Source organism: Jatropha curcas, chromosome 9 (genome assembly GCF_041381405.1).
Source record: "Jatropha curcas cultivar XTBG-Jc1 chromosome 9, XTBG_Jcur_1.0, whole genome shotgun sequence".
NCBI classification, from domain to species: Eukaryota; Viridiplantae; Streptophyta; class Magnoliopsida; order Malpighiales; family Euphorbiaceae; genus Jatropha; species Jatropha curcas.
Genome location: NC_143159.1, coordinates 4349093 through 4571555, shown reverse-complemented (window position 1 = coordinate 4571555; position 222463 = coordinate 4349093). Strand labels below are relative to the sequence as shown.

Below are 222463 nucleotides of genomic sequence, written 5' to 3'. Positions count from 1 at the left end.
TGCGTTTCCAAATAAGAGAAAGTAACTTTTCTCATTTATTTTCTTCTTCCATTTTCTCTCCCTCCATATTTTCCGCTCTTCCAAACAAAGTATTTAGGTTTCAACATTATCTTCACGTAAAAGAGACGTTGTTGTCAAACAACGAGAGAAAGAGGGTCCATTAAATGAGAGAGGAGCTAAAAATGGGTATTTGGGTTGAATGAGCGAAAGTCACATTTTCATATAACCCCAAATTGACTAGTTATAACTATAACTGTAGTGGTCCATGGATCCTTTTTTGGTTTTTTTATTTACTTTTGAAAACATAATTTAAATTTGAGGTACAATTATAATAAAACTTAGTAATTTAAATGTCTGAACGGTTAAATTCAATTCGATTTGATTATAATTATAATAAAATGTAAAATTAAAGATATTTTAAATATTTTATTTTATTTTTTGAAAATATTATTAATTTTATTTATTGAGAAAGTATACACCCATCATTCTAGTTCTAGCATATTGGTACGGTGACTAGTACCAGACTATCGCCTACATGATAAAAGTAAATGCATGCTTCCATTTCTACCACATATTGACATTAACTAATAATTTCAATATGAATAAAATTAAATTTATATTTTTTAAAGAGAATTAAATTTATATATTAGTTGGTAGTTTGTTTGGCAATAAAAAATTGTTATAATCAAAACACACATGCTAAGTTTTAGAAACCAAATCATAAATCAATACATGGTTGAAGTGATTTTTCACAATAAATTTGAAACAATTTATTCATTTAAAGAAAAGAAATTGAGGATAAATATCATGCATTTGAAATAAAATAAATGTTTAGATTTCACTTTGCTGGCAAATTAGGATTTAATTAATGCTACGGGTGAAAGGAATTAAAAAAAAGAAAAGTAAGGAAATTAAATATTATCTCTATTCCATAATACTCTCCCTGTCCCAAAATATAAGTCGTTTAAGATTTTTACACAGCGATTAAGGAAGCAATCAACTCTTCTAGATTATAACAAAACCAAGAATAATCTGACCAAATTATCTTTTATCTCAAAATCAATAGTTATTTGTGAAAGTATTTATTGTATCTAATGTAAATAAGGGTAATATTGGAAAAACATCATTTTATTACTCCTTAAAATATTCAAAATGACTTATATTTTGGGATAAAGGGAGTACTTGTTACATTTAGAATTTCACGTTTCTTAAGAAAGCAATTAAATTTGTTTAAGTTATAATAAATTATTGAGTAAATTGACTGTATTAGCCTTAATTTAATACTTAATCCGTTTCAAAAAGATAGTCCATTTTTTCTTTTTCATTTATCCCAAAATATATTCCACTTTTCTTTTTTGTATTATAATTAATTCTTAAATTGTCTAGTATACTCTTATTAAATTTTACCTTATTTTCAATAAATCTCATTAATTCTTAGTTATTATTTCAATATAATAATTGCTCATGTGTTATTTAAGATGAGGCATAATAGGAAAGTTATATGAATGAAATTGTCATTTAACTATATTTCTTAATCTGTGTGAAAATAGAAAGTGAACTATTTTTTTGAGATGAAGGGAGTACTAATTTTAAGAAAACTATTAAATTGAAATAATAATTATTGCTAATATATATAGAAAAGGTAAATATGGGAAAAAAATCATTATTCCTTGAAACCACAAATGCGACAATTATTTTATAACAAATTATTTTCTCAAATGTGACAAATATTATATAACGAGATAGTAATTTATTTTTCCTAAGGAAAAGATAGTTCATCGTCTACTTCCACAGTTGATTTCTCTATCTATTAATATAGGCTTCTGAACTCTGTTTGAGAGTGCTTAGATTTTGTTTTTTTTTTTATTTTTAAGATAATATTAGGATTTCATTAAAAAAACTTCAAATCAATATAAATATTACAGGGAGGACATGATCCATCTCTTGAAGATCAGACTTAGAATAAAAATTATAAAATAATTATTGTTAGCTGATCTAATAAGAAATTTTAATAAAAAATAGAATGTAAACTTGAGAAAACGAATAGATTTTCAAAAGTGGTTGATTAGATGAACTCTCCAAATCTTCTATACATGAATAATTATCCATGAATTAGTTGCTTATGACGAACGCAAATGATTTGAACCACTAAATCCAATAGAAGAACATGCCGTACTACTAGGCTCCAAAACACGAAGATCATCGTATAGTTAAAAAATTCTCCACAAATTGAAACCTATCCAAATAAACCAAACAAATGCAAACAACAAAACAAAACTCCACATAAAATGGAGAGATCATAAATTCTATACAAGATGGAGATAAAACACAAACAATAACAGAAACAAAAATAATATGAATCTATATCAGAATAGACATAGATTTATATTTTATTTAATAAAAAAACATAAAAATTTGCGACAAAACTAAATATATAAGGATGGATTGTCATAAGAGACAAGAATTAGTTCCTCCCGGTATCTACATACTTGATTTTGTGTCCGAGCGAAGAGAATGGAATTTTAACGGCGAAAGGGAGAGAGAGAGAGAGGGGCGGCCAGAGTTATAGACTATGTTAGACTTTAATGTTTATTTTTTATATATTTTATAAATAATATTATTCATGAGTCTCTAAATTACTATAATGCCAGGTCAATTGGTCAAGTTTTGTAGAGAGAATAATGTTGCGGCTGATTATATGGATAACAAAGCTTTGTATAATTGTATTTCTTTGTAGGTACACGTCATAAATGGAATGACGTGCTACGTATTAATTTCTTTTAATTCTTTGATTGTGAGTGTTAACCGGTAAACACCTAACCAAGCCATTTGACATTTTGTCATGGATGATGGTAACAATACAACATTCCTGTCAATCTCATACGTACGTACATATAGTACTACTACTAACACAATATATTTCTTCAAATTATTTATAAGTAAATTAAAAAATTTTTACTTTTAATTCTTATTTTAGAAAATATAAATAAAGGGAAAACTAAGAATTACCTCAGGGAATTAATGCCACAGGCGCAGAATATATTAACTTAGTCAGATGATCAACCGTAAAATTAATTTGATGAAAAGCATGATGGAGAGGACAATCTCAAGCTTGATACAATAGGATTTTAATATCTAAAACAAGAGCCGCTAAAAGATGAGCAAGTCCCAAATCCGAAGAGAGTAACCCAACAGCTTACAAACAATCCGTTTCCACCACATTCCAGAAACCACGATCCCAAGCCATAATTAAATCGGTTCTAATAGAAGTTAGTTCACCTATCAATATCGTTTGAGTGGTTAATATTAATGGAAAAGCCACCCAATCATCTTCCCATAAAATTCCCCACTAGTGAAACCAAGATTAGAAATGTCACTATCATCACAATTCAACTTAATCCAACCTGCCTGATAAGCAATCCAAGAAACACCAATCTGAGAGCGGACATTAGCAGAAGGATGAGAAGAGGACATCAAAATATCCAAAGCTACTTTAAACACGCAATTAGTGATGCAAGAAAAAGCAAGAGATTCACATTATGTAAAATTAGCATACTGACTATATTTAAATATTCAGCTCAATAAAATGGAAGACAAAATTAGCTTTTATTTGGATAGAATTATTTTTCACCTAAACCTACTTATTTTAAATATTTTTATGTTGGAGATAAAATAGCAGAGAAAAATGAGAATTTCACTTATTTTTGTTAAATTACAAAATCCCCAAAATCACATTATGTAATTGTAATCTTCAATAGTAAGATTTTCTTTCTTCTAAAACGTTTGCCTTCCAGATAAAGAAAAATCTTCATTATTTTCCTTTCTCTATTATTTTACTCCCTTCATGTTCCAAATGAAGTGTTAGACTAATATATATGCTGTTAGTCTTTCACTATCTTCAGCGGTGGATTTAGAAATGTAGGAATGGACATTTCTTCAATGGTAAGCTTTACTTTGATCCCAATCATTTTTGCCAAATCAAGTTTCAAATCGAGTATAGAGACAATGGCTTGGGAGCAATGGCTTTCTAGAGACAATTCTTTGAGTAAATGGATAGTGTCTGTTGATTGGTCTGTTCCTGAGTTGGGATGGACCAAATTGAACACTGATGGTGCTTCGAAAGGGAATCCAGGAAGAAATGATGGTCGTGGTGTGGTTCATGATCATGTTGATAGGTGGTAACGGGATATTCTTATTCGTTTGGGTATATGCAGTTTTATGGAGGCTGTTGGGTTGTAACGGTTGTTGATCACATAGGAGTTGAGCTATCGTTAGCTAATAGTTGAAATGGACTCCTTGGTATCTATCCAGCTTCTTTCTTGTACAGTTGTTGATAATTTGAAGTTTTATAATCTCATTTCTCAAAGTCAAGAGCTTTCACGCCGAGATTGGAGGATTAAAATCTAACATTGTTATAGAGTGGCCAACCAAATTGCATATTTTCTTGCAATCTGGCTGTAGATATTGCCTTTAGGTCAAAATTTTCTGGTTCAACCTCCTTCTTTGCCCTCTCATTCGTATCAAAAAAAAAAAAAAGAAAGCCCAACAGTCATCCTGGTTTCGTCTGGGTTTAGATTTCTGTTTCCATTTCAGGGTAGCTTGGGGGGTTACGATGGTGGGCTTAAATATGTTTCCGTAATCTATTCAGGTTAGTTGGAAATATAATAGCAATGGAAAGTGGAAACGACAGTTGAACGTAACAAAACCGGACCTGACTGCACTACAGTGCGCACATAATAACGACTCTAATTCCCAAGCTCTTCGGTGTCGTTGGAGGGAAAATTTTCCTTTCGCTATCTATGAACGAAGGGGAATAGAATAGTACTCCACGAGAAGAAATTATGATCATGTCCAACGACGAAACGTGCAAATTAGAATATTACCCTGTTATCCGTGCTGTCGTTTTATTTGATGGAGAGCTACGAGAAAAACAAACCCACTAAGGGCCCAATAATTTAATGTTTTTAGGTTTTCATTTTCAATGTTATATATGATGTTATATTTAATATTTGAATTTGTAAAAATATATATTAATATGAAAAAAATACACATATAATGCATGTGATAAAAGGAACTAACAGAAATAAACATTACTATCAAATAATTTTTTTTTTCAAAAAAATAGTGTTAAAACATTGGAAATCGATGATTGGGCCAAAGTTTTAAAATCTTAACTCTGGGCACGAACATGGTAGACAGAATTCGTTTGGAGATTGGGCTTTTTTGTTTTATCCAAAATTATTTTATGGTTAGGACCCAAAAAGCTCCAAATCGTACGGTTATTGTACCGTTGCGATCTGCTGTAAGTGTACGGGACTGATGGAAGGACTTACTAAATGAGAAAAAGGTGGACACCCACCATATAATAACTCTACTGAAAAAGGCAAATCGTAAAATAAATAGTCAGATGACAATGGGTAAAATTGGGATCACAGTGCAATGCCCATATTCAAATCCTATTCCATATCTTACTCAGTATCTTATTGGGTATGGTATGTTATAACCATTTCCATATTCAATGGGTTCGGGTATACAAACCCATTTATACACATGTTCAAAATTTTATTCAAATGATTTATATATAATACATAAAAAAATATAAAATAAGTTTATATTCCCATACTCAATATTTTTTATTCGTTGGCTCAAGCATCTCATTCAACAGCAGATTTGATGGACTGGTCGGTTTCCCATCCTACTTGTATCGTTGATGTTCTGCGGCTTGATAGCCTTTAAGTCTATAACATATATTTTCCTTCAAAAAAAAAAAAAATATATATATATATATATATATATATATATATATATAAAATAATAGTAGTATACTTTGCAACTGTAATTATAATAAAAGTCAATTAACATAACAACTAAAAAAAAAAAAATCATATAATAAAATCGTAAAAATATTATTATATGAACACTCGATATTAATATTATGAGTATATACTATATGCAACATAAATAAAATAGCAATTTGATTTATATGTATTTGTTAGACCAATTTCTAAAAAAATAAATTGTTCAAATTGCAGAAAACAATAATGTTCATAATAAATAAAGTTTATTTAGATATATGATAAATAATGTTCATAATATATAAAAATATATTTATATATATAATCAATTGGTAAACTCATTGCATTTTATGCATTTTCAAATGTTACATTAAATGATAAAAATAAAGGTCTATTTGGCAATAATTTTTCATTCGTCAGTTAACATTTGGATCATTTATAGTTTATAATACTCATTTTATCATAAGTTATAAATATAAATAGTTTCAAATGATTGTTTCATGCCAAAATATAAATCAATTTGAATATTTTAAAGACTAATAATTTTTTTTAAATTTTATCTCTATTTATATTAGATATAATAATTATTTTAAAAATTAATTTTATTAAATTATTTTAATTTTTATTATAATTTAAGAGAATTAATTTGTTTTTTTTTTTTTTTAACAGAATACTTAATTTTATCGAATAGGGTTAAATAGTAATTTAATTATAAAGGACCCCACTTGGGTCACGTCTCTCACATAAACAGGTACAACCGAACTCTACTCCTCGGTTACATCACAAAGAGAAGCGCCGTGCGCGTGGTCGACGAATCAATTCATGCATTGAATTGAGAGAGAAAGGAAAAAAAGAAAGAATAAGAAAGGAGAGGGAAGGAAATCGAGAATCCTTCGCTCAGTTTCCTTCTCTTGCCCTTCTGAATTGCATCAGAATCGTATATACTATATAAATAAATATTCTTTATTCAATACAGAGATGGAAAATTCGCCCGTCGGGTTTTATCAGTTTGTAAATCCTTTAAATCTTCTTCACATTTTGCCCATTATCTATTTTTTTTATTACTCCAAAACCCATCTATCGTGAATTTCTTTTCGTTGTTGTATATAACTCTTTTTCTCTGCAAATAAGACTCCTACTTGTTAACTGCTTTAGTCTCTCTCTCTCTCTCTCTCCTGTTATGAGCAAACCAAAAAAGAAAAGGCCATTAGACATGGCCTCAGGAGGATTCTCAGGTCAGTTTTCAAATTTGTTTTTCTATTATTATTATTATTATTATCATTATTATTATTATTATTTCGTGGTTAGCTTTTATTTTGGGTGTATGCTTTTACAATTAATGGAGGTAGCTATATCTCACTTTTTAGTGTTCTTTTTGACAATGTATGTCTCGTTATGCTTTTTCCCATCTGGGTTTTTGCGTCTTTTTTGGTGTCTCCTCTGGTTTTCACTATTTTCTTTGTTAGGCGTGTTTGTTGTTGGTTTTTCCTAACAATGTATATTGGGTAGTAGGTGAAATCTTCTGGACTTTCTCTTGAACTGCCGCATAATGCAATATAATGTATACGGAAAGTGTCAATTTTTTGGCCTCTTCACTCTTCCTCTCTCATTGTTTGAGTGGTAGCAATGGGTACATTGCTGCTTTTGTTCAATATCCTTTGTGCAAGAGAAAAACTTTTTTGCTCATATCAACACCCAGAAATTTGTTTTGTTCTGTTGTATGGACCTTTTCTATTCATTTATGGTGGTTACTCAATTTTTTAAGGTATTTTTCTTACATGGGTAATCCAGATTTGGCTAATTATATAGCTTATAAGAAATGAAATTTTTAGACCATTCCTTGCTTCTCACCAATGCGCGGGGAAAGCGTTTTGCATGACTGGTTTATGCCAACTGATCTGTGCGACAATTTTACGAATAGTGAAGCAGGGTTAATGAATATCACAGTATATTTTTTTTAAGCCAGCTAGCTGACAATGTTATTATAGACCATCTAAGTTTTGGACTATGATGATGACAGTGATAATAATACAGTTATGGCAATAAGATATGTTTAAGCATTAAACAAGTATTTTTATTTGCATTAGTTGGGAATTATCTTGCGCTTCAATGGTCACTGTAACTTGCTTAAACGCACAAATATGGTCAATTGGCAAGAGTTCTGTATTCTGCATGCAAATGGTTTTTGTTGCTGACTGCTGAGAGTCATTTTATGTGATTTTAATTGGATGTCATGGTTTGAAAATACTGTTGAGTGCTGAGAACTGGCACCCATCCCCATTTGTTGCTGGACAGGACAATATTGATTGTTGTTTTTGTCTGCATGTGTTTTAGGGAGATCTGAAATTCAACTTTATAACTTAATAATTTGGTTGTTCTTCAGGCTTTGTCCTTGACCCTGCACACTGCAGTCAACTAAGCATGGGAGAGAAAAGAGAACTTATTCGAGAGATTGCCCAATGGTCAGAGGATGCCCCAGAGATTCTTAGTTCATTCACTCGCAGAGAGCTTCTCGAAATCATCTGTGCCGAGATGGGTAAAGAGAGAAAATACTCAGGATATACTAAACTTCGAATGATAGAGCACCTACTGAAGTTGGTTTCACAAAAGTCCAAGAGCGGCAAGACTAATGATATTATTGTGTCGTCTCCTGCTAAACTTCAGACTGGATTTAAAAGGGAAAGGCAGAAAGTATCCCATCTTCAACAATCAACTGACCTTAATCTCGTTTCTCAGGAGCGTAACAGAGAAGTTAAAATCCGTTTCTGTCAGAATGTTGCATGCAGGGCTGCATTATCTCCAAATGACGTTTTTTGCAAAAGATGTTCTTGTTGTATCTGTCACTATTTTGATGATAACAAGGATCCTAGTCTATGGTTAACCTGTGGTTCTGATTCTGTTGATGAGAAGTCATGTGGACTTACATGCCATTTGATATGTGCTTTGAAGGATGAAAGAACTGGAATTATGAAGATTGGTTCATGTACAAAGTTGGACGGCAATTTCTATTGTATTTCTTGTGGAAAAAAGAATGGACTAATGAGGTAAGTCTGCTTCTTATATTACCCTCTTCTATCGTAGATATCATCAATTTATGCTTTTTTGGCTGCATAAACAATAACAGACATAAGTTAGGCAGAGAAATTGAGTTGCCAACCATTGCTAGTTGAAAATGTGAAATCATGTATTTTGTGCTTGCCGCTTGCTGCATTTAAGGATCGTGACAGGTCAGGTTTTTCCAGGGACCCGACTGATCCGACCCATTTATTATGGGTTTGAATATTGATGAACAGGTTTGGGATGAGATGGGTATTGGTAATACTTTTACTGCCATGATGTGTTTGGGTTGCTTGGATTTTTTTTTTTTTTTGGTTTTTTTTTTTTTTTTTTTTTTTTTTTTTTTTTTTGGGGGGGGGGGGGGGGCGCAGAAGGGGTTTGATACCTGCTACTGCTACCTGCTTAATAAAATTCTTAGCTTATTACTCTGAGGAAGAAACTGGCTAATCAAATGTCTGCTGTTTACAGAACCTGGAGGAAACAATTGTTGATTGCCCAAGAGGCCAGAAGAGTTGATGTGTTGTGTCTACGAGTCCTTTTGGGTCATAAGATACTTACAGGGACTGAAAGATACAAGGAAATGCAGAAGAACCTGGAATCTGCCTTGCAACTGCTGAAGAATGAGTTGGGACCTCTTGATCTGGTGTATGCAAAGATGGCACGGGGAATTGTTAATAGGCTCTCCTGTGGTGCTGAGGTTCAGAATCTGTGTGCTTCTGCAGTTGAAGTTTTTGATTCAATGGTTTCTGACTGCAGTGTGGATCATATGGAAAATACAAAGCCAGTTTGTAAGTTCCTTTTACATATAGAATGCAAGCATGAAATTACAACATAGAATTATTTTACAATTGTGAAATGGAAATCTGATTTTCTGTAATGTTTGCTTGTTACACTTCATTCCTTCAGCTTGTCAGATTCGCTTTGAAGAATCCTTCTCAAGTTCAGTGGTCATTGTGCTTGAATACATGGACAAACTGTCTGATGACTTCTTAGGTTGCATGCTGTGGCATCGGGAGTCTACAGCGAAGGATTATCCACACAAACCCAATTTTATTATACTGAAGCCGGAGAAGAGTATTAGGATAACTGATTTAACTCCCTCTACCGAGTATTTCTGCAAGGCTTCTTTCTTTGGCAGCACAGGAATTCTGAGTGTTTTGGAAGCTAAATGGATCACTCCTACATCAAAAGAACAAACTGTTAGTATTTCTGTTGAATATGGAGAGGAAGAAAATACTAAAATTACTGAAATTCAATCTCAGGTGAAATCAACCGACTCCAAAAACATCAACTTGGTAGAGGACCGCTCAACAAGATCACAAACAATGAAGCACATCAAGAAGAACAAAAATGAAGGGTTATGCTGTCTGCCTCCATCCATAGAAGTCGTATCACCTGTGAGTCCTGCACCACTCTCTCCTTCCACACCTTGTAAATCGATCAGAATGCAAGAAATTTCAGGTTTGAGTTGTAAAAAACAAAGAGAGGAGAGTGCCTATGAATATTCAGTAAGAGTAATCAAATGGTTAGAGCATCAAGGTCACATAGGCGAAGATTTTAGAGTAAAATTTCTCACTTGGTTCAGCCTGAAAGCTACAATGCAAGAGAGAAGGGTTGTCAATGCTTTTGTGGATGCTTTGATTGATGACCCAGCAAGCTTGGCTGGACAGCTCATCCATTCTTTCGCAGACGAGATTTGCTGTGAGAGAAAAAAAATTCATCAGAATGGGTTCTGCACAAGTTTGTGGCATTAAATTAAAGCAGGAGTTTCATTAAGGTGGAAAATTTTAGGATGTAGTTAACTGTCTAGGGTTTTTCTGATTGGAACAGGAAAATTATGATTAGTCCTTAACTAATTAAAGATGTGCAGCTCCCTAGTTTTGAAGTCTTGAATGATAAACTAATATGCATGCTCTGCAACCCTAATTCCCAAAATTACAACTGCAAGAAATTCATAGAATTCTAGTTAACATTCAGAGTTGATGAATGAATAAATGGATACAAACGCCACCGTTCTGTAATTGACCAATTATCAATTTTGATAGGAAGAATTGTACAGGTTCTGCATTTTGAGGACTCTGATTGGTGTTGTCATTTGAGCAACTGACTCCCTTTAATGTTTTTTGGTCAATGGAGGCCATCAATTGACTTGGGATCTAGGATGGCATGGGTCCTCAGGAAGCCCCCAAAATTTTTTAAAATTTTGTAAAATATAATTATAAATAAATATAAAAATTTTAACAAATGTTGTTTTACTCAAATTATTTGTTTATTTTTATAATTTTAAGAAAAATATGCAGCATAATAGTATTTTAAATTCTGAGAAATATTTACGGAATCCTTTTTTAAAGAAATGTGTTGAAAAACTATACTTTTGAGTCAACTAGTCGATCAAACAGTTTGTTTCCTTTGTCTCAAATGCTTTTTAAAGTAGGATTTTCTTTTTCCTACGTGAATCACTGTTGAGTCTCTCACAGTAAAGGAAGAGAAGATGAAGATATGAACTACTTGGAAAATGATATTCTTATCATTCCTAAGCATGCTGCGCGTCAATTCTTATCATTCCTCAACATGCTGCGTGTCAATTCTGTAATTAGTGGCATTTGTGAAGGTGTACAAAACATATAGAATTCGATCCTGCCGATAAAACGAAAATGGAGGTCGATGAAAGGGTTCATTTTGTGCTCCATAAAATTCTCTAACAGCAGAATCCTTCTACCAGAAAATATGAATCTAATTGCACCGTGAATTATACGATCTTCCCTCTGTCGATCATACTGAGATTGCAACAATAAAATTTATCAATGATGAAAGGTATCTAGGAAATATCAAGCATAATTTATGAATTAAATCGACCAGCTATGCTAGATGAGTTTAGTATATTAGAATCCATGTACCGAGCTGCATTTAAATCTGAAAACCATCGCATGCAATCGCAGATTTCCTTTTCTTAAAGTGGTGTATGTAACATTTGGTTGCCTTATGGCATATACTCTGGTCAGTGCCTGTTTTAGCTTACCAAGATAGCTTCTTCCTCCTTCCTTCTCCTTATGGCAATGCAACAATCTTGTGTGTTGGAATCAATTTCAGTCGCAGAGGGGTAGAAAAGTTCTCCGTTGCATCAGAGCAGCAATTATGTACTTGGGGCATCATTGACTGATTCATTGAATGCTGCAGCAAGGTATTCTGCAAGGTTTTGAGAACTGGACTTGTTAGAAGACTCTGAAACTCTTGGCTTTTTCATGCTAGCTGACTTTGGAAGCCAGGAATCTGAAGAGCCATCCAATCCCTTCCATAGAACAGGTTCCAAACGTTGCCATGGGTCTTCAACCATAGACTTGTCATAAAAGGACTCTGCCCTCAATGCTGCATCTGATCCAATACCATGAGAATAAAAACCTCGCCCTCTGCCACCATTCCTTCCAGAAACTTGGCTTCTACTGCTTCCATGCCACTGGCCCTGACCTCTTCCTGAATGAGTAGAACTACCTCCACGTCCAGAGCCAAAGTACGGATTGTTGCCAATCCGGGGAGAAAGGGGCCTGCCTTGTCCATAATTAAAACTATGGTTTCCTTCTGGTTGAAAGTTTGGGTTTCTACTGCGGACATGGTATTGACTGGTCATACCTCTATGGGGAGCATTGTTGTGATAGTAAGCTACACCACTAGACCCACCCTGTGCATAAGGCATTCCTTGATGCATGGGGAAAGGACCAGCTCTTGGACTTGTACAGGGGGGGATACTGTTATAAGCAACTTGTGTTTGATCCATTATCTGGTAGGGTGAATAATTGTGTTGCATTTGATTAGAAGGAAAGGGCGTCATATCAGGATTTCTTGGTCCTGCTAAATAAAATGGAATGGAATAAGACATGATAAGGGAAGGGCTAAAATTAATATCATATGACTACACATACTACACATATATTTTTGTTCTTTTGGTAACGTGAAATCCATGATGCACTTACAGGACCATGCCAAATTAGATACAAGTTCCCTATGCACAAGAACTAAAACTCAGGCAAATGAAGACTTGGTACCAAGACCTCATGGTTGGTAAGCCTAATAGTGAAGAAAAAGGCAACCTTGTTGTGATTATAAAAGTTGTTTGTTGCTGGAAGTAAGAGACCTCCATGGTGCAATGTGTTTCTAACATCCTGATAGCATGGTAAGTGGAATAAAACGCATCTTAACGAAATGGAAATCAGACTATGGAACCTCATTTGTATTTATTGACAACAAAATTCAAACTTCAATAAATTTTAAATAATTTTAGATGTTAGAACAAATTTGTCCCACAAATTTCAACCTTCACATCCTTGAAAAACTTTTCAATTAGCACATACCAAGTTCTCGGCCAACAAACAATGACACCAAATAAAACAAATTGAAGAAGCAGAAACAAAAACTCATGATTTAGTTAGTATGCAAAAATGACAATTAAATGGCTGTTCAAGTAGCACCATACCTGGATGAGGTGATGAAAACTGCGACATGGAAGAAGCACTATCACTTGGAGGTGTAAGATATCCTTGTGGTGCTTGGTTACCAACTCCACTTCTCTTCTTGTTAGAATAAAATGCAGCCATAGGGTCGGTATAAAAATCGAATCTTGGAGTTGCATGAGATGGTTCCTGTGTAAGCTCTGGACTCTCAAGCAGCGGATTAGCAAGGAAACCAATATAACCCGATGAAGTTTGAACATGACTAGAAGCTTCAGCCTGAGCAGCTACCGTACGCATTGCTTTCAATCTTTCTCTTCTTCTTTCTGAATCCTCCTCCATTTAGATTTACTCACTCAAGTTGTAAAATCAATAGCTCTTAAGCTCTATCGATCAAAATCATTCCAAAAGAAGTTTAATCCATCTTGCCTTGATATTGCTTTAAATACACTTCATCAAAGAGAAAAACGAAAGTTCTCAACTTTATCAAAGAAAAGAAAGAAGTTAATAATTAACTTTTGAAAAACACAATTAAACAAAGAAAAATAGGTGTAAATAAAAGAAAGATACCCATAGAGAATTATGAGCTTAATTGCAAGAATTTAACTATTTAAAGCTAAAGAATTAATATTCCCATAGCCAATGGAAGAGGGAGATGCTTAAGATTTTCCATAAACAGCTAAACCAACATCAACTCTCCTTTGGTTCTCCATCTTTCTTCCTATAGGCTAAATTCTCATATCTCAGAACTCCATTGCACCTAATACACTCTTTCCAATCTCCTCTCCCTACTGATAATAATAGTAAGAACAAAACGAGCAAATAAAACAAAAAACATACAAATTACGAGAAACCCTTTTTAACCCATATTAGCCTCCAATTCAAAAATACACCAACGCCAAACAACGAAATTTGGAAACAGAAAGCTAATGTTACCGAAATGGGCACAATCCAGATTAGAAAATAAACATGCAAGCTAAGGAACCAATATTAAAAAGTAATCTCGAGCTAATACTAAGAACAACGTGTAATTCAAAGAACTGGGGAAAAAAAAAACCCTAAAAAAAAAAAAAAGAATAAAAGACAATAACTAGCAGAATAGCAAATAAACTGCTTATAATTGAAGGGTCTCTTCCAACTTGGCCAAAAAAAAAAAAAAAACATTCACTCACTCACACAGAGAATGCTAACTGAACAGAAATTAAGAAAAAAACAAGTTGAACCTGAGCAAGAGGAAGCGCAAGGCGGAAAATGGTGGTGAGGAGCAATGGCGCGATGAGTACAGTTAGAACACGCAAAATAGGAAAACAGGGGACGGTGAGCTGGGCCGATCGGGATTGAGCAATGGATTTTATGGGCCGGATTAGCCTAATACTATGGCCTGATTGGTGGATTGGCCTCGCGATAGCCTTTTACCAATTATCCAAAAAAACGTTACACAGTGAAATTCAATTGAATTTTATTTTTTAGATTATCTCAGACAAATTCATTTATAAATAAATTATACTTTCTACTTCCATTATTCATTTCTTCCGAGTGTTGGTTTTATTCAACGGAGGCCAAAAGGCAAGTTCAAATTCTGATTAAGAAAACAATTTAATTTCATTAGGGAGAAAATCTGAAAAGAGAAATCTTATTCTTTGGTGTTTTGGGTTGGCTTGTTGAACAAGAAGAAAATGCACGGCCGTCCTCGCAAAGCCCTGAAACCCGAAGATGAAACTGCTTCGACTGCCAAAGCAGAGAAGCTACGTGCCTTACAATCTCAGTTTCTCTCCAATCACCATCAGAAAATGTATTGTAATTTTCTCGTCATTTTTTCCTTTTCTCGCGATCCAAGCATCTTTTAATTTATTTATTTATCATTTTTTTTAAATGTTGGCAGTTATAATAAGGAAGCTGTGGAGCTAAGCGCGAAGCTTCTCGAGATCAATCCAGAATTTTACACTGCTTGGAACTATAGAAAACTTGCCCTTGAACACAATCTGGCCCAGTCTGTGTCTGATCCTAATTTAGTCAAGTCAATTCTCGATGAGGAACTTCGAGTAGTGCGTTTGAAAATTTCGAAATCCTAATTTGATTAGCAGCTAATAATATGACTAAATTGAGTGTTTCTATGTTTTAGTTTAGGAACTAGAAGCAAAAAACTTTCTTTTCTCTTTTTCTCGTTGATTCAGTGAATTTGGTGAACATTTTAGGTAGAGAGTGCACTAAGGCAAAATTTCAAGTCATATGGGGCTTGGCATCATCGTAAGTGGGTGCTAAGTAAAGGCCATTCTTCTATAGAGAAGGAATTGAGGCTTTTGGAGAAGCTCCAAAATGCGGATCCTAGGAATTTTCATGCTTGGAGTTACCGGAGGTGAAGACCTAGCTGCTTTTGGAATTAATTCTTGATTTAAATAGATGTTTAGATTGTGAATCTTAGAGTTATTTTATTGAATTATTACTTTTGTCCAGATTTGTTGCGGCGTTGATGAACAGATCGGAGGAAGATGAATTAGAGTGTACCCAGAATCTAATTGATAAGAATATCAGTAACTATTCTGCATGGCACAATCGAAGGTGTGTTAGTTATTTCGTTAAAAGCTTTTTTTTTTTTTTTTTTTTTTTTTTTTTTTTTTTGGTAATTGCTTAAGTTATTGAAATTAGAGTTGATCACCGACATGTTATGCAATCAAAATACCTTAAGATTTCTTATGCTAGTGTAGTCTGAGTATATGAAATAGATGCTGACTAGTGATTCTGGTTATAACTTGGTTAATTTTGAAGGATTGTGACTATGGTTGATGATGCTTCTTGATTTTGAAGGATATTTGGTTTGTAGATTTAATATTGTTCTTCTCTGATGTAGCACGCCCTATTCATTTTCTTTACGATGGATGGGGCTAGCTAGAAAATTTTAATGATTCCTGTAACTCCCTAAGAGCAAAGATTATAGGTCACTTAGTGGCATTTCCCCTCTCAAAATTATCATTAAGAGTAATGTGTAGTCATTAGTGAGAAATCTACAATGTTAAAATGTGATGTCCATTGCTAGGAACATGTGTTAATGATATGATGTCTCCTGATTTGTGGGGCACATCTCTTAATAACGTTATGTTGATGTGAAAATTTTGCAGTTTTCTCCTATCTAATTTGGTGAAAAAAAATGTGCAAGGGTTTACCAAAAAAGACGAGGTTTTAACCAGGGAGTATGAATTGGTACGTGAAGCTCTTTTTACTGATGAAGATGATCAAAGTGGTTGGTTTTATCATCTTTGGCTTCTCGAGCAAACTGTTGAAGCTCAGCAGCCTTTGCTTGTTTCTTCATGGCCTGCTCATGGTTCTCAGCTCATTCTATCAGGGGATAGGTGTATGGACAGTCACGCTTCATCTCCATTCAATATGTTCCAATTTGATTCCAGAACATTTCCACTCATTCTGTACTTTAATCAGGCTGTTGAAGGTGTGACCTCATCTACAGTGACAGTTGCATCTAAATCTAACTCAATTGAAGAGCTCATTTGGAAACCTCTTTCAGCAAATAACACTTCAGCTGCCCAAGTTTGGGTTACAAAATTAGGTTTTCCCAATGTGGATATCCACTCTTTAGAAGCTTATCCTGTAGAGGTTACCCTTGGACACTGTGAAGGAATTGTTTCTTCTCGTGGTTTTCACTATAGCCATTCTTCTCATTTTGCATTTACAGTACATGCACTACCTGTTAAGACAGAACTTGCAGAAGGGGTAGCTGTAGAGAGAATATCATGGATGGATGAAAACTTTCATCTTTTTGAGCCTCATTTGTTGGAATCAATTCTAGTTGCTTCACTCAATCACCTAAGCATAAAAAATGAACATCAGCCAGAAGCTACAACATGGCAATCGAAAATCATAGCAGAAGAGATAGAGAACTTCCGAGAGTTGTCAGATTGGTAAGCCTGCTTCATCTGATGAGCAACAATAAATTTGGGAAGCCCTTGTTCTTGACTCTGTTTCTGTTTTGCAGTAAAATTGGAAAGCTCACACTTGCAAGACTGTTGACTGCTCATGATTCGTTAATGTCTTCTAACAAATTGGTCCATTGTGAAGAAGTTCTGAAACTATATAGTGAATTGATGAAGTTGGATCCATCACATTCTCGATACTACAAGGACAAACACAGTTTGGTTTTGTTGCAACGGGTATTTTCTTTTTCTTTCAAGGATTGTTTGTCTTTAAATACATAAGATTAAGAATACATAAACTTTTAATATCACTGTCTTGCTTAGAAATGTCTAGGACAACGCATTTTAAATTGCATTCTTAATACTGGCAACAAGAATTTGGTTTCGCATTTTATGAGCTTCTCACCTCATGTTGTTTAGTTTTAAATCAAAGAAATCTGGTTATGATTAAGGCATGCGGATTTTAATTAATGGGAACTTGTTTGGATCGCAGTACTAAATTTTACATAACTTGAGCAGTTTCACTATGATTGTGCAGGTGATCTCTAGCAGGGAATCTATACTGAGTCACTGCTTTCGCTACAAGGACTTGACTTCACCAAGCCACGCATATCCTATGTGTTTACGACTCAATAAATTATCATTATCACGAATAGGGTCTGTTGAGAAATTATTGTGGGTCCAAATGCTAGACCTTAGTCAGAATGATCTTCAATCAATTGAAGGTAAATTGCTTTCACAAGTTACCGAAGTCTTTAACACATTCCTTCCTCCTTTCTGAACTGCCTGTATCTTTATGAACCTAAATCCTTCTTTACAGTTCTTTGTATCGTTCAATGAAAAAAAAAAAAACTCATAATTTGTTTGTATATGGCAGGATTGGAGGCTATGCAGCTACTTTCTTACTTGTGTTTGAGTAAAAATAAACTCTCCAGTTTCACTGCTTTGGAACCTTTGAGACAGTTGAATTCATTAAAAGTGCTGGATATCTCATACAACGAGATAGGTGCACACTCTATCGACACGAGAAGGTATCTGTGTTCCTCTCCTTTGTCTCATTCGGTTGGAAGCGAATGGAAGCAGGATAAAATTGTGATTGATGGGCTCAGCATGACAAATTATTGGGAAGCATTTTTTGTATTGAAAGGCTTGAACTTGACACAATTAGACATGGTGGGGAATGCAATTGCTGATGCAAATTTTACCATATTTCTGGTGAAGGTTCTGCCTACACTTAAGTGGCTGGATGGTATACAGTTGAATTGATTTTTTTTTTTTTTTTTTGGCTCCCCTTTCTGATTTTATTAAAAATGTTGAATAGACTGCAGTTCTAGCTATCTTGTTTATTGTCACTGTTGGTATCTAGCACTCTTAGACCAAGCCTTTGGCCTTAGTTCAAAGGCTTTCGAACTAGCTTTTAGTGTTGACCAAGTTAAAACTCTATCTATATTCATTATAGAGTTCTGTAACATAACTTTTATAATAGCATGAAGCTTTGTATGAAATATTAACACTATATGTTTAGCTTTTATAAATTTTTTTTACAATTTAATTAAACAATTAATGTTTTTTTCTTTTTTTAGTCTTTTTGGCATTTTAAATTAAAATGTTAATTAAATAGCTATTTTTACGGAAAAACTTTTAATTTAAACCGTTGTAATAACAGATTAAAGCTAACACTAATAGCTGCATCAGCTCAAAGTATATTCAATAAATTAAACTTTATATTTTACGTAGGTACTGGAGTAGTATTAAAATTTTCCTTCCTATTTAATAAAAATGAAAATTTTAAAACTTCCCTTTTGAAAACTTTGGAACTTCATAAAAAAATTCTCCTTTTTAAAATAAGAAAGTTTGCTTTTAACTCCAATGACTACGTATGTATCAAAGCTCAAATTGAATTTGATATGTTGTAGAGGGCAAGCTCTGGTACTTTATACTTGGGGCAATCGGCAACTACAGACGCAATTTTTAAGGTTGATTTTTTTCCTTTTCTTTTGTTTAGCATTTGTTTTAATAAATTTTGTAATTGTTACTTTATTTTTATTCAGTTATAAATAGCATACTATGTGAAAATTGTGGCTTATTAGAAATTAATTAGTAATATGTATTGCTGTTCATGTAATAGGTTCCTATGCAAAATGGTGAACAACCATCAACATGAAGAGGTAACTGTATTATATATATTGGTTTTTCTATATTCTTCAAAAAAAAAAAATCTTTTAAATTAAATGAATAATTTTCAGGTTGAAATTGGTGTTGACGCATGCAGTATTTTATATGGAGTGGGAGGTTATTTTTAATATTAGTTTCAATGAGTATGTATAATCGGAGCAAAATCTATTTTAAAAGGGAAAAGTTTACAACTTCCTTACCATTCAGAAAGTTTGTAAAATCCAAATCCGACCACTAATTCACATTATACAAAATTACACACATGTTATATTTGTTTAATTGTATTTAATATTTGGGGCCACTAGGAAATCGTAGACGGACTTCCACTTTGCAATTTTTATGATTCATTTTTCTTCTTCTTCTTCTTCTTTCCTTTTGCATTTGTTTTAACTTAATTTTTTCAAATAAGTTTTGTAATTGTTACTCTTATTATTTTAATGTGAATAGTAAATAGCAAGATTCCATTGCATTTTGAGTAAACCCACATATCAATTTATCCAAAATAGTTTAGTCTAACGGTTAAAGCGCGCACAGTAGATCCCTCACCCCGGTCATCCTAGGATCAAAGTCCTGGAGTTGGCCCCATAAAAACAAAGTTCACATATGAATTTTACTGAAAAAATCTTTTGATTGATAGCCATTGTTTCCAAGACGCAAGTAAGTTTTGTCATATTTGAAAAAACTGGCATAACCTCACCATGGAAATTGTTGTCAGACAGGATTAACTGAAACAGCAAGGGATTATTCTTCCTAAGCTTTTGCAAGAATTTACAATTTCAAGAAATTGTAAGATGCATCTAGTACTTGCAAGACCGACATATTACCAAGGGAGGAAGGAACGATGCCGCGGAGAGCATTTCGAGACGCATTTAGGTGAGACAGTACTGGAAACAAGTAACCAACGTTGTTAGGAATTTGGCCAACAATTTTGTTGTCTGAGATATCAAGCAGCACGAGGCTTGAATTTTGGTTTTGTCAATCAGACGGAGAAGCAGCTGGAAATTCATCATTCAATGAATTTCCTCTCAATAAAAGGATAGTGGAATTAGAGTCATTATACAGTAACCAAGACGAGATTTTACCCTGAAGAGTTATAGGTCAATGAAACTGCCTTTAACTGATGCTGACTCGAAACGAAGCTAGGAATTATATGACCATTTGCCTTGTTTAGTTTACAGTTGACCAACCTCAAGGATGTGAGCAAGCTTTTTTCAAAGCAGGATAGGTTGCAACCAGGATGAACGGCTGATTTCATGAAAGGGAACATATATGCAATTTTGCATGCAAGCTTGATCGCCTGAGCAACTAATATACCCACTGGCTTCTTCAAAGGGAATTAGAGTCATTAAAGATAACTCTATTGCAAAGGAGCAGTAAACAGAAGCTGGACAGGTGAAGTTTCACTTGCACGATAATCATATGAATTCAACACATCAGAGTAGATAGAAATCTCATCACACCAATGACAATTCAAACATTTTGCTTGCATTTTGGATTGTTTGCAAGATTAGACACTTTATTTCCTTAATATCAGATGGAGAAGGGAATGACCAGTACTATTAAATGGATACTTAACCGACGGACCAACAGGCTAATTGCATCGCACCAAATTTTGCTTGCTGAGTCTCAATGAAGTATGCAGCAGAGAGCCTCTGCCCGCAGATTTGAGTTGCAATGGCGCTTCTGAAGGATGGCCAACCTCTGCAACAAATTATGGTAATTAGCAGAACAAAAGTGAAGCAAAACCTAGGTTCTAGGATTTGGCAACTGTATAGCAGATGAATCAGGCCAGCCTCAACAAACACAAGCTTGTTTTGACTTTGAATTTTAGTAAGAATAGCAAAGGAAAGAAAGAATAGTGACAATATACTGACAGAAGCAATCATGTCACAATATAAACATAACTCACAAAGGAAAAGTTGAGAGGCACAAAAGATTCCGTTATCCGGATTTCATTCCAGGAAAACTGGGTGAACCCTAGAAATCCTGACCAAACTAGTACCAGTTAAGAGGAGAAAATAATGGGACTTCAAACTTTCAAGAAGAACATGTGTATAAATGATGTCATGGACTTGTTCAGAGTTATCTGTGAAGGCAACCAGTTCCAATTTAGACAAGGCGCACTCTTTGGCCCAAATTTGATATCAATTTTGAGTTCCTATTTCATCTGATTGTTTCCAATGAAATTTTTACCCTCACAATCGATCTATTCGATAAGCAATAGTTTCAAACATGAACTTGTTTTCAAAATCAAATGGCCAAAAGTTAATTCAACGAACCCTTTGCTTCTTCAGCATTTATACACAAGGGAGTAAGAGGATCCGAAATTTTCACCGAATAAACTACAACAGTCTCAATAGTTGACTATTAAAGTCAAAACAGTTTACAAATCATATACTGAACACATTAGAACACGGCGGCGGCGGCTTTTACTCGGAACTCGTCAACCGTTCAAGGGCAGCTTTAGCTGAAGCCATTTCAGGCTGCAACTTCAAAGCTTCCTCATAGGCACTTTTAGCTTCCTCTTCCATCTTCTTCGCCTCATAGCACTCACCTAATAAACGGAACGCATTCGCGTTCTCCTTATTCAATTTCACAGCCTGAGTCAAATCCTGAATCGCTGCATCAACCCGCTCGCTCCGATTCGTCCCGACCACCAACTCAGCTCTCTTGAACAGCGCATCTCCTTTCTCACTCTCGGTCAACGACTTCACGGCGAGCGGCGATAGAGCCACATCGAGCGAGTCAAGCGCGGAGGACTTAAATCCCTGTAGATCCAGAGATAAAGCTTTCAGTATATGAACAGCGGCGTCTTTGGGATCGAGCGAGATGGCTTTGTCTGCTTCATCTTCAGCCTTTTTGGCTAAGGAGATAGTAGTAGAGTGAGAGTTATCAGGAGATCTAGCTAGCGACAGGGTCCGAGCGCCGAGGACAAAGTGGCGCTTAGCTTCAACGCCGGGACGACTGCGATACTCGCGGAATTTGGCTAGAGCTTTTTGAGGGATTTCGTGAACATAGAGGTAGCCGAATATTCCTATCAGGATCAAGAGTGCTTGTAAAAGGATATCGGCAACCATTTTCTCCATTCTCTCTTGCAACAACTCCTTGATCTGTAACAGAAGGAAAGTGTGATTTGATCGGGCACTGGAAGAATCCGATCGAGGTTGGATGTATTATATAGAAAGGACACCTCCATTGACGATTTACGCTTTTGGTGGGGACCGGGTCTTGGTATAGCCGCCGTATTTGACGTCCGTTAAATGGAGTCCAATTATCCAGTACTAAATTACCAAAAGCCTGAATAATAGCATAAAAAGATACTATTCGGGGATTTAGAAATAGAAAATATCGAAATAAAATCACATGCCGAAGTGAAATTATTTTCCTGATTAAAGATAATAATAAATATGGTTACACTGATCGAGTTACATTCCTTTCATACCTATAATGAATATTTTATTGTTTGAAATAACAGGTCCTGTCCCTTAATAAATTGATTAGCAGAAATGGTGTCATTGGAAACTTCGACTCGAATAGAACATACATTATACTTCCTCTTTGCTAATGCGATAAATTAGCATAAAGTTTCGTTCACCCACTTCCATTTGCGTTCAAGTTCAAATATATACAGGGGAGTTTGGTTATTATTACATCATGATGCAATTATAAGAACATTTACGAGGATACTTCCTCATCACAGTTCAGAACTGCAGCGTTTGTTACAAACAAAATATTACATTTGGAAGTAGATCCAGAATACAACTATATTTTCCGGATATGCAAGAAGAAATAGCTCATATGAGAAAGACTTCTCATATATACAAATACAGAAGGAACCTCTGCGCATTAAACAGCAGGTTTCCACATCGGCGACTTCCACTGCCTTCCAAATAGGTTAGATAAGCAACAAATCTACAGTTGCTGGGAATGGAACCGGTTCTGTTAGTAGTACAAAAGTACTAAGATGTTTCAGTTACTAATTGCTAGTCTCAACTATGTCTCCGAAAACAGCTCTCTATTACTCGAAGCATTCCATCCATATTATTACGTGGCTTGGTGGAAGCACTATTATTGTCCACCCATTTGTATCAACTGAATTGGAGACTTCTGCAGCTTCTTCAATGTCTCTACTATCTTACCAAAAGTCGGGCGCTGAGCTGGATCACTGTCATGAAAAATAAGCATTAGGAATGCACTGGAAAATAGAACAGAGCAGATTATTTTTCGATCAATAAAGGTAAGTGTCTTTCTAATGCTTCAGAAACCAAGGTGCAACAGCCGATACTTTGGCCATCCAACACAAAGATAGCAGTGCAACAGTTATAGAGCCAAAATATGAAAAAGCTTGCAGAAAACTAAAGCAAGCTCTCTTTTCTAATTGTACGAACAATGTTATACTTATATTTGATCTATATTAAACCTTCAAACCAAGTGTTCCAGGTGAGCTCATTTCAATGGCGGATCAATGTTATTGAAAAGGGTTGATTAATTTCCTTCAGATACACATATTTTTCTCAATGGCGGAAGTCACATTATAATTTGTTATATATTTGATCCCGGAAATTGGTTTTTCTAAAACTGCCAAGGGTGCATTTGAACAAAAGTTTGACTCAGAGCACAATGTTATCAATATTTGATCAGTAACAAGTTCCACATGTAACTAGTGTAAGTATCAAAACTGCAGGTACCCATCCCATGGAGGAATGAAGCAGGCACATGAGGAGAGATGCACTGTTTATAGTGTCCTATTATCTAACGTGCCAAAGAAATATTAAAATAAAACCCCTCTTTAACACAGCAGATATATTTGTGGAAGTAGCAATAGACATTGGACTATGAGATTCAAGAGTACTTACTCAGCCCAGCAAGATTCCATAAGAGAAGTCAGCGCTGGGGAGGTATTTGGTGGTATGGTAAGCCTTCTGTTCTGGAAAGCTACAGCTCCAACCACCTGAAACATCACATCGTATTCATATAAATTCAATATAATAAAATAACACCGTATTAACAACAATAGAAATGTACACTGCGTTCTATGCATGAATTTACAGGACCAGTAACAATTTTAAAAAGGAATGTTTTTAATGATACTTTAACACTTATGTTTGGATAATAGCAGGGGAAGGAAACAAAATAGGAACAAAAAATAAGGAAGGAAAAGTTTGAAATTCAATTCCATTTTCTTCCTTCGTTTTGAATAAGATCCATTCTTTCCTTATGTACTCTCCAAATTGGAGAGAAAAGGAACGGAAGGAAAATAATAACTATTTTTCTTCTGTCTTTATTTTATATCATCTTTTCTAAACAAGGTAAAATACCAATCCTTATTTTCCTTACTCCCTTATTTTCCCTCTATCCAAACAAAATGTTAAGAAGGGAAGTCAAAATAAGGGGAAAAAAAAAAAGAGCAAACAGGAAAAAGGTTACATAGACATGTCAAATTCTCACTGGTTATACCTGTGCAGGACTAAGTCCATTCCAAGGCTGTTGCATGGTAACAAGCTCCCATAAGATGACTCCAAAACTATAGACATCAGATTTCTCATTTGAGGGCTCTCCACGGAGAAACTCTGGAGCCATCCACTCAGGCTGAAAATAAAAGCAAGAGAGTTACACGCTGATTGATGCACTTCTGCAAGATATAGTGAATATCTGACTTTCTACGGATTTGATTAAAAGAGCTCACATTTATTGACTGGAAAACATATGACGCAGGACAACAGCAAAAAACAGGTTAGCAAGAAGAGTACATTGACGATTGATGAGATTGTTATAACAATCGACAACACAACAAACTGACAATTGATGAAAAGTTCTTTTAAAATAGTTTTGTTATTTTCTGGTACCAAAAGAGTTGGCTGATATGGAGCCTTTTTGCTCCACAATTGAGAACTGCAAAAACTAATTTATAGCCGTCTTGTAATTAATCAGTACATTAATCTATAATTTTCAGCCAAGAGAAATAGATTGAGAGAGAGAGAGACTTACTGTTCCTGCTACTGATTTTGATGATATGAATGTGTTTGCTTTAAACCTAGACAGCCCAAAATCACACACCTGAGAGTAGAAATGTGAATTATTAACGCAAAAATAAGCTGCCCGCACGAAAAACACATGGAAGAGTTTTGATCTTTTACCTTCACTGTCCAATTTTTATCCACCAACAAATTTGGAGATTTAAGGTCCCAATGAACAACCGGAGGGTTCAGACAATGAAGGTAATTGATGCCCTTCGCCTGCATTCAGTAAGCATCAGCATTCATTGCTAAACAGATGTTACAAGCAAATAAAAAATAAAACAACCGTAATCACTATCACATACCACATCCAACGCCATACGTAACCGCCTCCTTTGATCCAGCATTTCCCCAGCAGTTGGCCTGTGTATGAGGCGGTATAGACTACCCCTGTTCCACAATGCAGGTTAGACTTCCAAACTGCCTGTGCTGATGAACATTAAAGTAGTTATCAAGCAAGTAATAGGATGATATACCTGGGTAGATATTCTGTCACTATTGATAGATGAGGACGCTTTGTGACGGCACCCATGAAAAGAACCACATTTGGATGGCGGACACGTTTCATTATTGCAACCTAAAGAAAAATGCTTAGAACTTCAATTTACTAGTCCAAGAAAAAACTGGTTGGAAGAAGACATCTAACATTTGTAATCTTTCTGCAAAATGAAGGAGTAAACAAGTACTTACCTCTCTTAAAAACTCCCTCAACTGATCATCATGGAAATCTTGAACAGATAAAACCTTGACAGCAACATCCTGCATTGTCACAACAAGATCATCATTAACCATAGGCAAAACACAGTCAATGATAATAATACTAATAGAAAAAGAAATAAGTTTGCAGCATCCCCAGAAAAAAAACTGATATATGCGTGTGTGCGTCAGAGAGAGAGGGAGAGGGAGAGGAAGACGACTGAATTGCAGAACATCAGTTACAAAAATAAAACTTGAAGCCATTCTCTGAAGAAATTAAATCAATATACATATATTTCAGGTTTGCGTACTAACCGATCCATGCCATTCAGCACGATGTACTGTCCCAAATGAGCCTGAAAATATAAAGAGATGTACATGTTGACATAATTGCCTTCAAAGAGGAGTAATTTCTAATCCATTAAAAAATAAAATAGCTAATATAGGTGCAGGAAAGCATGTACCAGCTCCAACTCGCTCCTTGATATGCAATTCATCCCATGAGATCTCAAGCCAGTCCATCGCAAGTGAAGGTTCAAGATTCAAATATTGTGGGATGGTCGCAGTGTGTAATCTGCCTTGATTGGCAAGCTTGCTCTCCACCTCTTTCACATCCGACTGACATGATAAGTTCATGCTATTTTGCTTGAGAGCATTGTTGACAATTGGACTTCCAGACACCACAATCTCTTTTTTGTAAGTTGGTTGTATAACAACTCGGTCTGCTTCAAGTTCAAAGGTAGAACATTCATGAATTGATGGCACTGCAGCTCCATCAAGAGCTTCAGCATTCCCAGTTGTGTCTAAAGATGTCAGCGACGAACCATTTCCAAGAGAGGCTTGATCAACTGGAATGTATGTGGAGAACTTGAGATTCCCAGTTTGTTGGCTGCCTTCTTCCCTGCCTGCAAGAGTTCAAGTTTTGATCTCCATTAACATGATCAGCTACAGATAAGTGTGATTCATGTATATAATGATATGTAAGTAACATGTGGTAAGTTTAACAAGAGTGAGAACCTAATGCTACATAGATATAATGTCAATCCATGGACATGCTAATTGCAAACAAAGGTAATACAAACATCATATTTAGCATAAGGATCAGTAAGTTAGTCCTGTAATTATAATATTGATGGCATTAAATACTTGTATCTAGCGTTCACCACGATTCATTTAGCCATGCTCAATTCTTTCAGCTCTTTCATGCATTAAACAATATAAAAACTATTTTTTTTACATGTCAAACCTAGCATACCTGATCGTTGAGGAATTCTAGGAATAGCTGAAGGTTTTGAACTTAGAAGCTGACAAGTAGCATTATCCACGTAGGAATTTTGGAACTCTTTTAGATGAGAAATCTGAAATGGCGAAGGGATAGAAGATACGAATCCTCCATTGATGGTGGAATCTGGACCATGGATATTTCCTGGCTGCCCAACAAGATCAACTACATATTCCCTGTTAAGAAATAAAGACATACACATATAAACAAGGAAAAGATAAGAAGGAAGAGACGCAACCATAAAGGTAGACAAGTTTTAACACTTGTGATTTTGTTGTATTGAATTGTGGTATAAGTTTCAAATTCATTTAACCAATAAGTTCCATTTAACTCAAAAGTTCAATGAGGGTGCCATAAAGCATATTAGTGAGTATCAAGAGGTAAGAGGAATGCACAGAAATTATCATTAGCCATAAAATGTATTAAAAACAAAAATATTTTGCAGATGCCATTGAACATATCAAGAGGGAAACAAGAGAAATTATAAGAAAGTTATCCCAGCAACCAAACACCAGCAAAATATCTAGATATCCAAGCACTGGATTATCCTGCAGCTAGGCCTAACACCTCAAATATTCTTCACCAAAAACTAAAGTATAGAGGACCAACTGCAGTTCTTTTTAAAAAAAAAAAAAAAAAAAAAAAATTCAAACTTCGTTTTAGGTGGCTCAATAAAGTTATCAAACCTGGACAACTGTCTGTCATCCTCAATTTTGACAAGGCAAGAAGATCTATGGTCCGCTACACAATACTTGCACCCTCGAGCTATCCGACACGGCAAACCTATGTAGTCTGCCAACTTCTGCAAATTCCAAAAAAATATTTACCATTAGTTATCAAAATTCCACAATTTTTTTTTTTTTTTGGTTGGTATGAAAACATACTTCCCAGAGCACGTATCAAAACCACAATGCATGTGCCATGTAGTTTATAATGCATTACAAATAGAAGTTACTCATATTAGCTCAAAATGCTATTGGTGAATCCACTTTCAATTTAAGTAGGATTTTAACGAAGTAGCAGCATAAGCAAATTTGTTCATAGTGCTTCCAATCCAATCTATGCATATGAGGGGGCACAATACTTCTAGAAGTAATAATAACTTCCCAAATGTTAAAAGCTTATATTCTATTCCCATCATGAGGAACAAAATATACATTGATCAACGAACATATATCAATAATGCCGTTGTCCTATATAAATTGACATTTTGCCATTCATCAGAACAAGCTATAAACACCTACTCAATGAACAAGGGGAAAGAAGTCATAACTACCTTACTCTAATTGCAGGTGGCACTTTATGTTTCTAAATCAGTTGCATTATCAGGAATAAAATTGTATCAATACCCCAGTTCAGGCATTCATGTATGCTTTATGGTACCCGTCTTATTATGACAGGAGTCCTGGCAAAGTAATCTACACTAAAAGCCATAATCCCAAGTCCCTATAAAATAGTAAATCTGGAAACTATACTTAAGCTTCTGAAAAGTTAGAAAAAGTAATGATTTGAGAGGGAGGGAGGAAATAAAAAGTGGCAGTAATTTACTATCCTTTAGATTTTATAAACAAGCATGCGTTCACAAATTGTAACTAAAACAGCTCAAACAATTAAATTTAAACACTAGATACCCCAATAAACAAATCAACTAACAGTAGGCACTTTAAGACTGCTACCTTAAATCCAGGGGCATCAACCCACACAGAAACTGCAAGAGCATCGTTTTCCCACAAGAAAGGTGCAGGGGAAAGGGATCTCCTATACAATCGACACTAATCAAAACCCTTGAACTATCAACCTAGTTGTCACCAAACCAAAGAGTTCATCTCCAACATTCAGTTGAAATCCCCTGATATGATAATACAATATACCATCCACCATATTCCCCTATCCGTAAGTAAAATTACTCTCCACAGTTACATACGTCGATTAGATAACTACTAAGCGCTAAAGTTCTCTTAAAAAATGCACTTCACCACGGCATTTATTCTAATTTGATGGTCAACTTCGACCATGTACATCGTACTCGGGAAAAATACAGAAATATGTTTAACAAACATAATTTCAAAAAACAGAACCAAGAAAACTGAACCGTCACCTTAAACAGAATTGCGCGATGCCTACAGAGTCCTGTGGATAGGCTGCCAATGGGGAGCACAATACACTTGTGGAAATCCCTCAATCTCCCGCTAACTACTTTCCAGCGTTTATGAAGATCACCTTGCTCCACAGGGAAAGTCCCTCTGAAATTTTAAGTACATAAAATTAAAGAGATGTACAAGCATCAATTGATAAGCGAAGGAGAAATGATGGAACTTACCCCATGCAAATAGCAACGAGTTTTCCCAGTTTCTCCACAAACACCAATGTATTTTCAGAGGCACAGTACAGTTCATGAGCTTTATCCTCTAGCTCCTTAAGGCGTGAGTCGCCACGGCCATCAACGAGAACCACTTCCATTGATGTCTGACTAGGTTCAATTTCTTTAAGGGACATTAAAGACGGCAACCGCCTTCCTTCATCTTCATCATTGCACATCACCCACAAATATGGATTCATCCCGAGAATGTTATAGAATCCATCTGATATCCTGTCACTGTATGACAAGCATCCACTGACCTGAAAAGCACACGAGCATTATCGCTTAACGTTCACTATCGACTTAACGCTCACAAATAATTGTAGAATGGTGAAACTTATAAATCTTTAGAGGGAAAGGCCATAGCCAGACCAAATTTGTAATTCCCTTTGGTATTAACCATGATAACTCTACTCTTCAAAACGAAAGCTATTCAAATATGAAGAACAGTAACGTTGTTTGATTGACCAATTGATACGACAATGAAAATGAAAAAGGGAGAGGCAGTGACTGCGTACCCATAGACGATAAGATACTGTTTCTACGTCAAAGGAGAACTCAGGTCCGCCCTCCTGCAAAAGCACAAGCTCACTAGCAAGACCAGATTGAAAACTAAGCCTTTTAGCCAAAGCCAACTGCAAATAGTAAACTTCTTTAGTCCTTTGCGCCACCTTGTCATCGCTCTTCCCATCCTCCTCCACCACCAGTGCCTGTTCCTGCACCACCTCCCGCCTCGTAGTAGTCGTTGCAGTGTCCTTAACATCGCTCAAAAAGTTCCCATCCAATGTAGTTCCAGAAAACAAGCTTCCCGCATAACTACTTCCGCTCGATAATCTAGGCAACGACACCTGGCAATCAAAGTTCCGGTCGACATCCCTTTCTTTGATAATCTCCGGTTCCGGCACAGGCTCAGGCTCAGGCTCCTGCTCCTGCCCCCGCTCCGGCTCTACAATTTCCGGCGCAAGCAAGAGATAACGATCCTCGTCATCAGACGATAATCTTTGCAACTTCACATGAGCAGCAGCTCCATTCGCCTTTTTCTCGGCCAACCAATCGTAAAAAGCGGCAAGTTGCTTTTTCTTTTTTTGAAACTTATCATCCTCGCCAAATTGCTTATTCTTCTTTCCATGGTACTTCTCGTCATCGCTGCTCGTGAAGAGATCGGATACTGGAGTTAGTGCAGCAGCAGTAGTCGTTGTCGTTGGGGTTCGAGTCGTCGTAGGGGTTGGTGATATGATCTTTCCAACTGTAGTCGTAAAGTCATTTCGTTGGTCATTTTCGGTGTTAAAAGTGTCTTTGATTACCTTCTTCTTCTCGTAATCGGAGAGTAGATTAGAAGTTGCATTGAATCCAGACCGATCCGGAAATTGCCTAGGGAAGAAGTAAGTCGTTCTGTGAGGCATTTCTCTCGGACGTCACAGCAGCAACCGAAACAACCACCAAATAAAACGAAAGAGCACACCCGCACGAGCGCACGTATGCTCGCTTTTGACTCTTAATTTGTCTCTCTCAGGCCAAACAGAAAGAGAGAGAAATTCAGGTCATCTTCAAATTCAAAACAATGAATATAACCACTAGTTTGACCGGCCAATCCCTGAAAATCAAGCAGATAATATGATATTCAACTAGCAGAACCAAAAAACATAACGCATTTTCGTTAATATTGATTAAGACCTGATCAACAATCCATTTCTCTTCGTCTACTTCGAAAGTAAGCTTCAAAAGGAGCTACCAAGCTTGCTTAAGATGATGATGATGATGATGATAATAATAATAATAGTAGTAGTAGATCAAGAAAAGGTTGTTTGTGGAACTTCTTGTGGCGGTTTAATGGCCGTAGAAAGGAAAATAGAGGCGGAAACGGTTTTTCAAAATGGAAAACTAGGGCGGTGGAGAGAGAGGAGCAAAGGGAAGAAGAGAGGTTTGCTCAGAGTACGTAATTTAAGCGGAAAAAATAAAATATGAGAGTGCGAGAGGAGAGAGGAATTCGGTGGGAAATTGAAAATAGAAATATACGACTAAGTAATAGAGAGGGATGCTAAAAAACGCAGTGTGCGTGGGTGCACACCTTTTGTAGCGAGAGCACACGTAAAACTTAGCACGAAAGCCGTTTCGACACGTAAGATTTTACGGCGGTGTGCCCTTGTCTAATATCAAGCGCGCGTTAGCAAGGTTTGTGAAAACTCGCGGGTTTTGTGTTTACAGGGATTAGACTTAGATTTTTGTAAAACATTTTGTAGGCAAAAAGTAAATTCATCAATTGGTTATCGGGAATTGAAGAAGGTGTAAAAGGACGATAAAAGCCCTCTATTTTTTGTGAACTGACGAAATGGGACGTCAATTTTTATTTTAAAATTTATTTTTTTCGCTTTTTATACAACAGCATGTGATGGTTGTTGGGTTCTGATACTAATACGGGTGGTTTGTTGTACATGGCTGTAAAGGATGTAAGATGTTTGGGTCGTGTTCGTGTATTTGGGATTAAACTTTTCTTTTTCTCTCATCACTTGGAATGCGTGATGGCCATTCACTTTCTTGTGTCTTGATTAGTGTTAATTAATCAATTTAGGAGGAAATTATATTTATGCAATACTAGTTATTATTCTTGCGGTGGATTTAAATTTGACACTTTTTTATTTCTTTTTTTATTTAGATAGTAATTTTAGAAAATTGTATTATTTTTTTATTTGTAATTTTACTATTGTTAGATATCCCCAGTAAATTTTATTTTAATAAAAAGAGTATTAATTAAATGATAATTTAGTTAACTACTTTTTTTTTTTCAAATTGAGCTACATGAAATTTATGTGGAAGATTTCAATACTCTTTCTAAATGTAATGGCATAAAAATATAAATAAGCTCCATAATTTTGAAAAATAATATTAAATATTCTTTATTTAATTTATTTAATCGTACCGACAGATAGCAGTTGATTGATCCAATATTTAAAATTAGATATATCGATAATAGTAAAATTAAGACATTTCGGCAAATATCTAAATGCATTGAATCACTGCTGCTGAAAACTACGAATTGGTTAAAGCTAATCCAACAATTTTTCTTTTTGCAAGTTTTAGTTTAACTTTTGTTGCGTTTTGATGCCGGAAACTAAAGGTGTTTTTCTAAATGAGGCAATTTATTATTCTTTGACCAGGAGTAATCAGCGCAAACTTGTCCAAAGGGAGGACCATAGTCTTTAGCCTATCTATAGAGAAAAGCATTATTAATAATAATAATTTTCATGGAAGAATCATAAAATAGTTTGTCGTAACATGCGTGTTAACCTTAAATATAAAATTATTTAAATGTATAAATTCGCTACTATATTTTATAATAAAAAAACTATGACATCTTAAATTTTGCATAAGATTTATTATATTTTTAAAATTGTAAATTTTAATAATATTGTGCGTTTATTTAAATTAGCAATACTAATTTTTTGATGTTTTTATTTTTAAATGCAAAATATTAATTTGATATGCAAGTAATACGACTTTTAAAATAATAATTTTTACAATTTTCAATTATTTAATAAGTGTTTAATATATCTAATTTTATAAGTCGTTGAATTATTCAATAGGTAAAATTTTATAAATTTAAGTATTTAATTGATCAAAGTAAAAATTGAAAGTGGTATAAATTTTTTTTTATATAAAATATACGGATGAATTCATGCATTTGGCTAATATAAAATGTATTATTCTAAAATCGTTCTGAAACCAAAACTTTTAAACCATTTTGGTTTGAGTATTTCTCAGACCATTTCGATTTGAGTATTTTTCAGACCAATATACTTAGGAATGTAAATTTTGGGTAATGGAAACAGAAAATAAATTGGATTCACATGCAAGTAGACATTTTTTTGAGAATTTATAATGTTGGTCCATAAAAAATGGAGTTCACCCCATGCATGATCCACGCCATCATTTGGAATCTAGTGATTTAATTGTTAGAATTATGTGATTTAGATTGGGTTGCAAATTGTTTATATGAAAATATATATTATTTAACAAATTTGAGTTGATATATAATTTATTATTAATGTATATTTCTTTTCAGAAAATTTTTATGTAATTACTTTTTCTATCCCAAAATATAAATCGTTTAAGCTGTTGTAAAAATAATTAATTCTTCTGTATTATAACAAACTCAAAGCTAATGTAATCAAGTTATCATTTATCTCGAAACCAATAGTTACTTGTGAAAATATTTATTGTAACTAATCTCAACAACGGTAACATTGAAAAAACATCATTTATTACTCATTAAAATATTCAAAACCACTTATATTTTAGGACAAAAATAATCATGCAAAAATGGCTTGTATTTTGGAATTTTAGAATAGGGGGAGTATTACTCCAATTTTATATTAAATGATCTATTTACTGAAAATAAAATAAAAATAATTTTTAAATATTTTTAACTAAACATTCTTTGATTTTTTTTAAATGTTTTAAAATAGACTATCTCTTATTTGCAATAAATGAATTTTTATAAAATTTTGTAAAATTTGATTATAAATATAGATTTTTTTTTATTAGGTACGAAAAGAAAAATGAAAATTTAAATCCTACAAATCGAATTATGTGGAATTAAATTTAACTAAATCAAATTTGTGAAATTTGCAAATAAAATCCATAAATTTAAATGATTCAAACCTTCATAATAAATCTACAGATCTTCTTCGTCTTCTAAAATTATTATTTCAATAATATTTTAGAAAAAATAAATGAATTTTAAATTTTATATTTATTCCAAGCACCAAAATTTCATTTACATATATGAATTCTACCTATATTTTATTTATAAATAATTTTTATATTTGAATTTATTTATACAAAGCATAATGTAAATATTTTAGATATTTTATTTTTAAATGAAATAGTTTTCATTAATTATAATATTAAAAATCATCATTTATTTTATTTTTAGAAAATTCAAACTTTTATTATTTGGTATAAAGTTTGGATTATAATTAGATAAAAAATTAATCTTCAATTAAATTATATATTGCCTCAAAGTTAAGGAGACAAATTAAATATCATTCCTAATAATAATAATAAAAAAAAGAGATACCATTATATCTTTTTGATAGGTAGAGTGACAGAACAAAACTACTATAAATGTATTAAAAGAGAGTATAAAATATCCAAGAAATTCAATTGAAATTTATTTTATTTCCTAATTTAATTTATATCAATAGATTGAAAATTCAATGGACAATCTATCAGCCAAAAAAGCAATGTACCCATGCATGTATTCATATTAATTTTTTTAAGCTAATAAGGCAATATGATTTCTCCATTTTACTATAATCAAATCAACCCCTTTTTTTCAAATAAAAAAAAAAGAAAATATTTCTAAATTAGACAACAAATTTACTTTTTAATCCATTTTTCTTTCTTGTCATTAACTAATTGGCTATTATAAGTTGTGTTGCTCCAATGAGAGTGCAGCTAAGTGACCCAACAAATAAGAATTTTTTAATTTTAGATTGGTTGATTTTTTAAAGTTTAATGATTTCGACTAGCACGTGACGTGACTGGCTTGTCAGAGACAAACCAAGATGGTTGTGATTTTGGGATAATTTTTCTATTTAAAGAAAGTTGGTGCCTTTTTTAAAAATTTTCTATTTAAAATAGGCAGATTGGCTATTCCACTTTTTTCTATTTCATGCGCCAAGGATGGAGAATAAAGTATGGCATGGAAGATACTTGTTAATTGTAAGTGGACCAAATGCATAAATTGGACCCTCACCTTTATAAAAATATATATACATATAAAAAATCTATTCACTTTGACTTATTAAACAAAATTAATTTATAAAATTATATTTATTAAATACTTTAATTTTTAATATTATTCTGTTAAATATGTATTAGATGATTGAAATATATGTAAAGAATAAAGATTAATATTGCAAAAATTATATTGACTATTAAGGGTGACGAAGTAAATCAGCCAAACTAAACTTTTTAAAATGAAATGAATTGAATCAAAATGGTATTTAAAACCATTTGATTGGTTCAATCGGTTTATTTCATGTATTTTCCATGTTGGTTTGACTTTAGGTTTTTTTTTTTTTTTTTTCCTTTTTTTCGTCTTCAAAAAAACCAAGATTGAGCCAAAAATTTTGGGTATCCATTTAACCCAAGAACCAAACTTCATGTGTAACAAAAGTTTATAACAAGATTGTAATATTTTATGGGAAAATGTATTATATTATCAAGATTTGTAACAAAAGTTAGTTAGTTCAAGTTGAAAAATTAGCTAAAGTTGAAAATTTAAGTGGCATATCTAAATATTTGACCATTGTTAAGTTTTATTCTTAAATATTTTTTCCAATTATTTAGTTAAAAAAAATATTTTAAAATATATAATTAATACTCCATCCATTGAACAAATATAATGAAAAAAATTTTCAATTTTTTTAATAATTAATAACTTAGGTTTAAATTTTTCAGTACTTTCCTTTTTCTATTCATATTCACTTTACAAATTTCTAATAATATAAGAAAATTAATTTTAAAATTTTCACTAATGACAATACTATTAATTTTATTAATCACAATAAAAAACCTGAAAATTTTTTATTCCTTGAATAATATTAGTGATTTTATTAATTATTTTAAAAACTGAAGGACATTTAATATTATTAAAATTAAAAAAAATTATTATTTAAAATAATATTAATGGATACCGTTAATTATTTATTTAATTATTATAAATTTGAATAATATTAATGTTTATTAAAATAGAAAAAAACTGAAATTTGAAATAATATTAATAATTATTAAAAAATTAAAGAACATTTAATATTATTAATGGTAATTAATTTAATAAAGCATATGAAACATATCAAAAGAAAATGGAAAGTTTTTCTTTATGGGATAAAGGGAGTGCATTTTTATGTCGTGTAAGGCAACATGGGTGGCAAACTAAAAAGAACAAGAGGAGAATTTGCCCATATAATAATAAAATAACAATAATAATAAGCAAGGAGAAGAATCATTAATATAATTAAATGTGTTTTGTTGATTATTGAATTTAACAACATATTACTATTTGACTATGTCGAATTATTTCATGCATTAAATTTTATATCGAATTATGTTTAATTATAATTACTGCTATAATTATAGTTAATATTTATATTTTATTTTTATTAAGTTAAAAAAATAATTTTATAATTTTTACTTATTTTTATTTTTAAAAAATAAAAATAAAATAAACGGATATTTAACTAGGTAATTACATGAGTTCGGACGAGTTCAGGTACTAAATGTAAATTTATAAAAGGCTTTAGGATGGGTTCCGATATTTAATTTATAATTGAGTTCGGAATCTGGTAATTCATTTTAAGCGGGTACTCAACCCACTTTCATCCCTATTTAGTTCCACTCCATTAGATTTTAATTTTTAATTAATCAATGAAATCTAATTAATTATAATTTTTAAATCTAAGGTTGAATTTTATAATTTATAATTCATAATTTAAAATTAATTTCAAGGCCTAATGAAAAAAAAAATAATTAAAAAAAACGTAATTTCTTTTAATTTTATCAATTGATATCTTAAACTAATTATTTTATATCAATTTTAACTTCCTCCAATTATTTTATATCAATTTTAACTATTGCTGAGTTATTGACTCATTTGCCAAGTCATTTAAAAAATTGAAAGGATTAGTAACCAAAACAATTATAAGCTTTAATGCAGATAAAGAAGGAAAAGGAAATTAATAGCAGGAAAATATTAATGCAAATAGAGGGGAAAAAAAGGAAACAATTTTACTATTTGATTTGAAAATGGTAAACTTGTCAATTTTGATAATTACCAAAATATGTTCGTCTGGCAATAATAATTTTGCTTTGTTAATAACATACCTTTAAATAAAGTTGAATATATAAATTTACCCTTAAACTTTGCAATTTTAATTTTGTGATATTTTGAACTTTAACCATGTGACATTCTGAACTATGTGAATAACTTATCATGCATTTGAATGTGTAAATTTTGGTAATATTGCAGACCTTTAAATATTAGTATCAATAATTTTTAAGATTTTTGACTTTTATCCGTAGAATATGACCTTGATATATAATTAGCATGATTTTTAAAACAATAATTTTCAAAAATTTAAAATTTTTAATAAGTGTTTAATTGATCTAATTTTTCAAGTCGAAGTATTTAATAAAATAATTTTAAAAATTGAAGTGTTTAATAGATTTAATTTTATAAGTTGAAGTATTTGATAGGTCAAATTAAAAGTTGAAGGTATCATAAGATTGAAGTAATAAAGTTCAACAGTGAATTTATATATTCAGCCTTTAAAATAATGGAAAATCAATAATCTTTTATATGGCATCCCAAACCTAACAATAAGGCACTTGGTTGCATGAATCACATGGGAAGCGACTTAGAAATGTAATATCTTAATAGCTAGTCGACTTGTGCACATCACACACGTTCATTAATGATTATCTAACACTCAACTTTTATATAAATCTACTCATTATATTAAATTTTTATTATTTTTAGTATAAAAAATGTCATATTATTAAAAATGTGAAATTCAAGATGTTAAAATGTCTTTTTAAAGTTTAAGAGGAAAAAAAATTTATTGTGAAAGTTCAGGGGGTCAAAAAAAAAAAAAAATATATATATATATATAACTTAACCTTTTTTGTGAAGCAAGTCTATGTTATATAATAATATGGAATAGACAATTTTTTAGAAACATGACTTACATTATCTTTGGAAAGGGATGGTTTTGTGAGAGGAAAGAAAATACTTTCAAATTCTCAATTCCTTTGTTTTGAACAAGTGAAAAAATTTGGGAGAAAAGAAAATTTTTAACATTTTTCTTTTGGACCCACCATTTCTCAATCTCTGAAAATTGGAGAGAAAGTGATAAGAAAGGAAGTAAAATTTTACTATTCCTAAATAGGTATAAAAATTTTAAATTTATAAAAGTAGTATCTGTCTTGCCAATTAAATATAAGATGAAAAATAAAAAGAAAATATAAATAGTAACAATCATCTCTTATTTCCTCCGGCATTTTTCTCTCTCTAATTTTACTGCCACTCTTTTCCAAACATCGCATTAACATACTAAAATAAGAATATGAAGATATAATTGATGATACTAATAAAATATAACTTAGTATAGAGAGATGAATCCATCTAGAAGTTTTGCGCCACCACCACTAGTTAAAAAAATAAAATACTTGTAAAAAATTATACTTTATCCCTTAAAGTATAAAAGGTATATTTTACTTTGTAACAAAGTTAAAAAATTTCATCTCATCCTTTAATTTTTCGTTAATTAAAAATATTTACAATGTAGTTACGATTCATCAAATATTTTATCTAGTACGTATTGGCTCCTGGTTTCGCCGAGGGCCATAAGAATACTTTATGAGCTCAACAGCAATTTTTTTTTTAAATAAAATAATTTTGCCACGTGCATGAGCTAATCAATATTAACTCTTTTTATTTAAATAATATGTAAAATATAGTATTATTACGTGATTTATATTTTTCTTCTTTTGATTTAGTCGAAAACTGCTAATTTAGAGAACTACGAAAAAACAAAATCTTTTTGAGCAAAAAAAAAAAAAAAAAAAAACCAAATAAGCAAGAGTTAGGAGTTATCATATTTGAAGTCTAATTTAAAAAATAAAATGAAACGATGCTATTCGGTTCAGTTTGGTTACAGTTTTTTTTTTTTCCTTTCAATTTCATCAATTCAAATAATTGATTTTTTTAAAGAGAATATGCAAATTTTGGTTCAAACAAAAAGAAAGGAGTTCAAATTTAATTTTCTAATTAAATTAGTTGATTTAAGAAACTAAGATTATAATTTTTATTTATTCCACTTTAGTTCAATTTTTTATCAATAAATTTAAAATATTTTAATTCAACTTAATTTAATTATAATTTCAATATTTAGTTAATTCAGTTAAAAATGATTCAATTCGATCCAACCGAATCCTAATCCAAACAAACTATCATGTTTTCTTAATTTAGAAAGTGCACTTATCATCTTCTTTTGCCCTTTTTTATTTCTCTCTTTTTGTTTTTAGTTATCTTCCAATCGAACCATATAGCTTATGGTCAATAATCACAATTTAAATAATAATTATAATCAGCCTGAAAAGGCGCTGATAATCCATATTTAGTTGTCCAACTAGACATGTCTATAAACTTTTGAGGGACCCTATTTGGAAATACAAGATTGGCTTCGGCTTTGCTTAATTAATTTGGACGGCTTAATCACTATTAACTTGTTGACTCCTGTGCGTAATTATTAGACATTGCCATTGCTTTTCCGATAGGTCATTTTTCTTAGTACGTTCAAAAATAACTATTAAAAATTTTGACTTATATTCTAAATTCATTGCACCCAAAACATATACGAGTGCAAGAGCGGATTCAAAAAAATCTAATTAGTATGAATAACACATGAAAGTAATAATTAGGTAGAAGAAAAAAAATAAATATTTAATAGAATAAATATAAATTAACATAATTATATACACTACAGTATGAAAAAATTATAAACTAATTGTTAAAAAAAAAAAAAATCAGTGGGACAAGTGACCCTATTGCTTCCATTGTAAATCCGCCCCTCTAGCATGATTTATTTTCTCATTAGCGTGTGAGTGAAAATTTTTTTAAATTCGAGTCATTTTGACAATAAAAACTTTCATATTAATTATATCGTGCAATTTATAATATTATTTTGATTCATTAAAAATTTTTAACTATCTCTCTCTCTCGTGAGATTTTGAAAAAAGTGATGAATTTAAAAATGATTATTTTTAGTAAGTTAGCTATAATTTAAATGGTAGGAATTGTCGGTGAGATCTACTCATACCAAAAATAGTAGGGAAATACACGACATATGACCTCAGATTAACCATTTATTTATTAGTAGTAATAATTAATAAATATGAGAAGCAAACAAACAAGTGAAAGTCACGAGAGTTGCCTCTCTTTCCAATTAGATGGCCGACCTCGTTTTATCATCTTTTTACACAGTATGAAAAGTTGGTAAGGTGTATTTTTTTTTTTTTAAATTTAGAAAAGAGAATTCGAACTTGAATCTATTATTAGACTGTATATATACTTATTACTAAATTATGTCTTGATATGCGGTAAAGGTAATTAATATACGGTTACATCAATAAAAATATATAATCGAATTTTATTTATAAAATTTAAAAATCAAGTCTTAAAGTTATAGTCGGTAGAATCAATCAGGTTGAGTATATCTTTTTACTACTAGAAGAAATGAAAGATTTCAAATTCAAATTTTTTTTTATCATAATAGTTTTTACTAATTTGGCGAGTTGAAGAGAGAACTACTCTTATTGTACAAATCATTTTATTATTTTGACGCATTGAAATTCTTAATGAATTAAAAAAAAAAATATAGTTAGTAAAAGGATTTTACCTTACTACTCCCTTATGAGGAAACCACGTGAAGCAAATTAAAAAATTGAAAGAAAGTTAAAAATACTCAATCCATTATTTTTAACACAATTACTTTATTTATAGACATAGGCAAGTCATGCAGGAACGCACATGTGTAAAGAAAAGCGAATCTTAGAAGAAAATTCGATAATCCAAAAAAAAAATAGTAATCAACGATCCTCAGGGATTTAGATTTGGACCTTTGTCTGTGGTTGATATATATATATATAATTTTATTTAGTAAATTATAATCGTAATGGAATATAATTTAATAGAAATGAAATATATTTGTAATATACATTACGTTACTTTATATTTCATTACGATTCGCAAATAAAATTTAAAAAGTAGCGAGAATCGAACTATAAATTTAGAAGGCTTCCATCTCATTTTACCTTAAAAATACAGTCCACTAGGAAAATTGACTAATTAAATTTAACAAATTTATCGATTTATCCTATTATCTAAAATTTGTATTAGCAACTTATTTTTTAAAATGTTAATTTATGTTAAATATACTTAAATAATAAGTTTTGAAAAATAATTTATATTTTCCAAAAAAATATTACATTCTAACCAAATGAGTCATTAATAACCCATGCGGTTTTTACACAAGATTGAAGTTACAATAACCTACAAAAAAAATGAAAAGCTAAAAAATAAAAATTCACTTGAAAAATTTCCAATGCAACTTCAAAAAGGTATTAGCCTTTGAAAAATTGAAACTCCAATTGCCAACCACAATTACCAAATCAAATAGATAATTTATAATAAAATAATAAATTTCATGGCCAAAAACACAAAAGAAGGAAAGGAAGACAAACTTATTGGTTTACATTGACAATGAAATCTTAAATCTTTCCATAATCAAATCACATGAACTGAAATGCCTTTATGGTCCGCTAATCTGCCAATCCACGTCATCATCCACAACAAAACTAATTAACCTTCCAGAAAAACCATCAGACCTAATTTATATTATACTAACAAAGGACAAACAATCATTGGACTATGCATTTCAAATGCTACTACCTAATTCACCTATTAATGTTTTGTTATTGTAATTATTGTAGTCCATCATGAACAATCCACTATATAAAATATCTAATGTTTGTTAAATCTGAGATTTTAGTAGCTTGCTGGAGCTTTTTTTGGTGGATTGAAACAGAAAGTTAAGGTGAACAACATTAATTTCAAAATAAAAACATGTCATTTGTAGAAAAATGCTTTTAAAATGTTAATTTTTGTGGATTTTTTTTTTTAAATGATCATGATATTTTTTAAATGCTTTTGTCCAATTGATTTTGTCTCTATATGGTATTTTCTTTGATGTGACCGTTGAGACTTAGGAGTGAAAACGTGTGAGTTCAACTCATTTCATCTGGGAGAATCTTTACCGATAAGAATAGTTTTTATCAATTTAGAGTCTGTTCGATAAAATTGGCTATTTTGTAGTTGTTAACTGTTTTAGTAGTTTTTTTCATAAAAAGTTAAAAATTAAATATTACATGAATTAACTTTTTTCATAGAATGCTAACTTAATCTTTAACAATTAATTTAAACAAAATAAAGTTTAATATTTCAATCAGTCAAAACAAGCTGCGTAAACAATTGTTGCCGTATACTGTGAGCTAACGAGAGCGACAATGTATTACATTAACTGAGTCTGTTAATGAATAAAAAAAGTAGACAAGGGGCTTTAAAAGATTAAGATATTCCCACATTAGATAAAGGTTGAAGGGTCCTTCGCGTCGTACCAAAAATGGAATGAATGAAATGCCCAAGCACGACACAGTAATAGACCTTTTTGTCATGAAATCAAATCCTAATGAAGGCCCATTGGAAGCAATGCTGATTTTCTTTGAAATAATCGGCATCTGACTCTTAAAAATTTATTTAACAGAATTAAAAAAAAAAAAAGTAACCTTTTCAGCCAATTTAATCTTAAATTTATTCAGAATGGTTAAAGAGTTGGCATTCACAATTAGGATTTATGCCTTTACAAATGTAATAAATAAACACAAAATTGCGCATAGAAAATAAAAACTAATAAATAAATCCGCCGTTCTATATATTAAATTTTACATTTTGGATTAATTTAACCCTTAACCATATTTATAATGATTAAAGAGTTTAGAATTTATGTTTTGGATCATTTTAGCCCTTGTTTCTTTACTGTACTTATAGACATTTATCAAAACTATTGAACTAATTAAATATAGAATAAAGAAAAATGATACATGAAGTATATTATTCCCACTTTAGCTTTATTAATGATTTTGAATTTAAAAATATATATTAATTTAAACATTCTAAATTTGACCTTTATTGTTGGGTCAATACTCACAGAATTCATTTATTTTTCCATGTTGAATATATTAAAGGTTCAATGCATGTTTTATAAATTTATTTTGTTATAAAAAATGATATTTTTATAAATTTTAAATTTTTATTCAAAATTGTTGCCAAAATTTGATATGGGTGGTTTAGTGTACAACAATAAATAATAAAAAGTCAATCCCGTTAAATGGAATTAATTAATTAATTTGTAAAAAAAATAAAATTAGAAGTTATACTGACAAAAAAAAAAAAGGCAAATGTGACATTTTCAATCATTTTAAATAAATTTATGGATTAAATTAACCTAAAAAAGTAAAATCTGACATTTTTTATGCAATTCAGAGACCAAATTGATTGTTATTCCATTTCTTTTTCTATTAGTCTTTTTTATAACGTACGTTGCACATTGACTATACTCATTATACGCTCATTCTTTATACTTGTTTAATTTTTATTTATATAATATTTGGACTTATGTTAATGTACTAATTCATACAGTTTTTATTATACATTAGTTACTTTTATTTTATTTTTTAAGGAAAAAAACCAAATTGATTTTTATAAATCATCTTATAGCTTCTATTATACATTTTATAATTAATTTACATATTTTGTTAATAACTTTCATTATAATATTTTGTAGTAAATAAATATACATTAACAATAGAATAAGAAAACAATCTAATAAATCAAATTAAATATTTCTAAATAATAATAAATTTTTATTTTTATTTTTTTAGCCAATCAAAATCATGAAAATCATTTAAAAAAATTATTAATAAAATTATACTCTTTAATAGAAATAGGATTTGAATTATATAAGATATCAATATAACTAATTAAATTCGAAATATTTTAAAATAATAATTTTTTATTTTGTTTTTTGGCTAATCAAATTAGAGTGGAATTTGCAATTAAAGAAATTTAACCATACCCTTTTTAAATCAAATCTGAATCATCTAGATATATTAATTTAAAATAAACAAAAAAAAATGTAAAAATTTTTAAATGCCTCATTTACATATATTATTTAAAATAATAATACTGAAGTTAAATTATAAATTCTAATAATAATAAATTATTAAATTATTATTAATAATTTATATAATAATATAATGAAATAAAATATAATTAGACAAAATAAGATAATAATAATAAAAATTTAAAATTTTGATATGTTTAATTATCTATATTTATTTATCTATTAAAAAGTCAAAAAAAAAAAAAAAACACAAATCAAATTATAGAAATATTATATATATTTTAGGTTAAAATTTTTTAATTGGCTAAAACTAAAATTATTTTAGAATATTTTAAATTTCACAAAGACAATATCGGTAATCATATTATTCCCCCTCATTCCCATTTTTATATATATTATAGATAAATAGATAGATTTTAAATGAAATATATATATTTAACTTGGATAAAGGTTTAGATTTATTTTCTTTCTCTCATGAAATATCATAAATAAGCAATTTGTTTATTTTTAAAATTTTTTAATCAAAAAATTTTTATTAGCTTGTGCATTTATGGACCGTAAAAATAAATTTAGGAGGTCTTTGGTTAACCATTTCACGTAAATGATAATTGATTTAAATCCAAATAAACTAAACTAGACATATATATTCAGAATTTCAATCGACAACTAAGTTGTTAATAAATTCGTGTTTTTATTATATTAAACTATATTGATGGTAAAAAATAATTATCAATAAAATAATTTTCTTAAATTTTCTTAAATTAATATTTTTATGCTATTAGTTTATTAATAGTTTTAAATATAATTAATAACTATAAAAAATAAATTTAGGGGATGTTTAGTTAATCATTTCACGTAAATGATAATGATTTTTAAATCCAAATCAACTAAACTAGACATATTTATTAAGAATTTTAATCAACAACTAAGTTTTTAACAGATTCGTATTTATATTATATTAAACTATATTGACGGTGAAAAATAATTATTAATAAAATAATTTTCTTAAATTAATATTTTTATGCAATCAGTTTATTAATTGTTATTAAACATAATTAATAACTATTAAATGTTGTTATAAAAAAGTTAATTAATATTTTTATTTATGTAATACGTTAAAATTGATAATGCTCATATTTATTTATTTGTTTATTTTTATTATATTCTACTACCTATTAAAAATAATAATGCTCATAATAATATGTATTTGTGAAAAAAAAAAAAAAATCCTTCTTAGCTGTGATTCCGAGATTATGTCATTAATCAATATCAAACCTTAATCATTGGTCCATGGGCCTATAAAAGGAGGCCCAGTAGGTTCCTTTCTGCCCGTTAAACTTCTTGAAACTCGAAGCTTCAAGTTCAAGGGAAAGCTAACTTTGGGTAAGAGGGAGGAAAGACAACCGCGAAGAAAGAAAGGCCGTAAATTAGAAAAGAGCATTCAACGGTGTCGTTTGCATAAATTCGGGTTGTAACTGACTGGTAAATGCGTAAACAAGCAAAAACAATTTAATTATGGGGAGCTTGTCAGGTTAAAAACCGCATTGACCGAGGGCAATTTCGAAATTAAGTGAACTGCAGGGGTCTAACTTTTAACATATATTTTCTTTTTCCTTGTCTTTCTCTTCTTCGTTTATGATTTTATCTTTCCTTCTGTATTCGCGCATTAATTTTTTATTCGATTTCTCACTGACGCCATTGTTAAACCAAAAAGGTCTGAATAAAATACGAAGCTCAGATCTCGCTGTCCAAACCCTAAAAGCCAAACATCGCATTTTTCCAGCTCTACGATTTGATCAGGTAAAATACTTCGTTCTTAATCATCTAGTAATCTCCAATTATTTAGCTTTGGTTTGTGTTCCAGGTTTTTTCAATTATAATCTCTCAAGTGATTTCTTTATTTGAATTGCTCCATGTTGAATATATCGATCAGCTTTAATTATATAATAAAGATAATCTTCTCTTTTGAATCAACATTTTTTTTCATTTTGGTTTCCATTTGATCGTTTGGCAACTCTGAATTTGTGCTTGTATTAGTCTTAAGTGGATTTTAACTAGCATTACTTATTCTTACTTCGTATGAGTAATTACTTTCTTAAGGTTTGACTATCGTTGATTTATGGGAAGTTAAAGAGCCGTTGGTTTGAGCTTAGGAAGTCTTTGCATGCATTCAATATCTGTATTTTCTCTTACTGCTATTTCATTATCTGTAGCCCTTTATTGTTTGATTGGCAATATAGTGTTTTTAAATATTAATCATGGGTACGAACCCTTTTGGTTACTTTATACTGTTTATGAGACATTAGGGCCAAATGCTGACCTCAAAGTTTGATGCTAATGCAACAGAAAATTTAGATAGTCAGAAGTGATGGCCTGGAGTGACCATTTATGTCTCGTTTGTCATGGATAATGAATTTTTGATTCTCCTGCCAATTACTAGTGGGAAATATGAACATCGTTAAGGGTGTGGCTGACCTCATTCGAAGGACAGCCAGTATGAGTGGAGAATCTACTTCGGGGTCATCAGCTGGGAGGTTCCCTCCTCCTTCTCCAAAAATCTGCTTCAGGTATTTTTGTTGTTGGTAATCTGTCACTTGACAAGCTTAATGATTTAAAATTCATGATATTTTATGGTAGTTAAGGATTCTTGTGAGCTCCGGAATCATAAAGTGGGTGGAGTAGAGCAGTTAAATTTTTAGATGCCTGTATGTGTATTATTTCTGGACTATTGTTTAATTTCAATTTGCTTATTATGCGGCAAAAGGAGCTAAAATTAGCATTACAATAAAATAGCTCTGCAATAAGAATTTCTGTTGTTTTCTCCAAAAGCATTTAGATGTGGGATTGTTTACCTTCTTCCAAAAGGAAGTATTGGGAATCAGAATGTGGAGCAGAGACTGCTACTTTTCCTGTTACTAAAAAGTGATTATAAAATCAGCCTTAGCCATTTACATGGTTTACTTCTTTTCTTTCCAATTTTATTCATTTAAGACTCATTATTGAAATACTGATATAGTATTGAAGTAATTATATCGTTTACTTAATTGAATGCTTTATCTCTGTTGCCCATAATGCACCCTATTACTAGTTTTCTTTCTTTGGGTGGCATATACTGTCTCTTTGAACTTAATTCTCTTAGCATGTAAAAGATGGAGAGGTCGTGGTTCTTTCCTCTTAACCAGTGTAGTTCTTTTTTGTCTTTTCCAAATTCAGATTGGAATAGGAAATGGATAGAATATTTTTGTGTTGATTTTCTTGTACTTGTGCTTTAATTGATATTCCTTTCCCTTGACAAATGAGATTTGGAAGGTTAAGGTTCGACCTAAAGTAAGGCTTTCATTTGGCTTGCAATGTTCTGAAGAATTAAGGCTTTCATTTGGCCTGCAATACTCTGATGAATTAAGGTTACCTGCAGAATAAAGTTTTCCTGCTGGCATATCCATTATGTGATATGATGGGAGTGAGACTCGTTCTGATTGACTTCTTGATTGCATACTTGGAATAGTTTATTTGGCAGTTTTGAGAAAAATTGCTATGTTCCAGACTTTACACTGAGCTCCAGAGCTTTTGGCGAGAGGAAAGGTGCTTGGTATTGTGCGGCCGTATTCTGTTGGAGAGAAATGCTCTCATAATTTAAAATCAGAGTTTGTCCTTGTAGTCACTGCAGAACCGTTTTTCTGGCCTCTTTACAGTTTCTGACTTAGGAAATCTTGAAGGAGTATCTTAATTCAACACAGTTGGAGGGCATTGCTTCATTAGTCATTTTGGTTTTGTTTTTCTACATTTCAATTCTGAGAAGAGGATGTCTTCTGCTTTTATTTATGTTCTTGAATTTCTTCATTAAATATACTGCTCTTTTGTTTCCCCTTGAAAAGTTGAAGAAGTTAGGGTGTAATTATGCCTTTGCATACTTTTAAGTTTGGTGGGTTGTGGACCTAAGTTTTGCTACTTGTTAGCGGTGTCAATGGATATATTTTCCCCTCTTGGTTTTATTCATAGTTGTAATTCACTATGAAAAAATATTTTTCTTCATCTATTTTCATCAATAGGGACACATATATATACATATACAGGATACTATAAACCTATTAGGAATCGAACTCCTATTTACAACTAGTCCTTAAAAATAGTGTTATCATCTTCCTTACAGTGACCTTGTTCACTCCAGTTGATCTTTTTGCTTGTTTGCCCTCTTTTTTCAGTGAAGTCGGTGATGACGCAGTGTTGCATGCACTGTGGACGAAATATGAAGATGCTACTGATAAGGTCCAGCTACAAATTCACACTTTTATATTTTAAATTTTGCTCTTTTGTAGCTTTCATAAATCTGTGTTATTGGTTATTTCTCATTTTAACTTTCAGGTACTTTGGTTTCCTTTTTCTTTAAGCAATTAATTTATTATTATATTTACTATAGCTGATTCTTAAGAAATTAATAATTTTCATAATGGCAAGAAGATTGCTATGTAATCTTGACAACAGTCTGATTTTGCTTAAAGGAAGTTTTAAGGTAGAATAAACAATGTTGTTGCTTGTGTTGATATTTGCCATTGAATATATAGATGGGAATCACATCGATCTAGTTACTGCACTGCGGTGGAAAGTATACTTAACTTTAGTGCGCGCGCGCGTGTGTGTGTGGGGGGGGGGGGGATTGGTAAATTATTAACAAAGGAACTGGTTGAAGAAATTCTTCAACTGTCTTGATGAGCTACGAAGATTTGAGCATGTGATACTCTATTTTCTTAATAAGATTGACCTACATAGAGCCTTAGACAAAGCTAACAATAATTTTTTATTGAAGAATCTTAGTTGTGCATTTTTTTATTTATATTCCTGACGTTTTGATCTCTCTTTGTTTTCACATCTTCAATTTTTAGGTTGAAAAAAAAAAGCTGTTTCACGCTTTCCTTAAGCAATTCCTTATGGTGTCCAAGCACTGGGAACCTGTTAACGCTGGGCAGTTGGCAGAGTCTGCTTCTTTGACTGTCCCTTCTGTGGAATATCAATTGCAAGTTGATGATATAGTTGTTGGCTGCTCTGCTGGACACCCTGCTGAAGTAATTCTGATATTGACAGAAGAGATCACCAAATTAACTTCTCTCGTTGTGGATTGTAAGTTTATTACTCTATTCTGTTGTACAGTAGGTTGGTTCAGGGAGTAATATATTGTTAGAAAAGGAGTTGGTAAACTGTCTGCTGTGTTTCTTATGTGTTCTAATCGGTTCTTAATGCGAAAATTCTGCATTTTAAGTTGCTGGATGGATGTTAAGTTACGTGCTTGGCAGTGTAATTTTAACAAATGGCATACTCTTTATGAAAAGGCAATGCTGAACATTTGTTAATGGTCGACAATCAATTTAATGGTTATTTATCTTTTATTTGTCAATCCAGTAAATACTACTATGGCGCCCTCCAAAAAAGAGTTACCAGATACTTCCACAAGCTTGAATCTCCTGTCTGAAGAGTTGAATGCACTGGATGCTTTAAAGATAATAACCCGTTCATTGCATAATTGTAGAGTTTTTGGCTACTATGGTGGGATCCAAAAGCTAACTGCATTAATGAAAGGTATACTTAAGGTTATCACCAACTTGAATTTTCCTTTGGAAATTTTGTTGCCTTTTACTTGGTTTGACATCTAATTGATGAAAGATTCTCTCTGCAGTAGTTTTTCTAGGGCTACTACTACTGACGTACTTTCTGTACCTCGATGCCTTCCAACTAAATTTCCTGTTACATTACTTTTAAAGCATACTCTTCTTTTTTTGTATTTTTTCTAGTAGATTTATTTAACTGCACCTAGATGCTTCCCTGATTTCCTGTTATATTACTTTTAAAGCATACTCTTTGTTTTTTAGTTTTTCTAGTATTCTGTATTAACAAAAAAAAGTGTCTGTATATTGTGCCCATGTTTTTCTTTAGGGGCTGTTGTCCAACTCAAAGCATTCGCTGGTGCCTTATCTGGTGAAGAAAGTTTGTCCAATGTTATTGTAGAGAAGATGGAACTTTTGCAACAGATACTTGTATACGTGGTGTCAATTATATGTAGCTTTATTGATCTTAATACAAACGAATATGAAAAGGCTCAGTATAGTGGTTCTGTAGAATTCTCTGTCTCCACATGGGCTGCATCCTCAATGGACTCATCTAGTGGTTTGAAGATTCCGACTGAAACAAGGTTATATTGGCATCAAAAGGCAGTTGTGTTGGTGATGGAAGCTGGTGGCCTCAATTGGTTAGTAGGTAAGGTAGGCACTTCCAATTTTATTTATGATTGTTGACATTACATATTTCAGCAGGTGGGAACATAGGACTCGACATGTTTGAATTGCTTACAGATTTCTATGTTATACTGAAGGTGCATTATAAGAACTGTATAATTTGTCACAGTTCTGATAAATAAATTGTTGTCTCAATGCTTCAGTTCAGAAGATTTACCTTATCTCTTCAATAACAATCTTTGTGCTCTGGCTAATGTAATTAGCTAAGTTGGTTTATTTCTTTTTCACGTTAGCGGGGCTTGGTTTTAGTTATTATTGGATTATAGTTTTAAATGTTGCTGCTGCTTATTTATAAAAATTCAGCTCTTCTATTTATGACACATTTTATGTCATTCAGCATTTGTGACAACAGGTTTAGGATCTGGCATTTAAACAGCAAATTGTTCACAGTTTATGTCTGGAGAGTAATGTTATGGTTGCATATGATTAGTCTGTATTATATATTATTTTAGTACATTTGCTAATCATTTGTTTTTACTGATGCATTCCTATGAGATAGAGAATTGAATTGAGAGTATCTTCTTGCTACTGTAGCTCGATTATCAGCCTGTTGTGATTCAAGTGCAATAGAGAATTGAAGTTAGATCTCTGACGGCAATTTCAAATGTCATATTTCTGAAAACAAGTTGTAATAATACTTCTGATGAAACATTTATTATTTTGGCATTTGATTTTTCATTCAATTATTTGTGTTCCAGAGCTATTGCGTGTCATCAGAAGATTTACTTTGAAAAAACAGTTGATGGATGTATCACTTCAGTACTTGACTATGAGGACCCTTCATTTAGCATTATCGGAGAATCCACGGGGTCAGAGTCATTTTAAAAGTATTGGAGGACTTGAAGTTCTGTTAGATGGACTAGGGGTTCCATCAATTAATGTGCTTTTGTTGAAGAATGCCTCTTATATTGATGAGAAGAGGTAATTTAATTAATTGTCCAAGTTATACTTTTTACTAACCTGAGATCATTGCATGTACTGTTGGAGCATTGATAAACAGTTAGCAGAATATTTATAAAGTAGGATAATTTGCACATGGTGGCTTTCTGATGTTTTGGCAATGTTGATCCAAGGGGAAAAAATGAGGTCCTGTGGTTAGTGTAGTTATATGGTAAAACAGAAACTGATATAGTTGTTGTGTTGTTCTATTACTGGGATGTTTGAGCATACATCTGCTTTCCATGTTATTGACTGCAAAGGCCATTTTTCCATGTCCTAATCTAATTGACGACAAAAATAGTGTGGAAAATTATTGATGCAGTTTACTCTGATTCTCAATTTTTGAATTTGGTTACCATGTTTTCACCATTTTCTTTTGATAAATCTGGATCTCTTTATCCTTTCACGCACGCATTTTAAAGCATCATACATATATGTTGGTGTATATAATTTTATAGGAGGTCCTGTCATATCATTGCATGTGCCCTAGTTGGCAAGTGCGATGCATTGCTGGTGGAGGGTGCTAAACTGGAAGAGGTAGACCTAGGACCACATAAAGGGAAGTTGTCGTAAAAGATTTACGGTCCTTTGACATTAGTGTGGATTTAGCAATGGATAGAGCAGAATGGTGAGAAAGGATTCATATAATCTTCCCTAGGGGTGTGCAAATGGCCTGTTCGGTTCCGACCCGAACTGAACTGCAAAAACCGAAGACCGAAAATGGATTTTCTTTGAAACCGAACCAAACCAAAACAAACTGGTTGATTCGGCTCGGTAGGCATTGGTTTGGTTAAATGGTTCGGTTTTACTCAGAAAATAAATATTTTGGAATAACCGATCCAAAAACCAAAAACCAAAAATATGAAATTTTTTAACTGAAACCGAATCCAAGGACCGAATAACCGAACCAAAAACCAAAAATATTTTGGTTTGGTTCGGTTTTTGGTTTTTTCCCAAGTTTGCTCACCCCTAATCTTCCCCAACTAGTTTGGGATTAAGCCCTAGTTATTGTTGTATCATTGCATATAATGTGCAACTTAGTTATGGACCTGGTAAAGTTGATCATTTTTAAACTACAATACCCCGCAAACATGTATCTGAAGGGCATATCCCTCCTTTTTTGAGGAAGTGTAATGGCCTTGAAGAGTAACTCCCATAAGCTCCATACTTGGATATGGGGAGCAAGTGTAAGATGATGGTGGCTGTTCAGGTATTGGATTTGTTTATTGTCAAGATCTTTTCTTAGTAATCCCGTGCATCCTACTGACTCAAACTACCAATGCTATTGCATTATCCCTGTGGGTAGTGCAGTGCCAAGGTATGGCCTAGACAACACAGTCTAGGGTGACAATACACGAGTTATGCGATATATCACTTCTGATAAACTTGGTACTTCACAGAGATAAAATTTCTTTCAGAGTTTCTCCTCATTGAAAAACATCTACAATCTGTTACCCTAGAGACCACTGAACTGCATCTAATATCTGGGTAATGTCAGTCTAGGATGACAATACACGAGTTATGCGATATATCACTTCTGATAAACTTGGTACTTCACAGAGATAAAATTTCTTTCAGAGTTTCTCCTCTTTGAAAAACATCTACGATCTGTTACCCTAGAGACCTCTGAACTGCATCTAATATCTGGGTAATGTTAGGCTTGCTAAAGTTTAGTCTTGTTGGATGGAATGAGAGGTTGGATGCTTAAACTTTTTTCTGATCTGGTTTTTCAATGTTCTGGCATTGCAAGTCATAGTGGTTTTTGGTTGATGTCTTGAGCCTTTTACTTGTTAATCTCTCACTTTCTCATTGAATGTAGTCTACTGTATGGAACATCTGGCATCATGTTGTTGACCTGATGAATGTTATCTATGCTGTTGCCTGTGTCTTGATACCATTTCACTTGGCAAAAATTGATATTGACAGTTATGGCAGCTTGGTTTTCTTGTTTGTGCAATAAGATGCAATGACATGCTACTTAATGTTGATTATTTGTTTTATTTTCTTTTCCAATCCATTTGATTTATGATTGTAATGGAAAATTTGATCCTTTTCATTAGTTTCTTATCATGGATGCTTTGACATAGTGATTCACATTTTATTGCAGAGATGAGAATCTTTTGCTGAAAGTTTTCCAGCTTCACGTTCTTTCCTTGACAGTTATGAGAGAGGCTGTGTATCCTTAAAATCACCCCCTCTGGAGTCAAATTTCTTATTTTCTCTTTCAAGTACAAGATTTTGAAAGGTCTACTCTACGTCTTTCATGATAAAGGAAGTTTAAATGTTGTTTGAAAATACGTATATGGACTTTACTCTAGCTATTTGTTGGTCCATCAATTGACAAATGTAAGGGCCTAGTAGGTATCTAATCTATGATACAGACTTGACGTAGTACTTCGTAAAGCAAGTGAAAAAGGGTAACTTCAATTTTCTGGTATAAGTTGTGTTTTAAAAAAGGTTTATTTTCCTTAACAAGTATTCAGCTTCGGTAATTTGAACAACTTGCAATTTCTTTGCGAAAATGGAAGAATTCACAAATTTGCAAATAGCTTTTGTTCTCTTGCTTTCATGCTTCAAGAGTACATGCAGAAGTCTGAGGATTTCTCAATGCAGGATGATTTTGGAATGCCTGTTATTGACTTGATTTTGAATCGGGTACAGACGGAGCTTTGTTTTCCCCTTCCAGCTGATGCTTCTTATTCCCAACTTTGGAATGAATATGTTGTCAAGTTGAGCAGGGTACTTTGTTCTTTCATAGCTTCTCCAGAAAATATTAAATCTCATCATGCCCCTGCCACCAGTGGTCGAATCGCCATGGCAATTTCTTCAGCTTATAGTGAACTTTCAATTAAGTGGGCCATGAGGGTTCTTTTTACCATCTTCCCATGCATTAAGGCTTGTTCAAATCAAAATATATTGCCGAGCTATTTAAGGTGATTGATTTAAATTTATGCTGTATTTTTCTTCTTTTTGGCTGTTGAAGGATGTAGGATATCAATAGCCAGAATGTTGCTAGCAACCTTTTCCCCCCTTTTCATATTTTCTTTATTTTGTTTTCTTATCTTTTTCATGTTGTTTCTTCATTCTATATTCTGCAGGGTCTTCATCAGTGCTCTGCAGCATTCTGTTCTTGACGCCTTCAGAAAGGTTCTTGCTTCATCGCCCGTGTCGCTTGATGTATGTAGGGAAGAAAGGATGTGGGACCTAATCTTCTCTGAGAACTTTTTCTATTTTGGATCAGCTTCAGAAGAAATTTCTGGAGAGCCTTACTCATGTAAGGAAGAAGTTGTAGAGAAGCTTGAAACTTCTCCCTCTAGCAGTACTAACAGTCAAAAAAGGGCTACTGGAATTGAAATCCTTCAGATAGAAATAATTTCATTTGTGGAACTTGCAGCAACTTGTAATGGAAGTGTACATAATTTGGTAGGTTCTTTCATTTCCTTCAGGACTTTGGGCAAACATTTTGTTTGGTAGTGTTTTGAGTTTTATGTTTATGTAATATACAAGTGGGATTGGGACATGGACTTTGATGTTGAAATTACTACTTGCTAGTTGGAGTTTGTATATGAGCACATGGTTTTAAGGAGATGGGGAAACTTCTAAATCACTTCATGTTTCTTGGTAAGAGTTACAGTCTTCTGAAGCTTTGGATTCTTGTGGTGGTGTTGAAAGGAGGAAGATTAATCATTATATGGCCAGTGCTCCTATTTCTCTGGTTATGATGTCATTCAAAGCTAAAATGAACTGTTTGTATGTGTGTGTAAAAATTGTTATATATGGGCGTTGGAGCTTCTGAGGACAATCTATATTTGGTTGTTAGCATTGCAGCATTTTATTTCTGTCCTTTTTTGAATTCACTATTAATTTATGTTCCAGTGTTAAAATGTTTGGGCCATCTTCTGCTTCTCTTGTATGCATGTAAAGATATGCGCATCTTGTTGGTGTTTCTTAGTATAACCATCTTATTTACAAATAACAATGCAGATGTTTGTCAAGATGTTGATGGATTTTTGTGGGGTGGGGGGTGGGGGTTTGCAACTTTTTGAAGCATTTATCCTAGCCTTTCTGAAGGCCACAGCTGATGGAACAATCCTGCGCTCTTTTCTCACTTTTTCTATTTGTTGCAGCCTGAGTTGTCTGGTTTGTTGGATGCCCTTGAGCAATGTGCTTGTCAGCCTGAGATTGCCAATGTTCTTGCCAAGAGTCTACTTCGTATATTGCAACTTTCACCTGAGAAAACTGTTGCTTCATTTAAGTCACTTGGCGCAGTTCGTCGTGTGCTCAAAGTTGCTTCAATTCAAGCGAAAGAGTTGAGAAGATCTGGAATTATAAGCCCTTCTCTTGAGAAAGTGCTTCCAGCATGCAGTGACCGCATGCCTGATGCACCTGAGAAGGCTGACACCTGTCTTGAATGCATGGGAACATGCATGGCTCTGTTCACAGAATTTTTCTCAATAGCAGATGATGCAAAAAGTTTAGTTTTACATGATTCAACTTGTATTGATTCTTTATTTGATTTATTTTGGGAAGAAGGCTTGAGAAATGTCGTTCTCAGCCACATTCTTGACCTTATGAAGGTATTTTATTGAATTTGTGTTCTCTTGAGTTACAAATTATTTGTTGCTTAAGTGTTAGGGCAACTGAATTCTTACCTTTTCCCCCTCTTCAGATTGTGCCATCATCTGTGGAAGATTATAAGGCAAAATTGCAATTATGCTCAAAGTATTTAGAAACATTTACTCAAATAAAGGAAAGAGAGAAAAGTTTTGCACAACTGTCTATCGATCTATTGGTTGGAATGAGAGAGATGCTCATGACTAATTCTGAGGTAATTTGTCACTCTTACATGTACCCTCTTTCAGCTTCTTCTTTCTTTCTTTTTGGGTTTGTGGGAGGGTTTGTGTTTTGGAACCTGGGAAGGTGTTTATGGGGCTTATCATTGGATTTGCTTTTATGTTGTTCTGATGTCTCACCATTTTTTCCCTCTCTCTCCTTCAGTACTATCAGGCCTTGTTTCGTGATGGTGAATGCTTTTTGCATGTTGTCTCTTTACTGAATGGTAACCTTGACGAGGCAAACGGGAAGAAGTTAGTTTTAAATGTCCTTCAGACTCTTACTTGTCTAATTGCAAGTAACGATAGCTCAAAGGTATTTTTTTTTTTTTTTTTTTGTTCCTTGTGTGTGATTGAGAGCTTATATCTATATTTTTATCTTAGCTTAAATTTGGATCTGAAATTTGAAATTCAGTGATTTGAATGAGTGTTAAGTCAAATTGCATAACAAAATTTGGACTTGTGAAATTGCACCACCTATAGAGATATTTTATGTCAAATGATTGTTTGTCCATATTTGCGAATCTAATTGCATAATGAATCTGACTGATTAAAACAAAAAAAAATGCTGTCTCATAAATTGTTTTTACTGGAACACAATTCAAATCCCTTAATATATATTACTCACCATCCACATGTAACCTTATGATACTTCTCGTCAGTGTTGCAGTCATTTAATTCAGCTGTTGCCACATCTGAACTTTGTTTTCATCTTCTGCATGAATTCTCGTTCTTCATTCTGCCGATGTTGATATCTTAGGCGGGGTTTTGATTCCGTCAACACTATAAAAGGCTCATGTAGTTAATGCTGAAGAATCTGCTCAAAAGTGCCAGGGTATATGGATACATCGAAAAATTAAGATTAATATTATTATTTATATGTTTTATTTATACATTTTATCATATTATTATTTATTTAAGTATCATTCAATCCTTAAATTGAAATGTCTATAGCATACATGTGTGTGTTTATCTAGTTCTGCAACCAAAGACATGTATTTGCAAATGTGCTTGGAGCAAACTGTGTCATGGTTAAGTGCTTGGCAGCCCATCAATGTTTTGCATAGCTGCCACCTGGAACACTTGATGATAACAATTATTTATCATTTTAGGATTTCAACAATTTTTTGTAATTTGATTGACAGGCTTAAGCTTCTTTAATCATTTGTGACTGAAAATTAAGTCCATACAAAGTCCAAAATAAAGGGGACAGGAGACCAATTTATTATGCTGTAGTTGGTACAATGAATTGAGTTACAGTAAGGGAGTTTGTCAACTTATGATCCGTGTTCCTTCATAGCAAAATATTTGAGACCATGGTTTAAATTTATGTATTTTGTTTTCATGTTTTAAATTTAGGTATTTTGTCTTCATACTTCTTGATCTTTTTTTGAAGGCTTCATTCAGAGCTCTAGTTGGAAAGGGCTATCAGACGATGCACAGTTTGCTGTTGGACTTTTGTCAATGGAGTCCAAGTGAAGCAGTATTAACTGCACTTCTTGACATGCTTGTTGACGGGAAGTTTGATATAAAAGCAAATCCTCTCATAAAGGTAACTTCCTTTCCTGAAAGCTTGCATGCTTCATTGTCAGAGTGTTATTATTTGATGACTCTCCTCTTATTTGTCTGTTGAAAAATTCCATATTAACAGTGGATTATGTGCATAACCTTTGACTAAATAAGTGGTGTTTCTCATTTATGGTTTCCTTCTTGTTTTGGTCCAGAATGAGGACGTTATCATACTCTATCTTAGTATTTTGCAGAAGGTTGGTAATTCATTTCCCTCCTATCAATTTCTGTGTTTGATCCCAGTATCCTTTTTCTTTTTAATTTTTTATTGCCATTCCTTTCCTCCTTGCCTGCTCTTTAATCATGAGAATATCATTCTATATCATTACTTGCTATTTTGTGATTGGGCAGAGCAGTGACTCCTTGCGGAACTATGGGCTCAATGTTTTTCTGCAATTGCTCAGGGATTCCATTTCCAATCGAGCTTCATGTGTCAGCGCAGGAATGCTTAATTTTCTTCTTGATTGGTTTGCTGAAGAAGATAATGATAATGTCATTTTGAAAATTGCACAACTAATTCAAGTTATCGGTGGGCATAGCATATCTGGAAAGGATATACGTAAGATCTTTGCTCTCCTCCGAAGTGAGAAAGTGGGAAGGCGGCAACAGTACTGCTCTCTATTGTTGACCACCGTGTTGTCAATGCTGAATGAGAAGGGACCTACTGCTTTTTTTGACCTGAACGGGAATGATTCTGTAAGTCAATACATATATTAGAAACCACTTAAACAGCAATATTTTCCTGCTTAAAGACTGTTATTTCTTACATTAGTTTTATATTTTATTCCTCTTCAAGCTTTATAATAACCCCAATTTTGTTCTATCTTACATTTCACAGGAGATTATCAATCTTTTATTGTTTTTTCCACTATACTTGGATAAATGCCATTCCACCTTTTTTTTTTTTTTTCCTGTTTTGAAAGCTTATACCCATCAGAGAAGAAACAACATAGTTCAGTTATCATAAAAAGCTCCTATGGTCTTATGCATCTTTTAGTATTTTTCTGGAAAAATGACTTGTCAAACTATACCTATAACCATGAGCAGCCTTGAATGTACTGCCTTTTTAAGCACATAAATATTCACTTGTTCACAAATATGTTTCTTGTCATTGCTTAATCCTACTTGTGTTGAGTCATTGTTTACTAGTCTTTCCTATAGATATAGGTGCTGCTAATGCTTTTGTTTGTCTGATACTGCTCTTTTGATTTAGTAATGGAAAAATAACGGTTGAGAAATCTATCTCATATCTTTTTAAATTAATATTATGTTAAGTTTACATTAGTAGCAATCCTTCTCTCTTAGTGGTTTCTGCAATTTTCGCTGTTATGGGCCATGGCCAGTTGGCCATAGGTGGATCTTATGGTTGGGTAATTGTCTGGCAGTTGTCTTCTCAATTTTAGCATTTATTGGCGTGTTCTTTGTAACTGTTTTTCTTTATCCTCCCTTGAAATATTAACTGCTTTGTTCTCAATATTGAATAATCTATTGAATTTAACTTAAACGATCAATTCTTATGCTGTCCGAAGACATCGCTCATGCTTTTTGAACAAAGCTGAAATTATTCTTTTCTATGTTGTCTGCGTGGTATGAAGTTAAATAATTACATTATTTGCTTTTTATCGAATTCTGTCAAGGGTTGACTACTCAACTCAGTTCAACTAAGCCTTAATCCCGAGCTAGTTGGGATTGGCTATATGAATTATTTTCTGGATTCCATTTAGAGCTATACTTTCTTCAAGATCTAGGAAATCTAGATCCTTTTCCCTACTTCCATCCATGTGATGTTAGGCCTACTTGCTTTCTTAACTCATTACATCTGTGTGTTCATCCTTCCATACCATGGATTTAATATTTGAAATTATCAATTGAAACAACACCTTTCGTGAAAGATGACACAATTATTTTGGCATTAATATATGATTCCTATACAATTTTTCTTCGGGATGCTAACATGCTGTTTTATGCTGTAGGGGATCTTGATTAAAACACCTGTGCAATGGCCTCTCAATAAGGGTTTTTCTTTTTCATGTTGGCTTAGGGTGGAAAGCTTCCCAAGAAATGGAGCAATGGGCCTTTTCAGTTTCCTTACTGGAAATGGAAAAGGGTGCTTGGCAGTTCTTGAAAAGGATAGGCTTGTTTATGAGGTAAGCTTTTCCTGGGGAAATGAGGATATGTCTGATGGTAGTATTCAAATCAGAACTTTTTGAATGTCTCTGCTAGTTTCATTAGTTTCCTTTGCCAATGTCATGCTATATTTTTCTTGTCTTTGGCAGTCAGTACATCTGAAGCGGCAGCGTGTTCAACTCCATATTAACTTAGTCAGAAAAAAGTGGCATTTTCTTTGTATAACTCATAGCATTGGGAGGGCATTTTCTGGGGGCAGCCTGGTGAGATGTTATGTAGATGGCGATCTTGTATCATCGGAAAGATGCAGGTTGTATTCTAGATCCAGTATTTTGTTATAGTGGTACTTTAATGTGCACAAATAGAAGTTTTTAAATGATTATTATAGCATCTCCAAAATGGATATATGTGATTGTCTTACTTCGGAATTTTCATGAAACAGATATGCAAAAGTTACTGAATTATTGACGAACTGTAGAATTGGCATGAAAAATAATTTGCCTCAGAATGAAGAAGATGGTTCTCTGGACTTGGCACATGATATTTTCTCTTTCCATGGTCAGATTGGGCCTATCTATTTATTTTGTGATGCTATTTCATCAGAGCAAGTTCAGGGCATCTACTCATTAGGGCCAAGCTACATGTATTCCTTCCTTGACAATCAATGTGCACCTTTTTATGATAGTCCATTGCCGAGTGGAATTCTTGATGTTAAAGACGGTCTGGCATCAAAAATTATCTGTGGACTTAATGCACAGGTTTCTCTTTCGTATTAAAAACATCATCATTTCTAAGCTTGCTTTGTTGTTTAGCCAACTCAAAAAGATTGGTGTCCTTTTTCAGGCTAGTGATGGAAGGAAGTTGTTTAATGTTTCATTAGTGTCGGATCATGCATTGGATAAGAAGTCATTTGAGGCAATTGTAATGGTTGGTACACAGTTATGTTCACGACGCTTGCTGCAACAGATAATTTACTGCGTTGGGGGTGTGTCCGTCTTTTTCCCTCTCATTGCGCAATCTGATAGATATGAAAATGAAGAAAGTGTATCCTTTGAGCATACATTACTTACACCCATCGCAAAAGAACGTTTGACAGCTGAAGTCATAGAGCTTATAGCTTCTGTATTAGATGAGAATTTAGCAAATCAACAACAAATGCGTCTACTTTCTGGATTTTCAATACTGGGATTTTTATTGCAATCAGTTCCGCCAGAGCAACTTAATTTGGAAACACTTTCAGCCTTGAAGCATCTATTTAATGTTGCAGCAAATGGTGGTAGGTGTCCCAGCCCTAAGTGCCTCTTTAGTTCATTTAGACTCGAATTATCTATGTTATGTGTTTGAGTATATTTTTCAATCCTTTAGTTCTATATGGCCTTTTGGGTGTTTGAAATATTATTTGCTCGAGTATTCATTGCTTTTGCCTTTCTTTCAGGTTTATCCGAGCTTCTTGTGAAAGATGCTATATCTAGCATTTTTCTTAATCCTTTCATCTGGGTCTACACAGCATATAAGGTGCAGCGTGAACTGTATATGTTTCTTATACAGCAATTTGATAATGATCCAAGGTTGCTCTCAACTTTGTGTCGACTTCCACGAGTTCTTGATATAATTCGCCAATTTTATTGGGATAATGTAAAGTCTCGATTTGCCATTGGAAGCAAGCCTCTTCTTCATCCCATCACAAAGCAAGTTATTGGAGAGAGACCAAATAAAGAAGAAATACACAAAATTCGTCTTCTTTTATTAAGTCTTGGTGAAATGAGCCTCAGGTATAGTTTTGATGATAATTAACATGTGAATTATACTTTTGTGAATAATTAAGAACAAATATTTTAACAACAAACAAACAAGGTCTTTTCCTATTTATCTTTTTCACTCATGCAAAATATAATCCTTTTATCATTGGGAAACAGGACATTTTATAGAATTCTAATTGCAGTCTCCTCTATTGTAGTACATTGTATTGGTAATAATTAAAATATTCTTATGTGTGTCAATAAATTTCATTTATTTTTCATATGGCATTGATTATATTGCATGTTCTCTCTTTTAATAAATTCTAATGAGAATTCATATAGAAGGAGAAAGCAACAAAGAGTTTCCTAATAAATATTATACAGCCATCAGTCCCAATAACCGACTGGTTGTGCTGCTTTTTTGTGCGTTTTTGTACAATGTACATATCTTGCTTGGTTTCAAGACTTCACAATAAAGGTTGTGACAGACTATTAGCACTTGTGATTCCTCTGTTATTGGGTTCTTTATTATAGTTATTTCCTTCTACTTGCATGATGTTATATGTGGTTTCTTGATATTTTGTAGTTTTTCTATTTTTGTTTGTTTGGATTTTCTTTTTTGGGTTGACTTGGGATTTTTTTTATTGAATAATCAAATACTATGCATTTAAGAATATCATGTTTTGAGTTCGATTTAGTAATGCAAAATATTAAGGGTAACTTTCTTTGTCTGCCATATAATTTTATGATATAAAGGGAGGTAGCCCTTCCCATCCATCAAACCCCTGATCCTTAATTGGACAGGATTTTATTCTGGCTCTCTGGTTTCAACACAAAGAGACTGTATCTATTAAGCTAATTGGTAGCTGATCCTTTTCCTTACATGTTCTAACATTAATTTCTGGCATATGCAGGCAACGCATTGTGGCTGCAGATATGAAAGCTCTGATAGCATTTTTTGAGACAAGCCAGGATATGACATGCGTTGAGGATGTTCTGCATATGATCATCCGTGCTCTTTCTCAAAAACCGCTGCTTATTGCTTTCCTTGAACAAGTCAATTTGATTGGTGGTTGCCACATTTTTGTCAATCTTCTTCAGAGGTATGCCTCACTTTGAAGCATAGCACAAACATTACTATGTTTTAATGAATGAAGAATCTAAATTTCATCTACTTATAGGAAATTTGAGTATTAAATAGAAATGAATATGATGATGGTTGCCAACTAATTATGACTTATATGCTTGGATTGAAAGTGGGATTAAAAAGTTTGCAGCAGCTTCGTGGTTTGCAAAGTTGTGGTTAATTGAACTGGCACTCCTTTTTATCTGTTGATATGCTAAACTGAAGATTAGGCATATCATCTTAGGGATCCTTGTCAACATGGTGGAGTCATCTGTTAACCCTACCTGTAATTTATGGCTACTTTAGTACTTAATTGAAAATCTGCAGTTTAATTTCCTCCAACAAATATATAAATTTTTATGACGAACATTTTGGCATTGCTGTTAAGGTTCATGCCTTCCACTCTGTAATATTTGGCACTTGACCAAATGATGCAGGACAACAAATAAAAAAAATTGTCCTTTTATGCTTCCTTGCAAAGAAAATGGAGGGAGATTTTTGTATATTCCTTTATAAAAGATAGGGGCATCTGCAGTGTTGGAGGTGGAAGGCATTACACATCCTAGTGTGATGTTGGAGGTTTGGGATGTTATGCTATACTGATGTTGGATGTTCATTACAATTTGGGGCCATGGAACAGACAGGTTGTTCCATCCATATACAAAATGAGAAGCCTTTCAAGTTGTAACCTGTAGGGAGGACAACTGAGAAATTGATCCTGCAATGGTCTTACTTTCCAAGGGAGAGTGCACATCTTCACATTCATCCTGAACTTATATACGAAAGAAAGGGGCATAGGGTTTACGTCAACATACGGATATGCATTTGATTCAAAATTACTGTTTGGATGGTCTTTGGTAGAAATGTTTTAAATAACACTGTGGTGTAATTGCCTGTCGTGCCACAAACTTTGAGGCCATTATGTTGTGAAAATGTGGCAATCCATTATTTGATCTATGTAAATGTAGTACTTTTTAAAGTGAGAGGATTACCACATGATACAGCCAACCAACACATTGTGACAAGTGAACCAACAGAATAACAGCTATCTTTTTGTTATATTATCCTTTGCCTTTTCTATCAAGGACCCACTTCTTTTATGGTCAAGCTTGTTTGGAATCAATTATCCACAACATCATATCTACTGCTATGATTACTTTTGCAGACCTCCAGTGTTCTGACAAAATAGTAGAGTGGCAGATACTATCCTGTCCTCGGATTCGGAATCTGATTCATACTTTGACTAAATGTATATACTTCAATTTCTAATTGTTAATAGCTCCAATTAGAAAGATTTCAAGTTTCTTTTAGAACTCCTTTAGAAATATAAGGTGCATGGATTTCTCTTCACTGCTCACATTTCTTTGGCAAACCCTAGAGGTTGAGATAGGTTGTGTAGATTCATACTATACAAATTCCTGCTTGTCTTTAACAGGGAACATGAGCCCATCAGATTGCTCAGCTTGCAGTTCTTAGGAAGGCTCTTGGTTGGTTTACCATCTGAGAAGAAAGGGCCAAAATTTTTTAGTCTTTCTGTTGGAAGACCAAGATCTATTTCAGAAAGCCAGAAGAAGAACAGCTCAAGGATGCAGCCGATCTTTTCAGCTATTTCTGACCGGTTGTTCAGATTTCCACTGACAGATTGTTTGTGTGCCAGCTTGTTTGATGTTCTTCTTGGTGGTGCCAGTCCCAAGCAGGTGATTAACAATTTTTGAATAACAGAGCTATTATTATGTTAATTTGCTAATATTAGTGGCTGGAGGATCTGCTATGATTTGGTTTATTTTATCCAGTATATTTTTTCGTCTCTAATGATGTTTTTCAAAATCAATCTATGCAGGTGTTACAGAAACATAACCAAGTTGAAAAGTCAAGAAGCAAAGGAAATAGCTCTCATTTTTTCCTTCCTCAGATCTTGGTTATCATTTTCAGATTCTTGTCTAGCTGTGAGGATGTGTCTGCAAGAATAAAAATACTCAGAGATTTGCTTGATCTACTTGATTCGAATTTTTCAAATATTGAAGCTTTAATGGTATGATACTCTAGATAGTTGACATGCCCTTCTTGCTGAACTAAAATCTAACTAGTTGAATACTGGAAGCAGGAATATGGATGGAATGCTTGGTTAACTGCTGTTGTAAATCTTGACGTGATGAAAGAATATGGAATAGAGTCTGAAAACCACAGTGAAAATGAATTGCTTGAGCAGAATTTGGTGAGGAGCTTATTTTGCATTGCTCTTTGCCATTATATGCATTCTGTAAAAGGTGGCTGGCAACAATTGGAAGAAACATTGAATTTCCTGCTTCTGCACTCTGAGCATGTATGTTGCTTTCCTGACCAAAACTATAAATATCATGCATGGATTTTGCCTATTATGTCCTGTAATCATTATTACAAGGATGATTTATCTGTTTTGTTCTTCACAGGGTGGCATCTCATATCTCTACTTGCTTCGTGATATATACGGGGAGCTAATTCAAAGACTGGTCGATTTTTCTTATGAAGAAAATATTTTTGCCACACAACCTTGTCGGGATAATACATTATATCTTCTACGTCTTGTTGATGAGATGCTCGTATCTGAGATTGACCATAAAGTTCTGGTATGCTTTTTAACTGTGAAGTACAGCAAAAAGGTTGAACTATAAGTGAATGGGGGTTATTGACTTGTCCATTTTATCTAGATCCAGTGCCCCATCCATGCTTGCCTCCCTCACTTTGCCTTTGTCTCTTTCCAGCAATCAACATATAATACATTAACATTTTTCTGTACCTAATTTCTCTTATACTACAAAATCTGCATAATAACAGTTGAAGTTTCTAGGCATTGCTTGCTTTTGCAGGATCCAGTTCCTTTATAGTTCTTAAATTGGAAATTTTTGGACTTGCTTTTTCTTACAACTATATTGCGTAAATTGTGGAGTTCATCCTGGATGTTATATATTAGTGAATTGAATTTAATAAAATGTGCTATCATGTTGAGTTTTAATCCTTGATGTGCGTTTCTTGTTGAGAACTTTTTACATGGATTGGATATGATTGCAGATATGTAGTTTCACTGCTTGTCTATATCTGTTTAGTTTATTTTTTGGGGAAGGTTTACAAGTAGAGAACTATATTCAAAGGCAGCAGGCGAGCGCATCCCACATGCAAAACTGTGAATTTTCATTTACAGAGATGAAGAATTTATAAACCTACATCAGCATTTCCATATAGAAAATTAAAGGGCCAACTATCTAAAAGAATGCTGAGAGACTCTTCTTTCCATATCTATAAATTGACGCTTTGCTGTTGTATCATGTTTTTGGCTATGGAGGACAATGTAAAACCCTCTTCTTGTTTTTCTTGCAGTTCCCGTCAAATGCCTCCGAAATATTTCCTGATTCTTTAGAATTAGATGCTCAAAAGGATTATGATTCTTCACTGCATCAGATCTTGCAAGGAAATTGTGATAGCCAAATATCCAGGTACTGTGAGCATGTTTTGGCACAAGTCTTGGCTCTATTTTTGTTGCAATATGTGTTTGAATTAACACATTATATGCTGCATCTGCCATGGTTCTTTTGTTTATGCATGCATGTGTTGTGTACACATATACCACTCGTCTGGTTAAATTGATTTTCCACAATACTTTGTGGAATTCGTTAAGGATTCCATGTTCTTATGTTTGGAAAGTGGGAAAAGTATATAATTTTATGAATTCATCTACGTGAACTTGAACATAAATAAATCAGATTCTATCATAATAAATTGAATTTCCAAAAGAATTTCACAAATTAACTGTACAAATTTCATGGCCAGAAATGCCTTTACCATCTTGTTTTTCCTCTTTCTTTCTCTTCTCTCTCTTTTCTCTCACTCCATCCTACTACTCTTACCGACATCTCTTTTTCTCTTCTTTCTCTCTTCCCGTTCTTCATCTCTCTATCAACTAACTTTTTTTTTCCGTTTTATTTAGGAAATTGAAACATTGACTATAATGTGAGGTACATTTGGTTTCTTTTATCCCTTGTTTGGAACAAATGAATTCTTCAAAATTTTATTGAATTCATTTCGAACAACATATTTCTATGTTTGGAATAAAAAAAATGTAGATATCAATTCTATGAATTCAATTCCATAGAATTAAACATAACTAAACCAAATTCTACAAAAATAGGTTGAATTTTTAAATGAATTCCACGAAATTAAATAACCCAATTTATGACAGAACTACCTTCCTACAAAGTAAATTTTTCAATTTTATACTTATTTAACTTATAAATTTTATCAAAACTTGATTAAAACCATTTAAAATTTAGTTTTTTTTTTAGGAAAACATAAATACACTCATTGTTTGTTATTGAAAAAAAGAAGAAAAATTCTTTGAAAAGTAATATTTCTCTATAACAGCATTTTTTTAGTAAATAATCATTCACATAGGTGAAAGCCGTTAATCCACATCAACAATCAAAGCTATTTGATAAGAGGATGTCACTAAAAGAAAAAAGAAAAAAGAAATGCTTAGAGAATTTTAAAAAAAAAACCTTTTACGTGGCATAATGAAAAAAAAAAAAAAGTCAGGTTAAAAACAATACTTTCATTTTTTTTCGTTATGCCATGTGAAAGAATATTGAACAAATGACATGAATTTTAAAATATTGATTAAATTTATTAATTTTGCCTTAATAAATTATCATATATTAAAATTTTACTCTTAATCACATAAAATTTAATTTAATTAAAACTATTATTAAGAATTTTGTAATTACAATATATATTATGAAGATCCTATATATATATATATATATATATAATATTCATAATTAATTAATTAATTAGGGTGGAATGTGAGTGTAATTATTTATATGAATTTTATTATTTATATATTTGAAAGAAAGAATATATTATATTGCATATAATAAAATATAATTGGTGTTTGTTATTTGTCTTTTTAAATTATTATGTCAAGGGTATTTAAGGAAATAAAGACAAATGAATTTTCATTTAAAAATTTATTTCAAACGTAATTTTGTAGAAATTCAATTGAATTCTTTATATTAAATTTATTGTATACCAAACATGAGAAATTCATTTACAAATGAATTCTACATCCACAATTCATTTATTCCAAACATAGCATTAGTTATGTTTCTTTCCAATAAGGTTTGGTTTAAGGTATTTTAGGAAATAAAGACAGAATTCATTTCTAGATTTCTTTCAGAGATAAAAATATGGAATTTAACTGAATTTTTATGTTTAACAAACATGAGAATGGAATTCTACTTTGAATTCATTTACAAATGAATTCTACATTTCTAATTCATTCAAATGGGCTAGTGGTGGAACAAAGTACCTCTTGATATCTATTACTTGTTTTTACAGTCTTGAATTTTGCTTCACATTTTTCATGGTGATTTGATTTTTAGAAATCAATGGGCTTGCAAGCCTCCAACGAATGAAGAAGGTGTAATTGATGATAAATGGTGGTATTTGTATGATAATTTGTGGGTTATCATTAGTGCGATGAATGGTAAGGGGCCAAGCAAGATGTTAACCAAATCATCACAATCAGTGGGACCCTCAATTGGTCAAAGAGCACGCGGCCTAGTTGAATCTTTAAATATTCCAGCTGCAGAAATGGCTGCAGTTGTTGTTTCAGGTGGCATTGGCAATGCATTAGGTGGAAAACCAAATAAAACTGTTGACAAAGCCATGCTTTTAAGAGGGGAGAGGTGCCCAAGGATTGTTTTCCGTCTTGGAATTGTATATCTTTGCAAATCTTCTCTAGAAAGAGCATCACGATGTGTTCAGCAGGTGATTTTACTTTTGCCTTCTCTTCTGGTTGCCGACGATGAGCAAAGTAAGAGCAGATTGCAGTTTCTCCTCTGGTACTAATCTTTCACCTTAATTACATCATATATCTGTGTATTTCTGATGCCATACATCTGGTATTTGGATTAATCTTGTATACAGGTTTGCTCTTTGTTAATTGTTCATCATGTGACTTCGAGTCGTCATATTGCACAGGGTTTTACTTGCTTTAAGGTCCCAATATGGGATGTTAGATGATGGTGCTCGTTTCCATATTATCTCACATTTGATTCGAGAAACAGTCAACTGTGGGAAAGCAATGCTTGCTACTGCCATTGTGGGTAGAGATGATGCTCATGACTGGGGGATTAACTCAAAAGATGCAGGCTCCATACAGAATCTGATTCAAAAGGACCGGGTCCTTGCAGCGGTGTGTTTCAACTATTTTGTCCCTTCATTGCTTCAGTTTCTGTTAAATGCTGATTAGTCTAGAGACTAGTATCTCCCGTGCATATGTGTTCTCTTGTAAAAAGTGCAAAGTCCTTATTTGTTGAACATAGGGTTATCCTTTTTTAAGCTAAAATGGAAAATAAGGGTAGATTCCATTATATTTTGCCTGACTTATGCAGCCTGATGTATGAATAGAATAACTGGAGGCAGAAGTCCCTTGAGAATTTTTAATCATGCAAGTTTAAATTAGAAGCTGTATAAATTTAAGTTATATTAAGTTTTAATAATAAGGGAGAATCTAATGCAGGGGAAGAATATAGGGCAATTCATTCTCAACAATTAGGCTAGAATAGGATGGTTTTGGTTGGAACAAAATAACATATTGGTTTCAAAGAAACCCTTAGAATTAAAATTCTGAATTCATAGACAAAAAACATTACCCAAACTAATTGCTGCTGTCCTATTTATATTAGTTAGGACAAATCCTAATTCTATACTGAAAATATTCTTAATTAGTTTAGATTCCTAGACTGATTAGTATTCCCATTTAGCTAAATCCTAAGGAAAACTGAAAATTATTCCTAATTAATTAACATTCTTTAATTTAATTAAGAATTCTAAATAAAGAAGGAAACTAAAAGAAAACTTCTGTACTAATCTTGGATGCTCCTGCATCAGAATCCAAAATAATAAAAGCAACTACTGCCTAGAGGTCCTTGCAAACCATCCTGTATGTCTTTTTCAGTGGTTATTCTCTTCCAAGTCAGGTCATGTTGGCTAATAAGCTTATTGTAGATAGAAGTTCTATAAGGCTTTTCACATTCCAGCACATGAATGGTGCATGTTTTGTTAAGAGTAGAGTTTAACATTTGATGATATCTCATTTGTCATTGCATTTGAATGTACCATTTCGATGAGGTGGATCTCTTATGTTCATAATCTGAAAAGGCAAAAATTTAATTTAACTAAGCCTTAGTTGAGGTTGGCTATGTGGATCATTTTCCTTAATATTACCTGGTTTGCAGCTGCGTTTCTGGAAAGCATTAGTACTTCTTAAACCTTTTTAATCACTCCGCCCTAATTACTTATAGTTACATCCTGCAACTTGAAAATATTCTATTCAGTTTAAATCTACATTTATGGCAAGGTTCTGTGATTCTAAATCTTTTTACCACTTTCCCTAAGGTCAATGCATCGGTATTTATTAGGTAGGATTGTACGATCTCAGTTGCTCCTTTCCCAACTTATTTTTAGTGGGTGACTCCTTTCTATGAAAGCTCCCATTCCTTACCCAGTCCTTTCTTGTGTTTCCATACATCTATTTTGGCATTCTCATCTACCTTGCTTATTTTGTTTATTTCTTGTTTCATTATCAACATTCTTTGCCATTCCTCATAGCTGAACAAATTTTGACGTCTTGTAGAGTGTAGAGTTTCTTTTTCAAGTTAGCAGGAATCTTATGACTGCATGAAACACCATCTCAATTCTCATCTAAACCTCCAGCTTTGACCTTATGAGTGACAACCTTACCGTCCCGGCCATTGTGTGACAAAAAGAAAGTAAAAAAAAAAAAAAAAAATGCAAATACAATAGATGAAAAATGTCTCGATATTGAACAGTAGGAATAGGCCAACTTGGGTAATTATATGACTGCTGTGCCATTGAACCATTACCATACCCCACATCCTCGGCTTTGTTAGCTATCTGTTCCTAAAGTAAAAAGTCTGTTTGAGAAAGGACACTCAAGAAAGTAATGTCAATATCTCAATATACATTCCATTTGCCATACACCTTGCCAGCCATTTATTTGTTGCAAAAAAGCAAGCCTCTTGTTAATTTGTTGTCATAGGTTGGATCTGAAGTCTGGAGCCATAAAATATCCATTAATTGACATGTAAAGCTTTTTTATTGTGCTACATGCAGTGTTTTTTAATTCGATTTTCTAATCTTTTTCTTCAGGTTGCTGATGAGTTTAAATATTTGAACACATTACTAACTGACCGCTCCAGGCAGTTGCTTGAGCTCCGTGCTAGACTAGATGAGAATGCCTCTTTAGAAATGACTAATAAGAAAGCATTTGAAGACGAGATACATATTTGTTTGAACACAGTCCTCTCTTCAGATGAAAGCAGAAGAACTCTATTCCAATTTGCTCATGAGGAGGATCAGCAAAATGTTGCGGTATTTGTTTTCTGCATCATCTTTTATTTTCCCTTTCGTTTTTGCTCAGGGCGCGCTGCTCTTGTTTCTCCTAGAAGTATTCTTAATTGTCTGCCATTTTTTTTACAGGAAAAATGGATACACATGTTCCGCACCTTGATTGATGAGAGAGGTCCCTGGTCAGCTAATGCTTTTCCAAATAGTGTGGTAAAGCATTGGAAACTTGACAAGACAGAAGATGCGTGGCGACGTAGACAGAAATTGAGGCGGAATTATTATTTTGATGATAAGATGTGTCATCCACCTTCCACTGCCTTTAGCAATGAGGATACCCTTGCTGTTAATGAAAACAAAGATAGTTTTGTGGGCCATATTCCTGAGCAAATGAAGCGGTTTTTGCTGAAAGGAGTGCGCAGAATAACTGATGAGGGGAGCTCAGAATCTGGTGAAAATGATGCTGAAACTGGTGCCCAAAAGGTATCCACATCTGAGGATCCTATGGAGAGCCAATGTTCAGAGCTAGCCAAAGGCAGCAGTGATCAGAAGGATGTTATGCAAGACATAAAAGACTCTTCTTCCTCTTCACAAGAGACAGAATCTAGTGAGGTATTTTGTACTATGTTTGAAAACTGTTAAAAACTGTGCTACCACGTTGCTAATTGTGGGTTGCTGTTTCAGGAACTTATTTCTGTTCCATGTGTACTTGTGACCCCAAAGAGAAAGTTGGCAGGAAAATTGGCTGTCATGAAAAAGTTCTTGCACTTTTTTGGTGAATTTTTGGTTGAGGGTACTGGAGGATCAGCTGTTTTCAAGAACTTTGATGCTTCAAGCAATTCTGACGTGACCAAGCTTGAAGAGAAGCCCAAGTCTCTTAAATGGTCCATACATGTCAATTTTGGTCCTCAGAAGGGGGTTTCTGCTGATAATGTAGACACAGCAAATGAAAATGTGCATCAAAGACAGTTAAAATATGTTAAACGGCATAGAAGATGGAATATTGGCAAGGTAAGATATCCAGCATAAATTTTGTGGTTTTTGGTTCTTTCTCTCTTGTATGAAGTTTCATTTGTCTTATTTTTGTTTATATAGATAAAAGCTGTCCATTGGACTCGGTATCTGCTTAGATACACTGCTATAGAGATTTTCTTTAGCGACTCAGTTGCACCGGTATTTTTGAATTTTGCATCATTGAAGGATGCAAAAGAAGTTGGGACTCTGATAGTTTCTACGAGAAATGAATTCCTGTTTCCAAGAGGAAGTAGCAAGGACAAGAGTGGAACTATCATGTTTGTTGATAGACGTGTAGCCCTTGAGATGGCAGAAATTGCCAGAGAAAGCTGGAGGAGAAGGGATATAACAAATTTTGAATACCTAATGATTCTCAACACACTTGCAGGAAGATCTTATAACGATTTAACACAATATCCCATTTTTCCTTGGGTTTTGGCCGATTATTCCTCTGATGTTCTTGATTTTAACAAGTCATCAACCTTTCGTGATCTTACTAAACCTGTTGGAGCATTGGATTTGAAACGGTTTGAGGTTGTTAATTTGCCTAATGAGATAATTGATGTGGATTTTTCTGGATTAGCTTTTTGACTCATGCTTTAGCATTTGCTCCACCCTTACAGATGTTCGAAGATAGATATCGTAACTTCTCTGATCCTGATATACCCAGGTAATCTTCAAAATCATTCTCAGGACTGTAATTTGTTATTCTCATGTGCACCTGAACTTTACATTCGTATTGCAGTTTCTACTATGGGTCTCATTACTCGAGCATGGGGATTGTGCTCTATTATCTTCTTAGATTAGAGCCATTCACATCACTGCACCGTAACTTGCAGGTACTGATTTCAACTTAGTATATCTTTTTGATATGTCATCTCGGGCTAAGATGCCTTTGTTATACAAGAAAGTGGTTCACAGAACACATTCTAATACTACACTTGCATGGATGATATTTTTCTTGCATTGTGACAATTCCTATTCTTTCAAATTAAATTTTTTAAATGGTTTCCATTTTTCTTTTGGAAATTCTGTGTTTCACCATTTTGTTTTCTTTACCATTACAAAAAGATAATAAATAAGCTATAGAGGATTCTCTAACTAATGGCCTTCATTTATGCGTTCCACTTATTCCATTCCTATGTTTCCTCACATCTATTTTCACCTTTTTATGTCACTTACACTTATTGTGTGTACATGCTGTTCTTGTTCTGTCCAATATCCACTTCTAATAAGGGTTTATGGGCATATGACCTTAGTTTTGTCCCTTAGTTTCTTTTACAGGAATTGATCTGATTGAGTGTTATATTATTCAAGATAGTAACCTGCATGCTTAGTTGGATACTGTGTTCAGCTGACTTCCTTGACATTGATATGTTCTGGTTTTCTCTTTCCTATTTATGTTGGCATATTATTCTCTCCCTCCTAGTGTAAAAGCTTCACTAAGCTGTTGTCTATTATCAGGGTGGTAAATTTGATCATGCTGATCGTCTTTTCCAAAGCATTGAAGGAACATATCGAAATTGTCTCTCTAATACAAGTGATGTGAAGGAATTAATTCCTGAGTTCTTCTACATGCCGGAGTTTCTTGTTAATTCGAATTCTTATCATCTTGGAGTCAAACAAGATGGGGAGCCAATAGGGGATGTTAGTCTCCCTCCTTGGGCTAAGGTATATGAGCTCTCTCTTGTTTCAAATTTCAGACACAAATTAACCATTCTATTAATTATTTTGAGTCCAATGAGTATACCTGATACACAAAAATCTGAAGATCAATCACAGATGTCAGAAAAGACTAGGATAGACTTTTAGACTCTTAAGTTGGTAGAAATATTGCATGGGAAGTTAAGGTGAAGGATTTTCTTGTATTACATATGTAAGAAAAAAAAAAAAGGTAAATTGTTCCTTAATCCTTCTGTTCCAATTTACCTCTTATTGATTTCCTTCTACCAAATAAAGCATACATGTATTTTCTTTTTTCTTTTTTTTTTTTTTTTTTTTTTTTTTTTTTTTTTTTTTTTTTTTTTTTTTTTTTTTTTTTATCCAGAACAAATTAGCTCTGAATTTTTTTTTTTCAAAATTTTTGTTTTGGTGGCAGGGTTCACCTGAATTATTTGTAAGTAAAAATCGAGAGGCCCTAGAAAGTGAATACGTTAGCTCAAATCTCCACCACTGGATTGATTTGGTATTTGGTTACAAGCAGCGTGGAAAACCAGCAGTGGAGGTATTGACAGATTGTTTGATTTTCTTCTTTGTATGTCTCAATGTTATATACTGCAACTTGGTTTTGTGCTCATTAATTTGGAATGACATGAGATTACAGGCGGCAAACATCTTCTATTATCTAACTTATGAAGGTGCGGTCGATTTAGACAACATGGAAGATGAGTTGCAGAGATCAGCAATTGAAGACCAAATTGCAAATTTTGGCCAGACGCCAATCCAAATCTTTCGTAAAAAGCACCCAAGAAGGGGGCCACCAATTCCAATTGCTCATCCTTTGTATTTTGCACCCGATTCTATTAATTTGACATCCATCGTGTCTAGTACAAGTTATCCATCAGCTGTATTATATATTAACATATTGGATTCAAATATTGTTGTTGTAAACCAAGGACTCACCTTGTCAGTCAAGTTGTGGTTGACAACTCAGTTGCAATCTGGTGGCAATTTTACTTTCTCTACCTTCCAGGTTAACTAAATCTCTTTCATGTGATTGCTATATTACATATTTCATTACTTGAATTTATGTTCTCATGGAATTGTTTCTTGTACATTTTTATTAAGTCCAACTTGTCTACAGCAGGATCCATTCTTTGGAGTAGGTTCTGATGTTCTTTCTGCTCGAAGAATTGGCAGTCCTTTGGCTGAAAATATTGAACTTGGAGCACAATGCTTTGCCACGATGCAAACACCAACTGAGAACTTTCTGATCTCGTGTGGTAATTGGGAGAACAGCTTCCAGGTTATCTCCTTAAATGATGGAAGAATGGTGCAGAGCATTCGACAGCATAAAGATGTGGTCAGCTGTGTGGCAGGTAATATTTATAAAAGAAAGTTGCTAAATCTTCCCGCAAAAGAAATCAATGGGCTTTTTGTTCCTAACTTTCATTTTGTCATGGATCTGTCTTGTGGCAACTTTCTTAGTTAATTTAATACCTTTTCTTATAGAAAAAGGAGATGGTTTTACTGTGAGGGGAAGGCAATGTTCATTTATACTAATTTTTCTGGATGACTGTGAGATAGTGCATTTGTTGGATAAGGTTTTGAGAGTATAGGCTCGACATGTAGCTCAAGCTGTTTTAGTGCACTAGTGAAATTGAAATACACATTCTGGGTGCTACTTTTGCTATGGAACTAAATTCATACCCTTTCCAACACTTGCTCTTCAATGGCCAGCTCAAGAAATTGAAGATTCCTTAACCTTTCATATGATTTAAGCCAAATTAATGGAGATAAACCACTTTGCCATAAGGTTATGCTTCTTTTAGAGTTTAATTCTGAAATATTTTGTTTGTTAATTTAATCATGCATTTCATTCTTCAAAACACATCAAGTATGGTCTTCGTTTTCCTAATTCTTTGTCTTCTTCTAATGCAACTGTGAGAAATACCTCATGCACCTACAACATTTGGTTATTGGGGCGTGATCCTCAAGATAGAGGGAAAATGCATAAATAATTGAACTTAACCTTTTAGACATGGGAATATGTTTACCAAGCTTGACCGATGTAGTAGGTGGGGAAAACATTCTAGTCATTGAAATTAAAGCTAACTTTTGAATATCCTCATGCATGAATTTGGCAAATGTAGATGCGTAAACAACTCAGAAACTTTGAAAAATGAGTAACATGATCTCGCTGCATCATCTCCTGCTTGATCAAATTGACACTTCTCTGTGCATTCTGCAATTTTTTCCATGCAGAAACTCTGTTCTTGTTTATTTTGTAGTTATCCTATAGATATACTCTGTTCTTGCCATCTGTTCTAAAATCGCTAGTAATGTGCAGTGACAGCTGATGGTAGTATCCTTGCAACTGGAAGTTATGACACTACAGTCATGGTGTGGGAAGTTCTCCGTGTCCGAGGTGCTGAAAAGAGAGTTCGCAGCACCCAGACAGAACTGCCTCGTAAAGAACATGTCATTGCTGAAACTCCTTTTCATATTCTCTGTGGTCATGATGATATAATTACATGCCTATATGTCAGTGTGGAGCTTGATATAGTTATCAGTGGTTCAAAAGATGGAACTTGTGTTTTCCATACCTTGAGGGAGGGAAGATACATAAGATCTTTACGCCATCCTTCTGGCCATGCATTGTCAAAGCTTGTGGCCTCTCGGCATGGACGGATAGTATTTTATGCTGATGCTGATCTCAGTCTGCATCTGTATACTATCAATGGCAAACATCTGGCATCTTCTGAATCTAATGGGCGTCTCAACTGTGTTGAACTCAGTGAATGCGGGGAGTTTCTAGTTTGTGCAGGTGACCAAGGACAAATAGTTGTACGCTCTATGAAAACACTTGATGTTGTGAAGAAGTACAATGGAGTTGGAAAGGTTATAACATGTCTGGCAGTGACCCATGAAGAATGCTTCTTGGCAGGGACCAAGGAGGGCAACCTTCTTGTATACTCTATAGAAAATCTTCAAATGCGCAAGGGTGGCGTGCCTCGAAGTGTAAAATCTAAATCTTCTCTAACATGATAGATCTATATTCAATGACAAGAATCATGCAGTTGAGCATCCAGTGTTTCCTTATCATATTTTTCTGGTAAGATTCAATATGATTGCTTCTATTAGCATTTCAATAAACTTCTACCATACATATTCTTGTTCTGATTATTATCTTTGATTGGTTTAAATCGTAATGTATTGCTTGGCTCTAGTAAGTTGCTTCTAATTCTAAGGTATATAATTCAGTCTCTCCACGTACAATTCCGAAGAAATCAATGAGCTTGTGATTCTAGTGTTAGAGATGGTAAAAACGCCAGAATTATCATGATGCTGACATTCATCTTACTAAAAAGTTAATGGTTTCTGTAGTATCTGGAGAGGATCCTAATAACACTGTACTCTAGGAACGTTTTTCCAGTGTTACAAATAAGAGTTCCATTCAAATACACACAGTTGACTTTGGTTGAAAATATACCAAATCGTAGGATTTTTTTTCCTTTCTTTCCTGAAGGTTACCTTTTAATATATGACATGCAGAATATTCAGCCATGATGATAGCAATTGGAATGTTTAATAGACCAGACTCCTTTTTCCATTTGAGTTGCATTTCAAGTAGTTAATTTTTTGGCATGGAGGTGGTACCTTCAGCTTTTACGGAGTTTTGTCAACATCAACATACAGGAAATAGCTCAGACACAATTTGCAATACACACCAACCTCAAAGGCTCAAATAATTTATAGTACAGGTTTTCTTCCATAACATCAGGAGATGAGCAAAATGCTGGCTTCTTTAAAATTTAGTTATTTCCATTTCTCTTATCTTGAGAAGACAAGGAATAGTGTATGCACATATATGTACATTATATTCTTATAGGATTAGCATATAGAAATATTATGTATTAGTCAATTGCATATCCCTGCTCATTTTTTGTTTATGGATAGAGCAAGTGCTGATCTCTTCAACATTGTATAGATGGCTATGTGAATTGCTGCATGTACTTTATATTATGAGTTCTCTTTCTCGGAGAAAAGCTATTTGAAAATTTCTTCATGTAAGACAAATTTGTCAACAGAATACTAAGCGTGTGCATAAATGTTTATTGACACAACATATAGGCACTGTTTTGGAAGCCGGTTGAGAGGTTTTAAGTGAATAATACTCTTGAATCACATAAAAGAGATGACTTGCTGGCCCTTAACCGGGACATTGTGTCGTTTTCAAGGTAATGAACTACCCCTTCCAGGAGTCGGTCATTCCTACCCCTGTCTCCGAACAGACCCCTTATCGGGTCTGCCAGATCGGCAGAGCCTACCTTTGACTTTCTCACTAACTCAGCCACCGAGTCAGACGTAAATGCACCATCTAGCTCGTTCCTTGGTATCTCCAGCCCAAGCTTTTTGCCATGTAACAACCTTGCATTGAGTCCTTGGTCGTTTAACATTGGAAACAGAATCAGAACCTTTCCAAACGAGAGACCTTCAACAACCGAGTTCCAACCACAGTGAGTCAAGAACGTCCCAACTGACTCGTGACTCAGTATGTTCACCTGTGGGGCCCATCTCGTGTAAACAATTCCACGATCCTTAACTCGCTCCTGGAACCCATCTGGCAGCATTTCCAACACGTTCTGGGTTGACTCAGGCGAGTTCCTGAGTACCCAAAAGAAAGGCGAGCTTGACTTCTCCAAGCCAAGGCCCAACTCCCTCACTTCTTTTTTAGTCAAAGCAGACTCAGTACCTAAAGCGACATAAACCACTGACTTAGCTTCGTGCTTATCTAACCATTCTTTAATATCGGCCCATCCACCAACGTCAGCATTATTGTTCTCTTCTTCAACTAGCGGAGGCAAGAATCCGATAGGAATATTTGGTCTTTGGCTCAACTTGCCAAAAAGGTCAAACCACTCCGGCTCAAGCTCCGGCGAGCTTCTAACAATAACCAAATCAGCGTTTCCAATCGCAAAACCGAACCTGACCGAATCAGTCAGTCCGGTTTCATCCTCTTCCGTCTTCTCCACATACTTCGTTACTTCGTGGACACGATACGCAATATTAGACTCGAAAGGAACCCACTTGGGCACAACTGTAAAGTCTTCAGCCGTCAATCGCAAATCGCCACCGTTCATCAACATCGACGGTGGGCCAATAAAGCTCAATGTTGCGGCATTGAAGAGACTAAAAAAGGCGGTTGAGATACCCAATTCGGCGACGATAGATGGTAGCCAGTGAGAGGCATAATCGTAAATAACCCAATCTGGTTTTACCTTTTGAAGGAAAGCTATTAATGGAGACCGAAGAAAATCAAATGCCTTTTTTAGTAACTGTTGTTTAACGTAGGGTATGTCTGTGGTGGTCTCTGCATTTGGTGGTAGAGCAGGAATTGAAGGCAAGGGAAGAGAAATTAGTGAAATGTTAGAAGATAGTTTTGGGGGTATTTTGGGAAGATTGAGAAGATTTCTTGGCGTTGAAACAAAAGAGACTTTGTGACCCTTTTGAGCTAACAGGATGGAGAACCTATGGTAGGGTATAAGGTGTCCCATGGCTAGCCACGGAAACACTACTACATGAAGTTGTTTTCTGCTGTTTTCCATGGAAAGACAAAACAGACTTCTTTGTTTCTGTACATATAGAGGCAAAATATTTTGATTATTTGCATGAGAAAGAGTATATTATAATATAATGAACAAGCTGATTGAAACATGGATAAATTATAAGTTGGTTTGTCTTTCAAATAAAAAAAATTATAACTTGGTTTGGGGTAGGTAGGGTGTCAAATCGGGTTAGCCGATTCGCTTAGCATGCGAAACATTATTAACACAAAGTACACTGTTCATTTAATAATACGAAAAAATTAGATAAGTGATACGAAAATAATACGTGTAACCCGTCTAATATCAGATTAAGTAAACACGATATATATAACCCTTCTAATATCAGATTAAGTGAACACGATATGTATAAACCCTTTTAATATCAAGTCAAGTGAGTCGTGTTGATCTGTATACGATCGGTATAATCCACCTAATATTTTTAAATTTTAATTTATTTAATTTAAATCGTGTTTAAAAATAAATTTTTATACATAAAACCCATATATTTTTCAAGATTTGTAATTAAAAAAATTAATAAAACAATAAAATTTAAATATGGTTTTAATTGAAATATTTATATCTGACATTAAAATTATCTATTTGTCCTTGAAAAAGTATATCGCTCGTTTAACCTGCGTGTTCATTTGTGACACGAATAGTGACACAATATGTTTATATTCATGTCATAAATAGATAACCCGCTAATGACATGCACATGTTTAACCTCCAATCTATATGCTATTTATTTCTGGTGTTATTCTACCATATACCCAAATTATAATAGATAAATTTTTGTGGGTATTATTTTATTGATTTTCTAGAAATTTATACTTTTAATAATTCTGTGATTAAACTAATATATTGTAGCAACTACTTACACCAATCATTTTACTTTCTAATTCAAATTGGAAGCTGCTGCTTCATCTTAAAAAAAGGCAAACGTCATCTTCCAAAGTTCCAAGTGCCAAGTTCCAGCTTGCAGTAGCAAAGATATTATAGTTTACAGTGATACAGTTATTCTTTATTTTGACTAGATGCAGTGTACATGCCTTTCATGGCTATGTAATTTGTAATTACTAATTAAGCAACTTTTGCATTAAAAAAAAAAAAAAATTAAACCTTTCTTTTTTTTTTAAGATAATATATTAGAATATTATTAAAAAACTTCAAATCAAAATACAAATATTACAGGAAATACACAACTCTTCTTCGGAAGACCAGACATAAAACAAAAATCATTATAACTAAAATAATTAATATTCGTCGATCTAATAAAAAATCCTAATTAAAATTAAAAGATGAACTTAAAAAAAAAGAATAAATCGTCAAAAGTGGCTGATTTAATAAATTTCTTGAATACGAAATACCGAATTAATCGTACGGTAGGAATTCATGTCCATTACATAAGAGATCGAGTCGTTTTTTTTTTTTTTTATCAGGTCGGACCTATGCGAATAAAAAAAGAAATGTATTCATCAACACGTAAATAAGGCTCATACGGGCTCATAAGCAAACCAATAAGATCCGGTGCAGGAGGTTGTCCCTCACTTTGCACGTGCGAACTCTAACACACGAACGACTTTCCAACAATCAAAACGTACCACTTTGAGTCTTTTCACAAAACAACACACACACCTATTGTACCGTATCTCACAGTTTCCTCTCTCAAACACAATCCCCTTTTACAAACCTCAACTCTCTCTCCTCTTTTCCCCCTTCTTTCCCCCGTTTTTTATTTTTTTCACTTATTCCTAACTCGATTAGGGTTAGGGTTTAATCAGAATTCCCTAATTTATTCTTGTTTTTCTTTGTAATGCTTCAAAATTTTCTAATCTCGCTTCAGATTTACCAATGTATACACATTCCCATTCTCAGTCTATGAACGTTCACCACCAGATCGCTGCCACTGCTGGCCCTGCTGGCGATGACGACGACGGGGCTGCTGTCGACTCCATTGATCATCATCACATTCGTTATGAAGATGGCAATGCTACTGGCGTTGTAGAGGAAGTATCTCCTGACTCTGTCTATGTTCCTAGTAGTGGCGCTGGCTCAGAACTCGCTATACAGCGAGGTGATGTATCAAGCCAACTCACATTGACGTTTCGTGGTCAAGTTTATGTGTTTGATGCTGTCACTCCTGATAAGGTATTGTTTTATGTCTGTTAATTGCGTGATTTAGGGTTTTTGTTTTTGTCTTTGGCTGTTAATTGGAGTGTTTTAGGGTTTTGTTTGGACTGTAAATTTAGAGGCGACTTCCCATTATTTTATTTTAGCTCAAATGAGCCTAGTATACTTCTTGTGTAAAGAAAGCAACTTGATTCGGTTTTAGTTTAACTTAATTTAACATCATTGACTTAACTGTGGCTTCTCCTCTCTTTGAAATTTCAAAATTTTGATCACAAGGTATCTATTGTGCGTGCAGGTTCAAGCGGTGTTATTACTGTTGGGAGGCTGTGAATTGACGTCCGGTCCACATGGTCTAGATGTAGCAGCTCAAAACCAAAGGGTATCACCTCAATCGTTAAAGCAGATTGTGTATTCATATATGAGATATACTGATATTTTTCTTTCTATCATTTATCTGCCAACTTTTTTTTTTTCTAGGGTGCAGTAGTGGACTATCCAGGACGTTGTACTCAACCTCAGAGAGCAGCCTCATTAAATAGGTTTCGACAGAAGAGGAAAGAACGATGCTTTGATAAGAAAGTTAGATATAGTGTTCGTCAAGAGGTTGCACTGAGGTGTGATTATATTTTTGTATCATGCATCAAATTATATTGCTCTTATGTTATCTATATGCTTGTGAGAGAGAACTTCTCATAATTCAAACAGAGAAAGATTCTATTAATAAATGAGGACAGAAAACTTTCAGTAGTAATTAGGATTCAAATGCTGGTATAGAAGCATGACTTGTTGAGTTATTTGAAATGTTACTAAAGCAACATTTTGTCAAACCTTGAAGAAAGTTGAACTTATGATGGAAACGTAGTCTTTTGCAATTCCTATACTGGAAATTCTCTAAGTATTGATGTGAAAAATTGATCTTACAGAAGTTTAATTTTCTCCTGGATTTGGGACTTGAAAGCAAGTTAAAAAGAAAGTGTTCCAGGCAGGCTCACTAAAGCTTTCGACAATGCCTTTCACCACCAAAAAAGAAAAAATTGTTAGAATGTCAATAAGCCTGGATTTATGCGTTGGTTGGTATTGTTAAAAGCATCTTAAAGAAAATTAAAGCATTCTCCATGTTAATGATTTAGGTCCTTTAACGTATGCTGTTCTACTGCCAATACACTAGAATTCCTTTTGAGTTGGTGGTTACTTCCAATATCGTTTAAAGACATAACTGGGTACAGATCAGTGCTTGGAAAAGTCATTTACTCTGTTCTAACTTCTTAAATTTTTTTTTTATTTTTTATTTTCTACTATTGCTTCATTTCTGCATGTCCATTTTTTTTAAAACTAACTTTTTGTCTTCCCAGAAAAAAGGAAGATCTTCTTTGTTCTAGGGTCTTCCGCCTCTTATATTTTATTTATAGATGGACGTCCTGCGGGTGTTATAAAATTCTAACAGTGATCATCTTGTTTTACACTTTTGTATTTAAATTTCTGATGAGTATGTAATTGTATGGCTAAATCAGGATGCAGCGCAATAAGGGCCAATTTACTTCTTCCAAGAAGTCAGATGGAACATATGGCTGGGGTGGGGGTCAGGATTCAGGACAAGATGATGGCCTGCAAGAAACCTCGTGAGTCACGCATAATCATTTGATTCAGGAATTTCTTATTTGCCAAAATATTATTTCCTGTCTAAAAAACTTTTTTGGAAAAAAAAAAGGGGGGGGGGGGGGGGCGGCGAGGGGAAAATCTTATGGATTTGAACTTCTCTCCCATTCTTACATTTCCATCTCCACTTGAGGGTCTCATTATGTTCTACCAGAGGTGACATCTTTCTATACAACTGCTGCAGCATTTTATTCTCAAAAGGATTAACAAAAGTAACTTTGTTTGCCTATTAATTTGCATCCTTTTAGGTGTACACATTGTGGCACTAGTTCAAAATTGACCCCAATGATGCGGCGTGGTCCATCTGGTCCAAGGTCACTTTGCAATGCGTGCGGGCTGTTTTGGGCAAATAGGGTCAGTATCTGTATTGGTTTTTTTAAATCAGAGTTCGTCTCCTTTGTTTTGTATATTATGTTTTTCTAAAATACGTAAAAACATTTGCTGTTTGGGGAAAAATGACAATCCTGTCCATGTTTGCATATATTCCATGTACAGACCTGAATGATTGCCTCATTTGCGTCCACGATTTTGGTATATCTGACTATGAGCATTTGGTATTGGTTGTTCCTCACTAACCTTGTAGATATTCAGCCAAACACCGCCTGTTATTTCCACTTGATTATGGATATGTTTGTCAATGCTGTTAGGCTTGTGAGGTTAGGAATTTAATTGTTTAATATCTGTGAAATGGGTAAAAAAAAGCAACATAACAATGCTACTAGGGTAAGCAAGAGGAAAGAAATTTAAATATTCATGATTGGTAGTTTGTCAATGCATCTTTGGAGATTGGAGAAAGAGGGACCAAGGCTAGCTCTTTACTCTTTAGAGAGGGGCATCATCCAATCATATTGCAGATTTAGTTGAAACGTTAGAAAATATATTGTAGATTTTGTTGATCTTTTTTTCCAATATTAAATTATTTTGCTGGAGCTTGGTAATTGGAGGATATGATTTGCTTCCAATAATTTTTTCAACTAAAATGGGATGTATGCTTTACAATTTTGTCAAGGCAAGAAAAGCAAGAGAAGCATAGTTAAACTAGATGGCATAAGGTGGCCTCAAATCAATCACTTTCAGTAATTAGGAGTCTGCTGTACAAAGTGATGGGATGATTGAGGAGAATAGCAATTAAAGGATCAAGGTGGTGTTGAAAATGAGAAAGTGCTCATTTGGAGTTCCATGACTGTACAAAACCTTGCTAACTTGAAGGTGGAGGTCTACTTTAACGTCCCATTTTTCTGTGTCTGCAATAGTAAGTTACCGGTCTGTGAATAGTGCCATCGGTCCGGGTATCAGTATTATTTTGGTTCTGAAAAATTACTATTTATGTGTCATATTTTATTTAATATTTTTGGAGTATGCATACATGGATTTTATGGGTAGAAAGTAAGTAAATAATATTTTTGGAGAATTTAGATAATTAGTGAATAGTGAATTATGGTGTTATATTCATTAAGGAAATTATAGAAATTACTTTTATGGAGCAAATTGGAGATGGTGTTATATTAAGTAAGGGAATAAGAGAACTTCTTTTTAAGTATTAAATTTGAAAATTTTGTGGAGATAAATAATATTTTGAAGGAAAGAAATTGGAGAATATTTTTAGCCATTGGATGAGATTACCATTGACTTAATCTTAGCCATCCAATGTTGAGAAAAGACTAAAATACCCTTGTTGCTCAATTATTTGAGCAACCATTTTCTCTTCATCTTTTTCTCTTCAACGTGAATTTCTTTCTTTCTTCTCTTCCTTGGCCCAACATTATGCTCTCCTTCTCTTCCTTATTGTTTTCAATTTCTCACAAAAAATCACTCTAACTAGCCCATATGAACTCAAGCCAAGACCTTCCTCTTGAAGATTCAAGGTTATTCATTGAATTGGAGCTTAAGGATTTGAATAATTTTTAAGGTTTAGTTAAAGTTCAAGACAAGGTGAGCTATCTAAACACTTTGGTGATTTTTGGGGTGTTCCAAGCTTGATTTTGAGGTAAGTGTTCATAAACACTCTTACCTTGTTTAAATTTTTGATTTTGTGGAAATGAAGGAAGTTCCAATATAAAGAATGACATTTTTAACAGTAGGAATCAGTATTCATGGAGGATGAGCAGATGGCAGGAAGGAAGAATGAGCATGTTTGAGATGTTTTATCCATGTTCAGCATATTTAGCAAATGCATTTGCATGGAAGAATGATCATGTGCAAATTTTGGGAAGGAAGAAAATGTGGTAAATCAAATAAGGACGTGAGCTGAAGTGGTCAATATGGATTTATGGATGCCAGTTTTTACTGAAAATGTGATCATAAATAAAGTGGAATTGGAGAAAGATCGATTTATGTTATCAACTAGATTAGGATGGAGTTGAGTTTTTGTGAAGCTTGGTGTTAGGTAGAAGGGAAGAGGCATGTCATGCCAGAGTCTTGATAAAACCTTGGTGACCTGCAAGAATTGTCAAGAGTTCTTCATTTTCCATCTGCTTGCTTCTATAGACGATCAGGGAAATGGCTTCAAATGTTCAAGTTAGGGAAATATGAGCTCTGGGCTACATAAGCAATTAAAAAGTGATTACATGGGTCCAGCATAATGTTTGTGAAGAAGATTTGCTATTCCGAGACAAGGTTTACCAATTTGGAGACAAATATGTACTTTCTTTTGTGCCATTGATGTGATCAATGCATCGATAAGTTGTAGACAGCTTGTTTTTATATTTTTGTGCACCCAATTTCATCTGTGTTGGAATTTGTTTGTCATATTTAAATAAAAATTGCTTTTGTTTTTGACGAATAAAAATCTGCAGGGGACTTTGAGAGATTTGTCCAAGAAAACCCAGGAACATTCTCTGACTCCAGTTGAACAGGTATGTCTCTCAAATCAACTGTGTAAATTACGAGTTTTATTGATTTAGTTCTGTTGCATACCATTATGCATTAACTGTCCGCTTTCCATGTGGATTCCGGATTAGGGTGAAGCCGAAGCAAATGACTCGGACTCTGGGAATGCCATTCATACGCATAACAATCTTGTTACTTATTGAAGTGGTGATGATACGGCTTTAATAGCAGAGGATTGAGTTCCCAAGCTGCCTTGCAAGAGCGGCTACAGCCTTGTGCAACGATTGAAGTTGAAGGTTTTCTAGTAATTGCTTTCAGCTTGTTCTCTGTAATGTACAGATATTAATTATAGTGTCATCATCAATACATGAGGTTCTCTCTTTCCTTCGGTACTTTACTTGAGATTGCCTCTTGAGGATTTTATGCCGGATGTATCACATATCTATCTCTGATTGATATTTGGTAATTTTATATACCAAATGCTTTTAATATGCTCATATGTTGGCCCTTTCATTGTGGTTAAAAAAAAAAAATTGAGAAAATGGAAATTTTGACTGTGGGTCCCAGCTCACCTCTCTTTGTTTCATGGAAAATTTTATTAATTTGTAATTTAAATTGCACCATAGAAGCCTAAAAGGTGGCTCCAGATCCACCCATTTTACAATTTGGTTACAGCTTGCAAGAACTTTTAAATGTAAAATCTTATATTTTATGTTTCCTGGACTTGGAGCACCCTTCCATCAAAGTGTTAGTTCTGCTTTTAGTATAATATTTTCCACTAACATGTAAAGAAGCCTATTGGTGAGCGAGTGGCGATTTTTATCACCCAACATTCTCATCAGTCTTGCCGCTATTTCCCATTTTATTTAATATCTAAGTCACCTGAAATTCAATTTGTACGTAATAATTTATTATTGTAACTCATTTGAATTCAACTTTCATATTAATAGACCCATTTGAGTTGCAAACTCAAATATATGAATGGAGTCCAAACATTTTCTTTATTTTCTGCTTTGCTATGTTGTTTTCTTCTTCTTCTTCTTCTTCTTCTTCTTTTCTTTTTTCCCCACTATTTTTCGTTTTTAACTCTTATTGAATTGAATTGCTATTGTTGTTTCACTTTTCCTCCCTTTTTACTAAGGTTGCCTTTTCAATATTGATAAAAATAAAACTACAGGTTAATGTCAGTAATAACAAATTATAAAAGTGATCATTTGATTCTTTTAATTATTCATATTTATATTTAATTTTTTTTTTATTAGCTGCTAGTTAATTTCTTAAAAGATGACTAATTTTAGAAGATGAACCAGATAAGTTTGGATTGCTTTAGTTCCATTCCGAGTTCAATTTAGTTGAAATTAGTCGATTAATGATTCTTTTTCTTTTCTTTTCTTTTCTTTTTTTATGAGATGGGCAAAAATTGACTGATAAATTACTAATAAATTATTACTTTTTAATTAATATTTCCATGTAATAATTTTATGTATAATCATTTAAAAATAACATATAATTACTAAAAATTACTATATAAGATTTAATTGACATTTTTATTTATAAATAATTTATTTATAAAAATAATTATACACCTACTCGTCATTTTATATTTGATAACAATTACCAATATTCTGTAAAAAGATTTGCATTCATCAACTAATAGCTATTGATACCTACTAGCTACCACAAACAACTAAACTTAGTACAAAATAAAATCTAACAGGAGACTTATTTTTGTTAATAGAATCATCAAGGACGATTTAATTATTTTATAAAACTTTATTAAATTAAATTTTATGAGTTAAATAATTATTTATCCGAAATAAAACCATAATCACAAACGAACAGTTAGTCATTACCTACCAGCCGTTGGATCATCATCCGAAACCTCATTATCCACAGTGGGTCCACACATATCACCCCATCATTATATCATAAAAAAATCATCTAGCGCACCCACACTCCACACACTCCATGTGAACCATCACCTTCCATGGACCCCACCACCTCATCACAACAATCATCGTGCTCCTGCGGAACGCCGTATCATTCCCCCAATTTTTACATTTAAATAGAAATTTTCGGCAAGGCGACATTTTCCCTATCAATTGGAAAATAAAAGGAGAAAGAAATTAAAAGAAAAAGGAAAAATAAAATTTCCTAATTGAGACTCTCCAAGGAAACACGAGTGTATAGCCTGCAAATCCTAGCTATTTTAGGGAGCTTTGTCTTTCTCTCTCATTTCTCCTTCTCTTCTCTTCTCTTCTCTTCTCTTTTCGAAGCTTCTCGACTGCTTACATAAAATTCTGAATCCCAAATTCGGGTTAGGGTTCCAAGAAACTTGTAAATATTAAGTGATTCATATTCAATGGAACAGGTAGCAGTTGGAAGCTTACTTTAGGGTTTTTAGTTCTCTGTGGCGGCCGGTTGGTGAGTTGAGGTGACGGTGAGGTTTGGTTTTGTATGGCGGCGGCGAATCCACAGCCACTGCAGGCGCGTCCTTATGAAGAACACGTTCGAGAGCCGATACGGATCGAGGACGACGACGGTGAGTATGATGACGGTGACGCAATGGATGACGTGGATGAGGCGCATATGAATTCTGGTGTTAACGTGGCGGAGCATCACGCCGGAGTTGGAGTTGGAGGTGGAGCTGGTCTGGTTATGGCGTCGAGGACCAGTGAACTTACTCTTTCATTTGAAGGGGAGGTTTATGTTTTCCCTGCTGTTACTCCTGAGAAGGTCTCCTACTCTCTCTTATGTGTGTGTTTTCTAATTTACAATTGATTAAGTATGTTTGGTCGGTTTTCCTTTCTTTCCTTTTCTTTTTTCTTATGAGATTATTATTATTATTATTATTATTATTATTATTATTATTATTATTTCATCATTTTTTAAGCATTTTTATGTAATTGAGTGTTATGAGCTGTGGTGAAATAGTGAGGAATTTGAGATTCTTTGAAGTAGAGTGGATATTTCTACTGTTTTTGATTAGAAATGTCTTCTCTATTTTTGTATTTAAGGTAGTTGCTTTTGCTATATTCATTTTTCAACTTCGTTTATGTCTGGAATAGGTTGTTAATTTGCATCCGCCTGTTTGGGATTTAGATGCTTTTATCTTTGGGAGAGTGCGTGGCTGCCATATATAGTTCCAGTAGATGTTTAGGAACTTTGTTCACAGTTGTACACAAAATGTTGAAAATAACGAATTTGTTTCGCTTTCTTTTGTAAATTTTATATTTGATTTCCAAATCTGAGTATTTGTGCTTGACTGCAAACTAGTGTAGTTCTACAATTATTCACAGTACTTGTTCCCAAACAGTTTCCCCAGTCTCTAACAGTTGCTGTTTTGTCTGTTAGATTGATTTATATTTATTTTGAGGAAGTGGTTCATATTAGATTTGTGAAAACAGGTCCAAGCAGTGCTCTTGCTTCTGGGAGGACGAGACATACCCACTGCCGTACCTACCATTGAAGTACCATACGAACAAAATAACAGAGTAATCAAAATTTGATTTGTCAAGTACAATTACATGGTTTTTCTATGCTTGTGCTTATTTGTTATCTGCCATTTTCTCCAGGTCATAGGTGACACCCCAAAGCGTTCAAATCTTTCAAGAAGAATAGCCTCCCTTGTTAGATTTCGTGAGAAACGGAAGGAGAGATGTTTCGATAAGAAAATAAGATACACTGTCCGAAAAGAGGTTGCACAGAGGTATGGTACAATTAAACCAAATTTTGTCTGATTATGTTAATTTGTAAACGATTCTGGTAAATGATAAACTAAGATGCTAGGATCTTCAATTACCTTTTCTATTTTAAATGTTTTTGTGCCTTCCGAGGCTAGATTTAGTAACTACTTTTCCTTTTTTCATTTATTATTGTATTGTTATTTTTGTGGGTTAAAATACTGAAGTCAAAAAAGCCCTGCTCATTAGATTGAGCAAGGGTGTGGGTTTTCAAGTTGTCGTGGAAATTAAGAAGGGGAAAAAAAAAAAGAAATAGGGAACTTCTAGTTCTATTTTAATGAAAATTTCTGCAGAACTTTGAACATGGTGGTGTAAACTCGTAAAGTTCACTCTCTTTATCTTTAATGTCTTGTCAGGATGCACCGCAAAAATGGGCAATTTGCATCCTTGAAAGAAAGTTCGGGTGGTTCAAATTGGGACTCTGCGCAGAGTTGCCTACAGGACGGCACTCCTCGTACTGAAACTGTGTGAGTTGCAAGTTATATGGCCTTACTAGCTTTGGCCTTCAGAAACAGTTATTGTCAGGACTTCTGACCATTTCTTCAATGTTTCAGTCTCCGAAGATGCCAACATTGTGGTGTAAGTGAAAATAATACTCCTGCAATGCGTCGTGGGCCAGCTGGACCAAGGACATTATGTAATGCTTGTGGCCTAATGTGGGCGAATAAGGTTGTTTATTTTGGTTTCAATTTTTTTCCCCAATCGATGTGACTTTTGGGATGGCCTTTACATTTATGTGGAATTAAATATTGGAGTTAAATAACAGCTTTGCTTACTCTCAAACATCAGTTCTTCATTTGTTTGGAGGTTTTTTAACTGGTTGCTTACAAGTTGGGAATCCACTTAACATCTGCTCGTTTTCTTGTCAAAATTGAAAGGCTATGCTAAATTTCTCTAGAGACTTGATTGTTAATTTCTCTTGATTAACTATATATTTTGGATTTTCTCTCTCTGTAAATAGTTTATTCTCTTTGTGCCTTCAAGACAAGGTGTAAGTTTATGGTTTGATCTTCTTTGTTCAATGGGACATTTGTCTGTGCAAGTTATTTCCAAGGTGCAGTTTAAGTTTCCTATTGAGTATTGACAGCTAATTGCATTTCTCTACTTGATTTCAGTCCCTATTTATTTTTGCTGTATTTTTCTGTATGAAAACTACATGAAATAAGGACATCCTTTGAAATCAGATTTGACAGTCCACTAGTTTTTTTAGCTTTGATTTGTTGGCTAATGCTCCTGCTTTTCATTTTTTTTTTCTTTTTTCAGTTGGGAGTGTGCATGTTGGTTAATAATTATGAACTCTTGATAAGGCAATATATTTGTGCCTTTTAATGTATTCATTATGAAATGTGGCTCCCTAACTTTATTGATTCATCATTTTTCTTGTGGAGTGCAGGGAACATTAAGGGATCTTAGCAAAGGAGGAAGGAATGTTTCAATAGACCAAATTGAACCTGTATGTATCATCACAGAGGAGCAACTTTTTGTGAGCTGCAACCTTTTGTTTTCTGGATGTGTATTTTTTCAATTCTTGAAGCTAATTCATCATTCAAGGATCTACTATTTTTAAATGTTCTAGTTTATTGCAAAGTTTAGATATGAGCTAGTAAAAGCTGAATTTTGTTTCACTGTGTGGTCTGGTAATCCTATATACAAGCCCAAATGCTTTGACTCTTCTTGAACTTGGTTGCCATTGGTTTCTTTCTTGCCATGCTTCAGGGCTTTACCATTTGATTGTTGAATTGCACACTGGTCATGAAATGTTTTGTTTGTGTTATTCAACTGGGATATATAGAGTGATGCTGTTGGCCTTGCTGCTTTTATTTGTATGGAGGATTTAATTTGATAATGTGATCTGCAGGAAACCCCTGTTGATATCAAGCCTTCTATAATGGAAGGAGAATACTCAGGCAACCAGGATGAACATGTACTATTTCTTACCTCATGCAATTTTCTACTTTTGACTGACTGGATGAGAGCATTTTATCCACATAAGTTTACCTATGTGGCATGCAGGGGACGCCTGAAGATCCTTCTAAAGCTGTAACTGAAGGATCCAACAACCCTTCTGTCAATCCAGTAGTAGTATGATTCGAATCCCAGCCTTAACATATGGAGGCAATGTATTTTACTTCTATGCTTGTTGTGCTATGTAATTTTAAATTTCTTTTTCTTGGCTGGTATTGGAGTGAAATTTTGTGAATTGCTTGGCTACAATGATTATTGTGATAGATGGCGGCGTTTGTTTTCTGAGGGCATGATGCTGCAGATACTGCAGAGTGAGATGTTTCACCTTTTTTGCCTAGCAACTGGCATTATATGCGTTTTTACAGACACCTCTTACTAATTTCATGTCATTTTCAAAATTTTTTAGTACTTGAAAATCTAAAACCCTCAATGTTGTGCAATTCAAGTGCTTTTGTAATTTATCTTCCCAAACTTTATAGATGTGACTTGACCCATATTTTTATCAGCTTGCCTTACTCATGTCATACAGGTTTTGCAAGAAGCTACTGAAGATCTTACTGGCACTTTGCCAATGGGGGTTGTCCACTCTTCAGCAGATGATGATGATGATGAGCAGGTATGCCATCTATATGTTCACAGTTGTGCAGTAATAAGAAGCCATGGTTGTGGACCCGAATCCATTAGTATGGAGCATTTTCTTTCCGGCCATTCAAAGTAAAATTTCATTATGAAATTAAATGAAATCTGAGTTGAATTACAGTTTTGTAGGATTTGAATTATTTGAGTTTATGGATCCATTTCTGAGCAAGCAACCTTTTTAGAGGGACAGTTATACTAATTAAGTGGCAATTTGTTCAGAGAAAGGGCTACTTTGTCTTCTACTTTGCAGTGACCTTGTTTCATAGTTTTTCATAGTATACATGAAACAGGTGTCGTATTGTGATTTTTAATATGAAAATATTCAGTACTATGTTCATATTGTGATTTAATATAGGGTAGTTGATTATGTACAATGTTCATATGTTAATGCCTTCTGATAACTTTTGATAAACATATTATTGGTCCTTCCAGTTACCTATGGTGGTCATAACTCAAACTAATGATTTCTGGTGACATTTTAGGAAACTAGAGTTTGAATTAACATGCAATATTTCTTATGTATGTAATTTTTTGCAATTTACAGGGATCACTGGTTGAGCTTGCTAATCCTTCAGATACAGAATTGGATATTCCTTCTAATTTTGAATAGAAAGGGACAAGTTGCATCTCTCCACCACTGTTGCGAGAGTTGAGCTGTAAATGGGTACACTTACTTTACTGCATCTTGATTGCATTGCAGAGGGCAAAGTTACTGATACCTCTTAAGGAGGGGGTAATTAGCAAATTGAATTGTAACTAAAAACAGGCATTGCGTTGGGTCCCCTAGTACAATCATCAAATGGTGGGAGAAGATGTGATGCTGCTTTCAGCTAACACCAAAATATCAGGCGATACTCCTTGTTGATATTAGTTCTGGATACTGTTTGTGTATCATTTGTTAGCAGATATGCTTGAGTCAGTTTACCAGTCTGTATGTGATTAATTTCTTAGGCGGTTTACGTTACGTGATTGCAATTTGCTTCAATTGTCATTTTTAACACTATGACTGAAATAAATGTATTTGTTACCCTTTCTGATCACTAACCCTAACCCTACTTTTGGATTTAATTAATTGCAATGACTAATGGCGGGGATATACATTCAGGCGTCCCTTTTTTTTTTTTTTTTTTTTTGGCTCACCTTTCAATTTATATATTTTTCTCGTTTGTTTTTTCTAAAATTTCTTAAATGTGATATATATGTATATATTCGTTCCTCGCGTTTACAATTAGGTATCTTAATTTTTATGTTTCCTTTACAATATCATTTGGCGGGACATTGCTGGTTAAGTGCTAGGTTTAATATTCGGACTTCATGATAAAAATTTTTTAGTTTTGAAATGATGAAAGGCTAAATCATTACAAATTTTGGAGGATTTGTATTAATTGTTGACTCGTCCAGCTGAACAATGGGCTTGGACTCACAGCACAATGAGAATAGCCGACATCTCATGTATCAGGAAAGAAGTTCAGGTATTTGTCTCGTAGCACAACGATACTGATAGTCTGATACCCTTTCTTCAAAGACTGAATAATTTTGCCAACCTTATCATGCAAACTACTTTCAAAAAGATCCGCCATTCTTTTATTTCCAAAATATTTAAAATATTCGAAATATGTACAACTTTGTGGGATTATGCTAGCTTGTATGAAGATTTTAAGAGCGTTTTCATATCTACTTGGAAGCTACAAAACTAAACACAGCTGTGAAGCCAAAAAATAAATAAATAAATAAAAATAAAAATAAAAAGGAAAAAAAAAATAGCCACTAAAAGTGTCTAATGACAAGGAATCTTATTTCAAAATGGCTTCGGCTGATTTTATATTTTCCAAGGTGCCATCAACTTTAGTAGCGGTAAGAAGCAAATTTCAATCATATATTCTGTTGACTGGCAACCAAGTCATAGATTGCATCAGCATAAAGCCTTTAAAAGTCACCTTGAAGTTGCTCGAGTTGCTCTTGAAAATCCTCATAAGGTGAAGATTCACTGGAAGAATCACTTTCAAATGCTTCAAATGGAGTGGTTTCAATTGGTGATGATGGAAGTGAAGATTCTCTTTGTGAGGATGAACCTGAATACAGAATGAATTTGTGAGTGTCACATTTTATCAAGACTACGAGAATGCGATGGGTGCATCAATACTTAGATAAATTTGAATAAACTATAAGAATCAGACAACTGGATCATGAGATCCAAAATGTGAAAGGAAAGGAAGCAATTCAAGAGTATACGTTAAGGGAAAAAAAAAAAAAAATCAAACTAACCTTTTCTTGACCGGAATTTCTTTGTGTGCCGCCGGATAAGTTTCTTAGCTTTTGTAATGGTGAGCTGCCTAGCAAAGGGGGAGAATTCTACATCACTTTCACTCCACTCACCCTGGAAATCATTATCCCCTTCACCCCTCATAGTTCGCAGTACAAATGCCTTGGCCTTGCGGCGTTGAGTACTGAAGAGACCCTTTATGGAAGTAACAAATCCATCACCTGCTCCATCACTTGGACGCTTGAGAAAGTTTGGATACTGATCAGATTTCCCAGCCTGACTTCCCTCGTTATCACTAAAATGAAGTTCAATGTCAGGGACGCTTGGTCCACTGGGCTCCTTTTGAGTATTTGATTTGTCTTTGAATTTCTTACCCTGCAAAACCAACAGAAAGCGTCAAGGTACCACTTGGAAAGAGGTGAGCTTATGATTACTGCATAGTTGGGTGTAGAATCACCAAACAAATTTTGATTTAAATTAGCTAGTGAAATTTATGCTCTCTCATGTTTCCAGAAAGAAAGAAGAATATATGCTCTATATTTGCAAGTTTACTTCTGAATTTCAAGATAAAGAAGCAGTTCCAGCTCATCACTTTCAAAAGAAATAATAGAATTCAGTTTTTCCTTGGATTTTGATAACCTATTGAACTTGAAGGGTAGCAAATAATCAGCTGCACCATAATAGCAAAACAGGTTCAGGGTCTATGAGAATGCTGCTATTCTTATAGTAAGCAAAAATTTGCTCCCCAGAGATGGAGCACATACATATACACAAGAGACGGATACCATTGTGCACATACATATACTCAGAGACGGATACCGTTAGTAACAGTGTTTTAGATAGAGAGACAGAAAACTAATTACCTGCATTCCTGTCACAGACTTCAGGGTTCCCCAAACAACATGCTTCTTTACTCGTGAGAACAGCCTCCTCCAAGTCCCAGTGAATTCAACACGGTGAAATGTATCCATCAGCAATTTAAGCTCATGCAGATTAAATCTAGAGCTTTCATAAGTAATCTGTAGCTCAACCTACAAGAGAGTAATATAAAATGTTAGCTTTCAAACAAAATATTACAAACAAAATAATTGCATTATAATTCACAAAAAACAGTCATCCACCTGACTGATCTTAATATTGTGAAACTCCATGACTTTTCGAGGTCGAGACCTCTTCTCTTCAGTTGACTTTCCGATCTTTTTTTCTTCGTGTGATGAACGGCCAGACTTTATAAGCTTGGAATCTTTCGATTTGCTTTTAGAGGATTCATCTGATGGTTCAATAGATCCAACCAAGTCCATTTTAGAATGAGCCTGCAGGACGAGTTCAGCAGCAACAGATTCTGCAAGAGACTCCTCCCATGTTCTGTCAAAAGAAGATGTTCTCCTCAACTCTGCCCCTGAATCATAAGTTTGGATGTCACACCAGACTCTTTTGATAGGTGACTATATCATGAAGAAGGCAAATGGAGTAACAAACCTTTCTTTACACGTCTTGCACCAGCAGTAGTTGAAACTTTCCAAACTTCCTGATTTCACAAAATGACACCAAACTAAGCATCATAATTAAAATGCCTTCTTATTTGGCTTTTTTTTTTTTCACCAACTCAGAATCATTGCAGTTTTCAACTAACCTGCCGCCTTTGTGAATCTTGTTCTTCTTCTGGGAAGAAATACTCCCACATCATCCTGTACATGGTCTCTGTCAAATGAATCTTAAGGGGATAAATCTCTACCTGAAGTAAAAAGGAAGAGATTATGTTAAGCAATCATCAGCCGAATGTCTAATTTGTCAAACAGAAACCCCAGGAAACAATTCCCGAACACAAAATATAGATGATATACTAATAGTGCTAACACCAATCTTGATACAGAAAGGTAAAAACTTGCATCCGAGATTTTGCCTATCCCAAAAACAAAGATATTTAAGCAGGACATTTTCAATTTAGGACTAAACCAACCTCCCCTTTAAAAGTGTTATTCATCTCCCTCCATCCCCCAACCAAACAAAGAAAAGGAAGGAATAGCTGAAAGGTAATAACTTCTTTGACTCAGAAACTGCTCCATAATGCAATTCCTTCTTGTCCTTAGAAACATTCAATAAAAGCTCATAATTGAAGTACAAGTTAATGATGGATGAGTAAGTGATTCACAGTTTCCTCTATGTACATCTACGAAGCTTCTATGCTTCAAATTATAAGCTAGCAAGAGAACTAACACCTCATTACTTCCATTCTAAGCATTCCCTTTTAATTTTTATTGTTATACAACCATATCCTCTAAGACACATGAACCTTAGACATGTGGACTTTTAACTGATGGAAAGATACATTCACATAGTTTGTACCCCACATCTCGTTTTGATTAGACGATCACTCTGAAAAGTCCAAAGAAAAAAAATGAATGAACAAAGAGAAAAAAAAGATTAAATCATAATTGACAACAGGATAATAAATCCATCTCCCAAAAACCAGATTTTGTTTTCGTCTGCAATGTGCGTTGTTAGAACTGGATTGAAATTTCATGCAGCTATACATTTCAGGGTTATGACATTTTTCTTTTGATTTTTTTTTTCTTCCCATTATGATTCATGAAAGATAATAACTAAATTACCTGGAAAAGCTCAATGCAGGAATTTCCATCCTTTGGAAGTCCTTGCTTTGCATCTACACGAAGCATTACCTTCCTGCAGCCAAAAAAGTTGATGTTGCAATTTTGTTAAAGGACAAAATAAAAAATAATTTATACTTAAATCTGTTACTATGTTATATAAGAAATGATATTAGAAATGAGATCACAAAAAATACAAAACATGTGCAGTACAGTGACATAACTATTAATGCACAAACTTGGATTATGAAAGCTTCAACTTAAAAAGAATAATAGAACAAAAGAACCACTAACTGAAGCAAACAGATAGAAAAAAGTGCATACTTTCCCCAATCCGGTGGAGGATTCCATGCTGATAGGACCATGTCAGACTTTGCATTAGGAAGGCAGTTTCTCACAACACAATATTTTGTTGTAAACAAAGCAACACCGACATCCTTGTAATCTCGGTCAAAATCAAAGATCTGAGGATCAAAGAAACACAAACAAGTAAAACCTTGTCACACATCTTTGAAAAACGAAATTGTCACCAAAAATGCACTTGAAAGCAGAGTCACTAGCATTTCTAGACAATGCAGAGCATTCTGGTTATGCTTTAAATGGAAGATATTGCATGCCTTTTCTTTTATTATTATTTTAAAATTAACATCAAAGTTGTAATGTAATCACAAATTAATTTATGATTTACAAGTCTAGTTTGTTTGGTTACAACAAGAAAATATCTAATGTATTGCGATGCTGATCACATCATGCAATCACCGGTACTTTTAAGTCATGGAATGTCCACTACAAACAAAAAATTGATGTAACATCAATTAGATTGCTTTATTACTTAATTATGCCCTCACCACCATCACTTCCACCTTGCTCCCACCAACACCTGCCCTGCCTGCCACCACCACTATCACTTCACCATTTAAATTACATATCTGAATAAAAGTTGTGATTCAATGAGTGTTTATTCATTTAGTGACACATTGGATAGAAAAGTTTTCACATTCAATTCCCATTAGGTTTCTTATTCTATTTCCTTCCTTTTTATCCAGCCAATACAACATTTAACTTCATATATCCAATATTTGAACTCCAAGCTATCATTATCGCCATGAGAATTTTTAAAGCTAGCACTGATATTTCTTTACTATTTAGAACAGAATGCAGAATATTTGGATACTAACCATGTCATTTATCTCGGCCTCAGCAAAAGATTTACCATCTATAAGCATGCTCCAAACCACTTTGTTAATTTTCAAAGATATACGCATTGCATAGGATGGACTTTTGTTCTTCTCCTTCTCCATTAGTCGTAGCTGTGCAGCTTTCTGCAGAGCCAATCTTAATGATGCAGATGCTTCCTTCCTAGACTTCTTAGCATTTACAAGCTCTTTCTTCAGTCCTTGCACCTGGAGAGGTGAAGCTTGATCAGTTAATATTTGTATGACACAATAGGGTTAGCAATTTGTTAATCATGTCATAAATGGGTCAACACACAAGTACAATACAAAAATGGCTAACGTGAATGCAACCTGTTTAACTAATCATGCCAGGATTCTCAATCCTATTTATTAGACAAGTTACATTAAGCAACTTCTTTAAACTGTTAAATATACAAAATTCAAAATAAATCTAAACACAATATACAAACAAATAATTGTTTGTTAACATGCTCCACCTACAAAGACAGATAATATAACCAACCAAATAAAGCAAAGCATAATATCAACAATATAGCATAATATATCCATCCATCCCCTACATCTAATATGGTGATTACATTAAAAAAATTCCATACAACAAATACTCCATGACAATCCAAAACATAAATATGTCAATCATCTTTTTCCAAGTACCAAAAAATTTCAATTTTCAAGTGTCACAGAAGGACGCATTAACTTATGTGTATGGTAAGCTGTCCAACTCTCCAAGACATGGCTGCGGGAATGTCAAAACAACTTCGAATTGAAACCCACTGTAACTTAATTCCATGTGCATATTCTTAAGAGATAATGCAAGGGGGTAAGGGAATGTAGCACTACAACCGCTATAAGTTTTCAGGAATTCTCTTAATACAAGATCATGTCACCTATAAGTTCTCTCAGCAGCTTGATAAGTAGAGAACATTAGAAAATATTCTAAGAGAACTAAACCTGGAAAAAACATTATTTAAATAAAATGTAACCACCCAAAATAATTGTGAAGAAAATTAATAGAACTGCTTAAGTAAAGATTTAATCACAAGCTTTGCCTCTCACCAAGATGGATCTTCCACCAGTGAGCATCCACAATTCCCCTTCCTTCATTGGATGTAGGTCTCCAGTACTTTCATAGAGAGACAACTTCCTGATGTCACCAAGTATCAACTTCTGTTCCCTTTCTTTCTGTTCAAGGTTGACTTTAGCAAGTTCTACCTCTTCTACACCATCAGGCACCACCTCGTCTGCCTCTTCTTCGACATCTTCATCGTCTTCAGTTAGATATGACAAATTACTCTTTCTAGGCCTGAATCAAATATGTCACTCAAATCAGCTTGAAGAGGGGAAAAAATTGCAATTATGTCACAAGATCAATTGAGTAGATAAATGTCAGAGATAAAACTTTTTGCACAATATCTAAATTAGTAGTAAGTTTATATAAATACTGAAAAATGTGCACAAGCTTCTAATAACCATCTAAAACAGAAAGTACCTTGAACATTTAAAATTTTACTTATTTAATAAGCCCTTAATTACAGTACAGGAGCAAGAACTCTATCTTTTTTATCCTTTCATTATCTTGAGGAGAACTAATCGGGCTGTTCCTTGTGCATCCTCTTCCTTTCTCTAATTAATTTCCCTTTTTTAATCATTTATTTTAGAGAGTGAAAGATGAAGGGAAAGCAAGAAAAAAACGGAGATGAATGAGATAATTAGCGGCATACATATGTTTTCTGAACCTGCTATAATGGTAGAAGAAAAAGAAAGAAAGCAATATTTAACATATGACGCTCAGATGGAAGCCATATGACATGCAAAAGGCATGGGGACACAGACAACTGGTAGTAATAGTAGGCACAGCAAATTAACTTTAGATTTCAAAAAGGAAAGATGAAAATATGTAATTCCCAAAAAGTAAAAAAAAAAAAAAAAAAAAAAAAGATTCACATTCTTACTTGGGAGGCCGAGCAAAGAGGAGATTGGTCAACACATCCAGCATAACCTGAAACTGGCGAGATGTCATTGTTGCTGTTATATTATCAGTATTGAAAGTGAGCTCTTTCAGAGGTTTCACCTGGCAGAATAAATCAAAGACAAGCGCATTGTTCAAATTAAGAATCAAATTAGATAAACAGCCAACATTCAATTGATTAACCACAGAGGAGACAGCATTTAAAAAGAAAATAACTATGCAAACACAAATCTATAAATGACATGCTTAAATTTAGTAATGAGATAAAATCTCCAATGAACAAGTAAACTTGTGGTTTAACCTTCAGTTCCGGAGTCCCGCCTTTGTGTCTTGTATAGCGGAAGTACATATCACATGGCATAAATACTCTTTCAAGTAGAGCACCAGTACGCTTCACTTTGGGAGAGCTTCTTCGAATTTTTGGAAGCCACTGCAGTCCAGCGCCAGGATCAACATCAGTTGGTGCAACATGAGCCTGCACATGCTCCAACATCACAGAGAACTCCATGCGCTTCCATGTCATTTCAGGTACAGATTCAGGAAGTTGCTCATTTCCACTGCCGAGTGCTTGTTCAATAATCTCCTTTCCAACATTGAGAATAGAATGAAATGATCTGGCTAAAACACGACCACTAACAGCAGCAAGCAGGAATCTACCCTGTTGGGCAAAACAGTTTAATCCGAGACCATAAGAAATGATAGTTTAGATGTTTCATTAGATAGAATCTAGGATAGTTTTCAATTCGTAAGAATGCTGAAAATATATAGTAAGATGTTTGTGATCTGACAAATATCTAAGTATGGATCTTAATCGTACACTTCATGTGAAAAACAAAAATAATTCAATTAGAGGAAAATACAACCAAAAAGATACCTTCATATACAAAACAGTAGAAGATAAGATTATATTCACATGCTTTATAATGCAACTACATCATTTACACCTTTATCGAATAACATAAATACGCATAAACTTATTGTCTCATCCAGAATTACATATGAACAAACAAGCAAGAACATAGGGGGGGAGATAGTACAGTTGTTAGTTTAAACAGCCAAATACGGGCTCAAATTTGACTACAATGATTGTTTTATTTTTTTCATATTCAAACTTCACAAAAATGAAATCTTAGCACGGAACTAGAAGGCAAGCCTAAGCACACAATGAATTAGCTAAATGGGTCACAGTTGCAGCAAAACTACATCATATAATAAGATTGAACTCGCATTTATAATTCAACTGCTGCATATGTAGAAGTAATTGAAATGCCTAATTAATTTCAACAACAAAAATTAAAATGTGATATTAAGATGACTGCATTTCAAAAATCACATTGCTATCCATCATAGTAATAGCAACTTATATTTCAGTTTCATTTTTCTTTGATAAGCCTGAAGATCAGTTTAATTCTTCTGAACAAGCCTACAATACCCATAGTAGTACACTATAACCAAAATAAGAATAAAGGACTAGGCACAAGTGAAAATTAATAATAAAGAACATAAAACTGCAAGATTTTAACTTGAATTGTATCACCCAAAAAAAAAAAAGAAAAAAAAAAGTTAGCATGATAACTACATCATTAAATGAAATAACACATTCTTTAAGTGAAATTAACAGCTTACATTAGCTTCTTCTGAGTGGAGATTGAACTGTGGCTCAATAACATTCACCATGAAATGACGAGTCCCTTCCTCTTCAGGGTCATCTGTACTTGCATTTGTTGCTGGCAATAGAAGCAAAGCATATAAATATCTCTTAGCTAAAACCCTTAATAATATGTGAAGTTAGTCGAAGTTTTAGAATGTAAATGTCACATGCAAAATTATATTTCTAGTGATGTTTGCTTTTTTTTTTTTTTCTTTTTTTTTTAATTTTTTTTGCAATGGAGCAAAGAATGGTAATGAAGAATCATTTCCATAAACCAACATATAACTACAAATTAACAATCTCAAACAAACAACAAGACATACCAAATGCAGCAGCAGATAAATACTCTATTTTAGCTGGATTTGCTGGAGAAGTCTCTGCATGTTGAGAAGGGGAATCAGCATTAGTGCTGGTAGAAGGGGGCTTAGAGATATCATCTTGCTTTGCTTCAGTTTCAGTATGTGACTGGCTCTCCTCACGCAATTTCCTCTGTGCATACTGTCGAGAAGGGGAAGGCTTGGGAGGTTGAAAGGCTTTGGCCAATCCACCAACCCAAGACCAAACTGCATCTCTATTTGGAATATTCCATAGGAGCTTGAGACCATAAACAAAAATTCTCTGACAACTGTCAGCGATAACCACATTGTATCCATCATCATCACTTGGGTCAGATCGTGCGTGATCACTCTCACTCCCATTTTCAAACTCAGACCTCACATATGTCATCTCAAGATTTCTTCTCCCAGCCTCTTGCCACGCTGTTAGCCTTGCACCATCAGCCTTTGGTGTTTGCTTTCTGATTGTGAAATAATCACATGTCAAAAGAAATCCATCATCCCGGTGCTTCTCATTGCAACCACTACTGTTATTGCTTTTTTCACTAGGTGCTTTGTCCACAGCTGAAGGTTGGCTATTTTTCCTTGTCATTTGAACTATTTTTGCAATACTAGTAGAATTTTCTTTGTCTAAGAAAGCCTTAGGCATGTGAAGGTCAATCCCCTGGTAAACAAGATCAAGAGTTTCTCGCTTGCATTCAAAAGTGTACTTTTGTTGTTTACCCCGACCAAAACAGATTTCATATTTCAGCTTTGCCATATTAAAGGTTAGTCCTTTTGCAGGATCATCGTCATCCAGTGGCATATTTTTTATACAAGTGGGTGAAGCATCCAAACGGAGAAAAAATTCTGTTATCACTCTGTCTAATGACAAATTTCCTGACCGGGGAATTCTGGGAACCCCAAAACGAGGAAACCGAGAAAAAAGACGTAATTTGTAGGGAGGAAGATAATTCAAGACGCAGAACTTATTTAACCACGCAAAATCATGAGCACCAACACTCAGTGTTGTTGGAACAATCGAAGCATTTTCAGTCTTGCGAGGTGGATTAGAAGATAGATTCTCACATGAAGGAATAGAGGGTCTTAAAGAGAAATTCCACCGGAGCGACAGAGATGTAGATCTGAAGGGATCAAAAACTTTTTCTCGAGGTTTCCCTTCATTAGGAAGTGCAAATAGATAATGATTCAGTGGAGTGCCAGAATCACAATCCCAATCCATTAAGACTTCAACAGTAAAAACTGGGGTTTCAAGGAAAGCACCATATACACCACTAGGAAGTTTTGAGCCACAGCTATTTGCCAAACTCTCCATACTGCTCACAAAAATCTTAAAATCCTTTGCAGACATATAAATGCGACCATCTGATTGCTGGATCTCCATGGAACCAGATGTAATTAGGAGCTTGTCAAGCTTTTCATAAGGATCAGGTGACGCAAGAATGTACCACCTAGTTTCATTAAAGCCTAAGGTGATATTTCCATGAATGTAATTTCTCATGTCATCCCACCATGGCAAGCTACGCTCTTTTTTTGGTGGTTGAACGAGCGGCCCAGGATTTCTGACACTTAAATTGGCCCTCCGAAGAGCAACAGTAAAAGCATAGCTTATATCAGCAAAAGATGGTTCATAACCTACTCCAAAAGACACTTCGGCTTTCTCAAAATATAGAGGCAAATCAAAGTAATTTTTCATTGGAGGTGTTGTGCCACTGGCTGAACGGAGCAAGGAGACTTTTCTCCACCTCCCAATGAAGACATCTTGGTAAACTTGGGGCTGAAAGCTGGTTGCCTAATTCAAGGGAAGAACAGCTATAATTAGAGAAAGAAAGACTAGCACACAGATGCAAAGACATAATACAGAGGATTGCAGCCCAATATAGAACAATGTAACATATAGACAAAAAAAAGATATCAATGATTATTTCAAGAAAAATAATAATACTAAAAAAAATTACGACCAGCATATGATTCTAGCAGTTTGCTATTCTCGAAGCATGGTAAAGGTTGGCTACTAGAAAATCAAACCTCTTTTAAATGAAGGACACATTTGATATTTAGATCTTCCAAATATGCCATATTCAAAACAGTAGCAATTATGTATCCCAAGGTCCTCCATGAGTTCATTGTAAATTCTTGAATTTCACTATCAAATTGTATATTTGTGCTAGGTTTAGTTGACTAATTAATAAAGAAGAATAAAGAGACATGGTCTTCCAAAGAGAAACTAGGAGTCTAAAAAAATTCTCTTAAGTGATTAGATTAAAAAGAAATGGGATTAGGCCATCAATCAAGTATTTCGGTAATGATCTATGGTCTACCTCACTGTTGCTATTAAATTCTACCTTCTGGACTCACTGTTGCTATTGAACTCTACCTTCTAGAAAAGAAAATATTCAGCCCCATTATTTGCATAAAGAAAATAATTTGGACCTGCTTGACCTATTTATTTTGAACAGGTGCTCCAACGAAAGAGTTCATGATATTTACTCATTTTGTGATGGGACCAATATTATGTCACCCTTATTACAGTCAACATTTCAATAGCATCTAGAATCTGTTTCCAAAATGTCTTTATTACAGGCCAACTCTATTGTACATGAAGGAAGAATTTATCGTTTAATATTAAAATGTAAAAAAACAATAATTTATCGTTGAACATCAAAAGTAATATTAAAGTTTATCATTGACCAAAAATATTCTGAAAATGATATTATATAATGCCCTCAAATTAGTTAACTACTACTAATATATATTTATTTATTGCAAGAATGTAGCAGCCCGAGTAGGCACATGACTGTATGCTGGGAAAAAAAAAAACGCATATGAAACATCAGTCTGGGAAGGAAAGAGAAGAGATTGAGAAGCAGAAATTGAACCTTACCTGCTGTGCTAGCACAAGACGACCTTCACATTTACCAGCAGTAGCTGCAAAAAGAGGAAATGTGTAATCTCTTATCTGAACAGTCAGAGAGCCAGTACGCAATAAAATATTACTCCCATAGAGTCGAGCAAATGGTATATCCTCTTCACGGCAGACAGGATCGAGCTTTTTTACAACCTCTATCATCCCATCATCTCCACCATCAATCCTTGTCAAGGTTAAATCCAAATCTGTAGCAGAAATGGATATAAGAGAAGTTCTTTTGGGGGTAAACTTGAAACCAGACTGAAACCCTTCCCTACAAGCACCTGAACCTTCAGAAGGTACTAGCTTCTGGCATGCCTGGTAATATGATCTAAATGATTGTTTGTAAATCTCTTCCTGAATTTTCTGAATTGCTGAAGGATCTTGTACATCGATCTCAACCCCATCATAAATAACCTTCCTTTCAACAGTGGGATCATTAGTTTCAGCAGGTTTAGGAGACTGGTTAACTTTGGAAATAAATTCATCAAGGAACTTCAACCTCACAGCTAGCTCATTGGCCTCATTCTTCATCAGTTGATAGTGCTCATCAAGCCAACCCTGCAGTGGTTCTTCTTCAATATCAGCAGTTAGCTTGCGTATACAAAACTTCACACGTCCAAACTTAGTTGAACTAGGCTTTGTAGGCTTTGAGCTTTCCTTTTTCATGGGAAAACTAAGTTGAGTTTTAGCAGCAACCACAAGCTTCAAAGCCCTCAACATATCTTCAACAGAATCATCAATGGCACGCAACTCTAACCTGAATGGCATGCTAACATGAACATCAAGTCCTTGAATCACCCAATCCCATATCATAGCCACTGGCAATTTTGGATCAGAAGAATTACTAGAAGCACTTGGAATACGAGAAATTTGCATTCTACCACTTTTCAGTACTCTGGCCCCATTAAAACAAAGCATAAGTCCTTCAAGAAGTACTCCTATACGGGCATTCTCAGAAAAGATTGATTGAACCTGCACTACCACATCAACCCCATCTCCAGCTGCAGCAGATATGTTCAACATTTCCACATCAACAGCAAAAATGGTTTCTTTTTTCTTAGGTTTATCAATATGTCCAGATTCCGAGGAGGCATCTTTTTTCTGTTCAGAGTCTCTCATGCTAGAGGCTTCTCCCATGTTTTCGCTACCATGTCCTTGGAGTTTTTGATTGTGTACCAGTAACTTCAGTCGTAGAACAAGTTCAATTATAGATAAATGTGCATCAGGCTCCCACCTGACTTTAATGTCAGTAGCACTGAACAGAGAGCAAATAGCAATCCCTTTAAGACCACCAAAACGCCGTACGAATTTTGCGTTCTGCATATCAAATAATGTTACTTTTGTATCAAATCTATGCTCCTCCAAATGTTCTTGATAAATAGACCTTGCTCTTTCAAGTTCCACCTCTGTAGATTGCTGCTCCTTGTTCACACACAAAGTCAAATGGATGATGTCAAGAGAAAGAGAATATATCAACTTCTTACAATCATCAGAAACAGTGGATATTACACTTGCAGTACGTGGTGTGCCATCATCTGAGACACTAATTACAACACGACCACCCTGTGATCCATAATTAACGCGCTTGGGATCAGCAACAACTGCATTTTCCAAACTTGATTCACCACAAAAATTTACAGAACACTTTTCCAGAGTAAATTTCAGTACTTGGATCCCCTTCCCTGATGGTTTCGATGATCGCACACTTCGGCTCTGGATTGTTCTTTTTCCAGAAGCAGATAGACTTTTCAGGAGAGCTTGAAAGGAAATAGCAGTCACTATAAGTGATTCTACACGTTTGAAGTTAAAACAAACACCCATACCAGTCACATCAGCAGAGAGAACTAATTTACATCTCATACCACTCTCTTCAGACAATTCGATATCCTTTTTGCCCCAATCTACACTAACCCTTGCTACATGAAGTAAAGCACCCAAATTCGAATCCACAACAAATGGGCTTTCTTTTAACCATTCTTGATATTCATCTGCCATATGCAAGTTTAGTTCACCAAGTTCCAAATGTATTGTAGTGCCCATGCTTGATATGTTATTTGCAAAAACATGTGAGGATTGTGAGCAGCACTACACAGAGAAATTAGAAGTTAATTTTCTGCACTGTCAGGAAAAAGGAAAACTAATTCATTGTACATGGATGCTGGAAACTCTAAATACCAAAAGTACTAACTATGAATTTTTACTAACTATTACAAACTTGAAAGAACAAAACTAGTACCAAACAAGCATTTTACTTATAAAAGCTGCACCTATTACATAACAGTATAAAGAAGAAAAAATGAGATTTGCACCTTCACTTCATGCGTTTTCACACTCTTTTCTGTGGAAGTGATTTAGGGCATGAAAATTGAAATTTCCAAGCCCCATCTGGTGGCCATAACCTTATTCATCAGCAACACCAGTTGCTAATTTATTTAAGAATGTTCAAATTAAGGAAAGCAGTAAAAACAAAACCATGAATCAAGCAAGGCTTTTCAATCCTTAAACAGAATTAAAGTTGGCCACGGAACCACTTAAAAGCTCACAAAAGTATTTTTGAAAACCATGCTTTTGTTCCTTGTGGTAAATTTCTCATGCCTATGTTTTCTGAATTTACACAAACCTCTCCTGAAGTTTCTGTTGAGTGGAAAAGACGTTAAGGTTGCCAACTTTTACCAGCAACCGCCAAAAGTCCCAACAATTAGTAGCTAATGAACATTTTCTATGGAGAATGCAAGGGTCGTATTAAATAACCAATCAGCTTGCAAAATATAGAGTTTTCAACTTTTTCTTGTATTTTGAGTAACCATCATTTGTCTGCCACAAAATAAAAGATATGGTGCAGCAATGTAGCACTAGCACAATAAAACACATACTGTAACGGATTTGACCAATCAATCAAGCACATTAGAATGTGCAATGGCACATCACTTACATGATACAAAGGCGATCCACTGATACTATAAAGCACAATAGTCATCTCGGGAGCTGAGACAGTACATGTCCACATAATGGCTTTGGAATCAGTTGATTTTGGCTTTACTGGAGTAGGATTTTCCTCCCGGAGTACCATTTTTTTCTTTTTTGAGTAATGGAGTTGCAACAATGGCTTTAATCTACTCATTATAATATTGCACTGTGTACCTCCCAGCTTAACATCTATCTCAGCTCTAACTGGTGAAGTAGGCTGAAAAGTAAAAGCATGCAAAAACCAAGTCAATATGATAAACCAGCAAACCTTAATTTGAACTTCATTCACGAAAAGATATAAATCAATCAATTAGAATTAGAAAATAGGTATATTGCTGTAGCAAAACAACCTAAACTAATAGGAATTGATAACATCTAAAGAATTGTCATCTTTATTGCGAAAAGAAAAAAAGAAAAGATTCAAACAAAAATTTCTTTTTGTTTTTAGCTTCAATTGTGACCTATTTTTCTGAAGATAAAAAACATTGAAAATAAATGATGTGCAGTAAAAACATATTTGGGAAGGTATTTAAATGGAATCAGAAACTGTTTGGAATGGAGAATTTTCTGGAATCTGACTAAATTGTTTCAAATTTAGTTGTTGTTGTTGTTGTTGTAGCAAAATCAACCAAATCAAAAATAATAAATTCAATAAATTCAATAAAACATAAGTTCAAACAAAGAATTTAATTAAATATCTAAGACTTAAGTAAATAATAAGAAGAAACATGAGAAAGAACCAATTCTCTCATGTTGTCTATCCTTTCTAGGTGATTGGTGAATCAGCTGAACAGAAATGGAAAAACAGAGTAACAATGGTCTAGAAAAAACCATTACAGAATGGCCAATGCATTAAGAAAGAGCTGTTGTTTAGAACACGAATTCATAAGTTAAACAATTATGAAAATCAAAATATTTTTCTCCCCTCCACAATTTGAGAAAAATATTCATAATTTTCATATCCAAACTCAGAACTTGAGCAGGATCCAGCAACCAAAAGAAGGAGAGGAACTCAATGATGGAAGAGGCAATTTTACCATCAATCCAGTCTTTTACAGAATAAACTAGCCTGGCATAAACAAGCATAGCTTGGTGATAAATGCATGTTTGGCTTGGGATATAGGCCCAAGATCAAATTCCCACTCCCCAAATACTCCAAAAAAAAAAAAAAAATAAATAATAATAAAATAAATAAATAAAAAATAAAAATAAAAAAGAATAAGAATAAGCTAGCCTGTTACAGCTGCTCTCTAAGCCAACCACGAAAGGAAAAATAAAAAAGAAAAAGAGGATCTGATGAATATGAGAAGAACAGAAACTAGAAAAGGGGAAAAGAAATAAATTTTAGAGAGGGAGAGAAATAACAAAGCGAAGCTCCCTCCAATTGTACTGGATATCAGGAACAGAGAGCACAAAAAGGCCAATATAACCACAATAACTGCAAAGGTAATACTTGGCTCTTAGAAATTCTAACATACCAAGTGCGAGAATAGAAATGGGTTCCCTCATCCACAAGATTCAAAATCTTCATAAAGAATGGTTGTTACCTATCTCACCAGTTCAATAACAAAATCGGACAAGAAATTCATTTAGTTTGGAGCTGCAATGTTAGAAAGCCTGAATGGCATCAAATGCAGGTGCATCGGTAGAACCTTTGAACAATATCAAATGCAGAAATTACGCATTAACTGGTAAAATAAGAGTTTAAAGATTGCTTAGCTTTCAAGCAAAGCTAATAGATATCAGCCAGTACAAACTTTATCCTAGTAGCATAACAAGAAAATTATGTGTCAAAGCTGCATATGCGATTGGACTGATGCAACTGTTTATCCTCTACAATTTCTGTAATATATACAAAAAGTATCAACTGCATAAAGACACTCAGCTTCAGGGATTAAATTCTTGAAGACTTACCTGAAGTGGAATGTAAACGAAAGAGATAATGACAACTTTCAATATCTCCATAACAGAAGTGCCAGCTTCTCTGAGAAGCTGAAATATAACGCAAAAAATCATCAGCATTTAGATGTCAGGCTGAAAGATAAATGTGAAAATTACAACACCAAAGAGTTTTGACAACAATCATTACTCATACATGTATCTCACTGAAATCAATCTGAACATCAAGACGAGTGCTCTCCCCCACATCTTCAGTACATAGAGTTTTGATACTCCTTAATTGAATGCCCATGATATTGTTCTCAATAACAAGATTATGTTCTTGATGAACAAACCTCACATCCAATTTTGGTAAAGTGAAGCTAACCTATCAGACAAAAAGCAAGTTGTCAACTAACATCTATATCACTGAAAAAATTGGTACACCCCCAAATTTGAAGAATATGATAAGTATTCTACCAAGCTGAAGAATGACTATAAAGATGGAGGCAGTCATATTAAAACCATTTAAATAGTTTAAGCTCACAAACCTTTTGAGGAAACATAGAAGCATACTTCGTAACTGCGACAAGGGCTGATTGTTTTTTATGTTGATCTTTAGCAGCAACAGAATCAACTACTGTCTTATCCGTCTTAGAAGAAGCATCTGAAGTCTTTCTTTTCAAAAGAATCTTCTCATTCAGGCTCACAGCAACCTCACCACAGGTAACATCCACATTCTGGATAATTACACCAACTTCCCTGCATTAAAAAAAAAACAGAAAGAATACAAAAACTTGTAACTGATGAACCCAAACAAGGTAAAGTAGGAAGCAAGCACATACAAAGGTCATTTTTCTCAAGGATAGAGGGGAAGGGAAGAGATCCCTGAGGGGGAAGCACAAAGGCGCAAAGCAATATGAAGAACAATAAATGCTCCAACTTTCCAGCCTAATCTCCATGCAAAATGTCATGCCAGCCAAAATATATAGAGGACACACCAACCAGTCAACCTGCAAAGAAGTGCAAAGATAAAAATTCCTAATGCCTCTGAATATGCCCCCATAAGCCCCATTATAAGAATTTCATCTTTATTTTGATAAAGAAGAAATCATATTAAGAGAGACCGCAAGAGAATGAAAAAGAACTAAGAAGACGAAAACAAAAGGAAATCTTTGTAGAAGGAAGAAATGGCCAAAAGAAAGGACTACAATAAACAGTAAAGTACCTTAACTCTGTTGCATATCAACTAAAGAAATCCTTGCAGAAAACCCTTGGCAGAACACTATGGTAAACCAAAAATGAATTATTTTCCTAGGATAAATTTCACAGTGGATTGAGTCATGTCAGGAGTCCACAACAATGAGGTACAATGAGGTATAGCAAAAAAACATATTGCCTAAGAGTTTTTTCTTACTTCTTGATTCCAAAACCCTGAACTTGAAACAGCAAAAGTTCACCCAAGTCAAATGCAAAAACCTATTGCTAACCAGCAATAGCAAACATCCATTCCATGCGTCTTGTACTACAGAGCAATAAAAAATAACATTCACAAGTCTCACTACTCCATAGACATAAAACACAATAGCATGCGGCATTTCAACATGCAAAAGAGTAACTATAGTTGATTCTACAAACACAATTCACCAGGCAAATGCCTCTACCATAGAGCATGTTTGGATTAAATGAATATTTAGAAAGTTGTTTGCTTCTTGTCTATTTAGTATTGTTCTTTAAGAATTTTCTAAGTTTGGGATTCATAATTCTAGAAGGATTAACTATTCCTTAATACCCACATAAATAGTTATTTTCTTAGCCTTTTTATAATGGAACTTTTAAGTATTTGATTAAGAAGCATTGGTACTCGCTTTCCACTCTCTCTCTCTCTCGTTTCCTCTACTGCCTCAGTACCTCAAGTACTATTCAATCGCTTTCAGCTGTTCTCGTGTTCTTTGCTAAATCTAGTCTCAACTCTAAATCACAATCTATTTCTGCACCCCTATAAACTTTGACTTCGAAATCCTTTACCAGCCCTAAGATTGATATCCTTCTTAATAGTATTAGTAAGCTGGTTTTCAACTTGTAACACATCACAAAGTCACAGTTGGCCCTTGATTAAATAAAAGGAATTGAGAATATTCCAGACAGAAAAAAGATCACATATTTGGTGATCACTGAGTCTTCAAGAAATAGAAGGCCCACAGCACATCAAATTCGTCCAATATAGAAAATATTAAATGAGAACATGTTGAGAATTAGAAAGGCAATAAACTGATGGACTTTCATTAACTTTATTACAAGCCAATAGGTTAAGGATCATAGCCAAAGACATATTTGGCCATAATCGCAACATTTGATAACCACTCCCAAGTTAAGTGGTTGCACACTGTTCATTATTTGGTGATATAGAAATTTCTTTTTCATTTATTTAATATCTATTAGTTTCCCAGAAAGATACTTGTCTACAGAAAACATTTTCTGATAAATGAACTTATTTCTGTTGTTTGGTTGTTAAAATAACAAATCAAGTTAAAACTTTTTGTCGTGTTAGGATTATATTGAAAGACATATTTTCTTTCCTTATTATGAAGAATGTGATAATGTTTGACAAATGACCAGTATTGACAAATGATGATGGTTGGCAACGGTAGCTAGTTAACTTATGGGTACATGCTATGTGATTTTCTAGCATGTGCTTTTCCTTCTTATGAGTTTGACAAAATTTAGACATGACAATTTTCCCTTTGATTAAAAAATATTTTCAAAATTTTTCTATGCAAAAATAAAAATGCATAAAAAATCTTTTGAAAAATAGTTTTGTGGAACATAATAAGCCTTAGATTCTGTAAATTTTCTAAATAAAAGAACATAAAAAGGGAAAATTACCTGTCATGAGCAAATTCACAAGAGAGAGAAAATTCTTCACAGCTGAAGGAAGCAGAAGGTGTTTCCATCATACCAAATGATCCATCACTTGTAGAAATGCATCCTCCACTCTCAAAATTGGATGATTGATCACAACTAACACGTGGTTCGCCCATGTGAATAACAACAGGTAATATTTGTAACTTGATGAAGAGGTTTGGTTTGGAGGAACCATCTTTGGTTATATCCACTCTCACTTCTTTAACCTCAATCATAGCTTTGGGCGTCTGTAATGTTTTCAAATATATTATAATAACCTAGTTATAATCCTTACTATGATACATACAACAGGCCCAAAAAATAAAAATAAAAGGATAAAAAAAGAAGAAAGAATAGGAACCAAAAAGCAATGTGTTGAAAGTAGTAATAATTCAGAAGGTAAGATTGTTTAACTTTCAACTTCAATTTTGGCACCTCCACCCACACCTTCTTACTTATTTTTGGATCATTTATTCCTTTACAAATTCAGATACACCGGCAACAAACCTAGCATAGACAGGTTGAGCTCAGTGTGTTGGGACAAGAGTCCCCGTTTTTAATTGGCCATATAAGTGTGCCCACCACACTTTGTGTGATCAAGGTTCAGCCAAGGTCAAGGTCCAGCCATGTCTCCTATAAGGCAATAGGTTAATCAGCTCAGCAACCCTCTGCAAACATCCACTTGACTTTTGGATTCTGGACTAATATTTCAAATTCTGCAATTTCAAGATGGAGCTAGGTAAAAGTTTTTACTTCCATTTTTTTTAAATAATTTCAGACAGAACCAAAAAGCTAAATATTTATGCTATTGATCTTGCACAATTATTTTCAAGTTCAACCAACAGAGTTTTAGTCCTCGTTCATATCCCTTGGACAACATTTTCAAATTCAATTACCTCACAATGAAAGCAAGAAAAAGGCAGATGACATAATATTCCAACAAAGAAATGCGGTGTGATGAACTAGGTCTTGTTCTGACTCTATATGTATTCCATACCCCATCGTTTATAAAGAAAATTCTATCTTTCATATCCTTTCTCTTCTTCAGAATCCAATAACAACTTCTTTTAGACAACAACCATGAACATCCATACTCTCTTTTCCCAATGCAAACATATTGAAAAATGACAGAGAAAATAAGAAACAGAAAGAATAACAAAAGAATTAGCATCCACGCATAGTTTGTACATGATTAGTTATATGAAATGAATTATGAATATAATGCGATTCCTTCAAAATATAATTTGCTAAGATATTACTTGCCTTTACAACTAATTCTGTAATAGAAACCGACAAAAATCTTGCTATGTTAGCTAAGACCATCCACTTTCCCCGGCCTGAATTACGGGGTTTTGATCTTTGAGTTCTAGTTTTAGGTGTGCCTTTGTTAGATGGCCTCATTACAACTTCCAAGTCACATATTACCACTTGCAGCTTTGGATCCCTGGAAATGAAACCAACTCCAAGTTTGACCAAGGACTGGCGTAAGCTGAGCCTAATTTCTCCAACTGATATAGATTCAATAGCACCCTGTAATGATCAAATCATAACAAAATGAATTTCAAGATCTCATGGGGGCAGAAATACTTATTTCTCTTACCCTGAGAAAAAGGGTGGAGGCACTAAGCTTTCATAATGAAACAAATGAAATTGCACATACTGAAGAAAAGAGTAAAGGGGAACAGGGTGGATGAAGGTGGGTTCTACAGGAGAGCAACTTTTTGTGTGAAGAAAAAGAAGAAAAAGGAACAAGCGCTGCCTAATACATCAATAAGGAAAGGGGGAAAAAATCTGGACCAATGCTACTTGGCTTTAAACATATAACTGTCAGGGTCATTTCAATGGTCTACCTAAAAGCAATAAATGGAACAATTCCAAACAGAACTATTAAAATCTTGGATCACTTCTGTAAACCATTCATTAAATCAAAACTAAAGGATCAGACCGTAGACAATTATCTGAAATTACATAAAATACTGCTACTCATTGGAATAGTAACTTATAACAAGCCAGATAAAATTAGCAGCTTTTTAGTAATGACGACAATAATTTACAAAGAGAGATGCATAATGCAGATGGCTTTGTACTTCCAACAGAAACAGGTTGATTGAATCTTCTCGACAAAAATTTGTTTTGGAGTGAAAATTTGCAGATTATAGAGAAGAAGATTTCATAGCAAAGGAAAAACATTAAATCATTCACTAAGAGACTAGATAAACTGAAATTGACGGATACCTTATAGAAAGACTTTAATTACTACAATGTGGAAGAAGATGAACCACCCTATTAATTCAGTTTCACAAAAATGAAAAAGACCCAGTAAAAGATGTAAAAGGTTAACCTTTCTGAACTTCACTACAACATCCCTTAAACATTTCCATCCACCAACCCGAAATCCAACAGATGCTCCAATGATTCGGCTTAAAATCCAAGCCAGCAACCTGGAAGCAAATCTGAAAAGAGATACAGAATTAAAATTGACACCAGAATACTTCTACAAGAATGAACACTAACCATAATATTAACACCATGGTGATTAACCTATTTATTATTGCAGCATAAGGGCAATAAGAATGTGCCATTCAAGAACTTTTCTAGATGCTTCTGCTTAAATGAATTGCATCTCTTTTTTTAAACTTTTCTACTAGACTTCTGTTTTTAATTATTAGATACGTTCTTTAAGACAAACTGTTTATAAAAGATGAAAAGGTCAGGAGAACCAAATTGCTAGCCAACGGAGCAGCAAAACATTGTAAAAGTAAAGTGCAATTCATGCAATACTATCTTAAAGAGTAAAGACTGTGCACTTACCTTTCTGAATTGTACCAAGTTCAAATTCATCATTCGAAACCTATAGCATTAACTCAAACAAGGAGAGGTACATGATGAACATGTTATCCATTTTTCCAATAGGAAAAGAAAGTGGCTTTTCTGAAACAAAATAAGTTCACAAGGTTTCAACTTTAAAATTCAGGTATGGCAGACAATCAAATTCTGTGACCAAATCATTTTGGTCACCAGCCACCGCAAAGTACATTCTACTTAGCTAAAACTCTCATAAAATCTCCACCTCACTAAATTACTAATCAAAATTCAGTTGCCAGCTAGTAGTGATCAAAACAAATTATTATCGTTAAAAGAATAAAATACATATAAACCAAAATTGAGGTTACTTACATGAAGAGCATCCATAATGTGATGGAAATCATCAAGAATCCAAAGAGGAATTTGACTGGAGAAGCTGCCATTTCTAGTTGCCACTTGTAAATTAGGTGTTTTTTTACGTCAAGAACTCGATCAAATCGTCCAAAAGAACCAGAGCTTCAAACAAAACACATTCTCTGCACATAACTTCATGTCAAGAACCGAAAATGCATGTTCAAAATGAGAAACGAAACCCTAAGGATTGAACCGATTGAAGAGGAGAATTTTCCTCAAAATTAGTGTAGCCTTTATTATTTTCCGGTATCAAGCAATTTGGAGCGAGTCTTCGAGGCATGGCGATCGTTCTGTGTCATTTATAACTACGTAGATCCGATCCGTGAGGTGCTCGCTGATCACACATAGAGAGAGAACAACACAGCATAGAGAGACTGTTTCCTTTCTATTCTTTTTGTCTTTTTTCGTTTTTCTTTTTTCTTTTTTTTTTTTCGGATTGGTGACTGGTACCAGCGAGGGTTTGTATCTGATGCGGTGAGGGTACAAGGAATGATTTTTTTTTTTTTTTTTTTGAGAAATGTTCTAGAGATGTCCTTGTTAAGGGTTTAATGGCAAACGTGTCCTGCCAACTGATATCGGAGGATATTGTCATCGCCTGAACGGCGGGAAAAAATCACGTCACACAGGAATATGAAAATTTTCTGTGACGGCAAAATTTTATTTGTCCACCTGGTATTTCCTAGTGGACTTGGGCTACTAGTCCACTTCAATTAATTGGCCCATTTAGCTGTATAAATGGCGGCCCATTATTCAAACCCGAATTTCTTTCTCCTTGTTAACTAGTAACAAATATTCAGCACAATTTATAAAACCCTAGCTCCCCAACAGTGGGGATTTATCAGAATTTTGTCAATGATTTGTTTAATTTAATTGCTTGATTGCAATTTCTTTGTTGGTGATTCTTGAAGAAGAAGATGATGGAGGAGGCTAGTACTTGTGAACGTGATCAAAGCTTAAAGAAGTAAGTTTGTTCACGAGCCTGTTCTTGTGTTTTCCACTCCATTTAGGGTTTGCTTTCTATGAAAGCTTGTTATTGTTGTTTTGATTAGGGAAGCTCCTCAATTAGCTGCATTACTGAAAGAAATGAAAGATGGGTTGGATACAGTGAGGAATAAAGTGCAGGCTTTAACAGCTAAGGTCAGGAGCCCTCCCTTATCAGATTTAACTGTTAATAAGTTGATTCTTGCTTTTGAGTGTTGTTAATTGTTGCTATTCTTGGAAGGCCTTTTGATGTTTAATAGATGAGGTTTCTGTATTGCTTTATGTTTTATCTCTTGTGGTGCCTCTTCAATGATATATTCTTCTTTTAATTTGTATATTAGGTGAAAGCAAATAATTTTCCAACAGCAGATGGGATAAGCTATCTTGAGGCCAAACACTTATTGCTCCTAAACTATTGCCAGTCGCTTGTATATTACTTGCTCCGCAAAGCTAAAGGCTTATCAATTGAGAATCATCCTGTAGTTTCGAGCCTTATAGAGACTAGGTTGTTTTTGGAGAAGGTCTGGGAATGTTTCTGTCTCTTAATGCTTATCTATCTACCTGATTACTCATTGCTAGAAATGTCATTTGACTGATTGTTCATTAACAGATCCGGCCAATAGATAAAAAAATGGAATACCAAATTCAAAAGCTCACCAGGGATAGCGAGCGTGCAGCAGAACAACTAAGTCTGAAGGAAAAGGAATTAGAGGCATCCGAGAAATCGGAGGATCTGTTAAAATATCGTCCAAACCCTGAAATGCTGGTTGGCAAATCTGATATGATGCCTGAGGTGAGTCTCAAACTCAATAATTATGCTGGTCAATAGTTATTGGAAATAAAATATAGAGGTTTTGGTTTATTAAGTCCCTGTTTCTATGCTTTAGAATGGCAGTGGTGTGTATAGACCACCCAAAATTGCCCCCACAATGATGGAAGAGGATAAGATGTCAAAACAAGAAAGAAATGCCTTGAGAAGAGAGAAAAATATTCAACGCCACGCTAAACAGGGTTATATAAAAGAAATGATAGATGATATGGAAGGGAGACCTGAAGAGGTTAGTTGCGTGCTGCTCCTTTAATTTTATTTAAACTTGCAGATATCATGCTGACTCCATTGGTGGTTTGTCATTAATGATAAACTACAGGCTAGAGAAACTTTTGGAAATGAGAGTAGGGAATTCATTAGATATCAGCAGCAATGGGAAGAGCGTGCACAGCGAGAAGAGGAACTCTTTACTCGTGCTCCTATTACGAAGATGGAGAAGAAGAAAGAGAAAAACTTAAAGAAGTCGAGAGATGGGTATGCGTGATTCAAGATTAACATTGTCAATATTTTATTATCTTTTTGGAAGCTAATTACTTCATATTTGGTTATCATATTCATCGACCTATCTTACAAAACATGGCATTTGGTGATTTACTGATTTGTAACTTTTTTTCCTTGACTATCTTTTATTGTTTGTTCCAGGTTGTTTGATTTGACTGATGGTTTCTTTGATGAAATCAAAACCTTACCCTTGGAAGTTAATAATGATCAAGTGACAAGCTTTGATAATGGCAGTTCAAGAGGGAAACTAAAGAAACGGAAGGTATGCTATTCAGATGGTAGGAAATTTTTATGTGGTTCCTAATTCCATAATTGTCTTGGATCTTAGAACTTTTCACACACGCGGATAGTAATCGTCATAATTCATCATAATTCTTGTCTACACTATTAAAAGTTTTACAGGCTAAAAAATTAGCAGGATTATGGCTTTTTTCGCCTTCATCTGATAGAATGAATGAAGCACGTTTTCTTGTCCTGGCTCTTCCTATTTTGACATGAAGGACCTACTTCCAAAAGCCAAGCTCAGAATTATATTATTTGAGTGTGATTATTCCAGTTAGAGAATCTATTAAGTGTAAATGAGTTTGGTTCTCCCATGCTGCTTGTGCATGCTTGTATCTGAATCTTGTTTTGTTTATCTGCAGAGGCGACATTAGGGAACACAACTGAGATCTTCAAATGCACAAGTGGCAGAATCAGAAGTTGCATTTCAGTCTGTTAAAGCTGTTTCATATAGGAAGGAATTCGAGGTTTAATATTGATGATGTGCAGTGATAGTGTTGTCAACTTGGGAGGTCATTTTAATTGCACTTCAATTTTGCGGATTACTCTCATACTTCTGTCCAAATCATCGATTGAAGTATTGTGATGTCACGAAACGTCATTAAAATCATTTTAAATTGTCCAGGTTTGGATGCAATGAATCATTCCACACTAAAGTATAGCCAGTTATACAATGAATGTTTTCTTCTAGAGGTGCATGCAAGTTAAACCTGTTCTTAAGCTTGGCCGTGGGATTTTAGAAGCCCAAACCCGACCATGAACAGGTCTAATGCATGTATAGCCAGGCACGATGTTCTGTTTCGGAGTAGATGACAATCTGAAGTGGCATAAGGTGGAGGCCTTTGAGGGAGAGAATAAAAAAAACTACAAAAAAATTTTGCTTTTGATTGATTATATAAAATTTTGAATTCATGTTTCTGTTCAAACTAAAATTGCAAAACTAAAAGTTTGATCATAAAATGGAAATATGCAAAAATTTGGATGTTTTCTTTTATTTTATTTTTTTTATACATTCAACCAAACTAAATTCTAGTGTGATCTATCATCAAACACCCCTTTGAAGTTAAAATCAAAAGAGAAAAAAAAAACTGAAAGAATGAAGAGCACAAGGACACCAGTCTCAAATTCAATGACAAAATGATCCTTGGATATTGATTTTCATTATGAGACCTTGTGCAGGCAGAGCAATCGTTGCCCCAAAATTAGTCATCCCTCAACTTCCAGGGAAGAGAATAACATTGTGATTTTTTTTTTTTTCCCAAAAAATAACACTGATATTTATACAGAATCGTAAACTTTGAAATGAAACTGTAAGTTAAGCTAACTTGAAGCTTGCTTGGCAGGCTGTGCTACATTGTACAGAACAAGACCCGAGACAAGAATCACGCTGCCGAGCATAAAAAGGGGGCTCAAACTTGTACCCTCAGGAAGATATGGCAATGGAAGAGATAAAACATAAATTGATATCGGCACTGAAAAGCAAAGAATGCGCAAACATCAGTTTACTAAAAAGCTCACATGTAACAGCTCATGTTTGCGTGCCAGTACGCATGTGTGGGCAACATTATCACAGATTTGATGTGTTTGTATGAAGAGAGACGGAAAAATGAGAGAGAGAAAGAGCACCTGATAACATTACAGCAAGCGAGGAAACAACTGCAGAAGAAATTTTCACTAGATTGAGCAATGATATGTTGAAAGCCATATTAGTAGCTATGTAAAGCAGTGGAAGCCATGGAGCTCCATCGCAGCCTGCATTAAGCACCAAAAAAATGACAAGCATAGGAATTTTGAGATAGATAATCGTAACACCATGGAGCATTTGATATTTTTACTATGCGAACACCATTAACCAGATAATTAGATTGGTCCGCATCAATATGAAGCATGGATCCACAGTCGTAATGAGGTGGCAGATGGTTCAGTTACGACAACTCAAGAATTAATTGTGGAATTTTCTATTTGTTTTAAGAAGGGTAAATTTCCTTTCCTTGAAAACTGTAAAATTTCAAAACAGCATACTCATGAAATACACATCATATGCAATATTATGAAACTCAGATTTCTCACAGGGTACTGAAAGGTTAAAACTATAGTAACACATCTAGCAGAATATTAACCAGAAGAAGAAATGAAAGCTTGCCTGGTGTATTTCCTCCAGTGTTTACAAAGCAGCCAGCACCACTTTTCAGATATAAAGGAAGTTGTGCAAATGGTATCCCTTTCAAGTTTGAGAGGAAAGGTAGAAATAGGAGCACAAAGAGAGCCTACAAGCAAAACAATAAGCATAAGCTAATAAACCACAGGCCAACCACTTATTTATAGTCCTAGTTCCTGTCAATGTAGTACATTAGTACCAAGCTATCTGAACGCCTATAGTAAGCACCAATTACCTGAAATCCAGAACCAAAAGAATTGACAACAAATATGTCAAGTGACTTTCCCTGCAGATCAACAAGCCAAGTATGTTGAGAATTCAAGCTATATTTAAAAGCCATCCAACTGCCGAAAGGCAAAACTTATTAAGGCATACCTTGAGGCATTTTGCAGCATCAATGAATATGAATTCCTGTTAACACACAAATGAAAATTATTTATGTTGCTTATACATATGATCAAGAAAAATAACTACTATGGCAGTAACCTTTATAATAGATGCTCCAGCTTGAAAAGCGCTTGATATTATCATTACAGCTGGCCAGATGAACTCTACTCCAGAAAGCATCTGATCAGCATTGGATCCACTGAAATAGTGAAACACAAGAAATATTATAGTACATCCACTTTACCGAGTGACGAGTAGATATAAATGGTAGAATATACTTAAAGAGTCCAAAAGAATGATAATATGTTGGTCTCTGTAATATCACACTTAGTGTTTTGGGGGCTACATCAAGCCAATAAGCTGGTATTCTCTCTGGATCATTCATTATCTACATGATTATCAGATACTTGTTTATGCATTTTGTCAGTAAGCCTCAAGAAATCTTAGCCAAGCGAGCTCCAACAACATTAGCATATGATTTATCCTTATCCAAGGTTGCCACAAATGAAAATGCTTAATTGAGATCATTGCCAGAGAACCGAGTCTCATATCAGCAAAATGAACAAATTGATCAAATTGGTTAAATGAGTTTCAGAAACAATTACGGTTACCTATATGCTAGCAGATTTCATGGTGCAACTTTTTACTACCATAGAGGAATTATCTGGCACAATCCAAAGCACTCTTTCAGCTGATCAGGAACAAGCCATGCGCAAAGCAATAACAGCACACATCATAGAGACAGAATATCATAAAGTTAAAGCATCTAGAACAAAACCTATAAACATTTTAGATCATTATTTAGATCGCTATGAATCAGAAAGGAGAGAAACATTTCATACCATATCCTAATAAGAACTGGCTGTGCCTCTCAAATACCAAGGCATGAAAAATGTCAAACTTTTGCAAAGGAACAGTATATGTTGATATACCGAAAGCTAAAATAAAATTTCTTCTGGGTATGTGAAAATAACCGTCATACCTTGCAACAGCCACCACTACACCAATGGCTACAAGCAGGCAGCCACTAATTTGATTAAATGAGTACCTTCTTCCCAAGATAAGGGCAGAGAATGACAGCTGCCACACCAAAAATGTCTGGAAGAAAAAAAAAAAAGTGAATATTAAAGATGACATAAAAATGCACTCACAAACTACGCAAAAAAACAATTGCAATCATCAAAACAGAGACCAGAACGTATGGAGTAAACAACAGAAAAATTACTTTCCTGTACAAGGGGGAGTGAAAAGGCACCTGGCTCAGAATAGGAATAGAAGGTCCAGGAAGCATAGCTGTGAAAGACCCATAAGCACAATCAATAAGAACAACAACAAAATATAGCAACTCTTAACTCTTCCTTTCTCTTCTTCTACATGCAATAAAAATTTATGTTGGACAAACTATTGATTCACATTGCCTTCATTCGAATTGCAATTAAACTAGACAACATCATAAATAGAAAATAGAAATTACCAGCAGCAGCCATTCCCGTTGCGAGTCCAAGTGCTTCTAAAATACCAATAACAACAAACCGTGATTTTGGAAGAGCAATCATCTCATCGCTTACAATTCCTAAACGGTACCGTGCAAACAATATCGAAAAGTAAATCATCACATACCTGCGTTTCACATTACTACCATTATCGACACTATTAAACTTAAAAATCAAACGCCAAAAGCAACAGATAAAAAATACCCGAAAGTGGTGAATTGTGCTAAGAAGAAAGGGTACTGTTTCATAGGAACCAGAGCGAGCTTATAGAGAACGCGGTTTGCGACGGCCAATGTAACGGTAATTGCAGAGCAAATAAGAATTAACTGTTTCCTGATGTTGTTAGAGGCTGCGACGTGAGGTTTCGGGTTTTCATTTGACGCGCGAACGGTGAAATTAGGGATTTTGAGTGAGTGTTGGTGATTAACGCTTCTGTGACCGCCGGTGAGCTTATAATTAATACCAGCGAATGGTGGTTTTGACTCTTTGGAGAGACGAAGTGAGGAATTTTTGGGGAAGAACATTGGTCCGTTGGCGTTGTAGCTATGGAGACGGGTCGGATAACGAGAGAGGAGGGTGTTCAACGATGTCGTTTTGTACAGTAACATGATTTTATCTCAGAGAGGGAAGGGCAAAACAAGAGGTGGTGTGTAGGGGAAGAAGAGAGACAGGCGTTGAACCGTAAAGTGTAGTCAAACATTACGGGATTTTCAAATTAGTGGCATTGTTTGGTTGGTGGATATATTCTACTCGACTGGCCTGAGTATAAATGGAATTACAATTCCAATGTTTTAGACTCACAGTTGGCCTCCAAATAAACTTTTAAGAAAAAAAAAATTTAATTAAAAAATTTCATTTTTCACCAACCAATCATTTCCTCCCAAAATGAGATTTTTGCGTTTAGAACTTAGCAATAGAGAAGCTTAATAGATCGAGTCCGTTAAAAATTTAAAGCATCGCGGTCTTCTGTTGGAGTCTTCCAGTTCCAGATCATTTATTTATTTAATGCCGTGACAGAAAATACTAGAGGTAGCTTATGAATACGCCACGCGTGGCAAGTGGCGACCATGGAGTCCGAAGCCAACTCACGGGGTCCAGGCGTATTTCCCAAGCAAAAACCCCACAGAACTCTATAAATATACTTCTGACAGACTCTCTTTCAATTTTCATTCCTGTCCTGAAAAAAATTTACTTTTCTGTGCTTGCGCTTTGATCATTTCAATATGCCTCGCCGTAGCCGCAGCTCTAGAGGAGGTATGTTTTTGGTTGAATATTTCCCTTAAATATTGCCATTTTGGGTTTGGTTTATTCATTTTATTCTTTTTTTTTCTAATTTCGTGATTCGCCTATTTTTGTATCGTTTTCCATTCTTAATTGAAATTGGTTAATTTTGAAAATGCTACTGAGAGATAATTTCGTTAATTGAGATCTTTTAGCTACATGAGATGTGGATTAGTTTGATTTCAGAAGAATTATTCAATTTTTTCTTTTCTCATATCATCAAGTTTTTTTTTTTTAATTCTTTTTTTTTTTTTTTTTTCTTGATGTTTGTTTGTTGTTCTCTGTATAACATTACTTGATGTTGATTCTGAGTGGATGGCTTTTAAAATGTTCTGTTGCTAAATAATGATAATTTTTGTAGGAGGTTCAAGCCGGCCTGCTGCAGCTCGTTCTCCCCCAAGAAGTCGGCCTCCCAAGCCAGGTGAATTTCACTCCTTCCAATTTCATTTGATGAAAGTTTCGTGAAAGAAATTCTTGTGGAGTTAACTAAAAGAGCTGAATTTACCATGGTGACACTGATTTTGCTTCAATTTATGTGCATTTTAAGTTGTGGTAGTCAGTTGGTCGGTACTTGGTAGTGGTGCTTGATGTTTGTGGCTAAGTAGTTTTGGGTTTTTTTTTATCTAGCTGCTCAATCACCACCACCAGCTCCTGCAAAAGTTGCCAATTTATCCGCAATCGGAGGTTTAGGTGCTGCTATTGCTGATGGTGAGTTAATTTCTGTATCCCTTGTATATTAAAAATTAAATTGAACTTAATAAGGTAGCTGACAGGAGTTCTTTTGGCACTTCTGTTAATTATCAGGCGTGGCTTGGGGAACTGGAACTGCTCTGGGTCGCAGGATTGCTGATGCTGTCATGGGTCCTCCAGTGATCCGCCATGAAGCTGTTGCTTCATCTGCCCCTGCAGCTATGCCCTTGGAGAACACAATCAGTAAAGTTGATGCATGTGATAGACAAGCCAAGGCCCTCCAAGAGGTATGCCCCTTAAGTTCTATTTGTATATGAACACAATCACTCGTGCTTACCTTTTTTTAATTTGCAGTGCCTGAACAACTATGGAAGTGATATTAGCAAGTGCCAATTTTACATGGATATGATGCAAGAATGTCGCAGGAGCTCTGGGGTTAGGTTGAATGCTTGAGTTGATTACCATGAAAGCGTTTTCGCCATCTTTTAGGTTGTAGGCAGTAGTATTTGATGGGTGTCTGATGTTTTGCCTATTATCTGGAGAGGGATTTTGCTGGTGGAAATTGCCACTGGATGTAATTATCTTCTCCATTTTCCTGTAAACCAACTGCTTTCATTGTCATTATAGTTACTGCATTAGAGTTTTTATCTCACCAAATTTATCGATGCAAGTTCTGTGAATCAATTAATCAATTCAGGGATTTAGCTATGTTTTTGTTGTCATTGAATTTGAGATAGCTTATATACTTAAATGTCTAATGCCATTAAAATGAACGAGGCTTCGTTGAATGCCACACCATACATGATGGCACCATGTTTGATACAGAGGTCGCAGAAGCCTCAACAATTTCATCAGCAGAAATATCACCAGCAAACATTTCACCCATTCAATCGAAGAACCTGGCGAGAATAGAGGAGATTTCGAAACCTTAGCTTTTATTAGGAACTGAAGAAGATTAAGTTGTGGATAAACAGAGAGGCAAAAATTAGTGGCTAAACCAGAGGAGATGACAAGAAGATGGCTTCGATTGGTTTATAGAGAGCAAGAGAGTTTTGGCTGTGGAGAGAGCAAGAGTTGGATTTGGCTAGTTTTGCAGCAAGTTCTCTCCATGAAACGATATCGTTTTCTTATTTAGGAATTTCTCAGTCTCTAAAGAGGTCAAATTGGGAGAGAATTCAAATTCAATTGCAACTGATGCGATAAATCTTTTTTTTTTTTCTTTTCGAGAAGCAAAAACATTGGATTTTTAAAAATTTATATATATGTATTTTACAGTAATTGGTAGACCAAACAGTAGAAATTAGTAACCTTTGTTAAAGAAAAAAACAATATTAACCTATAATAATCTAATTAACGGTCCCTTAAATTCGAAATTTAAAACCAGAAAAGACCATCAATGTTCGCTGCCCTACAATATGGAAAGGAACAGGCAGGAAAATAAACAAAGAAAACGCGCTCAATTTTTTTTTTTTCTCTTCTTGCAACACCGCTCCATTCAAAATTCAACCCATTAGAGAAATAAACCACAAACGCTAAACCCAATTTCTTCTTCTTCTTCTTTCTCTTATTAGTTTCTTTATTTCAAAAGAAAATGAACAATAAAGACTCATTTGACTGCCAAGATTTAATGGATTCAGTGCTGTGTGTTTCGGATGCGAAGCTGGTTCGGTCAGGGTTAACAATAAGCACTTGTTGCGCAGGTTGCATTCTTTCTTTAGTTCTTCAATATCTACATTTTTGTTTTTCTTGGATTCAATTGTTATTCTGACCCAAGAAACCTGCAATTGTGATTATACTCTTCATTAGCTATAGGAGAAGAGCATTGAATGACAATATTCTTGCGTTTCTTGAACCAGAGAGTCCGTTGATATTTGTAAATTCTGGTGGTGGGGCTATAAAGGGAGAGGGGAATTTCAAGATTGATATTGAGGCAGATAGCCATTTTCAAGGAGGGGATGTTCTAAGAACAGAAGAAAGTATAACTTCTGGTGGTGATATACCTTCCATTTACCAGTCGGCTCGGTATGGTAACTTCGGTTACCGGTTTACCAACCTATCTGCCGGAGAATACTTTGTTGATCTCCACTTTGCAGAGATAGTACACACCAACGGCCCTAAAGGAATGAGAGTCTTTGATGTTTTTATCGAGGAAGACAAGGCAAGTGCGTTTATTTATGTTCATGGTTCATATTAACTGACGTTTCCTATTTTTCTGATATTATGTTGACAAAGTTGGCTTCTATTTGTTGAAAAAATTGGCAGGTTTTGTCTGAGCTTGATATCTATTCCGCTGTTGGGGCCAACAAGCCCTTGCAGGTGGTTAATGTTAGAGTTTCTGTTGGGGATGATGGGGATATCTTGATAAGGTTTCACGGAATTCTTGGAAGCCCAATTGTTAGTGGGATTTGTATAAAGCAGGCACCAGAATTACCAAGTAAAATTCTCTTGTCCATGCTTGATTTGCTATGTTGGTCAGTTTTATCTGAGGTTTACTTTTGAGACTCACATGTTTCATTTTATAAATGGAATCTAGCATCTCAGGTGAAACATGAGCACTTAATATGTAACAATTGTGACACTGAAATAAGTATTTCGCCATCTCAGGTAAGGTTCAAATTGTTTTGAAGTTTAAGGCTTTAAGGGGTTTGATTCTGTGCTTAACGCAAGTTTTAAATTGATGAGATCTGTAGAAAAAATTTATGGCCATGAAATTTATAACTAAGTATGAGAAGAAGATAGAAGAATTGAACATTCTATGCCAGCGTAAGGCAGATGAATGCTATGAGGCTTGGATGTCATTGACGGCTACAAATCAACTGCTAGAGAAGTCCAGAATGGAACTTGATAACAAGTTCTTCGAGAATATGTGCTTAGGTGAGGTAGACCCACTTGGATCTTAGACTTGTAATTGGAAAACAAAGTGGTACTGATCATCCATTATGTTTGTTTAGATCAAGCTATAGAAAAGCTAGCAGCAAAACTGAGGGATGTTTCTAGTCAATATGAATGTGATAAGAGACTCTGGTCTGAAGCTCTTGACAAATTGGAAAGGAAAGTAAAGGTAAATTACCCTGATTAAGATTGTGAAAACCTTTTATCCAAGAATGTTACAGTATATATTTGTACAGACTATGATATGGAATTTGTTATTACATTTGTAGATAATGAACATAGAACACTCTCAGCTTTCTCATGAAGCTCGTGACTGTGCCAGTTCAACTTCCAAATTAAGTAAGATGATCTTTGCAGTCCAGGCATTAGGTACGTTTTGCTTTAAGTATTGAAGCTTTACTTTCTCTAGCTTGTAATCATATAAGGTTGATCTTGCCTTACCTTTACCTGGATCATAGTTGCTCAGTGTGATGATCTCAAGTTGAAGTTTAATGAGGAGCAGGTAAAAAGGAAGAAGCTTTTTAATGAAGTTCAGGAAGCAAAAGGTACACTTGATGTGCTATATATGTATATATGCTGTTTCAATTTTAGGATGGTCATCGTCATAAGCTTTTCATATTGACTTTATATTTCAGGGAACATTAGAGTGTTCTGTCGGTGCCGTCCACTAAATAAGGAGGAAGCATCATCTGGGTATGAAATGGTGGTAGATTTTACTGCAGCGAAGGATGGGGATCTTGGGATACTAACAAATACTTCAACGAAGAAAATTTTCAAATTTGATCGAGTTTATGCACCTACGGATGATCAAGGTATGCACAAGTAAAACAAAGATTTTTATTTACAAAAAAAGAATCGCTAAAGTACATTATCATAGCTCAGTCATTTGAACCTACTGGGAACATTGTTGCATAGTTCATTAGTTTATATTATAAATTTCCTCTTCTTGAAAAGGAAAATACTATACCACTTTCCATTTAGTATTGCATCCTTTTCTTTGGGTGAAAATAAAAACATAATTTTGACTTGAGATTCTTGGAACAGTTGATGTTTTCGCAGATGTCTCTCCTTTGGTAACTTCAGTGCTAGATGGTTATAATGTATGCATATTTGCATATGGGCAAACTGGGACAGGAAAAACTTTCACTATGGAGGGCACAGAGGAAAATAGAGGATTTAATTACCGGACTTTACAAACTTTATTCAAAACTGCTGAAGAAAGGAAAGAAACTGTCAAATATGACATTTCTGTAAGTGTGCTTGAAGTGTATAATGAGCAAATCAGAGACTTGCTTGCCACCTCTCAAACATCTAAAAGGTAAAATCACTACATATTCCGTCCAATTTCTTAGAAATTTGTACTTAAAATATGCTATTCTTTTTCTGGTCCGTGTTATGTGCACATTGATAGCCAAGGTATTTGGCAAGTAATAATATCTTACAACTTCCTTGAGCTTTCAATTTAAGATGAATTTATCTCATTTTTCTATTGGACTTTAGGCTGGAGATAAAGCAAGTTTCTGAAGGGGGTCATCATGTGCCAGGGTTAGTTGAAGCAAAAGTTGAGAATATTAAAGAGGTCTGGGATGTTTTGCAGGCTGGAAGCAATGCAAGGGCTGTAGGATCAAATAATGTCAATGAACACAGTAGCCGATCTCATTGGTTAGCCTCAATTTGAACTTGATGTTGATATTTTCATCATGCTCCCATTTTTTGGGGTGGCGTATGATAATTTTGCATTCATATATACTAGCTTTTATTTCTTTGCTATTGATGCTTTGACCAATGTTAAAAACCACATCTTTGATTCATGCATGTATTAATGTAGCCATATATTTACAATATCTTCAGCATGCTTTGTACATTGGTGAGAGCAAGGAATTTGGTAACTGGTGAGTGCACCCAGAGTAAGCTATGGCTTGTAGATTTGGCAGGCAGTGAGAGGCTAGCAAAAACTGAGGTGCAAGGGGATCGTCTTAAGGAAGCTCAATATATCAACAGATCACTTTCAGCTCTTGGAGATGTAATTTCTGCTTTGGCAACTAAAAGCAGTCATATTCCTTACAGGTTTGATTTGATTCTTGATAAGAGTTTAAGCATGACTAGCTAATGCATTGTTCTGACTAGTTAATTGGCTTCCCGCAGGAACTCAAAGCTCACACATTTGCTTCAGGATTCATTAGGTAGTAGTCGCATGAAATCCAGAACCAAGAAACAGCACCATCATTGACAATAAATTTGGAATGTACTATAAGATTGATTTTAAAACTAGATAGACTCATCTTCAATGATGAGTGAAACAATTAAGCAGTAGTTTTCTATCGATATACTCAACTTTTACTTTTCCAATCCCCTGGACTTTAATTAATTCAGTACTTCACAAAATTTGATGCTTTGACTTGACCATTTTTATCCCATATCCTGCAGGGGGTGATTCAAAAACCTTGATGTTTGTGCAAATCAGCCCTTCCAAGCATGATCTTGGCGAGACAATAAGTTCTTTGAGCTTTGCAACCCGAGTTCGTGGGGTTGAGCTGGGTCCTGCAAAGAAGCAGGTTGATATGGTTGAGCTTCAAAAGCTGAAAATGACAGTAAGCTTATTGATGTTGACTTATTTAATATCAATATGGTTCTTTGTTGGATTTATGCATTGATATTCTGTTTCTTTCTTTTATATATTCTTTGTTAACTCTCTGAAGCTTGATAAAGCAAAACAAGAATTGAAATCTAAAGATGATGCCATGCGCAAGCTACAAGAGGACTTCCATATTCTAGAAGTCAAGGCCAAAGGCAAGGATCAGTGTTACAGAAACCAGCAGGAAAAGATTAATGAACTGGAAAGTCAACTGGCAATGAAGACGGAGTTATGTGAAAAGCTGGAGAACCGGTTGTTACAATTTTCAGAAGGAATGAAGGGAAAGGAGGAAATCTGCACAAATTTCCAGCAAAAGGTTTCTTATCAGTGTAATGATTATTATTTTGTATTTTTCACCTTGAGTTAGGTAGCCAAACCTCTATAATTGGTTTTGGTTTCTGTTTCTTCCAAAGGTTGAGGAACTTGTGAACAAGCTGAAAGAGTATGAACAAGCAGAGTCTATGAATCTTCAGTACCAGGTTTCTACAACTAAACTTGTTATTCAAGTCCTATCCTCCCTGTCTCATGCTTAAATTGCTGATATTGTATGCATGGATATCTTAGCTTTGATGGAACCTTCAGAATTTCAGATAATATTGTGCTCCTGTTATGGTAATCTATTGAGGTAGATGTGGTTCTGCCTTCAATGTTGCTACGGAATCCATTAATGAGCTCAAAGCTGAGAACTCGCATGATGATGTGGCATTCCATAGAAATATAATGATTGAATGTATCCAAATTTTGAGGGTCATTGGAGTAAAGAGGAACTTCCTTATCATTTTGCACTTCTTGTCACTCTATGAAATGACTTCTATTAGGTGCTTAAAGTTGAGGCAAAACATTGATAAATTTTCGTGTGTTACACAGGTCAAGGAGCTTGAGAACAGACTGAAAGAAAGATCACAAGGATTTGAGCTTCACTCAAGTATTCTCCAACAAAAGGTGGTTATTTTAGTGTCATTTTAAATTATAGTCATGTAACATTCACTCGCACAAGTACACACACAAAAACAGGAAGAGATTTCTTGAATTGAAAGCAATACAACAGACTAATTTGCCAGTTATGAGCAATACAGCCTAATATGACTACGTTGCTCATTTCTTAAATTATTGACAATTGTAGTGAAATCTCTGCCTTTGGATATCAAACTCCTGTGTAAAAGACTGATTCGTTGCTCTCTGTTATTCCAGATTAGGGAACTCGAAAACAAGCTGACATGTGAAAGAGACAATTCAGATTCTCAGTTGCTTCAACAAAAGGTTTTATATCGCAACTTGCTCGCTCAAAAAGAAATGCATAACTTACTTTATGAACTATATAGGCACAGCTTATTTATCTTGTTAGATGTTTATGTTAGATCAAGGTTCTTGAAGAGAAGCTCATAGAGCATGAACAAGGAGAGTGCACATTGCAACTATGCTCTGCGGAAAAGTTAGCAGCTACCCCAATTTTAACAACAGCCTCTACTCAAAGGAGAATGTCAAATATAGTTGATGTAGATCCCCCTAGTCAAAGGACCTTGGGCTCTAGCAACAGAACAAGGAACCAAGGTTCAGTTTTGCTCAAGGGAACTGAATCCCTCCGTGAGTTGAGGAGGAAAAGAGACATACAAAGCAAAGGGACAGAAAATAATTTCTTATTGTCAACTTCTTTACTTGAGAAGAAGACGCTGTCAGCTGAATCAAATAAGGTAAAGCATTTGGACCCATCAAAAGCACTGGCAAGAATTACAAGAAGTACAAAGCCAGCCAGCACTGCTCAAAAGGCATGCTTCATAAGCAATGCCAGAGTCAACAGAGACGCTCAGGTTACAGCGGTAAAGGAGACTAATAATAAATTGAAAGCTTGGTTAAGGTGATTTAGGTTATGGATGCAAGTGTCCTTCAGATGATGTGGCATACTCTGTATTTGGGTAGTGATTGTACAGTTGACAGTGACGAGCTAAAAAAAACAATTTTAAATGTTAGTGATATTTGTGTTAATATATTAATTTAATTCTTTTCGGGGTAACGTTTTATTCAATTTAACCTTTGAATTTTATAGTTACATATAAAAATTGAATTTTGGATGATTTTTTTCAATAACCATTGAGGCCTATTTTTTTATAATCATTTTTTTTATCTTAGTCTCGAGTTATAACAATCATCAAAAGGGCAGTACTGGCAATGTAAAAATTGACTGTATTTATTTATAGAAACCAACTGAATCACTTAATGTAGAAAACTTTGTTACTCAACTAATATTACGTAGTTTTATTGGTTTTATATTTATTTATTTATTTGTTGCCATTTCTAAGGGCATTTAGCCCTTAATTACCTAAAAATCCTCAAGCCGCTATTTTTTTAATTTCAACCAGTTCTTTCTATTTAACAATTATACTAGATCCCTAAAACCTAGTCCCTCTTTCAATGCCCGAAAAAAGGCGAGGGAGAGATGTATTGCAGCTAAAACTACCAATAAAGGCCAAAAAAAAAAAAAAAAAAAAAAAAAAAAAAAAAAAAAACAGGAAAGAAAGGAGAAAAAAGAAAAACAATGGTTGGCAAATTTAAAAACTGCCAGAAGAAGCATTTCCCATATCCAATATTGGACTGTACAATATATTAACAACTCATCATCTGATAGCAAGGAAGCCCCTGTGACGTATAATATTTTTGTTATCTACACAAGCTATCCCTTGATTGTCAAAATCAACCGAAACCAAACCCTTCATTGGCTTCATGAATCGCAAGCAGCAACCTCTCCTCTAGATGTTGTTTTGAAGGATACTCTGGTAAATCCAACTGATTGAAACTGCAAAATGCGACGAGTTTTACACTAACATTTAGCATTTGTTCAATATGAGATTATAAAAAGATCTCTTAAAACAAGCGAGCATCAGAATTATAAAAGATTACCAAGTATGAGCGGAAGGCAAGTGATCAGGGCTTCCATATGCCTTGTGTATTTGGAACTTTTGAGAACCTGATATCCCTTGAAGTGCACTGAAGCCTTCTAAAGGCACCTGGAACAGTTTCAAAGTGCAGGATTTAAATACTCATTCTAACCCAAAATACATAAGAGTTCAGTAAACTCATGAAACAAAGCATTACACCAACCAAGATGACATTTCCTTATTTCCTAAATAGTTCTACAGTTTTTACCATGGGCTCAATAACCAAGAAAATCATTTATTAAATATCACTTGCGAACATCAGAAAACCATTGGGAATACTTAAAATAAAGGAAAACCAACAAATGTAAAATACCTTGGAGGTGCCTGTCACAAACTGCAGAAGACGAGCCTTATCCTCCTTGCTGAACCCTTGAACCACCTCCCAAAACCATTGGATAACAGGGGATGCAGCACTGTAGCCGGAATACTCGGTGTTTGCCCTCATGTCATCCACTGAAAGACATTGATTAAAGACCGATCAATGAAAACCTCAACACATATATCGCACAATATTCTTAGGTATGGTTAGGAAAAAAAAAATACAAAATGCCATAATACACGCGAGGAAAACAAAGAGAAACTCACAATCAATGTCTGGAAGACCACTTATCAACAATTCTAATTCCTTGTCATTAAAAATAGATATCAACTCCCTTGGAATTAATTCCGTGAATCCATCCAAAAAGGCATTTATTTGAGGACGAATAGCCGTTGTCAACCGATGCTCAGTGACTAAATCAACATATTGGTGCTTATTCTCCTCAGTGACTTTAATGTTGCGTCCACCAGGAATCAGTTCATGATCTGTTACCTGCAGCATGCCCACCAAAATTGATAAGAAATAAAATAAAATTAGACATCTGGGAAAAATTAGCATACAAGTAAACACAGGAGACCAATACCTCTGTCCGTTCATACAGTATAAGCTTCTCCTCATCAGCATCAATACTGAAAGTAAGGTCCAGACAATCACTGATATCATTCTGCAAAATCCAAAAAAGAAAATCAACGCAAAATCCAAAAAAGAAAATCAACTGAATAGGTAATGTTAATCATTGGAGTCCACGTGATGTTGGAAAGAGCAAGAACTAAGGAAAAGAAAGAAAGTCCTCCCCAAAGTACCAACAAAAACAGAAACAAAATGACACATGCAGCATACCTCAAGCATCCATTTAAGGTTTTTAAAGTAATCCGGATCAATAGCTTCAATGTCATGATATGTAACTTTAACTCCTAAAATATGCTTGTAGAAAGACCGAGTGAAATGAACATCCAAGAGTTGCCCATCAAAAAGTGCTTTCCCCACCTGCAACAGATAGATAAGGATCAATAAGACAAGTGGATGAACAACTCAATCAAACAAGAATCTATTAACTTGGTACTTACAACTCTCCCAACAAATTTGAAGTATGACAAATGTTCCGTCTGGTAAACAGAGTTGGGGTTAGGCTGAAATGTAGATTCATTGCCCACTGTTGTGAAAAGTAGTGCACCCTTGTCAAAAATAACCCTGGACAATAATTGATACCATTCCCTTGTAAGTCCGCCTGCATCAATACCTTCCTCTCCTTGGAAGTGGACAGTCAACCTCCCTTTCAAATCTTGGGTTGACCTCATGCGCAGTTGGTTATATGAATCTTCAAGAATGTAAGCTCTTCTCACAGAAATTCTCAGGGGACTTTGATGATGATCATGCTGATGTTTAATTTTTGATCTAAAGTGAGACCGTTTATTATCAAAATCAACGAATCGGGGAACCTTCAGCATGAGTGAAAATGACTTCTCAAGCAACCCAGGATTTTGGCGGATGAAAGCATTAAGGAGTTTTCTGTGTTTCTCAGAAAATTTCACAAAAGCAATGTGTTTTTCATCGACTTTCAAGACAGGGCCTGAGGTTTTCTGCTGGGCAGCAGATGAACTCACATCTTCAACTTCAGAAACTGCAACATAGTCATGACTGGAACCTGGCTGTGCAGGAAGTAACTTTTCACACATTACAAAGAAGGATTCAATGTAGGGTAAGATATTCTGAGATCCAGCAGGGAGTGGAGGTGTTACTCCAGATGGTTTTGATGCGGAAGTTTTTGGAAGTAGCAAATCAGGTACAGCATCCGAGTAGCTCTCAATTTTGCTTATGCAAGTGCTCAACTCCAGCCACAAAGGCTCTAAAGCCGCATTGATGTCACACAACTGAGAAAGAGCAACACTGTGCTCCTTCTCTGGACGAATCTGCTGCTGGTCCTTCTCTTTCTCAACTAATGAGGCAATAAGTGAGCTTAATGCCTGCAGAACCCTTAAAATTGCAGCTCCATCAGACGATGTTGTCCTAAGAAGTGCTTTTACTTCTTCACCAAACAGGTGTAGTTCATCCATAGCAGATTTCGTTAGGTTTTGTACAGCATCAGCCAGCTCAGTAATAAACAGATGACAATGAGTTGGTGCAATTGCCACAAGCTTCTTCATTACCTCAGCCACAAGAGTATATGCATTATCTGACAGACTGAGAGGAGAAAATGTGTCAATCAAGCATATAGACTCCAAAATATCCAGCAAAATGTAAAATGTATGTAACCAACACAATTATCAAATGAAACCAAGAGAAAGGAGTCTAAATTATACATGTACCATATATATATATATATATATATATATATATATATATGGATCTAAACCTATATCATACCCTTCCCGTGCAAGGAATGAGCACAGAAGTCGAAGTTCCACTTGTGGCAGGTTCAGTAGCACACTTTGAGTATCACATTCGTTATTTGCAACAGAAGTTGTGGATTTGGAGGAATCAACATCAGCAGATGATGAAACATTAAGCCCAGCAGAAGTGCTGCCAACTTCCGTATTTATTTTAGCATCAGGTGATGAAATTCGGGGAGCAGCTGGTTCTTCGATACCAGTCCCAGAAAAACTTGGCTTGCATTCAGCGCTGTCAATGATTACCTCCAGCAAGTTGAGCAGCTGCAAACAGATAAAGAAAATAGTACCAAACAGATGAACAATTTCAGCTGCCTAAGCAAGCCAAAAAATGAATTACACCAGGGAAAACAAAAATCAACCATAACAAAAGCATCACCTGCTCAAGATGTGCTACACTCCTCGAATAAAGAGGTTGGTTCAAGAGACTTAAAAGCAACGCAATGGATACATATCCTCCTTGATACTGCTTTCTATATGTTTCATACTCTTCCACCATCATCACAGCTTTGCCACGTGACTGATCAGAATACCCAGGCTGCTGTAATGCCGGGAGAGGGAGCCTAAACTGCAGCAAAATTTTTGCCACAAAGGGATGATTCCGAGCCAAGTAAGTCAGTGTCTCCAGTATACGCCGAGATACTAAAGGTGGGACCCCTGTGTAGCAAACAATATAACATAACAGGTTGTAACTACTACAACTGAAAAAAAAAAAAGGGCCAGTAAAAAAAAAAAGAAACAAATTGTAGACTTCACCATCAAAAGATTGTGGTCGAGAATACATCACGTTGCTCTGGCAAGCATAGAGCCGATACGATGGCTCAGCAGCATTTAAATAGTTGGCAGGCTTTCTTGTATCCAGCATCAACATGTCCATCAAGATTTTCACCAAAGCAATTCGAGTTTCACCATGTGCACATAAATTCAAGAGAAGCCTTTGCAGAGGACCTTTATATAGTGGCTGTAAAATTATATTCTCATCAACATCTTGATTAGAATACACAAGAAATTGGTGAAAAGAGGTCAGAAAATAAATACCTGAACAATGCGGAGCACTCGTATCATAGCTCGGAGAGATTCTGTCTCCACCAAAGGAGTTCCATCAGCTTCAACAAGCTTAGCATTGACAGACCTGCGTATACCGGCCCCAGCTCTCTCCAGGCTGTATCCAATACCTTCACCCCGCCGAGAGGACTCACCCCTGCGACTTCTAGGATACATACCAAAAAGCGTTCGATTATGATAACGATGTGCAAATCTTTCTCGCAACATGTTAGCCTCCGCAACAAGAGCAGGAGTGAGATTGGCAAGAATAGCATCAGATGAAGTTAGGAGAACCTGAGAGCAGAAACAATAAGTAGATCACTTATAGTTGCATATTCAAAATCATATTACTACAGCACTAGCAAATAGTGTACCTCTTCGCGCAAATCTGAAGGAAATGTTGCAATAATAGAAACTGTATCCATTTCAACCGGTTGACCTTCCAGTTCATGAGATTGATGAAGCCTTTGTGCCTGTTGTTGTGCCAAAACTTCTGCTCGGATATCTGGAGGAAGGGCCGCAAGGAACTCTGGATCAATATCACCAGTGTTCTGTTGCTCAGCATTTGAAGGTTGCGGCACTTGACCCTGTTGGGCAGAAAGAACTTCGGCTCGCAACTCTTCAGGAAGTGCATCCAAGAATGCTGGATCAATTGATCCAGAGCCAGCCTCACCACCAATCTGCTGCTCCACAGCTGGACCATCTTGATCTGCTTCTCTGCTAGAATTTTCCGAAACTTCAGTAACACTATGAAGAGATGCATCTCTTCCACTGACAGTTGTTGAATTCCCAAAGGACACATTGGTTCTTCTTGTCCTAGTTGCCTGCGGATCCAAATGCATTCTATCTGCTGAACCTTGCCTTTCTCCACCATCATCATGGCCATCTGCACTTCCAATTTCAACATCTAGGCTCCGAAGGCTTTCCCCTAAAGTTGCCCCACTTCCACTACTTTCTTGGCTTACTGCTTCAACATCACGCACAACAGCATCATTCTGTTCAAACTGCATTTCAACAGATTGCGACTGAGAATCACTAGTGACTGGTCTCATCTCAGTATTGCTGGATCTTGCCTCTGCAACAGAAGAGGGAGGAGGCACATTGCTGCTCTCATTATTCACATTATTTTCAACAATAGTACCGGGCTGTGCTGCATCTTGTCCAGGTAACTGACCAACCTCACCATTACTTTTCGGTTCTGTCATTGAAGCACTCTGATCCAAAGACTTCTCAGGAGCTGGTCGCCTCAACTGAGAAACAAGCAATTCCTCAAGGCCTTGGGGTACTGATGCAGTAGATCCCCCATTTTGCTGGTTATCATCACTCCATAAGTTTAAGCGGTGGTGTCCATGACGCCCATTTCTCAATGAACGAAAAATAGTATCCAACTGAGATGAGGTGTTCTCCAAGTTTCTATCTGAAAAGACCATATCACGAGCATTCTCTGTAAAGACATAAATAGAGAAGGGGAAACTCATGAGAACACAAAAATTATCATAAAATTAAAATGAAGAACCAATAGTCAGAGATTGTCATGTCAATGTGCAGTAAATGCACCTAAAGAAAGAAAAATAAAAAAAAAAAATGACAAAGGAAATCACCAGATTGCCTGGCAGAGGCTGAATGTGATGAAGCTGGTCCAACTAAAAGGGGATGACGTGAGGGTGCAGCATTGTCACTGCTTCTACCCAGAAGACTATAAATGGATGTAGTTCGCCCCTGACGTCTAGAACCAAAAACTTCAACAGGCATCACATGGAGAGTTTCATTGGGGAAACTATGGTCTCTACCAAAAACTTCAATATGATCAAAAACATTTATCCCGTTTATACCCTCCTCCAGCCTAAGTATAACCCCATCCTCATCTTCCTCCTCATCTTCATCATCTTCCTCCAACAATTCCTCATCAAACTCATCATCATCAATATCATGATCATCTTGGTCAGTATCAGGATGTGGCAAGTGATGGACTTCATCCTCTTCCAGATCATTATGCTCCTCATCATCTTCATCGTCGTCATCATCATCATCCTCATCCTCATCTACCTCATCTCCATCATCTCCAGACATCTCCTCATCTTCATCTTCATCAAGAGTTTCTTGCCCATGAGGCTGGATCTCAAATCGTATCCCAACAGTGTCCATGCCATTTTCAAGACCCCTCATATCCTCAGATGTTTCCTGCATATAATCATCCTCAGTTGCAGGGGCAAAACCACCATCAATATCTTGGTCATGTTCCATTTCATCTGCAACAGCTTCAGATCGACCAAAGTTTTGGACAGCATTAAATGATTCAACATGGCCAGCAGCTGCAGAATCATGGTTGGATTGGGGCACAATTTCTGTGGCCTGGGATATGTCAACCATATTCTCAGCTCTTCCTGATTGGCTCTGAGTATGTTTTGTCGAATTATCACTCTTCCCAGTATTAGAATCTGCTGTGTTGACATGTTCTTTAGTCACCAACTCTAGAGCTTTAATGAGGCCAGTTACAAGTTTAGGCGAGTCTGCATGATCCAGATCCAACACTTCAAGAGTTCGGGTCAAGGACCTAACAAGACCAACATCTACAAAACTGGCGGCAGCTTCCGGTGAGATGTATGAACCGGTAGGCGTTCGGGCAGCCAGTACATCATTGAGAAGATCAACATATGTTTGTATATCATTTGTTGGTGCCCTAGGACCATTGCAAGAATCAAAATCACTGAAAATATAGCTTATCTCTGCGAAAATCCTCTTCCTTGCCTCGGTTGAGCGAACACAGCAAGCAACCAAAAGTTGGCTAGCCCTGGTCGCCAGTTTATGCCTCCAGTCACCATCCAATTTCTTTTCCTTCTTGAAATTTCGAGAACAAGGAATAAACTTGTGGAGAATGTGATGAAATATTCCTCCGGTGCACAAACCAGTAGAACCCTTTTGATGAGGCCCTCTACAGCTACTAAATTCAGCATCTCTTCTCAGCAGCACATGAACAGATGAAGAATACAGTAGCACAATTTCTGTCGAAAGCTTCAGGATAAATACAACCTTTGCAAGAACTGCCGAAGCTTCCTGGCTACCAGCTTCATTCTCTTCAGAAACAGTGGCTATGGCTTTTCCTTTTCCCTTAATTGCAGCAACATCAACATCCATGTCACTTGAAGATGGCTTATCATGTGGCACATCTTCCACTGCATCATCTCTTGAGGGAGGTATAAAACTACTTACTACATCCAAAAGAAGCTCAATCACAGTTATAAAGCTCTGGGGAGATTTTCGGTGTGCTTTGGCAGTCTTGCAATTTGAATCATGAAGTTTGCCATGCACACTGCCCGCATTCACATTGCCCAAATTAGCCTTCCCATCAGCAATTTGCAATTTATCTTTTTCAAATGCTTTTTCTTTCTCTTTGCTTTTCTCTTTCTCACGATCCTTCAGCAACACAACATAAGGCCTTTCACCTACCATCTCAACTTGGCAAACAGATTGAGCAGCCTGCATAAATATCACTGGATCTCGAGAAATGACAGAACTTAAATTTAAAAGGAAATTACGTGGAGTGACTCTTCCATTGGAATGTCTGTTAGCAGCAGCCACGAGGCTGTGCTTTATCTCAGATTCCATTGCTTGCTGAAGGGTTTGGGGATCTTCAAGGACATGACGGATGATAGTAGCAGCAATATTGTCAAAACCAGGGAAAAGGCTACTAGTTGGCAAATTCAACAGTGAGCTTACACCCTCAGATTCAAGAAAACAAACAGCAATATAATGAGTTCTAGTGAGAGTAGTGGACAACTGCAGAACAGCATGCATAGTCTCAGATGGAAGCTGGTTCTTGATACAATGGCAAGCAATCTGAATAAGTCTCTTCTGCTCTTCAGGCTGGACTAGCTCAGGTCCTAGTGCAGATTGGAATCTGTTTTGCTTTTCCTCATCTATTGTGATTGAGGTTTGCTGACTGTTGTTCTCATCATCCCTTTTTAACCTCTCAACAATCTCAGAATTCAGTTTTTGATCCACCTGTAGTAAGCGATCAACTGCAAGAAATGCTGTTGTCACCCACTTGGGAACCTGATTCTTCTCTTTGTCCACCAGACCAGAATCCCATTGTGAAAGTAAATCAGAAACAATTTTAACCAGACCATTCTTTAGGGCAATTTCTCGTGCCATTGCATCTTCATGGAGAATCAAGGCCAGTACATGAAAAAGAGCAGATAACATGGTAAAATTCTTGCCATCAGAAGTAAGATTTTGATCTTTCACTTGGTCAAGAATAAATGAGATGACACTAGACCTGTACTGGCCATCACTTTGTGAGCAAATCAACACAAGAAGGTCACGAACAGGGAAGGCAAGAGGCTCCTTCACTTGCAAAAGTTTTATACATGTTGATAACAACTCGTCAACCGGAGGAAGTTGGATCATCTCTTCTTCAAGCTGCTGAGGATTGGCATTTGCATCATTCTCCTTTGTGTCTGATTCTGAGTTCCCCAAAGACATGGCAAGTGCACGGGCAAGTTCATCATCTTCTTGGGTCTCCTCGGGGTGGGAGAACAACCACTCCATTGCCAGTTCCACACTATTTGATCCAACTTGCCTTAGAGCCTCCTCTGCTCTAGACCTGGAAAACCCCATCTCAACAATGGTTGAAATAGCTGTTTCATTTGGAGGAGGACCAGTAATGCGAGTGCTGGTGTTGCTATTGAGATTCTTCACTTCCACCCCTGAGTAAACATGCCTAATAATAGAAATGACTGTACTGATGAAATCATTACTGCAATCAGACAACTGAGAGTGAGTCCAAACAGGAAGTACAGCCTTCAGCAACATAGACTGGAGGACTTTAACAAACATCTCAGCATCTCGCGGAAAAGGTGAAACCCCATTTGCCAAAGGCTGTGCAAGCAGGTGCTTTGTAAATGGAGATAAAATAAATGATGACGTCGCCAAGTGGTCCATAAGTTTACCATAACTAGCTAAGGGACCATAAATCCATGAATGATCAGCATCTTCCTTAATATCCTGTTTTACATTCCCATCATCAGTCTCCATGGGAGATGCAGGGGCCCTATTAACTGCAAAGAGCAATTGACTGGTAGCTTCAAATGTCGTCAAAACTGATTGAACAACTCCATGTCCATATAAGCAGTTTAACAATATTGGATTACAAGAATCAGGCCTGTCCAGTAGAATGCCATCAATAAAATCAATAACCTTGCCAAAGTAGCGACATTTGGTTGATATTGATGCCTCTGAACCAGAAGGACTTGCATGACCACCAAAATTCATGTGATCCAGAGCAATAGAAGCAAAAGTACTAGCCACAACTTTAGAAGAAGGGGAAACATTCACAGTATCGTCCCGTCGACGAGAAGGAAGTAACATTGCCTTCCCCAACTCTTGAAACAAATGCATAATGTGAAAAGAAAGTGATCTCACTGTGTCACAGCAAGAAGTATAATAGGATCTCTGCTTGTCATATTCCTTTTTACTTAAAGCCCCAGAAGCATCTGAAGATTCAGAATGATGTTGTTGACTATTCGATCCAAAGCGATTTGAAAGACCATCAATGCTCAACCGTTGCGGAAACCCAGTCGCACGTCCAAGGTCACGGTAAAGGTTTATGAGGTCAAAAACCTGGGATTCAATACTCCAGCCTGATGTCCTCCTCCTCAATAATGGATCAAGGAACTGCCTGAAAGAATTAAATCGTTGTTCTTCGGTTTCATTTGTACTCAGCTCAGACTGCTGCACCTCAGCCGCAGAACCAGTACCATCATCTTCCAGTTTTGCATCTTCAAGCAAAGCAATCTGCCAAAGCACTTCACGATGTACACGACCTATATCCTCCAGAACATCTTTGCTACCATTTCCAAATTCTGTAAGAAGTGCAGTTACCCAGCGATTGTCCTTTGATGCAGCAAGAAGCAGAAGGAACTCAACAAGGAAAAGTGAAGAAAAGATCCCACTATCTGGTGTTGCCCTAGGGTCCAGCAAAAAGGAACCTGAACTCACACCAAACCCAGTCAAAGCTTGCTTTAGATGTTCCCTAAGAGAAAGACAGAATGCACGTGCTAGAGGTGCAGAATGGTGTTGAGTAAAACCCTTGAAAACCATTGTGCTATGCAAAGCAATAGACATCCCTTCAGATGACTGGACAATACTCGGTTGCAACAGAAGCTTCAGTAAAGCTTCAATTCCAGACTTCTCCACGAATAAACGACATGTTTCTGAATTTTCCATTGTCCTGTGAAGCAGAACCATCAAATGAAAGATGCACAGTTGAACGAACTGCTCATTACTGATGCCTTCTGCAGATAAATCAACTGCACCAACCAAACAATGCTCATCATTTTCCTTCACTTCGGAATCCATTTCCATTTCAGTATTCCCACCAACCTTCCCTGATGGCCCTGCAGAACTATTATCCCCAAAGGAAGCAATTCTATCAACAATCTCAATAATTATATCTACACCAGTGCCTCTCAGTGAAGATACATGCCGCAAAAGCTCTTCAACAGCATTTGCCAAAGGAACAATGGCTTCATTCATTGCTAAAACATACTTCTTGCTGGTGAAGATGTCAACAAGAAACCGTAAAGCTGAAGTTTCTTTTACTGCTTCTAAGCCTTTGGCATTAAGACATATAGCACCAAGACCATTTGGAACACTCGTAAGAGCCTTAGAAGAAGGAAGTGGTCCAGCAACCACTGAAGATAAAAATGCATCCGGAAGACCCATTTCATGCAAAGCAGGGAAACAAGTTGGGTCCTTGTGGATAATTTCACTCATAACAGTCACAGCTGAGTAATAAATATCACCCCCAAATTTATCAGCATTCCCATATATCAGTGACAAAGTAGAAGGTAAAGAACTATCATGGGAATTTAGGGATCTCGTATTGTTTGAGGGAGCATATGTAGCAGATCCAAGTGCCTTCAAAAGAACCTTGATTAGCCTCTTCTGAGAGTAGATATGATCATCATTATATTTGGAGCATTCACCACGGATCATTGAATTATCATTTTCCCCCACCAAACCAGTAATTCTATGTACTTCTATCAGTAACCTTTGTGCCAAAAGCTCTACTCCCCCTAATTCCCTAAGCAGTGACACAGCCGAACTACTGTAATCCATGAGCTTTTGTAGGGCTTTGACAGCCAAATAGACAAGGTGCATATGATTGGGATCTGAATCTTCCAACAGAGGTAAAAATGTAGGAACCATTCCTGACCCCCTAACATTACTCCCTGAAGCCGATGATGAAACAATATGAAGCAAATAAAACTGAAGAAGTGCTTCAACAAAGGCTAGAGAAGATGGATCATTGGAGTTCTTCAAAGATAAAACAGCCCTCTGAAGCACATTCAGGAGAATCATGCGATTTCCCACAGCAAAACTGATACTAGATCCACTCAAAATCCGTGCCCGCTCATGAGATGCAGAATATGCAGCTAACTGAGCTCCTAGGGCAAGCATTGAAAGAGTTCTAATGGTTCCAGGAACACTTTCCTCTGATCGCACAATCCTAATTAGTTCATTTGTATACTCAGGCTCATTAGCAAAAAAGGATGTAAGTTCATCATTAGCATCACTAGACTGAACAAGCACAATGAACGCGAGAAGGCAAATCCTGCTGTATAGCCTGCATATTCTGGGAGAACGAAAAGCCCGAGCATATCTAATTCTGGTTAGCAATGAAAATCGAAGGTCAGGAGGAACATTGTACTCCTCAATGCACTTTTTCATCAGCAACAGATCATCTTCCTTCCGCAAATGCAGATCTGGCATGTGTATAACTCTCAAACTAGAAGAACTCATACTGCCACTACTATCCCTACTACTTTCAGCATTGAGACCATGCAATTCAAAATACAGAGTAGAACCAATACGGGACTGAGACTTGTCATTATCATTTTCCACCTCAGATGGGAACAAACATAACCCTTCCTCCTGACTTCTCTCATTTGCCATAACACAAGAATACAAGCCCAATCCTTCCTCCTTACTTCCCCAGCCCTGTGCAAGGGACAGAAGATAGCTGTTTACTGAGCCACATCCAACCAACTTCCCACTCCCATGCAGTTTAGAAGGATTGATTTTCACAAGGGCTGAAAGTGTCTCCAATGCAGCTATAAGCACCTCAGGATCTGTTGATGCAAGTAGGAGCTTGAAATGCTGAAAAGGAACATAACCATTAAAAACATAATAGAAGTACAACGATCCATGTATGCTTATATCATGTATGTAGATTTAGCACATAATGTCAACAAGGACTTCGCATAAACATACATCAAATGTTAAGAACACACGTCTTATCCAAAAGTGTACCTCTAAGCCATCGAATGAATTTTTGTTATGGCAATTCTCTAAAATTGTTTGCATCACCCGTAATATTTGTAGAACTGCATGCTTTGGGAATGGACTATCAGTTTCTGAAATTTCATCTGACAAAACAAGGTCACTCCTAGTAGACAAGTATGTCTTGAAGTAAGTATCAAAATGCAGAAATAATGGCCTCCAGTGGTGAAAATTCCCCTACAAGTTAAAGAATTGAATAAGCAAAGCACATGAAAAAATTCAGGAAGATATTTCTGTGGGAAAATAACTGTAAAAGACAAGGAAAACACATGACTTTACCTTGCTGTACTCCCAGCGAAAGCCAGAAAGGGGTATTGCTATATCTTGCAATGGACTCTGGATCACCTTGTCAATGAATGCTTTAATTTTAGGAGGCTGCATTTAGCAACACATGTCAGACAATTTTGCACAAACGAAATAATATCAAAAAGGAGAAATTATAAATAGATTTTATAATACTTGCTATAGAAGCCATCTTCTAGGATTTCAAGTAAACAAATTTTGAAGTAAGAAATATGTCTCTACATGACAGAGACACGATGAAGAGTACCATTAGACAATTTTGACAAGATGATATATACAATCAGTATATTCAAGTACCGGCCAAAAATATCAAGTAGCAAGCAGGAAGATATTCACAAGAACAAGGATCTGCCAAATTGAAAAGATAAGTCACCTTTATTTGTTTTTTTCTTTTTGTTATGAGTATTCTACAGAACAAATTACCCTTTCTTATCCTTTTTTTTTCCCTTGTAATAAGGTATATAAAACATAAGTTGGATATGGTAATGACATCAAGCAGGCTAAATGACATTAGTATCACTGCAAATAAATAATAAATAAACTGAAAGCATGGCAACAGGAAAACTGGTGATGAGGGACTATAAGAAAATCCATAAACCCAATCAGCAGGAGAAAGGTGTTCAAATTTAATCTGGTGATATGGAAAATTAAGAAAACTAACACAGAAATTGGAAAGAAGGGATTACAATCCCTTGTCAGCAATCATCATTGGCCAATGGCTTTTGTGGATATATATTTCAAAGGATTGGCTTCCCCATCAATCTTAAAAGACTTCCACTCAAACAAAAGTTGATTCATTTGTGCACAATCTTCAAGAAAAAAAGGTGCTACCTTTGAAAGAAGGCAACAGAAACGATTGAATAATCTATAGAGGTGTGTTTGGACTTTAAAGCTTTGAGAACTAGCCCATTTGTCATACTAGTCCTGGCTGGCAGCAGAGTTGATTGAAAATGAATTACTTACAGTGACATTCAGTTTCTGACCCAAAAATACACTATGAACAGGACACAGAGCAAATGGAATTCAAAACAACCAAACCTTTCAGGCCATGGTTACCTCCATTAAGTTAAAGTTGCAAGTCAAACAACATAATGGACAGTGCTTACTATACATCCATCATTAATACTCCAAGCATTATTGATTTCAATATTCCAACCAGAAACAAAAAATCAAGAAGCACCCAGTTGACATAAAATCTCGTATCTTTCTATTACTTCTTAGCATAAAATCAATTGACATAATTGTGGAACCATCCATACAAAAAGTATAAAAATATGGGGACGCCTAACTAAGTAATCACTCGTTATATCATAGAAATAGTAACACAAAATCCAAATGATTCACCAAACAGTACTTAATCACAAAACCCTGATCATAAAAAGCAATAAAAAAGATGGATAAACCAATAAAAAAATAACCAGAAGAGGCATAAAAAATAAGTAAACTCACTGGTTCAGAGTCGAGTTTTATAGAAGGGCCAATAACGCTTTCACCAGACAGAAGTTGCCGAAGCCTTGAAGGCAAGCTCGATCTTATCGTTGCCATCACGCCTCGACTTCTCTACTTTCAACTACTACTGCAATAAAGCAAACAGAGAGAAAGAAAAAAAAAAAGTTAAAACACACAGACATATACGCAACAGTGGGAAATACAATCAGAATCGGAGACTAAGACATAATCAAAATCCCTAAAAATCCACAAGCAATTTTGAAAATGAAACGTAGAAAATAAGAACAAAAATAGATCAGATACGATATAAACATATGCATACACATATATATGAGACTCGAGAGAGAGGAAACCTGAAAGAGGATAGATAGAGAAACGATGGATACATACACATCCGAGTGAACACTGGAGAGAGGGAGGAAAAGGAAAAAAAAAAGAAGGCGAGAGATTGTGACAGAGGAGGGGAGAGAGAGAGAGAGAGAGAGAGAGAGAGAGAGAGGCGAAACCCCAAAGCAAAGAAGAGAAAGAGAAGGGGTGGGCTTGTGTTGTGTTGTTCGTGTTATTGTGATTTTGGTTTTTTTTTTTATATATAAATAATGAAAATTAATTATAAGGAAAGGAAAATGTAAGAGTTTATATTATTATGTAATGTAATGAGTTTATATTATTATGTAATGTAATGTAACAGTTTGAGTTGCCACCGCAGAGAAGAGTCTTCCAGTCACCGTCCTTGTTTAGGTGGAATGCAAAGACCGTTTTGCCATTTGTTGATGCTTTTTCTTTTATTTTATATGATAAAATTTATTTATTTAAGTTAATCAAATAATAAAAGTAAAATGTGAACTAGAATGTTCAATGTCGCTTATGGTGTTCTTTCTTATGGGTAAATGTTCGTTAATTATTGATGAAAATATTTATTAATTATAAAATATTAACTTATATTAAAATTTAATTCCACTTCAATAATTTCTTTTTACTTTTTGAGAATTTTTTTATTAGTTATGGCCATAATTTAAAATTGATATGTACCATATGGGTAAGTGTTTTATTAATTAAATTTTTAATTTTAGTTATTGATTTTTTTATTGAATATATATTAACAATATTTTTTATTTATTAAGAGGTATAATAAACTGAAATGGTTTTTCATAGATTATATAATAGAATAATATTTTATTAATTCGCTAAACTAGTAAGAATTCTTGTAGTTGTAACCTATTATTGGTAAATTTTTTTGATATAAACTACCGGGACCAATAAGGAAGCACAGCAATTTGTGTATCTACCTTCTATAACCGTCAAATTATGGGGGAAAAAAAAAGTTAATTCATTAAAAATGCCAACAATATAATATATTGTTTCTATATTTATTTTTAGCATAAAATTTAATATTTTACACTTTTGGTAATTTGTTTTGTACACTTTATTTTATAAAGCCTTCTATATATGAATAATTATGACCAAAACTTTGATTGGAAATGAGAGTACATAAAACCATGAATGAAGGAAAATAATAAACTTGATTTCACTTTTTTTTTTAAAAAAAAAAAAAAACTTAAGAATTTGTAATATAAATTGATATTGGCATAAGAGGTTAATCTTCCAGATAAAAATTGAATTTTCAGGTAAAAATTGATTTGTTTTCAAATAAGACAACAAAAAAAATCTTCCATAATATTGTCTCCAATATTATTTTTTCAGAAACTTGTTACAACTGACACTCGAAAAATAATTTAATATAATAAATTTTAATAGAAGAACAAACCACCGGACTCTATTGGTAAAGGAAATTTACCCGAACTTGAAGATCTAAAATCCAACCATGATCTGAAATCTCTAACTACAAGTAACCAACAATGCATCCTGCATTTCGAATTGTCAGAAAAAAAAAAAAGATCGATGTAAAAATTTCTCAATAACGAGGAATAACTCCATGAAATGAGATATATTAATAACTCGATAAGAGGGTGTCAAAAACACTCAAGATCTATCAACTATTATAGATTTGAAAAATTAAATCCAAATTTTATTACAAACGATCATAGATTTTGAAATTATTAGAAAGAAAACAAAATAAAACAAAGAAAAACGATAGTAAGAGATGAAAAAAAAACTAGAAAAATGACTAGAAAGAAAATTAAATAAAACAAAGAAAAACGATAGTGAGAGATGGAAAAAAAACTAGAAAAATGATAGTAAGAGACAGAAAGAAACCACCACCGACCGTCTACGGTCGGTGGTGGTTTAGAAACAAAAGAGTCAGAGAGAGATGACTAGGATTTTTCTGAATAAATGATGTACTCTGACTTATTTCACATTAAATACTACAATTTTCAATTTATTCATCATTTCTTTTTTTTTTTTTTTTTAGAAACTCTAATTTCATGGACCTAGAAGAAAAATAGTACATATTTTCCTTAGCATTTTTCAAACAAGTTTTTTTCCAAAAAAAAAAAAATCCTACAAAGACTAATTAATGCTCATGCCGTCCCAAAATATAACTTATTTAAGTTTTTTTCACGAGGATTAAGAAAGTAATTAATCCTCCTATATTATAACAAAAATCAACAGTAATTTGACCAATTTATCATTTATCTCAAAACCAGTACTTATTTATAAAAATATTTATTGTATCTAGTATAAATAAAGGTAACATTAAAAAATATCACTTATTACTCTCAAAATACTCAAAACGACTTATATTTTGGGACAAAGAGAATAAATGATTTACAAACAAATATCACTTTAGATGACACAATTTCAATTAGTATACATTTATATGGTTGATAACAGTATTACAGTTTTTTTTATAATTAACGGGATTAATAATATCATTTATTATTTTAAACAATAAAAAATAGTAACATTATTATTATATCTTCAAAATTTAAAACACATCAATACTCATGACTCAATATTAATTAGAAAACTAGTCGTTAGTTCGCTTCGCGCGCGAATGTCTATACATTACTTGATAATTATTATTATTAAATTAGTTTGAAGTGTCTTTAATTTGTAATTTATGTTGAAAATTCTTTTATTAATAACAATAATTCAATTAAAATTAACATAGTTATTGATTTAATGTTTTATATATAGTAAGAATGATTTCAAAACTCAAACTAAAACTCGAATTTTAATTTTAAATATAAAACTATAAAAATAAAGCATGATATCAAATTTTGAGAACCTAAATTGATTATTGATATATTTACTGAAATTTTAAAATTTTATAAATTGATAAATTACATTTTAAAAAATGCTTATAAGCATAAGTTTTTTCATTTAATCGTAACTTTTTTTTTGCCAGAAAATATAGGTCGAAAATAATTTAATTACTCTAAACATTACAATTGCATAAAGATATATACACATGTCCATTAATATTTATGAAAAAATAGTAATAAACCTACAATATTGAATACATATGTCCATTTATATTTATGGAAAAAATAATAATAAATCCTACAATATTGAAGAAATAGAAAAAGAATAAAAAAAAATCTCTTCGTTAACCAGTGATAATTGATCTACGACAGTCGATATTTTCAGTGGATGATAGCGGATTGCCTCTAGCCCTCCGATGGAAAAGAATAAGAAATGCCTCTAGCCCTCCAAGAAACTGAATAAAGACAAAACACTTTAAATAAATACTAGTTTCATAGAAACACTAAAATAAATTAGAGGAAGATAGGAAAAGGTACAAGGTGTTTATGTGATGGAGATGACTTTCTCACGCTTATATGTGTAGAGATTAGATTATATAGATTCAAATATAGTTAGCTAGATTTTAGAGTTTTAGTTGGATTGAATTAGATGAGATGATCCGATTAAATTATAGGTTTCAAAAGTTATGAATTATCGGTATTATATAATAATATTAAATTGAAAACTAATCAAAATACAGAAAAATAGGGAAAAAAATTTTAATTCTTTTAAAAAAAGAAAAATAAAATGCTGAAAAAAAAAACTTTAAATTCATATATATATATATATATATATATATATATATATATATATATATATATATATATATTCCAGTTCAATAACATGCAATTTGAAAATGATAAAACTTTTAAATCAAATCAAATTAAATTATGAACAACCCTATTGTTTTTATTTAAAGTCGTCACGATCTCAATGTCTTGTTATTCCCAACCTCCAGTCGGTCAATGGATTGGCCCATTCAACTTACAAGAAATGGGACCCTTGAGTCCAATATATAGTATATATAAACCTTAAGGAACCTTACGGTTTTTCTTTTTTTTTCAAAGAAAAAAAATACTATCAAGTGTGTTAGTCATTGACCCCGTCGGCTCAGGTCACCGGTTAGGTGTTGATGTCTCGATTTAAAACATCTCCATAGGACATACCGACCTTCCTAACATTGATGGGAGACCCTATCCCCTTTCTGCAGGATCACGTGTTGCGGTCCTCATTCCTTAATAGTTTATATAATTTATCTGTCTCGTACTAATTTAATTTTCAATTTTGACATAAATTAAATAAATATAATAAATGTGATTAAATTATAATTTTATTTAAATATTAATAGTCTCTATTTCTAGTAAAAAAATTTTAATAATTCTTATTTTATTTTAAAGTTAATTATGAAATTGACTAATATGCATTTCAATAATAATTACATTTCTGTTTTAATATTGATTAAGGGTATTAGCAAAATATTTTTTTGATAGAGATGTATGTTAAATAGGAATAGATAAAAAATTATAAATATTATACTTTTCTAAAAAAGGAAAATAAAACCATAATATGAAACAAGTAAAAAGAGGAAATTGAATTGATTATTACGAGACAAAAAGAGTATTATCTACGAGTTTAGGTTCTTGAAGATCCTCTTTGTTTATTGTCTCTGATTTGTTATGATGTTTACAATATGACTACTTTACCCCTAAAAAAATGATATTCATGATTGGAGAAAATTTATGTTTTATCAAAAGCAATAAAAATTTTAAAAACATATATATAGAAAAAAAAAATTAAAGCATGAAAAAATTGTTGTAAACTCAATATAATTGACTTTTTATAAGTTCCATTAAAATATTGTGAAAAGAACATTTTAGAGGTTCATATTTTTAATTTTTATCAAAATTTCTCAAATTTGAATTCTAAACAAAGCAAATAAAAATATGAGAACCACTTGTATATTATATACCTTATTTTAGTTTCAATATAAAAATATTATCAATTTTTTTCTGATACCTACCAACATTCGAAAACCTATTGCACTTTGATTATGTTTAGTTAAGTACTGTATGTTCCATGCAAAAGCAATTTATCCAACGCAATAATTTTTATACCCAATACTCAAATAAAAGACATTTTTTATTTACGGGCTGTGATTCGGTTGATAACGCATACTGAATATATGGGAAGAGTTATCTGGTTTAATCCCCACTAAACGCAATGAATTCGGATACCGGTAGTTTACACCAAATACGTCTTTTAACTAAGAGGAAATGAATCCGGACCGATTTATCTTTAACTAACTAACATTAATATTATTAAATCTTTGATACTTGCCACTTAGTATCACAAAATCAAAACCATGATGTTGCCTTGCCAATCCAAGTAGTAAACGTTGGAGCCATGGCCAACCTCTATACGATCATTGCCCAACTTGCGTAATATGTAGTGGTCAAACTTTCTTTGATTGGCAAAACGATGTGTTTGTGTTTGTCCAAAGTACATTTCCAAATTTCAATGGACCTACCCCAGCTTCAATCCATTTCATGTGTAACTCTATCGGTTAAATGGGTGTCTAAAACTAGCTTCAAATCAAAGTTACACATCAAAACATGATAAAAGGGAACTGATTTTCAGTCTTTGCAAGTCTTCTACAGGAGCGAAAGGACGCATGAATTGAAGATGGAATGTCCTGGATTTAGCCACTTTGGTTTGGTGTGTCTATAGCAAAATATGATTTCTTTTGGTCAACACAACTAGAGGCATACTTCATCCTTAAGGATCACTATTATGACAGCGCGTAGGTAGAGTCGTAGAGAACTACGAAAGTATTAGTCCATTTGGATGATATTTTTTATCTAATCAGATTAGAAATCGCAAAGATTTATTTGCTTTTGGACAAACAATTTACGTGAGAAATATTTTTAATTTTCCTTTTTTTGATGTTTGGATTGTTGAAGAAAATTTGTTAGTGAAAAATATTTTTCTAATTAAAGGAAAAATCAAATCATTTTAAAAGAAAATAAATTTTCTTTTTTAAAAAAGGAAAATATTTTTATTATAACCTTATAAATACACGATTATTAATTTTTAATAATTATTATCAGTCACCAACCACCGTCATCTATGCCTACTATAATTTATCGTTTTTATGTATTTTTCATAGTTAACAATATTTTAAAAAAAGAAATTTCTATAATTTCAAATATTTTTATATCCTTATAAATTATAATTTTTTAATATTTTTAATTAATTTTTAATATTGCAATCAAATCAAATGAGAAAATGAGTTGTTTTGAACATATTTTCTTAAAATATATATTTTTCAAAAATAAATTAATTTTCAGAAACATGGAGCCTAAATATCAAACAATTTGAAATATATTCTTTTGGTAAATAATTTTATAACAACCAATAGAATCTAAATATAAAAGTAACTTTTCTCTTTTATTCCTTTTTTTTTCCCTCTACATTCTACATTTTAAACAAATCTTCTTTAAACAAATCTTCTTTAGTCAAAAACTCAAAATTATTGAATGCATCTTACATATATAAAAATTAATAATCCCTCCGTCCTATTTTATTTATTTGTTATTTTTTTTATGAATGTCTCAAAATGTTTGTAAGGTTTCTAAATTTATATATATAAATAATTATTTTTCTCATAATAATCTTTATAATTGTTCATTAAATTAAATACTTTTATTAATATTTTAATGAGTTATTAAGGATAAATAAATACAAAATAATTTTATTAACTAAATTCTTAATACGTGGGTTTTGTAAAACTATGTAAAAAAATAGGGTGGAAGAAATATATATTTTATAATAGCTCTTCACATTCCCAGGCTGACGGTGTATGGTATTAGCTGACGGACAAATCAACGTAAAGAGGGAATGTTGTGTGGGACAAGTAAAAAGAAGGGAACATAAAAGAACGAATATTCTTCAATGCATTAGCCCTTCGAATTTGAATCCATGGCTACAAGGAAGCTTCTCTTTATCCATCCATTTTTAGACCCTTTTGCTTACTAATTACATTTAATTTTTTCTTTAAGGGAAAAAAAAAAAAAATTGCGGGACCCCACATGACCATTTGTGTGAAAGAAAAAGTTCCCTACATACAGTCGACAAGAAAAAGAAAGGAAAGAAAAAGTCTTCCAAAATAGGAGAATTAGACATCGAGATATGGATTGTCAAAGTCATAAACATAGAATTAAAATTTTATTTTATCAAATGAGCAATTAGCAGAGAAAAAAAAGGGGATTATGACTTTAAAAATTCATCATTTCATCGTCACTTTATACCTCAAAAAGCTAAGGCAAATTATCTTCAAGATATTCTGAATTTTCATCTTTTATTAATTAATTAATGTTTTTCTTCTGATTTGCACGTGATATTTAAGTAAAATCCTTCTATAGTGACCGCGATTTTACGATCCAACTCTGACTTTACAGATAAAATTTCAGTCCGCTTTCGCTGATCCAACCGTTTGTTAGTATTAATTATGTTCTTTTCTTGTATCTATTTTTGTTTAATCAAAGGAGGAACAAAAAAATTTACAGCTACAAATTTCTCATAACAACCGGTTGGATTTACAGCTAATCCAACCGTTTGTTAGTATTAATTATGTTTTTTTCTTGTATCTATTTTTGTTTAATCAAAGGAGGAACAAAAAAGATTTACAGCTACAAATTTCTCATGACAGGATTCCAGATGGGAAATGAATTCCTCTCTCTTTTTTTTTTTTTTTTTTTTCCTTGTTGTTTCTCAGCTGTCAACATGGAATCTATTTCCTCCAAATATAATTAAAGAAATGCAATCATGATAATCATCTCACAGGAAACACAAACACAATGTGTATTTATTAAACATTAAAAATATTACATAAATTTAGAAGATACATAAATTGAGAACAGAAGATCATAGACTGTCTGCAATAGTACTAGATTTGTGGTCTTGCCTGAACTACATATACGACTCCATCTTTTACTACCCCTTCAATATTCTGAGAGCAACCATAAAGGCGTTCTATGATTTTTCCTGCCTCTGCAATTTTTGAGAAGATTGATATTTGAAAAGTCTTATCCACTATCATTCGATCCCTGGAGTAGTTTAATACAATTTTCTTCGCTTCATCCATGATCACGCTGCATTCATTGCAATATTAGAACATGTGAAGCAAGATTTTGAATTTTTCAATTGATGAAGGAGAACCCAGCATGATATTGTTGTATGTACAAATTTATTATCACGAAGAAAGATAAAAAAATTTCCGTTAAGAAGGGGACTAATATGCAAGAAAAGACTGCACAGGGGCTGCAACCGTCCAGAAATGAAGGGCATGAAAAGTAAATTAAATTGTTAACACATAACATTCAAATGGAACTCCAGAAACATACCTGTCATATAGCCCAGCTCCTGCATATCCTTCCAGATCTTCGGCATTTGAGTCTGATCTGAATATAACAGACTGCTTACTGTATAGTCCTACATTCTTGCTTGGATAACCAGTAACCTGAAATTCATATTCACCGGTTACGTTTTCAATAGATGGAGAGATTAATATTCAAGTTCAAAGGGTACACTCTGTAAATGAATTGCTATAGCTCACTAAAGTAAAAGCCAGTTCAAATTAATGTCATTCATCCAGGTACAGAGGGCATCTGATAAGACATGAGAAATACTTGGACTTACAATGGGAAACTTAAGATTGCTTTTTTTGGTAATGAAGCTCATAGCTCGCCCTGGATATGCACCCACCAAAGTCTCTCCCAGGCCCTTCACAATCTGTATGTTTGCATGAACATAAATTAAGAGATGAAGCGTGTGGCTATGGCAGTCTACTTGAAATGAGAGCAGAAAGGGAAGGCATACCTCAGTATATATCTCTGAAGAATCCCCCGATATGGGATTCTTTGTGTGCATGACAAAAGCATAGTCACCACAAATGACTTCTTGAACCAGTACAGCCATGCGTATATTATCATGATTCAAGTTAGCTTTCCTACAACTAACATAAGCTCTTTCATTCCACTTTGAAGCCCAAACCTGGAATAATATATTAAACCTCATGACACTGAAATGATGCAAAAAGTTTTATGCATTATAATTCACATAAAAGAGATTTTAAAAGCAACACCTTCTTTATCGCTTGCCAAGCTTGCTCCCATCTTTTTTCACCCTCATCACCAGGCCAAGGTATTCTCAAGCTTCTCATTTTGCTCTTAAGTTCATAGGTCTACCCAAATTAAAGAACAAACAAACAAGGAAGCACTTAATTTGGGTAGAACTAGGATCAGTATATAAAAAAATGATAATTGTCTCTAGAAGACACTAAGAAGCAAAAGAATAACCAACAAAGGTTGTTTGGGAAACCAGATGAAAGAAAAATGGACAAAGACATTTTCTTCACTTAAATTGTGTGGGAAATATTTTGTTTTACTTTTGCCAAATGTAATAATTGAATTTAAAATATAGAATAATTTTCCTCTTAAATTGATATGGTTGACACCAGCAAGGATAACTATAAACAAGAAGTGAATATATACAGGAGATAAGTTTATACAGTAAGTTCTCAATCTCAACCATAAAAAATTACCAAAGACAAAGGTGCCCTCATATTTTGAATGGCATCTTGTATCACTTGAAGTTTTGTAAGGTCACCACCCAGTACAGATCTGTAAAAGCCAGAAATTCTGCTTGCTATATCCTGAAAATAGGTTATCAGATATCCATTAGTATATATAAAACAGCCAACTCATTTACAGGGCTTAATTATAAGAGAGCAGTAACTATTAAAGCTACAAAAATTCAGTTCTACTGAAGAAAACACGGATATTTGTCATTGTAGTGGTTTAACTTCAGGCCATCAACCTTCCAATTGTTAACATTTCTATCAGGCTATACAGAATTATGAATATTCATGTTCTCCCAAGTATTTAAAAGGAAGGAGGTTGAAGACTGATATCTGAGTTCTATTTCTATACATGCATTTCAAAGCAGAGGAAGATGAATATGTATTGAAATTAAACATTATCATGACAATTCATTCAACTATAAGACATGCAAAATCATAATTGTGTATAAAGATTAAAGGGCCATGAGGAATAGCAAAATGTCTCCTTGGAAAAGTGATCTACCTTGTTAATGTCTTCTGACAGAACAGCCTCAAAGGTTCCAAATGGGAGAGCAACTGAAAGTGGAATTCTAATCCATGATGGTACCCTTTCTCTTAAAAATTTGATATTGCAAGATTTCGCACCAACCTATATTTGAAATAAGGTCACCAGAATCACATCAAATTGAGGCTTTCACTGAGAACTTATGGAGCAATGTAAATAATTCGTCACTTGATGGATGTGCAAGTACTGATTTTTCAAAATTTCTAGTACGAGAGAACACCTCTGCCTTGTACTTCGTCCCAAAAGAGTGGCAATAGCAAGATAATAACAGTTAACTAATCTTCAGAAGAAAGACATTGACATAGCGATGGAAGCATAAAAAAAAAACCAAGAACAACAGCATATTTTGATAGTGCATCTGTAATAATTAATAAATATTAAGCAGGAGGAGCCTGTATCAGTAAGCATTCAATGGATCATGCTTGCTTTAAAGAATAATTAATTAGCTTGTTCTCATCTACAACTTCACATAATTACACGCACTGAGGTGATAAATAAGGAAATAACTACCTAAATACAGAGTTGCATAATCACCATGTTCATACCATCTCAGCAGTGAACTCCTCGACCGCAATAGCATATTTCCCACAGAAATTCTTCCTTTTAAAAGTTACTGCTCGTGGAATGGTGGTAGAAACAGAAGGATTAAGCAATGAATTTGAGCCACTGACATCACTGCAAATGAGCAAGAAACACATGTTTTTTAAGTTAATGGGAGAATATAATAGTTAAGCATATACCCAAGAGGCTACCTGATAACCAAATCCATGGACTTCATGCTTATAGATATGGCTTTTCCTTCCTTCAGCTTGAGATTCCTAAGAACATTCTGATCAAAACATGTGGCAAAGCATACCTGTTGCATACTGCTTTAGTTACATCACATGTTGGTTTTCTTTAACTGAGAAATACGGATTAGATGGCATTCCAAATACAGCAAAAATTGCTTACAACATCATAGATGAAATTTCAAAATAGATGCATAATAAATGATGAAAGGTTACATACCTTATTATTCCTTGCTCTAATAGAGACATGTGATAGAATGTCTGGCATATCAGGTGTTAATACGGCCACAACTCCATCGGGAATCTCTTCCTCCCCAGTTACTCTATTTGCAATAATAACAGTTGGTCTTCTGTAAACTTTACTCTGAATGGATATCAATTCATTAACAGAAGTTACAAAACCACACACTTCCACTGGGCTAATAACCTGCCAACTGTCCTGCACAAACTTTATTGCATCAAGTCCAAACCCCATAAACTGTCAGAAAAAGATATGTAAGCCATCTTGAGGAAATTTTGCAATTAAAAATGCTTGGGACATGCCAAACAAACTTAAATTTGAGAATGGACAATTCAAAAACAAGCTCAGATAAAATCTCAAATTAATCCAATGTACAATTAGTGGGTTGTATAGAATTCTTACCAGCCTAGGTTTGCAAGTTTTCTGAGAATGGGATCAAAACGATTGATGAGCATTGACAGAGTAGCTGCTGACCCTGCCCTGATTAACTCTTCTGTGAAAGTATCAATCTGACACCAGTACAAAAATACAACTTAAAGAAAAAGAGAGAGAGATAGATTCGTAGAAAGACATCCCATAAAAAGTTCAAAATGAGTTTAACTCACCACCGATTTCTGAATACTAAGCAAATTACCAAGATACTGTGCACTGGGCTGTACTTTTTTCTGGTAGTTCAGAGACCTATCCGCAAGTATCAGCTGCAATCGATCAAGAACAGCCTTTGCTTGTAATGCCCATTGACCATCATTTGGTTTATATGATTCACGGACACAGTACCAGTCCTTAAAGAGCAGCAGAACATCAACATTTGGAGAACACAGCTCCAGTAAGATTTGAAACTCATGAAACTAACCAACTATCAAGTTGATTACAAGAAAAATTTCACACGCACACACACACATTAAGAAATTAGAAGTATAGATAAAAAAAAAGGCAAAAGCATTGAAGCCAAAGGAAGGACATACCTTTGTGCAATAAATGAGGTCTTCATTGTTGACAGTTGACAGGCATAAATTTTCAAGCATCAAGGTCAGGTAGAACAAAATATCCTTCAATGAGAACGAAATGACAAATCATTTTTATCATCTTGCACAGATGCTTTTTTTATTGCATGAATATGAAAGTTAAAAGTTAGTCCAATGAAATATGTGGCAATATGAGTGGAAAATTTACTGGCAGCAGGTCCAAGCTGAGATCTTTCAGTCCCCTTTCCATTGTTGTTCTAACTGCAGAATCCAATGCAAGATCAAGGAAGAGTAAATCTTTTGCTCTTCCATTAGATGTGAGCAAAGCAGGATGCAGTTCAATGCGAGATTCCAATAACTTCTGAAAATAAATTCAAATCATTTAAGAATACTTCTCTTTTTTAAAAAAAAAAAAATAAACAAATAAATTGCAAAATTTGTTTGCAAACTAATAACCTCCATAAGTGAACCAATATTTCCATCAGCTGCATGTGCTCTGACAAAGTTCAAATAGTCCTGCCATTTGTCAAAATAAACAAGACAAGCTAAGTTAAATATCATCTGCAATTCAGATTTCATCGACAGTATAGATTCATGCATTCACATGTGCTATGAACAGACACACATCTCTATATTATAATCATATATATCACCAAAATGCAATTACACAAACCAAAAGTCATTAAATGAAAGAATAGATGCTCACCTGCAATTTCAGGGACAAATTGCCACCCATACAAGTTTCAATGGCAGATTCAAAGTCAGCACCTGAGTGAACAGCCTGAGGCATTTTTATACAAGTAATGAGAAATGAAGAGACATTAATGTATGATTGGATCAGATCAAATAAATAAGAGAAGACTAGTGAATGATAAGTACATCATGCCTGTACCTCAATTCTGAGACGAAGGACATATACAGAATTGGACCATCACTTCACTAGAATTTTGTCTAGATGACATAGTTGTGCAAGGACATGATATCATTAAGCTAAATATAAATAATACTCATGTTGTAGTTAAGTCATTGCAAATATTCTATCCTGATAGGTAAGCTTCCGTGTTTATGGAGTGCACTAAATAGCGGTCATCATTAATGGCAAGCATAAATGCATAAATATTTTATAAAGGATATGAATTCTGTGAAAAAGAAAAAAAGGGTCATCCTCCCTCCAAATCTTTAGATTTTCTGCATGCTATTAATACATGGAAAAACTTTTCCTAAGGAGAAGGGAGGAAAATAATAATCACATATAAAGAAACAATCATGACAAAATCAGTCTTGTCGATAGATGGCAGGGAAAACATAATAAAAGGGCAAACAAGCACTATGCAGTTTACCTTTAATGATTTCAAGTACATTGTAAGGTCACGTATGAGACCTTCCTTAGCATCAGTACTGAAACGAGGTTCTGAAACAATTGGACGGTCATAACTAGCTAGTTTTTCCCTCATCAGACCATTTGCATTTAATGTTTTCCAATAAGCATCAATTCTGAAGCCACATCTTATATAATTTAAGAGAGCCTGTCAAAAAAGAAAAGAAGTGTTGATCATAAGATTAACCCAAAGAACAAGCTTTCAGCTAGTCTAAATCTTACATTAGATTATTGGTACCTCTTCCATGCTGGGAAGGAGTAGTTTACTGTTTACATCGTAAGGGGAACCTACACTTGATGCCAAATACTAGACCTAACTCCATAGAATACAAAACACAAAAAATAGCTTTGCAACTATAATAGCTATCATCTATTTTTCAGAGTTAACCAATGTACTAGTATGCATGAAGACATGAAGCATAATATATTTTGTACTAAATATGACAATTGCATTTTCATATTAGTTTGTATAAATAAACTGATAGAGTTTTGTCTTGGATATCATGCATATAAATCTTAAACACATAAATATTAATGGGGGATCGCCCAATCTCATGACTGAATTATGCAGTCTGGTAGACTGGCAATGACAATTGATGGCTGCACTTGCAGAACAGAAATTAATAAACCAGCATACCTCGCAAATTATTACATCATCTGGACTGCTGTTATTATGCAACTTTTGGTGCCACTCCTCCATCATGCCAGTCTTGCAACCATTATTTCTCTGATGGTGGAAAAGCAGGGAGATCATGATTTTGCAAGTTTGATACAAGACATACAATTTGCACATTAGATTTAAAAATATACCTGAATCACAAGAATTTCATCACGGATTCTCTGACCAACATCCCCTTGCCCTCCGCGTCCAACACATAACATAATCAGTCTCACAATTTCTCTATCATTTGGCTGGGTCAAGTATATCTTTTGCAGTAAATTGGTGAACTTATCTTGAGCTTCACTAATTTCACTGCAGAACCAACACAAACTACACCATAAGACATTTCTTTCATGTTACTGTTCTACCTTTCCTTATCACATATGCAAAACTAGAGTGCATACAATAAAAGGGGAAAAAAAAAAAGTGACAGACAAGCTTTTTGTACAAGACAGGAAAAAAAAAAACCCAAAAAACCAGTTAGTTATTATTCATGAACGCCATTGACTTTACTTGGCAAACATCTCCCTGTTTTCTTACTAACTATTTTGGTTAATGAAGAGAAGGAAGCTAAGTGAAACTCTATAAAGACCCTGCTAAACTTGTGCATTCATTTTTTGATCCTACTGTAATAGAAATTAAAGAAAATTGTTAACTAGACATTAGAAAAAATTATTTGACATATCTGAAGAATATGGCATAGATACTTAATTTTGTTTGGTTGCGCAGCTAAACAACACCCTTGCCCCAGAGTATGCTTTCTGCCCAATAAAAGACTCCTAGAGAAGGATCACTGACTCTAATGAACCATTAGAAAATGCACAACATAATGAACAAGGTCTACAAAATAGTAGAATTCAAAATCCTAACTTCTATGCAAATATATCTTTAAGTAATAAAGAAAATGAAAAGATGAAAAAGCAGATTATAGCAAGTTCCTGAAACTTTGATTTATTATTGCTCTATGCACTTGAAAAATTGGACGCGCATAAGTTTCCAGATAAGAGACCTAATACCAGGAGGCAAGATAAGCCGTGGAAGTTTTTATTAGAGCTAAGATCAAAATTGTACCGAGGTTTTACGTTGTAGTTTTTGTTCCATATAAGATGCCTGCAGGCCATGAACCTCAACCAGACCAATATTCCAATAAGGCCCAGCTCCCCTTCAGATTTACAACGTTCTGTCAATTCTGCTGCAATGTTGAACCTGCGTACATCAGTAAATCAGCAAGCATATACTTGGTGAACAAACCATATAAAAAGAGGCGCTGCAAATAGTTTATTCGTCTTTACCTACCAAAATTACATTTCTTGATTATTCTGTCTTAGTGACATATATATAAAATAAAATAGAATATGCTAAAATATCTTAACCAGACCTATGCATCAATGATCTTTCAGCCTCATTTTCTCTTTGATATATTTCATCAAGTAACCATTTAAGAATATCTTTCACAGTCCCATCAGCCTGCAAATAATATGCATAAATTTTACATGAACAATCTCACTATCTGCAGAAACAAGTGCTCAGAAAATGACAGTCTGCAACAGGGTACATAGAAGGTAAAGTGCTCTTTTGATGGAATCAAAAGTAAGTCACCTTCCAGAATAACAGAATAGAGAGCTTCAATATACTTCAGGGATAAAAATTTCTTTATATTATCAAGATTATTGACAATAAAACGGAGCTATTAATGGGAACTGGCGCAACCATTTGTCGTAGCTAAAATAATATTTAAAAAGGAAATATATAGAAATGTTTTTTTTTTTTTTTGTGGCACTATTATGGCTTCAATATTTTGGTAAATTTTTGAGATCAAATGTTATTGCAATCAGCCTAAATGAAAATCTTCTCATTCGTTACTATTTCTCAATTTCATTTCCTGGTGTGTAACAGAAAATTTTACTAGTCGCTCATTAAAATTAACACGCACTGCCATACCAAATTGATCCTCAAGTTCTAGCTTGAGGCTGCATACCTTTTGTTTTATCCTTCCCTTCTCTCTCTTCTCCTTCACCCCCCACCCCACCCCATCCCACCCCAAAAAAAAAAGTGTGGCCGCAAGGTTTCAATAGCAAGTAAAGTATATTGAGAAAGCAAAGCTGTTAATTCGAGATCAGAGAATGAACAGTACCTTTCCACTTATTGGCTTCAAGACAACGGAGAAATTTGCCCCATTGTTTTTTATCCAAGATCCACCGGCCCAGATCACAAATTGAATACCCAAGAAATTTCTTTGCTGCAAATTGATATCTACAAGCTTTTTTGTGTGTGTGTTTATAGGCATTAGTTCAAAGCACTATGTTTGCATATGTTACATGAACAGAAGCATGATTCAATAACAGACCTGAAAGGATTCTTTCCCTGTTGATATTTCTGTGAAATAAGTCTGACATGCGCGAGCAACAAGTTTTGATCTTTCAGGTAATATTTCTGATGGAGGGGCCTAAAAGCAGCAAGGAATTGACAATGACGTAATGACATTCACACAACAGGATAGCTTTTGGAAAATAAGATATCATGGTCATTAAGTTTGCATGCTTTAGATATAAAAATAAGGAAGCAAGCAAAGAAATTCACCAGCCATTCCCCTGGAGACAGCTTTGATACACCCCAATGCAGAACCATAGTACCTTTTGCTTTCACAGCTACTAAGATGTGAAGGTCACTCTTAATAGTTTTAGTAAGGACCTGCGAGCATCAAGAATTTAAGAGACATTCAAACAGTGAGTTATTATCCTTTTTGAAGGCATCAGAATTGATCAATTGGACTCATCTATATAAGGTAATATTGGAATTCATTCCATAAGAAATTAGCCAATTTCATTCAATTATCAAATGACGCTGAAATCCATCTATTAATAAAGCCTGCACAATAACGTACACCATTTTCAACAAGTTGTGATGGTTGAGAATACTTTACACATCAGTACTAATGAACAACTCTTTTCATAAAATAAAAACAGTGTTTAAAATCCGAAACTCATAACAAACGTCAAATTCCAAAGTATTACAATGTCATAACACGAACCACAAATTGACAAAAGAACGTCATCACAAGAATCCTTCTCTGTCAAAATAATGTAAAATTTTTAATTCAAAGAATACTAACCACTATATCATGGTCACTGACACGATAACTCTGCCTCGATACTACTTTTTCTCCTCTAGAACTTCTATCTACAAGATCCATTAAAGTTGAAGAAGGCAAGTTTGTGCTTTTGGCGTGGCCAACAGAATGTTCATGCAACCACTGATCAACATCATGTCTTCTCCATTGAGAAGGTACTCCACTTCTAGATTTCCCTCTAGTATCAGTAATTGTTTTGGCACTTGCTAACATGTAACTACCTTGTGACTCGTTCAATGGCATTCCTTTAGTCAAATGACTTCGGAGCTCTCTCGCAGCATCTTCATCATCCTGCTGCAAAAAAAGAAATAATGATGATTCGCAGAAAAGAAAGATAATTGCAACAAATATCATGAGATTAATTCAGCAACCACAAAGTTTGATACTGAACCAAACCATTGGCCAAATTGAAAGAATAGGATATCCAGAGGAATAGCAAATAAAAAGAACCTTTTGTTGTTCTGGAGTGCTATTTGGCCTGCCCTTACTTTCCCAGATTTGATATGCCTTCCGCTCTATCATATCTTTTGAAATAGGTGGATGATCAATACTTTCATCATATTCTGGTATATCAATTCGGAAATTCCCATTGTTCAATTTCAACCTAGAAAAAGTAAGTGAAAAAGAATTCATTAGAATTTAGAAACAACTACAAGTTAAAGGAAACAACTAACCATCTATTGGAGCTGCCATCTTTGATGACGAATTCTATAGCATGAAACTTAGAGTCCTGTATCTCAATATTAACGACATATAATTCTCCATTCTGCCAATTAAACAAAGAATTTCACCAACCAGAGGTTAAGTACAGGTTTTTACTTCTTACATCAGCTGTATCACAAGTATCCAAAATGAAAATACAAATAGCCAAATTCATAATCAAGTTACACCTTTGTAAATGGCGTCTGTAATGCACCTTGCTTATAAGATTTTGTTCCTGAGGATTGCTCAGTAGGGATATACCAATTCCTGTAGAGGAAATGAAATTTCAGTTGTTAAAAAAAGAGGGGAGAAAAAAGAAGCCACAGAAAAAAAAAAAAAAAAAAAAAAAAGATTTTGGAGTTTTGGCTTTACGGGTTTCCACGATAAACACAACCCCAGTGAAGAATCCAAGTCCTTGTACAGTTCTTAAGCTGAAGTTCAATTCTCACATTATGTCCATTCAAAGAGCCTGACGCATTTATCTGAAAAAAAAAGCCTCAGTTTCCACATAAGAACAATCAATTGTAGCTTTTCTTGTCACAAATAGAAGCTATTACCTGAAGTTGCATGCCATCTACGAGCTGGAAATGTTGAACTCGGGGAGCCTTGGAAGAAGCCGATGCCATAACAGCAACTGTTTATGCATACACGATTAATAAAAAATACGGATACAAAAGACAACAAATAGCTAGAAGATAGGAAAATTTTTAAAAAGAAATACATCCAATCAAATTTTTAAGCAGTTGATATCGTTGTGCCTTAGTTTTGCATTTAGTAGACGAACATAAGCTTTAGGTCCTTTCATATTATAATTTTTAACCTTATTTGCTCTCTTTCTTTTATTACCAGGTTTTAGAACATGGAGCATGAAATACAAACTATTTGCTCCATTGATGTCAATTTATAATTTATTTGAACCAAAAAGCTACAGAGAAAAAAGGAGGAACGGGATTACGCTTTCTTAAGAGATGTTGAATTCGATTTCTGAATTACAGCAGCAAAGGTGTCAGGATTTTAGGATCGGATTCTAATTCTATATTTTGAGAAATAAAAGGCAAAGCCCACGCTTTCCAATCCTCAGAAAAAAAGGCCCCCACATTTGAAAGTAATGATAATATTCACCACTGAGAAAAATATGGATTCTGAAGTCGACATTGACGATGGAGAATTAGAGAGACTGTGAGAGCAGTGCAAAAATCCAGCAGCTACTTGCTACTACCCGATCAACCTAACAACGGCTTAACTCCGCGCGCGCGCTTTCGCGCGTATCCAGCATGTTTTTTTAATGTTTTTTTTTTAAAGCATCCGATAGAATTAACGGTGCGATTTTATTCAAGAAGAGCGGAGCGGGTTGATGCGTTTCGTTCACGCTCGCGCATTACCTGGTAAAAATGGTGATCCCTTAAACGCTGCGTTTGATCTAAGCAGTCTACTTTTTTTTTTTTGGGCCACAAAATATCATAAAAAATAATGATCGTCTCGTGGAATGGTAGTTCAATCATATTAGTTTAATTTTTAATTTTAATTTTTTTTTAAACAGAAGTTATTATATAATCTTAAATCTAATTATTTAGGGAGGATTCCAAAAATTACAATAATAGAACCTTTGAGGAGGGATAGAACCTTTTTCAAGGGCCTCAGACTTTGCTGCCAAGACAAGCTATCATTGGCAATGTTAATTTAAATTTAAATGAGAAATAATTATTTCATGAAATTATAAATTTTATATCAATAAGCTAAGCAGATTCAATTGCTTATCCAAATGAATTTTACTAGAAAGATCAAAACCCGAGAGCCCGAAAATTTTCTCAGTGCCTTTCTCTTGAACCAAAAAAGGCCAAATTGCAGAAAAGAAAGTGATAAAATCAGACACACTCATAAAAAAGAAAAAAGAAAAAAAAGAAAGGAACAAAAATCTCCAGAAGAAAAAAGTGATTGCCTTCGACCGAGTTACATCAATATGCCAAATACAAGCTTGTGCAAGCGATAATGACTGGACATTGCGTTAGAATGTGCAAGCTTCCCATATTCATATGATTCGACGTTTCCATGATTTCATGGCTAAATTGTCGCCCGTCTCTAATTTTTTTTTTTCATTTGCTCGAGAAGAATTAAACATAGGAAAAGATACATCAATAGATACAGCATGCACCATCATCAAATGTATCCTCAAATAACAGTAAATGAGGTTGATAGCTATACAACTAGCGTTCTTGAATCTTCAGGGTAGCTAAAACTCAGTTTCTTCCTAGCTGCAAGCCACCAGAAGACAAATGGATTTCTAAAACCATTATTGTGTGAGCAGCTTTGAGTCGCATGCCACTATTTTAACCCGACTGACTTGCTCTTGGGAATCTTCATTTTTAAACAATGCATCCTGGAGAATGAAAGTCCAAACGTTGTCGCAGAATCTGTAGGTATGCAAATGTCCCTGCAGAACATGCAACGAGAGATGTTTCAACCTTTCTGAATGCCAAGCTCATACAAACTAACAATAAATAGAAAATTGATTTATATGACATTTAGAGATTACAAGTGCAATTTGATATCAAAGGAACAATCACATAAGATGATCCCTGTGACATAACTCATTTTTCTCCAGTTGCACATCTTCACCTCACTATTCTCTCACTTCACTTTGTGTAAATCTCTCTTAATCTAACGACTTAATTTCGCTGCTTTTCAAGGCCAATGCAAAGGGAACAAGCCTTCTTCCTTATTAGCATAAGCACAGTGCATTTCCTAGTGAAACTTAACAGAGTTAACAGCATAAGACCACTTCATACATTTATGAAAGCAATGATACAAAAGTTATCCAATACTAAACATACATCGACACCAAGCAGTTAAGAGTAATAAAAGGAAAGAAACTAAAATACGAAGCAGAAGATACCAGATCTAATAAATGCTAGGTAAAAAACCCACCTTATGCTACAGATTTTCGATATTCAACTGCATTTCCACAATTAATTGGAAAAACACATTGTTATTCAAACTCATGCAAAAACTATCAAAGACTACGCAAGTTTAATAAACCTAAGCTAATGATGGATTAGATATTCCAATTCTGACTGCTGGTCCATCAGTAAGTAGCATACAAAAAGCAGGTGCTCCATAAATGCACCACCATTTGCAGATATCATTAAGCACATCCTAATAATTGATTTGATTAGTTATAGATTAGATAACTATATTAGAAATTTGAAAGATCCAAAAGTGCCGTGAGTACACAAGATTTCTTCAGGATGAATTGGGAGCATATGCTTATGCATCTTAAATCAACTGCACCTGTTAGTATTACCCTATGGGGTAGAATAGAAATGGCGCTTTTTGTCTAATGAATCCTAATTAGTACAACCCTACATATACTTCTCCAAAAAAAGCCCTGATTATTCTTCATAAAACAACCTGTGGTTTTGATACATCCAAATCCGCAAAAGAAACCGTGTACTTCTGCAATTCAAGATATTCACGAAATGTCATAATAAGTCTAATGATGACACTTTAACTCCAGAGGTGCAGTAGGCAGGCTGTGAGCAGTTAAAACTGCTTTGAATATCAAGTATAAAGGTACAGAAATCCCTTTCACATCTTTGAGAAAGAAAAAAGTAAAGACCACATGCATTTAACTATTGTTTTTAGCCAGAATCAATTGTAATAGACAACATTCATACAAAATCGAACACTTTCCACCAGAATCAACCCATAATCAATTGAGCAGAATCATAAATTGCATTTTAGCTGTTGACTAACTAGCTGCACATCACATTCATTCAAGATTATAGAGTGAAAGACTTGGATCAAGTTTACATATGGAAAATCAGGTTCTCTTTCCAACTGTTTGTGCCCCTTCACACAAATACAACACGTTTTGAAATCTAAACTGATGCAACTAAACAATGGCCTGATCAACGTTTCAAACTTAGCATGCTTAAGTTCTAACACTCCTTAAGCACGCCACACATATAACCGCAATTTGACACCCAATTTAGTTATCCATAAACATAAGGTAATATAGAATTATACAAACACTGTTAATTCATTGATGAATAGCATTTCAAAACAGTAAAATTTCACACTTTCATCCAAATACCTATTTTTATAAATCCATATAGTGCGAACAAAACCACTAGCAACAAATTAATAAAATAACATTCCATTTCATATATCAACTAATCTTTATAAACCATAAATAACAAAAAACTCCAACAGTTAAAGAAACTACCTTAATAGAAACTTTGCTCTTAACTTGTGATTCCAAAGCTTCAGTCATAGACTAAACAAAAACAAAATTAAAAACAAAAATCAGCAAAAACAGAAACACATAAAAAAGCTAGAAATGGCAGTTAAATTGCCTCAGATACAAGTTAATACCTTATCAAACTGAACCAGAACCTGGATCGCAAGCTCCGGGCTAAGAGTACCGCTTTGAACCATCTCGTCCAGAGTCTCCGTCAAGCACATACCGATTGTCGATCTTCTATACAGCTCAAACGTCGCCATTTCTTGATATCTGTCAACAAATAAACCCAAAAACTACGAATCAAAACCTTCCATATATATAAGAAAACAGCAATAAATTGAGAGAAAATTTGCACTGGAGGTGTTAAATTATGCAAAATGCGAATGAACCTGCAAAGATTAGGGCAAGAATGATTAAGCAAGGTATGGATTAAGAGAGAAAAATTGATGTTACCGATCGGTGGCGACGTAGTTGGGATTCTTGGCTGTGGTTTGTTGTTTTGATTTAACGTTCGTCCGAGGGAACAATTTTTGGCGGAGAGAATTTGGGGCTTTTTATACCCTAGCTTTTGAGGATGGGGGTATATATAACTGCGATGGATTTGGGGAGTTTGAATTGACATTTTTGCCCTTGCTGCTTTTATTTGTCTGTTTAACTGTTCTAAGCCCATTTTTAGTCTTTTGTGGGCTGCTGCCGTTATTTGTCAATTGCTTAACCCAAATGCTATACGGCAAGGCCCACTGAGCTTTGCCCTTTTTATTTTAAATTAATTGAATAAAATAAGCATATTTTAATAAAATTTCCACTCAATCATAATCTCCTTTTCACACCTAAAATTGCGCTCTCCAATCTCTTAGCTTAATTAATTACTGAAAATATATATTTGTAAACATGCAACGAAAATGCCAAAATTCATAACAAGCGGATTCTACAATTTATTGATTTCATATTTGATTTATTTTTTAATTTAATTTGATTTATTTTAATTTAATTATTTTTTAATAGTAGTATTTTTTTTTTTTTTTTTTTTTTGGATTCATAAAGAATAAAGGTATCAAAAGAGAATAGGTAAATATACATACACATATGTATATACACAAACATATATTAATCATGCTATCTCAGTTTTGATTCCACAGTTATACTTGTCTTAATTTTAAGTTTATAATTACATTTATAGTTGAGTTTGAAGGGAGGTGTTAGCACCATTTATATTTTATAAGTTAGATAATGACAAGTGAAATCTCACATATTATACAAAATTTTCTTTCCTGTTCTTAAATTTGTCTCTCTACTTATATAAATAGCTTAGTTTGATTATATAAAATCTCTTAATATTGTTTCTAAGTTTTGTTCAAGTGGTTACATAGCCCTACTATAACATTTTAGATCAGCAACATATTTTTTGCTTTAAGTCGAATCCACTTGGACCTGAACGAATTTATTTCTGTGCTAGAATCACCCATAGCTCAAAACATGTCTTATTAATCTATGGTTTGCCCTTTTTTGTATATATTATTTTTATCCTTTACTTAGTTGATGTGTGATTCGCCTAGAGTGTCATACCTATTGTATGATCTACATATTCTCTTGGTCTGTTGGCCTCTTATGTATAAAAAAATAATAGTGATTTAAGATTTTAAACAATTAAGTTAAAATTAGATTTGAGATATAGTTAATTTCCATTAATCTTACCATGGAGTTTGTCTTGCCTATGAATACATTAGGCAAGCATTATCCCAGTTAGTATATACGTTAGCCAACTTCAAAATTGGAAACGTGGGTCGCTTTTAGAGCCACCACGTAAAGAAGAAAATGATTTACGTACTTACGTGTAAACCTCTTCTGAATAGATATAGAAATAGAAAGCTGCGCCACTTAGATGTCGCAGAAAGGCATTAATTCGGTGTCAAAGAAAGAAGCGGAAGAAAAAAATCATGGAAGAGATAAGGGCATCACCCTCACCGCCGCCGCCGCCGCCGCCAACACCAACTAGTGCCACCAAAAGTAAACCTGCGATGTCACGCATGAAGAAGGAATGCTTAGCTTTCGCAGTTTCATTGCAAGAAGGCTTTCGCTACATGAAAGCCTTGTTTGTTGGTCAGGTGTGTGAAGTTTAGGACTGGTTGCTTAATGTGTGCTTATAATAAATTTTTATATATATAAATTAGAATATCTACTTTAGAGAAGATGATTAATTGCATGTCTTGAGTATATGAAACAGGCAAAGAAAATAACAGCAAAAAACGAGAAAGAAGCAACTGCAGCTGATTTACAGGCTAATAAGATGCAGGTTGAAGCAGCAGATGAAGCTGAAAAAATCAAGAAAAGCCTCGAAAAATCTCTGTAGGTAATAAATATGTAGTAATGACTCAAAACATATCAGTGATTTAGAAAATTAAAGAGTTTTTATGTACGAGAAATAACCTTATGTTGCACAGGAACCGAAATGGAGAAACACGAAAATGATAAGAGGAATACCACATTTAAAATATAATTTTACATGTCAAGACAGTAGAGGGAATGGGTATGTGGAAATATTTCCAAACCCTGGTTAAGAGTTCCCGTGCATTTTGAAGATATATGTTTTGCATGTGATTTAGGATTTTTTTTTTTTTATGTAGTTTATGACTGATTTTAGAGTTATAGATATATATAATTGGTTATGTTAATTAAACTTAAGTAATTACTGTGAGCTAAATATTCTTATATTATGCAATAATAATAATAATAATAATTGATATTCTTCTTGCATGGCTTAATTAATTTCTTGTGAGCTAAACAAAAATATAAATCAAGTAATTATTGCAATCAGAATAGGATTTTTACATATTCAATGTAAACGAGTCAAAGGTTGATTAATAATTTTAAGAATCAGAAATAGTAGGGCCTTCCAGACGAATATAGTCATACATTATTCCCTGTAAAGGGCCTGTGGCCAATGCTTGAGTCAAAAAAATGGTATTATCTCCTTCAACGAGCAGAGCACCTGGTACTTCTATGCTATAAAGCCTGTAGAGTCCATGAATTCCATGTCTTGCTATTGTGTTGTCATGTCCAATTTCTCCAGTTGTAAATAAAGGAGGATTTGTTCCTGGATCGTTAATCCGAACCTTCAACGCAAATAATAATAATAATAATTAATCAATATATCCTGAAAAGAATTAAAAAAAAAAGGGAAAAAATGGTTTTGAATTTTAATTACCTGTAATTCAGCAACATTAGCAGTTGCAAGTGCCAATCGTAGTTTGTATATTCCATTCTCATTTGTATTATCAAGTTTGAACTTAATTTGCCATGTAGTTGCTTGATACTTATTATCATCAATCTTCCTGTAATTTGACAAATATTCTTTTATTTGTTTAAATTTATTGTTTTTGTTACAGCTATAGCGTAACAATATACATTTAAAGTGCAAGTGCAACTAATGATTTTAAAATGTCAAGAAAACACCTTATTCGTAAATATTTTTGTTCTGGTAATTACTTTTTTTTTTAAACACTATTTTGGTAAAAAGTTCAAATATTGAATGTTGAAGGATTGAACCAAAACCTGGTAACATGAGCAAAGAACCAATCTTTGCTAAAGTCACTTGTTCCTACAGTATAAATCAAATCTTCATCAGGGTATAGATCTGTGTATCTTTCCCATAACCCATATTGCCTGAACCTGATCATAGATACAGAAACTGATAGAAACTTAATAATAATAATTTTTTTTACGTCGGAATTTATTAGCAAGTGGAAGGACAACTAACCTATCCGGATGATTGACGTAAAGGCTGTTAATAAAATTAGGATTAGGATCTGGAATATAGAATTCAGCAGCAGAGCGATCAGGAATGCCTATTTCCCACAATGTTGGCCCATCTCTTGGAGGTTCATAGACAATATTTCCCAAGTCAATATCACAACCTGCTTTAAACAAATGGAAATCCTGCAATATCAGGAATTGAAAATTAAAAAATAAATAAGAATAAAACTGTAACTCATGAAACTTGCACCTTCAGTGATAGTAATAACAGAATCATAACGGTAATCTCCAATAAAACCAGTAACCCAAGAGTAAAGATTATAGTCGCCAGTGCGAATGTCGTTAATGGAAAAATAACCATCAGCATCTGCTTGTGTCCAGAATTGATAACCCTGAGTGAGGCAACATAAGACGTTAGTTTAAAAATTAATCAAGAAATTAGTTAAGTAATTGTCCTGTTAGTATGTAATTAATAAAGATTTACCATATTGAGGTTAAAAGAGGAGTAAATTTTTTTTTTTTTTTTTTTTTTTCATATGATTGGATGAATTTTTTTTTTTCACCTTGTTTTCTGTTTGCCATGATCCAACATCTCCTGGTGGTGCCAATCCCACATAAGCACCATTTGCTGGCATGTCATAATCACTAGCATACCTATAAAAGAAATATTAGTCGTCAGATTTTTTTTTTTCTTCAAATAATTTCAACTATAATAAAAAAAAGTCGTTTGAATTGATGAAATTTATCAATTTTATGGATTATGATCTTTTTTAAAAAAAGAATAAACAAAGCTACCCAGTAAGTTTATGAAATATTTAAATTTTATTATTCGAATCCATTAATCGAAATGACCTTCTAGTCTAATTTAGAGAAACAAACCGAGCTCTCAGTTACCTACCTGTCTCGAACTAACAATCTTCCACTGAGACTACCGCGTTGATCGGATGATGGAAAATCCTCTGAAGTTGGAAAACTGTAAGGCCAGCTCTGAACTTCAATTAGCATCTGAAAATTTGATGTCCATTGTTTATAATTAGAATTTGGTAATTGTCTGTTACCAAAATTAGGTTTTGTTAGGCATATTTATAAAATGTAACATAAACAAATACAATTTTAACACATCTTTTTAATTAAACTGACTAAAATGCATTTAATTATACTAACTATATACTAAATGCAATTTTGCTTTTTTTCCTTGGACCTGTTCTTTAGCATCTTCCCATAGCAAACGTGGGTCGCTTTCATCCAACAAAGAATTCAAATAAATAAAAACAGGGCCAAAAACTTTCTTCCATGGCTCGTCTGGTTTGAGTTTCAACACCATGTCTTCTCCTGCATAATGAGCACTAAGAAACATCTGATTGTGTGATTTTAATCAGTCACCAAGTTTAGAAATATTAAAAAAGTTGAAATGAAATAAAATAACAAAAGTTAAAGTAATGGAAAAAAACATTAATTATCACTTACAGCAAGATTAACCGGACCGACATGAGATGTAAGGTTTTGTTTGAGAGGTCCACCTGATCGGAATTCATTGCTGGGTGTGATTTGCCAAAACCCTACAGGTGGTTCAAAGCATATCCATCCATGGACGTTAAGGTTTCTGTTGTCGCATGAGTATTGATACTTGTCATCCACCTGCAAATATTTCACTAGAAGTGTTCGATTTGTTAAAAAAAAAAAACTTCCAGCAAGACACAGCCACGATAAAAAAAGTACTTATGTCAAGACATTCACGAAGTCTTAAAGGAGATTAGTTTCGTATAAAGTTATATTTATAGATGAGTTGAGAAAAGTCAATAAATATTTGACTTTTAAATAAATAGTAGTAAATCAAGTGAAATTGGTCTCAATTAATTAAAATTAAGGATTAATTGAATTGATTAAAAAAATAGAGCAATAGTCTGTACAGAATAGTAATTCACGTAAAATAGAGGAATTGGGAAGAGTACGTACCTCTCCTTTGAATTCTGGCTCTACAGGATTTACAAGCAGTACAGCTTCTGGAAAATCCAGTGGCTCGCCTCTAGGAGGTGACCGGTCATCAGGCAGTGGCATATATCTTTGCCTATTATCTGCTACTACCATGTAGTGAAACCTATTTGGTCAATGTAAAGTAAAAATGAATTGATAATTTCCTACTCCTTGAATCTTGTTTACAAATAAAAAAAAAATCTCATTGAATGAATAATTATATTATTAATTACGATAACACTTGCCTGCCTACATCCAGGCGGTTCCATATACCAAGCCAATTAAAGAGTCTTTTAAAAAAATATTACTATTTTATTTTTTTCTAGTATATGGTCAAAAAAGCTCTTATTTGAACAAAAATACTATTTATGATTGGTTTAGTGTATAGGTTGGTCATAAACCGGATGTAGATAAGTCTTTTCCAATTAATTTATATGAATTATCTCTGTTAGCTTTGGTATTGCAGGAAGCATATTCGGAACCAAATTACGAAAAACAATCCTCATTCAATTATAATTCTTTAGCTAATTATTAATTAATCAATGTTGAATTCAATTTTTTTCAACCACTATGAGATTTCTATGGATAAGTAATTGGTAGTATTAAGTTTTTAACTATAAGTAATTGGCAAAACCAGTTTTTAAATTTTTTTAGGTAGTATTTCTATTACTCCTTTATCCCCATTTGCTTACTTGTCTTTCCTGAGCTTGAATACAATTCTGGTTTGAGGGAGGTTAAAAGCTGGCCATTCCTTCAGGTGCTCAAAGATAGCATAGGAGTAAAACCCTGAGGAGTTGCGCAGCATAATAAATCTGAAGGAGAAAAAAATAATATTTTATTGTCCAAATTAACAATATAATTTGCACTGCTAATTGATACTAATTAGATGGTATGCCAGTTTAAACAGAAAAAATTGTCAGTGATGATGAAAGCTTAATCAGTAATTAACTAGTTAATTACCTCTTGTCTAGGTTCAAAGGAGCAAGGTTGCCCTCATCAACAGAAGGATCCCACATTCTTGTGAAGGAGAGTTCCACTTGTTCCTCATTTTCCACTATGACTCTAAAATTTGTTCCTTTGATCCTGTATGGACATGAAAAAAAAAAAAGCTTTAAAATTATATATAAAAAGAAAATTTTGAGGTTAATTAATACTAATATATACATAATTTGACATAATAGAAATTTTAAGAGGTAATTAAAATGAGTTAGAGGATATTAGTAGATCAAATGAATGAAACTTAATACGATAAATGAAAATTAGAATATGATATCGCTTTACCATTAAATTAAATTAAATCGCCCAAAAAAATCCATAATAGAGTTTAAAGAAGAAATCTTAAAAATAAAATAATTTTCATACACATAGGAAATTCCAGTTGTTCCTGTACTTCCTTCCTTGCTCCAGACAAGATCCCAATACCTACAAGTTCCATTAAAAATATATATATATCAATTTCTATAAAGAAAGAAATTTTATATTTCAGGAACAAAATGCATATAAAAAAGTATGAAATGCCATAAATTAATTAATACCCTCTATTAGATTCATCATTTTTTAATTCAAGCAAATTACTGATGCCATTATATCTAATTCCAGTCACAATTCCTTCTGGTTTTGATATTGTAACCTGTAGTATGCCATTCTCCATCACCACCTGCTTCCATTGCATCAAAGTTTTTCAAATGAGATATGCCATTGATATTATTTTCCAATCAATCTAATAATGATAAAAAAATAATAATAAAAAAATTAATTACATGGCGTTCTTGAATATGCAATTTCACTCTTTGGCTTGACATGGAGATGGATCCAAAGCAATATAATAAAAATTATTAATTTTATTTTCCAATAGCTAACCATTATAAGTTTATATAGGAAGTGAAAGGAAGAATTTGGTATTGGCTGAGTTCACTTAAACTAGAGGCCAAGTTTTCCTTTTACAATAATTTTGCTGGAATTTGCAAAATCTTTACTCAGTCGTCAGGAAAAATAACAGTGCAGGATTTTGCTTCGCTCAGAACCCAAGTTACTTACTAGCTACCAGTTATGGACTAATTTCAAATCAATCAAGTAATGACCTTTCTTCCATTAATTTCCAAGCAAGACATTGATTCCAAGTCTTGCAATTTGTTCTTGTTCGTGACTATATATAATTCCTCTACTGTCTTGCCATGTAAAAATAAAAATATATATATAATTATCCAAAATAAAAACGATGTCGTGGCATGAGTATTAATTACTTGCTAGATGGGCTTCATTATCTTCATTCAAAACAATCCGTCAATCCTCATATTTGCCACATCATCGTTTTAAAACGCAGCAGGCTAACGGAAAAATAGATAAAGAACACATTTTCATAGGAAAATATAGAAAATATGAGGAAGTTCTTCTCTGTCATTCGCGACGAAAGAAAACGTCTTTCGTACAGGAAAATTTTTTAATGTGATTTGGACGGTAAGGAATCTTTTTTTTCCAATGGAAAAAAATTTCCATAGTCAATGAATGACGAAGAAAGATTTACTCCAAGCAATAAAACCTACGTACGCGAACAAATTATTCCTATTTATAAATTAATCAGGCATCAGCCAGGCAATCATGTGCATTCAAATAACCTAATAACTTTTTTTTTATTATTATTTTGATAAATCAGCAAATTTTATTGTGTTTCCATGCTTGAATTGAATGATATTCAGATAAAATCTGTGACTCCAAGTTTTAAATCTCTGATTTTGCATGTAAATTTCGTACGAAGATGCATGTTATTACTGTTGATCCAACTGCTTATAAATATAAGCTAACAATTTTTATTGAAGAATTGAATCAATTTATTTGTTTATGGAAAATAATTTTACAGACAACTCAAAACTCAAAATATCACGTAAAGGTAATGATTTTCTTTTTTCTTTTTTTCTTTTTTTTGTAAGCCAGCAAATTTTATTAAAGAGTTGTATGTTAGGTAGAAAGTGTTAGGATACGTGAGAAGAGTAGAGTAGCGTTTGAGAGATAAGAAAAGAAGAGAAAGGAAGAGAAAATAGAAGAATTGAGAGAGAAAGAGAATAAAAAGAGGGAATTGTATATTCATTAACTTGTATCCCTAGCTGTTACAATCCCATATACATATATTATTTAATCCACCTAGATGACACGTGTGCCAAGTAATCAACTATAGTACAAATCATTCACGACAAGGCAATTATTTACATTTGAAATATAATTCTTATCACATATTATAATGCACTGATAACAGAAAGCAAGGAACAAAACTGGACAATACTAAAACAAAGACCAAACAATTAGAGATTGAGGTAAAACTTAATTATTTAATTTTGGCATAAAATAAAAGCAAATTTGAAATTATTAACCGAAGTAATCCTTTCCATATCATGTGTAAAATTTTCACTAAATTTCCTTTGAAAAAGAAAATTAAATGAAATCTATTTGATGGTGTTGGAAGATGGAGGGCCTTCAAAGCGAATGTAATCGTACATAATCCCTTGGAAAGGGCTTTGATCGGCTGTTTGTGTCAAAAAGATTGTGTTAATCCCTTCAACAAGGTGAGCTCCTGGTACATCTACATTGAATAGCCTGTACAGCCCATGAATTCCATGTCTCGCTATTGTATTGTCCTTCCCAATATTTCCAGTTGAAAATAAAGGAGAACTTGCATTTACATCATTAATCCGAACCTTCAACACAAATTTAATTTCATTTTTAATATAAATAGATTAATTAATTTGAAATAAAAGTCAAATTTTGCAAATTAACCAATTAATTAAATAACCTGTAAATCAACATTATGTGCTGTTGCAAGTGCCAAACGTAGTTTATATGTCGCTGTTCGATCAACTGTTTCTTGCTTGAACTTTATTTGCCATGTAGTTCCTTCATATGTGTTATTCTCCTTCTTTCTATAATTTATTAGAGGGGAAGAAAATTATTAATTAAAATTAAATATATTTTCTCAAACAGGCAATTTAATTTTATAATAGGAAGCAAGCAAAGATGGAGTACGAGTATGTTTAACATTAGAATTTATAATTATTTTTGACTTGGATTATGATTTTAAAAGCTGTTGAAAAAATAAATTTAAATAGCATTGTACTTTTAATTATTTAAAATTTTGATAATTAAAATCAATTTTTAGTGATTCTTACAGGAATTTTTTTTAATTCATTGGAAGATTTTATAGGCCGAAATAATACTACAGACTATATATAGCCATGGTAATCCTCCCTTTTGCTCCTCACCAAATTGGTGAAAACAACTGTGATCGAGAGGATTTCTCTCGATCTCGAGACCTCCCACTCCTCACATAAATGAGGAAACCAACCAGAACACTACCTGATTGGCTTTCTAATATCAATTTAAAACATTATCAAACAAATGCTACATATAAATTCCAGAAATTACCAAATAGGGTTGTCGGAAAAACCTTGTTACTTGTGCAAAAAACCAATCTGTTGAATAATTACTAGCGCCAATATTGAACACCAAATCGTTATCAGGATACAACTCTGTGTATCTTTCCCATAATCCATATTGTCGAAACCTGCAATTAGTACACGATAATCACATTAATTAAAAAAACAAAAAGCCCCACTACTTTCAATTTGATATAATCAGGCTTTACCTATCATGATTGAGGTAAAGCTTGTTGACATATTTAGGATTGGAATCTGGAATATAGAATTCATTGGCAGACCGATCAGGAATTCCTATTTCCCATATTGTAGAGCCATTCCTTGGAGGCTCGTATAAAAGATCATCAACATCAATATTACTTCCTGCTTTTGCATTTCCAAAAAAATATGCAAAAATAATTTATAAGAAACCAAAAAAGGGTCCTTATTTAAAAGTGTAAGAAAAATATAAGACCTGTGCTTATCGTAATGACTTTGTCATACTTATAATCTCCAATAAATCCAGGAACCCATGCATAGATATTGTAATCACCGGTCCTTATATTATTGATTGTAAATTGTCCATCTTTATCTGTTTTACTCCAGAATTGGTAACCCTAATATCAAGAAAAGGAAATTAATTTCTTATAGAACACCAAGTCATAACTTAGTCGTAGTAACTGGTAAGTATACGTATGACCTGACAATAAATTCATGTTCTAATCTCTCTTTCTCAATACTAAAAAAAATTGATTTGTTATGTAAAAAAAATATGATTTTATCCCCATATTTTTTCATAATAGACAATATTGCCCCGCATATTTAAAATACATAATTTTATTCATATCTTTTGTTTCTATTATACTGTTATATCAAAGGCAAAGTTGAGTATTTTAATAGAATACAAAAATAAAGTAGCAATTTTTCCTAACTATATATAAGTGCCAGGCAAAATTATGGTCACCTTGGATTGTATTTGCCAGGAACCAGTATCTCCTGGGGATGCCAGCCCAACAAAAGCTCCATTTGCAGGTATGTTTCCTTTCCTCACATCCCTATAATACAAGAGTGAGTTAGTGAATTAATCGATAAATTTAAATATTGTATTTATTTTGAAAAAAATTATGATATATGAAAAAAATATTATGGCGATCTTTTTTTTTTTTTTTTTTTGAAATAAAGTTAAATAAAAAAGTTATATAAATACCTATCTAAGACTAGTAATCTGCCATGGACTTGACCCCGTTGATCCGACGGTGGAAAATCTTCAGAACCAGGAAAGTCATAAGGCCACTTTTGAACTTCATTTATCATCTAAATTCAAAGTTTAATTCATATTAGTGCTCCAATTTTATTTCCATGTCTAAAATGAAAAATGTATAATAACAAGTTAACCTGTTTTTTAGCATCCTCCCAAAGTGGAAGCGAATCGCTTTTGTCCTGCACCGAATTGAAATAGGCGAAAACAGGGCCGAATACTTTCTTCCAGGGCTCATGCGGCCCAAAAGTTGTTGTCATGTCTAATCCCGCATAATGAGTACTGTGAAATACCTGTTAAGTGAGGCGTCAAAACGGGTTGACGTATCCGATTCTATAACAATTCGCTTAGTGAGAGAGAAAGGATTGTGATAATTATTTTTAAGTGACGTGATTGCTTACCGAAAGGATTGTTGGGCCCACATGGGCTGTATTATACTGCTTAAGGGGTCCACCGGACTTGAATTCGATACTAGGAGTGATTAGCCAAAAGCCAACGGCCGAGTCTGTGGAAATCCAACCGTGAACTCTGATGTCCCGGCTTTCACATGAGTATTCATATTTGTCATCTACCTATAATATCACAATTGCTTTTTATTATTACCCAACAAATACCTAAAGAACAAATATGAAAATAATAATAACTGATTTAAAGGGAAAGAAACATTTAAATGCAGCTGATGATCTTTATAAGATTAAAAATTCGATCTTTTTTAAAAATACTTATAGCAAAAATACAGTGGCAAATCCTGAAAATAGTTTTATATTCTTTTAAGTAGAGAGATACTCGTAATAATAGTAATATATAAAAATTAAAAGATTGTATTACAGTACCTCTCCCTTAAATTCTGGTTCAATTGGATTCACGAGTAATACTGCCTCTGGATAGGCTAGAACTTGGCCTCTCCCCTCCTCTCGATCATCAGGTAATGGCATATGTCTTTGTCTATCGTCTGCTATAGCCATGTAGCGAAACCTGTGAGCTCAAACGTGTCAATTTTTCTTAAAAAAAAAAAAAATATGGTAAGACAATTTGTTTTTAGATGTTTGTATTGGTTTGAGACTATGAAGTTCTATTTCTCTTTTTTCACAATATATAAAATCTCATGAAAAAAAAAATATTATAAAAAGAATAAAAAATAAATTATATACTTGTCTTTTCTAAGCTGGAAAACAATCCTTGTATTGTCGAAGTTGAAAGCAGGCCATTCATTCAGGTGCTCATAAATTGCGTAAGTGTAGAAACCTGACGACCCACTAAGAATTACAAACCTGAATAGGAAAATAAGAGAGATTATAATATTAATTGATATCTATTCTTTTCAAAAAATTTAAAGAAATTATTTAAAATTATACCTTTTATCGATATTCAATGGAACAACCTTTCCCTCAAGAGAGAAATTCCATGTTCTTGTGAATGAGAGTTCTATTTGATCCTTATTTTGTACTATTACCTTGAAATTTGTTCCTTCCAGACTGCACAGCATTGAGTTCGTGAATAGGAATAAAATTATTTTATATAAATGATAGTTTTAGAATTAATTATTTTATTTCTATTTTATTTTTGTCTAATATTTTTATTAAATTTTATTTCTCTTAATTATAAAGAATTAATTAAAGGGTAATTCAATCAATTATTTTCATTTTTTAAAAATCAAAATGGTTTAATATCAAAATTAATGAAACAAAAATAGTATATATTGATAAAAATGAGTAAATATGCTAAATACAGTGTTTACTTACATATCAAAGGTACCTTTCTTTTGAGTACTTGGTTCATCCCTCCACACAAGATCCCAGAACCTTCATATATAAATTCCATACGTGATAATAATAAAATGCATTATAATTCATACAAATCTATTATTTATTAATTTAGAACTGTCATTATAGGATAAGCAAAGCTAACTTAACTTTTTCAACAAAATAATCACATAAAAGACAATATAAATGGGGCCTGATAAATAAACATCTCACCATCTTCGTGGCTTATTACAATTATATCCTGTTTTTTCAACTTCTTCACTTCCATATATACAATTAGGGTTGGAGTTTCAAATAGAAAACAATTACTACAAGGTCTAGTTAACGCTTGAAAACGACGTCACTTAGAAAAAAAAAATTTGAGCCAATCTTCCTTTCTCATTCCATCGATCTCTATCTATCTCCTATCAAAGAAATGTAAATTATTGCTTCAATAACAAGTCATCCAATCTTCCTCTCTCATTTCATAGATTTTTGTTTCTTGAAGATATGGTTAAATTTTATATTGGAGAGTGTTGTTTTGATGTGTTAACTGGGCTCAGATTAAGTTAACTCAAATTTAGTTTATAGGGTTTATATTCATTATATTTTATATTCTAAACTCTAACTCTAGTTAGGGTATGGGTGCAAATGGATATACGTACATTACATGTTAAGTAATGTGAATGGTGTGTTGGTATGGCTACCGTAATGTTGTTGAAAAAAAATAAATAAATAAAAGGACTTCCATGAAAATATTGATTTTGATCATTAAAATTTGTTTAACTAATCATAAAAGTTAGAAAATAGCTAGACAATATTTGAAAATTACTCTTTTCCAATAAAATATAAATTGATGTTTCAAAGTGTTAAGCAAGTCATGTATTGATAAATTTCATTCTTATAAAAAAACTATTTCTGAAAACCTAATGGATTTTGACTGTGTCTTGCTCAAATACTATAAAATCCATATAAGGACAACTCTCTTAGCATAAAAATTTCTATACCTCAGATCGAAATAAGTATCAACCATTTCATTCTAACCGAACTTTAACCTAATAGCACTATAGTTTTTTCTATATCTAAGATTGAAAGAAGCATCAATTATTGCATTCTAACCGAACTTTAACCTAATATCACAATAGTTTTCCGAAAATAATAAAATTATACTATTAAACCCAAAAGCGGAGCCAAAAAGGAAAAACTATCTAAAGAAAAGGTTCTTTCTTTCTATACCAACGATTTAACTAAATACATTTTGATTCAGGCTATTATTATAATACAGAGAAGGAAAATGATAAATAGGCATTTGTATAAACTGCATATACCCTCTGTTAGTTTCATTATTAAGAACTTCAAGCAAATTGTTGATGCAATTATACTGTATTCCGGTGATGAATCCTCCTGGTGATGATATTGTCACCTGGACAAACCCATTATCGAGCACCACCTATACCAAAAATTAAAGACTATCAAAACTCAACTCCTGAAAAATTAATTATTACCTGGAAAATATTAAAAAAAGAAAGGTTTCTACATAATTTTCTTCAATTTGAAGTCGCACGGCCTCTGGTGTTTCTTGATCGGTATGAAAATATGAATTCTGCTGATGAAATGAAGAGAATGAAGCAGACAACTCTAAGAAACACAGAGAGAAGGACAAAAGTAAGATAATAAAGGATTTGTCTGCAAAACCCATCATGTAGAAAACTATATATTATTCTCTTTTTGAAAATTTTTTCTCTGTTCTTGCCTCTTAATTTGCCATAGCTCTCTGTGATTCAAGATCCTCTACTTATAGTAGAGGAGAGGAGAGGAATCCTCTACTCTAGTTTTGGAAACGAATCTTGCTATTTATTTGCGGTTTGTGCAAGGTATTAATGTAGGCTTGTGTGAAAAGGTTAAACATGGAATGTTTGCTTATTTCCTTTTTTTTTTTGTTTAAGAAGATTATTTCCTTCCTTCCCTGAGTTGTAGTTGAGCTTGCTGTATCTGTTTTAACCAAACTTGACCCTGTCTTACCAGTTGTCGGGTGCTCAAATGTACTGGCTGCTAGTCCTCGTACCGCCAACCAAATTCCAAATGAGCATTTTTACGTTCAATTCTATTGATTAAAAATAACTTTCTGAACCTTATAACCAACCGACCTTAGCTCAGTTGGTAGAGCGGAGGACTGTAGTTGGTTTCAACCTTCAGATGATCCTTAGGTCGCTGGTTCGAATCCGGCAGGTCGGATTTTTTCATTCAAAAAAAAAAAAAAAAAGAGCATTATAAGTAATGATTTTAGTATTTGAAAATGGATTTCCATTCATCTTTATTCATTATGAGAAACTGTTTTAAAATCTTTGATTATTTCACAATTTTGGTAATTTTTTTTAATGCTAACAATCCATACGACCAAGTATTTTTTTTTTTTTCCTTTACATTATAACTTAATCTACTGTCCAAAATTGGTTGAAATGGCAAATTCAATTTCTTTTCTTATTCCTTCAATGATAATGATATATATATAATTCTATTTATATATCTATATCTATATATACCTATAGCATTATTTTTTTCCTATTTTTGAAATTTTTTCTTATTTCTTAAAAAGTTAAAGATTTAATTAATAGTTTTTACTTTTACATATTTAATTAAGTTTCTTTTGTTTTTTGAGCTTTTAGTTAAAACACTTAACATGTTTCTTATTTTTATTTTTCTTATTTTCATTTATTTTTCTTATTTTTTTGAAAACTATTATCTTTGCATATAATCATATATATCACTTATATTTTGCTTACTTTCACAGATTTTAGGATTTAATTAATATATTTTATTTTTAAAAGTTTATATTTCCTTTAATTTTAGGCTTTCGTACACCACGACGTAACCTAATGGTAAGTGCATATACGACTTGACGATAGATAGGTTCGAATCCCCCTCTCCCAAAACTAAAAAAAAAAAAATTAGGCTTTTCAATTAAAGTGCTAAAATACGTTTCATATTTCTATTTCTTTTATCACATTTTTTTTTATTTTTGCATATCTCTTCATTCTTTTTATTTCTACAAATTTATTTTTCTTTATTTCTTGGAATGTAAATTAAAACACTAATTAAAATATGTTTATCTCTTGTTTTTTTTTTTTTTGTATTTATCTTAATTTAAATAGAAGGAATTAATGGTCGAAAAAGAGCAAACCAGTTGGATGCATTAATGTATTAATAAAAAGAAAAGGATGAAGTTGTTAACTTTACTAAATCAGAGGGACTAAGCAATAATTTACCCAAATAAATTGTTAAAGTAGCATTATGATAGGTGGAATATAAAAATAAAACTCAACTTGCCATCTGATCTTATTGCCATATACAAAAATCTAATTTTTATATAGTTATCACCTTAACTATGAAAGAAATGATAAAAAGGATCAAATTTTTAATTAAAAAAAGTAAAATAATATTTTTTTAATATTTTGAACCAATAAATTTGCTACTATTCTAAAGTTAAAAATTATTTATTTATTATTTTTGGCTAAAATTTAATAACCAAATTGAATGTTACTATTTTATTTTTTTGAGATTAAAACGTAGAAATTCTCTTACTCAGAAACAGAATCCATTACAATAAGTGAATATGGACAGGAAGGTCATAGAAACCTTAAATGTAGCATGAAAAAACGCTATTCCTGCTAATAAAGCGTGGACGGCTTCGTTTGCCATCTCACCCAAGACAAAGAAATTTCGTTTGCTTGACAAACACGTATTATCCAAACAAAGATATAATTATTGCTTTGCTTGTTGTCTTCAATAACCTCTCCCCAGTCACCACCTTACCATTTTTCCATCTTTAAGCTAAGAAAGCACCTGATCAATTATATTTTTGATATTCACTTATACCAAATAAGTGATCTTTGGAATAAAAATTAAATTGAAATGAAAAAAAAAAAACCTTTGAATATCACCTGTAAAAATTTCCACTAAATTTTTCTATAAGAATAATATTGAAAATAAAAAAAATCTATTTGACGGTGTTCGAAAATGGAGGGCCTTCAAAGCGAATATAATCGTACATAATCCCTTGGAAAGGGCTTTGATCGGCTGTTTGTGTCAAAAAGATTGTGTTAATCCCTTCAACAAGGTGAGCTCCTGGTACATCTACATTGAATAGCCTGTACAGCCCATGAATTCCATGTCTCGCTATTGTATTGTCCTTCCCAATTCTTCCAGTTGAAAATAAAGGAGAACTTGCATTTACATCATTAATCCGAACCTTCAACACAAATTTAAATTCATTTTTGAATATAATAGATTAATTAATTTGAAATAAAATTTAAATTAACTACAGAGATCTTATAATAAATAATCATGATTTTGCAAATTAATTAACCTGTAAATTGGCATTATTTGCTGTCGCAAGTGCCAAACGTAGTTTATATATCCCACTTCGATCAACTGCTTCTTGCTTGAACTTTATTTGCCATGTAGTTCCTTCATATGTGTTATTTTCCTTCTTCCTGTAATTTATCAATCACACTGTCAATTTAATTTGATATGAGCGAGCAAGCACAGGTGGACTGTGAATCTGTTTGACATTAAAATTATAACTATTTGACTGACAAGTATGATTTGAAATGCTGTTAAAATAATAAATTCAAAGCATTTGTCTAATTATTTTGGAATTTTTATAATTAAAATATATGAAATTAATTTCTTATACCAATTTTAATTTTTCTTCCTAAGAGCTATTTAAATAGTTATCAAACGAATGCTATAAATTTAAGGAATTAAAAATTAGGGTTGGGAAATGAACCTTGTTACTTGTGCAAAAAACCAATCTTTTGAATAATTACTAGTGCCGACAGTGAATACTAAATCTCCATCAGGATACAACTCTGTATATCTTTCCCATAATCCATATTGCCTATACCTGCAAATATTGCAAAATAATAAAGATTTTGTGCTACAATATCACATTAATTAAAAAAAAAAAAAGTTCCCCTGCTATTAATTTGACATGATTAAGCTTTACCTATCACTGTGATTAAGATAAAGTTTGTTGACATATTTAGGATCGGGATCTGGAATATAGAATTCTACAGCAGACCGATCAGGAATTCCTATTTCCCATAATGTACAACCATGTCTTGGAGGCTCATATATAAGGTCACCAACACAAATATTACTTCCTGTTATTACATTTCCAAAAAAATAAATATATGTATATATATTTGCAAAAAATAAAAAAAATAAAATAAGCAACCAATAATCAAAAAGTGTGAGAAAAATATGAGACCTGGACTTATTTTAATGACAGGATCATACTTATAATCTCCAATATATCCTGGAACCCATGCATAGATATTGTAGTCACCAGTTCTTATATTATTAATTGTAAATTGTCCATCTTTATCTGTTTTACTCCAAAATTGGTAACCCTAATATCCAGAACAGAAAATTGATTTGTTATATACCATAATTATCCATTAAAAATATATATATATATATATATATAAAATTTATTATTTGCAACGCAAAATTATAGTCACCTTGGATTCAATTTGCCAGGAGCCAATATCTCCAGGAGGTGCCAGCCCTACATACGCTTCATTTGCAGGTATATTCTCGTCCCTCACATCCCTATACTGTCTTTTTATTATATCATAAATTTTGATACAGTTATGAAATTGTACTTTCTTTCTTTTTTCTTTCGAAATAAAAATTAAATAAAAATAAAAATATAGAATGCTTACCTACCTATCTAACACTAGTAGCCTGCCAGAAATATTACCCCGTTGATCCGACGATGGAAAATCTTCAGAATGAGGAAAATCGTAAGGCCACCTTTGAACTTCATTTATCATCTAAAATCAAATTTTATATCAATATTACTGTTCCAATTTTATTTCCATGTCTATAAAAATACGAAGTGAAAATGTATAATATTAACAAGTTAAACCTGTTTTTTAGCATCCTCCCAAAGTGAAAGGGAGTTGTTTTTGTCTGGCACCGCATTGAGATAGACAAAAACAGGGCCATACACTTTCTTCCAGGGCTCATTGGGCCTAAAGCTTATTATCATTTCTGCTCCCGCGTAATGAGTGCTATGAAATACCTGGCACGTGACTCAGCTTAATTAACACAGGGGAAAAATGATAATGGTGTTTCTAAATTTTTGTCTAATTAATATTTAAAGACCTTTATTTTTAAAAGATAATTACAAAGTCCTTAAATTTTAATTCCGTCCATAATTTCATTATTTCATCCAAAATTACACCATTCTCTGGTTAGTCTTAATAATTTAAATGAGTCCAACGAGAGAGAAAAGATTTAAATCCCTATATACACCCATCTACCCTAGCTGCTAACCTTTTCACTCCAGCCTCTTTGCGTCTTTCTTCTACCATCTTCATTTTCTAATATTTTTTAAAATATAAGAATTTGTATTTTCTAAATCAAATCACACGGATTATGCTGTATTTTCTTTTATAAAAATTTTATTTATTCAAATAAAAAATAAATTTGAAATCCTGAAATAAAAAGAATTATAATTATCCCACAAAAGAAAGAGGAGGTTTGCTTACAGAAAGTGTTGTTGGGCCCACATGAGAGGTAAGGAACTGCTTACGTGGTCCACCAGACCTGAATTCAATACTAGGAGTGATTAACCAAAAGCCAACAGTTGAGTCAGTAGAAATCCACCCGTGAACTCCATTGTCCAAGCTTTCACATGAGTATTCATATTTGTCATCTACCTATTCACATTTGGTTTTTTCTTTTTATTATAACCAAACAAATACCAAAAACCAAAACTAAAATTAAAATATTCTATTACTACAATACCTACCTCTCCCTTAAATTCTGGTTCAATTGGATTCACAAGCATCACTGCCTCTGGATAGGCTAGAGCTTGGCCTCTTCCCACCAATCTATCATCAGGTGATGGCATATATCTCTGTCTATTGTCCGCTACGGCCATGTAGTTAAACCTGTGATTAGTTTCAGTCGTTATCAAAATAACTAGAATTAGCTATTTGAATGGTTGTCCGTCAGCACTTATATGTATTTTAGATACTTATATAAAATTAGGATTCTAAATATCCAAAAATTGATTCCAGTGGACCTAATTATTCAAATGGAATTGATTTTTTTTCCTCATGTAACCTAATTTAGGACCACTTTTGAGAAAGTCCAATTTGGGTTGGTTGAAACACGCAGTTTGTTCCTCCTGGTGCCTACTTGTTCGTTTGCTTGTCAATTTGCTCTTTTTCATTTGGTAAATAGTGGGTATAGCTACTAACGACATTTTTATTTTTTTTTTATTTTTTATTTTTTCAAAACAAGCAATCCAACATTATATTATAAAAATAATAAAAGGGAATAGAGAAGATTTATCTACTTGTCTTTTCTAGGCTTGAAAGCAATCCTTGTATTGTCAAGATTGAAAGCAGGCCATTCCTCCGAGTGCTCATAAATTGCGTAAGTGTAGAAACCCGACGAACCACCAAGAATTACATATCTGAAGGAAAAAAAAAAAAAAAGAAAAGAAAGAAACTATAATATTAATTTTTAAAATTTAAATTAATTATTTAAAAGGTAAATTTTAAGAATCGTACCTTTTATCGATGTTCAATGGAACAAGCTTTCCGTGAAGAGAGGAATTCCATGTTCTTGTGAACGAAAGTTCTATCTGATCCTCATTCTGTACTACTATTTTGAAATTTGTTCCTTCCATCCTGCATAACATTAAGTTGATGAAATTACAAAAATATACAAAAAAATAAATTAAAAAAAAATTGAATTTACACAATAAAAAACAAAAATACAACTGATAATTACATGCAAGCACAAGAAGCATACCTGTCAAAGTTACCCTTTTTTCGAGTAGTTGATTCATCACTCCATACGAGATCCCAGTACCTTCATATATAAATTCCATAAATTTATATCATGCATTAATTTAAAACTGTCATTAAAGGATAATTAAATTTGCTAATCTCAGAAGAGAGCCTAGCTAGCTAATTGTTGCCATCATTGGAAATGGGAACTTTTGAGCTCACTTCACGTTCTCAACAACCTCTCGCACAGCTAAGGAAAGCTATACTTAGCTTTTTCAATAAGACAAGACATTGTTAATGGTGGGTTTGATGTTACTTGTACCAAAGAGAGGAAAAAGAATATAAAGAAGCATTTGTATAGACTACTGTGTGTGTATATATATATATATACCCTCTGTCACTTTCTTCATTAAGAACTTCAAGCAAATTGTTGATGCCATTGTACTGTATTCCGGTGATGAATCCTTCCGGCAATGATATCGTTACCTGGACAAAGCCATTATCGAGCACCACCTATACCGAAAATTAAAGAAACAATCAAAAACAACTCATAATAACATTAATAATTACCTGGAAAATGTTAAAAAGAAAGGTTTCTACATAATTTTCTTGAATTTGGAGTCGCACTGCCTCTGGTATTTCTTGATCGGTATGAGAATATGAATTCTGATACCGTAGTGAAGAGAATGAAGCAGACAACTCTAAGAAACACAGAGAGAAGGACAAAGATGAGATAATTAAAACTTTGTCTGCAAAAGCCATTCTATAGAAAAATATGATTTTTTTTTTTTGAAAATTTTCTCTGTTCTTGCCTATTTGCAATTGCAGTAGCAGCTCTCTGTGATTCAAGATCCTCTATTTATTTATAATAGGAAGAGGTGAGGAGAGGAGAAGAATCCTCCCCAAATCTTTAGTTTTTGATTGTATATTTTATTCTCTAATTTTGTCATTAAGGAAACGAATCTTAGCTTATTTGCTGTTTGCCAAAAGGAATTAATGTAGGTATAAACTATAAAGGCATGTGAAAGGTTAATATGGAATGTTTGGTTATTTCCCTTTTTTTTTTTCTTTTAATTATTTTCTGGAGTTGTAGTTGAACTTGCAGCTTTTTGTTTTAACCAAACATGACCCTATCTTACCAGTCAGGTGCTTAACTGTTTTGGTTGCTAGTCCTCGTATCCCAACCAAATGAGCACTTTCCTTAACTAAATAATGGAAAATTTTCGCCCTCCACTACACCCAATGTATGAGCTCTTACCAAAACCAGCTACAAACATTATTTTATTTCAAAAAAAGAAAAAAAAAAAAAACAATAACATTTTTTTAAAAAATCTTTTTTCTCATTGACTTGATATATAATTAGACTCGTTCACCGAATATAGGCAAGTCTTATGCTTAGTTATATAATATGTATTTGAATTGAATTTTGAAGATTGATTTCCATTCATCTTTTTTTTTTTTTTTCAAAATACTAATTTTATAGATAAAGTTTATTTGGATATGTAGTTGATTTTGGTAAATCGAAAATCTATAAAACTATTTTTCGTTCATCTCTGTCGATTATGAGAATCCATTTTAAAATCTCTCAATTCATATTTATTTATCTTTGTTCTCGATTCAAATGAATCTAGAGTATTTATTTATGGATCTTTTATTTAAAAAAGTCTACCAAAACAAATCTTAATTATTTCAAAAATTAAACATATCACTTTTATTTTTTTTGGCTTAAGAATTAAGAAAATCCAAATAATTATGCATATTTTAAAATTTTTTTTATCCAGTTAAATAAGGAACACACAGCACATATTTAGGGGTAAGCAATATTCACGTTAGACTTGAAAATTGAATCCATCCATCTTATCTGGTCATTTTAAATATTATAGAATTCACTTACTGAACGTTTTGGTTAGGAATAATTATTTGATTTTCGATTTATTTCGGTTTTATATATATCTAATCAAATTTATTTTTTAGATCTAAAATAGTTAATTCATTATGAAATAATTGAACTAAACCCAAAACAAATTGATTTTGTATTATTTGGTTGCAGGTTCAATCAATATAAAAAAAATATTTGACCAGACCAAAAGGAGTTGGTCTATTTCGATTAAATCGATTGCTCAACCTTATTCATGCCAACATATAACTCAAACACATCCTTTCTACAATTATGTAGAATACCAAAGAACCAACTTATATTTATTATTCATATAACTCAATTACGTATAATTCACTCCTCAATTGGATAACTCATAATGTTATTCCAGACTATTCAACCTCTCAGCGAATCTTTATTGTATAGCCTATATATAATAATTTAATGATATTTTACTTATTGAAATTTCTATTATGCAATATCAAATATAGGCATAGAGAGCTTTGAAAATTGATTTATCATCGAATATGATGATACGGGCCAAACGATCCCAAGACTTATGATATGTGAATATAATATTGAGTCTGAGGCCACTTCTATTGAATTAAAAGTTTGTAAAGTATATTTTTAGGCTTACTACGAGCTTTGGTGGCTTTAAGCTTATTTAAGTCCTAGTGCCAGTTTGACTCAAGGTAATGGGTCGAATATTATTCCAGTTTTACTAGACCTCCAAATGCAAGAATCAAAGAAACTAATATATATTGGTCTCTCAAGTTTTTATTAATATAAGCAGGTAATTTTATTTTTATTAAAAACTTAAAATATGTGACAAAAAAGTAAAATTAACAAAAAAAAAAAAAAAAAGAAGAAAGTGTACATTCTTTATCTCAGAAAAAAATAGATGTCCTTTAAATGATTGAAAGTAAAGGGAGAAATAGTAATATACCTAATATAAATACTTATATTTGTATCTACATATTTTATTTCTAATTCAACTTTACATTTAATTTAAACAACAAACACTTATTAAAAATAAAATAAAATTACTTTTTCATTAAAATTATCGATATGATTTCTATAATTACAGCTGGTAGCAAGGGACCTAAAAGTTTTAACCCAACCCAAGAATGCAACAACAAGGGTGCCGAATAATATAACAAAATAGTCAATAAACTACATGCTAATTCGAAACCACTCATTAAGCAAAGAAAAATGAAATTAAAAAGTAATCAAGAAAAAATAATTATGTATAATAATGAGCTAAAAATAAAAATAAAAATAAAATAAGATATTTTTATTTTTTTTTAACTGAAAAGATGGATCATATATTATTACGATCATGCATAAAAATATCATAAACAATAGATGGTGGGTTAGATACCCATTCTATCGCATCAGACATAGAATTGGTAGCCCGAGCAAGCATAAGAACATCATAACCAAGATATTTTTGTTATTAATAGCTTTAATTTAATTACAACTAAATACTCCACCATCCCAATTTCATAATTGAAAACAACTAGCGTGAGCTCTAACTGCAACTGTTTATTTCATTCCCCACCATCTCATTGAAACTAATTAAACAAACTATCCATAACCAATAATGATTTTCTATTTTCTTTTCTACTATATAAACCCCTTTCACATTCAATCTTAGGTACCTCTCTCGCCATCTCCTCTCCGCATTTTGAAATCCAAAATCCAAAAAGAAAGGGCGGTGTATAGACAAAGATGGCTGTACAATTTGCTTTTGCATTTTGCACGGTCATCTTCTTTTTCTCAAATGATTGTCTTGCTACCAGCAATATCAATGCCATTGATAGTTGTTGGAGACAAAACCCTCATTGGCGAAGAAGTCGACAACAATTAGCCAAGTGCTCTATTGGGTTTGCAGGAAAGATGATTAACAATATTGGAAAAAATGTCATTCGTTATAAAGTCACAGACCCTAGCGATGACCCATTAAATCCCAAACCAGGAACCCTACGATATGGAGCTACCTTGATCAAAGAGAAAGTCTGGATTACCTTCCAAAAGAACATGCATATTAAACTTGATAAGCCTCTTCTCATTAGTAGTTTCACTGCTCTTGATGGTCGCGGTGTTTCTATCCACATTACCGGAAATGCATGCCTTTTACTCTACAAGGTCTTTTATTTATCAAAGAAATTATGTCTATTTGGTTGATTTAATATATCTTTTGAATGTTTTTTGAAAAGAAACGAGGACACACCTTTATCGAAATTATGAAAATTTTGATAAAACATGCTAATCCATTTTGGATTGTTGTTATTTGTTATTGTTTACAAGTTTTATTCATTGGTATTGTTCAGGTAAGCAATGTGATCATTCATGGGTTAAATATTCACCATTGCAAGGCTTCGGCACCTGGTTCAGTGCGAGGACCAGATGGAAAAATAATGCCATTATCGCAAATGGATGGAGATGCAATTAGGTTGGTTACTGCATCCAAAGTTTGGATAGATCATAATACATTATATGCATGCCAAGATGGGCTTTTGGATGTCACTCGTGGATCGACAAGTACTACCATATCTAACAATTGGTTTAGAGATCAAGATAAAGTTATGCTTCTTGGGCATGACGATGGATACTTTAGGGACAAGAACATGAAGGTGACCGTTGTGTACAATCATTTTGGTCCAAATTGCAACCAAAGAATGCCAAGGTGATTTTATCGCTAAAAGTATGAGTTTATAGTATGAGACCAATGATTCTTTTTTATTGTTTTAGTTAATGATTTATGTTGGAACATTAAAAATTGCAGGGTGCGATATGGTTATGCACATGTCGTCAATAATTTCTATCAGGGATGGGAACAATATGCCATTGGAGGAAGTATGAATCCCAGTATTAAGAGTGAAGCCAATTGTTTTGTCCCATTAAAATCAGGAAAGAAGGAGGTAACCTGGAGAAATGGCATCAATGAGAAGAGCCAGCCTTGGAACTTCTATTCCAGTAGGGATATTTTCGAGAATGGAGCTTCTTTCATCCAATCAGGTGGTATAGGAAAAGCCAAACCCAATTATAATGATCAACAGAAGTTTGAGGTTGCAGATGCTAAGTTTGTCAAGTCAATAACAAGCTCTTCAGGTGCTTTAAAATGTCATAGAACTCTTATTACATGTTAATTAAATGTTTGGAGGAACATAAAGACAAATATAATGTATCAGTATGTTCTTTAATTTTCCTTCCTGGGAGGAGATGGTGATGGAGGTCCTTCAAAACGAATGTAATCGTACATAATACCCTGAAAGGGGCTATTGCTTCTTGGTTGAGTCAAGAAAATAATATTATCACCTTCAACAAGAAGAGTTGCAGCTACATTTATATTATATAACCAGTAAAGTCCATGGATTCCATGTCTTGCAATTGAGTTATCTTTCCCTATTACTCCACTTGAAAATACAGGATTCGCTTTCGGATTGTTAATTCGAACCTTTATCAAGACAAATTTCTTATTAATTATCTAAGTAATTAAGCTAATTCAAAAAAATATCATTGAAACTAATTAATCGTTTTACCTGCAATTCAGAAATTGTTGCTGATGCAAGTGCCACACGCAATTTATAAATGTTGTTTTGATCTACATTTTCTAGTTTGAACTTGATTTGCCATGTACTTCTCTGATATGTATTGTCATCTTTCTTCCTGCCATGTGAAAGAAGTCAATATAAGACTAATAATAAGAAGAAAATGGAATGAAATGACAGAATTAGACCTGGTAACTTGAGCAAAGAGCCAATCTTTACTATAATCACTAACTCCAATGGTGTAAATTAAATCTCCTTGTGGATATAATTCAGCATATCTTTCCCACAGTCCATATTGCCTAAACCTGCAAATTATACAGTAATGTTATATAGCTCAACATTTGAGTATCTGCATAAGTTAAAAGAATAATTATGATATGGGACTAACCTATCAGGATGATTAAGATAGAGTTTATTAATAAACATAAGATTTGGATCAGGAACATAAAATTCTGCAGCAGAACGATCAGAAATTCCTATTTCCCACAGTGTAGGACCATCTCTTGGAGGCTCATAGACAAGATCACCAGTATCAATGTCGCAACCTATTTATATCATACTTGATATTAAACTAATTACATATGAAAATGATTGATTTGTAGTTAAAAAAAAAAAGCTTCAATGATAAAAATTATGGTACCTGAGGTTATGGTAATTACAACATCGTACCGATAATCACCAATAAAACCAGGAACCCAGGCATAAAGATTATAGTCTCCGGTCCGAATATTATTAATTGAAAAATAACCATTTTCATCTGCTCTGCTCCAAAATTGGTAGTTCTAATGGAATATGTAATGAAAATGATTTAGTATTATATGTACAGGTAGTTTATAAGTCTATATAGAGGTTAGATAACTTAATTAAGAGATAACCTTGCATTCCCTTTGCCATGATCCAACATCTCCTGGTGTGGCTAATCCAACATAAGCTCCATTTGCCGATATGTAATCTGCACTAATAAACCTGCAATACCCAATTTGATTAATTTTATATATATCTAATTTAATTTATAAACAGTTTTTAAATTGGAAATATTTGGAAGAGATAAGGTTGTCAGGATTTGGAACCTGGAGACAAAAAGCATACCTGTCTTTGACTAGTAATCTACCACTAACATTTCCCCTTTGGTCTGGCTTTTGGTAGTCTTCTGAAGCTGGAAAAAAATAGGGCCAGCTTTGGACTTCAATCTCCATCTGATAAATTTAACAAAAGAAGGATTAATTCTGTTTCAGTAGAAATTAGTTGAAGGAAACAATTTAGGGTTTTAGTTTTATAAAACCTGCTGTTTAGCATCCTCCCAAAGTGAAAGTGGATCATCTCCAGGCATTGCAGAATTCAAATATATAAAAACAGGACCAAATACTTTTTTCCATTCCTCACCAGCTTCAAATTTTGGAACCAAATCTTCTCCAGAATAATGAGCACTCAAAAACACCTGATCATATATATGCATATTATAGCATTTTTTTTAACCACTAAATAAAAATTAATTAATAATTAAGCTACTTACTGAAAGAGTGGTGGGACCAACATGGGAGGTCAAATTCTGTTTGTGGGGTCCACCAGTTCTAAACTCATTGCTTGGTGTAATATGCCAAAACCCCACTGGTGGGTCCATGCAAATCCACCCATGTACCTTAATGTCTTTATTTTCGCAGGAGTATTGATATTTGTCATCTACCTGCGCACAAACACACAGACATTCTAATATTCTCATTTTATTATTATTATTATTATTATTATTATTTAATTATTTACCTCTCCTTTGAATTCAGGCTCAACAGGATTGACAAGCAAAACTGCCTCAGGGTAGGCCAGGGCTTGGCCTCTTGGAGGCAAACGGTCATCAGGTAAGGGCATATACCTCTGTCTATTATCTGCTATAGCCATGTAATGAAACCTATAAATATATATACGCACAAATCATCATCACGAGTTTATATACTTCATTTAAAAAATACCCATTAAAAAAAAAAAAGGAGAAATGACTAGTTACTTGTCTTTTCTAAGCTTGAAAGCAATTCTGGTCTCTCCAAGATTGAAACCTGGCCATTCTTTCGAGTGCTCATAAATTGCATATGAATAGAAACCTGAAGACCCACGTAGCATTACAAACCTGTACAAATTATATTATAAATTTCAGCTTAATTTTTCAACATAAATACCATTTCTATTATAATTGATATATATATAAATGTAATCTATAATTAACCTTTTGTCTATGTTTAAAGGAACGAGTTTGCCCTCAAGAGATGAATCCCATGTTCTTGTGAATGAGATCTCCACTTGTTCTTCTGTTTCCACTATCACCTTAAAATCTGTTCCTTTAATTCTGTGCATGGTAATTTTAAGTTAATTACTTCTCTATTCATCTTTTAATTATTCTTTAAAGGTTTTTTTTTTTTTTTTTTTTAAAGAAAAAGGGGAAAAAATAGAAGATGAAGGAACCAATAATTTCATTAGAATGTGTCTCTAATTAATCAATTTCATTAAAGGATAAAGAGTATGAAGAACGAAGAACATACACGTCAAAAATCCCAGTTGTTCCTGTTCCTGGCGTGCTCCAAACAAGGTCCCAGTACCTACATATACATATTGCAATACATTAAATTATTTATCTATAAAATTTCTAGAAATTAAATTAAAAATATTTGTATTTACGTAATTTATTTCATTCATTACCATCCTAAGTACACCATAGTCATGAATTACTTTTGATATTCGATAATGAAATGTGATATAATGTAATTAAATGCATTTTAAATATAAAATATTAAAAGATATTTTTAAAATTTATAATTGAAATACTAAAAAGTTATATTTTAAATTATTAGCATATTTGTCAACTACCAACATTAACTGATTGTGTCACACTCACCCTCTGTTAGATTCATCATTAAGAACTTCAAGCAAATTGTCGATGCCATTATATCGAATGCCAGTCACTATGCCCTCTGGATTTGAAAAAGTAACTTGCAGTATTCCATTATCCATCACCACCTACACAAGAAATGGAAATTCTTTATTTACATATAGTCATTTTCACTTAAAATACCAGGCATAAATAAAAGATTCAAGTAAAAGAAAGTAATTAAGTAGAAATGAAAGACCAAGCAAAACTTAATTTACATGGTGATCTTGAATATTTAGCTGCACATCAAGAGGTGGCATGTTAAGGCTTTTTCAGATATATAAGCAAGAAGCCAATTAGAATCACTTTGAGAAGAAATTTGAATTGAGAATGTGAAATTATATATGAAATTTCATACATAAAGCCAAGGGCTTACAATGGATTGCATGTGTTAGCTTTAGCTTCCTTAAACTGGAGATAAAGCATTCCTTTTGCTACATTTTTTATTTTTCCTCTTGATAATCTCTTTACTTGGTCGCCACTCGCCACTATTACAGTTTGGTGGACAGGACAAAAGCGTACAAAAATGGCTTGAGCTAGCAGCCATTACAATTGATTTGTCAGATGGATAATGACACTCGGGCTTAAATAACATGGTTGACATTTTAAAACAATGTCGTTTTAGTTAATTATGATTAACGGTCTTTTAGCTGTCTAATTGAAGAAGTAATCCCCAATTTGAGATAGTCCAATCCGAAAAATCAAATCCCAATTATTACACTAGAGAGTAAATTTATTTGCCAATTGAGACTAAAGTGATTTGCTATGGAAACGACAATTAATGTTACAAAATTTCAACTTTCCACCTATGGGGGCTGTCAGTTTCTTTCTGCTAAACATGTTTGGTGTAACGGCTTATTAGCTACTCATATACATGTATTATATACTCAAATAGGTATGAATTGGTTGGTAGCTGCCAATTTTAACTAGCTCTTTAATCGATTGAGTGCATTTTTCCTTCTTCCTCTATAAATGTCTGAACTTTTTACCTAGGAAACTTTAACCTGCACGTTAAGAAATTGTGAACCATGAAAAAATAAGAAAAACTGAGCACATGTATTGCTTATACCACGTGTAGGTCATCCTTTCATTACAATTTCTTGATATTATCAATTTATGATATAGTAATATACATTCACTCAATCCCAAATCAAATTCAATATTTCATTTACATGAACATGAAGTTCGTCTATAAATAGGATCATTAAGTTGCAGGACCTTCTAGACGAAGGTAGTCATACATGAGACCCTGGAAAGGGCTGGTGCATCTTGGTTGTGTCAAGAATATGGTATTTTCCCCTTCAACTAGCCTTGCGCCTGGTATATTTACATTGTACAGCCAGTAGAGCCCATGAATCCCATGCCTTGCAATTGAATTGTCCCTTCCTATCAGACCAGTTGTGAATAAAGGACGTGGCGCATTTTGGTCATTAACACGAACCTTTAGAAAAAGAAAAAAAATATATATATTTAGCACTGAATTTTAAGCAAAATGGGTAAATGATACTGAGTGATGGACATTCGGGTAATTTGTATTCAGTTTAAAGTGCTATAACCTGCAGTTCTGCTAGAGTAGCAGATGCCAGTGCGACCCGCAATTTGAATGTACTCTTGTGATCAATTTCGGCCAGTTTGAACTTGATTTGCCAAGTAGTACCTACGTGTGTACCATCATCTTTCTGCCTGCAGTACAGAGAAATTTCTAGGATGAGATGTGATTGTCATGATAAGTTTGCAATGCAAACATACTAATAGCATATTATTCCAACACAGGCATTATGACTGGCATTTTATATTATAGCAGTTTAAAAGTCAGCTAATACGAGATTGGAGATGTAGTTTTTTCAGATTTTTCCTACTAGTGCAGTTTAGATTTTTCTGATGGTTAAATAATTTGGTTTATAGCATCTGAAGTCATTAAGCAAATTTCCTCAACCAAGTTCAGGGAAAATATGTGTTTGATGCATTTTTGTTATGCAAAATTCTACAAGAATTTTTAGAATACGACTAAGCTTTTATCCAGTAAATCTAGCGTTGGAAGAACTTCACCTTACAACCTGTGCAAAGAACCAATCTTTGCTATAGTCACTGACACCAACTGTGTAAACCAAGTCCGCATCAGGATATAAATCCACATATCGGGCCCACAAACCATACTGTCTAAACCTGCCAATAGAACGGAAGAGTCAAAAAACAACTCTAGAGGAAAATTTTCAAAATTACAAATACTTGAAAGAGCCACCAGAAATACGTCCAATATACAATCATGGTTCCAAATGGAAAACTGGACTAAGACCTGTTACTGCAGGGTGATGCATAGAAGTTGTGTTGCTATCATCACCTAATATTCTTTTTCAATCAAATCCAAAAACGAAGACCAATAAAACACCTTCCCACCTTATTCTATATTTTGTTTTGAAGGAAGAAAACCTTTTAAATTATGTTAAAATCTAAGGACAGCAACAAAAGCACTTTTTTACTCTTTCATGTACTAGGGGATTTCACTTGGAAAAGAAAATTCTCCATACTAATGGATTGGGGTCCATAAACATGGGTTCCAATGTCTGACCTGTCAGGATGGTTGATAAATAATCTATTTACATGCATGGGATCTGGATCAGGAACATAAAATTCTGCAGCGGAACGATCAGGGATGCCTATTTCCCACAAAGTAGGTCCATCTCTTGGAGGACCAAATACGAGGTCACCCATTTCAATATTACAACCTGCATTGCATTTTATTTCAACCCTGTAAAACTTTCATCATGTACAAGAACAGAATTAAAAGATATTGTCATATCTGAAGAACAAAACCTGAGGTTAAAGTAATGGCAACTTCACATCGGTAATCTCCAATAAATCCAGGGACCCATGCATAAAGATTATAGTCCCCAGTGCGCACATTTTTAATGGAGAAACAGCCACTTTCATCTGCTCTTGTCCAAAATTGGTAGTCCTAATGAGAAGAAACAGGATTATAAAGTTAAGAAGTGTTGGACACAACCACAATAAATGACTTCAACAAAATACATACGTATACCCAGACAAACATTAGTCAGTCCCTTAAATATCCAAGGAAGTTGCAAAGAATAAATTCAAACCTCAGAGATTTTTCATTTGTTCTATTGGCTATAGAGGCTAGAGCTCATTAAGTATCATGCATTTAAACAATTATTATCTCAATATATATATACCAAAAGCAATTATGTTAATATGAGAGAGAAAAGTTAAAAGGTGAAGATATAACATTCCAGTGCCTTCCATTGACTTCCACATTTAATTGGTATAACACAACTTCAATGCTTTCCCCATTATACTCTGTTTGGTTCAGAGAAGAAAACAGTAAAAGCAGAATTAGCATCTCCTGCTTCCTGGTATTCTAAATGATCACGAGTTCATACCAATTTCCAGATTTTTTATTAACTCCATGATTGACAATTTAAAACAAAAATCTACCATCCACACGAATAAGTTAAAAACAGTTCACAAATTTTTCCTCTTCCTAGGATGCTAAGAAAGCATCAAATGTTTTCCCAATGTACTGCTAAGAAAATACAGAAGATAAAGGAAAACACCTTGCACTCTCTCTGCCATGATCCAACATCACCAGGTGGGGCCAACCCGACATAAGCACCACGTGCTACAATATAATCCTTGCTCATATACCTAAGCATTGAATAAGAAAAATTTCAATATCTATGGCAAAGTAAACAAAGATGAAAAATAATCACTTGTCCATATATTTAACCTAAAATTTACAGTGTCTTACAAAAATCAATTCAGATTCAAGGAATTGGCCATATATGAACCGAGGATCTAACCTAATTTTATATTGGGAGTTGGCTACTGTAGCCATTCTCCTTTAATTGGGCTTGGGGAACTCACTAAGTCAGGACAAAAAAAAAATTACTTCTTTCATAGGCAGATAGTTATGCAACTAATGTAAATTTGAACTTTCCTTGAATTTACATGACCACAAACTGTAAATTCAAACCAATCTTATGACCACATGCCACAACTGCAAATTAATTATCTGCAAATGCCTACCTGTCATGGACTAGAAGTCTACCAGCAATATTTCCCCGTTGTTCTGACTTTTGGAAATCCTCATAGGCTGGGAAACTGTATGGCCAGCTTTGTACTTCAGCCATCATCTGAAGATCAGCTTAGCTCAGTGCTTGTTCGTCATAAATAAATTGCCAAATTATTCTCTAATTTATAAGAACATGAACTAGAAATTATTGATGCGTCAAACCTGTATTTTGGCATCTTCCCAAAGGAAAAGGGGGTCATGTCCAGTTGCTGCAGAATTAACATATATGAAAACTGGGCCAAAAACTTTCTTCCAATACTCACCAGGATTAAACCTTGGCACCAGATCTTTCCCAGCATAATGTGAACTATGAAACATCTAATGAAGCAATTTGAATTGAAAATTAACGCAGTCAGATGCTTAAAAGTTAATAATACCATAGTTGTGATTAAGAGTTAAACATATATGGCTATGAAAATATATTTTGAAAGGCTATATAGGTCAGTCACTTACAGCAAGAGTGGTAGGGCCAACATGTGAGGTCAGGTTCTGTTTGAGGGGCCCAGCAGTTCGGAACTCATTGCTTGGTGTAATTTGCCAAAACCCCACTGGTGGGTTGAAGCTTATCCACCCATGAACCTGATTGTCTTCGTTTTTACATGAATATTGGTACTTGTCATCCACCTGTATCAAACTATCATGGAAATTCATAGCATTCTACATTTTGCATTAAATAGAATTAAAGAAGGAAACATCTCGAAGTTCCCTTCAGAATGTTTTAGCAGGTTTCACTCACAAAACTCATACTTCGCTGGATCAGCTTGGAAAATGTTAGTGCTGTCAAAGGAAACCTTGTAGGGACACAAATAGAAAAGAAGCAAAAACAGAAGTTGCATATAATAGCAGTGAATCACCTCTCCTTTAAGCCCTGGGTGCTTTGGATTAACGAGTTGGACAGCTTCTGGATATGCCAGGGTTTGACATCGTCCTGGCATACGGTCATCAGGTAGAGGCATTAGTCTTTGCCGATTATCTGCTACAGCCATGTATTGAAACCTGTCACAGTATCATGATAAAGGTGTACCATAAGAAACTAACTGGTTTTTTTAAGGATATATACTTTTATCTTTTTTGGTCTTTGGTCATTGGATGTGGACCTTAACCAAGCCTTTGGCAATCAAATTTTGGTGAAAAATGTTACACAGGAGATTGGGCAGTTGACAGAAAACTGAGACTCATAATATGTTGCCTCAAGCGCGAGATATAGAAACACGGGAGATTGGGGGCTTGAGGCTGTAGCACAGTGGGAACACTATGGTAATCTGAGTCTCCAGTAAAAGGGGGACAAATAAGCCACTTACAGAATCTGACAAGCCAACTCCACCAAAGCCCTTAGACATTTTGGAGATTGTTCATGTATAAGGGTTTTGGATGGGTTTCTGAAGAAAATTGGAGAACTGGAATAGGCTGATTTGTGCAGATATATTAAGTGTTCAAAGGCAATGAATAAAATGCACCATTGCTTCTTTTACCCACTAGAAAACACTTAATTTGAAGCAGTTATGCAGGTTACAAAATGTGAATTTTAAAAAAAAAAAAAAAAGTGATAGAGGAATATTTTCCCTGTCAGGCGGAAACCTTTCCTTCTGACAGAATTGAAAAATTCCTCCATTGTTTCTGCTTTAGGATCAGCAATTTGGATCACTTTTTCTTCAGCATTGGCATCGGAATACATGAAGAGCAGAGGAGATAATGCCTGCTTCATGCCGAACAGAGAAGAAAACAAAAATAAGTTTTCACAAGATAGTGGTTTATCGTTTTCCAGAAATCACAGATGACATACTTTCAAAATTCCAAAATTACTTTTAGGCATTTTCATCAGTTCAAAATTCCTACTTCGAAAAATCAAATCTCCATTTCTTCTATGAACTACAGTAACAAGATCATGTTCTGAATTTCCAAACAGCTTTTTGTTACTCAACATTCTGTTATTCAACCATGAGATTACCGGGACATGCCAACAGATAACGTAATAAGATGCGAAGAATTTGCTTACTTGTCTTTTCTGAGTTTGAAAGTGATCCTGGTTTCACCAAGCTCAAAACCTGGCCACTCTTGTAAGTGCTCATAGATGGCATAAGAGTAGAAGCCTGACGAACCACGGAGCAATATAAACCTAAAGGATAATATGCATCATCTTCAATTTTGTAGTAAAATACATTATCGCAATCACACATATACCTCGTATACAAACACAATTAATTTGAGCAAAGACCTTTTATCTATGTTTAGGGGAATGTACTTGCCCTCCAGGGAGTGATCCCACATTCGTATAAATGAAAGCTCCACCTGTTCCTCATTTTCAATAATTACCCTAAAACTTGTTCCGCTAATCCTGCATAGAGAAAGCTTGTTCATCTGCGGATCATAAGCTTAGCTTTTTATTCTGTCAATATCCAGGAAATTTATTAAGAATTCAACAACTTTTTATAATTGGCTTGAAGAAGACCGAATTTTGGAGAAATGCAGTTGTCTGTGTGTGTGTGTGTGTGTGTGTGTGTGTGTGTGTGTGTGTGTATTCAAAAGATACTTGAGATACATAAAAGTATACCTTTTAAAGTAGATCCATATTGAAATTATGAAAAAATTCAAGCGGGGACATACAATTTGAAGTTTGAACATTGAACTTGCTCTTAAAATTTGTGCATCAACAAAATATAAAAGTCAATAAAGTTGCTGTATTGATGGACAAATTCTTTAGTTGTGATGTTACGAACTATGCAGTTCCTACCATTACTTCGCATTTCACGAAAAATATTTAGAAAACGTATATTTTTGTGGCCAGTAAATTAATAAAATTCCATTGACAATTTGGCAAGAAGAACAAAAAAATTGTTGATAAAAATTTTGACCAACAAAAATGTTAAGCCTAAGAATTCAACTTTGAGTATCTTGTCAGAAAGAAATTAGTGGAAAGAGCATACACATCAAATATTCCCTTGCCTCCTGGTGGATTCCAAAAAAGATCCCAGTACCTACAATTGAAAAATGGAGTCAATTTTCTAATTATAGCTGACTACAGCCTTCTATCATATGTATGAATTAATTAAAAAAAAAAAAGCAACAATACAACTGGCAATCAAACTATGGTTCAATTTGTAATTTTAAATCATTTAATCCAACACCTGCTTAGTAAGCAGCGCATCTTAACACATCAATCCATCTTCTGACTCAAAAACATCCATAATTCCTTTTTACATCCACATGAATATTATGTTTGAAAGACACTAGCTAGAGATGGTGTTGGTTGCTCAGAGCGGAGACCTGCCATTGAGGCCTCCCTTCAGCAGGGGGAAGCACTGCTGCATAAGTTCCGCATAGCCTAACTAGCTTTTGAGCCAGAATTTAAATAATAAAAAATAAATAAAGGACAAAAGCGAGAAATTGAAACGACTTTAACATCATGTACCCTCTATTTGTTTCACGATTAAGAACTTCAAGCAAATTGTCAATGCCATTATATCGAATGCCAGTAACAATTCCCTCAGGTTTTGACAATGTGATTTGAACTATGCCATTATCCATCACCACCTGCATAAGACACATAACAACTGAAAGATGTAATATAAATACTACCTAAAATTACTAACAGGTGCTACTCTTCCTTAAACTTATATTCAGACCTACAAGTCAATATATCTGCTCTAGCATATCATAATTTCAACACTATAGACCAACAATAATAATAACATTTTTTTTCTCTCTTTAAGAATAGAATACCTAAAATTAAAAGCATCAAAAGAAAGGATATGCAAAATTGAATTACATGACGGTCTTGAATATGCAATCTGACTGAGTGACGTGGCATGGAGCCGTAGTTGTTCTCTCTCAGAGCTTGTTTACCAATATGAAAATGCCTATCTGGGTTTTGTATATCTGAAAAGTTCATGGACTGACAAATAGTTAAATTCAAGTTATTTATAAAATGCCAAAACAACTTAAAAGCATCTCTTTTCTTGCTCAGGTTGCTTTAGTTAGAGCTAAGAATTCCATTTTCCCTGTGCCTTGATACTTCTCTCAGTATACAGAGAAAAGCCAAACGATCAACACACACAATTAAATGAAGAAAAATAAGAATAATCTGAAAGACAAGTTATGCAATTGTTGAAAGCACTTAACACGAACCTTCTAGCAAAAGACAAACTTCGGTTTATTAATTCATAACTTTTGCCATTTAAAAAAAAAAAAAAAAAAAAAAAAAAAAAATCAGAAGCAAACTTAAATTACTAAGAGGACATTTCCAGAGAAATATTCCTTTTAAAGATATTACAGCACGATGTGCTGCAATTGATTGTTTATAGAATTGATTATCTTAGTAAGAAAATAATAAGAAAAGACGGAGAAAGTAGCCTACCTCCAGCCACAGGGTTTTGAGATTGGTTGTGTTGCGTGCAACCACAGCAATCGCTAAGACAACCCAAGATATTTTGCAGCTTTCTCCTCATTCAGTGATTAGCGATTAGTGATTGTCGGCAACTATTACGTCGGAAATCTGCGGTCGTGGCGGAAGTGATGCTTAATTTGGACTAAGTGGCGGCAAAGGTTGAACTGTTCAAAAAATATATAAATTATATCTAAAGAAGCCTCGGTTAGTCGCTTGCGGTTGCCGCGGTTTCGGAAAAACCGGCCCTTTGTTAGTCTTTATAGTGATTGCACATTTTTAATTTTTTTCAAATCATCTCCTCAGTACTGTCATCTCTGCTTTTCTAAGGAAAAGAAGAAAAGGGAAAACAATTTACATTACAAAATCAAAAATGTAAAGTTGGAGTCAGATTAGATTTTGTAGAAAAAAACAATTTTTTTTTTTTTAGATTTTTTAATAAAAAATCCAGCAAAAGTAAATTTTATTTTTTAAATGAATTCCATAATATTGAAATTTCATATTTTAATTTTACGATTTATGTTTTACAGTTGATCTACCTATTAAATTTCATTTACAAATAAATTTTTTTAATACAATTCATTTCAATTCCTGGGTTAAAAACAAAAAAAGAGAGAACAAATGTCTGTAAATTGATAGAATTGGTTTTGCCAGCAACTTCAAGAATGTCAATGTCACTTTACAAAAGCCCATCTTTTTACGAAACAAATGAAGCTCGTTTCCAAAAGAGGATTCCAATTTTTACGGCTCAGTGCACTAACACAATCCCAATGAATTTAATATAATAACAACAGTGAGCTCAGAGTTAATTACAGATCCAGACAAATAGAACTACGCAGCCTGAGAGACATGATGTACATAAGCCCTAATGCGTAGCTTCTCCGCTGCTGCTAATGCCCTTGATTATTATCTGTTTTCCTCTGGAAAATAAGCGATCCTAGTATAACAGCAATGCCGGTTATTGCAATAGTGAACAGAAGTCGTTTCCGCGAGTAATTATCATGTGGCTGCCTTCTCGGTGCACCCTGTGGTCTTTCTGCTGCCCTTGCATCACTTCAGGCATTCCAAATAAATTAAATTAGCCCAAATCACAAAATCATATCTGGTGAATGTGAGATGATGCTGCTGAATTAAAAGCATAATCTTAAATGATAAACAATACTTCGATCCGACAGTACATATCCAGGAGTGCCTCGTGCCTCCTTTCATACAGTTTTACTTAAAATAAGTTGACAAACATCCTTCTTATGCAATTAGTTTCTCAGGAAAAATTCTAAGAGCCAACTAAAATTAGAACCTGCATATACCTTTAGCTGCTTTTGCCAACATATCAGAATATTTCTAGCCATCAACATCTACTTAATATAAGGATGTAAAGCAAGAATCATTTAGACCACAAAGATGATATCATAACTGTGTCTAGGACTCATCGAATGCCCTAAAGAGTTCATAAGTTATGTTTTAAAATGAAGACACCAGCTTTAAATTTCATTAAATTTAAATGATCCTACCATAACTTTATTTAAAATCATCCAAGCAGAAAATTTTAAATTGGACATTAATGAAACTTTCTGGAGGCACAAAGACATGTTTAAAATATAGTTCTATTCCCATGCTTTATCTTAATTGCAGAATCCCATGCTTTATCTTAATTGCAGAATCCCATGCTTTGCAGATGAAAAGACCTTATTTTCCAGCATGTGCTTTCATATACACGTGCAAATGCAGATAAAACAACTGCCACAGATTAACCAAGATTCACCATGCGCTCATAGATACTTGTGTTGGACTTCAATGTGACATGTAATACCCACTTAGAAGGTTTAAACTATATCTGCACTACGCATCCATTGACTGCTTTTCCACAAGCAACTGCCACATGAAAAGCACAATGGCATTCACCCAAGATGCACTTTTAAACAAAGACATTGACATAAACTGAAAAATGTCAAACACGATTAAAATGACTGACACAGCCTATAAATCAAAAGGCAGCTAAAGCAGTGGAAAGCCATTTAGTAATAGTTTCACACTTCTATGCACAAAAAAGATTATGAAAGTAACCACAATGTATTAACTGTGACTGTTAAGAAGAATAGCACATCTACCTGGAAGATCCCACAACACTATTTGGAACACCAGTGCATCTACTCTCATGGTTGTATCTTTCTCGCAGTCTAATATATCTAGTACACAGATGACAAAGTTCTGTCCGATTCCCACATACCTCCTGAAATTCCATAATTAAAAAGGGAAAAGAAAGATGCAGATATCAATCAGAAGAGAAATATGCACCTGAACACTGTCCTGTACAATTTAAATTATTGGCAGCCCTACCTGATGCTCAGCTAGATCAATTGCAGGCAATGGAAACTCACAGAATTCACATGTGACAATCCTTTGAGGGCAATTTTCACCTTTATGGATAGCTAGAACTTCACGCTCCATCGTCTCACTGCAGAGTGAACAGGCCACCTGCTCAACTACAATAAGGTCAACATAGTACAACAAAACCCAAAATAAAATTTAAAACACGACAACTGCTTTTATCACAAGAATTAATAGTATAATCTATTTTATCTTCTGGATACACAAACTCAAACTGCTCACAATAAACTTGAAGATTTTTAACTTCTGCCCACAGTTGAGGAAAATTTATAGCTAATTTGTGCAGAAGAATACAGCTTTAGGAACAGAACAAATTTAAAATAATAAAAAAGCACACTAAGTCATCCATCAATTACCAACTCTATTTTTAAATAAAAGGAAACTTAAAGCAGCAAAACCGTCTGTTACCTGAACAATGAAAATTTTATATCACAAAAACTTTCTAACAATCTACTGTGCATTTCATTATAAAGCATATAGCAATTCTGATAACTGGCAGTCAACCATGATATAGTAAACTTTGCACCTTAAACTACCTGTTGCTTGGCTTTCTGCCTTATTACCGCATTATTGTGTAATCCAACTCACCTCATCAAGACCTAGTTCTTACTAGCTCTTTTCTGCTGCCCACCTACGCCCACAATCAAATCGTACATGCACACAAACTGAATATAGCAGTTCTACCTTTCTTTAGTTTGTTCCTAGTTTGCCAACAACTACATGTACTTACACGTTAGTCTTGGTGAAAAAACAAGAGCCACATACCACCATCCCTTTACATTCTTAACCTGATACAGCAGGCATCAATGTGATTCAAAGTTTGCCAGTAGAAATATCATACTCTTCCACACCAGAAGGAAAGATCTAACTGTAAAATTCTTAAAAACAACACTTTGGGTTTGGTTAAGGATACAAAGCCCAGCCCCATCAGACGCCAAAAGGCTTGCATCATCAAACTTAAATACCTCTATCCTGCTCCACCTTTTTATCACTTGACTACTGACTGAATATTATTAATAATTCTCATAAATAGTCACATAGAACGAGTTCAATAACTCCTCCCCTCCCCTCCTCTCACCTCAGATCCTCTCCCCCATGTGCAATACAGCACCCAATTAATGCGAGAAGGTTCATAGCAGAAGGAAAATTATGAGAACCATTTAGTCTGAAATAAGCAAGGAAGTTATAAAAAAATACATTACATAGATGTGTAAAGTTTCTTTTTGGATGTACTAGTACTAGCAAGTGCATCAAAGGTAAATTCATTGGTTCTCCCAAGAGGCCAGAATTACTGCGATATATGTACAAAATAATAGTCAAGAGCTTCAAATAAACCAACATACCGGAGCATGAGTGTTTAAGTAGTGTTCCTCAGCATACTTTTTTGGGACCATATCACCACAAATTTTACATTTTTCAAGATTCCGAGAGCAGTGTGCAAAATGCAAATCAATATTCGAAGAAGGGATAGCTCTGTGGCTGGAAAAACAAAAGCAAATTATCGATCAGCTGATTAGTTATGTTCGCTCCACATATAAGGAGCAGCAGATAATTCAATCAACGGTGAGACTATCATCAGAATTAACCAAGAGAAGGAAAATTACTATCACTAAAAAAGAGAAACAAATTAAAACAAGCAGATCATAAACAATCCAGACAATCCCAAAATTTAACAATCAGGACAAGATTGAACCCAGTTCTATGGATTCGATACATTAAAGTCTCACTAAAATCTAACTGTTATCTATAATTAATAAGCTACGTTGACTACAGGCACAGGAAATAACACTTAAGAATTTAAGACAACAAGAAAGATCAAACAAGTATTATAATGAATTAATTCAATTAAAAAGTGATAGGAAATTTCGGTTTTGGTCTGAACTTCATGTAAATAAACAAGATCAAGAAAAACAAGAGTATATTATTAACGCCTAAGCACATATTTAAAGGGGAAAACCAATAAATAAATTCGGACAACCACGATAACGAGCACAAAATTATAATTATTTACCAGTGACTGCATATGCTTGTGGTTTCCTCCGACACAACAGCCATATCGCGATAAAACGGAGTCGTACCTCTTCGACCGAAAATCTTCCAGCAAACCTTGAAAATTAAAAAAAAAAAAAAAATGAGAGAAAGAAATGAAGAATTAGGGGAAAAAAATACAAACCAGATTATAACACAATGGCGACAGGCATACATGCATTATTAGACAAGTAATTCGCAATTTTATTACCTAAAACCGAATCGTTTCAGTGTCGGAGATTTCCAGATGTGTGATTCTTACGTTTTTTTTTTTTTTTCTTCTTCGTATGTTTTTTTGGGGATTTTGGACACTCGATGAAGAGCGAGCAATTTGATTACTTTGGTTGAACCAACTTTTGATGGAGAGACTTTTCGGACCTAGGTCCATATCGAGTTCTCGATGACTTCGCAGCGCGTGGTTCCACGTTCTCTTATCTTCTCTTGGGCTTTGTTAATTGAAGCTTTGGGCTATACCGATCCCAATCGGTAATATGTTGGGCCAAGGAAAGAAGAAATGTTTGGGACTTCGGGCCTATTTTTGCCAGGACATCAACCTCTGTGTTTTCTGTTAATCGGACATGTGGATGGAGCTCCCCCTCTTAGAACCAAAACTTACAAAAAAAAAAAAAAAAAACTTTTAGACGGGTCCATAATTCTACTTAAATAAGATTTTTTAAAAATTATTTATATATTTTATTTTTTTCAATGAATATTCAGAAATATTCTCGTTTCAATAAAAAATTTTATTTTCATTAATTTGGCCTATAGGTGAGCCATATATTCGATCTAGATAAATCAATTTGCTTACATTCGCTTCAATCAAAAAAGGAAAAAAATCATTAACGGTGGTTCAATTGTGAGAAAATCAACTGTACTTCTAAAAATTCTTTTTTTAGTTTTGAGTATTCATGGGAGTGGATTGAATTTCCGAGCCAACTTTACTTGTTATCAAAATTTAAGTTGAAAGGACTTTCTAAAAAAAAAGAAATAAGTAAAATTCAAAATCTCAACCTAGGAATGATATTTTTTGTGGAGAAGAAATGTTGCTGTTGGTAATGTTGGCTTGAGAAGAAAGGAACCAATGAGGCCTAGGATACTGCTGGGAATGTGGGGGCAGCAAGCAAAGACTTCTACATCAAGATTTTAATTTAATAATCTAAAAATAAAAAATAATATGTTACCAGAAAAGCCACCATTTCAAAAGGATGCCAGATTGGAATTTTTCCATAGAAAAAACAATCATGTCTCTATGGAAAAGCAGTCTAAAACCTTAGTTATTATACTATTTTAGGAACTTTATAAAACTACTATTTTGGGAAGTTGCAACTAAGGAAGGATATTTAGCTATTCAGACAGGTTAATATGCTTTCGACCTACCAATTTCCTTTGGCTTAACTGGTGAGTTTGTCCATTATTAAGTCCATAATAGTTAATGGTAGAAAAACAGTACACTAGCACTAATTAAAGTTCATAAAAATCTTCTATTTCTATATCTGGATTTTATTTTTTAATTGACAAGGTACAAATCCCAGCCTGTCCTACATGCCTACAAACCTATTTATTTATATTATAATTGCCTTGTAATTAATTAAATACTAATCTAGTTATTTCTCAATATATATATATATATATATATATATATATATATACTAACCTAGTTCTTATGAGTGGCTAGCTTGTAAATTCGCGTGTACACGTAGTATTTTAATTTTTTTATTAGTTTTTATATATATTGAGTAAAAAAAAAACTTCTGTAGTTTGCTTCTTATTTTTGGATGATTTAGAATAATAAATTTTAATTTATATTCTCCTCATCGATTTTTGTTTATATAATTATTTAATTAATTATGTCTCTTTTTTCAAATGTTAAACTCTATTCAAAAAGATATGATGACTATATTAATGTAACTTTAAATTTTTTTTTTTTGAGTGGAATAAAATTATTATTATTTAGTGAAAATGATTACATAATATATAGTGAATAATAGAATTTTTTAATTATCTGTTATAAAATATATCTTTTTAATTTCCCTATCATGTTCATTAATTTTTTTATTATTCTATCAATTAAGATATAAAATGAAATAGAAAGAATTGTCATATAACGTATAACAATAAGTTTGTTAGATGTCGAGTAGTTCATCCAATGAAAAAAAGAAAGAAGGAAAGAAAGAAAGAAATAGCAACCAACAAAATGTTAGTTGCCAAAAGCATCATGCAAAATTGGCAGCGGTTTTTTTTTTTTTTTTTTTTTTCAGACAACACTCAAGTGGTTAGCTCTAATTAACCACCAAAAAGCGATTAATAGAGAAGGTGGGTAGAAACTTATCAAAAAGGAGCACGATCTTCCTAAAAAATGCCAAATCAAGCTCTGTTTTTTCTCTTAGAAATGGAAAAATGTTTCACTTCCAATGAGATATTTGTTTTTTTTTCCAACTTTTTAGGCTATGGCCTCGCATCCCACCAAAAAAATAAAAAAATATATAATATTTTTTATATTATTTATTAATTTTATTATGGATTAATAAAATATTAACATTTTTTATATTTTATAAATTATAAATTTTTATTGAATAGGGTGAAGATGAAATTATAAATTTTAATAGGATGGGATGTTTGTATCCATGGAATCATCAGAAAATGAAATAAAATTATTTAATCTTAAGGTGAAAATTGAAGGAATTTTCTAAACCTACTTCGATCCATTCTGTCGAACCTTTTATTTATTTAATTTTAAAAAAAATAAAAAGTTCATTTGGTTCTCTCAGCACTTGGCACTTCCACACAATAAAAAATTACAACCAAAAAAAAAAAAAGCATTAGTAGTTACTAATTTAGATAGAGATAGAGTTAATTAAGTAATGGAACTGAGCAACAATATTGGAGGACACTGTGAAACTTATCTTATTTTCTCGGTCTACACACTTATATCATTTGGCTGATGATTGACACTTGTCCATGCTTATGTTATATTTTATTCAGTGCCCTCGATTACCGGCGTGCTAATCTCCAGTAGCCCATGGTTTTGTCTCCATAATACTAATCTTGAATCCTATTGGTTGCTTTATTTTTGTTCACGTGGGCAAGGCCAATTGAATCAGGCAAACTCCAAACCCTAGACATCCTTCTGCTCCAAACGCTATATTGCGATTCTTCTTTATATCGCACGAGAATAAGTTCTCGTAGTTACAAAATTTTTTCGAAATAAAACAGTTGACCGAACATGGCCACATTAATTTAGTTATAGAGCATAATTATTTACAAATTTTCATAATTTATTAAGAATTTATAAAACTCAGATGTGTGGTTCAAATAACATGGGAGTTAGGTAAAAACGATTGAAATTCAATTTTCCGACATATTATATTTGAGAATTATAATATGTTAAATAAGATTGATCAGTTAAACTAAAAATAAGATAGCTCAATAGGACTTAGTTCAACAATTGGATACAATTGCTACATTGGAATACAAAAAATAATAGTGGTACTCTTTTGATAAAACATGAAGAAAGGTACGTCTTCTTGATTTGTGATCTAAAAGGGGGTTAAAAACTCTCTGACAAAGGCGTGCAAGAGGAGTTGGCCTCATGGCCTCCACCCTCGATTGGGTAAACCAAGATATACATTCACGTGCAAGCCAGTCAATCAAATATTGCAACTGAGCTCCCATGCGTTTGGAGGAATGCAAACTGATCGATGCAATGCAAAATTCAATAAAATATATCATGATGAATCCTACAATTGTGTTTTGTGCTTTGATTGTTCATTAGTATTTCTTTTTCTTTTCTTTTTTTTTTAATTTTTTGTTTTTAAATAAAAAAATTTAAGAAAAACTTAACAAGATAGGTCCAATCTAAGTCTAAGGTTAATAAAACTAATCCTATCACTGTAATTTAACTGTAATATAATTATACACACATATATATATATATGCACCAAGACTAGTGGTAAGTGCATATATAATCTGACAATAGACACAGATTTGAATTTCTCTTCCATTTACTTTAAACGGCTATATATATTTTGATGGTTTCAGATAAGTTACATCGGTGACAGTGCTCAACTTGAAACTTGAATTGTCAGAACCTAAATGATATTTATCATGATAAGAGAATTATATATACCATTATTCATTAGTTCTAAGAAAAAAAAAAAAAAAAAAAGCAGAATCGGGTTTCTTGACAACTACATTGAAAACTTGAAATACGTCGAAATTGGAAATTTTATTGTAGGCATGGTCAATTATTGTCCTAATTAGGAAACCTTAAAAGCAAGTTGAGGAAAAACTATCTTTTTCTGATTTGCCTGTGCTTTTCTTCGCTTCCAATATCCTCCACGTGCCTGCTTTTCATTGACATCTCATAAAGAGCTACTAGCCCAAAGTATGTCACAACTCATAAATCATAGTAATATAATATATTTAGTGTTTTTTTTAGTATCGGACATATAATATTTAAATCTGAATCTATAATTATACCTAATATGCATTTATCATTAAATTATCTTTTATTACACTATATTTAGGGCATTTTGATTGCTAACTATATGTTAAGAGCTTTATATTAATAATGAAGTCCTTTGTTATTACTGATTACTGATTTTAATATTTCTTAATAAATTTTAATATTTTTTCTAAAAAATATTAAAATTTATTAAATATAACCAGCTAAATATTTAATTTAAAAGAAATATTTGACAAAGTTAATATTTAAATTATGATTTATGACACTCATTACTTTTAAATAACAACTTTTCTTTATATTTTTATTCTCCCAATAAAGTCTCTTGGTAAAGTGTGCATTTTTCAAATTAAAATTGTATTCTCAACGCTCTTATGGGATTGAAATTGATAACCAACTCAATCAACACTTTATTAATAATATAAAGTTATTAATTTAAAATTTTGCTGCTAGCATAAAGTTGTTAATTTAATAAGTGAGTAGTAAAAAAAAAAAAGATTTAAGAATTTAATTTCTATTAAATTTTCTCACTAAAAAATTTCAATGTAAAAAAATGAAAAGGGAAAGGTCACAACCACATCAATATATCACTGTGTTTGATTACATTATCCAAAAAAAAAAAAAAAACAAACAGATGTTAGATTCCACTTATATATTTAGTATTATATGCATTAGTACTATGATGTCTAATCATTTACTGTGTCACTTCTTTCTTTAGTGCCCTTTCTTATCTGTTTATGAATGCTCCTTTGCTTTCATTTTATTAATAATCAATTATATACATATAAATGATTAATTTATCGTGAATCAGCTATCGTCGTTTGATTTATCTTCTCGCATTTCATATAGACGTGAAGAATGGTTTATCTTCTCGCATTTCATATAGACGTGAAAAATGAAAATCTCGAATATGTTATAATGACTGATTTGTGTTTTATAGCGCGATTTCAAAATATTAAAAATACCGGTACTTAAAAATAATGAAACAAAAGCATATTTCCTTAAATAGATTATCAACTCTAGAATTTTATCTTCAATCCAATTAAAATATATAAATTATTGAGCTAATAAATTACATATAGTATGAACAAGATTAAAAAAATAAATATCCATTTATTTTTTTAATAAAAACAACATGAACATATCTTCCACCAACTGTTTTAGTGTAAGCACAAGGCTGTCAGTTACCAAGTTCGTCTTAAAAGACTAGTCGATTTTTTAGCTAATCCACGTGATCCTCGACCACATTTTATTATTTAATTATCAACTTGATATAGTTAATTAACAAAGTAATTGTAGGTCCATTATCTTTTTAATCCCTAAGCAAATAAAGCAGCAAATACATAGTACTGGTCAAAATCGGGTAGTGAGTTGGTCGTCCATATTTGACAATGACAACCTCCTGTCACTTTAGCCTGTACGCATTCCGTGAATGCAGAGGGCAAAGTTTCCCTTTCCCTAGGAGGAAAACTAAACCCTCTCTCGCTCTCTATTCAATTTTGTACTATTTTCTCTTTTTTTAAAAAACTAAATATTCCCAAAATAGGAACTACGGTATACGAATCCGTATACTCCACGCGTCAACAATCTATACGGCGGACGGCGCTACGATTTAATAAATTGAAATTCTCTTTCTTTTCTTTCTTATTGGACAACATGAATTAAAAAACCTGAGAAAAAACCACTAAGCGGTTTTACACACAAAAAAATAAAATATTAGCGGTTTTTCCTTTCCTTATATAGCTTGTTTGCTGATTGTATTTTAAATCTTACTATTACTCACCATTTTCTCTCTCAAAACGAAGTCTCTGAAACCCCGCTTTGTATCCATTAACGCCTCCACAGGTAAGCTTATTTCTCTCTCTTCTCTCCTTGTAAAGAATCGATTATCTTCTTCTTATATATAATTTTTTTAACTGCTGTCTAACATTTGGAGTTTCGATCTCTCTCTTTTCGTTTTTTTTCTTATTTGTTGCAGAAATTCCTTTAGTAAGGTAGAGGACTGTGATAGAAAATGGGGAGAGGGAAGATAGTGATAAGGAGAATAGACAATTCGACGAGCAGGCAAGTGACGTTTTCGAAGAGAAGGAATGGACTGTTGAAGAAGGCAAAGGAGCTTGCGATCCTATGCGACGCGGAAGTTGGAGTCATAATATTCTCTAGCACTGGAAAGCTCTACGATTTCGCTAGCACCAGGTCATTCTAAAGATCCTCCATTATTCTTGTTGCTATATTTATTTCTTGAATTGATAGTTGATGATGATGATGATGATAAGATTTGATTGTTGATAATTGTATGTGAATGATTATATATTTAATTAATTTATATTTTGAATATATTAACTATATAAATATATGTGTAGATATTTGTTTTCCAGTGGAATTGTGAAGTTCGCTTAATTGGTGAAGTTTTTTGAATGCACTAGCTAGAAATTGTGATTTCATGACGCTAATTGAATTAATTGGGCTATTTGATGATATAAATGAATCACGATATAGCTTGATTATGCATGGATGCTCACCTTTTGTCGGTGAATTAGGAGAAAAGGAATTAGGATAGAGAGCATGTTTTATAATTATTAGGATTTCTTTTTAGAGTGATATGAAAAGTGCAATTTTACAAATTGGTTAATACAGTATCTACAGATATTTTAGATCGGGATTTTTCCATCTAATCCAGTATTGGAGCCATGGCCTAAGAATTAGGAAATGTGGAAATTATAGGGAATAAATTTCAGACTTTCATTGGAAAAGCTGCTACACTAGCTAGTAAATGCATCAAACCTTTAGAGAATTCAAAATTGAGATTGTGCACGCTCAACTGGGGTAGAATTTACAAGTTCTAAATGACTTCTTCACTAAATGCAGAAATCTTCTAAATAACTCAGATTCAAAATCTTAAAGAACCTAAATGCAATAGTCTAATGAGCATTAACTAGCTAGGACATCATAATGACATTTTTTTTTTTTACTTTTAAAAAACATTAAACAAAATTATCCAAAATCTTCCTACATCTATAGCAGGTCGATGTCGAGTTAGTTATCTAAGATGAAGATGTCAATCTTTGTGGTCAATCCCCTTTGATACGCTTTTCAATTTCTTTCTTCAGTTGTTATTTTAGTGGATTTTCTTGTAGATTGTAAACCTAGCCATTCTGCAATGTGGAAGCAGCTATTTACAAATATCGTACTGTTAAGATTTAGAGGTGATAGATATCAGTACGGTAATTGCCCTTGAAACTAGCTTGAATTGCATAAGTACCTATGTTTTCGAAATTAGCAAGAAAATTGGAGTTCAGGTTGTGGTCATTGAGGTTGCAGAAGGTGGTGAGTGAGGTAACACTAGTGTAGTTGATGAAGGCATTTTCATTTTCAACAACGAATTATTGATCGAAGGAGGTGGATGGATTTGCATACGAAGTTTAGACGACAGATAGCATCATAAAGGAGGTGCTGCTTGATGTGTTCATTAAGTATAGCGAGACATAATCTCTGATAATCTGAAATTGTTTTGCCAACTGCAAGGGTTTATAGGACAAGAACCTGGACATTATATAATTAACTGTTTAATTAGGGTTACTCTTAGATTACACTTGGTGAGCCGTAATATAATGTATGATCAAAGGTATCTTTAGTATAATGTAAATAATCACAACATTTCTAGTGTAAACATAACACTATGGTTCATTACATTTCTATCTATATAGCTTTGATTTTATTACATTATGTTCTATTATGGTTCATTTATTGGTAGTTTGGAATGGAGAGTATCATCATGGTGAAGATTTGAGTTCTTTACGTCCTTATGAAATGTGCTGCTAAAAAGAATTTCGTCAAGAAGAAAAAGAAAAACACATATTCACGGTAAATAGCTTTTCACAGTATCTATCTATATACATGTACACACGTAACAAAATATATCCAAAATTAACGAGACAAAAGACTACTAATTGACATTCTTTTTATGCTTATTGAAAAGTGCTAAAAATATCCTGGAAAACAAATATTATGAATATGAATCTAAAACTTCATTTTCATCCCAATTTTAATTTTCTAATCATGACAATGTATATTATGACAAATGTAGATCATAAAGTTGTTAGTTTGAACATGAAAACACTGAAATAACAAAGATATAAAAAACATATATAACATTACTAATATCAAATGAAAGTACAAAAAAAACGCAATCAAAGTATAATAAAACGCAATCTTTCACAACCCTAATGTGTTTTGTACGACAACTAAGAAAAATGTACATTTACCCTTTTGAAAGCACATAGATCATATTGAAAAACTAAATCACTTCGAAAATTTGTTCGGAGGATAACTTAATTCATAGGTCTGATTCCAAAGAAGCAATGGCGACGCTACATGTCTCTTTTTATTTTTACTTCTTTTCCTTTAATCATTTTGCCCTCTTGATATATGTGCATACACTGGTTTAGTTCTTTTTCTTATAAATCGTAGCTTCTCCCCCTACAAATAAATTATTTTAGAGTTCAGCCGAAATCCAAAACAGTTAATTAATTACCCAGAATATTTGAACAGTAGTTGATTGGCCTACATAAATCTTTTTATCATTCATTACTCACCCATCTGGGATTCAATTCCATATGCTAAGCTAGCATGTGGTTTGAATTGTTACAACTTTACAATGCTTTTCTCCTTTTTTCGAAAAAGAAAATGTTGGGTTGCTTTGTTTCATGATTCTAGCTTGAGTTTTTTCTAAAGTGACATTGTGGAGCCTAATTAATCAAAAAAAAAAAAAAAAAAAAAAAGACTTGTTTTTCACCTAATAGAATCTTAGTTAATGTCAAGTATTGGCAAGACCATACCTCCTACAGATATCCAAATTACTATTGATAAATAATTTTTGTTCTTTTTTTTTGCATATGGGGAATAGGGGATTCAAACTTAGCTCTCTGACGCAAATCAAGATATTCAGTAGCCGCCAAGCTAAACCTGAGTCTGCAATTAATCTTCACGATTAGTTGGGAGAGCTTCATAATCCATAATCTCTCTCTCTCTCTCTCTCGGGTTGGGAAGGGATGGGTTTGTTTCATTGGCAATGTGCTTATGTACCCCCTTTTTTAGGAAGTGGCTGCCTAAAAGATCATTGTTTGCCACAGAGAAAGGAGCAAAACACAGTCCTGTAGTTATCTTCCAAATGCAGGTCTTTTTTTAATAAAGAGAAAAATATCCCAACCTTTGCTAAGAATGAAAAGCCTGAAACACCCATGCAGATAGGAGCCATAACCAGCCTCTTTTTTTTATTATGATTTTTATATTCTTTAAATATAACAGGGTTCTTCCAAGAAAGGAAACTATTAAACTACTAAATAGAACGTTGTAAAGTTTAATAAGATTGTTTATTTAGCACAAATGGTTGCAAGATTCTATTGTTATTATTATTGGTAACGTGTAGACGTGTAATGACAAGATGCTAACCTTAAATTTTTTTTTTTTTTTTTTTTTCTTGTGGGCTAAACTATAGGGGTTGTCTTTCCTAAGGTTGACTTTGGTGATAATTTTAATCATTTTTAAATAATGTTTAATGATAATATTTATAGTGAATAGGACTTAAACTTGAGATATCCACTCATTTGTTTTACCAAAACATACTTGATTAACAATTAAATCTATAATTTAATTAAATAATGGGTAATGAACTGAGCACATGATTTTAATTAATAGTAGCATGT

General features: G+C 33.7%; 25 protein-coding genes and 1 non-coding gene across 47 annotated transcripts; 11 read left to right on the top strand and 15 right to left on the bottom strand.

The window, feature by feature from the left end:
* Positions 1-6579: 6579 nt before the first annotated feature.
* LOC105630717 (VIN3-like protein 2) lies at positions 6580-10787 on the top strand. 2 transcript variants are annotated; one of them, XM_012212638.4, is made up of 5 exons: positions 6580-7030; positions 8179-8839; positions 9321-9640; positions 9759-10051; positions 10115-10787. In XM_012212638.4, the coding sequence occupies exons 1-5, from the start codon at positions 6976-6978 to the stop codon at positions 10604-10606; spliced, it is 1821 nt and encodes a 606-aa protein (XP_012068028.1). In that variant the 5' UTR covers positions 6580-6975; the 3' UTR covers positions 10607-10787. The 2 variants fall into 2 exon arrangements, with proteins under 2 accessions (XP_012068028.1, XP_012068026.1); XM_012212636.4 differs by having other exon boundaries at positions 6581-7030; positions 9759-10787.
* An 802-nt stretch (positions 10788-11589) lies between these two features.
* On the bottom strand, positions 11590-14647 carry SIC (hydroxyproline-rich glycoprotein family protein). 3 transcript variants are annotated; one of them, XM_012212639.4, is made up of 3 exons: positions 14518-14647; positions 13321-13744; positions 11590-12698 (listed from the first exon to the last, which is right to left on the bottom strand). In XM_012212639.4, the coding sequence occupies exons 2-3, from the start codon at positions 13634-13636 to the stop codon at positions 11986-11988; spliced, it is 1029 nt and encodes a 342-aa protein (XP_012068029.1). In that variant the 5' UTR covers positions 13637-13744; positions 14518-14647; the 3' UTR covers positions 11590-11985. The 3 variants fall into 3 exon arrangements, with proteins under 3 accessions (XP_012068029.1, XP_012068030.1, XP_020533639.1); XM_012212640.4 differs by having other exon boundaries at positions 11590-12695; XM_020677980.3 differs by having other exon boundaries at positions 13321-13775; positions 14518-14587.
* Positions 14648-14791: 144 nt separating this feature from the next.
* RGTA1 (RAB geranylgeranyl transferase alpha subunit 1) lies at positions 14792-18733 on the top strand. Of its 2 annotated transcripts, none has more exons than XM_012212642.4 (8): positions 14792-15086; positions 15177-15336; positions 15490-15650; positions 15749-15853; positions 16411-17205; positions 17280-17454; positions 17756-17942; positions 18095-18733. In XM_012212642.4, exons 1-8 carry the CDS (start codon positions 14971-14973, stop codon positions 18481-18483), a joined length of 2088 nt encoding a protein of 695 aa, XP_012068032.3. In that variant the 5' UTR covers positions 14792-14970; the 3' UTR covers positions 18484-18733. The 2 variants fall into 2 exon arrangements, with proteins under 2 accessions (XP_012068032.3, XP_012068031.3); XM_012212641.4 differs by having other exon boundaries at positions 14794-15086; positions 15177-15339.
* Positions 18734-21630: 2897 nt separating this feature from the next.
* LOC105630720 (hypothetical protein) lies at positions 21631-22575 on the bottom strand. The gene has a single exon (XM_012212643.3). It carries the CDS (start codon positions 22476-22478, stop codon positions 21822-21824), a length of 657 nt encoding a protein of 218 aa, XP_012068033.1. The 5' UTR covers positions 22479-22575; the 3' UTR covers positions 21631-21821.
* A 391-nt stretch (positions 22576-22966) lies between these two features.
* On the bottom strand, positions 22967-31777 carry LOC105630721 (Protein kinase superfamily protein). 2 transcript variants are annotated; one of them, XM_012212645.4, is made up of 16 exons: positions 31421-31777; positions 30265-31340; positions 29708-30006; positions 29486-29630; positions 28074-28189; positions 27361-27563; positions 26570-27010; positions 26421-26461; positions 26100-26168; positions 25886-25986; positions 25715-25799; positions 25530-25628; positions 25381-25449; positions 24850-24981; positions 24249-24343; positions 22967-23557 (listed from the first exon to the last, which is right to left on the bottom strand). In XM_012212645.4, the coding sequence occupies exons 2-16, from the start codon at positions 31147-31149 to the stop codon at positions 23461-23463; spliced, it is 2877 nt and encodes a 958-aa protein (XP_012068035.1). In that variant the 5' UTR covers positions 31150-31340; positions 31421-31777; the 3' UTR covers positions 22967-23460. The 2 variants fall into 2 exon arrangements, with proteins under 2 accessions (XP_012068035.1, XP_012068034.1); XM_012212644.4 differs by having other exon boundaries at positions 30265-31777.
* Positions 31778-46192: 14415 nt separating this feature from the next.
* Positions 46193-78319, top strand: LOC105630722 (binding protein). 4 transcript variants are annotated; one of them, XR_016322509.1, is made up of 41 exons: positions 46193-46350; positions 46897-47117; positions 48753-48816; positions 49431-49665; positions 49945-50121; positions 50476-50796; positions 51533-51755; positions 53881-53949; positions 54257-54706; positions 54872-55196; positions 55901-56350; positions 56443-56601; positions 56772-56921; positions 58002-58157; positions 58330-58371; positions 58526-58870; positions 60148-60321; positions 60451-60611; positions 60744-61059; positions 61145-61577; positions 61737-62073; positions 62955-63143; positions 64602-64863; positions 65007-65198; positions 65271-65489; positions 65596-65772; positions 66521-66636; positions 68578-69039; positions 69179-69392; positions 71372-71593; positions 71702-72178; positions 72251-72577; positions 72662-73114; positions 73204-73250; positions 73326-73419; positions 74045-74251; positions 74679-74804; positions 74904-75272; positions 75387-75618; positions 76590-77354; positions 77795-78319. XR_016322509.1 is itself a non-coding variant. In XM_089725787.1 (40 exons), exons 2-40 carry the CDS (start codon positions 46999-47001, stop codon positions 77285-77287), a joined length of 9792 nt encoding a protein of 3263 aa, XP_089581913.1. In that variant the 5' UTR covers positions 46193-46350; positions 46897-46998; the 3' UTR covers positions 77288-77468. The 4 variants fall into 4 exon arrangements, 1 of the variants encoding a protein (XP_089581913.1); XR_016322508.1 differs by having other exon boundaries at positions 75384-75618; XM_089725787.1 differs by lacking the exon at positions 77795-78319 and having other exon boundaries at positions 75384-75618; positions 76590-77468.
* LOC105630723 (UDP-Glycosyltransferase superfamily protein) lies at positions 77794-79934 on the bottom strand. The gene has a single exon (XM_012212648.4). It carries the CDS (start codon positions 79846-79848, stop codon positions 78403-78405), a length of 1446 nt encoding a protein of 481 aa, XP_012068038.1. The 5' UTR covers positions 79849-79934; the 3' UTR covers positions 77794-78402.
* Positions 79935-81468: 1534 nt separating this feature from the next.
* Positions 81469-86960, top strand: ZIM (GATA-type zinc finger protein with TIFY domain-containing protein). Of its 2 annotated transcripts, none has more exons than XM_089725785.1 (7): positions 81469-81996; positions 82274-82357; positions 82456-82592; positions 83490-83597; positions 83883-83988; positions 86430-86491; positions 86565-86960. In XM_089725785.1, exons 1-7 carry the CDS (start codon positions 81700-81702, stop codon positions 86686-86688), a joined length of 918 nt encoding a protein of 305 aa, XP_089581911.1. In that variant the 5' UTR covers positions 81469-81699; the 3' UTR covers positions 86689-86960. The 2 variants fall into 2 exon arrangements, with proteins under 2 accessions (XP_089581911.1, XP_012068039.1); XM_012212649.3 differs by having other exon boundaries at positions 81471-81996; positions 86430-86489; positions 86595-86960.
* Positions 86961-88557: 1597 nt separating this feature from the next.
* Positions 88558-93850, top strand: LOC105630725 (GATA transcription factor 24). Of its 4 annotated transcripts, none has more exons than XM_012212654.4 (10): positions 88559-89199; positions 89871-89957; positions 90039-90172; positions 90563-90673; positions 90761-90875; positions 91600-91689; positions 92065-92130; positions 92220-92288; positions 92701-92787; positions 93355-93850. In XM_012212654.4, the coding sequence occupies exons 1-10, from the start codon at positions 88921-88923 to the stop codon at positions 93418-93420; spliced, it is 1104 nt and encodes a 367-aa protein (XP_012068044.1). In that variant the 5' UTR covers positions 88559-88920; the 3' UTR covers positions 93421-93850. The 4 variants fall into 4 exon arrangements, with proteins under 4 accessions (XP_089581910.1, XP_089581909.1, XP_012068044.1 ...); XM_012212656.4 differs by having other exon boundaries at positions 88560-89199; positions 91600-91659; XM_089725784.1 differs by lacking the exon at positions 93355-93850 and having other exon boundaries at positions 88558-89199; positions 92220-92321.
* Positions 93851-94371: 521 nt separating this feature from the next.
* Positions 94372-117194, bottom strand: SAB (HYPERSENSITIVE TO PI STARVATION 4). Its single transcript, XM_020678123.3, has 23 exons — positions 116671-117194; positions 115835-115946; positions 114757-115023; positions 113476-113741; positions 111141-111351; positions 110807-110977; positions 110626-110703; positions 108677-108928; positions 105718-107829; positions 102822-104625; positions 102474-102574; positions 101149-101505; positions 100831-100949; positions 99935-100181; positions 98861-99085; positions 98007-98146; positions 97686-97758; positions 96707-96808; positions 96553-96601; positions 96195-96472; positions 95937-96104; positions 95076-95448; positions 94372-94882 (listed from the first exon to the last, which is right to left on the bottom strand). The coding sequence occupies exons 1-23, from the start codon at positions 116739-116741 to the stop codon at positions 94737-94739; spliced, it is 7722 nt and encodes a 2573-aa protein (XP_020533782.1). The 5' UTR covers positions 116742-117194; the 3' UTR covers positions 94372-94736.
* A 299-nt stretch (positions 117195-117493) lies between these two features.
* Positions 117494-119961, top strand: LOC105630728 (Sas10/Utp3/C1D family). The gene is made up of 8 exons (XM_012212663.4): positions 117494-117673; positions 117762-117849; positions 118035-118214; positions 118304-118486; positions 118581-118751; positions 118842-118996; positions 119165-119285; positions 119668-119961. The coding sequence occupies exons 1-8, from the start codon at positions 117627-117629 to the stop codon at positions 119677-119679; spliced, it is 957 nt and encodes a 318-aa protein (XP_012068053.1). The 5' UTR covers positions 117494-117626; the 3' UTR covers positions 119680-119961.
* A 469-nt stretch (positions 119962-120430) lies between these two features.
* Positions 120431-124106, bottom strand: CLT2 (CRT (chloroquine-resistance transporter)-like transporter 2). 2 transcript variants are annotated; one of them, XM_012212660.4, is made up of 10 exons: positions 123548-124106; positions 123325-123470; positions 123076-123143; positions 122833-122948; positions 121950-122049; positions 121839-121874; positions 121699-121749; positions 121449-121572; positions 120932-121057; positions 120431-120777 (listed from the first exon to the last, which is right to left on the bottom strand). In XM_012212660.4, the coding sequence occupies exons 1-10, from the start codon at positions 123949-123951 to the stop codon at positions 120626-120628; spliced, it is 1323 nt and encodes a 440-aa protein (XP_012068050.1). In that variant the 5' UTR covers positions 123952-124106; the 3' UTR covers positions 120431-120625. The 2 variants fall into 2 exon arrangements, with proteins under 2 accessions (XP_012068050.1, XP_012068051.1); XM_012212661.4 differs by having other exon boundaries at positions 123106-123143.
* Positions 124107-124240: 134 nt separating this feature from the next.
* Positions 124241-125971, top strand: LOC105630730 (uncharacterized). Its single transcript, XM_012212664.4, has 5 exons — positions 124241-124597; positions 124986-125045; positions 125252-125332; positions 125429-125601; positions 125669-125971. The coding sequence occupies exons 1-5, from the start codon at positions 124567-124569 to the stop codon at positions 125765-125767; spliced, it is 444 nt and encodes a 147-aa protein (XP_012068054.1). The 5' UTR covers positions 124241-124566; the 3' UTR covers positions 125768-125971.
* Positions 125972-126701: 730 nt separating this feature from the next.
* Positions 126702-132864, top strand: LOC105630731 (kinesin-like protein KIN-14R). Of its 2 annotated transcripts, XM_012212665.4 has the most exons (19): positions 126702-127014; positions 127171-127472; positions 127577-127748; positions 127848-127918; positions 128005-128188; positions 128266-128375; positions 128476-128575; positions 128665-128751; positions 128842-129018; positions 129251-129524; positions 129707-129868; positions 130058-130273; positions 130352-130389; positions 130634-130797; positions 130906-131157; positions 131255-131320; positions 131709-131783; positions 132033-132101; positions 132200-132864. In XM_012212665.4, exons 1-19 carry the CDS (start codon positions 126906-126908, stop codon positions 132698-132700), a joined length of 3129 nt encoding a protein of 1042 aa, XP_012068055.1. In that variant the 5' UTR covers positions 126702-126905; the 3' UTR covers positions 132701-132864. The 2 variants fall into 2 exon arrangements, with proteins under 2 accessions (XP_012068055.1, XP_089581908.1); XM_089725782.1 differs by lacking the exon at positions 126702-127014 and having other exon boundaries at positions 127309-127476.
* A 522-nt stretch (positions 132865-133386) lies between these two features.
* On the bottom strand, positions 133387-148179 carry LOC105630732 (E3 ubiquitin-protein ligase UPL2). 2 transcript variants are annotated; one of them, XM_012212666.4, is made up of 17 exons: positions 147973-148179; positions 147620-147746; positions 146147-146242; positions 145838-146044; positions 139126-145684; positions 137899-138968; positions 137519-137818; positions 137237-137441; positions 136860-137137; positions 136458-136744; positions 135161-136274; positions 134934-135080; positions 134677-134757; positions 134360-134585; positions 134088-134227; positions 133737-133843; positions 133387-133632 (listed from the first exon to the last, which is right to left on the bottom strand). In XM_012212666.4, exons 2-17 carry the CDS (start codon positions 147713-147715, stop codon positions 133530-133532), a joined length of 11016 nt encoding a protein of 3671 aa, XP_012068056.1. In that variant the 5' UTR covers positions 147716-147746; positions 147973-148179; the 3' UTR covers positions 133387-133529. The 2 variants fall into 2 exon arrangements, with proteins under 2 accessions (XP_012068056.1, XP_020533640.1); XM_020677981.3 differs by having other exon boundaries at positions 148010-148179.
* Positions 148180-155667: 7488 nt separating this feature from the next.
* On the bottom strand, positions 155668-167106 carry LOC105630995 (phosphoglucan, water dikinase). 4 transcript variants are annotated; one of them, XM_020678080.3, is made up of 31 exons: positions 166831-167106; positions 166433-166509; positions 166248-166357; positions 166064-166142; positions 165848-165939; positions 165624-165777; positions 165156-165467; positions 164624-164734; positions 164391-164489; positions 164178-164303; positions 163422-163510; positions 163115-163249; positions 162193-162355; positions 162020-162109; positions 161345-161530; positions 160711-160785; positions 160461-160520; positions 160213-160365; positions 160005-160088; positions 159645-159821; positions 159442-159548; positions 159019-159232; positions 158763-158866; positions 158556-158685; positions 157969-158094; positions 157428-157538; positions 156969-157067; positions 156704-156877; positions 156524-156616; positions 156229-156344; positions 155668-155976 (listed from the first exon to the last, which is right to left on the bottom strand). In XM_020678080.3, exons 2-31 carry the CDS (start codon positions 166499-166501, stop codon positions 155772-155774), a joined length of 3843 nt encoding a protein of 1280 aa, XP_020533739.1. In that variant the 5' UTR covers positions 166502-166509; positions 166831-167106; the 3' UTR covers positions 155668-155771. The 4 variants fall into 4 exon arrangements, with proteins under 4 accessions (XP_020533739.1, XP_012068381.2, XP_020533738.1 ...); XM_012212991.4 differs by lacking the exon at positions 166831-167106 and adding an exon at positions 166722-166782; XM_020678079.3 differs by lacking the exon at positions 166831-167106 and adding an exon at positions 166722-166782 and having other exon boundaries at positions 165156-165464.
* A 686-nt stretch (positions 167107-167792) lies between these two features.
* Positions 167793-170731, bottom strand: LOC105630733 (transcription initiation factor IIA gamma chain / TFIIA-gamma (TFIIA-S)). The gene is made up of 4 exons (XM_012212668.4): positions 170572-170731; positions 170250-170388; positions 170101-170151; positions 167793-168306 (listed from the first exon to the last, which is right to left on the bottom strand). The coding sequence occupies exons 2-4, from the start codon at positions 170376-170378 to the stop codon at positions 168166-168168; spliced, it is 321 nt and encodes a 106-aa protein (XP_012068058.1). The 5' UTR covers positions 170379-170388; positions 170572-170731; the 3' UTR covers positions 167793-168165.
* A 1255-nt stretch (positions 170732-171986) lies between these two features.
* LOC105630996 (hypothetical protein) lies at positions 171987-172800 on the top strand. The gene is made up of 2 exons (XM_037640450.2): positions 171987-172223; positions 172343-172800. The coding sequence occupies exons 1-2, from the start codon at positions 172056-172058 to the stop codon at positions 172466-172468; spliced, it is 294 nt and encodes a 97-aa protein (XP_037496378.1). The 5' UTR covers positions 171987-172055; the 3' UTR covers positions 172469-172800.
* A 96-nt stretch (positions 172801-172896) lies between these two features.
* LOC105630734 (uncharacterized) lies at positions 172897-177719 on the bottom strand. Its single transcript, XM_012212670.4, has 15 exons — positions 177606-177719; positions 177381-177502; positions 177208-177267; positions 176806-176928; positions 176538-176657; positions 175828-175969; positions 175339-175509; positions 175073-175228; positions 174770-174876; positions 174435-174525; positions 174122-174263; positions 173876-174032; positions 173671-173787; positions 173324-173450; positions 172897-173231 (listed from the first exon to the last, which is right to left on the bottom strand). Exons 1-15 carry the CDS (start codon positions 177645-177647, stop codon positions 172986-172988), a joined length of 1923 nt encoding a protein of 640 aa, XP_012068060.1. The 5' UTR covers positions 177648-177719; the 3' UTR covers positions 172897-172985.
* A 1177-nt stretch (positions 177720-178896) lies between these two features.
* Positions 178897-185252, bottom strand: LOC105630737 (uncharacterized). 2 transcript variants are annotated; one of them, XM_089725974.1, is made up of 15 exons: positions 184786-185252; positions 184577-184698; positions 183249-183308; positions 182862-182981; positions 182658-182777; positions 182340-182481; positions 181908-182078; positions 181644-181799; positions 181456-181562; positions 181213-181303; positions 180724-180865; positions 180479-180635; positions 180281-180397; positions 179630-179756; positions 178897-179534 (listed from the first exon to the last, which is right to left on the bottom strand). In XM_089725974.1, exons 1-15 carry the CDS (start codon positions 184948-184950, stop codon positions 179283-179285), a joined length of 2049 nt encoding a protein of 682 aa, XP_089582100.1. In that variant the 5' UTR covers positions 184951-185252; the 3' UTR covers positions 178897-179282. The 2 variants fall into 2 exon arrangements, with proteins under 2 accessions (XP_089582100.1, XP_089582101.1); XM_089725975.1 differs by having other exon boundaries at positions 180479-180632; positions 184786-185237.
* A 138-nt stretch (positions 185253-185390) lies between these two features.
* TRNAY-GUA (transfer RNA tyrosine (anticodon GUA)) lies at positions 185391-185483 on the top strand. The gene is made up of 2 exons: positions 185391-185427; positions 185448-185483. It is a non-coding gene; the product is annotated as a tRNA-Tyr (tRNA).
* Positions 185484-186765: 1282 nt separating this feature from the next.
* Positions 186766-192073, bottom strand: LOC149493489 (uncharacterized). Of its 2 annotated transcripts, none has more exons than XM_089725972.1 (15): positions 191663-192073; positions 191454-191575; positions 191085-191144; positions 190841-190960; positions 190624-190743; positions 190072-190213; positions 189809-189979; positions 189184-189339; positions 188982-189088; positions 188774-188873; positions 188521-188662; positions 188257-188413; positions 188038-188154; positions 187615-187741; positions 186766-187497 (listed from the first exon to the last, which is right to left on the bottom strand). In XM_089725972.1, exons 1-15 carry the CDS (start codon positions 191822-191824, stop codon positions 187246-187248), a joined length of 2055 nt encoding a protein of 684 aa, XP_089582098.1. In that variant the 5' UTR covers positions 191825-192073; the 3' UTR covers positions 186766-187245. The 2 variants fall into 2 exon arrangements, with proteins under 2 accessions (XP_089582098.1, XP_089582099.1); XM_089725973.1 differs by having other exon boundaries at positions 188774-188864.
* Positions 192074-194492: 2419 nt separating this feature from the next.
* On the top strand, positions 194493-196271 carry LOC149493488 (Pectin lyase-like superfamily protein). Its single transcript, XM_089726445.1, has 3 exons — positions 194493-195086; positions 195272-195627; positions 195727-196271. Exons 1-3 carry the CDS (start codon positions 194670-194672, stop codon positions 196088-196090), a joined length of 1137 nt encoding a protein of 378 aa, XP_089582571.1. The 5' UTR covers positions 194493-194669; the 3' UTR covers positions 196091-196271.
* On the bottom strand, positions 196057-199751 carry LOC149493487 (uncharacterized). The gene is made up of 15 exons (XM_089726444.1): positions 199625-199751; positions 199374-199495; positions 199021-199077; positions 198708-198827; positions 198492-198611; positions 198254-198395; positions 198006-198176; positions 197775-197930; positions 197582-197688; positions 197368-197458; positions 197133-197274; positions 196881-197037; positions 196681-196797; positions 196484-196610; positions 196057-196398 (listed from the first exon to the last, which is right to left on the bottom strand). The coding sequence occupies exons 1-15, from the start codon at positions 199664-199666 to the stop codon at positions 196141-196143; spliced, it is 1929 nt and encodes a 642-aa protein (XP_089582570.1). The 5' UTR covers positions 199667-199751; the 3' UTR covers positions 196057-196140.
* A 692-nt stretch (positions 199752-200443) lies between these two features.
* Positions 200444-208236, bottom strand: LOC149493486 (uncharacterized). Its single transcript, XM_089726032.1, has 16 exons — positions 207854-208236; positions 207266-207375; positions 206909-207030; positions 206424-206474; positions 205715-205834; positions 205496-205615; positions 204354-204495; positions 203953-204123; positions 203662-203817; positions 203454-203560; positions 202982-203072; positions 202221-202362; positions 201976-202132; positions 201456-201572; positions 200963-201089; positions 200444-200847 (listed from the first exon to the last, which is right to left on the bottom strand). The coding sequence occupies exons 1-16, from the start codon at positions 207942-207944 to the stop codon at positions 200611-200613; spliced, it is 2061 nt and encodes a 686-aa protein (XP_089582158.1). The 5' UTR covers positions 207945-208236; the 3' UTR covers positions 200444-200610.
* A 266-nt stretch (positions 208237-208502) lies between these two features.
* Positions 208503-212665, bottom strand: LOC149493485 (TRAF-type zinc finger-like protein). 2 transcript variants are annotated; one of them, XM_089726470.1, is made up of 6 exons: positions 212508-212664; positions 212280-212374; positions 211612-211747; positions 210218-210355; positions 209989-210110; positions 208503-208933 (listed from the first exon to the last, which is right to left on the bottom strand). In XM_089726470.1, the coding sequence occupies exons 2-6, from the start codon at positions 212321-212323 to the stop codon at positions 208771-208773; spliced, it is 603 nt and encodes a 200-aa protein (XP_089582596.1). In that variant the 5' UTR covers positions 212324-212374; positions 212508-212664; the 3' UTR covers positions 208503-208770. The 2 variants fall into 2 exon arrangements, with proteins under 2 accessions (XP_089582596.1, XP_089582597.1); XM_089726471.1 differs by lacking the exon at positions 208503-208933 and adding an exon at positions 209416-209752 and having other exon boundaries at positions 212508-212665.
* Positions 212666-222463: the final 9798 nt, after the last annotated feature.

Coding starts and splice junctions, on each gene's coding strand:
- LOC105630995 (XM_012212991.4), bottom strand. CDS start 166,743: ATGCTCCATGTTCTAAAACCTG. Junction 164,490..164,623: donor TGTCTCCAGGGGAATGGCTG/GTGAATTTCTTT, acceptor TGCTGCTTTTAG/GCCCCTCCATCAGAAATATT. Junction 163,250..163,421: donor GAAAGATCATTGATGCATAG/GTCTGGTTAAGA, acceptor TGATGTACGCAG/GTTCAACATTGCAGCAGAAT.
- CLT2 (XM_012212660.4), bottom strand. CDS start 123,951: ATGTTACTGTACAAAACGACATCGTTGAACACCCTCCTCTCTCGTTAT. Junction 123,471..123,547: donor GCACAATTCACCACTTTCGG/GTATTTTTTATC, acceptor TGTGAAACGCAG/GTATGTGATGATTTACTTTT. Junction 122,050..122,832: donor GTAGTGGTGGCTGTTGCAAG/GTATGACGGTTA, acceptor TCACTATTTCAG/TGGATCCAATGCTGATCAGA.
- LOC149493487 (XM_089726444.1), bottom strand. CDS start 199,666: ATGCCACCTCTTGATGTGCAGCTAAATATTCAAGATCACCAT. Junction 197,038..197,132: donor TGTAATTACCATAACCTCAG/GTACCATAATTT, acceptor TGATATAAATAG/GTTGCGACATTGATACTGGT. Junction 196,399..196,483: donor CAACAATTTCTGAATTGCAG/GTAAAACGATTA, acceptor GTCTTGATAAAG/GTTCGAATTAACAATCCGAA.
- LOC105630725 (XM_012212654.4), top strand. CDS start 88,921: ATGGCGGCGGCGAATCCACAGCCACTGCAGGCGCGTCCTTATGAAGAA. Junction 90,173..90,562: donor CGAAAAGAGGTTGCACAGAG/GTATGGTACAAT, acceptor ATGTCTTGTCAG/GATGCACCGCAAAAATGGGC. Junction 92,131..92,219: donor CAGGCAACCAGGATGAACAT/GTACTATTTCTT, acceptor TGTGGCATGCAG/GGGACGCCTGAAGATCCTTC.
- LOC105630730 (XM_012212664.4), top strand. CDS start 124,567: ATGCCTCGCCGTAGCCGCAGCTCTAGAGGAG. Junction 124,598..124,985: donor TAGCCGCAGCTCTAGAGGAG/GTATGTTTTTGG, acceptor TAATTTTTGTAG/GAGGTTCAAGCCGGCCTGCT. Junction 125,333..125,428: donor AGGTGCTGCTATTGCTGATG/GTGAGTTAATTT, acceptor GTTAATTATCAG/GCGTGGCTTGGGGAACTGGA.
- LOC105630721 (XM_012212644.4), bottom strand. CDS start 31,149: ATGCCTCACAGAACGACTTACTTCTTCCCTAGGCAATTTCCGGATCGG. Junction 25,629..25,714: donor TACGTATGGCGTTGGATGTG/GTATGTGATAGT, acceptor TACTGAATGCAG/GCGAAGGGCATCAATTACCT. Junction 23,558..24,248: donor ATGGAATCTTGCTGGGCTGA/GTAAGTACTCTT, acceptor TTTTCATGACAG/TGATCCAGCTCAGCGCCCGA.
- LOC149493489 (XM_089725972.1), bottom strand. CDS start 191,824: ATGGCTTTTGCAGACAAAGTTTTAATTATCTCATCTTTGTCCTTCTCT. Junction 190,744..190,840: donor CCATTGAACATCGATAAAAG/GTACGATTCTTA, acceptor TTTTTCCTTCAG/ATATGTAATTCTTGGTGGTT. Junction 188,874..188,981: donor AGGCTACTAGTGTTAGATAG/GTAGGTAAGCAT, acceptor TATAATAAAAAG/ACAGTATAGGGATGTGAGGG.
- ZIM (XM_089725785.1), top strand. CDS start 81,700: ATGTATACACATTCCCATTCTCAGTCTATGAACGTTCACCACCAGATC. Junction 82,593..83,489: donor CGTCAAGAGGTTGCACTGAG/GTGTGATTATAT, acceptor TGGCTAAATCAG/GATGCAGCGCAATAAGGGCC. Junction 83,989..86,429: donor GGCTGTTTTGGGCAAATAGG/GTCAGTATCTGT, acceptor AAAAATCTGCAG/GGGACTTTGAGAGATTTGTC.
- LOC105630720 (XM_012212643.3), bottom strand. CDS start 22,478: ATGGAGAAAATGGTTGCCGATATCCTTTTACAAGCACTCTTGATCCTG.
- LOC149493488 (XM_089726445.1), top strand. CDS start 194,670: ATGGCTGTACAATTTGCTTTTGCATTTTGCACGGTCATCTTCTTTTTC. Junction 195,087..195,271: donor CATGCCTTTTACTCTACAAG/GTCTTTTATTTA, acceptor GGTATTGTTCAG/GTAAGCAATGTGATCATTCA. Junction 195,628..195,726: donor TGCAACCAAAGAATGCCAAG/GTGATTTTATCG, acceptor TAAAAATTGCAG/GGTGCGATATGGTTATGCAC.
- LOC105630732 (XM_012212666.4), bottom strand. CDS start 147,715: ATGGCAACGATAAGATCGAGCTTGCCTTCAAGGCTTCGGCAACTTCTG. Junction 137,819..137,898: donor CTTCAGATTTGCGCGAAGAG/GTACACTATTTG, acceptor TTCTGCTCTCAG/GTTCTCCTAACTTCATCTGA. Junction 134,758..134,933: donor ACCTTAAATGGATGCTTGAG/GTATGCTGCATG, acceptor TGGATTTTGCAG/AATGATATCAGTGATTGTCT.
- LOC105630733 (XM_012212668.4), bottom strand. CDS start 170,378: ATGGCGACGTTTGAGCTGTATAGAAGATCGACAATCGGTATGTGCTTG. Junction 170,152..170,249: donor TTCTGGTTCAGTTTGATAAG/GTATTAACTTGT, acceptor GTTTTTGTTTAG/TCTATGACTGAAGCTTTGGA. Junction 168,307..170,100: donor AGAGCAAAGTTTCTATTAAG/GTAGTTTCTTTA, acceptor CATGTTCTGCAG/GGACATTTGCATACCTACAG.
- LOC105630996 (XM_037640450.2), top strand. CDS start 172,056: ATGGAAGAGATAAGGGCATCACCCTCACCGCCGCCGCCGCCGCCGCCA. Junction 172,224..172,342: donor AAGCCTTGTTTGTTGGTCAG/GTGTGTGAAGTT, acceptor TATATGAAACAG/GCAAAGAAAATAACAGCAAA.
- LOC105630717 (XM_012212636.4), top strand. CDS start 6,976: ATGAGCAAACCAAAAAAGAAAAGGCCATTAGACATGGCCTCAGGAGGA. Junction 7,031..8,178: donor GGCCTCAGGAGGATTCTCAG/GTCAGTTTTCAA, acceptor GTTGTTCTTCAG/GCTTTGTCCTTGACCCTGCA. Junction 8,840..9,320: donor AAAAAGAATGGACTAATGAG/GTAAGTCTGCTT, acceptor TGCTGTTTACAG/AACCTGGAGGAAACAATTGT.
- RGTA1 (XM_012212641.4), top strand. CDS start 14,971: ATGCACGGCCGTCCTCGCAAAGCCCTGAAACCCGAAGATGAAACTGCT. Junction 15,854..16,410: donor TCTGCATGGCACAATCGAAG/GTGTGTTAGTTA, acceptor AAAATTTTGCAG/TTTTCTCCTATCTAATTTGG. Junction 17,943..18,094: donor TGATCTTCAATCAATTGAAG/GTAAATTGCTTT, acceptor TGTATATGGCAG/GATTGGAGGCTATGCAGCTA.
- SIC (XM_012212639.4), bottom strand. CDS start 13,636: ATGGAGGAGGATTCAGAAAGAAGAAGAGAAAGATTGAAAGCAATGCGT. Junction 12,699..13,320: donor GTTTTCATCACCTCATCCAG/GTATGGTGCTAC, acceptor CATTTTATTTAG/CAGGACCAAGAAATCCTGAT.
- LOC105630722 (XM_089725787.1), top strand. CDS start 46,999: ATGAACATCGTTAAGGGTGTGGCTGACCTCATTCGAAGGACAGCCAGT. Junction 72,578..72,661: donor GAAGATGGAATATTGGCAAG/GTAAGATATCCA, acceptor TTGTTTATATAG/ATAAAAGCTGTCCATTGGAC. Junction 75,273..75,383: donor TTACTTTCTCTACCTTCCAG/GTTAACTAAATC, acceptor ACTTGTCTACAG/CAGGATCCATTCTTTGGAGT.
- SAB (XM_020678123.3), bottom strand. CDS start 116,741: ATGGCAGCTTCTCCAGTCAAATTCCTCTTTGGATTCTTGATGATTTCC. Junction 101,506..102,473: donor TCCACTCAGAAGAAGCTAAT/GTAAGCTGTTAA, acceptor TTTGCCCAACAG/GGTAGATTCCTGCTTGCTGC. Junction 94,883..95,075: donor GAAATTCCGGTCAAGAAAAG/GTTAGTTTGATT, acceptor TTCTGTATTCAG/GTTCATCCTCACAAAGAGAA.
- LOC105630728 (XM_012212663.4), top strand. CDS start 117,627: ATGATGGAGGAGGCTAGTACTTGTGAACGTGATCAAAGCTTAAAGAA. Junction 117,674..117,761: donor CGTGATCAAAGCTTAAAGAA/GTAAGTTTGTTC, acceptor TGTTTTGATTAG/GGAAGCTCCTCAATTAGCTG. Junction 117,850..118,034: donor TGCAGGCTTTAACAGCTAAG/GTCAGGAGCCCT, acceptor TTTGTATATTAG/GTGAAAGCAAATAATTTTCC.
- LOC105630731 (XM_012212665.4), top strand. CDS start 126,906: ATGAACAATAAAGACTCATTTGACTGCCAAGATTTAATGGATTCAGTG. Junction 128,189..128,265: donor CTTCGAGAATATGTGCTTAG/GTGAGGTAGACC, acceptor ATGTTTGTTTAG/ATCAAGCTATAGAAAAGCTA. Junction 131,784..132,032: donor CAAGTATTCTCCAACAAAAG/GTGGTTATTTTA, acceptor CTGTTATTCCAG/ATTAGGGAACTCGAAAACAA.
- LOC149493486 (XM_089726032.1), bottom strand. CDS start 207,944: ATGAGGAGAAAGCTGCAAAATATCTTGGGTTGTCTTAGCGATTGCTGT. Junction 206,475..206,908: donor AATCGTGAAACAAATAGAGG/GTACATGATGTT, acceptor TTTCAATTGTAG/GTACTGGGATCTTTTTTGGA. Junction 202,133..202,220: donor TGCCATTACTTTAACCTCAG/GTTTTGTTCTTC, acceptor AATGCAATGCAG/GTTGTAATATTGAAATGGGT.
- LOC105630723 (XM_012212648.4), bottom strand. CDS start 79,848: ATGGAAAACAGCAGAAAACAACTTCATGTAGTAGTGTTTCCGTGGCTA.
- LOC149493485 (XM_089726470.1), bottom strand. CDS start 212,323: ATGGCTGTTGTGTCGGAGGAAACCACAAGCATATGCAGTCACTG. Junction 211,748..212,279: donor ACAAGCATATGCAGTCACTG/GTAAATAATTAT, acceptor TTGTTTTTCCAG/CCACAGAGCTATCCCTTCTT. Junction 208,934..209,988: donor AGTGTTGTGGGATCTTCCAG/GTAGATGTGCTA, acceptor GAATGCCTGAAG/TGATGCAAGGGCAGCAGAAA.
- LOC105630737 (XM_089725974.1), bottom strand. CDS start 184,950: ATGATGGGTTTTGCAGACAAATCCTTTATTATCTTACTTTTGTCCTTC. Junction 182,079..182,339: donor AACCAGAATTTAAGGGAGAG/GTACTGTAATAC, acceptor GTGATATTATAG/GTAGATGACAAATATGAATA. Junction 181,563..181,643: donor GGGAGGATGCTAAAAAACAG/GTTAACTTGTTA, acceptor CTTTGAATTTAG/ATGATAAATGAAGTTCAAAA.
- LOC105630734 (XM_012212670.4), bottom strand. CDS start 177,647: ATGTCAAGCCAAAGAGTGAAATTGCATATTCAAGAACGCCAT. Junction 174,033..174,121: donor TGTTATTACTATCACTGAAG/GTGCAAGTTTCA, acceptor TGTTTAAAGCAG/GTTGTGATATTGACTTGGGA. Junction 173,788..173,875: donor TACGTCAATCATCCGGATAG/GTTAGTTGTCCT, acceptor ATCTATGATCAG/GTTCAGGCAATATGGGTTAT.